This window comes from Salvelinus fontinalis, chromosome 8, assembly GCF_029448725.1.
Source record: "Salvelinus fontinalis isolate EN_2023a chromosome 8, ASM2944872v1, whole genome shotgun sequence".
NCBI classification, from domain to species: domain Eukaryota; kingdom Metazoa; phylum Chordata; class Actinopteri; order Salmoniformes; family Salmonidae; genus Salvelinus; species Salvelinus fontinalis.
Window position 1 is genome coordinate 22,876,642 of NC_074672.1, and position 243,793 is coordinate 23,120,434.

The 243,793-nt window shown below is 42.5% G+C and overlaps 4 protein-coding genes across 9 annotated transcripts; 2 read left to right on the forward strand and 2 right to left on the reverse strand.

Annotated features, from left to right (window-relative positions):
* Positions 1 to 75,776: 75,776 nt before the first annotated feature.
* LOC129861438 (transmembrane protein 26) lies at positions 75,777 to 84,500 on the reverse strand. Its single transcript, XM_055932818.1, has 4 exons — positions 81,641 to 84,500; positions 78,796 to 78,943; positions 77,616 to 78,321; positions 75,777 to 75,787 (listed from the first exon to the last, which is right to left on the reverse strand). Exons 1-4 carry the CDS (start codon positions 81,832 to 81,834, stop codon positions 75,777 to 75,779), a joined length of 1,059 nt encoding a protein of 352 aa, XP_055788793.1. The 5' UTR covers positions 81,835 to 84,500.
* A 626-nt stretch (positions 84,501 to 85,126) lies between these two features.
* LOC129860874 (gamma-aminobutyric acid receptor subunit delta-like) lies at positions 85,127 to 105,857 on the reverse strand. The gene is made up of 9 exons (XM_055931740.1): positions 105,507 to 105,857; positions 95,234 to 95,349; positions 93,643 to 93,710; positions 90,785 to 91,005; positions 90,375 to 90,457; positions 88,432 to 88,569; positions 87,792 to 87,947; positions 86,692 to 86,903; positions 85,127 to 86,393 (listed from the first exon to the last, which is right to left on the reverse strand). Exons 1-9 carry the CDS (start codon positions 105,572 to 105,574, stop codon positions 86,076 to 86,078), a joined length of 1,380 nt encoding a protein of 459 aa, XP_055787715.1. The 5' UTR covers positions 105,575 to 105,857; the 3' UTR covers positions 85,127 to 86,075.
* Positions 105,858 to 109,991: 4,134 nt separating this feature from the next.
* Positions 109,992 to 155,572, forward strand: cfap74 (cilia and flagella associated protein 74). 6 transcript variants are annotated; one of them, XM_055931733.1, is made up of 39 exons: positions 109,992 to 110,131; positions 110,352 to 110,459; positions 110,762 to 110,858; positions 111,187 to 111,336; positions 112,192 to 112,290; positions 112,607 to 112,732; positions 113,215 to 113,388; positions 113,968 to 114,078; positions 114,301 to 114,403; positions 114,914 to 115,071; positions 115,203 to 115,425; positions 115,711 to 115,860; positions 116,986 to 117,150; positions 117,273 to 117,391; positions 123,398 to 123,464; positions 123,561 to 123,650; positions 123,899 to 124,096; positions 124,317 to 124,452; positions 124,721 to 124,875; positions 127,308 to 127,430; positions 127,797 to 127,918; positions 133,895 to 134,023; positions 138,982 to 139,069; positions 144,278 to 144,451; positions 144,885 to 145,018; positions 145,128 to 145,404; positions 145,639 to 145,800; positions 146,586 to 146,746; positions 147,775 to 147,909; positions 148,114 to 148,226; positions 148,538 to 148,593; positions 149,555 to 149,674; positions 149,758 to 149,913; positions 150,138 to 150,279; positions 150,519 to 150,673; positions 151,791 to 151,923; positions 153,278 to 153,408; positions 154,040 to 154,174; positions 155,109 to 155,572. In XM_055931733.1, the coding sequence occupies exons 2-39, from the start codon at positions 110,357 to 110,359 to the stop codon at positions 155,250 to 155,252; spliced, it is 5,214 nt and encodes a 1,737-aa protein (XP_055787708.1). In that variant the 5' UTR covers positions 109,992 to 110,131; positions 110,352 to 110,356; the 3' UTR covers positions 155,253 to 155,572. The 6 variants fall into 6 exon arrangements, with proteins under 6 accessions (XP_055787708.1, XP_055787709.1, XP_055787711.1 ...); XM_055931734.1 differs by having other exon boundaries at positions 148,117 to 148,226; XM_055931736.1 differs by having other exon boundaries at positions 115,714 to 115,860.
* Positions 155,573 to 177,716: 22,144 nt separating this feature from the next.
* LOC129860875 (guanine nucleotide-binding protein G(I)/G(S)/G(T) subunit beta-1-like) lies at positions 177,717 to 239,548 on the forward strand. The gene is made up of 11 exons (XM_055931741.1): positions 177,717 to 178,108; positions 212,174 to 212,280; positions 218,549 to 218,587; positions 219,050 to 219,156; positions 223,478 to 223,541; positions 224,356 to 224,518; positions 228,320 to 228,386; positions 228,577 to 228,778; positions 229,674 to 229,890; positions 230,977 to 231,092; positions 237,648 to 239,548. The coding sequence occupies exons 2-10, from the start codon at positions 212,224 to 212,226 to the stop codon at positions 231,081 to 231,083; spliced, it is 1,023 nt and encodes a 340-aa protein (XP_055787716.1). The 5' UTR covers positions 177,717 to 178,108; positions 212,174 to 212,223; the 3' UTR covers positions 231,084 to 231,092; positions 237,648 to 239,548.
* The last annotated feature ends 4,245 nt before the right edge of the window (positions 239,549 to 243,793 follow it).

Here is a 243,793-nt window from a genome sequence, read left to right on the forward strand (position 1 = left end):
TCGCTAGCCTAACTTCCTTTCGTGGGCAATGATACACCAGGCCAGTTAGTTAACATTAGCATACTACATCTAGCTACATGATTGACTATTCTTTTATTTTTTTAAATATCAAATGCTCGATGGCTTCCCTTGCATTTAATGCTACGGGTGGCAAAAATGATATACTCTTTCTTAACCCTTAACCCTCTTTCTTAACCCGTGTAGTCTTAACATTCTGTGTACTCCCCTTCTCCTAAGGGTCAAAAATGACCCGCCTTCACTAAACCCCTCAAATAAAGCAGCTTAATTGAATTTTAAACCACAAATCTATTTTGCATGAAGAAACAACCTGTCATTCATCACAAACTTTGTGAATATCTGGGTTTTCCCTCTTCACAATGCAGAAAGACTGCATTTAATCAGTGGACACCTCTCGTTTTTATTACAACACACCTGTCATAATTGTTTTCTTTACTAAAGTAGAGGTTTATTAATATTATTATTATTATTGCTATAGGTACTGCATAGGTGTAAACATATTTTTTTTTAGCAAGAGATAGCACGTGTATAGCCTAAGAAAGTAGCAGAAATGTGTAGAAAGTAGTTTGAATGCATTTTATTGAAGGGAAACAATAACAGTCTTGAACTATTTTGGCAACATAGTGATATATTCTTATATACTGTACAATGAGGTATTCAACTACAAAATACTAGTCTTCTCCTATTTTTTTAACCATTGCCCCCACCCACAAGGTGTATAAACAACAACAATAAATAAGAATAAAATAAGATAATAGATACAAAACAAAAACGTGAAGATCATAAATCAATCAACTCAAATTAGCATATGTAGGACAGTATGCAAGTGTGTGTGCATGGACTTTGCAGATGTATTTCTCACATGTGCAGCACATAGTATTTGTTTTACAGTCCTTCTTTGGGGGGCAGAATTGGCATCTCCTCCTCTTGCCTGCCCCAGCTGCAGCCTCATGTGAATCAGGACAAGATTGAGCCCCCTGAACAGCTTTCACTAGTGCTGCAGAGGCTGATGTGCAGAGGAGGCGCTCCCCATTCTTTCCCAGCTGCTCCAGGAACACCCTCCTCTTGTTCCGCTTATCAGGCATCCAGGTAGGGTTGATGTTGTTCCATATCACGAAGACATTGTATGAGGACACATCAATGATGTTATGGAAGATGACCAGGGGCCAGCGGGCAGTCACGCTCCTGCAGCTGTAAGTTCCAATCACCTTGTTCATGTTGTCCATGCCTACTTTGTTATGGTTGTAGTCCAGGATGATGGCTGGCTTCCTGTCTCATGATCACTGATCTCAGCCGCTTTGTGCAGTGTGCTCAGGAGGACCACATTCTTGTTCCACTTTGGGAGGTAAGAAACTAGAGGGGTGGTGGGGGTGAAGGCAAACTTTGATGAGAAGGCCTCTCTCTCTCCCTTGTTGCGAGGAGTGCAGGGTGGAGCTTAGGCTTGTTCTTTCTAACTGTGTCAACCATGGTGATCTTCCTCTTCAGGAGCTGCTGGCTGAGTTCAATCAGTAGCACACAATCTCAATTTCTCATTGTGTGTGTGTGTGTGTGTGTGTGTGTGTGTGTGTGTGTGTGTGTGTGTGTGTGTGTGTGTGTGTGTGTGTGTGTGTGTGTGTGTGTGTGTGTGTGTGTGTGTGTGTGTGTGTGTGTGTGTGTGTGTGTGTGTGTGTGTGTGTGTGTGTGGTGTGTAAATAATTTTATAACTGCCGGGTCAAAAATGACCCTAAGACAATCTTTGTACCCTGGTGGTGCACAGCTTTCATGGAAATTTGAACAAAGGTGATGTTTCACTTTTTCTAAACTCCAGGAAAAGTAATCAAATTTCAAGTTTAAAAAGTATCATTTAGGGGGTTTTCTCTGCTGTTAAACATAGTGGCGGGTCATTTTTGACCCTTAAGACAACAGACAGCATCAGATAGATACACTACACATACTGAAACAAAGGGGCGCTGTTTCGTTCGCTCAGATGATTTCTCTGGTGAGATACATTCAGCCTCTTGGGAATTGAAGGAAATATTTGAAACACAGAGTCGAAAGGTTGCTGGTTCGAATCCCCGAGCCAACTTTGTGCCCTTGAGCCGACGTGCCCTTGAACAAGGCACTTAACCCTAATTGCTCTTGTAAGTCACTCTGGATAAGAGTGTCTTCTAAATGAATAAATGTAATAATAATAATAATAATAATTAATACACACTGAAATAAGGAACAAATCTACCTTTTTTGTATATTAGTTGTGTTAGAATTTTTGTATACAATGCGGGACATGATTGTTTGGTTGTGAGATGCGGGACAAAGGGCCAATATGCAGGACTGTCCCGCACAATCCGGGACATGTGGTCACCCTAATGCTGCGTGACAGCTGTAATTGTGTTTCTTTATAAATGCCTCGAGGATATTAACCTCGCCTATTAATGGCTAACCTGTGCTTAGTGAGGCTAGTTTCTAAGGGTCAGTCTCATTGAATCGTCTGGTAGAACCCTTTAAATTTTCTCTGTTTAATATGGAAATGTATTCAGCCCACTTCAATTATCATAAGTGTAGTCTCTGGAAATGTTTTTTGTTTTCTTCCCTTTGTCCTCAGAGGACAGTTATGTTTCTAAATAGAGCAATGAGCCGCAGTTTATTTGCATTATTAAATAATTAATTAAATAGTTCAATTAAATTGCACAAATATGCTGTTCCAGGGAAAACAATGTTACAGTGGTTAAAAAGATGATTCAATTTACAGATACTTGAAAATACTTGAAAATGTTGTTTCCAGAGATTCCAGAAATAGGACTTCTGGAATCACTGTCCCAATTAGTTGTCTACAACTTTTACTAAGAGAACGAAAGCTCACTTAATTAAAAGTATTGTTTTTATTATTGTGCATAATAGTGGTTCTAGTAATCGTGGTAGAATGAGTGGCCTACTTAGCATTATAATTTCATGCCTGAAGGCTAGTCACAAAGTGCTCTTCTTCATCGTCTAGCTGTAAGAACACAATCATTGAATTGTTAATGTTCGACCCTCTTTCTGTCATTGCACATTTACTCATTTTCTTCTCCAGATTTGATAACTATCTTCAAAATGAAGCCACCCAAAATGAACTCTACTGCTTGGCTGCCTATCTGCAGACAGACAGCATATGGACTCAAAGGTTCCTGAATATGATCACTGAACCTGCAAAGAGAATCTCTTAGACGTGTTGCTGTCTAGTCCGGAGAAAATACGAACGGGAGTAGTAGTATGTGATCCTTTTCAGGCAAATTAATGCTGCAGATTTAGGTGAGGGTGACGTAAAGGTGAAAGCATCCCAGACGGATTGTACTTTCTGGATTTATCACAGTAATGTAAAATTATCCATCCGTTTCTCACTGCGACCATTAGGACTTCAAAAGTAATTCTGAATGTCTCAGACAAAGAGTAAAACTTTGAACGTCTTTAACAAAGAGTAAAGCCATTCACCCTTGAATTTGCAGGAGTCATCCCCTTCTTCCCCTCCAGTGGCGACCCGTCATTCAGAACAGGTGGGGCAGAGCCTGTTTTGAGCCCCACCTGTTTTGAGCCCCATGTTTTGCATGTTATTTTGAAAATAATACGTGTCACATATCAGTTTCCAAACCATGTAAAAAAATATAATTTTATTTATTTAACCTTTATTCAACTAGGCAAGTCAGTTAACAACAAATTCTTATTTACAATGAAGGCCTAGGAACAGTGGGTTAACTGCCTTGTTCAGGGGCAGAACGACAGATTTATACCTTGTCAGCTCAGGGATTTGATTTAGCAACCTTTCAGTTACCTGCCCAACGTTCTAAACACTAGGCTACCTGCCGCCCCATGATAAAATAATCATTGAGTTAATAAGCCGCATAGTTGGTCTCTTTTTTGCTTTCTTGAGTAAGGCAGTTCCAAAATACAGTTGTTTCAGCCTAGCTCAGTCCTTTCTGTGGTGGTGGGGCAGCCAGTGTAAAATACAGAGCGTAGGGGTTGGTAATGTTCTATAGTTGCGCCGTGATTAGGTAATGTTCTCCGCCGTGATTGGCTCAGTGTTCTGTCACTCATGGCGACACTATGTCACCGCCAAATCTAAGTGTAGAGCTAAAAAATCAAGCCCCTTGGTCAAGGTAAATCAAGCCCCTTGGTCACAGATAAAATTACATCAAATCACGTTATATCTACAGTAGCTTTGATTGGACTGATCATGTCAACATCATACTTTAAAAATCTTAGCTAGCAAGCTAGCAGTCATCATCATGAATCAAGTCGACAATCTACTGGCAAATGCTTTTTAGTACTTGTCATATGGAGATAAATAATGAATAGAAATTATAGATAAAACGTATTGGTGCTCATCGGCCATTGGTGGATAACTGCAAGCATTGCAACGCAATCCATTGCCTGCTATTCAGTGGAGGGGGTGTGTGGTTCCAAGTCTGGGTTTATGAGACTCTTTTCCAAGCTTTAAAGGATAAACATTCAACATTGGCCATGCTGTGAATCCAGCATGACTTCTGCTGCACTCAAAACAACTGGAAACTGGGAAATGGGAAATCTGACTATAGTGAGTTCAAGACATCTGGGAACTCTAAAAAAACGAGCTCTGACTGGAAAAATACGTTTTGAAAGGTCATCCAACTTGGAATTCCAAGTCGGGGAACTCAGGCCTCTTTCTAAAGCTCCGGCCTGAAGATCACTGACATCATCCTGATTCAACCTTGTTTTTTTCCAAGTTCCCAGTTGTCTTGAAAGCACCATAAATTCAGAGAATGACAGACTTTGATGACAAAGCTTGATGACAAAATTTGCCCACGAAGGACCGCCCAGCCACCTTCCTGTTCAAGTGAGCACAGCACAACAAGGTGAGTCCAAAAATGTATTGTATGACGCTGCAAAAATGATGTAATATGCCAGGGAGATATTTTTACTGTAGCTCAGAATGTAATACTAAGTGTATGTTGTGTAGTAAGCTGTTAGTAGCCCATGTGCCTCACCCTAATAATTTGGTCCCTTTTCCCCCTCTTAGTTTTGGCTACTGTTCTGACTTGGTGGGCCACATGTAGCCTATAGCCTGTTTTAGAGAAATGTAATCATCAAATACAGTAAGACCTTTCATTGTTTGCTTATATGCCCCCTTTATTTATCCTACGGTTCTGATATTGTGTACAGGGAGAAAACTGTAAGAACGGCTCATGTTCTGAATTCTGTTGCTGTACATTTCAAAAGTGCTGAACAAATAGGTATATTGACTACGTCCATCCTAGCTCGCTCATTAATGTCTTAATCCAAATTAAGGATGGCATCTTATGCCATAGTTTGTACATCTCAATATTCAGTAGAAACCACATTTGTTTAAGAAAGTCAGGCATATCAGCTATGCTTTTTTAAAGGCAGTAAATGAGGCTGAATGAACTGTTTCGCTGCCAGACAAGGCTCCGCTGATAGCCAGGTGTAGCAGTGGTAAGATGTTGGGACTGCTGTTGGGTTTCTCCTGTTGGCACAATTTATGTAGGCCCTAACAGTTTGTGGGCACCATTAGTCACTGTTATAGTGTGATTAATGTATTGTTTAGTGTTGTGTTGTGTTGTATAGTGGCTTTTCTGTTATGCTTTTTTTTTTATGGTTTGCCCCACCAAGAATAGTCACCCGAGCTAGCTTACTGCCTCTATCATGGTTGGACTGGGACCATAAATCGGCCTGGGCATTTCTAACACACTGACCCATTTTTTTCCTTGAAACCCCATTATTAGCCAAATAATGGTCCTTCTGCCTTCTGCAATATGTGACTGACCAACTCAATTCGGTCTTATGTAGCAACATTTATAATGGTGTTTTTTACATTGGATAAAAGTAGAGACACAGAGCTAGAAAATGGTATATCATACACTACACTACAATAGGAAAGTAATTCTGCTTTGAAAGTTGATCAACTTGGAATCTCACTTTTGAGAAAATGGCCTTTGAATGTTTTGGTAAGCCTACTTGAGAGTTCTTCTGTGTCTACACCTATTTAGCATTGTTCACACCATCTTAAGCCTTAGCCCTACCCATCTTAAGGATTCACATGTGAGGCCATGTCCTAAACAACAAAATATTTCAAGACTAAAGGCTGGTTTATACTACGTCTGTCGACAGTTATCGCAATGGCATCATGAACACTCCATTGTCGTCCGACATCAAACATGTCGCTGTCATTATGAAAAAGTATAAACACAAAAACTATCAGCAGCCTGGTTGTCCAAAGTAGCATAACTAGTGTATTTTAACACCAATAAACTCACCCGTTTAAAAAGGAATTTAGTATATGTCAATCTAGCAAACCAGGAAACTAAAAGCAACATTCTAAACAATGTTTTGATTCGTTTATAGCTTGTTAGCTAGCTAGCTAATGTTAATTTAGCTGGCTAGCCAGTTCAAATAATGACCATATCCTATAGCTGACATCTTCACTTTAGCTCATTTGTCTTTATTATTAAAGGAAAATCAACTCACAACAAGATCATTATTTACAAGTTAATGGCGAGCCAATTACAAAAAATAGCTTACGGTTGTGAGTGTGACAAAATTATTTGACTGGAGAATTTTAGAACTTGTACACTGTCTCGGTGGCCTAACGTTATATCCTAATTTGACTTTGTTACAAATCGTGTTCTTCAAATTACCGTCTCTGGTAAACACATACTATATCAAATAAAATCAACACGTAACGTTTGCTAGCGAGCCAGCCAGCTAACGTTAGCTGGCTAACAGTACGCTTTAGCTTGAAATGAAAATGACTTTCTGACGAAATTAGAAATGTATAATATCTGAAAATGTGGCCAGCTAGACTATCTTACTATCCATACATGGATGGATACTTCTCTCTCTCTGTCACGGATGCCATGGTTGCCCTTAGTTTGAAGATGTAATCCTGGACAGGTGTTTTATACAACAGCCTTCTGTGGGTTCTCTTTTCGACTCCCTCTGCATATTGGCAATCAAACACCTGAATTTTCTTCATCTCCTTAGCTATCATACTTTACAGTAATTCCACCAGGCATTCCACTGATTTCAAAACTCGGTCCTCCAGAAAGGGGAGAGCAACACTTTTGCAGTTCTACTACGTACAGTTCTACTGCAGTACTACTAAGGATTACATACACATACTGACCAGCTCATGTTATAAATTTGAGTACAAAAACTATTTAAACAGGCCCACTTCGCTAAAGATGGACCAGGGCATCAGATATTTGCTAGAACTGCCCTATGTCCATTCCGTCCTTCTCTATTGTAATTTCACATTTATTAGAAATTCTAGGGGGACATAAAACAATTATGCCTTCTTCACATGTTTTTGACAATACCAAAAAAGGTTGACATAAACCCACACCAATGGCTTTCTCATTTCCCTAGTTTCACTCTGGTTGCCAGGGAGAGACCCAAATATAACGCTGTGGAGGATTCTGATATTCTCATTTCCTGAATTTGTTGGAACTGACAAAATCCATGGGAATAACAAAGGGATAACAGAGAAAGATAATTTACACTCAATACTTTTATGTGACCTGTATGTTTTTAAATCTCTCTGGATTAGAGTTAATGTTTGTTCCAAATTTGATGTATTATACAGAACAAAAATCAAACGCAACATACAACAATTGCGAAGAACTTACTGAGTTACAGTTCATATAAGAAAATCAGTCAATTGAAAAAAATGAGGCCCTAATCTATGGATTTCACATGACTGGGAAATCTGTTGGTCATAGATGCCTTTTATAAAAAGGTAGGGGTGTGGATCAGAGAAATGCTTACTATAAGGGATGTAAACAAATTTGTGCACGAAATGCGAGAGAAATATGTTTTCTGTGTGTATGGACCATTTCTGGGGTCATTTATTTCAGCTCATGATACATGGGACCAGCACTTTACATGTTGAGTTTATATTTTTGTTCAGTGTATATAACATGGAAATGTATTTGCAGGCTTTTTGGTGGATTTTTTCTTTAGTGGCTGTATTCTCTCTGCTCATTTGCAGAATGAATCAATACTATGTTATCTTAGTTATAGCTTATTAGCGGATTTCACTGCACTCAACTGATGTGTTCATTGTTTCTTCTTATTAACTCCCTTCCCAAAACTCAGACCCACACAGATCATGACTATGGGCCTATTCAGTGTAGTGCATTAATTGCAACATTGCATAGAAATGTAATTTATAAAGCAACGAGATTTCCAGTCTGTTCTACACAATTCATTTCTATCTGTCCATTATGCAATATTGCCCCCCTGAATTAGCCTCCTCAGAGAAAACCTACCTAAACCAGACAGAGCACAGACAGATGCAGTTTGAATAACTAAGGAGCACTACACAATTAATGCACTGCATGTCAGTGTTTCCCAAAATGGTGGTTTGGGACCCATTGGTAGTTTGTGGACAAATTATAATAGGTGACATTTTAAGAATGGCCTATGGGCTACAAACTTTATCTTCCTCTGTTGTCAAAATCTATTCTGGAGGGATTATGCCGTGGTTTCACCATAGCTGCAAAGTAACAAGGAATCTCAGAGACAGCAAAGGCATGCAAGATGGCATGTTGGCTCCTAGCCTATCCAGTAGTGTTGCATCGCTTCTAATTTGCATACATTTGGGACTTTCTGCTCAAATAGTCGACAACCATTAACTTGTTGATTGTCTCTTTTTGTGTTTTCCTTCCATTGAAAGTGACTGAGACTCAGGTAGTTTGATCACTAGAGGAAATGCCTGGGCCATTAGATGGGTCATGCCCCCAAAAAGTTTGCGAACCACTACATTTCGTTACCCAATCATCCCTACCAGCCACCAGTGTAGACAGGTTGTGTCTGGGCTCCATTTTGGGCTGTGCGTTCTGGGCCCTATATCCTCAGTGAGCACAGTGAGTGGGAGGGTGGGAATTAAACAAGGGAATAAATAACAGCAGTCCCAGCAGATAACAGGATATATATGCTTCTCACCCTCCAGCTAAAACCCAAACAGAACAGGAGTAGCTTTCCAGCATCTCTTGCGCTAAAGCCTTCCTACGAGGTGTTCTCTATCCCCTCGAGTGACTAGTGACTGATCGTGCTTTCACATGGGCTTTACATATTAATAAAGACGTTCTGAATAGGACATGGTTTTTCCATCTGAGCAGATGGATTCATCACAAGGTTTCATTCAGGGCTGCTGATTGTGTTTTTCTTCTCCTTTTTTATTTTTCTCCCCTCCGTGAACAACAAAGTTAGCTCCAACAGAATTACCCATTTGCGTGTCTTTGGAAAAGGTTTTGAAATATTAACAGTGAGTGGTAAGGTTGGTGGAGAGATCATCTTGAGAATTATTGTCCTGTCAAGATGACATCATGACCACTAAACTGGTCTCTCTTGAAAAAGAGATGTAATCTCAATGAGAAGAACCTGCATAAATAAAGGTAGAATAAACAAATGAGTCAGCCAGGCAGGCCATGTTAGGTCTCAGTACAAATATAAAAACGCAAATAATTAAACATTTTAGGGGGACATGGGACTGTTCTAATCTTACTGAAGTTGCACTGCTGTTATTACCATGGATCTCTAGGAACTGCTACAGTCAATGATAAAATACCTCTTTCAGCTGTTGTAGAGGAGAATAGACCGATGTGCTGTTGTAAAGGAGCATACAGGAGCCATACGTTTCTGGAGGAGACCTCTATGTGCTCTTAGAGGAAACCATTATGTTCTGAGCTGGTATAGGGGAGAATAGACCTCAATGAGCTATATAATAAATGCAAACAAGCCACAATAAGTGAACAGTGGTGCTACATGAGAGTAAACTGTGATGGGGAAAGATGGCACCACCAGGGCCCATCCAGCCTCCAGTCACATTATGCACCACAGAGGAGGGATGGCACTCAAGAAAAAAGCCATTTATTTGTTGAACACACCCTCTGGATTATTTATGACTGTTGTTCATGGGACCTATCCGGCAGAATTTCAATGTCCCCGCAGCTGCCTGCACAGCTCAGGTAAATCAAAGTGACTGTTTCAGCGAATGAGGTATGTAAAACCATTAGGGCAAATTGCAGAAGCCGTTGGAGATAACATTTCTAGCCTTCTGGAGAGCAGAACTTTGAGAGTGAACGCTGTGTATCACGAGAGAGGCATAACTACTTGAAAGGGTGTTTTGTGCCATTGAGGTCGCTTGTCAAAAGAAGGCAACAGTGTGTGAAAGTGGATTCACGTACAGAATGTGAATATGTCTCTGTCAACCAAGGAGACAAATGGATGTATTTGGAATTATATGCACAGTCACATGTTCTGTGCCTCAATGTAACCTTTCCTGCCTCGTAGAACCATGCGTCTCTCCTAACCCCTTTTATCAGACTTGGTGATTAGATGACATTAAAGAGTGCTGCACTTAGCCTCTCATACTGCTGATGCACAATTACTCAGTGTCATTTATTTGTTTATTTGTATTTGTAACTGTAGTTAGATTTTTCTACTTTTAGTTGATTCTAGTTAAGGTCTTTGTTTTTGTCATTTTTTTTATGATTTAGCCATCAAAGTAGTTATCAAATTAGTCTCTGAATGTTACAGACACGTATTTGGTAGGTACCACTGTGTATAAGAAACCCACAAACTGGTTGAATCTAAGATGTTTCAACGTAATTTGTCAATGTATTGTGATGTGGAATCTATGTGGATTTGAAAAAAGTCATCAACTTGTTTTGCGGGTGAAATTTCTACAACAGGATTATGTCATCAGGGTAACCAAATTTCAACATAGACAAACCTTGTATAAAATATACTGGAAAAAATATATAAATGCAACATGCAACAATTTCAAAGATTTTGCTGAGTTACAGTTCATATAAGGAAATCAGTCAATTTAAATAAATAAATTAGGCCCTAATCTATCGATTTCACATGACTGGGCAGAGGCACAGCCATCGGCGGGCCTAGGAGGGCATCGGCCCACCCACTTGGGAGCCAGGCCCAGCCAATCAGAATTAATTTTTTTTTTTTTTTTTTTTTTTTTCCCACAAAAGGGCTTTATTACAGACATAAATACTCCTCAGCAACCTGCCCTCCACCCTCTGACAGTCCCGCAGGTGAAGAAGCTCGATGTGGAGGTTCCGGGCTGGCGTGGTTACATGTGGTCTGCTACTGTGGGGCAGGTTGGACGTACTGCCAAATTCTCTAAAACGACGTTGGAGTCAGTTTATTGTAGAGAAATTGACATAAAATTATCTGGAAACAGCTCTGGTGGACAGTCCTGCAGTCAGCATGCCAATTGCAGCTCCCTCAAAACTTGAGACATCTGTGGCATTGTGTTGTGTGGGAAAACTGCACATTTTAGATTGGCCTTTTATTGTCCCTAGCACAAGGTGCACCTGAGCACAAATGTGAACATTTTATTCTTTGTCAAGATAATCCATCCACTTGAAAGGTGTGGCATACCAAAAATCGAATTAAACAGCATGATCATTAAAGGAGCAGCTGAAATAAAAGATCCCAGACATTTTCCAGATGCAGAAAAAGCTTATTTCTCTCAAATGTTGTGCACAAATGTGAACATTTTATTCTTTTTCAAGATAATCCATCCACTTGAAAGGTGTGTCATACCAAAAATCTGATTAAACAGCATGATCATTAAAGGTGCAGCTGAAATAAAAGATCCCAGACATTTTCCAGATGCAGAAAAAGCTTATTTCTCTCAAATTTTGTGCACAAATGTGAACATTTTATTCTTTGTCAAGATAATCCATCCACTTGAAAGGTGTGGCATACCAAAAATCTGATTAAACAGCATGATTACACACTTTCACACTTTCAAGTGTGGCATACATTTGTGCACAAAATTTGAGAGAAATAAGTTTTTTCTGCATCTGGAAAATGTCTGGGATCTTTTATTTCAGCTCATGAAACATGGGACCAACACTTTACATTGTGCTTATATTTTTTCAGTTTTATGTTGAATTTGTAGCTTTTAAACAACATCAGATCTTCAATGTTATATCCACTATCAGAAAAAAAATCTATAGGCTGGGCAGCACCTCCTACTGGAGAATGGATCTACCCTTGGTCTATCCTTTGGTTTCCCATCCAAGCCCATTTAACCAAGCCCAGCCATGCATAGCTATGATATTTGTCACTGACTATTACCAATGTGCTATCGTGAGAATGATTGTTGAGAGAGCTCCACTTAAAAACAAAATATATTCACTGTTACTATTAAAGTCGTTCCAAAGTGAAAGAATAGGACTAAATCAAATCAAACTTTATTTAAAGTGCATTTGAAGTTTGCTTTCATTTGATTTAATAATTTTCTTTAACTTGGATTTTTGGTTGAGATGGAAATGTGAATTCAACATATTAATTATTAATTTGTAGAAGAACTGGAATTAAAGCCAGACTAAGTCAGTGGCACAGATGGAACTATCCAAAAAGAAGATAAACCCCCTTTAAATACAGTAAATAGCCTATTATCTCGTCGACAAGTTAACAAATGATATGTTGGATTCATGTCTCCAACTCAACCAGTTAAAGAATGGGATTAAGCCAGTTGCTCAGACAGAACTATCAAAGCAGTAGATACATCTACTTAAAATGTTTATATTTGGTTGCATTCAATATTACATTTGTAATACAGTAAATAGCCTAAAGTTAAGACTATCTTACAAACTAATGTAACATTCAACCTTAAAATTAGTAACACATCAAAGGTCACATTCTGAGGTGACTGTAACTATACAAGAGTACATGTTTAAGATAGCATTCATTGGTCGTCATAAGTCTGTGGAGATCTTCACGATTGGTGTAATAATCTGTGAAAAATCTCGAACAGCAATGATCACTTGCACCATGTACTTTTAATGCAAATCAGGTCTTTTGGTTCTGCTTTTAGATGAAGCACAATGATATAAAACATTCATCTGTTGTATAAATAAACAAAACATCTGGCATTGTATTCCTGTTTGAACTTTGCTGTGCTTTTAAATGGTTGAAAGCACAGTGATAGACATTTGGGTGACAACTTGACCAAAAATCAGACATTGTTTTTCCATTGGAATTTGGTTGTGCTTTTAGATGGTTGAAAGCATAGTGATAACACATTGGAAATTCAACAAACTTTTGGCTGTCTTTTTGAGTGCGTGAATATAGATTGTATTCTCATTGATCAACGTCTTAACCAAATATTACCCAATTATCCATGTTGAAATGACGTGGTGTGCTCAGTGGAAAGGGACTCTTCTTTATGTCTGTTTTGTGAAACAGAAAAACCTTGTTTTCGTGGACAGCTCACTGTGTGTCCAATGGATGACTTTCCCCTGAGAATCATGCTTGCGTTCCACAACTTTGCTCTACAGTGGCGGGAACCCAAGATCAAATAACTTGGTATTCAACAACATTGTTGGCAAAGATTTGATTATATTGGAGGTCTTTGGCTGTAGCCACAGTCCAGGCACTTGCACAGGTCCCCCCTACAGGTGCCCTCCTTCACATGAGTCATTTTTATGTTTTTTAGTTTTGATATATAGCCTATATGTTGTTTGGTGTGCTCTCCCCCAAACATACGCTCATTTTATTTCAAAACAAGTTCAGTCTGCTTTGCTTGGTTGCCATTTACAACAGTTCTCCTGTTCGGGGTCACATTTTCTCTCTCTTAATTAATTTAAACCAAAATTTGTAGCAATTGCCCTAAACAGGATTAGTAGGTCAATAAAGGAACCAGGACAATAACGTATCTTTGGTCATATTTAATATGCAGTATCCCTCATACCCTTTTTTGACCCGCTTGCTATGACACTCAAAAAGAAACCTGTTTCTCCTTCATCAAAGATTAATGCCTCTAATATCATGGAATAGCATTTTCTTTCAACTCATTTCATTTATTTCCCATCATCTTGTGATGTGACTTTGAAGGTTAAACTTAACAGCAATAAATAAGACACATCAAACCCTTTGCTATTCCTTTCTTTCCGGTTGGTTGTTTTCCAATTGTGATCCCATGTCGAATGTTAAAAAGCTATCAGTGACACGGGTATTTGTGTCCTTAATTTCAGTGCTGTGTCCATTTTGCGTTTTCCATGGCTACCTGTCACATCCACTTAGTGTGAGGAGAGATTGGGCGCTTTTTGAGCCGGAGTGCTCTTCAGTCCACTCGGACAAGTGCACCCTGGGAATATAAACAAAACCACAGGATTCCACTCCATGAAACAATTCCTCCTCCTCCTCCTCCTCCTCCTCCTCCTCCTCCTCCTCATCATCAGAGATCTGCAGCTGGAGAACCAACCTATCGAACTTTAAAAACCGAATGGACCGATACAAAAGACCACGTCCCGGGATAATTGTGTTTACTCTGGGTAATAAAGGAATGCATGTCCTCATTGTTTATGTGGTTTCGCTCATGTACTGTATTGTATTGTAGTGCACTGTCCAGGGGGAAAGTAAAGGAAGCTGCTGACAGCTGATGAGAGTAGGAGAAGTAGGCTATAGACTTATGGCCAGTGAGGAGTGTTCAAACCACTCAAGCTTATACATACTATATGCTTTAACAGTAGACTTGGGATATATGCAATGGCTTGGGACCGTTTTGAATGACTGTGTATTCATTGTGCATTTACCAGACTTGCCTTTAACATGGCATAACTTCAAATGAATGGAAAATCACCAATGTTCGCTAACTGTATCGTGTGCAGGCAGCAAACCGTCACACAGTGTACCTTTCCCGGACTGACGAAGACCTCGCAATTCCACCCACAAGTCAATTAACAAGCAGATCTGAACCATTGAAGAACTCCTACGCATATCAGATCAGTCAACTCAGTCTAATGGATGCGTACAAATTAGCCGTGATATGGGCTGTACGAGCGGTGGGCCTGTGAGAGAGAAGCAGCGTGGCGTGTTGACAGTGAAGCCCCTGACTCGGTGTAAGTGGATGGGCCAATCCATGCTGAGCTATGGATGTTTCTCCTTTGTGCTGCAGTGTCTCCAATGGCTTAATGAGGCGTTATTTATTCAGATCAGGGTGAATGATTACCTCATCATTTCCATTCTCCTGAGCTCCCTTCCCTGCTCATCCTCTCTCTCTGTACTCTGCCCAGTACATTTACAGTATGGTAATAATCAACATCTCACAGTGTGAGACCAGTTCATATTCTGGTAGAAGAAATCTGGAGAGGAATGGTAAAAGTATTAGGGCCAGGAGTTTATAAGAACGAGTCATACATGACTCTGTTATAATCGACCGTTGTATAGTAGTCGTTGAGAGACCTGATTAAATTACTAGTATCAGTTTTTTTTCATTTCTGTATCATCTGTTCTCTTTTGGTTGGGCTGTACTACTCCCACCAGCAGATCTCCAACAACAAAAAGAACACAGCCTAGTGTCTCTCTCCCCCTCTGTGCAAAGACTAGTTGCCTAGCAATGAAGTCTGATTTTGTGGTTTGTGAGGCTTACATCCAGAAGAAAAAGACAAAACCCATCAGGATTAGATTGGGATAGTGTAGCACCTAGGCACTCTCTACTCCTGGATGTGTGCATGGAGTTCCTGTATATCAGGCTATCATGGTATAGAAAATGATGACAGGAAGAGGAAAGCAAAAAGAGTGCAGCACAGCTAATCCAGATTAATGATCCTAGGCAGAAGATGACACATCACTCTATGATCTAACTGTAAGTCATTTATTATTACTATCTTATCCAATTTGATGAAAAAATGTACAAAGTTACATCCCGAACACATCACAAGGTGTTATGCATTTCAGTTACATAACACTAGGCATGCATGAGAAGATCCTTCACATTATGCTTATTGAAAAGTTACCATACATGTTTATACATTTGAATTAAATATTGTATTGAGCACCCCTGAAGGAAATAAGAGCACCCTAATTAGTTTTACAAATATGGACAAGTATCATTTTTTTTCGTTGGAAAAGTATATGGCACTTTAGTTCCAGGTGTGTTGTCATCTTCAACTGCTCCCTTGCTCCATTCAACTGCTCCATCAACACAATTGTACATGTGCTCAACCCATGTAAGAACAAATTGCCCTAAAAGTTACTGCAGTGGAGAAATCGGAGGAGAAAAAAAACATTTGTGTGTTACGTACAAGAAGAGAGCGTGAGAGTGTACGAAGGGCTATATAAAATAAAATTGATTGATTGATTGATTGAGTGGTCTCGCTCTTATGTTACATACCAGAAGAGAGCGTGAGAGTGGTCTCGCTCTTATGTTACGTACCAGAAGAGAGCGTGAGATTGGTCTCGCTCTTATGTTACGTACCAGAAAAGAGCGTGAGAGTGGTCTCGCTCTTATGTTACGTACCAGAAGAGAGCGTGAGAGTGGTCTCGCTCTTATGTTACGTACCAGAAGAGAGCGTGAGAGTGGTCTCGCTCTTATGTTACGTACCAGAAGAGAGCGTGAGAGTGGTCTCGCTCTTATGTTACGTACCAGAAGAGAGCGTGAGAGTGGTCTCGCTCTTATGTTACGTACCAGAAGAGAGCGTGAGAGTGGTCTCGCTCTTATGTTACGTACCAGAAGAGAGCGTGAGAGTGGTCTCGCTCTTATGTTACGTACCAGAAGAGAGCGTGAGAGTGGTCTCGCTCTTATGTTACGTACCAGAAGAGAGCGTGAGAGTGGTCTCGCTCTTATGTTACGTACCAGAAGAGAGCGTGAGAGTGAGCGTGAGAGTGGTCTCGCTCTTATGTTACGTACCAGAAGAGAGCGTGAGAGTGGTCTCGCTCTTATGTTACGTACCAGAAGAGAGCGTGAGAGTGGTCTCGCTCTTATGTTACGTACCAGAAGAGAGCGTGAGAGTGGTCTCGCTCTTATGTTACGTACCAGAAGAAAGCGTGAGAGTGGTCTCGCTCTGAGGGAAGTGTGTGCTGATGTTCTTCTGTATTTTTAATTAACTTTATCCTCACACTTCTCCCAGTAGCCAAAGCTCTTTAGCTAGAGAACACAAGGGAGAACTAAGAAAGGCTCTGCTTCACATGGCATCTCAAAAGGCAGGTGGATGACAGAGCCCATTTTAACACGTGTGTGTGTGTGTGTGTGTGTGTGTGTGTGTGTGTGTGTGTGTGTGTGTGTGTGTGTGTGTGTGTGTGTGTGTGTGTGTGTGTGTGTGTGTGTGTGTGTGTGTGTGTGTGTGTGTGTGTGTGTGTGTGTGTGTGCGCGTGTGTGCGCGTGTGTGCACGTGTCTATGTGCTTGCATGCATGTGCGCGTTTGTGTGTGTGTGAGCGAGAAAGGCCAGAGAAAACATGCATCTTCATCCAGTCTCCGTCTCCAAGCAGATCATCAACTCAAGGAGGGAGCTCATATCCTTTCCGCCAAAGGGATGGGGGTGAATTGACACGCTGAGCTTGCAGCCTGGGCAAAATTGACAATGAAAGTTACTCAATTCAGATCAAAGTCAATACAGCCGTTCTCAACCAGTCAATAGTTTCAGTGCATTAGAGGTTACATAAGGTGTTGAAGAACTTGCTACCATCTCTCCTTCACTCATTCTATTGATGCTTTCTTTCTCTCTTGACCTCCCATATATGCCCTTGGTTCCTTCTCTCATTTTCTGTACTCAAAGGTTCCTTTCTTTTTTCTCTCATCAGAACCTCCTTGCATTCTCCTGTTTGCTCCTCTTTTCATTGGTTCTTTCTCCCATTTGCTCAAGTTCTTCTTGTTTATTGTGCCATCAGTGGTGTCTGTCCTTCATAGTGAGGGTTCATTGAAGGTTCACCTTTTCATTCCATCCCTCATCATGACATTCTTCTCCTCTCACAGTTACCTATCATTCTCACAATGTCCTTCAGCAAAATAATCAGTTGAATAGACGGAATACAGTCTAAGTGAAACAAAATTACAAAACAAAACCAAACAGGTATCTGCAGAATAACCACTGTAATTTGAGATAAATTGAGTATTTAAAAAAACAGTTGACTCTTTTGTTGTATAAAGTGTTGAGAGGTAGATTTTTGCTGTAAATGTTTGAGTAGACAAAGATAGATGATCAAGACTGAGAAAAGTTATGATAGATGATATCAAGATCTTCAGTTCTTATGTCTGCAAGTTCTCCTTTTAAAGTAGACCTATAGCCTTTTCAAAAACCACAAAGTCTTGAACTTTGATTAAAAATGTATTATTATACATGCTCAAAAAAATAAAGGGAACACTTAAACAACACAATGTAACTCCAAGTCAATCACACTTCTGTGAAATCAAACTGTCCACTTAGGAAGCAACACTGATTGACAATAAATTTCGCATGCTGTTGTGCAAATGGAATAGACAAAAGGTGGAAATTATAGGCAATTAGCAAGACACCCCCAAAAAAGGAGTGATTCTGCAGGTGGTGACCACAGACCACTTCTCAGTTCCTATGCTTCCTGGCTGATGTTTTGGTCACTTTTGAATGCTGGTGGTGCTCTCACTCTAGTGGTAGCATGAGACGGAGTCTACAACCCACACAAGTGCCTCAGGTAGTGCAGTTCATCCAGGATGGCACATCAATGCGAGCTGTGGCAAAAAGGTTTGCTGTGTCTGTCAGCGTAGTGTCCAGAGCATGGAGGCGCTACCAGGAGACAGGTCAGTACATCAGGAGACGTGGAGGAGGCCGTAGGAGGGCAACAACCCAGCAGCAGGACCGCTACCTCCGCCTTTGTGCAAGGAGGTGCACTGCCAGCGCCCTGCAAAATGACCTCCAGCAGGCCACAAATGTGCATCCAAAACATCAGCCAGGAAGCATAGGAACTGAGAAGTGGTCTGTGGTCACCACCTGCAGAATCACTCCTTTTTGGGGGGTGTCTTGCTAATTGCATATAATTTCCACCTTTTGTCTATTCCATTTGCACAACAGCATGTGAAATTTATTGTCAATCAGTGTTGCTTCCTAAGTGGACAGTTTGATTTCACAGAAGTGTGATTGACTTGGAGTTACATTGTGTTGTTTAAGTGTTCCCTTTATTTTTTTGAGCAGTGTATATTATTTATTTAATGTATTAAAATATTAGATCCCTCTTCTAATGTGCAATTCCATGGTAACGGAATTACACTGAATATCAGATTTTTCGCTTAAAATTTATACCAAAACAAAAAAACAAGACTAATAAAAAAAACTCCACTGGAGATGGTACTAAAATATTTTTACAGGAAGAACTGTGCAGATACAATGTTTGGTACCAAACTGCATCTGCACAGTTTTCCAGTAAATTATTATGATTGTTTTACTATGTAAATCATTCAAAGTAGTCATTGTGCATTGAGTTGTATGGTTTGATAAAGTTAGAAAGCAGTGGTTTTTGTTTGGCATCTCAGCGTAATTCCATTACAGTGGAATTGCCCACAAATACAGCAAACTTTTGATGCAGAAAAGGAAATAAATGATTTAACACTCAGAAATATTTCAAACAATCCACCAAGCAGTAATACAAATATATGAGGTCTATGTAACAGCAGTTTCGATGGGGCTGTATATAAATGTTTTATTGCAATGGGCTGAAATCACTTAGGAAAATGACATCAATGTTGTAAAAATTCATGACGGCCTGAAAACCCAAGAGGAGAGAATATTTTTATAAAGTGTAGTTCTCTGAAAAACCAAAATGGCATGTTCAACTCAATACACCACACTAAATGTGTCCCGTGTGAATTTAGTCATAACATATTTAAAGCACACCATGGTCCTCCTGGACTACTGAGGATTTCTACAGTTAGAAGCATTTCTCCCTCATCCTGTAGACTACATCCATGTTTCTTCTTGTCTATGAATAAGGCTACCAGAGCACTAAAAGTGCTGGCCAGCGATAGTTTGATTTCCTTATTCCGGTATTCCTTACTCAGCATAAAGAATGGAAATGTAGGATTTGTTTCAGCCAGCGAAACCATAGCCACTCAACCTATTGGTAAAGCAACATCCTATCATTTGAATTTCAGGACAAAATAAAAAATATTTCCACAAAAACAATGATTTCCAGACAAAAATGGTTCTTCCACATTTTGGGTAAACTCAGAGGATGATGTTCAGATTGAAAATATGACTATTCTCTACAGTGGGCTTTTAATGCCTTGCTGCAGAAGCGTCAGTTAAGACTGCGCATGAGCGATTCCCCATAATTGTGGGAAAAGGTTTTGTCTGACGGCAATATTCTAAACATCAGGAAATCTAAACTGTGTTCAGATGACTAATTAGGTTTAAAAAAAGGACGCCTCTCACTCATACCAGCATGTTGACAAAACAAACTTAATGAGGTTTGACTCTAGACAACCTCTAGAAAGGTTTTCTCAAAAGCGCTTTTTAACCCTCAAATAGCTTTGATATCAATCAACAGCACAGAAAGATTACTCGATAAACACATGCCAATCCTGTTAGAAATAGGCACCATTTAGGAATAACCAACCAGATAAAAAAACACAGCTTCATTAGATGCCATGGCTTTGTTTTCAACTGTCCGAAACGAAGCAGATTGAGTAATGGCATTTTATTTTTCACAGCAGTGTGGTAAATGCTGGAGTCTTCAAATATACTGTATGTCCTATAATTAGACAGAGTCATCTAATGAGGCTCATTTGGGCTTGGAAAACTAATAAAGTGCATCTAACGGAAAGGTGAGGTCATGTGGGAAATATATAATTTACCAGACAAGCTGTATTTCTTGTCATTGTTAAGCATCTTCATTATGCTTCTTTCTTTAGCTTGAGGACTCCTGATATCGCTAGGAGTGATAAGTATAATTTTTGTATTTTTCTGCTGTTGTCTAGTACTGTCTTTTTGCTAGCAAGGGCCTTCTACTTTAAGTGCTGCCTGTTTTTCCAGGAGTCTACTTGGTGTGTGAACTGCTGACTGCTCATAACTTGCAGATAATTGTTGACACAACCAGGATTAAGGGGCAGGGTAATTTGTGACTGTTGTTGTTTTGGTAATCAGTGGCTGTATTGGAGGGGGAGTGGTTTCTGCTCTCCTAGGCAATCAGCAATTAGTACCAGGAGGTGTGCTGTTCAGCTCTGCAAGGTAATTAGCAATTAATATTGGTATTTGTATTTTTTAAGGATCCCCAATATCTTGCTGGGGTCCAGCAACATCAAGGCAGTTATATACACAATGAAACATATTACATGACATTATTATTATGTTAGCTCTGTGGGTATATTTAAGGGACAGTCATGCTGCCCTATTCTGAGCCAATTGTAATTTTTCAAGGTCCCTCTTTGTGGCACCTGACCACATGACTGAACAGTAGTCCAGGTGCAACAAAACTAGAGCCTGTAGGACCTGTCTTGTTGATAGTGTTGTTAAAATGGCAGAGCAGCACTTTATTATGGACAGACTCCTCCCCATCTTAGCTACTGCTGTATCAACATGTTTTGACTATGACAGTTTACAATCCAGGGTTACTCCAAGCAGTTTAGTCACCTCAACTTGCTGAATTCCCACATGTATTACAAGATTTATTTGTCCCAAATCAAATGCTTTTAGTTTTTGAAATATTTAGGACTAACTTATTCCTTGCCTCACATTTTGAAACTAACCGCAGCTCTTTGTTTAGTGTTGCAGTGATTTCACTCGCTGTAGTACCTGACGTGTATAGTGTTGAGTCATCCGCATACATAGACACATTGACTTTGCTCAAGGGCAGTGGCATGTCATTAGTAACGATTTTAAAAAGTAAGGGGCCTAGACAGCTGCCCTGGGGAATTCCCGATTCTACCTGGATTATGTTGGAGATGCTTCCATTAAAAAGCACCCTATGTGTTCTGTTTGACGGGTAACTCTTTATCCTCAATATAGCAGGGGGTGTAAAGCCATAACACGTATGTTTTTACATCAGCAGACCATGATCGTTAATGTCAAAAGTGCACTGAAGTCTAACAAAACAGCTCCCACTATCTTTTTATCATCAATTTCTCTCAGCCAATCATCGTTTTTTTGTGTAAGTGCTGTGCTTGTTGAATGTCCTTCCCTATACGCGTGATGAAAGTCTGTTGTCATTTTGTTTACTGTAACATAGCATTGTATCTAAGGGTTGGTAACATGCTGATTGGTCAGCTATTTGAGCCAGTGAAGGGAGCTTTACTATTCTTCGGTAGCAGAATTAGGGCACACACTTTGTGCTTGGCTTAGATTGAAGATATGACAAATAGGAGTGGCGATACCGTCCGTTATTATCCTCAGTAAATTTCCATCCAAGTTGTCAAACCCTGGTGGCTTGTCATTGTTGATAGACAACAAGAATGTGTTAATTTCTTCCAAACTCACTTGACGGAATTAAAAATTATAATGCTTGTCTTTCATAATTTGATCAGTTATACTTGGACATGTAGTGTCAGCATTTGTTGCTGGCATGTCATACCTAAGTTTGCTAATCTTGCCAATGAACAAAATTATTAAAGTAATTGGCAATATCAATGGTTTTTGTGATGAATGAGCAATCTGATTCAATGAATGAGGAAGCTGAGTTTGCCTTTTTGCCCAAATTTTCATTTAAGGTGCTCCAAAGCTTTTTACTATCATTCTTTATGTCATTTATCTTTGTTTCATAGCATTGTTTCTTCTTCTTTTTATTCAGTTTAGCACATAATTTCTCAATTTGCAGTATGTTTGCCAATCGGTTGTGCAGCAAGACTTACTTGCCATTCCTTTTGCCTCATCCCTCTCAACCTCTCAACCAATTTTTAAATTCCTCATCAATCCACGAGGATTTTACAGTTTTTACAGTAATTGTCTTAATGGGTGTATGCTTATTAATAACTGGAATAATCAATTTCATAAATGTGTGAAGTGCATCGTCTGGTTGCTCCTCAATTCACACCACAGACCAACAAATATTCTTTACATCAACAACATAGGAAACACTACAAAACTTATACATTATATTAAGCCCAGCCTTTGGAACTTTGGTTTTCCTAGATATGGCTAATGTATTGTGATCACTACATCTGATGGATTTGGATACTGCTTTAAAGCAAATTTCTGCAGCATTAGTAAAGATGTGATCAATAGATGTTGATGATTTCATTCCTTTGCTCTTTGTAACTCCCCTGGTAGGTTGACTGATAACCTGAACCAGGTTGCAGGCACTAGTTACAGTTTTGAAACTTTTTGTTGAGTGGGCAGCTTGATGAAAGCCAGTCAATATTTAACCTGTTGGGGATGGGGGCGCTGTTTAGACTATTTATGCTAATTGGGTAATTTTTGAAACGGCTTCCCACAAAATCCTTGATCGTACAATATGCATATTATTATTATTATTGGATAGAAAACAGTCTATAGTTTCTATAGGAGTTGAAATTTTGTCTCTAAGTGGAACAGAGCCCATTCTACAGCAATTTCCCTGACATGGAGTCAGATTTGAGAAATGTTGGCCACTGTTCTGAAGTCAGTTAAAAGGGCACTGTCATTGCTAGGACTATACGGACACTTCTTACGTCTTCCCCTGGATGCCTTTACGTGATGACGATTCCAATGGGGTCGATTGCGCGTTCACAGGCACTACAAATGAAAAAACCCTGAGGCTAGTCATTCTTTTGGAGCTGCGTCATGCGCCTAGAGGACACCGGCCCGCACCTGTTCCAAGCGTTAGTTTAGCCTGTTATATTTCTCCGGTCATCTTTTCACTCGTTATAGGAGTTAAAAACATCATAAGGTAGTTAATTTAAAGCGTTTTATAGCAATTTATATCCGTTTAGTGCGATTTTGGGACATTTATTTTTGAAACGATGTGAATAGTTGGGCACGCTTTTCAGTTCATCCCGAACGCAGTTGGCATTTCCACATGGCAAGAGGACAGCTTTCCACCAAAAGACGCTTACTCCCAAGAAAGGATCCTTTGCCCAAGATACTGATGGAAGAACAGCTCAAGGTAGGACATTTTTATTATGATAAATCGTGTTTCTGTCGAAACATTTTAGTGGCTTAGGACGCCATGTTTTTTGACGTAGCTTCGCTTGGCGCAAACTGTATTGAAAAGTAAGGATAAATTAAAAAATGTAATTCCGCAATTGTATTAAGAATTAAATTGTCTATCAATCCCTGTCCACCCTATATTTTTTAGTCACGTTTATGAGTATTTATGTATAAGAGTAGATCACTGTCTAAGTGGCGCAAGGACATATTCTGACCAGCTGAGTTACATTTCACATTGTCTAACCATGATTTTGGTGGCTAAATATAAACGTTTTCGATCAAACTCTATATGCATTGTGTAATATGATGTTACAGGAGTGTCATCTGAAGAATTCTGAGAAGGTTAGTGAAAAAATTAATATATTTTTGGCGATGTTGACGTTATCGCTCACTTTGGCTAGAATCAATGCTGGGCTGCTATGTGCTATGTGCTATGCTAATATAACGATTTATTGTGTTTTCGCTGTAAGACACTTAGAAAATCTGAAATATTGTCTGTATTCACAGGATCTGTGTCTTTCGATTCGTGTATGCTGTGTATTTTTACGAAATGTTTGATGATTAGTAAGTAGGTAAACACGTTGCTCTAAGTAGTTTTTCTATTCCATTTGTGACGGTGGGTGCAATTGTAACCTATGCCATCTACCTGAAATATGCACTTTTTTCTAACAAAACCTATCCCATACCATAAATATGTTATCAGACTGTCATCTGATGAGTTTTTTTGTTGGTTAGGGGCTATAAATATCTTAGTTTAGCCGAATTGGTGATGGCTACTGGTGTTGGTGGACAAATAAAAGATGGTGGATTATGCTAATGTGTTTTTAGGTAATAGATGTACATCTTTACATATTGTGTCTTCCCTGTAAAACATTTTAAAAATCGGACATGTTGACTGGATTCACAAGATCTGTGTCTTTCATTAGCTGTATTGGACTTTAATGTGTGAAAGTTAAATATTTAAAAAAAAAAAAAATTTGAATTTCGCGGCACTGGTTTTTCAGTGGGGGGGGGGGGGGTGTGCCGCTAGCGCCACGCTGATCCTAGACAGGTTAAACCACCCAGAAAATATGTCTCTCTGTTGATATCACATACATTATCAATCATTTCACACATGTTATCTAGATACTGACTGTTAGCACTTGGTGGTCTATAGCGGCTTCCCACCAGTATAGGCTTTAGGTGAGGCAGATGAACCTGTAGCCATATTACTTCAACAGTATTCTCTCTAAGCTTTACATGAATGTGGTTCTAAATATAAATGGCAACACCACCTTTGGCATGTATGTATATTCTGTAGATGTTATAACCATGTATTGCTACCACTGTATCATCAAAGGTATTATCTAAGTGAGTTTCAGAGATTGTCAGAATATGTATGTCGTCTGTTACTAGCAAATTATTGATTTTATGAACCTTGTTTCTTCAGCTACATATGTTAACCTGTCTAGGATCAGCGTGGCGCTAGCGGCACACCCCCCCCCCCCCCCCACTGAAAAACCAGTGCCGCGAAATTCAAAAAAAATATTTTTTTAAAATATTTAACTTTCACACATTAAAGTCCAATACAGCTAATGAAAGACACAGATCTTGTGAATCCAGTCAACATTTCCGATTTTTAAAATGTTTTACAGGGAAGACACAATATGTAAAGATGTACATCTATTACCTAAAAACACATTAGCATAATCCACCATCTTTTATTTGTCCACCAACACCAGTAGCCATCACCAATTCGGCTAAACTAAGATATTTATAGCCCCTAACCAACAAAAAAACTCATTAGATGACAGTCTGATAACATATTTATGGTATGGGATAGGTTTTGTTAGAAAAAAGTGCATATTTCAGGTAGATGGCATAGTTTACAATTGCACCCACCATCACAAATGGACTAGAATAATTACAATGAGCAACGTGTGTACCTAACTACTAATCATCAAACATTTCGTAAAAATACACAGCATACACGAATCGAAAGACACAGATCCTGTGAATACAGACAATATTTCAGATTTTCTAAGTGTCTTACAGCGAAAACACAATAAATCGTTATATTAGCTTAGCACATAGCAATTAGCAGCCCAGCATTGATTCTAGCCAAAGTGAGCGATAAAAGTCAACATCGCCAAAAGATATTAATTTTTTCACTAACCTTCTCAGAATTCTTCCGATGACACTCCTGTAACATCACATTACAACATGCATATACAGTTTGATCGAAAATGTTTATATTTAGCCACCAAAATCATGGTTAGACAATGTGAAATGTAGCTCAGCTGGTCAGAAAATGTCCTTGCGCCACTTAGACAGTGATCTACTCTTATACATAAATACTCATAAACGTGACTAAAAAATATAGGGTGGACAGGGATTGATAGACAATTTAATTCTTAATACAATTGCGTTATTACATTTTTTAATTTATCCTTACTTTTCAATACAGTTTGCGCCAAGCGAAGCTACGTCAAAAAACATGGCGTCCTAAGCCACTAAAATGTTTCGACAGAAACACGATTTATCATAATAAAAATGTCCTACCTTGAGCTGTTCTTCCATCAGTATCTTGGGCAAAGGATCCTTTCTTGGGAGAAATCGTCTTTTGGTGGAAAGCTGTCCTCTTGCCATGTGGAAATGTCAACTGCGTTCGGGATGAACTGAAAAGCGTGCCCAACTTTTCACATCGTTGCAAAAATAAATGTCCCAAAATCGCACTAAACGGATATAAATTGCTATAAAACGCTTTAAATTAACTACCTTATGATGTTTTTAACTCCTATAACGAGTGAAAAGATGACCGGAGAAATATAACAGGCTAAACTAACGCTTGGAACAGGTGCGCGCCGGTGTCCTCTAGGCTCATGACGCAGCTCCCAAAGAATGACTAGCTTCAGGGTTTTTTCATTTGTAGGGCCTGTGAACGCGCAATCGACCCCGTTGGAATCGTCATCACGTAAAGGCATCCTGGGGAAGACGTAAGAAGTGTCCGTATAGTCATAGCAACGACAGTGCCCTTTTAAATGACTTCAGAAGAGTGGCCAACATTTCTCAAATCTGACTCCATGTCAGGGAAATTGCTGTAGAATGGGCTCTGTTCCACTTAGAGACAAAATTTCAACTCCTATAGAAACTATAGACTGTTTTCTATCCAATAATAATAATAATATGCATATTGTACGATCAAGGATTTTGTGGGAAGCCGTTTAAAAAATTAGCCAAATTAGCATAAATAGTCTAAACAGCGCCCCCATCCCCAACAGGTTAACGTGGGCTATATTTATCACTTTTCTGGGATGCTTGATTGTTTTCATTGCTTTACTGGGAAGTTCAACAGAAGTAGACATGCTCATGTTATTTATTTTAGTGCAGGGAGAGCTGCACATAGTGGACTTCCTACTAGGGCACACCGCCTTAGTGCTAACAGTATAACTCTGGTTCATTGGTACATGATTACTGCACACAATAGCTGTAGGATCAGCAGAGGTATTCAGGGAATTTAGAGGGACATAAATTAGGCTAGTTACATTGTGTATTCCAATGCCCCTGGGATAATGTACATTTGCTGAAGCATAATGACAATTTAGCGACACAATGGAAGGGATTGACTGAGCTAGGCTTGGGTCATTGATAAGTTATTGTCTTAACGCAGCATTATAATGCTGTGAAAGGATCCAGGAACCCAAATGATTTTGGTGGATCCCATCCTCCTTATAAAACAAGCTTTGTTTCCAGAAGGTATCAAAATTGTTAATGAATGTTACACCCACATAGCTGTAATAGTCTCGTAGCCAGTTATGCAGGGCTAAAAGTCTGCTGAAACGTTCAACGCCACGATTTAGGGAGGGCACAGGGACAGATATTATGGGGTGTTTGTTGGTATCAAGCAGGGACCAGTTCTTTAAAATCCATCTTCAGCTGTTCTGAGCTGCCCTTCATAATGTCATTGAATTCCACAAGAACCATGATAGACTCAATTTCCTGATGCAGGTTTAAAATGTTTAGCAGCAGCTTATTGATGTCCTGTACCCGTGCTCCTGGATAGCACACCCAAAATAACTCGTTACATTTTGAATGCTTAGCAGGTCAGGAAAATAGTCAAATTCACGCACTTATCAACCGAACATCCCTGGTCATCCCTACTGCCTCTGATCTGGCAGACTCACTAAACACACATGCTTTGTTTGTAAATTATGTCTGAATGTTGGAGTGTGCTCGTGGCTTTCCGTAAATAAAAAAAATGGTACCATCTGGTTTGCCTAATATAAGGAATTTGAAATTATTCATACTTTTACTTTTGATACTTAAGTATATTTTAAACCAAATACTTTTTGACTTTTACTCAAGTAGAAATTTACTGGGTGACTTTTACTTGAGTAATTTTCTATAAAAGTATCTTTAATACAACACCCCTCCTCGCAGCCCTTCCTCACCCCCCCCCCCCCCCCCAAAAGCACCAAAAAATGTAAATCAAATTCAAATGACGATCGTGAACTAACACTCCCCTTTACTAACTCTGTCTTTGCTGATAGCTACTTTATTGAGGAAAAATGTATTTACTATGACTGTGATGTGTGGTTGTCCCATCTAGCTATCTTAAGATGAATACACTAACTGTAAGTCACATGTAACAGTCCTGACCTGTTTTATGTTGTTTTTTATGTGTTTATGGTCAGGGCATGTGTTTTGGGTGGGCAGTCTATGTTATCTGTTTCTATGTTGGTTTCGGTTTGCCTGGTATGGCTCTTGATTAGAGGCAGGTGGTTTGCATTTTCCTCTAATCAAGAGTCATATTTAGGTAGGGCATTTTCACTGTTTGTTTGTGGGTGATTGTCTCCTGTGATGTCTTCGTTATTTTCGATGTATTCACTTTTGGAGCTGTTTGGCTGTTCGTTCGTTTGATGTACGTTCCTGTTCGTGAGTTTACGTTTGTTGATGTGAGTTTATGTTCAGGTTCCGTTGTACGTCGTTTTCTTATTTTGTAGTTGGTTAAAGTGTTTGTTTTCGTGTCATCGGTTTTCGTTATAAAATAAAGATGGCATATTTCCCTGACTCCGCATTTTGGTCCGAAGATCCTTCTCTCCTCACCTCTTCCGAGGATGAGGAGAGCGACAGTTATGACAGAATCACCCACCAACAAACAGTGAAAATGCCCTACCTAAATATGACTCTTGATTAGAGGAAAATGCAAACCACCTGCCTCTAATCAAGAGCCATACCAGGCAAACCGAAACCAACATAGAAACAGATAACATAGACTGCCCACCCAAAACACATGCCCTGACCATAAACACATAAAAAACAACATAAAACAGGTCAGGACTGTTACATCACACTGGATAGGAGCGTCTGCTAAATGACAACAATGTAACTGGGAAAAATGTGCGTAATTTGTCATCTGCAGCCTCAATTGATTGAGATTGATCCGCCTTCTGCCAGCTGATGAAATCAAATGGGTCGGACGGTAATTGGCTGTGATCAATTCTGCACACTCAAGCACCATTTGGTAGGGACACACAGGTTGGTGTAGAAATTGTTTTTTTTTCTTGCGGGATCTATTTTAAAAAATGATCTTATTTTGACTTGAGTGTGTAAAATTAACAAACTTAAATCCGTACAAACTCAAATCTTCAGAATACAGCCCAAAGTGTAAAAGTTATTGATGGAGGTACATTTGAAAGGACAGCAAGCTACAGTATAGCTGCAGGAGGACTTTTTTATATGAACTATTCTGTGTCTATAAGTAGCCTCCAATGTTATTGTGACAACACAAAAACAAAACTGTCTAGACACCTCTGACAAATGCTAGCCCAGGGATGGGCAACTTTGATAGGGTTGGGGGCCACAAAAAAATTGAAATCAGCAAAATATTTCAGTGGTTGGGGAGAGAGAAATGTGAAGTTGTACAGTTATTTTCCTGCTATTTTACACATTATGCCGTTGGGCATAGAGAAGATGTTCTAGTTTTAAAGCAAGTTTGGTGAAATTCTACACATTCTGCTATGGGGCGGAGAGAAGTTTCTATAATTTTATAACCAATTTCATGCAACTCTACTCATTTTGCCATGGGGCAGAGAGCAAAATTAGCAGTTTTACAGCTAATTTCCTGCAATTCTACAAATTATTCCATAGGGTGGAGAGAAATGTTTGGAGTTTTTTATATGATATTTGAGTGAGAGTGACTAACAAAATCAGTGGGGCCCCCCCGGTCAGTAATTCAATCATGATTTTTTTTAACCTTTATTTAACTAGGCAAGTCAGTTAAGAACAAATTCTTATTTACAATGACGGCCTAGGAACAGTGGGTTAACTGCCTTGTTCAGGGGCAGAACAATAGATTTTTACCTCGATCTAGCAACCTTTCAGTTACTGGCCCAACGCTCTAACCACTAGGCTACCTGCCGCTCCACTACAAGTTTAGATAGCTGGCAGCTAGACTTTACCTATCAAAAAATAATAATTTGACGGGCTAATTGAGTGGCTGACATAAGAGAAAAACTGCTAATGCAGAACCACATTTCAAAATTACACCTTGTGTATTCTACTATTTTAACACTCAACAGTAAGTTGAGACCCCGACTGAATTCCAAAACTAAAAGTAATGTTGTTATTTGCTTTTTATTGATCCATGGGCCTACAAAAGGCACGCGCTAGACCATCTAAGGAGCATGATGCAAGTGTCTGTAAACTGCATCTGTCCAGCAGTATAAAGAACAGAGTCAAACAAAGTAATATAAAAGTAGTAGTAGTATAAAAGCTCGAATGTACCCATATTTAATTACAGCTTTCAATTCATAGCCAATTTACTTTTTTACAGCTGAAGTTTCTGTCTGTGAATGTGATCTAAGACTGGTTCCTAACTGACCCAAGGGTAAGCTACAATGACTTGAGAAATTGGATACTATTCCCACTTTCCAATAGCTAAAGCTGCCCCTAATACCTGTGCATTCATGTGTTAAAATACTGTAATTACAAGTACTGCATAGTAACAGTATATGTACACAACTAAACATGTTTGTGTTGTGCACAATTTCAAGGATTTTCAAAGAAACTCACGAATTAGTAAACTTATTGATCAGAATTAAAATATATGGCTGAGAGGGGATTAAGTCATAGTAAGTCATAGTTAAGCCTAGTACATATAATACCATGTCATAACTTGTTTGTGGCAAATACACTTCTCTGATAAGCCATTTTCATACTATGAATTCCCTAGTGACGCAGAGAGAATAGATAAGATACTGTAACAAATTAGAAATTAATTTCAATAGATCAATGTCCGTACAAACAGATGATGGTAATAATGATAATCTATCATTCAAGGTCACAAAGCAGTGAAAAAAGACGAACTCAGAATTTACCCTATTTATCCTTTTCAGCTGTCTGTGTCACGCCCTGACCATAGAGAGCCCTTGTTTCTCTATGGTGTAGTAGGTCAGGGCGTGACTAGGGGGTGTTCTGGTTTCAATTTTCTATGTTGGTGTTTTGTATGGTTCCCAATTAGAGGCAGCTGGTAATCGTTGCCTCTGATTGGGGATCATATTTAAGTAGCCATTTTTCCCACCTGTGTTTATGGGATATTGTTTTGTGTTTGTGCATGTGCACCACTTCTTCACGTTTCGTTATTGGTTTATTGTTTTTGTTTAAAGTTTCACCAAAATAAAGATGTGGAACTTCAATCACACTGCGCCTTGGTCCGCTCATTATGACGATCGTGACAGTCTGAGACAATTGTTGTTTCTGGGCCTTTACCGAGAACAAAATTAATTTTACTTTGCTCCCCAAGTTAAACATCTCCTTGTAAAATCAGTTTATATGGTTATATAAACAGTGCACTGCGAATAACAGCACAAAGGGAACATTTGGAACTAACCACTACAACAGTTACATTTTGGTTTCCCAGAGAAGATGCATTTATCCAGCTGGGGAAAGCAGCCACACTTCCGTTACCTATTATGAGCCTATGGTCAGAGAGTCTATGGCCATGTTCTAGAGTAGCAATTGTGCTCACTCACTGATTGATCTACAACTAATAATGAGTAGTTATTTACGATGCACAGCAATGTACTTTGTTTGGGTTATGTATATGTTGCATATACAGTAAGGCCCATAATTAGTGGCACCCTTGATAAATATGAGCAACAAATACTGTATAAAATATATCATACAAATACTGAGCTACAGTGCATTTGGAAAGTATTCAGACCCCTTTACTTCAAAATGTATTCTAAAATTGATAAAATCATTTTTTCCCTTATTTATCTACACACAATAATACCCCACAATGACAAAGTGAAAACAGATTATTAGAAATACCTTATTTAAATAAGTATTCAGACCCTTTGCTATGAGACTTGAAATTGAGCTCAGGTGCATCCTGTTTCCATTGATAGTCCTTGAGATGTTTCTACAACTTGATTGGAGCTCTGTCAGAGTGACTATAGGGTTCTTGGTCACCTCCCTGACCAAGGCCCTTCTCCCCCGATTGTTCAGTTTTGCCGGGCGGCCAGCTATAGGAAGAGTCTTAATGGTTCCAAACTTCTTCCATTTAAGAAGGATGGATGCCACTGTTGTTCCTGGGGACCTTCAATGCTGCAGACATTTTTTGGTACCCTTCCCCAGACCTGTGCCTCGACACAATCCTGTCTCGGAGCTCGACGGACAATTCACTCGACTTCACGGCTTGGTTTTTGCTCTGACATGCACTGTCAACTGAATGACCTTATATAGACAGATGTGTGACTTTCCAAATCATGTCCAATCAATTGAATTTACCACATGTGGACTCCAATCAAGTTGTAGAAACATCTCAAGGATTATCAATGGAAACAGGATGCACCTGAGCTCAATTTCGAGTCTCATAGCAAAGGGTCTGAATACTTATGTAAATAAGGTATTTCTGTTTTTTATTTGTAAAAAAAGAATAATTCTATAAACCTCATTTCACTTTGTCATTATGGGGTATTGTGTGTAGATTGATGAGGATTTTTTATTTTTATTTAATCCATTTTAGAATAAGGCTGTAACGTAACAAAATGTGGAAAAAGGGAAGGGGTCTGAATACTTTCCGAATGCACTGTATATGGCTGGTGTGTGAGAGTGAGGGGTCAATAGTGACAGGCTTAGCTGAGCAAAATGCTCATCGGTTTATTTACACTGGTTGTGAAGAAAAGACTGAGGAATGTATAGAGGGGTGGGGGTACTTCAAGGTAAAAGTGTCTGAGTATAGTATATCGGATGGGGACACTGTAATCGGTTTTGATTAACCTTTCACGAGCCTCTACCCCGGGTCCGGGCGCACCCCCCCCCCCCCCCCCCCCCCACACACACACTGATTAGCATCGCTAGCATAGCGTCACAATTAAATAGTAGCATCTAAATATCATTAAATCACAAGTCCAAGACACCTAATGAAAGATACAGATCCTGTGAATAAAGCCACCATTTCAGATTTTTAAAATGTTTTACAGGGAAGACAAAATATGTAAATCTATTAGCTAACCACGTTAGCAAAAGACACCATTTTTCTTTGTCCACCATTTTCTCTCTCCACCAGTAGCTATCACCAATTCGGCTAAACTAAGATATTGATAGCCACTAACCAAGAAAAAAACTCATCAGATGACAGTCTGATAACATATTTATGGTATAGGATAGGTTTTGTTAGAAAAATGTGCATATTTCAGGTATAAATCATACTTTGCCATTGCAGCCACCATCACAAATCTCACCAAAGCTCCTAGAATTACTACAGAGAGCAACTTGTATTACCAATTTACTCATCATAAAACATTTCTTAAGAATACACAGCACATAGCAATGGAAGGACACAGATCTTGTGAATTCAGACAACATTTCAGATTTTCTAAGTGTTTTACGGCGAAAACACAATAAATCGTTATATTAGCATACCACATATGCAAACGTTACCCGACCATTGATTCAAGCCAAAGAGAGCGATATCGTTATCATCGCCAAAATGTATTAATTTTTTCACTAACCTTCTCAGAATTCTTCAGATGACACTCCTGTAACATCATATTACAACATACACATAGAGTTTGTTCGAAAATGTGCATATTTAGCCATAAAAAAACGTGGTTATACAATGACAATACTAGCAAAACTAGCCTGAAAATGTCGGTCGCCATCTTTCACAGTGATCTTGTCTCATGAATATCTATTCATAAACTTGACAAAAAAAATATAAGTTGGACAGCTATCGAAAGACAAATTAGTTCTTAATGCAATCGCTGAATTACATTTCTAAAATTATCCTTACTGTGCAATACAGGGTTCGCCAAGCGAAGCTATGCCAAACAAAATGGCGGAATATGCGTTTAAAAATTTTCGACAGAACAACGATTTATCATCTTAAATATTTCTTACTTTGAGGTGATCTTCCATCAGATTCTTGGGCAATGTATCCTTTCTTGGGTCTAATCTTCTTTTGGTCGAAAGATGCCCTCTGTCCGTCGAAATGCCCACTAACGTTCGACCGGGACCCCGAAACGTGCCCGGCTCTTCAAAGAGCATCACATAGAAATGCCTCAAAATCGCACTAAACGGATATAAATTGCTATAAAACGGTTTAAATTAACTACCTTATGATGTTTCTAACACCTATAACGAGTAAAAACATGACCGACGCTATATTACTGGCTAAACCAAGGCTTGGAAAAAGGCCAGTCAGATATCCTTCTTGCGTTGAGCACAGAGTCCAAAAGAACGGTACTTCCGGTATTTTGTCATTTATAGAGGCCATGATTTCGCAATCGACTCCATTCAAATTGTCACCACTTACTGACATCTAGAGGAAGGCGTGGGCAGTGTTTGTATCCTCATAGGATTTACAGTGGCTTTAAAACTGATCTGGAACCAGAGGCCAAGAGTTCTGAAAACTCACTCACTGGGAGGAAAAGTGCTGTAGAATGAGTTCTGTTCCACTCAGAGACATAATTCAAACGGCTATGGAAACTAGAGAGTGTTTTCTATCCAATAATAACAATAATATGCATATTGAACGAGCAAGAATTGAGTACTAGGCAGTTTAATCTGTAGAGCAAATTATGCTAATGCGAAACAGCACCCCCTATAGTTGCAAGAAGTTTTAACCAGATAATGACACAAGTAGTAGAAAAGTGACCGATACAGTGGAGGAAGACATGGTCCATACTCATAATTGACGTACGCATACTACATAATGAATAGGAGAACAGGTTGTTAAACTGGGCTATTTTTCTGGATTTCAGTCAGCTGACTCCAATCTAGTAATGGCACTTGATAGGAAGTGTTAAAACTAGTGAGCTGTGCGACATCTATATGAACGTGGTATAAAAGCGTCTACGAAGGAAATAATCATTTTCAATATGCTGATGAATGAGAGTAAAATCTAAAACAAAATGTGCCAGTGTCTCTGTTTCGTCTTAAAGGAATTGTTTGAGATTTTGGCAATAAGGCCCTCTATCTACTACTCCAAAGTCAGAGGATCTTGTGGATACTATTTTTATGTCTCTGTGTCTAGTTTGAAGCAAGTTAGAGGTAGTTTCGCAAGCCAATGCTAACTAGTGTTAGCACAATGACTGCTATTAGATACCCATAGACTTCCAGTCATTGTGCTAATAATGGTATCAAATAGTTCATCTGACTCCGGGGAAGAAGATGAAGGGCCTCATTCCCATAATCCTGAAGTATCCCTTTAAATAAGGACAGTCCTTGCTTCATCTTACTTTCTTGGAAGAGAAAATGACTACTGAGCAACTCATGTAATGTCTCGATAGAACATTGGACTGCTTGAGATATTATAAATATTGAGTTATCAAATTGGTTTTGCTATCGGTGATGAAACATTTATTTTTCTGTTTTGATAAGATAAGATAAAAACATTATGTTCAGGAAGTGATGGAACGTTATCAATTAATCAGATACAATCAAATTTCACCAAGCACATTTGCCCCTAAGAATTTTTTTTGAAACTAAACTTGCATCTCCAGTCACTTTTACATCCCTTCATTTCAGAAAAAGTATCTTTCATTTCAAGAATAAGACGCAAAGTATTACCACTGAATCCTTACATTTCCACAGCAAATAACACCAACATCATACTCGCCATACACTTAAGCTGATCTAAGATCTGCATTTTCAATTAGTTTCAATCTCAATTGTCAACTATCAATTGTATGTGGTGTGCAGGAATTTTTTTGCTTTTGGTTTACATAATTACATTATGTAGGACACAGGCAGCCAGAAGCAATTTTTCTCTTTGGAACACTTGAGAGAGTGAATGGAGCAGATCTATTTAAAGAAGTGGGTTAATGGTGAGGGGAAGAGGCTTGATTCAGATAATAAACACATTTTTTACACATTAGGATGTTGGTTATTTCGCCATGATGCCCCCAGAGTCTCTGTTTAGTAGATTGCTGGAGCAGCCCTACTATGAGGCATACAGTACAACAACATAAAGGGCCTTTCCACTTCACAGAAATGTATCAATGTAACAATACGAATGCATAGAGGGTATGCGTATATTTCTACATAATGAAAGGGTGCAGGGAAACTTCTGTTGCTTGTAGAAGTTTTTTTGGGTACAATTGTGTGTTTCCTAGGTACTCAGTCCAATTTTTTTCCAGTTCTGACTCTGATCTTGGCATATCAATAACTGTTTTGCACAAAGATTCACCATCAAAGAGCTATTCTAAAGTACGACAAAAATGTTAAACTTCAAGCTAATTTGCCTAACCAAACCCAGCAACCATCAAAGCCATTAACACCAGTCTCAATAGTGCTGCAAGAAAGGTTGGAATATACTCATCAAAACAAACCTTACAGTCTGAAACAAAAATACACTGCTCAAAAAAATAAAGGGAACACTAAAATAACACATCCTAGATCTGAATGAATGAAATATTCTTATTAAATACTTTTTTCTTTACATAGTTGAATGTGCTGACAACAAAATCACACAAAAATGATCAATGTAAATCAAATTTATCAACCCACGGAGGTCTGGATTTGGAGTCACACTCAAAATTTAAGTGGAAAACCACACTACAGGCTGATCCAACTTTGATGTAATGTCCTTAAAACAAGTCAAAATGAGGCTCAGTAGTGTGTGTGGCCTCCACGTGCCTGTATGACCTCCCTACAACGCCTGGGCATGCTCCTGATGAGGTGGCGGATGGTCTCCTGAGGGATCTCCTCCCAGACCTGGACTAAAGCATCCGCCAACTCCTGGACAGTCTGTGGTGCAACGTGGCGTTGGTGGATGGAGCGAGACATGATGTCCCAGATGTGCTCAATTGGATTCAGGTCTGGGGAACGGACGGGCCAGTCCATAGCATCAATGCCTTCCTCTTGCAGGAACTGCTGACACACTCCAGCCACATGAGGTCTAGCATTGTCTTGCATTAGGAGGAACCCAGGGCCAACCGCACCAGCATATGATCTCACAAGGGGTCTGAGGATCTCATCTCGGTACCTAATGGCAGTCAGGCTACCTCTGGCGAGCACATGGAGGGCTGTGCGGCCCCCCAAAGAAATGCCACCCCACACCATGACTGACCCACCGCCAAACCGGTCATGCTGGAGGATGTTGCAGGCAGCAGAACGTTCTCCACGGCGTCTCCAGACTCTGTCACGTCTGTCACATGTGCGTGTGAACCTGCTTTCATCTGTGAAGAGCACAGGGCGCCAGTGGCGAATTTGCCAATCTTCGTGTTCTCTGGCAAATGCCAAACGTCCTGCACGGTGTTGGGCTGTAAGCACAACCCCCACCTGTGGACATCGGGCCCTCATACCACCCTCATGGAGTCTGTTTCTGACCGTTTGAGCAGACACATGCACATTTGTGGCCTGCTGGAGGTCATTTTGCAAGACTCTGGCAGTGCTCCTCCTTGCACAAAGGCGGAGGTAGCGGTCCTACTGCTGGGTTGTTGCCCTCCTACGGCCTCCTCCACGTCTCCTGATGTACTGGCCTGTCTCCTGGTAGCGCCTCCATGCTCTGGACACTACGCTGACAGACACAGCAAACCTTCTTGCCACAGCTCGCATTGATGTGCCATCCTGGATGAGCTGCACTACCTGAGCCACTTGTGTGGGTTGTAGACTCCGTCTCATGCTACCACTAGAGTGAAAGCACCGCCAGCATTCAAAAGTGACCAAAACATCAGCCAGGAAGCATAGGAACTGAGAAGTGATCTCTGGTCACCACCTGCAGAACCACTCCTTTATTGGGGGTGTCTTGAAAATTGCCTATAATTTCCACCTGTTGTCTATTCCATTTGCACAACAGCATGTGAAATGTATTGTCAATCAGTGTTGCTTCCTAAGTGGACAGTTTGATTTCACAGAAGTGTGATTGACTTGGAGTTACATTGTGTTGTTTAAGTGCTCCCTTTATTTTTTTGAGCAGTGTATATTCAACCATGCTTTCTCGCTCTGGTGCAAGAATATTCTTTTTGAATTGTTCCTGAAACCTAGATACTGCTTTTGATTGAACTCAGCCTACTTTTACACACCTCTCAAAGCACTTCCATGCAAGTATTTACTGTAGGAGCTGATTTCCATTTCTATTGGCAGATAAGAGAAAATCTCAAATAAACCAAAATGACAAGTTAATGGTTGTGCAGACTCAAGTGCTCTTTGTACCGATTTCTTAGCATGACATGAAAGTGTTTGAATACGGTTTACTTTTAACCAGTTGAGGTACTGCTGCACTGGTTAAGTCAAATTAGTATATGCTCCCAAATTATAATTGATAGATTCACTTTGAAGTACCTTGGCACAGGTATGTGGCACAAAAAAATCCTTTGAAGACAGATTCTCCAACATTCCCCCTATGTGAGGTTGCCAGAAAAGGAAGGCAGAAAAATGAAGGAACTGTGAGAGGTACTGATACAGTAGTTCCAAGTTTTCCAAGACGTACAGGTAGATAGAGGATACACATGGTATACACCTTCCAACGAAATGCTTACTTGCAGGTTCCTTCTCGAGAATGCAACAACAATAAGTAATAATAAAAGATGAAAGATAAGAACAGGAACATAAAGTAAATGGCTCAGTAGAATAGAATAAACATTTTAGCATACTGTAAGTATAATAGAGGAAGGCACAATTTACAGTCCAATATTTACATGTGTTTTTGGGAAGGGTTTATTGGGGGGCAAGGGTTTAAATTGTGCAGTATTTATATCAAATTAAATTGTATTGTTCACATACACATATTTAGCTGATGTTATTGAGGCTGTAGCGAAATGTTTGTGTTCCTAGCTCCAACAGTGCAGTAGTATCTAACAATTCACAACAATACACACAAATCTCAAATTAAAATAATGGAATTAAGAAATATATAAATATTAGGACAAGCAATGTCGGAGTAGAATACAGTATATACAGTCCCATAGGAAAGTATTCAGACCCCTTTACTTTTTCCACATTTTGTTAGGTGACAGCCTTATTCTAAAATTGGAAATATCACATTTACATATGTTTTCAGACCCTTTACTCAGTACTTTGCTGAAGCACCTTTGGCAGTGATTACAGCCTCGAGTGTTCTTGGGTATGACGCTACAAGCTTCGCACACCTGTATTTGGGGAGTTTTTCCCATTCGTCTCTGCAAATCCTCACAAGCTCTGTCAGGTTGGATGCAGAGCGTTGCTGGACAGCTATTTTCAGGTCTCTTCAGAGATGTTCGATCGGGTTCAAGTCCGGGCTCTGGCTGGGCCACTCAAGGACATTCAGAGACATGTCCCGAAGCCACTCCTGCATTGTCTTGGCTGTGTGCTTAGGGTCGCTGTCCTGTTCGAAGGTGACCCTTCACACCAGTCTGAGGTCCTGAGCGCTCGGGAGCAGGTTTTCATCAAGGATCTCTCTGTACTTTGCTCTGTTCGTCTTTGCCTCAATCCCGACTAGTCTCACAGTTCCTGCCGCTGAAAAACATCCCCAGAGCATGATGCTGCCACCACCATGCTTCACTGTAGGGATGGTGCCAGGTTTCCTCCAGACGTGACGCTTGGCATTCAGGCCAAAGAGTTCAATCCTCATTTCATCAGACCAGAGAATCTTGTTTCTCATGGTCTGAGAGTCTTTGGGTGCCTTTTGGTAAACTCCAAGTGGGCTGTCATGTGCCTTTTACTGAGTGTCTTCAGTCCGGCCACTTTAACGTAAAGGCCTGATTGGTGGAGTGCTGCAGAGATGATTGTCCTTCTGCAAGGTTCTCTCATCTCCACATAGGAACTCTAATTCACCTTTATTTAACCAGATAGGCCAGTTGAGAACAAGTTCTCATTTACAACTGCGACCTAGCCAAGATAAAGCATAGCTGTGCGACAAAAACAACAACACAGAGTTATACATGGGATAAACAAACGTACAGTCCATAACACAATATAAAAAGTCTATGTACAGTGTGTGCAAATGTAGAAGATTAGGGAGGTAAGGCAATAAATAGGCCATAGAGGCGAAATAATTACAATTTAACACTGGAGTGATAGATGTGCAGATGATGATGTGCAAGTAGAGATGCTGGGATGCAAAAGAGCAACAACAACTAAAAATAACAATACGGGGATGAGGTAGTTTGTGCTATTTACAGATGGGCTGTGTTTACAGTAAGCTGCTCTGACAGCTGATGCTTAAAGTTAGAGAGGGAGATAATAGTCTCCAGCTTCAGTGACTTTTGCAATTTGTTCCAATCATTGGCAGCAAAGAACTGGAAGGAAAGGCAGCCAAATGAGGTGTTGGCTTTGGGGATCACCAGTGAAATATACCTGCTGGAGCTCGTGCTACTGGTTGGTTTGTTGCTATGGTGACCAGTGAGCTGAGATAAGGTGGGGCTTTACCTAGCAAAGACTTATAGATGACCTGGAGCCAGTGGGTTTGGTGACGAATATGTAGCGAGGGTCAGCCAACGAGAGCATACAGGTCGCAGTGGTGGGTAGTATATGGGGCTTTGGTGACAAAATGGATGGCACCGTGATAGACTACATCCAATTTGCTGAGTAGATTGTTGGAGGCTATTTTGTAAATGACATCGCCGAAGTCAAGGATCGGTAGGATAGTCAGTTTTACGAGGGTATGTTTGGCAGCATGAATTAAGGAAGCTTCGTTGCGAAATAGGAAGCCGATTCTAGATTTAATTTTGGATTGGAGATGCTTAATGTGAGTCTGGATAGAGAGTTTACAGTCTAACCAGACACCTAGGTATTTGTAGTTGTCCACATATTCTAAGTCAGAACCGTCCAGAGAAGTGATGCTGGTCGGGTGGGCGGGTGCGGGCAGCAATCAGTTGAAGAGCAAGCATTTAATGTTACTAGCTTTTAAAAGCAGTTGGAGGCCACGGAAGGAGTGTTGTATGGCATTGAAGCTCGTTTGGAGTTTTTTTAACACAGTGTCAAAAGAAGGGCCAGAAGGATACAGAATGGTGTCGTCTGCGTAGAGGTGGATCAGAGAATCACCAGCAGCAAGAGCGACATCATTGAAATATACAGAGAAAAGAGTCAGCCCGAGAATTGAACCCTGTGGCACCCCCATAGAGACTGCCAGAGGTCCGGACAACAGGCCCTCCGATTTGACACACTGAACTCTGTCTGAGAAGTAGTTGATGAACCAGGCGAGGCAGTCATTTGAGAAACCAAGGCTATGTAGTCTGCCGATAAGATTGAGGTGATTGACAGAGTCAAAACCTTGGCCAGGTCGATGAAGACGGCTTTTATCGATGGCGATTATAATATCGTTTAGGACCTTGAGCGTGGCTGAGGTGCACCCATGACCAGCTCGGAAACCAGATTGCATAGTAGATAAGGTACGGTGGGATTCAAAATGGTCATTGATCTGTTTGTTAACTTGGCTTTCGAAGATTTTAGAAAGGCAGGGCAGGATGGATATAGGTATATAACAGTTTGGGTCTAGAGTGTCTCCTCCTTTGAATAGGTTTTTCAATCTTTGGGGATCTCAGATGATACGAAAAAGAGGTTGAGCAGGCTAGTAATAGGTGTTGCAACAATTTTTGTCGGATAATTTTAGAAAGAGAGGGTCCAGATTGTCTAGCCCAGCTGATTTGTAGGGATCCAGATTTTGCAGCTCTTTCATAACATCAGCTGTCTGGATTTGGGTGAAGGAGATGCGGGGGAGGTTTCGGCAAGTTTCTGAGGAGGTTGCAGAGCTGTTGGCCGAGGTAGGGGTTGCCAGGTGAAAAGCATGGCCAGCTGTAGAAAAATGCTTATTGAAATTATCGAATTAGTGCTACAGGATGCAAATTTCTGTTTGAAAAAGCTAGCCTTAGCTTTCCTAACTGACTGTGTATATTGGTTCCTGACTTCTCTGAAAGTTGCATATCGCAGGGGCTATTCGATGCTAATGCAGTACACCACAGGATGTTTTTCTGCTGGTCAAGGGCAGTCATGTCTGGGGTGAACCAAGGGCTATATCTGTTCTTAGTTATACATTTTTTGAATGGGCCATGCTTATTTAAGATGGTGAGGAAAGCACTTTTAAAGAGCAACCAGGAATCCTCTACTGACGGGACGGGGTCAATATTCTTCCAGGATACCCGGGCCAGGTCGATTAGAAAGGCCTGTTCGCTGAAGTGTTTAAAACCTCTCTGCGATATGTGGGACGGAAGCGTCCCACTTGGCCAATAGCCAGGGAAAATGTAGAGCGCCAAATTCCCAAAAATTATATAAAATCAAACTTTCATTAAATCACACATGTAAGATACCAAATTAAAGCTACACTCGTTGTGAATCCAGCCAACATGTCAGATTTCAAAAAGGCTTTTCGGCGAAAGCATAAGATGCTATTATCTGATGATAGCACAACAGTAAACAAAGAGAGTGTAGCATATTTCAACCCTGCAGCCTTACCTTTGACGAGATTCTTTTGTTGGCACTCCAATATGTCCCATAAACATCACAAATGGTCCTTTTGTTCTATTAATTCCGTCCATATATATCCAAATTGTCCATTTATTTGGCGCGTTTGATCCAGAAAAAAACAGCTTCCAATTTGCACAACGTCACTACAAAATATCTCAAAATTGACCTCTAAACTTTGCCAAAACATTTCAAACTACTTTTGTAATACAACTTAATGTATTAGTAAACGTTAATAATCGATCAAATTGAAGACGGGTCTATCTGTTTTCAATACAGGAGATCAACAAACTAACGCTACTTTTCAAGTCTTGCGGAACTCTCAAACAGTACACATGACGTTACACTGTTTCCAGGTGGCCTTACTTCTTCATTGCACAAAGGAACAACATCAACCTATTTCCAAAGACTGGTGACATCCAGTGGAAGCGGTAGGAACTGAAAACAGGGTGATTAGAAATCAAGTATTCCAAAGAAACCTCATTGAACAGACAGTGACCTAAAAAAAAAAATGAATGGTTAGTCCTCAGGGTTTTCCCTGCTACATAAGTTCTGTTATTCTTACAGACATGATTCAAACAGTTTTAGAAACTTCCGAGTGTTTTCTATCCAAATCTACTCATAATATGCATATCTTATATTCTGGGGATGAGTAGAAGGAAGTTGAAATTGGGCACGCTATTTATCCAAAAGTGAAAATGCTGCCCCCTATCCTAGAGCAATTTTAAGGGAGCGTTTGACAGTGATGAGGGGTGGTCGTTTGACCGCGGACAATTACGGATGCAGGCAATGAGGCAGTAATCGCTGAGATCCTGGTTGATTAGCATAATCATAATTATTAGCATAATCCACCATCTTTTATTTGTCCACCAACACCAGTAGCCATCACCAATTCGGCTAAACTAAGATATTTATAGCCCCTAACCAACAAAAAAACTCATCAGATGACAGTCTGATAACATATTTATGGTATGGGATAGGTTTTGTTAGAAAAAAGTGCATATTTCAGGTAGATGGCATAGGTTACAATTGCACCCACCGTCACAAATGGAATAGAAAAACTACTTAGAGCAACGTGTTTACCTACTTACTAATCATCAAACATTTCGTAAAAATACACAGCATACACGAATCGAAAGACACAGATCCTGTGAATACAGACAATATTTCAGATTTTCTAAGTGTCTTACAGCGAAAACACAATAAATCGTTATATTAGCATAGCACATAGCACATAGCAGCCCAGCATTGATTCTAGCCAAAGTGAGCGATAACGTCAACATCGCCAAAAATATATTAATTTTTTCACTAACCTTCTCAGAATTCTTCAGATGACACTCCTGTAACATCATATTACACAATCCATATAGAGTTTGATCGAAAACGTTTATATTTAGCCACCAAAATCATGGTTAGACAATGTGAAATGTAGCTCAGCTGGTCAAAAAAATGTCCTTGCGCCACTTAGACAGTGATCTACTCTTATACATAAATACTCATAAACGTGACTAAAAAATATAGGGTGGACAGGGATTGATAGACAATTTAATTCTTAATACAATTGCGGAATTACATTTTTTAATTTATCCTTACTTTTCAATACAGTTTGCGCCAAGCGAAGCTACGTCAAAAAACATGGCGTCCTAAGCCACTAAAATGTTTCGACAGAAACACGATTTATCATAATAAAAATGTCCTACTATGAGCTGTTCTTCCATCAGTATCTTGGGCAAAGGATCCTTTCTTGGGAGTAATCGTCTTTTGGTGGAAAGCTGTCCTCTTGCCATGTGGAAATGCCAACTGCGTTCGGGATGAACTGAAAAGCGTGCCCGGCTATTCACATCGTTTCAAAAATAAATGTCCCAAAATCGCACTAAACGGATATAAATTGCTATAAAACGCTTTAAATTAACTACCTTATGATGTTTTTAACTCCTATAATGAGTGAAAAGATGACCGGAGAAATATAACAGGCTAAACTAACGCTTGGAACAGGAGCGGCTCGGTGTCCTCCACGCGCGTTACGCACCAAGAAAAGACTTGCTAGCTACAGGGTTTTTTCATTTGTAGTGCCTGTGAACGCGCAATCGACCCCATTGGAATCGTCATCGCGTAAAGGCATCCAGGGGAAGACGTAAGCAGTGTCCGTATAGTCATAGCAATAACAGTGCCCTTTTAACTGACTTCAGAACAGTGGCCAACATTTCTGAAATCTGACTCCATGTCAGGGAAATTGCTGTAGAATGGGCTCTGTTCCACTTAGAGACAAAATTTCAACTCCTATAGAAACTATAGACTGTTTTCTATCCAATAATAATAATAATATGCATATTGTACGATCAAGGATTTTGTGGGAAGCCGTTTCAAAAATTACCCAATTAGCATAAATAGTCTCAACAGCGCCCCCATCCTCAACAGGTTAAGCATATCCCAGTTTAGGTCGCCTAACAGTACGAGCTTTGAAGATAGATGAGGGGCAATTAATTCACATATGGTGTCCAGGGCATAGCTGGGGGCTGAGGGGGGTCTATAACAAGCGGCAACGGTGAGAGACTTATTTCTGGAAAGGTGGATTTTTAAAAGTAGAAGCTCGAATTGTTTGGGCACAGACCTGGATAGTATGACAGAACTCTGCAGGCTATCTCTGCAGTAGATTGTAACTCCGCCCCCTTTGGCAGTTCTATCTTGTCGGAAAATTTTGTGGTTCGGGATGGAAATTTCTGAATTTTTTGTGGCCTTCCTAAGCCAGGATTCATGCCTAAGACATCAGGGTTGGCGGAGTGTGCTAAAGCAGTGAGTAAAACAAACTTAGGGAGGAGGCTTCTGATGTTAACATGCATGAAACCAAGGCTTTCACAGTTACAGAAGTCAACAAATGAGAGCACCTTGGAAATAGGTGTGGTGCTGGAGGCAAAAGGGCCTGGGTTAACCTCTACATCACCAGAGGAACAGAGGAGGATTAGGATAAGGGTGCGGCTAAAGGCTATAAGAACTGGTTGTCTAGTGCGTTGGGGACAGAGAATAAAAGGAGCAGATTTTGGGCGTGGTAGAATAGATTCAGGGCATAATGTACACACAAGGGTATGGTAGGATGTGAGTACAGTAGAGTAAACCTAGGCATTGAGTGACGATGAGAGCGGTTGCGTCTCTGGAGACACCAGTTTAGCCAGGTGAGGTCTCCGCATGTGTGGAGGGTGCGACAAAAGAGCTATCTAAGGCATTTAGGGCAGGGCTGGGGGCTCTGTAGTGAAATAAAACAATAATAGCAAACCTAAACAGCAGCAGACAAGGCATATTGACATTAGGGAGAGGCATGAGTAGCCGGGTGAGCATAGGGTCCAATGAGCAGCAAAAGTTGGGTGAGGGGGCTGTTTGGTAGTTGATACTACGCTAGGCGAGCTGGAGACACGGCGACTCAGAAAGCTAGCGGGCCGTGGCCAGCAGATGGATCTTTGGCGACATCGCAACGGAAAAGCCTGTTGAAACCACCTCGGACGATTACGTCGGCAGACCAGTCGTGATGGACCGGCGGGACTCCGTGTCGACAATAAAGAGTCCAGGCCTATTGGCAAAAGAGGTATTGTAGCCCAAGAATTAGCTGGTGGACCTCTTCGGCTAGCCAGGAGATGGCCCTAGCTCGAGGCTAGCTCAAGGCTAACTGGTGCTTGCTTTGGGACAGAGACGTTAGTCAGGAGTAGCCACTCGGATTGCGGCTAGCTTTCTGAGATGATCCAGCGTAAAGGTCCAGAGCTTGTGGTCGGAATCCGGAGATGTGGTAGAGAAAAAGCAGTCTGATATGCTCTGGGTTGATAGCGCTGTGCAGACTGGCAGGTATTGACCGAGCTGAGGCAGGCTGGTGTCCGACTTAACGGTGAAGACCGCTAGCAGTGGCTAACTGACTACTAGCTTGTAGCTAGTTAGCTGGCTAGCTTCTGATGGGGGTTCCGGTTCTAAAGTTTTAAAGTATAAAATTAGCAGATCCGTACCACATTGGGTGTAGTGGGTTGCAGGAGAGTATATTCAGTCCGTAGATGGAAAGTGAGATAAAAAAAAAAACACTAAATCTATATGAGGAAAACGATTATTTACACCCGACAAGACAAAACACACGTCCGACTCCTACGCCTTCTCCCCCGACTGCTCAGTTTGAGCGGGCGGACTGCTCAGTTTGGCCCGGCGGCCAGCTCTAAGAAGAGTCTTGGTGGTTCCAAACTTCTTCCATTTAAGGAGGATGGAGGCCATTGTGGTCTTGGGGATCTTCAATACTGCAGACATTTTTTTGGTACCCTTCCCCAGATCTGTGCCTTGACACAATCCTGTCTCGGAGCTCGACAGACAATTTCTTCGACCTCATGGCTTGGTTTTTGCTCTGACATGCACTAACAACTGTGGGACCTTATATAGACAGGTGTGTGCCTTTCCAAATCATGTCCAATCAATTGAATTTACCACAGGTGGACTCCAATCAAGTTGTAGAAACATCTCAAGGATTCTCATCTGAGCTCAATTTCGAGTCTCATAGTAAAGGGACTGAATACTTATGTAAATAGGGTATTTTTTAAATATATTTTCTTGATACATTTGCAAAGATATCTAAAAAACTGTTTTTGCCTTGTCATTATGAGGTATTCTGTGTAGATTGAAAAAAACAATTTAATTCATTTCAGAATAAGGCTGTACCCTAATAAAATGTGGAAGAGCTCAAGGGGTCTGAATACTTTTCCGACAGCACTGTACATATGAAATTAATAAAACAGTATGTAAACATTATTAAAGTGACCAGTGATTCCCATGTCTATGTACATAGGTCAGCAGCCTCTAAGGTGCAGGGTTGAGTAACCGGGTGGTAGCTGTCTAGTGACAGTGACTAAGTTCAGGTCAGTGTACTGGGTGGAGGCCAGCTAATGATGGCTATTTAACTTCTTATGGCTGCAGGGGCAGTATTGAGTAGCTTGGATGAAAGGTGCCCAGAGGTGCCCATAGTAAACTGCCTGCTCCTCAGTCCCAGTTGCTAATATATGCATATTATTATTCGTATTGGATAGAAAACACTCTGAAGTTTCTAAAACTGTTTGAATGATGTCTGTGAGTATAACAGAACTCATATGGCAGGCAAAAACCTGAGAAAAAATCCAAACAGGAAGTGGGAATTCTAAGGTTGGTCGATTTTCAACCAAGCCCCTATTGAATACACAGTGGGATATGGATGAGTTTGCACTTCCTACGGCTTCCACTAGATGTCAAAGTCTGTAGAACCTTGTCTGATGCCTCTACTGTGAGGTGGGGCCGAAGGAGACAGAAATCAGTCAGGTCTATCATGACCTGACCGTGCTCTGACCATGCGCGTTCACATGAGAGGGAGCTCTGTTCGATCGCACATCTGAAGTCAATGTAATTCTCCGGTTGGAACGTTACTGAAGATTTATGTTAAAAACAATCTAAAGATTGATTCAATACATTGTTTGACATGTTTCTACTGACTGTTACGGAACTTTTTGACATTTCTTCTGCTTTTAGTGAACGTGCTTCCTGCCTTTGGATTTGTTTACCAAACACGCTAACAAAAATAGCTATTTGGACATAAATGATGGACATTACCGAACAAAACAAATTTCTTGTGGAAGTGGGAGTCCTGGGAGTACATTCCGATGAAGATCATTAAAGGTAAGTGAAGATTTATAATGCTTTTTATGAGTTTTGTTGACTGCACAATTTGGCGGGTAACTGTATGGCTTCCTTTTGTGGCTGAACACTGTTCTCAGATTATTGAATATTGTGCTTTTGCCGTAAAGCTTTTTGAAATCTGACACAGCGGTTGCATTAAGAACAAGTGTATCTTTAATTCTAGGTAAAACATGTATTTTCATCAAAGTTTATGATGAGTATTTATGTTATTTGACGTGGCTCTCTGCAATTTCTCAGGATATTTTGGAGGCATTTCTGAACATGGCGGCAATGTAAACTGAGGTTTTTGGATATAAATATGAACTTTATCAAACAAAACATATAGGTATTGTGTAACATGAAGTCCTATGAGTGTCATCTGATGAAGATCATCAAGGTTAGTGATTAATTTTATCTCTATTTCAGCTTTTTGTGACTCCTGTCTTTGGCTGAAAAATTGCTGTGTTTTTCTGTGATTTTGCGGTGACCTAACATAATCGTTCGTGGTGTTTTCGCTGTAAAGCCTATTTGAAATCGGACACTTTGGTGGGATTAACAACAAGATTACCTTTAAAATTGTATAAAATACATGTATGTTTGAGGAATTTTAATTATGAGATTTCTGTTGTTTGAATTTGGCGCCCTGCACTTTGACTGGCTGTTGTCATATCATCCCGTTAACGGGATTGCAGCCATAAGAAGTTTTAACAGTCTGATGGCCTTGAGATAGAAGCTGTTTTTCAGTCTCTCGGTACCAGCTTTGATGCACCTGTACTGACCTCACCTTCACCGGGATGAACAGGCTGTGGCTCGAGTGGTTGATGTCCTTGATGATATTTTTGGCCTTCCTGTGACATCGGGTGCTGTAGGTGTCCTGAAGAGCAGGCAGTTTGCCCCCAGTGATGCATTGGGCACATTCCAGGGGGCCCTGCGGTTGTGGGCGGTGCAGATGCCATACCAGGCGGTGATACAGCCCGATAGGATGCTCTCAATTATGCATCTGTAAAAGTTTGTTAAGGTCTTAGGGGCCAAGCGCCTTCTTCACCACACTTTCTGTGTGGGTGGACCATTTCAGGTTGCCAGTGATATGTACACCGAGGAACTTGAAGCTTTTCATCTTCTCCACTGCAGTCTCATCTATGTGGATGGGGGCGTGCTCCCTCTGCTGTCTCCTGAAGTCCACGATCAGCTCCTTCGTTTTGTTGACGTTGAGCAATATGTATGCAGTATGCCATGCAGAAGGGTCCATCCCCTCTTAAGCCCTCAGCTGATCCTGGTTCAGCTTCCATCTGTCACTGTCAGCACTGGCCCAGGGGAATTCAATATGGACACTAACCCCAGGGACAGTCAATGCACTTTGCTCAAGCACTTTGAGTTGCATCATGGCCGCGTTTGTTGTACATTTCTGTCCACACATTTTAGTACAGTTTAGAAGTGTACATGCATATATTCATAGTGATATTTAGATTAGAATATAGTTCTATAGCAGGGCCATGATCTAATGGAATACTTGTGTTTGACTACACATGCACATATTTCCTTGTAGGAGGTGATAACATATTTGTCCATGAGCATAACTGACACATTGCTTTATCAATAACAGAATCATTTTTGCTGATCTTTTGTTTTGAACAAATAATATTTTTTTTCCGCTCACGCCTTAGGGATAGAGGGAGAAGAGAAGATGGAAAAGGAGGGAAACATTAATACAAATGCAGAACAAACTGATAAAGCAATATCATTGGTGGTGTTTGTTTTTGCTCACTCAGATGTTCAATCAATAGTCACCACGGAAGGAAAGGAAAAGGGGTTCATCAAGATTAACAGTAGCAGTCCAGTTAATTGAATCTGTTTTTAACAGAAGAGAATAGGAAAACCCACTGCTGAACTATCAGTAACAAGCAGATATAGAATTTAATGTATAGAGTATAATGTAGTGTGTACACAGTGCATAAGTCTTCACACAGGGAGTTTTGTCATTCATTTGATGTAAAGGCATCAAACTTCAGACACAAACATGATGTTACAGGTAAATTCCATGACAAAGTGAGTGATTGGACCAAGAGTTTTGGTGGGTTTCAAGACAGCATTACGGTGCCATACAGTTACGCCGTAAGAAGTAGCGACATAAAAAAAACAAGGTGCCGTGCAGGAAACTGGGTTAGTTACAGTTGATTATACAATTTATACAATTTATTATTATCCCACTGGGCACAGACGTAAATTTCAACGTCTAGTTTTGATTTACATTTGATTGAGTTGTCAAATAACTTTAATTCAATGTGAAATCAACAACAAAAAATTCACCATGTCATTGGATTTAGGTTAAACATTGGATGAAAAGAATACAAAATTCCCTTACATTGATGACTTTTTGCAAATCCAATCCGTTTTCAACGTTGATTCACATGAATTGTTTTTGTGGAAATGATGTGGAAACAATGTTGATTCAGCCAGATTTTTCCCAGTGGGATGTAATGCTGTGCATTATTCATGTTACACCTTTAAAATTAAAAGGCATCCTAGACCTCTACTGTCACTGAGGAAATTGCATATAATGAAGCGATGAACACCACTTCAGAAACATCATACATTTAGAGGTGATTGCCACGTGTAGGGCAGCTTTTGAGGCCCGGTTTGGAGAGGCAGGATTCGTTGTGCGAGGAGAGACATCAATGTTTGATGAGAGATTTGTTTCCAACATGCTTTTCACATCACCTAGTTTCTCGTTGCTCCAGTGAGCTCCTCTGCTCTCACTGAAACATGTGGAAGTCGGCCACTGGTTTTATAACCACATTCATCATTGTCCTTTCCTCCTGTCGAAGTATACTCTTCTCTGCACACTTTTAGGAGGAGCTGGTGGTTCCTCTTGTCAATGAGTGCATTTGAGACGAGGCCACTGGCATGTCCCCATTCTATTGAATTACTTCCTTTCCTCGTCTCCTTTCCTTCATCTCCACCAATGTGAATGGAAAGTGATTTGTTGTCACAATATTGTAAATCATCCTTTCCTCGATTTAAAATCCTCAAAAGATCAGTGCTGGGCCTCCCGGGTGGCGCAGTGGTCTAGAGCACTGCATCGCAGTGCTAGCTGCGCCACCAGAGTCTCTGGGTTCACGCCCAGGCTCTGTCGCAGCCGGCCGCGACCGGGAGGTCCGTGGGGCGACGCACAATTGGCTTAGCGTCGTCCGGGTCAGGGAGGGTTTGGCCGGTAGGGATATCCTTGTCTCATCGCGCTCCAGCGACTCCTGTGGGCTAACCGAGGGGGGCGGGTGCACGGTGTTTCCTCCGACACATTGGTGCGGCTGGCTTCCGGGTTGGAGGCGTGCTGTGTTAAGAAGCAGTGTGGCTTGGTTGGGTTGTGCTTCGGAGGACGCATGGCTTTCGACCTTCGTCTCTCCCGAGCCCGTACGGGAGTTGTAGCGATGAGACAAGATAGTAATTACTAGCGATTGGATACCACGAAAATTGGGGTGAAAAGGGGATAAAAAAAATAATAATGAAGAAAAAAAAAAGATCAGTGCTAATGAAGGAAAGGGAAGTTAAGGAAGTAATCTTATATGCTGACCAGACCGGACGCGTCGCGTGCGTGAGCGTTGCAAAATAAATGTACACATACATGTTATTCAATCATTGCACCCACACTGCTCGCGTGTGTCAGCGAGCGTCTGCGTAGCCAGGCGCTAAAATAGAACTTGTGGACTTGTGATGCACGACGCACTGCAAGTCCTTCCTCTTCAATCTCCTCATTGGTTTTAGGAGCATATACCCACGTGGGTGATTGAAAGATGAACTGAGGTCCACACTCCAGTCAGCTGTGGTAATATACCTAAAAGTATATTAAAGTCATATAAAGTCCAAAGAAGAAGAAGAAGCCTGTTGGAAGGAGGAGGGATGACTAGAAACAAATTCGGTTTACCGTTTTATCAGTGGATTAATTGTAGGAGTAGAGGACCTTTCAGGTAAAATAACAACCTAATGTTTACATCCCAGGACAAATTAGCTAGCAACAGCAAGCTAGCTATCTAAATTGCCATAAATGTTTAATGCTTTTTGACCTGCTTGTCCTGATCGTGTCTGCTGTGGGGGGTGATAGTGCACTCAGACACACGCACGCATGCGGTCTGGTCAGCATGTTAGACTACTAGGAAAAACACTCATCCTCAGGGAGTTTCCTGTAAGTCCTTACACTCTCGTGGACATCTCTTTCCTGGAACCCTTTTCCCAGAGGAGTTGTACGTTCCACAGACCCTGGAAGAGATAGCTGTGTCTCCATGCAGACAGCCCTGGAGGAAGAGGGGGAGGGGGAAAGAGAGTAAAGACCAGAGTTCAATGGCAATGGCTCTGACAGGCCTGAGAGTGCAGCACACTGATAACACTTTTCTCTTCCTCTTTCTTTCTTTTTGTCTCTCTCTCACTATCTCATTCTGTCTTCTTTTTTTCCCCTTTCTCTGTCGGAGCAGAACCAGAGACACCCCGCGTGGGACAACCCAAAGTGGATCTGTTGTTGCTCCTGCAATGCAAAGAGTGAAGTGAATCCCAAAACCACGACAAGACAGCTCTTTTCTCGCAAGACACACCGAGATAGGAGACAGTGGGATGTGTCTGCAGCTGGAGCTCTGACTACCATCGTCCTGACTGACACCTCATTTATTCTGCCTATTAAGGGGAGGTGGCTCGTGGGGAACGGGGAGCGAGAGCCGCTCTGATATGGATCCAATGTGACATGGCTGCCTCATTCCTCACTCTGCAGTGTTGTTAGAGGCTGCCAGTCCCCCAGCTTTGTGAACCGCCCAGAGATGATCTTGAAATGAAGGGGAATTAAGTCAATCAAAAGTTACCGCTGCGTTCTAGTTGGACGGAGTTCCTTATTAAAAAAATTCGCTCTGCCCTTCTTTTGTTGTGGGTGCTAAGCTCCTTTAAACTGGGTCAAATAGTGGGCTAAATTAAGCAAATTTATTGGGACGTCAAGTTTGCAAAGGCAGGGTAGTCAAAATGTTAAAACGCTTGCTATCTAGAGTGAAATGTACTTCACGGCCCAGTTTCAATTATGATAAGGTTCTGTGGCGCATTTTATCACTCCCAGTCAGTTAGAGCCAATTATATGCATGTCCAATGACTGATTTGATACACAAAACCAACAGGTTAATATTGATGTATGATGGAATCCAGCAACCCTATAGCAACAACACTTCACTAACATGTTTGCATGATTACTTTGCAAATCATTGTCTCAAGAGAATGCACTTATCACATTGTCCGATCAGCCAGACCATTTTAATCAGGAAATCCAAACCACATGCACACCTGGGAGAATCCATGCTAAGTAAAGAGAGCTTGATTTGATTTACAAAACAAATCAGATCCACACCAGTCACAAACATTAATTCATATGCTGGCTAATAGTATAGAGAGAAATTCACAGAAGAGGGACTTTCAAAACGAGTAATAAAGAAAGAGTACAAAAAGTTCAAAATATGAATACAAACAAATATAGTACAACATGCCTGAAAAAAGAGAGGATAATGTAGTGAAATGACATGGGAGGCTTATAGTAACGTAGTTCCTTTGTGGATGAAAATGGGAAGTCTCAATATTGCCATTATATTGGAAAACTCAACCCGGAGATGAAGCACGCAGACTGTCTCCTACAACCAAGTAACTGTTACCAATTAGAGAGAAACTTATCACTGGGCAAAGACTGGTTGAATCAACTTTGTTTCCATGTCATTTCAACCCAAAATATCTATGTGATGAAGTAATCAACGGAAGGGCATTTAGTCTTTTATTCACCCAACTTGACACACACACTGCTGTAGAACTACCTGCTGTAGAGCTAAACAGCTGCTATGATACATCCACACACACACACACGCACACACGCACGCACGCACACACACATGCACACACACATAGACACACAGACACACACACACACTGGACTACACACACAGGGCATGCTCTTTCTCTCTCTCTCTCTCTCTCTCTCTCTCTCTCATCAGAGAGAGAAGAGGTCCGACTGCAGTCCCAATCGCTCACTCAGGGATCCCACCTTGCAGCTGATGAAATCCGGAAGTCCCCGGCGTCTACGTCCTCGAGAGGATCTGAGCTTACCCAAGTCCCTCCAAGAGCCTCCGGAGACTGCCGATTCACCTATTCCTGAGCCGATGCAGCTCGGCAGGGCTAGGATGTCTAGCCGAACGCGTACGCAGACTTGAGACCCAGAGTTGTCTGTATTGCGGTACTGCCGGTCATTTTGTGTCTAGCTGTCCCTTCAAGAGAGCTAGCTCAATTGCTGGAGTGGAGTACACTGGTGGGTCTGAAAGATAATTGTTCTTCTTCCCTTACTCGCCCCCCTCTCCATGCCACCATGCTGTGGGGCGACCAGTCCAAGTCTCTCCAGGTACTCATCAACTCAGGGGCCAATTTGAGTCTCATGGACGTTAACCTGACGTCCGAGCTGAGCATCCCCAAACCACCCCTCTCCATTCCCATGGGTGTTAGAGCGCTGGACAGGCGCTCTATAGGCCGGGTCACCCACCAGACCACCCCTGTCAATCTACGAGTGTTGGGGAACCACAGTGAGACTATCCAATTCCTGCTGGTTGAGTCTCCGCAGATTCCCATGGTATTGGGATTCTCTTGGCTCCAGCGGCACAATCCCTCCATTGACTGGGCTACTGGTGCCATCGTGGGCTGGAGCCCATCCTGCCACACTCATTGCCTGAAGTCAGCTCTGCCTGCCCCAGGACATCTTCCTGGGGCTTGGAAATTGCACAGAGTACCAGGACCTCCGGGAGGGGTTCAGTAAGGCCCGGGCCACTTCGCTTCCGCAGCACCGACCGGTATCCAAGAAGGTTAAGCCTGAGGCGCTGGCACGTAGCTAAAGGGCCGCGGCTACACCCCCGGAAGCCGAGACCTGTCCCCCCCCGTTCCAAGATGATTAGCCCCTCTGCTGTTCATCCTCTGTTGCCCCGTACCCTCTGTATTTTTCATACCTTTAGTCAAAACCATGTCTGACTGCACTTTGTCTTCTGTTTCTAGGCCCATCCCTCCCCGTGTCATCAATGGCCAGCCAGCATACACAGTGAGACCTCCTGAGGGTTCAACCACAGGGCTGGGGTTTCCAGTATCTGGTTGACTGGGAGGGATACCAGTCTCCCAGGTATCCGTCCAATTGGAATGCCAGGTGGTGTCCCTAGAGGGGGTGGGGGGGTACTGTCACGCCCTGATCTGTTTCATCTGTCCTTGTGCTTGTCTCCAACCCCCTCCAGGTGTCGCCCATCTTCCAAATTATCCCCCGTGAATTTATACCTGTTTTCTCTGTCTGTTTGTTGCCAGTTCGTCTTGTTTGTTCAAGCTTACCAGCGTTTTTCTTGTCAGCTCCTATCTTTTCCCAGCCTCTTGTTCTCGTCCTCTTTGTTTTTGACCTTTGCCTGTCCTGACCCTGTACCCACCCACCTGACCTCTCTGCCTGTCCCTGAGCCTGCCTGCCATCCTATACCTTTGCTCCACCTCAGGATTACTGTACTCTGCCTGTCCCTGAACCTGAGTCTGCCTGCAGTCCTGTATCGTTGCCTTACCCTGGATTATCGACCCCTGCCTGCCTTGACCTGTCTTTGCCTGCCCCTGTTGCTACAATAAACATTGTTACTTTGACAGTCTGCATCTGGGTCTTACCTTGATTCCTGATAGAGCAGAATACTACAGGTGTAGATCTTACAGTAAAATGCTTACTTACATGCCCTTAACCAACAATGCAGTTTTAAGAAAATAACAAAAAAAGATAAGAGATAAAAATTTAAAATATTTAAAGAGCAGCAGTAAATAACAATAGCGGGGCTATATACAGGGGGTACCGGTGTCGAGGTAATTGAAGTAATATGTACATGTAGTTAGAGTTATTAAAGTAACTATGCATAGATAATAACCTAGAGTAGCAGCAGGATAGAAGGGGGGGGGGGCAGTGCAAATAGTCTAGGTAGCCATTTGATTAGCTGTTCAGGAGTTTTATGGCTTCGGGGTAGAAACTGTTTAGAAGCCTCTATGACCTAGACTTGGCGCTCCGGTACCGCTGGCTGGAGTCTTTGACAATTTTTAGGGCTTTCCCCTGACACCGCCTGGTATAGAGGTCCTGGATGGCAGGAAGCTTGGCCCGTTGATGTACTGGGCCGTACGCACTACCCTCTGTAGTGCCTTGCGGTCAGAGGCCGAGCAGTTGCCATACCAGGCAGTGATGCAACCCGTCAGAATGCTCTTGATGGTGCAGCTTTAAAACGTTTTGAGGATCTGAGGACCCATGCCAAATCTTGGGGGGGAATAGGTTTTGTCGTGCCCTCTTCACGACTGTCTTGGTGTGCTTGGACCATGTTAGTTTGTTGGTGTTGTGGACACCAAGGAACTTGAAGCTCTCAACCTGCTCTACTACAGCCCTGTCGATGAGAATGGGGGCATGCTCGGTCCTCCTTTTCCTGTAGTCCACAATCATCTCCTTTGAGGGAGAGGTTGTTGTCCTTGCACCACACGGTCAGGTCTCTGACCTCCTCCCTATAGGTTGTCACATTGTTGTTAGTGATCAGGCCTACCACTGTTGTGTCATCAACTAACTTAATGATGGTGTTGGAGTCGTGCCTGGCCGTGCAGTCATGAGTGAACAGGGAGTACAGGAGGGGACTGAGCGCGCAACCCTGAAGGTTGAGAAATTGAGGATCAGCGTGGCGGATGTGTTGTTACCTACCCTTACCACCGGGGGCAGCCTGTCAGGATCCAGTTGCAGAGGGAGGTGTTTAGTCCCAGAGTCCTAAGCTTAGTGATGAGCTTTGAGGGCACTATGGTGTTGAACGCTGGGCTGTAGTCAATGAATAGCATTCTCACATACACTACCGTTCAAAAGTTGTGTCCTTGTTTTTTAAAGAAAAGCTACTTTTTTGTCCATTAAAATAACATCAAATTGATCAGAAATACAGTGTAGACATTGTTAATGTTGTAAATGACTATTGTAGCTGGAAACTGCATTTTTTAAATGGAATATCTACATAGGTGTACAGAGGCCCATTATCAGCAACCATCACTCCTGTGTTCCAATGGCATGTTGTGTTAGCTAATCCAAGTTATAATTTTAAAATACTAATTGATCATTAGAAAACCCTTTTGCAATTATGTTAGCACAGCTGAAAACTGTTGTTCTGATTAAAGAATCAATAAAACTGGCCTTCTTTAGACTAGTTGAGTATCTGGAGCATCAGCATTTGTGGGTTTGATTACAGGCTCAAAATGGCCAGAACTTTCTTCTAAAACTTGTCAGTCTATTATTGTTCTAAGAATTGAAGGTTGTTCCATGCGAGAAATTGCCAAGAAACTGAAGATCTCATACAACGCTGTGTACTACTCCCTTCATAGAACAGCGCAAACTGGCTCTAACCAGAATATAAAGAGGAGTGGGAGGCCCAGGCGCACAACTGAGCAACAGGACAAGTACATTAGAGTGTCCTCAACTAGCAGCTTCATTAAATAGTACCTGCAAAACACCAATCTCAACGTCAACAATGAAGAGGCGACTCCGGGATGCTGGCCTTCTGTAGTTTAGCATCTGCTTCATCTGACCACTTTTTTATTGACCGAGTCACTAGTGCTTCCTCCTTTACTTTTTGCTTGTAAGCAGGAATCAGGAGGATGGAGTTATGGTCAGATTTGCCAAATGGAGGGTGAGGGAGAGCTTTGTACGTGTCTCTGTGTGTGGATTAAAGGTGGTCTAGAATGTTTTTTCCTCTGGTTGCACATTTACCGTGCTGATAGAAATTAGATAAAACTGATTTAAGTTTCTCTGTATTAAAGTCCCAGGCCACTAGGAGCGCCACCTCTGGATGAACGTTTTCCTGTTTGCTTATAGTGGAATACAGCTCATTGAGTGCCAGCCTCGGTCTGTGGTGGTATGTAGACAGCTATGAAAATACAGATGAAAACTCTCTAGGTAGATAGTGTGGTCTACAGCTTATCATGAGATACTCTACCTCAAGCAGGCAAAACCTTGAGACTTCTTTAGATATCGTGCACCAGCTATTGTTTATAAATATGCATAAGCCCCCGCCCCATGTCTTACCAGAGGCTGCTGTTCTGTCCTGCCGATAGAGTGTATAACCCGCCAGTTGTATGTTCTTAATGTCGTCGTTCAGCCACTACTCTGTGAAATATTAGATATTACAGCTTTTAATGTCCTGTTGGTAGGATATACGTGCTTTCAGTTCGTCCCATTTATTTTCCAGCGATTGAACGTTAGCGAGCAGGATGGAAGGCAAGGGTAGATTTGCAACTTGTCCTGATCCTCACAAGGCACCCTGATCTCTTTCCACGAAACCATTTCCTTTTCCAGCGAATCACAGAGATCTGGGCCTGGTCGGGTGTCTGTAGTAGTATATCCCTCCCATCCGACTCATTGAAGAAGAACTCTTCTCCCATACTCGTGATTCATTCCTTTACATTAGACTACAATCCGAAGTCACTCCCATATTATTTGGTAGCCTAGAGTTTAAGAGCAATGGGCCAGTAACGAGCTGACTAGATGAAAAATCTGTTGATGTGCCCTAGAGCAAGGCACTTAACCCTAATTGCTCCTGTAATTCACTCTGGATAAGAACGTCTGCTAAATGACTAAATGTAAACAATTTGTTGCGTCCCAAATGGTACCCTATTCCTAATATAGTGCACTACTTTTGACCAGAGCCCAATGGGAAATAGGGTGCCATCTGGGATGCAGCTATAGTCACTCAGTGAAACTGCATTACCTATAGTGTGGTAAACACCTGACACCTCCACTGATGACTTTCATTGGAGTGACGTTCAATTGAAGTCTTTTCCAGTCATGTTTCATCCTTTGAGCGCTCAAGCATGCTGAATTTGTTATCAAGAGGGTTAGAGAGTCCCTTTCAAGCATTGCAATGTTCCATTATGTTTTTAGTGAAGTAGAGTTGAATGGATGCAGAACTGTAAAACAAAAATCGAAATTATTTAAACTGTATGTGCCAAAACTGAATGCAAAACAGTGAAGTGATAAGCACAATGTGGCTTCATATAGGCAACTTCTAAATACCAACAGCCAGCAGATAAACTGTCTATAGGCCTGTGAAGTGCAAACATGCTATTTGCTTTACAGGTTGGTTGGTGCCTGAGGTGCCTCTGTTTCTAAAGCTGGTTCATGCGATCAGTGATTTGAGAAGTGCTACAGTTAGATGTGTTTTTTTACTATTTAAGAGTTAAAAAGCTTTCTGAGAGTTCATGGTTTGTGTTCAAATTACTTCCCCCTTTCATCCTCTCTGTGTAATTTCAATTTGGTGGGTTTCTTGCTCGCATGGTGCACAAACACACAATTTATGTATTTATTCACTTCCTCCACAGCTTGTTCAAAGCATTTCAAGCATCACCCTTTCTGACGAGTGAAGCTGAGGTTTTTAATTATTAATTGTGGCATATCTAAAGGATATTTTTTTATCACTTATGTTTCCAACCCTGCACTCTACTCCGAGTAGAGCCTGAAATATTATTTTATGTAGTTATATTTGAGCGATCAAATGACACCAGAGCTGTGACATCATATTTGGGCGTAATGGTTGCTGATCTGTGATCACAGGAACTCTTTCCGTAATAAAGCCGTATTGACATGGGAGAAAATCAGTCTCTCGCTACCATACAAACCTCTCGACAGGATGAAATTTCCTAATCTGCTAAAGCTTTGATTGGTTTGTGTGTGACTTGTGTGTGATGTTTGTTTTACACAAGACATGGCAAGCTCCGTTACTAGCCTTGTTTGAGAGATACCTTTCATTGCCAAATTAGAATATGCAAAGAAGACATAGTTGAAAACTAACAAGTTCCAGTGATCAAGTCATGGGATGTTGATGCTCTAGTCTAGTTCACCCAGGTAACACAGAATGTTGTAATAACGTTCCTGATATGTTATTCTTTGGTCATTTAACATTATAACTTTCCCAGAATGTTCTGGGAACCAACATTTGTTAGCTGGGCAGTGTTTTTCCATTCTGGTTCTGGAGAGCCAAAAGGTACTAACACACCTACAGTCAGGTCCATAATTATTGGCACCCTTGATAAAGAGCAAAAAAGACTGTATAAAATAAACAATACAAATGCTGATCTATATTGTATGCTCAAAGATTTTGGAAATTATATTAATTTATACTAATACAATTGCTCAGAGAAAGAGATTTTGTTTAGCAAGTAATACAAAAATATGAAAAAAGATTACAGTTTTGGCACCCCTGCTCCCTCCCATTGCAAGAATAATGACACTGAGCCTGTTTCTAAATTGTTTTATGAGATTGGAGAACACGTTGGAGACCATTCCTCTGTACAGAATGTTTCCAGATTATTGATATCCTTGGTCTGCTCTTATAGACTGCCCTCTTCAAGTTAAACCACGTTTAAAATGGGGTTCAAGTCCGGGGACTGATTTTGTGGTCAATTTACAATTTCTTTGTGGATTTTGATGAGTGCTTGGGGTTAATGTCTTGTTGGAATATCCACTTGCGGCCAACTGTCAGCCCCCTGGCAGAGACAACCAGGAGGTTTTTGGCTTAAATGTCCAGGTACTTGGTAAAGTTTGTGATGCCATTGACCTTAACAAGCGCCAAAGGACCAGTGGAAGCAAAATAGCCCCATAACATCAAAGATGCACCACCATATTTTACCATAGATATGAGGTACTGTTCTGCATATGCTTCTGTTTTTTGACGCAAAACTGGTGTGTGGCCAAAGAGCTCTATTTTTATGTCATCTGACCATAGCACCGCCTGGAGTTTGATAAATGGCATTGGCATTTGGATTGGAAGCGGTGCTATATGTACTGTAAACATTTATGTACACCCCCCTCATAAAATTTACTCAAAAATCTTTTTTACCACCGTCAGTAACAATAACTGTAGCAACCCTGTGTTTATAAGCGTGGATATCGACTTTAGCACTTCAGCATGGCTTTGTAGCACAGTCAATGCCACACAGGGCTAATTGGCCAGAAGGTTGAGGGTTCGCCGACCACTACTGACGAGCTCACTCTCTGCCTGTCTCATTACACTACTATCAGAGCCGGCTGGAGACAATGATCAGCTAAGGGGAAATCAAATTTTCAACATTTGATGCTATATTTACAATTGTATAAAATATATGCAACAGATTTTCCACCAACACAATTCTGTGCCAATGTACAACACACAACCAATAAGCAACGCATAACTGCATACCGAATACTGACTTTGATCACTTACCATCATGGTTTGCATTTTCAACACCACGATCAAGTGAACTATGACAATCTCGAAAAACGTTTTATTTTTTATTTTATTTTTTACTTCAGCTTTTAGTAAATACTTTCTTAACATTTTTTTCTTAAAACTGCATTGTTGGTTAAGGGCTTGTAAGTAAGCATTTCACTGTAAGGTCTACACCTGTTGTACTCGGCGCATGTGACAAATAAAATTTGATTTGATTATGATTTGGTTTGACAATCTCCGAATGTCATTAAACTTTTGGCCATTGCGCCATTTGGATGCTGGAATTATATTCGAGTGGAGTGGACGAACATGCACAGGTAGCCTACAGGAGACTTTTGAACTAGTCTAATCCAGCAGGGGCTTGCCCATTAGAGTATAAGGGGCGGCAAGATTTCATATAATAAATTGTAACAGCACAAAGTAAATGGACCGTCCTGGGGAACTCAAATGTGCATCGGTTCAGTCACAGAACTTCTAGGTCTGCTCTAGTCTCCTCCTCCCAATGAGTCGCTGACGCCAGACAGCTTACTTCCGCACATGACTAGATCTGCTTTGTCAGGTACAGATGGCACTAAAACAAAAAGCTAATTGTAAATAACTTGTAAATAAACAATCATAACAGTCATAGGAGCCTGGGACCTGATAAACCGGACAACTACATCCAACAAGAGTCGAAGGACAGAAACTATTTATAAACTCATATCTAACTAACTCTGAAATATGAAGTTATTTCAGAATGAACATTAACTGGCTAGCGCATCAGGCTTTGTGACATTATGCTAGCTAGCTATCACCTGATAGATCATGTGTTTTCACTTATTGCATCTGCGTGCTTGTTGCGCTCTCCCTGGTGCACTCGTTTGTTCGTGAGCTGGCTGCTTGTTCTAAATAGTATCATCTAATCTGTTCTAAACAGTGGCGGCATGTGCAGCAGTGGTCATTTGGTTTGTGACATTCAAAGGTGAAATAGGTGTTTATGCTGTTATTAAAATGCACACATCGCGTTATATATCTTCTCAAAGAAACTACCGGTAGTTTGAAAACATGACATCATATTTCTGTCATGAGGCTTTGTTGACAATCAGCGTCCGTGTTTATTCCACACAAAAGTTTATACATTTTAAAAGTTAAATTACAAATATTTAGGCTATATTGAAGCGATAGGTTCTTGGTCGAGGAATAGCTGCTCAGATCGGAAAGGAGGCAGAACACGTGTTATACTTTCCTGAATAACTGGGCCTGCTGGGAGCATAGGCCTATGTGGCCATAGGACAACTTAAGAGAATGATGATCGGCAACAGACAGCGCATCAGTATCAGAAGTAAAAATACAGCCAGACTGGCCTGCTACTGTGCCAGTCTATAATCTGTCAACTGAGGACCCACAACTGATCCAAATGGAATGAAACATTCAAATAACAGGTATGATAGAAAAACTACAAGATTATGTTATAAAACTGTTTATGCATCGAATAAGGTTTCTCAGTACTCTCTCATCTGTGTCTGTGAGACTGAGTTGGGCCTCTGGGGTTTGGCGCTAGCAATTGATTTATGATGGCTTGGTGATAGAACCTACAGCCTGCATTCCATTGAATGATTTGTGTCTGAAATGCTGGCCTCTCTGCCATGGCCAGGTGAACCCTCCCTCCAGTTTCTCTCTCACATGCAGATTAACACTGGACTTGTTGCATTAGTATCTGTGTGTAACAAGCAGTAAATGACCTGGAGAAACCTGACGCAATGTAAATATTGCTGTCTGTTGCTTGATAGCACAATGTACCTTTGTGTAATTCCACACATCTGTTGTTTGTCATGAACATCCAGGAGGATGTACTTTGCAAAAAAGAGCTGTAACCCAAACCTGCTCATTGGGCTCTCGGTGATCACCAGCTTCATTATTGCAGTTCTTAATCGATAATAAAGATTGATTGTTGGAAGAAATAACAAAGTCTCTCTCACTTGGTTAGAATTTCCACCACACAAGGCTTTTGCGCCATTATTCAAATGACATTTTCACTGTACTTTACAGCCTAGAGTAGAATCATACTCAATTGTACTCACTTGAAAACAAAAATGCAATTATTAATTTGATTGTGGTGTTGTAGGCTAGTCTACAGTGCATTCAGAAAGTATTCATACCACGTGACTTCTTTCAATTTATTTTGTGTTACAGCCAAAATTCAAAATGGATTAAATAGATATTTTTCTTCACCCATCTACACAGAATACCCCATAATGACAAAGTGAAACATGTTTTTAGAATTCTTTGCAAATGTATTGGAAATGAAATACAGAAATATCTAATTTATAAAAGTATTCACACCCCTGAGTTAATACTTTGTAGAAGCACCTTTGGCAGAAAGTACAGCTGTGAGTCTTTCTGAGTAAATCTTTCCACATATGTATTTTGCAACATTTGCCCATTATTCAATTCTTCGAGCTCTGTCAAATTGGTTGTTGATCATTGCTAGACAACCATTTTCAGGTCTTGCCATAGATTTTCACGTAGATTTAAGTCAAATCTGTAACTCAGCCACTCAGAAACATTCACTGTCTTCTTGGTAAGCAACTCCAATGTAGATTTGTCCTTGAGTTTTAGGTTATTGTCCCACTGAAAGGTAAATTAATCTCCCAGTGTCTGTTGGAAAGCAGACTGAACAAGGTTTTCCTCTATGATTTTCCCTGTGCTTAGCGCCATTCCGTTTCTTTGTTATCCTGAAAATTATTACAAGCATACCCATAACATGATGCAGCCACCACTATGCTCGAAAATATGGAGAGTGGTACTCAGTAATGTGATGTATTGGATTTGCCTCAAACTAAATAGTTTGTATTCAGAACAAAAGGTGAATTGCTTTGCCACATTTTTTGCAGTATTATTTAGTGCCTTGTTGCATAAAAGGATGTTTATTTTGGAATATTTGTATTCTGTACAGGCTTCCTTCTTTTCACTCTGTCAATTAGCTTAGTATTGTGTAGTAACTACAATATTGTTGATCCATCCTCAGTTTTCTTCAATCACAGCCATTAAACTTTGTAACCATTTTAAAGTCACCATTGGCCTCATAGTGACAACCATGAGCGGTTTTCTTCTTCTCCGGCAACTGAGTTAGGAATGACACCTGTATCTTTGTAGTGACTAGGTGTATCGATACACCATGCAAAATATAATTAATATAATTAACATGCTCAAAGGGATATTCAATTATTTTTACCCATCTACCAATAGCTATCCTTCTTTGGTCTTTGTGGTTGTTTCTGTGTTTGAAATTCACTGCTCGACTGAGGGACCTTACAGATCATTTTGCGTGTGGGGTACAGAGATGAGGTGGTCATTCAGAAATCGTGATAAACACTATTATTGCACACAGAGTGAGTCCATTAAAGTTATTATGGGACTTGTTAAGCACATTTTTACTCTTGAACTTATTTAGCTTTGCCATAACAACAGGGTTGAATAATTATTGACTCAAGAAATTTCAACTTTTAATTTTTAATCGATTTGTTGAAAGAAAACATAATTCCACTTAAAAAATATGGGGTAGGCCATTTAACTTTTTTTTAATCCATTTTAAATTCACGCTGTAAAACAACAAAATGTGGAAAAGGTCAAGAGGTGTGAATACTTATCTGTAGGATAATTTTATTGTCCTTAAACAAAATCAATAGGGGAGCTTTTTGAGCTGCGTGTCTTCAGTGTTATTTCATGCTTTGGTAACCAAACAAACAGACTTGCTAGTTTAGCTAACCAAACCATGAGTCTTAGCTTGCTATTATGAAAATTGAATTCAACAATGCCAATAATGTTTTCAAAAGCACCTCAAACATAGAACATGTAAGAATGAACTAAAGCCGATGAATTCTAGCGTGCTGACATACTGTGCATTATAGGGAAATAATGCACACTCTAGAATGCCCTTCAAGCCAACCAGAAACGAGTATTCAACAATGCCATTGTATTGTAATAAAGTGAATCAGAGTGTTAGTGTTACAAGGCTTGATTAAGACTGTTTTATCTTGACTTATTAAGTCAGTGCATGCTCTGGTCTAGTCTGTGGGTACAATAGTAAATGCCATGGACAACTGAATCATTGAATTACATGTGAGGTAGTATATGGTAGAGTTGGTAGCTCGTAGCAATTATTACTGTACATTTTATGTTAATGAGGTTTAATTACTATGTAACCATTATCACTAAATGATGAGAATCCTTATTAGTGAAACATGAATATGTTAGATGTCGTTACTCCTTTTGTTAGCCATAGTGAACCCATTGTTATGTATACAATATAATTAATGTATTTATTCATGTATTCTTAAGCCTGTCTATAGCCAATGCTCATTGAATGCATAAAGGAGTATTACAGATTTCATAACAAATGTCTTGATTTTGACCCATGTTATTCATCTTAATAACGTTGATAATCCTTTGGGCCCACGCATGTAGAACACACAACCGCTATGACTCAGCCTTGGGCACGTGTACACAGGGAGGTGTCAGCGGTGCCCTAGAGTGCTGCCAACCCAATTTATTTTTCTATTAAAAAGCTGTGCTTTCTACCTCTTATTTCACAATTATAAGATCATTCTAAGTTATATTTTTCACAAATAAATATGCATATTGATTTAAATGACCATTCAATAACAAGGAAGCACAGGACACAATTCAGGTGGGTAGCGCAAAAGTCCAAAAGTGGGCACAAGGTCTCACAAGAGCTACAGTCAAAGCAGAAAATGTCATAGGTTCATCGCAAATGATTCAGCTTTATACTGTATTTGTTTTGCATGTTAAAATTGTAAAATGGTTGGGGGGGTAAATTTGATCTTCCCAGTTCCAATCTCAATGTCTATATACGGCCCTGCACTGGGTGTTGGGTGAAGTTGCCACTAGACGCTGATTTTGGGTCAGTTTTGTATTTTCCCCACTAATGGTTAAGGTTAAGATTAGAGGAGGGGAAGCTGATCCTAGATCTGTACCTTCGGGAAACTTCACCCCGGAACCCTCACAGTCCTCTCTTGTTCTCTTCAACATAATTTTCCTTGCCGAGGTAGGTAACCAGCATGCTGGAGGACAAGCTGACATCCTCAATCGACCACCTATAAAATGTAGCTAATTATCCTGCCAACTCGAGTAGATGATGCTGTAGTAAAAGTATGCCAGTAGGCAGAAGTTCTCAAGTTCATTTGAAGTTTGCCATCGTTCTCTCCTCTCCTTCCTGGAGATGGAATGTTTAGCTATAGGGTTTCCAACTGATTATTATGCACACGGTTGCATGTTTGCCCCTTCATGATTCTTTGAGACGAGAGAGGAAATCTCTGCAAGTGATGTTTTAGCACCTGTTTTGTTTGAGGGAGTGTGTGTGTGTGTGTGTGTGTGTGTGTGTGTGTGTGTGTGTGTGTGTGTGTGTGTGTGTGTGTGTGTGTGTGTGTGTGTGTGTGTGTGTGTGTGTGTGTGTGTGTGTGTGTGTGTGTGTGTGTGTGTGTGTGTGTGTGTGTGTGTGTGTGTGTGTGTGTGTGTGTGTGTGTGTGTGTGTGTGTGTGTACGTGCTCGTGTGCCTGTGTGTGTGCGTGCGAATCTCCGTCTGTCTCTGTCTGTCTGTGGTTGTTCATGTGAAGAAAAAGCCCTTGGTTTGAGAGGTAGAGGGCTGATTTCATTTTCCCATGCACGCTGGCTTGCAGTCTCTTTTCTCCTCACTCTCTCTCTCTCTCTATCTATCTAGGGCAGCCCATGGTTTAACGAACAGCGATCAGCTGGCAGTCCCATCCTCCCATGTGCCCACACAATCTTGTTAAAGCATGCAGCTAATCTGTGGAGGAAATGGACTCTTCTCAGGCAAGCAGGTCTTTCATCATGCCATTGTCTGCCTTGATCACGCTCCCTCTCATACAAATACATATAGGTGCATAAGAAGAAGCCAGTTAGACTTAAAGAAGTTAATCGCACATTAGCTTGTCACCTGATTCATTTGACAGTCAGGAGAGTGGGTTGACATATTGGCCAATCTGTATCTGACATTTAAGTGAGAGCTGCATTGTGGGCAGAGCTGACTTCTCTGTACGTTTTGTTCTTTATTTGTACAGACGTATCTTAATTTGATCATTCAGTTGTTGCAGGAATTTTCCTGCACAGCAAGAAATGCAACCTTGTAGTGTATTCAAGCTTTAAAAAGGCATCTTAAGTTTGTAATTTACACTTAAAAATGTCAGACTTGATTTGCACTAATGTAAAATGTATCAACCCCTATAAAAAAAATTGTCCATTAGTCATAATCCATCATAGATATTCACATTTCCTGTTGCTGCAGGATTATTTCCCTGCTGTGTGAAATTAGCTCAAATTAAGATACAGTATCTGTATATCTCAAGTGAAAGTTGGTCCTCCATGGATAATTGAAACCAATGTGACATAAAGTAGAAATACAGAGAATACAGCTCTCTAACTGTTCCTCTAGAGGCTATCTGGTTTCCACTCCATCTCTCCCTTCCTCCCACTGGGCACACCACATCATTTCAATGTGGATAATTGGGTTGATCAAGCGTTGATCAATGAGATTAGAACCTATATTTACCCACTCAAAAAGACAGCCAAAAGTTAGTTGAATTTCCAATGTGTTATCACTATTCTTTCAACCATCTAAAAGCAGAAGCAAATTCTAATGGAACACAATGTCAGAAATGTTTTCAGATATTTTTTTAATCACTGTGCTTCATTTAATAGCAGAACCTGGATGGAAGTTGAGAATACATTAAAAGTGCAAGGTGCAAATGAGCAATGCCGTTCGAAATTCTGCACAGATTTTTAGAGCAATTGTGAAGATCTCCACAAACCTGCGCTGACCCATGACCTATCTTGAACATGCACGCTTTTTATGATTACATAAGAAAAAATGTATAACCTCAAAATGTGGCCATGGATGTGTTACTAATTTTAAGGTTGAATGTTACATTAGTTAACTTTAGGCTATTTACTGTGAATTAATATTGAATTGTCTTTGGTTGACAACGCATCCAAATATCAACATTTGAATGAGATTTATCTTCTGCTTGGATAGTTCCATCTGCTTGGATAGTTTCACTGACTTACTCTGGCTTTAATGCCATTTTGTCTACAAATGAATAATTCATATGTTGGATTCACGTCTCCATCTCAACCAAAAATCTAAGTTAAATAGATCATAAAATAAAACTTGAAATGCACTTAAAATATAGTTTGATTTGATTTAGTCTTATTCTTCAACATAGATTTTTGGTTGAGGTGAAGACGTGAATCCTAGATATCAATTATTAATTTGTAGACAAACTGGAATTGTGTTTGGTTGCGTTGACTACCAAACACAATTCAATATTAATAAATATCCTTACATTTGAAATCAACCAGAGCTTAAACCCCTTGGCCTATTGTATTGTCTAGGTTGAGTTGAATTCTGGGTTGTATTGAAACAATATAGCTCTTGATGACTTTGCAAATGCTATATAGGCCTAAATAAAGTAGCATCATTGATGATATGAGTGGTAAAGTATGGTCATATTTAATTTGCTCTGTTGAATTTGCTCTGTTGAATGAATGTATTTCATTTTTAAGTGGAGATCTCGCAACAATCATTCTCACGATAGCCCATTGCTAATAGTCAGTGACAAATATCATAGCTTAGCAGCGCTGGGCTTGGTTAATACCCTGGATGTGTGACCAAAGGGTAGCTGTAGCTAGATCAATTCTCCAGTAGGAGTAGCTGCCTAGCGTTGGGCCAGTAACAAATAGGTCTCTGGTTTAAATACCTGAGCCCAAAAAAATCTGTCGGTGTGCCCTTGGGCAAGGCACTTAACCTCAATTTGCTCCATGGGTGCTGTACTGCTATGTCTGGCCCTGTTAAACAACACATTTCACTGCAACTATCTGGTGAATGTGGCAATACAACATCAGAAATGTTTGTTGTTGTTTTTCTCTGATAGTGGCTATAACATTGAAGATCTGACCAACATGTTTTATACAAGGTTTGTCTATTTGGAAATTTGGTTACCATGATGACATAATCTTGTGGTTGAAATTTTACCCTCACAACAACAGATAGATTCCACGTCACAATAAGTTGATAAATTCTGTTGAAACAATATTCATTGAACCAGTTTGTGCCCAGTGAGCTGTCTCTTTCTGTCCATCTCTCGGTCTCTCTCTATCTTTTTATCTTTCCACCGATTCAGGCAGCTTACTGGAACCAAAACACTGCCTTCTAGTGCAGGCAGAAGCTGTCGCTCTCCTCAGCTGTACTTGACGGCCAACAGACACAGAGGGCTGTAATAGGAGTGAATTTAACTCAAATCCCTTGTCGAGAACACCTGCTGCTCATCTCCTGCCACTGTTTTACAGCACTTTAAGATTTAAACATGAGAAAGGGCTTTAAGGGGCTACATATATTTGGTCACTAATTTAAACCGTGTCAGTATAAGCAACCTGACCACATTTAACAGACATAGGCTTTGGAAAGTATTAAATTGAGATTTTTTTGTCACTGGCCTACACACAATACTCAATAGCGTCAAAGTGGAATTCTGTTTTTCGACATTTTTACAAATTAATAAAAAATGAAAAGCTGAAATGTCTTGAGTCAATAAGTATTCAACCCCTTTGTTATGGCATGCCTAAAGTGAAAACATGTTTTTAGAAATGTTTGCAAATATATTGAAAATTAAATACAGAAATACCTAATTTACATAAGTACTCACACCCTGAGTCAATACATGTTAGAATCACGTTTGGCAGCAATTACAGATGGGTGTCTCTAAGAATTTGCACACCTGGATTGTACATTATTTGCCCATTGTTCTTTTTAAAAAAATGTCAAGCTCTGTCAAGTTGGTTGTTGATCATTGCTAGACAGCAATTTTCAAGTCTTGCTATAGATTTTCAAGACGATTTTTGTCAAAACTGTAACTAGGCCACTCAGGAGCATTCAATGCCATCTTGGTAAGCAACTCTACCAGTGGAGGCTCCTGAGAGGGGGAAGGGGAGGACCATCCTCCTCAGTGAATTTCATTTTTTTTTTTTGTAAAACATTGGAAAAGTTATCCTTTTTAGATAAAACTATCCTAAATATATTTGCATGCCACCAAATAATTGGTGTAGCTGGAGAACAGCTTGGTACAGTGCCTTCGGAAAGTATTCAGACCCTTGACTTTTTCAAAATTTTGTGAGGTTACATCCTTATTCTATAATTGATTAAATCGTTTTTTCCCCCCTCACCAATCTACACACATTGCCCCATAATGACAAAGCAAAAACTGTTTTTTAGAAATTTTTTGAAATTTATAAAAAATTCTAAACGGAAATATGACATTTACATAAGTATTCAGACCCTTTACTCAGTACTTTCTTGAAGCAGCTTTGACAGCGATTACAGCCTCGAGTCTTCTTGGGTATGATGCTACAAGCTTGGCACACCTTTATTTGGGGAGTTTCTCCCATTCTTCTCTGCAGATCCTCTCAAGCACTGTCAGGTTGGATGGGGAGCGTCGCTGCACAGATATTTACAGGTCTCTCCAGAGATGTTCGAAAAGGTTAAAGTCTGGGCCAGTCAAGGACATTCAGAGACTTTCCTTGACATTCAGGCCAAAGAGTCTTTGCTGTGTGCTTAGGGTCGTTGTCCTGTTGGAAGGTGAACCTTCACCCCAGTCTGAGGTCCTGAGAACTCTGGAGCAGGTTTTCATCAAATATCTCTTTACTTTACTCTGTTAATCTTTCCCTCGATCCTGACTAGTCTCCCAGTCCCTGTTGCTGAAAAACATCCCCACCGCATGATGCTGCCACCACCATGCTGCACCATAGGGATGGTGCCAGGTTTCTTCCAGACGTGACACTTGGCATTCTGGCCAAATAGTTCAATCTTGGTTTCATCAGACCAGATTATCTTGTTTCTCATGGTCTGAGAGTCTTTAGGTGCCTTTTGGCAAACTCCAAGAGTGCTGTCCTCTGCCTTTTATTGAGGAGTGGCTTCCATCTGGGCGCTCTACCATAAAGGTCTGATTGGTGGAGTGATGCAGAGATGATTGTCCTTCTGGAAGGTTCTTCCATCTCCACAGGAACTCTAGCGCTCTGCCAGAGTGACCACCCTGGATTCTTGGTCACCTCCCTGTCCAAGGCCCTTCTCCCCGATTGGTCAGTTTGGCCGGGGGGGGCAGCTCTAGGAAGAGTCTTGGTGGTTCCAAACTTCTTCCGTTTAAGAATGAAGGCCCCTGTGTTCTTGGGGACCATCAATACTGCATACATTTTTTGATACCCTTCCCCAGATCTTTGCATTGACACAATCCTGTCTCGGAGCTCTACGGACAATTTCTTTGACCTCATGGCTTGGTTTTTTTCTCAGAGATGCACTGTCAACAGTGGGACTTTATATAGACAGGTGTGTACCTTTCCAAATCATGTCCAAACAATTGAATTTACCACAGGTGGATTCCAATCAAGTTGTAGAAACATCAAGGATGATCAATGGAAACAGGATGCCCCTGAGCTTAATTTCGAGTCTCATAGCAAAGGGTCTGAATACTTATGTAAATAAGATATATCTGTTTTTTATTCGCAAACATTTCTAAAAACCTGTTTTCGCTTTGTAGAATAAGGCTGTAACGTAACAAAATGTGGAAAAAGTCAAGGGGTCTGAATACTTTCGGAAGGCACTGTACATCGACTTCAATACAATCTCACCCCCTTCCATAGACTTACACAGTAATTATGACAACTTCCGGGGGACATCCTCCAACCTATCAGAGCTCTTGCAGCATGATCTGACTTTTTGTCCACCAAATCAAAGGATCAGAGAATGAGTCTAGTACTGAAAGCATAAGCTACAGCTAGCTAGCACTGCAATTCATAAAATGTGGTGAGTAGTTGACTCAAAGAGAGAAAGACAATAGTTGAACAGTTTTGAACAAATTCATTTCTTCCTAAATGAAGGACAAACAAGAGAGAGATGGAGAGTCATTTTTTCACTTCCAGTTTCACTTACTCAGCTAGCAAATGCAGCTAGCTAGTTTAGCCTACTCAATCACCCTGCTAAAACAGAGGGAGGTTATGTTAGCTAGCTGGCTATGACTATCCAACATAACACTGGAACTCTTCCAAGTCAAGGTAAGCTTTTGGTTTTACAAATGTATTGCCACCAGGGGCTGCCAGTGTTAGTGCTAAACTACTTACTGACTGTACACTGTAACGTTACTGCATGATTGTAGCGGGTTTACTAATTCATACGTGTTAGTTCTATTAGTTATGTTGACTATGGAGTTACGTTAGCTAATATAGTAACAACGATGTTGGCTGTGTGTAGCACTTATGATATGGTTTGGCTTGGAACGTTTTTTTTGCCCGTTCACATACAGCTGATGTGTTGTGCATTGAAGTCCACAAGCGAATGGAAAAGGTGAGAGGAAGAGAGCGCATAGATGCGAGAAGGAATATAACGTGGCTGCTATGAAAGTGAACTGTGTTTACGCGTGATCATTGGTGTATTCATTCCATCGATTCTGTTGAAAAACGTTTCTTAAACAGAAGCAAATGGAACGAAACGGGAATAAACACACCTGAATTTGTCCCATAGAAACTCTCCTTTGCAACTGTTGGATTAATGATTACACCCTAGATCAGCTAGATGCAGGCAAGAGTGTGCAAGGCAGTGTTGAATGTGTCACTGTCTGTACATGTGTCACTGTCTGTCTCCTCAAAATTTTCCTCTCCACCTGTGTGCACCTACATTGTAAACTTTCATTCATAGGTTAGGTTGTAGCAAACTCATGATGGGTATAGGGAAAATTTGAGTATCATGTAGTAGCCTAAACCTATCGCTGTTACAGTGAACTGTGTGAATGGAAAATTAATGACATTTCTATTACAGCATATTGGATGACTAAGGCCATGCTCATTAAAACATAAACATCCTCCCTCATCTTAAATGGCACTGACCGCCTCTGCTATGGTGTTCTGCTACTATACGTCCTCCAATTCATATGATATTGTACGAATGCTATTCCATTTGTAACGTAACATAACATACTATACTAAATGGAGGGAAAGAAATGTACATCCTAAATCGTACAAATTGCCCTGAGGCTAGGTTGATAAGGAGTTAGATTTGGTGGCAATGTAAAGGCTTGGTTCTCATAGAATGAGAAAGACATTTAGGAGTTTCAAGAATTGCCATACAAGTTGTTTTACATCGTTTTTGCTGGGTTTCATTTTGTTTCCTTTTATGAGAACGATTCATCATTCCTTGAGAGCAGAAAGACCGTTGACAGTTGAGACTGTGTGAATTGAGCCCAGCAGAGCGAAGTGGGCTGTCGCCTGCAAGATCCTCACCCAAGCCCCAGGAATAGCCACATCCCAAATATTTTGTGGTTTTCATTTGAGTACTGTTGTTGGATTATTTCAGTCTATGTACACAACAATTCAGCATTTAGCTTTGTACGTGTAAATCAAAATAATAATTATAATAATATCACTTTCACGAGTTCGGCATCGGAGATGGTAACTGGGTGAGCCCCCAGTAGTGAACTGTGGTTGTGCTGAGCCTGCTGGCAGGGCCAACCCCCGGCCATCAATGGCTCAGCACAAACTTGCAGTACGGCCTGTAAAGCACATTTTGTTTGTGCATGCCGTCACCTACTGCGCAGTAGCGTGTCGTCACTCACGTTACATTTATGATACAAAAAACCCCCGAATAATAATAATTTTAAAAAACTTCCAACTAACCCTACACATTAAAAACCCACTACCCCATTGCACTACTTTGACCCTCTGCTCCTGTACCACGCCAACACCCTATTAGGACGGGACACCACCACACAACACACCCTGTAACTCTTCTGATGTCAAAACTCGTATACCCAAATACTTCTCTGCAGCTGCCACCACAACATCTATTTTATGTGATTATGTTCCATTTCTGCAGTACAGTTGATAACCATTGCTAAGTATGAACGCTAAGAAGCAAACCTTGTTGAAGGATATATCACTCGTTGGCCAATCACTCTGCGCTGGTTCAGATCCACTACTCACAGGGATCCTCTCCAGATCACTCACCTTTGACACATCCTCCTCTACTTTCTTCACTGCCTCAGCACACTGTACAACACCCTCTGCAGTACCCTGACTCTGGCCACTTCAACCTGTCTTCAGAGCAACATGGGCACCCCTACAGTTAACACATCATTTTATCTACCGAAACTACACAATCCTCTATCCCATGCCCTCCTGCACACTTCCCACATCTTGGAATCTCCCTCCTACACACTGCTGCGACATGACCATAAACGTTGCACCTGAAACAGCTCAGTGTATTCTGGACAAAAGCTCTAACAGGATAACTGATATATCCTACCATGATTTTGTCAGGTAAAAACTCAAAAGGACTGACAGTGACTCCTCTGTTTCACCACACTCACCACTAGGTCTGCGTCGAACCAAACAGCTGGCGTCTCAAACACCAGGAATTTTCAACTTCAATTGCTCCACCTCCACACTTAACGCTACCCCAGAAATGACTCCTTTCAATCGTGCCCTATTCCTAAGAGCAGAGCAGAAACAGATCTTAACCCAAGTTGCATGACACGGAGCGCCCACTCCCTCTGGGCAGAAGAAACACAAACAAATATCACAAGTCCACTACAGGTTACTTTCACTGATTCAACAGCACCCAACTGCTTTCTCACCCACCCTGAAACCACAAATGGATTCACCAAAAGGAAAGGATCCACTTTCCCCAAAAATGTCACTCCTACTGGACGAGCCTCTTCTTTATCATGCCCATCGATGTCAGGCTCGGGCTCCGAACTCTTCGCCAAACCTTCCACCTCACTTAACTTGCCCCCGTTCAATTCCATTTCACCTCCAGAACTCGGTCTGGTGCATGGCTCACTCTGTTTGCACTTAACATCAATCTTCTTTGACACTATCTCAATTCTTTTCACCATCTTCCTCGAATTCAACTCCACCCTCTGGTTTCCTCATTCTCTTCGACCTCTTCTTACACTTCCATTCCTCCTCAGAAATCCACGTTTCTGTGTACCTGTCCCAATATTCCTCTTCTTGTTTGTCCACCATCTTCCTTCCTCTTTCCTATCCCGACCCTGTACAAAGGAGTGAAGATGGACGCCGTTTAAATACTATGAGGGTGATTGATTGAGCAAGGGTATTCAGGTGAGTGAGGAAGGTTTGTGGTTAATGAAGATTGGATGCGGGTGAGCAGATTGGCATGGTCACGGCTCTATGTCCATATGGAGTTCCTTGCTAATAAGTCACATTCCAATATGGGTGTCTGGGACCATATATAGAGTTCCTGCTCTAAGGCTGCATTCCAATACGGAAGACTGTGCCCATATATGGAAGTTCATGCTGTGGATTAAATGTGTCCTCTGAAACTTAAAGCTCTCTTCCCGAAACTGTGTTATAAACTACACATATCCGCAGATGAATCCAAAAGCTGTAATGTCTGACAATGGCCCCAAGTTGATACTACTGTAAAAGTAACAATACAATAGGCACATCACCAAATCCAATATATCAGACGGGGGGGGGGGGGGATTTGGGGGGTCGAGCAAACTATTAACGGCGTTAACATTTGAATTGCTTAATGACACAGTCCAATCTCATCATAAGATCTGTGGAATGGAGAGCATGTCAAATAATGGAACTGGTCAAGTACAAACCGTATACCACCGCTGTGAATATTGTTAATATTGTGAATCGTGTTACTTTGAAGAGAACGTTGTGCTTGGAATGCTCTGTCTCATTGGTATGTATCTTTTCATTTGATAAACAGCTGAGTTGTGGTTCGTTTGACTTGGTAACACTGCCATCACATGGTAGAAAATGAAAGGACAACCAACCAAGAGCTTTTTTCCATGCATTTTTCAACACAGAAAGCTTAAAAGCATTTTCTGAAACAATGTCGATTTTAAAAACAGACACAGATCTCTCAAATCATTACCGTCACCACAATCTTCATCATCATTATCATTATGATCCAAATCAAAAGATCACACTAAGCTATGTCTCAATGTATAATGTTACAAAATGATAACATTTCCAAATAAGACATACAAAATCAGATGTTTCCTAAGAATACAACAAATCAAAGGCACAATAATACATTGCTACTGACTGATCTGGTGTTAGCTAAGTAATGCATGTTACTTTAGGGTTTCCAAAACTCGGTCCTGGGGTCCCCCTGGGTGCACATTTTGTTTTCTGCCCTAACACTACACAGCTGATTCAAATAATCAACTCATAATCAAGCTTTGATTATTTGAATCAGCTGTGTAGTGTTAGGGCACAAAACTAAATGTGCACCCAGGGGGACCCCAGGACCGAGTTTGGGAAACCCTGCATTAGTTAGTTACCTATAATACACATAGCATTTTGTACTATATAAAGACAGTCACAGAGAGATTCACAGATGTGACTTGGGTTGTAGTCATCTTGGTGGACTGATGTTGTATGTCGCGTAATAGTGTTCATGGAAAGTACATCACTCTCCCTCTCTTATCATAGATTTATCATGGGAATTACATAATATATATGATACAATTTTCAGGGACTCCACTTGCCCAGTGGTCTACTACCCTACTCCTTGGCCTCCAGAGACCAGAGTCTCTTCATAATACACTTTTTAACTGGAGGTTATAGAGTTGGCAGGCTCTTGGTGTGTGAAGGAGATTCTGCCTAAGGGTCGAGTCATGCATCATGACATCGTAGGCTCTACACCTGGCAACCCCTCTGATCTGATTCTTTGTCTCTCCCCCTCCACCTCCACCTCTGTCTGGCAGCTCTGTTCTCCACTTTCCTTTCCTCCCTACTCCTCATCCTCCTCTCCTTCCCTGCTACCCTCCCGCTTCCCTTTCCCCTCTTCCTCCCCCTCCCTCTCCCCGCCCCCCTCCCCCCCCTCCTCTGTCTGGCAGTTCTGTTCTCCACTCTCCTGTCGTCTTCCCTCCACCTCCTCCTCCTGGGCTTGTTGGCACCAGGGCATTGCACACCTCTCCAGCCCCCCTTGGCAGGCCTCCCCCTGCTGCTCACACTGCACCACAAAGATCCTGTAGAACTCCAGCAGGACGACAAGGATGTTTTTACAGGTGAAGAAGATCATTAGCTGGTTGAGAACGTTCTCCCTGATCATGAGGTAGAGGCGATAGATGAGGAACGGCCCGTCCTGGAGCCCCACAGTCAACAGCAGACTCCACACTTCACTGGAGGAGCACGGTGTATAGCAGGAGGGGGGAGCTCCAGGCAGTCCCTCCACTACAGCCACACTTCCCTCCTGAGAGAGGCCCCACTGGGGGGAGCCGGGCTGGGACAAACAGGGCTGGAGATGGGCCTTGGGGGGGCTGGTCTGGGTCAGAACCAAGGGGAACTGCATGAGGGCCCAGGAAAAGAGGGCAAGGCCCATAATGATGACGGCCCGGTTGGTCTTGACCTCGGGCTCCTTGAAGGTGTCAAAGATGTCCAGGATGTCAGCGCCCAGGCCCACGTAGACCATGAGGAGCTGGGAGAGCTGGTCGCGGGACATGTCTCCTTTGGGCATAAGCCAGCGGCCCAGCACCAGTACGATGAGCATGGTCTGCTCCAGCCCTGCCGCCCAGTTCTCTGGGTCCAGCTGCAAGATGTCCTGCGTCAGTCAACACAACACACAATGAAATGAGATTATACTTTGTATTCTAAGAAAGTTACTATGTATCTTAAAAAATGCTCCTTAACCAGAAGATAAAATGTACACATTCGAGCCTTGAAGAGGGAATTTATCCTGACTCAATTGTCGTTATCTTGGTCTCCAAGATTCAAATCAATTCCGTCCCCAAACTTCAAAAGTAGCCATGAGGCAAAAAATTCCACAAAAAAATCCCATAAGAAAGAAATAGCCCCAAAATCATACATCACAGAAATATCTGAGAGTATCTTGAAGTGAGTCTAATCCGGACTTCTCATTCAATCACATCTCAATCAATGTGTCAATTACATTTCCCTCATCCTCCCTTATAATGTATTAATCCCTAGAGATTCACATCTCATCTGTGATCAGGTATCAGTTAATTGTTGCTGGGGGGGGGGGGGGGGGGGGGGGGGGTTGTAGTGTGATACCTACCGCTGAGATGGGGATGTGAGCCAGCAGCTCTTCTAGCTCGGGGCCAGAGGAGATGTTGACAGGGAGCTTGTACTGCAGCAGGCTGAGCTCCAGGAACCAAATGGAGGGGATGACGGTACTGAGGTAGAGGAAAACCATGGGGGAGAACCTAAAAGCAAAGCGACGAGGAGGGAAGGGGGAAGCTATTTTTAGCAACACACACACACAATTTTTTGGCCAGTCAGTATAAGAAGTAAGCCTTACAGAAGTGTCCCATTTCAGACGGCCAATTATTCTCATCATGTATGCAAATCCCACTTGACAGTGCAAAGCCTTCTCCACGAGGAGAGAACTTCAAAGTGAGAGGGAGAGAGGGGCCTGGAGTAAGTTTCCGTCTCAGCATGCCCCTCCACACATGGAGGAAATATGAAGGCTGGCTTCTGCAGCATCATTAGGATCGATGGAGGAATCATTCCCCTGTTGCGTTAGAATCGGCAATGGCATAATTTCCTGTCATCCCTTTGAAGGATGTGGAGCAGAGGTCATCCAGTGTTTATGTTCATTCAGTTCAGGGCCCTGAGCCATGCAGGAGACGATGGTTAGAAAAGGAGCAAGAGTCGCATAAATAGACTGGCTTTTCATGGAAAATGACAGTTAATCCAGCAAGCGAGATAGTCAGAGTGTTGTTGAAGGACATATCATATTATTAGGGAGATATACTGTATACATAGAGATGGAGAGCTATACATAGAGAGAGAGAGAGAGAGAGAGAGAGAGAGAGAGAGAGAGAGAGAGAGAGAGAGAGAGAGAGAGAGAGAGAGAGAGAGAGAGAGAGATATTTTGGATGCATACAATAAGTGTCTCACTATATCTGCCGCTCACCACCTCGTAAAAGAGTTCCACTAGTACAGTGGTGAGGTCAATATCCCTAGAGAAAATGGTTTATGTGCAGGTTATGTGCCAGCTGCATACCACCCTGCATACCACTGCTGGCTTGCTTCTGAAGCTAAGCAGGGTTGGTCCTGGTCAGTCCCTGGATGGGAGACCAGATGCTGCTGGAAGTGGTGTTGGAGGGCCAGTAGGAGGCACTCTTTCCTCTGGTCTAAAAAATATCCCAATCCCCCAGGGCAGTGATTGGGGACACTGTCCTGTATAGGGTGCCGTCTTTCGGATGGGACGTTAAACGGGTGTCCTGACTCTCTGAGGTCATTAAAGATCCCATGGCACTTATCGTAAGAGTAGGGGTGTTAACCCCGGTGTCCTGGCTAAATTCCCAATCTGGCCCTCAAACCATCATGGTCATCCAGAACTCATCCAGAACGCCGCAGCCCGTCTGGTGTTCAACTTTCCCAAGTTCTCTCACGTCACCCCGCTCCTCCGCTCTCTCTACTGGCTTCCAGTTGAAGCTTGCATCCGCTACAAGACCATGGTGCTTGCCTACGGAGCTGTGAGGGGAACGGCACCTCCGTACCTTCAGGCTCTGATCAGGCCCTACACCCAAACAAGGGCACTGCGTTCATCCACCTCTGGCCTGCTCGCCTCCCTACCTCTGAGGAAGTACAGTTCCCGCTCAGCCCAGTCAAAACTGTTCGCTGCTCTGGCACCCCAATGGTGGAACAAACTCCCTCACGACGCCAGGTCAGCGGAGTCAATCACCACCTTCCGGAGACACCTGGAACCCCACCTCTTTAAGGAATACCTAGGATAGGATAAAGTAATCCTTCTAACCCCCCCCCCCTTAAAAGAGTTAGATGCACTATTGTAAAGTGGTTGTTCCACTGGATATCATAAGGTGAATGCATCAATTTGTAAGTTGCTCTGGATAAGAGCGTCTGCTAAATGACTTAAATGTAAATGTAATGGTCACCTAATAATCCCCAGTTTACAATTGGCTCATTCATCCTCCTCCTCTCCCCTGTAACTATTCCCCAGGTCGTTGCTGCAAATGAGAACGTGTTCTCAGTCAACTTACCTGGTAAAATAAAATAAAAAATAAAATAAAAAAGACAACTACAACCCTTCAATCCCAATTCCACCCCTTTAAAAAAACAGGCAGAGCTCTGTAGACTGTGAAGACAGCCAGGCCAACGGGTTTATTTGCTAATGTCTTTCTATCTAACATTTCCATTTATCGCAACATGAACAGGAGAGGATTTTTTTTTTTCCTTGCATGAAATTAATGAGTTCATTTGTGTGGTTAATCATTATTACAATTGCTGTGTAACCCTGGGGCTGTTTGATTGTTTTTCATTAGGTTTTCCACTTGGGCTAAGACTCCCGAGACATGAATAGATAATAAAGATTGTGCAAAAATGGAGGTGCCACTGTAAGTCTTACATTGTGTATTGTGTGCGTGTGCGTGTCGGTGTGTATGTAGGTGTGCGTGTTGGTGTGGGTGTGGGTGTGCGCGTGTGGGTGTGGGTGTGAGTGTGTGTGTGTGTGTGGGTGTGTGTGTGTGTGTGCACTGTGAAAATTATGGAGAATAGATTGTGAGGAGGACGCTTTATCGAAGTCATGCACTATAATGGAGCAGAGGGCTTCTAAATGAGTTGAAAATGTGAGTGTGTATATGAATTGGAAGTAAGTGTAGCATGAGTGGCTGATGTTAGAGGGACAAGTTATTGCCTTGTGGCTTTATACAGGGCAAAAGGAGGAAGCACTGGCAAATTCATGTGTTCATTCTTACAACGTAACATTGGTACCAGAACCAGTTTGGCTAATACTTTGCTTTGCCAACAGGTATAATGCATTTTAATGCAGTCATTATAAGACTTAATTGTGTATGATAGGTAATGATTATCATTATTAGCTTTGTGTCATTGCTGTAGAAGGCACTGTAAGGCTATAGATGTTATATAGACGTTACCATTTCCACTCTGCATTGCGGGTACACTTGATGGTGACTGCCATCTCCACACCCAGCAGAGCCACGCCCATCAGCAGCAGCCAATAGAGGGGCTCCCCTTTGACGGCGACCACACGCCACACGGTCACCACTCCATGCACAGCAAACAGGAAACGGCTCAGCAGAGCCAGCAGGAAGTTGATGATGCGACACATCCTGTCTGAGAGAGGAGTCCCACAAGCCCCAGTTGAGGAGGATGAAGTGTCCGTTAAGACACTGACCTAAGGTCAGTTTGGTCCCTAATGGTTAAGGTTAGGATCAAATGAGGTGTCCGGTCCCAGATCTGCTTCAGTCAACTCCTTAGATTATCATTGTCATGTCATACATGAATAGTCAGAGGAGTTGGCTAAAACACAAACAGATGGAGCCAGACAATGAAGGAGGTAAGCTCATCCTAGAGCTGTTCTATCTGGAACCTCACCAGTGCTCTACTACAGTATGTGTGGTATCACCCAGGAGGTTAGTGAGTGTCAGCGGCAGAAATGATAGTAAGAATATTTTTTAACACATTTTTGCAACGAACTGAGTCTAAAAGCCTCTTATATTTGAGTCATCATCGCACTTTAAAATTTGAACACTTAGGCTCAGACTGACTCTTGATGAACTAGGTTACCATACCATACTGTATGGCTAATAGCTTTATCAACCTATACATTCAGTATTAGCCCATCTGTGACCAAACCAAACAGTTGAATTGGCATTAGACAATGAGTAGCCTCCATAGCTGATCTAGGTCAGCCAGATACTAGTCTGTAGGATGAAACAAGCCATCACTGATTAAGAACTGTGCGAGGAGCCAAAGTGTGACTTTGAGAGTGATTAGTGAGTGTGTATTACAAAACTGTTAACTGATCTCCGCCAGTCAACTTCAAAGGACTGTACGGAGACATAAAAAAAAAACATGTTTTTAAGGTGAATCATTTTATATTGGATCATTTAGGATAATCTGCTGTATGATCATGATGACTAGGAGTGGTCCCTGGCCAATGCACTGTCCATGTTTGTCACATCTACTGTTGGTTACAATTTGAGCTGGTTAAAACCTCTTAATCTGACAGTCCCCGAAATCGGGCCCTAGAAGTACTTTAAAAAATATATGTATATGTTTACATAACTTATTTTATTGATTTCCCTATAACTATAAGTAGCTAACTAACTAAACTTCTAACTTTTGTACAAAAAGTACAAAACTATTATTGTGATGATCAAAATGTGTTGTCAGTCTAATTTCTTCATACAATATACATGTATACACTATATGGTCATACTTACAGAGTGAAGAGTCCAGATGAAATTAAATCTTTCTTAAGAGTGGTTTAAATGTAGCTCCAATATTTCTTCAAGTTTGAGAGGCTTTTGTTTTTGTGAGTAGATACACCCCTGTAATGTGCAGTCCCTCACTTCTATATGATATGGCTAAGTTGTGCCACTGTGTCTGCTTTTTAAACACCTCCCACCCTAAATACACACACCACCACCATCCCTGGCTCCCAACACAGACCATGTCTGACAGAGGTAGCCCACTGTATGAGAAGGCACAGGAGATAATAGATCACTAAATCTCTGGGTAACATTTGACTTCAAAGGGGCATTCATAACATATTTAAGGCATTCCTAACATCTTTATAAAAACCAGTCATAACACCTTCATGAGTGTTGCAGTATCATTCATCCAACATTATTAGATATCTTAATTTGGCAGAATGCCACTGGGTAAACAGCTCTTGGAATTGTCTTATGGAATAACTTTTTGTTGACAACATCTGGGAGAAAGTGGATCTGCAGTTCCCCATGAGTTCTGGCCTGGAGCACCAATCGTAAATATTATGTAAGGCCTAGTGTGTGTGTGTGTGTGTGTGTGTGTGTGTGTGTGTGTGTGTGTGTGTGTGTGTGTGTGTGTGTGTGTGTGTGTGTGTGTCCGCTAGGTGGCATTGTTAGTGAAGGGCAGCAGATAACGCTTCCCATCTCTGCGCCGACATCTTCATCGCCATCCTTCATGATGTCATCTCTCTGAGCACAGAACAAAGTTATCTACACTGGAGGAGACAGCCTGCCATGGGCACCCAGCCCTGCCCTTTCCCACCCAGGGCTGGCCCCTGGTCGGTTCAGCACTGCTGGGCCTGATAACAGCCTTACTCACGCCCCCTAGCCAGCCTCCACACGGAGAAAACGTGAACCAAAAACAGACTCCCAAGATATCAGAGCCTGGTTCATCTCTAGGTTTCTTCCTAGGCTCCTGCCTTTCTAGGGAGTTTTTCCTAGCCACAATGCTTCTACATCAGCATTGCTTGTGGTTTAGATTTATAGGCTGGGTTTCTGTATAAGCACTTTATGACATCTGCTGATGTAAAAAAGGGCTTTATAAATAAATGTAATTTGATCACTAAGGGAATATAGCTAGGAGGTTACAATAGTTTTTATGGTACTTCCTAACCATACAGTCAACAACCGGTAGAAGTACTAGTAAGCAGTAATAACAGGTAATAAGCAGTAATAACCGTACTGCAAATAAACCCCTATCTTATTCTTGGTTAGAGATGCAATTTAGAATTTACTTCATCATGTAAATCAAATCAAATCAAATCAAATTGTATTTGTCACATACACATGGTTAGCAGATGTTAATGCGAGTGTAGCGAAATGTGCTTCTAGTTCCGACAATGCAGTAATAACCAACAAGTAATCTAACCTAACAATTCCACAACTACTACCTTATACACACAAGTGTAAAGGGATAAAGAATATGTACATAAAGATATATGAATGAGTGATGGTACAGAACGGCATAGGCAAGATGCAGTAGATGGTATAGAGTACAGTATATACATATGAGATGAGTAATGTAGGGTATGTAAACATAAAGTGGCATAGTTTACATACCCTACATTACTCATCTCATATGTATATACTGTACTCTATACCATCTACTGCATCTTGCCTATGCCTTTCTGTACCATCACTCATTCATACCATCACTCATTCGTATATACATGTACATCATGCACACCTGATTCGGCAATGACTTCTAGCGGACCACAGTGTTCATTATTTCATAACCAGTATGTTATACCCCCATGAGGTTCCAGATCTACTGTTACATACACAAAGGGACATGCTGCCTGAGATCATCTGAATTATAAATACTGCACATATTTCAAAGTGCATAATCTGGATATCGTATTAAATTATTCACCATGCTTCAAATGAGTCTATTCGTCAAACTTGAGTTGATTTCATAAAGGGGATCACTGAATATGAAATGTATTGTAGCTAAAAAAAATCTTGATGCTCTTAGTGAATCCATAATGCCTGCAATGAGGCTAAACATTTGGATTTTCAAGAAAAATGCAGACATTCTAGAGACAATCATGAGAAACAACTGTTCCAAAACTTTAAACGAGGCATTAAAACTCCAAAGTGAACATTTCCAGTGTGGAGATACACAGGTAGTGGAGGAAGTCCTTTAATAATAATAATAATAATAATCAGGAAACAGGAAACAGGAAGACCTGGCTGGAGGAGATAAGATGCTCTGCTGCCCAAATCAATCTGGAGTGGAAAAACGGTTGGAGGAATTATAGAAGGAGAAAAAAGAGGAGTGGGGGAAGGCGGTGGGATGGTGGAGGGGAAGAGGGGCAGTGGGATAGTGGAGGGGAAGAGGGGCAGTGGGATGGTGGAGGGGAAGAGGGGCAGTGGGATGGTGGAGGGGAAGAGGGGCAGTGGGATGGTGGAGGGAAGGAGGGGCGGTGGGGAGAATAAGCCCTGCAGCAAAGTAGACTACACCTCATCTTATCATCATGAAGTTTGGACAGTTGCTTGTTTTCAACAGTTAGTCCATCACATGAGATGTGTTTGTGAGTTAAGCGAACAGCAATTGTTGTGCACATTAGTTTTCAGCAATGATACATTAGTGTACTGTGTATGGTGCTGGTGTGAGCAGAGTTCATACATGTACAGTAAAAGGACATAGCTGAACGTCAGTCCATTGCAATGGCTTAGTGGGCAGCAATCAGTATCTAAGGGAATTGCAGCAGTAGAGTTTGGGTAGCTAGTGGATGTTTTTGGAGATAAAAGTCAGCAGCTGGGTTATCATACAGTGAGCCTCACTGAGGATAAGACATTGACTACCGCTCAAGGCTCCATTGTACATAACTTGTACTTCAGAACATGTGCATATACCTGATCTGATCTTGTTCGTCCATCTACTGTACTTTATCTGCTATTTACCAGATCCTTACTTCACCATATTATACATAAATCCAGTTCTTCTTAAGGAAGCCTTGTTGACGTCGGTGCCCCTATATAAGTCCCAGGATTCAAAGCGGCATGATTTTCCTCTATGTACAGTACTCCCGTCCTTGATGGTGCCAGCCTGTCCATCCTTAGTTGTCCCAACTCACATGGTGTACGCCACCCAGTAGATCACATTGACGATGGCGAAGGTGGCAGGGAACACGGCCCTGGCGTAGACATCTATGGTATCAGCTTGGAGGGGCTTGCAAGCGCAACAACACTTGGAACAACAACTACAGCACTTCTTATCCTCTTCTCTCTCCTCTGACGCTGTGGTCCCCCGCCCCCTCCTGTGCTCCACGTCCTCCTCCTCGGCGCCGGAGCGCTGCGGACGGCGGCTGGACACCATCAGGCCCTGGTTCATTCCAGCCACGGACAGGGAGAAGAGCACCATGGCCTGTTTCCCATTCTTTACGACTGACTGGAGAAGCAGAGAGAGAGAGATATGTCAATAGAGAAAGGCTACAACAGTCAATTCCTTTGTGAAGTATCTTTACCTCACACCCAAGGAACCCAAAGGAAATTCTGAATGTTCAAAATGCAAGTGCTTGTATGTTCCTACTCACATTGTTTGCACCTATTGTGTCAACCCAATGTCCCTTGAACACTATGTGAACATTGAATGAATGTTGTGGTATAAATGGGTCAAATGAGGAACGGGCCTACCATTAAACCTTGGGGAACACCACAGTTGGGCAAGTGTTGTCCTCCCTTCTTACCTCAGAGCTCATCTTGTTGGCCTTGCTCTTGGCCTTCTCTTTGAGCCTGTAGTCGGCGTTGTAGTGAGCGAAGGCATACTCGATGAGCGCGGCGAACACAAACACGTAGCAGATCCAGAAATAGACATCCAGCGCTTTGATGGCCGAGGCTCGAGGGAGAGATGAGCGGGCGCTCACCATCAGAGTCGTCATGGTGAGCACAGTGGTGATCCCTTTACCAAAATATATATGGAAATTACATATTTGTTTTGAATAGAAAAGAGGAAGGTCCACACTCAATCATTGATGTGAAATAAAGTTAAATAAAAAATTGAAAGTGAAATAAATTAAAAGTGAATGTAATTTTTTTTTAAATCTTGTTTAAAGCAGCAATCAGCAGTAGAAATAATAATCGTAATCCCCTCCCTATTTCAGTAAAAAGCTGAGGGACGGGCCTGGAAAAATTACATAGACAGTGCTATGGATGCAAGGACTGACCATCTATGGTATCAAAAGTATAGTTTTAACCATGTTTTGAGGCCATAGAGTGTTTGTTTACATTTACATTGTTCACAAACGTTGGCGTAAAACAAGCTTTTTATTTTGGGTTCTGATGGGGTACGACAGTTGAACTAAGCTCATGAGGCATGTATAAGTAAATTTTATTCAATAATCAATTGGTACATATTATTAATTTATAAGTCCAAAAACTGATATAGCAACTGCTGATTGCATGGATGGAAAACATTTTCTTTATATTTATTAGGGATTGTTTTTGGTTTACACAACACAAACAACCTAAGATAAGAATCTACAACTTAAACTGTGATGAGGGTTTCACCTTTTTCATTAATCAAATATAATTTGTCATCATGCATATCACATAACTATGAATATACTTCTCAATGATAATGCACTTTATTTTCTTCAAATTATAGGTCAATGTACAAGTAGACACACTCAGTTCACTTTGAATTCTTGCTGTCTCATTAAATCTGTGTTTTCCCTGTCATTTCTCTACTGACATACTCACAGCAAGCTAATAGCCGCATTCCAGGCCGACTAGATTGCAGACTATGCCCCCAATATCACTAACAGAATACTCTTAACATGATACTAACCCAGGGATACCCGAGCCGGGACTGCTGTTTGGCTGATCCAGAAGGACACCCAGGACATGGCAACCAGTAGGATGGAGGGCATGTAGGACTGGATGATGTAGACGCCTCGGTTACGTCTCAGCTGGAAGCGAAGGCTGAGCCGCGGGAAACGTCCGGCTTGGAGTGAAAAAGTAGACCAGCATTAGCTTTTCAATCAGTCAATCAATCAAAATGATTTATAAAGCCCTTTTTATATTAACAATTGTCACAAAGTCCTACAGTAACCCGACCAAGACCCCAAAGAGCAAATTACAAGGAAAATGCCCCAAGAAGGAATACATCTTTAGAGGAACCCGACTCAGAGGAGGGGGCACATCCTCTATGAATAACATGAGCCATTCTGTCTGTGCATAGAACATACCCACAGAGGTGTCTGCGTTCAAAACATATTAGTTAAAAAGTCCTAGGGTCTCTCATACACAAGACGCATGGTAAGACAACGTTCAAAAGCATGAACCAAAACGGAGAGTTGTGTACAGTGAAAGAGGCATATTTGAAGTGCTCTGTATAGAAATGAAGATAAATTTCACGGACATCACACTGGCTGTTAAGTACAGTAACCATGGTGATAGCGAAACGAGGATAGGTGGGGGAAGCTCACCGGATTTGAAGTTCATCGTCTCCGTGACAAATTTGTAGTCGATGATGGTGAACTGGGAGAGCTCCAGTTTGTCCAGTCCGTGGATATGTATCTGACTCTCAGACCAGTGGTACACAATGTCCTCTGAGGAGTAGCCATCTGGAACAGTCAAACAAACAAGCAGTCGACAAACAAGCAGTCAACAAACAAGCAGTCAACCAATATTCGTCCCAACAACAATGGAGCATCATTGGAATATTAAATGTATGTGTAAGGCATTGACTCTAGCCTTGCTTCTGGTACTCGTGGTACACAATTTCCCTTTATATTACGGCCTACATGCAGCTCTACAGACACTGGGAGTAGTCTAAAGTGTTTTCCTGTCCTCTTCTGTAGAGCAGGCCAGAGCCGGCAGGTTGATCCCTTAAGTTTAATAAGAGACTGTTTCAGGTGTGGGATTTATCTGTCCAATCAATGACATGATCAATGAACTACTGTACCAGGAAGAAAATAAAACCACCTTTACTTCGAATTGGGAAATCAATAGTCATGCTGTAAAGCAGGGGAACTCATTTTGACCCGGGGGCCGCAATCGACCTTCTGGAGGGCCATACTGAAAATTGGTTATATTTCCTCGGTGTCAAAAAAAAGTTCTCTATCCATCATTTTGGGAATTTACAGTGCTCCCTGACTGTCTAGCTTTATTTAGGTTATTATTAGCGAGTTGGACAGTCAAGAAACGGTATAAATTTAGGACCATTATCATATCTACACAGTTTCGATTTGAGTCTCCCACCCCCCGCCCAAAATAAAACTATTCTAACAAAAAATTCTAAAAAAAGGTAAAAACTCCAACCACCCACGGCCTGGATTAGACCCCCTCGCGGGATGATTTGTATGTTTGACACCCCTGCTGTAGACTATTGAGAGCCATCCATTAACCTTTTCACTTGTGAGTTCCAAATATCTCTAAAGGTCACCCCAGCCTGAGTCTTTTTATGCGTGTGATGTCAGAATGCACTCACAGGACAGTTAACCCACGCTGCCCTCAAACCAAGGCATGCTGCCTGCTAATTATCTATAGGCTATATTTCAACTTGTCAATTTCAAATCATTTTCGAACAACTTTTATTTTCTAACAACTTTTAAGACAACAGGGAACTCGTAAAAATACGAGGCCAAATCATGACGTCATCCCTGTTTAGCATTCGCGCTACGGTTAGGCTAGGCAGCAGGCTTGTATTTGGGATGATAACATTTTATTTGCTTTGTGATCTGTCAAAAACAGTAAACAACTTGTCAAATCATGTGCTCCGGTTATTGTATACACTGTAACAAGTACATCAAATATTTGTAATGTGCTTAAAAGTGGCCAAACTAAGTTCATATTTTTCAGGCAATGGGCTCAGCCATCTTTGACTTTGTTTATTTGCGTTCTATGGTGAATGGCATTCTAGGATTAAGGAGTTAACATAAACAAACATGGCTGCCATCATAAAGAATTTAGCTGCTGTTAGCTTAGCTGACACGCATCTCTTTTCTAAACAATATTAAAATGTATCCCTTGTGCTCACCAGAGATGTGGTACATTGTAAACAAGTCTAGCTGTTATGGAATGAGTTTGGCTATGGATGTGTTCCGTGTGATGTTTGGATTAGGAAGTTTGCATTTGTCTTTTACAGGAGGAATAAAGTTGTGTAGACCTTTATTTCCCATCAGTACCACACATTGTTTAGATGCTTTTCAGACAACAAAGCTGTTAAGACGCATTTGTTGCATCATACGTTCTGTTGCTACTGTTCCAATCACATATTTGCAATGGTACGCTGCAGGGGCCACTCAACAATGATCACAAATATGTGATCGTAAAGGTCAATTAAGAGTGGTAGGGAACATGACAGACTACCGGTATTGAGATCATATAAATAGATACAAGTCTATATAAGTAATATAAGTCAACCCACAGCTTTCTAGGTCCAGCATACACTCCTGCTCATCCATGGGGTATTTGGTCAGGTCCATGTCACACGCCACAGTCGAGGTGATCCTGAGAGGAGAACAAGTCATTTAGTAAACACCCACTTCAACCACAATAGTAACTTGACCCGTAACGGTAGGCCCTAGTCATTCTCACTTTGACATTATCATTAGGCATTATATAGCCTTAACTTCAGACCACGGCAAATCAATCGTTAAAGGGCCTCTCCAGCCCACACCATTTTCTTCTCTCCCTCCTCCCATGCTGTCCATCTCTCCTACCCCTTTCCTCCTTCTCCTCCTTCTTTCCTACTCGATCTATGCTCCTGCTCCTCACACATTATCTCCACCTCTCTCCTCCCCATTCCTCTCCCCTCCCCACTCTCCCCCTCCTCACCGGCTGCTGTAAAGGATGACCCCATCAGGCTGCAGGCGAATCAGCTTGTTCTCCACGGTGACGTCATGGAACCAGGCAGACTTGGCGTTGACAATGAAGGTGTCGGGCAGCCAGAGTTTATCCACGAAGCGGCTATCAAGTCCCAGGGTCTTGTTGGTGTGGTTGTAGGACAGGCGGTCGTCCCGCCAGCTCTGACGCAGGAAAATGGTCATGGTGTACTCCTGCCAAGCAGTCACACACGGTAACAACGAGAGTAGGCATACACATACGCGCAGACACATGCACACACAGACAGACAGACACAGACACACAGGCACATACACACACAGGGACAAAGCTGAGCCAAGGGCATTGCCAACTCTGGTACGAGACTGAGTGGTGGATCACGTTGAGACTTAGGGCAGTACTGTAGCTAGGAGAATAGGAGATGGATAAAGGGCCTGTTTCAATACTTTTCAAATGTCTCCTTTAATACTTTCCCTAGGGTAATCACTGATTTTAACGGTATTAGTTAAGAGAAATATAGAGGTTACAAGACTATTGCTTTTCACCAATACAACATGGTTGAATCTGTTGAATACCTCAAGGGAGGAAGGAAGGATACCTGTCATAAGAGGTGGGGTTTCAGGTGTCTCCGGAAGGGCTCCGGGCAGCCGAGCGGAAATGGAGGAAAACTCGCCTCCCTGCGGACCTGGCATCCTTTCACTCCCTCCTCTCTACATTTTCCTCTTCTGTCTCTGCTGCTAAAGCCACTTTCTACCACTCTAAATTCCAAGCATCTGCCTCTAACCCTAGGAAGCTCTTTGCCACCTTCTCCTCCCTCCTGAATCCTCCTCCCCCTCCCCCCCCCTCCTCCCTCTCTGCAGACGACTTCGTCAACCATTTCGAAAAGAAGGTCGACGACATCCGATCCTCGTTTGCTAAGTCAAACGACACCGCTGGTTCTGCTCACACTGCCCTACCCTGTGCTCTGACCTCTTTCTCCCCTCTCTCTCCAGATGAAATCTCGCGTCTTGTGATGGCCGGCCGCCCAACAACCTGCCCCCTTGACCCTATCCCCTCCTCTCTTCTCCAGACCATTTCCGGAGACCTTCTCCCTTACCTCACCTCGCTCATCAACTCATCCTTGACCGCTGGCTACGTCCCTTCCGTCTTCAAGAGAGCGAGAGTTGCACCCCTTCTGAAAAAACCTACACTCGATCCCTCCGATGTCAACAACTACAGACCAGTATCCCTTCTTTCTTTTCTCTCCAAAACTCTTGAACGTGCCGTCCTTGGCCAGCTCTCCTGCTATCTCTCTCAGAATGACCTTCTTGATCCAAATCAGTCAGGTTTCAAGACTAGTCACTCAACTGAGACTGCTCTTCTCTGTATCACGGAGGCGCTCCGCACTGCTAAAGCTAACTCTCTCTCCTCTGCTCTCATCCTTCTAGACCTATCGGCTGCCTTCGATACTGTGAACCATCAGATCCTCCTCTCCACCCTCTCCGAGTTGGGCATCTCCGGCGCGGCCCACGCTTGGATTGCGTCCTACCTGACAGGTCGCTCCTACCAGGTGGCGTGGCGAGAATCTGTCTCCTCACCACGCGCTCTCACCACTGGTGTCCCCCAGGGCTCTGTTCTAGGCCCTCTCCTATTCTCGCTATACACCAAGTCACTTGGCTCTGTCATAACCTCACATGGTCTCTCCTATCATTGCTATGCAGACGACACACAATTAATCTTCTCCTTTCCCCCTTCTGATGACCAGGTGGCGAATCGCATCTCTGCATGTCTGGCAGACATATCAGTGTGGATGACGGATCACCACCTCAAGCTGAACCTCGGCAAGACGGAGCTGCTCTTCCTCCCGGGGAAGGACTGCCCGTTCCATGATCTCGCCATCACGGTTGACAACTCCATTGTGTCCTCCTCCCAGAGCGCTAAGAACCTTGGCGTGATCCTGGACAACACCCTGTCGTTCTCAACTAACATCAAGGCGGTGGCCCGTTCCTGTAGGTTCATGCTCTACAACATCCGCAGAGTACGACCCTGCCTCACACAGGAAGCGGCGCAGGTCCTAATCCAGGCACTTGTCATCTCCCGTCTGGATTACTGCAACTCGCTGTTGGCTGGGCTCCCTGCCTGTGCCATTAAACCCCTACAACTCATCCAGAACGCCGCAGCCCGTCTGGTGTTCAACCTTCCCAAGTTCTCTCACGTCACCCCGCTCCTCCGCTCTCTCCACTGGCTTCCAGTTGAAGCTCGCATCCGCTACAAGACCATGGTGCTTGCCTACGGAGCTGTGAGGGGAACGGCACCTCAGTACCTTCAGGCTCTGATCAGGCCCTACACCCAAACAAGGGCACTGCGTTCATCCACCTCTGGCCTGCTCGCCTCCCTACCACCGAGGAAGTACAGTTCCCGCTCAGCCCAGTCAAAACTGTTCGCTGCTCTGGCACCCCAATGGTGGAACAAACTCCCTCACGACGCCAGGACAGCGGAGTCAATCACCACCTTCCGGAGACACCTGTACCCCACCTCTACAAGGAATACCTAGGATAGGATAGAGTAATCCTTCTAACCCCCCCCCCCCCCCCCCCCTTAAAAGATTTAGATGCACTATTGTAAAGTGGCTGTTCCACTGGATGTCATAAGGTGAATGCACCAATTTGTAAGTCGCTCTGGATAAGAGTGTCTGCTAAATGACTTAAATGTAAATGTAAATGATAAGATGCATGCTCTGACTGAATCCCTATTGGCTGATGTGGATTACACATAAGTGGTAGTTTCACATTTAGTTTTACTGCAACAGTACAGTAGCAGTGAAATATGGCAACCATTTTGTATAAAGGCCTGCAGGTGAATTTATACATTACCATGTTGGCTTCAGAGATGTGGTCAATACTGGCTACTTCAATAGCCATGGCAACATTCACGGGTGAGCCTGTGGGAAAAGAAGTGAGAAAAGAAAACAATCGCTTCCTCTCTCTCTCCCTCCCTCCCTCCCTCCCTCCCTCCCTCCCTCCCTCCCTCCCTCCCTCCCTCCCTCCCTCCCTCCCTCCCTCCCTCCCTCCCAAAGACACCCCTAGATAAGGATCAATGGCCACCGCACTTAACATTTCTCTACTGGAAGTGACATAGCATTATGTACATTCATAAACATGACATTGAGGGTCTCATGGGCTTGTGCAGAGGTGTTGTATTTTGAAAGCGCATACATAGCTAGCATTCTTTTGTAGTTTGCGCGATGATAAGCATGATTTGTGCTGCTGAGATCGTGGACACTTGGAGGAAATCTAAAGGGAGGGAGATCAGGATCACCGAAGCAGAACTGAAAGGCTATTTATTCCAAACATTAAGGAATCATACATTACTATTCTCCACCATTCAGCACTTATCCCATAACCATTTACGTCAAATTGTATTCTATAGCCATTATCCTACCCACCATAGAGATAGCAGTCATCAGCATTGACAAGTGGGAGGACAGTCAAAGTCAATGAAACCCATTTTGGAGGATTTTAAAACTAATTGCAATCCATAATCCCTTAGCCTGTCACTAAAACCTAGCTCATTTTGACTAGTGACCCTTTGGGAGAGGCTCAGTGTTACACTTCTTTGTTTAGATTCTAGACACCTATCATAGCACCACTTTCCTTCTAATTTGAAATGGTGAAGGGATGTGAATTGAATAGACAGAATAAGACCACACCAAATGATGTGCATGATTCTTCAATGGCCTTAAATAGCCCATCAGTAGGGCTTTATGGTAGCTGTCTTAGCACTTAAATAATATATGAGGGAGATGTTATCTTATCTTATTTATGAGAGGAAGTAAGGAGGGAGTGGGACTATTGATCATTGTTGAGCATAATGTTGAGCTATAGGTGTGTAAAGTGTTGGCTGTAGTAGCCTAGTTACTGGTTCACAAGGCCTGACATTGTGGTGGTGGTGGTTCTTATATCGACAATGCTTTTTCACCTCTGCTTAGCTGAGTTAAGCTGTGAGGTTGAGAAATCTAATGCTGTGGACATTGGATGTTTCACATTTGCCAGGCATTCTTAGCAAAGGCATTCTCCAGCAATGCTCCTTTTTTTTCTCTCGCAACACTACGCACATCTTCCATTTCCAAAGCATCATTTAAATAATCCCTTCTGCAAACTCATTCCAACGCTTAATTGCTTTTGTTTGTAATCTTTTGCGTCACGTTCAAACACAAATGCTTTTAATAGATTCCAACCTCTTATTTACATAGAGGTAAATATTTATTTCAAATAGGATCTACAAATGACAAAATGGGGGCAGGGGAATTTAATATGATGAATTTGAGAGGAGTCAAAATCATTTGAGTGTGATTTTCAAAACGCTTAGGTCCTATATACCTGGTTCTTGCTATGCTAAGAATGACTGTAAATGTGAGGGGGTGAAATGCAATCCAATGCCACGAGCAGTAGATCTCATACTCACCTCCTATCCCAGGGCGAAAATTTCGCGCATAGCCCTTCATTAACTCATCCAGATTAGGCAACCAGGAAATTTGTATGTCTGAACCTATATAGTCCCCAATGTCACTCAGCATGGCCCTATAGGGAACAAACACAGCACACTTGAGCACTCTGCGTCTGCAGCACTGGAGAAGCCCTGAAGGAAGAAAGCTAGAGAGGCAAAGACAGTATTAGCATTTTCATGTTGAACATAGATTTGCGATCAAGATCGGTGGGCATGCAATTATCCTTGGAGGATATGAAAGAAAAGAGCAAACTTTTTACAATAATACATTATTACAAAGTGCCTATTATCCATTAGGGATTTTGGAATAATGGACAAAGCTATCTCACTTGAGAGCTTCATATTCCACACATTTCTGGGCTAAGTTGCAGTTCATAAACCCTTGACTTGTGTTCTCAGCTTCAAGACACATACACATGAAGCGTCTCAGAGTAGTAGAGCAGATCTAGGATCATTCCCGATCTATGTAATCTTGTCTTGTCTATGAAATATTATTAATTATAATATAAAGGCTAAACTGATAATAGATCAGCACTCCTGACCCCAATATTATATGTGCTGCTTCTGACTGAACACAGTGCACACAGAAACGGACCACCAGAAGGCAGTGTTAGCTACTATGAGGGCCCACTCTGTGGACTCTTGGATGAGACAAAGGGCCAATTGTCTTACTCTGACTCTGATCTAACTTACTATGTGTTGTATTTAGTGATGTAAAACGCTGCAGATAGAAATTCCTTATTCTACCTGACTGACAATCATAGTGATTTGTTCTAAATGCATGTCTAGTTGAATAAAGTTTAGTAACATTGCACCCTCCTGAACAGACCACTGGTTTCAAAAGAGTGCTTCCCCGAACAACATTCAAACGAATAAAGACCTTTTGACATGTTACCCCTTTGTTCATAGTCGTTACATAGTAGCTAAAACATACTCTTAAAATGTACCAGACATTTTTTTATTTTGTCTTTTAAAACCATGGAATGTTTTTTTGCGCTTGTATTTTGGGGTTTTAATCACATCCTATGACATAAATAGATGAGAACATTGACTGAATTAATACATCAAATGAACTGTCTCCATGTGATCGACAGCTGTAGTCTTTTACTAGCCTAATTAACGGCTTCTATATTCAGAGGTAGCTGTTGGGTCGTTCCATATGATTTCAATCCATTTCTGACAGCACCCCTTTTGATTTGAACGAAACCTTCCATACATATTTGCCAATGATGGAAGTAGTCAGAAAGTAACTTTTTGGACCTGAATGCCAAACCATTCAGATAGAGATGCTCAAAGTTCACCAATTTTGCTTATTTTTTTAGCAAATTCTTTTGTGCAATTTTTCACAAATGCTGTAGCTATCATCTGAGGTGTTTGTGTTGTGCCCGTCATCGGTTGTGACACAGTTCAGACACAGCATACTCTTGAATAATTTACATTAAAGCTTAAAAAATGACATCATTTTTTGACAACCCTGTTTGTAAGCTTTCACATTATATCAAACTCAATCGTTTATCTTTTCCAGTGATGAACACATGGATGTCTCATGGTCGAGTTGGGTATGCAAAATGGGTCAACTTTGAGCACTTCTATCTCCTGAATGTTTTGGCATTCAGGTCCAAAAAGTCACTTTCTGACCACTTCTACCGTGGGTGTCACGACTTCCGCCGAAGTCGGCCCTTCTCCTTGTTCGGGTGGTGTTCGGCGGTCGACGTCACCGGCTTACTAGTCACCATCGATCCATTTTTCAGTTTCGTTTTGTTTTGTCTGTATTATACACACCTGGTTTCAATTCCCCCATCATGTTCCCTATTTAACCCTCTGGCTTTCATTTCTGTTTTGTCCGTGATTGTTTGTGCGTTAGGTGTTGTGGTTGATACGTGTATGTATCTGTTTATTTTCCATTTTGTGGAATTGTGCATTAATTTTGAGTAAAACACTGTGGTTTCGCTCAACACTTGTGTCCTGCGTTTGACTCCGAATATTCTCCGCACACAACCCTGACAGAATCACGGACCAAACTTCAAATGGAGTCAGCAGGCGCAGCCAGCCCTTCTCTCCCAGTAGAGGAGCAGGTTCAACAGCACGCGACCATGTTGCATAGTTTAGGGACAGCCATGGATCGCGTGCTGCAAACTATGGACAGATGGGAGAGAGGAGGTCTCCCAGTAAATCATACCCCAGCACCAACACCCGCACCTCAACCTACACCACCATCCATCCCATCACCGGTCGGAACCAGTGGAATTCGGCTCTCGCTCCCAGGAGCGTATGACGGAACAGCAGCCGGGTGTCAGGGTTTCCTCCTACAGCTGGAGCTATACCTGGCATCTGTTCATCCGTCCCCTTCGGGACACGAGAAGGTGGGCGCCCTCATCTCCTGTCTGACTGGTAAAGCCCTGGAGTGGGCCAACGCCATCTGGGGAAGAGAGGGATCTACCCTGGATAACTATGATGACTTCTCATCATAGCGATTGTTCCATCTAAGGCAGGGGATGAGGAGCGCTCAAGATTTCGCCTTGGACTTCCGTACTCTGGCCGCTGGTGCGGGATGGAATGAGCGGGCCCTGATCGACCACTACAGGTGTAGTCTACGAGAGGACGTTCGTAGGGAGCTAGCCTGCAGGGACACCACTCTCAACCTGGACCAGCTGGTGGATTTATCGATCCGGCTGGATAACCTGTTGGCCTCCCGCGGGCGTCTAGATCGGGGTCCGCCCATTCCATTACCCAGCTCCTTGGATCCAACCCCTATGGAGTTGGGAGGGGCTGCTAGGAGGGAGACCGGAGGGGGAACCACTCCATGTACCAACTGTGGACGCAGAGGGCACACTGCTGTCCGGTGCTGGGGTGTTTCTCCTGGAAGTCGAGGTAGCAGGCGGAGCACTGGTGGGTCGTCTCAGGTGAGTAGGCACATAACTCACCCAGAGCCTTCTGTTGCACACATGTGGTTATCTATAGAATTTCCTGAGTTTTCCCCACATTCCCAGCATAAGGCGCTAGTAGATTCAGGCGCAGCTGGGAACTTTATTGACCGCTCTTTGGCTCATAGCTTAGGGATCCCTATTATTCCGGTAGATGTTCCCTTCCCTGTACATGCCTTAGATAGTCGTCCTTTGGGGTCGGGGCTGGTTGGGGAGGTCACAGCGCCCATCGCTATGAGAACGCGGGGGGATCACGAGGAGAGAATTAGTCTCTTCCTGATCGACTCTCCTGCGTTTCCTGTTGTGTTGGGTCTTCCCTGGTTGGCCTCTCATGATCCGATTATTTCGTGGCAACAGAGGGCTCTCAAGGGATGGTCCTGTCAGTGTTCAGGGTGCCACTACGGTGGAAAGTCCAAACCAGGTTTCCACCATGCACATTCCTCCCGAATATGCCGATTTGGCACTCGCCTTCTGTAAGAAGAAGGCGACTCAATTACCACCCCATCGACCGGGGGATTGTGTGATAGATCTCTTGGTAGACGCTACACTTCCCAGGAGTCACGTGTATCCTCTGTCACAGGAGGAGACGGTGGCTATGGAGACATATGTCACCGAATCTCTGGGACAGGGATACATTCGGCCTTCCATCTCACCTGTCTCCTCGAGTTTCTTTTTTTGTGAAGAAGAAGGATGGAGGTTTGCGCCCGTGTATTGATTATCGCGGATTAAATAAGATCACGGTAAAATACAGTTACCCGCTACCACTTATAGCGAGTATGACCGAGTCATTACACGGGGCGCGCTTCTTCACAAAATTGGACCTCAGGAGCGCTTACAACCTGGTGCGTATCAAGGGGGGAGATGAGTGGAAGACAGCATTTAGCACCACTTCTGGGCATTGTGAGTACCTCGTCATGCCGTACGGGTTAATGAATGCTCCATCAGTCTTCCAATCCTTTGTGGATGAGATCTTTAGGGACCTGCACGGTCAGGGTGTAGTGGTGTATATAGATGACATTCTAATATATTCCGCTACACGCGCCGAGCATGTGTCCCTAGTGCGCAGGGTGCTTGGTCGACTGTTGGAGCATGACCTGTACGTCAAGGCTGAGAAATGTCTGTTCTTCCAACAGTCCATCTCCTTCCTAGGGTACCGCTTTTCAGCGTCAGGGGTAGAGATGGAGAATGACCGCATTTCAGCCGTGCGTAATTGGCTGACTCCAACCATGGTAAAGGAAGTGCAGCGGTTTTTAGGGTTTGCCAACTACTACCGGAGATTTATCCGGGGTTTTGGTCAGGTAGCGGCTCCCATTACCTCACTGCTGAAGGGAGGACCGGTGCGACTGCAGTGGACAGCTGGGGCGGACAGGGCGTTTGGTCACCTGAAGGATCTGTTTACCTCAGCTCCCGTGCTGGCTCATCCTGATCCTTCCTTAGCATTCATAGTTGAGGTGGACGCGTCCGAGGCGGGGATAGGGGCTGTGCTGTCTCAGCGCTCGGGTACGCCACTAAAACTCCGCCCCTGGGCATTCTTTTCGAAGAAGCTCAGCCCGGCGGAGCGAAACTATGATGTGGGCGACCGGGAGTTGCTGGCTGTTGTCATGGCTCTGAAAGCGTGGAGACATTGGCTTGAGGGGGCAAGACACCCTTTTCTCATTTGGACTGACCACCGCAATCTGGAGTACATCCGGGCGGCGAGGAGAATGAACCCTCGCCAGGCAAGGTGGGCCATGTTTTTCACCCGTTTTGATTTCACCCTTTCCTACAAACCAGGTTCCCAGAACGTTAAGGCAGACGCACTGTCCCGGCTGTATGATACAGAGGAGAGGTCCTCAGATCCCACTCCCATCATTCCAGCCTCTCGCCTGGTGGCACCGGTGGTATGGGAGGTGGACGCGGACATCGAACGGGCGTCACGTTCAGAGCCCATTCCACCTGACTGTCCAGCTGGGCGTATGTACGTTCCGTTTGATGTCCGCGATCGTTTGATCTGTTGGGCTCATACGTCACCCTCCTCTGGTCATCCTGGTATCGGTCGGACGGTGCGCTGCCTTGCTGGGAAGTACTGGTGGCCCACTTTAGCTAAGGACGTGCGGGTTTATGTGTCCTCCTGTTCGGTATGTGCACAGTGCAAGGCACCTAGACATCTGCCCAGAGGGAAATTAAAACCCCTTCCCGTTCCACAACGACCGTGGTCACACCTATCGGTCGATTTTGTGACGGATCTTTCCCCGTCGCAGGGTAACACCACGATCCTGGTCGTTGTGGATCGGTTTTCTAAGTCCTGCCGTCTCCTTCCTTTGCCCGGTCTCCCTACGGCTCTACAAACTGCGGAGGCTATGTTCACCCACGTATTCCGGCACTACGGGGTGCCTGAGGATATAGTTTCTGATCGGGGTCCCCAATTTACGTCTAGAGTCTGGAGGGCGTTTATGGAACGCCTGGGGATCTCGGTCAGCCTTACCTCAGGTTTCCACCCCGAGAGCAACGGGCAGGTGGAAAGAGTCAACCAGGATGTGGGTAGGTTTCTGAGGTCCTATTGCCAGGACCGGCCGGGGGAGAGGGCAGCTTACATCCCCTGGGCGGAGATGGCCCAAAACTCCCTCCGCCACTCCTCTACCAACCTATCACCGTTTCAGTGTGCTAGGTTACCAGCCGGTCCTGGCACCATGGCATCAGAGCCAGATTGAGGCTCCTGCGGTGGATGAATGGTTTCGGCGCTCAGAGGAGACTTGGAACGCTGCCCATGTGCGGTTACAACGGGCCATCAGGAGACAAAAGGCGAGTGCCGACCGCCACCTCAGTGAGGCCCCGGTGTATGCACCGGAGGATCGGGTCTGGCTCTCGACCCGAAACCTACCCCTTCACCTGCCCTGCCGGAAGCTGGGTCCGCGGTTTGTGGGGCCATTTAAAGTCCTGAGGAGACTGAACGAGGTTTGTTATAGGTTACAACTCCCACTGATTACCGTATTAATCCCTCGTTCCATGTGTCTCTCCTCAGGCCGGTGGTGGCTGGTCCGCTCCAGCAGTCTGAGGTGCGGGAGGTCCCTCCGCCCCCTCTTGACATCGAGGGGGTCCCGGCGTATAACGTAAGGGCCATCATGGATTCTAGACGTCGGGCGAGGGGCCTTCAGTACCTCGTGGAGTGGGAGGGGTACGGTCCGGAGGAGAGATGCTGGGTACCGGTGGAGGACATTCTAGATCAATCCATGTTACAAGAGTTTCACCGTCTCCACCCGGATCGCCCTGCACCTCGCCCTCCGGGTCATCCCCGAGGCCGGTGTCGTCGCGCTGCTGGAGCCGCGCGTCAGGGGAGGGGTACTGTCACGACTTCCGCCGAAGTCGGCCCTTCTCCTTGTTCGGGTGGTGTTCAGCGGTCGACGTCACCGGCTTACTAGTCACCATCGATCCATTTTTCAGTTTCGTTTTGTTTTATCTGTATTATACACACCTGGTTTCAATTCCCCCATCATGTTCCCTATTTAACCCTCTGGCTTTCATTTCTGTTTTGTCCGTGATTGTTTGTGCGTTAGGTGTTGTGGTTGATACGTGTATGTATCTGTTTATTTTCCATTTTGTGGAATTGTGCATTAATTTTGAGTAAAACACTGTGGTTTCGCTCAACACTTGTGTCCTGCGTTTGACTCCGAATATTCTCCGCACACAACCCTGACAGTGGGCAAACATGTATGGAAGGTTTTGTTCAAATCAAAAAGGGGTGCAGTTAGAAAGTGATTGAAATCATATCTTCAGAAACTCACAATGTGCTGAACCTGAGAGGTCAAATTGAAATGTGACTGTGCAGAACATATGCCACCTAAACAAAAACCAAAGAGTTTAACAAAGTTTGTTTACAATACTCTGGATTTTGATTTTGTTGGTCCTGTAAAGATATAGGCAAATGAGCAAAAATAAAAACAGCCTGACTAAGTTCCAATATCCACAGTAGCATACCACTTATTTAGAGTGCATGCCCAATACATTTCTTCATTCTAACTGGTATGCTATAGATATTGGAATATCCCATAGGTTCCTCCATTTGTGGCCTTCCTCTTCGACAACTAGGTGTTCTAACTTAATAACCTAACTGATAAAGTGATGGGACCTGTTTAAAGCGGTGGTGTCTCGGCTAATGGCTACATACTGACTTCCTCTTGTAGGTCTACCTATAGTAACTCCAGTGCAGTGTATAGCACCACACCACAGGCTACACATTATGCCTTCAGCAAAGGAAATGTGATGTCATGAAATGCTAATGGGACTGAGCATTTGATTAGTCTCGAGGGGGTTTCTGTAAACGTGCGAGGCCCACTCTCTCACCCCTCCACTCTCTGTTCAAACAGTTCAAAGTCAATTTCCCGTCGATGTTGTTCCTCTTAGTCTTTAATTTCAGTTCATTAGCAGGATCTCCTGAGGCCCTGCTTCGCTAACCATCTGTTTACCAGCTATAACAAACGTGGTATGTCTGAAATGGCAGCCTATTCCCTATAATATAGTGCACTACTTTTTGACATTGTTAGTGCACAATAAAGGGAATAGGGTGCCATTTCAGATACAGCCACTGAGAGCTGAGGTAGGGGAGACTAAACACAAAAGAAGCAGACTTTCTTGCCTCGGATAGAAATATAAAAGCCTTGTAATGTAGCCACAGCAGTAACAAGCTTAATTTGCTTCATACAATGACATCAATTTGTACCTGAGAACAGAGAGAGAGAATCGCACTAGTCATCCTTGCATTTTTTGTTTATGTTGTAATTCCTGAATGTTGACAGCACGTAAAGCTGGCTAATTAAATCTGCAGCCTTTTAAATGCCAATCAGTAGAGAAACTGTACAGACATGAAATGGTGGCCTTGCATAGATATGGCACATCCAAGCTCTGTCATTTCCAACCTTGATTAACCAAATTATAGCTTCTCTAAGCTGAAAGCTCTCTCTACGCACTGTGGCCTTTCCACCACAAACCCAATGTAGTGTAACTGTGCTTTGTTCCACTGCTGATCCCGCAGCCATTTGGCTAGAGCATATCTGGACCCCTCAGCGATAGCATCTGCCTGATTTGCACATAGGGAGCATCCATAAAGGACATACTAAGGGTATCTAACCTATGGGGCCACCATGTCTTCCAGTAGGGCATAAGAGTGCCTAGACAAGGCAAAAGGTCACTAACTATGCCACTTCTACCCCAGTAAGCCAACAAGAATGAATTAATTCTCACATTTGAATATTTGTGATGTTTTTCTTTGAACCGCTTTCAACTTTGCATTTCTGGACTACTTCCAGTAGTACTGCAACAATCACCCGTTTTCCTTTAATGCAGATATTTACTAATGGGGCGGCAGGTAGCCTAGTGGTTAGAGCGTTGGGCCAGTAACTGAAAGGTTGCTGGATCAAATCCCCGAGCTGACAAGGTAAAAATCTGTCGGTCTGCCCCTGAACAAGGCAATTACCCCACTGTTCCTAGGCCGTCATTGTAAATAAGAATTTGTTCTTAACTGACTTGCCTAGTTAAATAAAGGTAAAATAAAAAATTGAAATAAAAGGCATAACTTTTTTACTAGGCCTAGGTCTTGTGTGACTAAAATAAACTGCACTACAGGACACACTTTATGAAACATTAATCCCAAATGTTAAATATTTTAAAATGACAAAAATGTGACAAAAAAAAGTGAGATCACATTGCAGTGAAAACTGTCTGTCATTTAAACATTTGCCCTCAATAGGCTGTGTTTACACAGGTAGCCTATTCCAATCTTTTTCCTCTAATTGGTCTTTTGACAATAATTGGGCAAAAGATCAGAATTGAGCTGCCTGTGTAAATGCAGCCTTACATTGAAGAGGATTTATCCAGAAGAGGGGTAACTTCTAAGGACTATCACAACCAAGGGTATGGTGCATGTCACCTGAATCCATTTAAGGACAGCTGTGACTGACACCAAAGGTAGCGAAATATTTTGCCAGACCCGATTCTGGCTTTAAATTATTTTATTTTTTTAAACACATCGTCAAGTAGCAATGTTCAAGGAAATGTTTTGAATTTTGTTTCTAAATGGTTTGGAAATGAGAGATGAGGCACTGTCAGATTGCTACTCCAAAACACTCACAAATGAAAATGTGGGGGATCGTATAGTGGCAAAAAACTGCTAATGCATCAAGTTCACGAAGCGAGGTTAATATATCTTCAATTTGACATTGACACACACATCTCAGAAAAACCTGCGAAAGATCACATTCTAATAACAATTACACCCTCTGCTGGTATGTGTTGTCAGGAGTGGCAGGGCGCTACCAGGATTCACAACCTTGTACAACCTTTTGAACTGGGACAGTTTGCAACACTTGTGTAATGGAACATACCTCAACAGTTTACAGTTTAGAGACTGTTGCAATGACACGACCAGGATGGATGTGTGTCACTCTGATGTCAAGAGGCAACTTGCAAAAATGGATGGATACAGACTATTACAATAACCTTGTGGAGGTAGTAATTGCATAGTATTTGCATTGCCACTGCATAGTTATTATGGTGTAGACTGTTTTTTGTAAGTACAAGAGTGTATATAGAAACTGTTCCTCATTCCACTTGTGTTATAACAAAGACCACTCAATTTCATTACAATGCTATGAAAAATCTATTATAAAATGACTATGTAACAACATGCTGTTATTATAATCATCTCATTACTATTAAAAACTAATTTTAAGTTATGGTGTGACATTGTACACACATCCACTTTCGCTTGCCTCTATCTCGTTATCTTTACTATGAAGGTATGATCAGCATGTGTGTCTATGTAGATGATGGGCCCCACAGCACTTAAGCTGTAACTAACTGCTCAAAGGCTACATACAATACGTGGGTAGGCTATTCCTCTGCTATTGCAGAGAAGTCATCAGGTTTAAGAATTAATGTAATCAGCTCATTTTACGCAAATTGGACAAATCAAAAAAAGGTAGGTTAGGAATTAGTTTCCATTAAAACATTATCTAGGCTACATCAGAAACATATGTTATAGCCTCAGTGTGCTTATTGTGTTGTAAATATAATTCAAAATCTGAAAACACCCGCAGAAATTAACTAAAAGCTTTGAGACATCTAAACGGTCAGGATAAATCAGAACATAGCAACAGCTGACCTACAAAATAAGGGCAAAGGAAGCTATTGTTTCATCAAAAATGGTCCCTAATTTAATAATATAGGCTATTCCAAAATAACACAATTCTATTAAATCCTTAGTGAAGCTTCTGGGAAAGTCTCCTCCGTAACCCTAGTCAAAAGAGCCGTAGCCTATAATAGGGTCATCTTACCTGGTGGAAATGTTGTCCCTGATATTCAGGAGGGCAAGGCTCGCCAACATGAAAGTTATCATGTCCATTTCAACAGCTGGCCAAAGTTTCCCACAACAAGAAACGATCAAATAACCGAAGGGGATCACACAAACTGTGTTCCTACGGTCCCATAATGTGGAGGAAGATCATGATTAAGTAAAATGTTGTGATGACTCATGATCTTCTCACACACGCGCGCCTCGCCTTGTCCCTGTCCCAGCCCAGCGTACAGAACGCACGGAGTCAACTCTTTGCTCAGACGACAACAGCAGCCTAGTTTACTGGAGCACACTCTTGCGCTCCCCTTTCGCAGCATTGGCGAGAGAGCGAGAGAGAGAGAGAGAGAGAGCGAGAGAGAGAGAGAGAGAGGGGACCACACTAATCTGTCTCTCACTGCGTTGCCTGCTCGCTGAGCAACGTCAGATTAAATCGTCCACGCATGAAAACGCTTCTCCATTGTAAACTCGAGGCAAGGAAAATACAACAGATAATTAATTATATAATGGATTTGATAAACTTTCAGTATTATTGTCATCTGCACAAGCCTATTCGTTTTGTTCAATCAAAACTAACAATAGATTAATTAATATTACGCATCCAACAATAGTCACGTTTATGATATGTAAATATCTTTTTTTTAATTTATTTTTACTTTACCCCTATTTTGGCCTAGAAAATTACCCTTCAGAAATCTGTTTTTATTATGTGGTAAGAACCAGGTATACCTACAAGTTCACTCCAATCTATTCAAAATAGACCTTTATGATGTGGGCTAAAACATTTTTATGTAGTAAATAATTTATGTAGTAAATAAACAATTACATTTTCAGATATCACATTTCCCCTATTTTGTGACGAAAGTATTTTCATAACAATGCACCTGCCCTGGTTTAATTTGCTCCGCCCAAGGGAAGGAGGAAGTGATTCAGAAATAAAAACACTGTTTGCTTCCCTGAGGATTTTCAACATGGATTGTTGCAACACTTAATATTAAGTTATAGGCCTACAGTATGCTACACAATACAGTAGATTGGATGGATATTCTCTCTCTCCTCTCCTGGTGGCACTAATCCACTCTTGTAAGGAGTGGTTATCTGCTTTGCCCCTCTAAGGTCACATGCCTTGCCTTTTCCCTCATGTGTAAGCTAAACTGTTTCTTTTGGGCCTTTGTGCATAGTGACATAGATTAGGATCAAAATCAGGAGTTATTGCATTTTAGAAATTGCTTGTACGCCTATACGGACTAAAAATGGCTTCTTGCATAGGCTACCAAATTTACATAAACCCCAAGATGTTATCTTTCTTTTTCTTCCAGCTTGCACTTCAAACCCTGAACAAAAATTCTGCTGAGCTGGTGTTGATTTTTATCAGTCCAGAAAAAGTACTTGTAAGATGTTCATTATAATCTTTCAAAAGTAACATAATAAATTCTTCAGTGAGTGAACATTTACATCAGAATTTAATGCCTCAGCCACCCTTTTTGTTTTTGTCACGGTCCTATGACACAGAAGGCAATCTTCTAACTAACACATTTAGTCAGTTAAACTTAGATAATCAATGCATTTCAAAACAAAATGGGCGAAGAGTCTCACATCAATGATTCACAGTCCATTAAACCTTAAGATGAAATTCAAATAATGATCTTGCATAAGCCGCTCAGAGCTGCCCAAAGAAGTCATAATTGAGGTGGATTGTATGTAGGTCAAAATTATATAAGTTGATTTTATGACTCAGGCTATACTCTCCCTCAAGTTAACGCTTAACTGCGGCGTGTAGTACATTTTTGTAGGCAGGCATTTGGATGTCAATGTCAAGACACCCATGAAATTGTTGACAATACACTCACATAACATGGTCATAAGCATCCTAGTGTCACGATCGTCTTCTTGAGACAGATTGGACCAAGGCGCAGCGTGTGCAAAATACATCTTCTTTTATTGAGAAGAGAGAGAAAACACAAAACGAACACTATATACAAACTAACAAAACAACAAACGACCGTAAAAGCTAAATAACGTAAGTGCACAGACAAGCAACAAACGTTCAACATAGACAACTACCCACAAAAGCCTACTGCCTATGGCTGCCTTAAATATGGCTCCCAATCAGAGACAATGAATGACAGCTGTCTCTGATTGAGACCCAATCTAGGCAGCCATAGACATAACTAGACAACCTCACTCTTCTCTACCCCATACACATACAACACCCCTAGACTAGACAAAACACACAAAGACAACCCACCCCAACTCACGCCCTGACCAACTAAATAAATAACAGAAAAAGGAACAATAGGTCCGGAACGTGACACCTAGCTATTATACTTGTATGTTCGCCTACGTATTTCAATACAAGTCCCAAGTACAGCCTACTTAAATTATGCAGTTGTATTATTACAATGGTAACATAAACATCATCTGTTTCAATAACATGAATTTCATTATTCCTTTTTTTTAACAAAGATACACAAAGAACATTCAAAATCCTAGTAATGCACCTCTCCGTAGAGGGCAGGTAACTTGGAATTAGGATACTCATTTAAAGGTAGACTCAGCCATATGACGTAGATGCAGAAAATAAACAGCATAGTGGGTTAATTCCCACAACAACTAAGATCATTGAAGTGCGAGGCTCAACTTCTCTGCTGTTTTGGTACTCTGGCTACCATGCTGTGAACAGTGTGAAGCAAACCCATGCACATGCGTAGATACTCGCTCATCTCAATATCTGCGGTGCTGCTCGTTGCAAAGTCATTTAGCTGAGTCTACCTTTAAAGGGTACAGTAGCAAATGGAATAAATATTGTTCAATATTATCAATACTAACTTTGTATAATATTGTAATATATTGTGTATATTTATACCCCAGACCATTGGTTTCCAAATAAACTTTGCTATTCTGCCTTTTTTACCATAAATAATTTATGTTCCAATTAAGCCCAGTATGCTCCTAATAAGCCCAATTTGCATTGAAACACATGGGGATTGTTTGTTGATATCCATAATATTCAATAAATCTGAGCATAAATGTTTTTTTTCTTCAGATATAAGTTGATTAAAATACTCAAAAACTACAGCTATGCATATTATGCATCTATCCATGCTGCCTTTACCAAGATGAAATACAATTAGGAACAATTAAAAGCCTTTGTACTCTCTCCAAGACGTTTGGAGTGGACATGTAGTCATTGATGCAGAGAGAGGAGAATAAGATCAGGGTTGAAGGAATAAAAGACCTACAAGTATTAAACAAATGAGGGACAAGAAGATGACTATTGGACAATTCTCCTGCAGTTAGGGCCGGGAAATTGTCATATTGTTGTCCCGCATTCATCCAGGTGTTTCCATTTTTTTTCACCACATGTACCTTTGTAATACAGTAGAGAGGGAGATTTGAAACAGTCTTCAGACAGGCTTTAGGAAGACACATTTAACTAATTAACAAGAATAGGAGTACAGCAAATGTGAACCAGATTTCAGATAATTAATTAAAAGTTGTTTATGTATGGCATCTTATCCACCGAAGGCTGATCCGGGTGCAGGTTTGTGTTCTAACCAAGCAGTAACACACCTGATTCAACTAATCAAGTATTGATTGAAGTTTATTGTTAGTTGATTAGTTGAATCAGGTGTGTACTGGTTGGCAAGAACAAAAGCCTGGGTCCAAATTGATCTCAGTGGATACGATTGGACACCCCCTGTTATGAATGCTACTTACATGATGAATAGTAATGATACATTTATTGTAATAACTTTAGGGGAGATTATTATCATTTAAGTTTACATAAGAAATGTCAGTTTGTAAGTTTTACATATGGAAATGAATTAAAGTTGATTATTTAAGAGGTGGGCTTATTTGGAACACCCATGGGCTTAAAGGGAACATTCGGTACCCATTAAGCCCAGTCCAGACTTTTCACATATTTTATCAAATATTTTTATCTCACATTAAAAAATGGTGTAAGTAAAGTCATAAAACTTCACATGAGATATCAATCTTTAATTTTAGCTCCACTTTTCTTATGAAAATTAGGGCTGTATATACATTGGAAATATCTAAACTTAGATTGGTCGGCTTAATAGGTACACTTCCCCAACTTTGTATTCTTCATTTACTCAAGTGTTTCCTTTATTTTGGCAGTTACCTGTATTTATAACTAATGGATCTGCTGATTTAAATAAAAATGTCTATGTTTAATGACTCAGAAGCCTTTCTTCTGGTTGTCTCTGTCACTCACCCACTGATCTACTGTAGCGTTGCTCTCCCACTCTCCTGAGGGAAGATGAGGGGAGACGAGGGAGAGAGAGAGAATACTAGATAGAGGATATGGACAGTCTAACACACTAGCTACTGTACCTTTCCTCTGATGAAAGCAAATTCATATTGCATCATATGCGCCTGAAAAAAGGAAAGAAGGGGGGGGGGAGGACCCACACACACATCTCAAGTTAAAGCTTCCGCCCCTCTCTGGTGTCCATGGAAACACTACTAACACACATGGTTTAGCAGCTGGTTTCAGTGGCTTAACGGTTCAAACAAGAGAAGACAGTAGCTAGCCTGCAAGTTACACATTTAGCGACTTCGAAGTTGCAGAAAGAACTCCAGGTAACACAGTCAATCAAGATAAGATAACATTTTAAAGTAGCCACATGCACACTACTTGTTCAACTCAGGTTCGCTCGCTAGCAAGTTAGTTTGTACAATGCTAGCTATCGGGGTTGGCTGTTGCAAACGCCTATCTAACGTTACCTGAGCATGTTTCATAGGTCTGTGAGCTCTTTGTCATTTCCAAGTTATTTCTGTTGACCAATGTTGTTCAATTTAGGTCTTATGGACGTACCTGCCAGGGATAGTCCTTCAGAGGAAGCTTCCATCTCATCTTTTCATTCGGAATATCCTCCAGACAACACTTGGAAAGATGAGGAAACAGAAGGTAGCTAACTCGAGGTCTAACATTTGTTTTGGAGGCGAAAGAAACGCACACCTGTTAGGCGAAGTGCTGACTAGCGCAGTAGAACACTTAAATTGAAGGAGAGCCGCACACTCTAGGAGCTCAGATGCAATAATTGAATAACCTAATATCCAACGTTTCGACAGACAAGCTGTCTTCATCAGGGTCTAACATTTGTTGTTCTGTATGTGTCTTGTAGGGCCTTAATCACAAATGCATGCAAATGCAAACATACGGTAGCCTAGCTAGTTAGCCATTATAAAGTTGTATTCCCACAAATTCAGATGAAGGCACAAGAGAGGAGACCTTCAGAGAAGACCCATCACAAAGGCAACCAACGGATGCAACAGAGTTGTCTTTAGAGTTAGATGCTACTAACTGGTGGGTGTCTCTGCTGCTTTGAGGACAGATGATTTGATCATTGAAAAATCTGTTTTAATTCGGCTTTAAATTTTCCACTTTATTTATACAACATATCAATTTTGGCTTATAATTAACTTTTTACTTGTAATAATATTTTGTCTAGGATTATCTAACCTCATTCCAAGAATATTGCGCAAGTGTCTGGGAATGAGATGAAGGATTATCAAGAAATTATTTTACATTAATAGTGGTGTGCTTTATATTGTTAGATTACTCCATGTTATTAATAATGATCAATTCTTGACCATTCACCAAACCTTAGCCAATGTCTCTTTAATCTGCAAAGTGCGGATAATGATGACGACCTTGGGGAGGATGGCGGATGTAGCGGAAAGAAGAGTTATGCTGAGACAGCACGGATGTTCAAGCTGAGAAGGAACCTGGACCAGCTGGACTGCTTCCACCGACAGAAGGAGCACAACGTGCTGAAAGCCAGGTCTGTGTTTGCATCCAAAATACTTCTGTAGTGCACTATAAAGGAAATTGAGTTTAATTTGGGACATGGCCTGTGTTTGGCAAGGATCAGACCTTTGTATGCCACCTTAACACAAATCAAAGATTTGTTCTGCCCAAAGACATTTCAATGTCCCCTTTTTAGTCCTGCCCTAAACCAAGGGATCGTTTCTGTAATTCATTGATTTGACTATTAAAAGAAAAATAATTTCAGCCAAAGAGGAAGCATTTCTGATAATGTGTCCACATTTGTTGTTGTTTTGTATTACAGAAAGCCATTAAGCACCCAATGAGCTGCGATGCAGACCTTTAGCACTAACATAAATGGTGGTCATTCTCTGCTGACACAAAACACCACACTGCAGTAGATTGTGTCGGGCAATCTTTTTTTGTGGCCAGGGCCATATTGGAATAGCTGCATAAAAACACTCTTAAGCTCTTGGCTTTTAGCCAATATACAGATGGCCTGAAGCATAATGATCCATCATTATTTGCTTCAGCTCTTTAGCACAGTCACAGATTGTTATGTTGTACTTCATTAGATTGCAAAGAGAACATTGGGCCATTCAAAGCTGTTGGGTGCGTTGAAATCTCACAGCTATACCTGCTTCAGCACACCTTCATTACTTCTTTGTCAGCACAACAAATATCACCTTTCTTTATGGATTCACCTTCAGTCACAAAATGGCCATTAATTCATTTTGACATCTTCATCCAACATATTACCTTGCTAACAGTCTCTGAATGTTCTTGTGACTGTCATAATGAGAGCTTTTCACATTGTAGTTTGTTGTTGTAGATTTAGTGCAGTGTTTTGCCTTTACTTCTTGGTTTCCAGAGAGGAGCTCAAAGTTTGCCGTCTGCATATTTCTGAGCTGGAGAGGCAGAGAGCTCGAGTGGAAGAGGAGATAGAGCAACAGAAAGAGGACGACAACAGGTAGGCACAAACAAAGCAAACCCAGATATAGCCAAGTCAGGGGGCGTATGTACTGTATCAAGTGACTAAGAGTAGGAGTGATGATCTAGGATCAGATCCCCCCTGTCCATGTAATCTTACTAATTGTGATCTAAAAGGCAAAACTGGTCCTAAGTCAGCACTTCTACTCTGAGACGCTTGATATTTATGGCCCCAGCTGATGACCTCTTTATCCCCATGTTAATGGGATTGTTTTTGACTTGATCCAAACAAAACAATTAGATGATAATGATTTTCTTCTTTACAACACTTAGGTAACAAATACAATGTCTCTTAGCACCCATTTGTTTTCATGCAGTGCGGCCGTGTTTCGCCTCCGAGCCCAGCACAAGCGCCTGTGTCAGGAGTTACAGCAAGAGGAGGAGCTGGAGTCACATGTGGCCACCACTCTGAGAGAACATGAGTGAGTCTGCACTACTGCAGCAGCATGATTTAGGCCCCATTACAAGGCTTCCAAGTGACTGCCAAGTTTATCTATCATAAAGAGATATTCACCCTTTGAGTGCTATTCCAGTTGGGCAAATAGCTACAATACTTCTGCTACTTGCAATTATAATTCTTTCTTAAAACAGATGTTTATTGTTGCATCCAAGATGCTTTTTCAAGAGCAATTGGATTCAAATGCCACAAGCTCCCATTAGAACAAACCATTTTCCTTGCAGACTTGAGTTCTTCAGTTCCCAGCTGAAATGTCATAGTGCTGCACATTGACTACTAGCTTTAGTACCACTGTCATCCTTGACCTTCCCTGCCCCCACCCCCTCTTTCTCGCTCTCCTCTCCCTCCCTCCCTGCCCATTCACCCTTTCTCCCCTCCTCTCCCTCCCCACTCCCCCTTTCTGTCTCTCTTTCTCCCTCCATCCAACCGCTTCCCCTTTCTCTGCAGACTGGAAATGTGTCAGGTGGAGGTGGAAATGGGTGGTTTCTCCCTCCTCCGTGTGGAGGTGCAGGAGGAGGAGCAGGCCTACCAAGCGCTGCAGGCCCAGAGAGGGGAGGCCAGGCTGCAGAAGGAGTACACCTCCACCCAGAGCCTGCAGCTCCGGACACAGTGCCTCAAAGCGTAAAGCAGCTCACTCCTTTTGATTTGTTCATTTTTTTGTGAGCAACATAACTTTATTGCACACAAACTAGACAATACTAATGTCACATCTCGACACCCAGAAATGTTGTACACACACATACAAACACCCATAACATACACACTATACACGCACGTACACCTGGATTGTGTGTTGTACTAGAGTAGTGGCCAGAGGGCACACAGTTAATGTATTGTGAATATGTTGTCAAATGTATTTTAATGCATAATTTTTTTTAATTATAATGTATATTACTGCCTTCATTTTTGCTGGACCCCAGTAAGAGTAGCTGCTAATGGGGATCCATAATAAATACCAATACAAGATATCACGTTTTCATTTGAATCGTTATGTCTGTCACGAAAGACTACATACAGAGTGCCATGCATGGTAGTTATGATAACGTTTTCCATAATATTGTCATGACCCAGGTTAATCTAACTGTATAGACATACAAAAAAATGCTACACAGTAGCCTAGTTTAATGTTACTGAGATAATTGATTTGTCATTAGTAAAGATTCCTTCCGTTTGAACGTGATGTTGTTTGTCTGTTAACAGGAGGCAGGCGGCCACACAGAAGGAAGAGGAGACTCACTGTCAGAGGACCGCAGAGCTGGCCCAGGCTAGCCGCCAGAAAGCAGCGCTGTATCTTAAAGAGACTATAAACAGGTAACCGCTGTGTTCAACCTATCAACAGGTAACAGCTGTGTTCAACCTATCAACAGGTAACACATATAAAATGAGCAAATAGAATGTATTGAACTTAGCTATGAAATCATAAGAGAGTTGATAACCAGATATCTCATAGCAGTTCATAATTAACATCATATCAAATTAATGTATGCACCCTCCTTCGCTCTTGAGTGATCGCTACGTCCCTTTTGTGTCCAGGATGCATCGGGAAGAGGCAGAGAACGAGCAGCAGAGTCGAGTGCTGAGGCAGAAAAGGATGCAGGCAGTCCTGTCATTGAAGGCCAACATTGCATGCACCCAAGTAAGCAGTGGACACTTTTTTGAGGGTGAACATTGAATGCCACGACCCAAGGCTATTGTTTAAGCATTGAGTAGAGTTAAGATAAGAGCGCTGGTTCTCAGCTCCTAGCTTGTGTTTCTGAGGGTCCAGCATAATGGAAAATGGCAATGGGCATCGTCACATTGTCAGGTGGCACAATTACTTCTGCCTTCCAATGGACGGACATTTGTTCTGATTTACTGTATTAAGCTGGGAGTACATTTTGGACCTCTTTGTACGATTTAGCAGTTTAATAATCTTGACCAATTGCTACTGTATTAGTGGAGTGAACACAGTGTGATGAAGCCCTCATTTCTAATTGATTACTACAATCATTGCATCATTGTTTTCAAATCACACAGTATATTCCCTGCTTAAAGAAGCATCAGTATTATTCTTACTGAAAGCCTAGTTTGTGTTTTGTCCTCAGGAACAAAGGGAAAGTGTCATCCCTCCTTGACCTTGTTCACTCTACATTTGTGTTGTTTCCAGGAGAGCCTGCGAGCCCAACAGACGAGGGCCAGAGCCCAGGCTCGGAGACAAGAGGAGGAGGAGAGACAGCTGAGAGAGTCCCTACAGACACAGGGTATCAACAGCACCAAGTACATGTACCAACAGAAAAAGCTCCAGGAATTCCATCGAAAGAAAGAGTGTGTTCTTCTGATCAATCTACTTCTCTCTCCCACTCAATGAGTGGGTGTTTTCTTCTCACAATAACACGCCAAGGAGAAATATGATCCTATTTTGCTCACAATGGCTTGTTGTTGTGGTCATTTTTCAGAGAATTTCAGGAGAAGCAGAAATCCAAACGGGTGGAAATTGTCTCCAAGTTACTGCTGGAAGAGGAGTTGTTAGAGAGACGTAAGAGGCACCATGCTCTGCTGTTCCCTCCCACCCAAGTCAGCCTTGTGGAGAGGTTGGCAGGGCAGGAGAGATCTCCAGAGAAGCTCCTTCAGAGCCTTGATCCACAGCCGGCAGAAACAAAGGAAGAGAAAAGAAAACGAGTGAGTGGAAATATCACAGACGAAGATGAAGAATTCAGACTGCTGAAACAAGAGTCTAATAAAACAAATTGGTACACATGACATGAAAACTCCATAAATAGTTGGCTATTTTTCACAGCATTATTAGGGTACCTAATACCCTCTCGTTTTGTGTGTATGCGTGTGCATGTGCGTATGTATGTGGGCAGAGAGTTTTGCACATCTCACTCTGAAGGCACGTTGTGACAGCTTGATGTGTCTGTTTTCGACCATGAGCATCCACACATCCTCTCACGTCCTTCCCAGCAGGACACAGTGTTTAGTGACAGCAGCTCTTCATCAGAGCTGTCTGACCAGGAGGAGAGCAGGGACCTGGAGGAGGAGCAGGGCCTCACTGACAACCTGGCGCAGCCTGAGTTCACTGGCCTCTGGGACCAGACACGTCAAGTTCACCAGGTACCATTTTAATGACACACATCATCATCAACTCACAAATACAATCATATTGAGATTAGACATGATGCTCAACTCCATTTCCTTTTTGTGTTCCATCTCAAAATAAATGTATATCCATAAGTATAGTAAACATAAGTAATTTGTTCTATAGTGTGGTCAATCAAGCCTTATTGGCTTGTGGTAAATCTGAAAACACAAATGACTAGTGAGAACTATGAAATAGGAAGTGAGAAATAAATGTTAAACTGGGACTGGTACCACTAGGTCACATTCTATAGAACAGGAGAAAGGATGGCTTTAGAACTGCTCTACTACTCCCTAGCCAGCAGCAGTGGGTTTCCTCTACTGCCTCTCTCCCACTCTTGAGATCCATGGCGACAGACATCACTTCTCATTTGCTGGTGCCTTGGAAGCCTCCAACGGAACATGACAGTCATTCAGGCCGGATAGTCCTGTGTGCGAGAAGTCATGCGGAAAGGTTTTTACTTTTCACGTGCACTTCTGCAAATGATGTACTCATAACATCACGACACATTGGTTTGGGTTGGGAGCTGAGTTGTAATGAGAAAAGGACCATAGGCCAAAATTACTCAGCTCCTTAACTCTTGAGGGTGAGACTGAAATCACTGCAATTTTCCTAAATGCATATCACATTAGCGCTCTCCCTCAAAGGCTGATGTCTTGTCTTGTTTGTGTTTGGATGCTGCCTTGCCTGCCATGATTAACTGAGCGGGACATGAATGGCCTGTCTATGAGAATTCAGAATGGTCTCCACTGGTAGACAATAACTACAGGCCATTCTCTACAGTACGCTACATATTATGCAACTACTAAATACAACCATACACTGTTTTGTTTGTACAGTTTGTCTACTGTAGTGTACTTGTGAATTTAGAGATGCTGCCTCTAAATAATTGTTAACATATTGTTTATTTCATTTGTTCCATGGCATGGTGTTGGTTGCATTGGCCATGCCCTCTTGTGCCAATATGGCTTTGAAAGAAAAATATGCCAAAATGTTATATCTGTTTGTTTAAAATTCAAGCTGTAGTATATCAATATATAGATATTTTTCAACTTTGAAATATGACCTGAATTGGTGTTCATTTCCCCCTGATTTTCCAGAGCACTCCAAATGAAGATGCTAAATCATTACAGTCGCGAGCAGAGAGACAGGATATGTCTTTGCTGCCGGTAGGGAAACCTCCAGTGGCTGGTAAAAGAGTTATACAAGGGAAGGAATTTAAAGGCTCACCTTTCATCAGCAAACCAGAAATCATCCTCTTCAAGGTACATTGTTCTGCATTATGTAACTATTTATTGTATTGCAGAACATGCAGTTATTTCATACTGTGCAGTCATTTCAGACAAAATGACATGCAGGAATTTCACAAATCCAAATACTGTTGCAGGATTTTGATGTGGGACAGATGTACAAGAAGAAGGTCACCCTGACTAATGTCAGCTACACAACCAATTATTGCAAGTTACTTGGTGTCACCATGGAACTGATGGATTTCATTTCTATAAGGTGAGCGTTGTAGGTTGAATTGGAACAGAAGTGGAAAACAACTGTCTTGCTAAGCGATCAAAACCTGTTACTCATTTCTCGTAGGCTCAGAAAAACAGGGAATAGTTCATGTATGGGTCTAGGGTCAAATTGTTTTACAATCCTTCAAATGGTCAAATGAACAATTTAAGGTTGGGTAATCTGATCCTAGATGTTTGGTTGGGTCCGCACAACTTCTCCCTCGAGCATCCACCCCCTCGCAAAGCCTACACACTAGCTCAGTTTTGGTAATGCGTTTCTTTGTCCCGAGCCTCCATCCATCCCTCCCACCCACAAAACAAAGGAGGGATGAGTGTTACATGTGGGTCCCACACCACTCACTCTTTCCCTTTCCAGAGAGATAGTGAGATAACTCTGACTTTATGCAGTTACGTGAGCCTCTGCTCTTTCTGCCTCGGTGAGTGAACTAAGTCCTCGTCCTCCCAGGCTGCTGCTTGCACAAACAGAGCCCAGTCAGAGTGTCTCGTGGTTGGGTTGGTTGGAGCCTTGGCAGGGCCTGTCTGCACACATCGACTCCACACACACACACACACACACACACACACACACACACACACACCCTACTTCTCAGTGAGTCGTTCAGCTCAGCTCACCCATTACTCTGAGGTGCCAGTGCCACAGCCTATCATCCACCAGTACTGTGACCCAGAGGAGGAGGATCCTTCATTGGGTCTATAGTACGCTGTAATATCACTTTTGAAAAGGTAGATTTGAATGCCTTAATGGAATGTTGTTTTAAGTACCCGAAAGATCTGTACCCAATAGATTTTCTGGTGAAAATGGGGAAGGATTGCTATAATGTACTATAATGCAAGCAATATGGTTGTTGTGATTGATAAAATAAATTGGGGACTGTTATGTAATGTGGATTTTAGTATTTTGTTTTGGAGGATTATTCTTTTAAAATGTTATTTAAAAGGACTTAAATGACCACTATGTTCAGGGCTTAAGTATCTGAAATCAACCTTTGCTCAGCGGTAGACAAACGTTAACCAAGAACATGCTCTGATTTTTACACGCCGCTCGTCCATCGTTCTTTCGACGCCCCCTGAAATTCTAAAAATGGCTCCCCATCTCTCTTCTCCCCCAGCGTAGCTGTGTGTGTGCCAGGGCTGATTCTCTCTGCCATGTCTTAGCCTTACTGCTGGGACTCTGCTAGGTGGACTGCCCAGGCACTGCCAAACGTTACTAAGGCGTTATACACATTAAAATGCAGCACTTTTACAGCTTAAATTTTTTTTAAATAAGCAATTTGGCTTACTTACATCCTTCAGTGCTTTTAATGCTACTGCCTAAGACTGAGCCAGAGCCTGAGATGGTTCCAAAATGGACACCTGACTCAGAATCTGTCATATGGCTCCTCTATTCTGGTTAATGTGACAGGACTCATGTTTTGACACAGCACCATATGTAGCCATCAGGCATGTTTTGGTGTTAACAATGTTGATGAACTACCTAGTGCTAATTGATTTGTTATAGGATCAGTGTCACCCAGGAGGGTTTGATAATGTATATGCCAGGCAGTCATACTGCACCTATGGGCTCCTGCCAGATATTTTTAGTCTAACTGTAAATATGGCCTGATTTACTGTACTGTTCACCACATGTCTTCAACATGGTCTCACTCAACACTCAATCCCTAGTGAACTGTTCTCTTTTTTTCTTTGAAAACATTTATTTTGAACCTAGAAAGACTGCCTCCCTCCATGCATTCATATGGCATTTAGAAAGCAGACTGTCAGATATTGTAGGTCAGGGGTCCCCAATTACATTCAGCCGTGGGATCGATTTTTCCTTGAGTGGATGGTCGGGGGCGGAACATAGTTATAAATAATTTGCACACTGCAAATTGACTGCAATAATCCCGACCAGATATAGTATTTGACAAAAAATGGAATCATTTCAAACCTTGATTACATTGGGATACGATCACATATCCCTCTCTATTTAGCCAGCAGCATACCACCCTGCATACCACTGCTGGCTTGCTTCTGAAGCTAAGCAGGGTTGGTCCTGGTCAGGCCCTGGATGGGAGACCAGATGCTGCTGGAAGTGGTGTTGGAGGGCCAGTAGGAGGCACTCTTTCCTCTGGTCTAAACAAAGATCCCAATGCCCCAGGGCAGTGATTGGGGACACTGCTCTGTGTAGGGTGCCGTCTTTCGGATGGGACGTTAAACGGGTGTCCTGACTCTCTGAGGTCATTAAAGATCCCATGGCACTTATTGTAAGAGTAGGGGTGTTAACCCTGGTGTCCTGGCTAAATTCCCAATTTGGCCCTCAACCATCACGGTCACCTAATAATCCCCAGTTTACAACTGGCTCATTCATCCCCCTCCTCTCCCCTGTAACTATTCCCCAGGTCGTTGCTGCAAATGAGAACGTGTTCTCAGTCAACTTACCTGGTAAAATAACGGATAAATAAAAATAAAAAATAAATAAATGTACAAGAATACTTGGGAGCAGATTTCCTAAATTATCACTTTGAGCTGATTTCCTAGTGATTTTACAGTCTTTTATGTCTAACATTAAAAAAAAAATCTATATCCCCAAAAACTAAAATCACTCCCGGCCGAATTTGGCCCGCGGGCCTCCTATTGGAGAACCCTGGTATAGGTAGATACAGTAGATAGTACATACTTTGTTAAAGTGTGACTCCTCTTATTGAGACAACATATGTTGGTTGTGTTCTGTGATCCTGCCTGTGAGCGTGCCCATTTTGGCCTCTTTCATTAATTTCCAGGGCACAGCAGGCTACTGTCGACTGTCTTTGGAACTACTGAAAGTCAATCTGATTTCTATCTATTTGAAATAGCATGATATGACATATGATTTCTCTCACTAGTATTTTAACGAATTTTGATGTAAGTATGTAAATAAATACATAGCATAGGGTATGTATAGGTGTGATTGACAGGCTTCAAAATCAGAACAAATTTTAAAAATGAATATCATTTTGAGTTGATTTCCTGGTGATGTTACAGTCTTTTATGTCCAACAACAACATAAATAATAATAATACAAATATATTTCTCAGAAATCCCCATAGGGCCACCTATTGGGGAACCCTGATCTACAGTATGTCCTATTTTGAGAGGGGTGAGGAATGGGATCCAGGGAGCATTTCAGCCCTCCTCTCCTAGCCTCTCTGCCAGAGGACTGTCCAGATCAAAAACCCTCCCTTGTCATTGGAAAAAGAGGTCACTCAAACTAGTCTAGTCAAATTGGTTGAGCCTGGTTGTGTCAGACTCAAAATGGGTTTCAGCTCAAGTCTGTGACATGAGAGCAGTATAATAATTGGAATCATTAAGCCATAATCACACAATAGTTTGATACTGATTCTCAGCTTGTGCTGTACAGTCTTCTTTACTGTTGTGCTTATGGTTGTTTTTTCCAACTCATTGTTTATCTATTGAATTTTGAGAAATTCTCCTGCGGCCTTTTCGCTCCACCGTATCGATTGGGTAGCCTTCTATATCTTTTGGAGGCTGGAACATTTGGAGTGCTCCAGGGCAATCTCTTGGCTCTGTCTGGCATGTGTCAACAGATACACATGTTGCAATTGAATATTTGGGATACTGGCTTTTGCCTCGAGATAATTTTTTTAAACGTGGTCATCAGTATGCGCTAGTACGCTATACAATATCAGACATATGTTTCCTAATTGACTAGGAATTTCTGAATACTGTTTCTTACATCAGTAGCTTTAAGAATTGATGGATAACCTTTGCTCCTGTTATGTTGTGCCGATCATATATCTGAATAACAGCTTAATGTCAACTTTTGACTCCCCTGTTTTCAATTATATTCCTTTTCTTTTCCCTGCAGCCACAACATCCTTTAGTATTGAAATAGTTCTGGATGCTTTTTTTGTAGAATGTTGCTGTTATATTCATTTTGAACTTGTCTTACTTGTTTGCTTTTTACACAGAACTTAGCACGTGGAACTTAGCATGTGGAACTTAGCAATTAGCGCACACACACACACACACACACACACTATGTTGCCATTTCAATCTGCCTCAAATGCATCCATAATGTTTAACATGATCTGGCCAAATCTTCACAACCGTTGTGTAAATGGATCTGCAATATAATTCCACTGAGTATGGAGAATATCATGCTGTGTTGTCTCAATGGCTTTGAAATGTCTGTCTGCAGTATGAATGGCTGGTGCAGATCGTAAAATGTTTTCATGTAAACTGATCATTTACAGTGCATTCCGAAAGTATTTAGACCCCTTGACTTGTTCCACATTTTGTTACATTACAGCCTTATTCTAAAATTCATTAAATAGTTTTTTTCCCTCATCAATTTACACACAATGCCCCATAAAGATAAAGTGAAAACAGGTTTTTAGAAATGTTAGCAAATATATTCCAAATAAAAAACTGAAGTATTGAGACCCTTTGCTATGAGACTCGAAATTGAGATCAGGTGCATCCTGTTTCCATTGATCATCCTTGAGATGTTTCTACAACTTGATTGGTAAATTCAATTGATTGGACATGATTTGGAAAGCCACACACCTGTCTATATAAGGTCCCGCAGTTGACAGTGCATGTCAGGGCAAAAACCAAGCCATGAGGTCGAAGGAATTGTCCGTAGAGCTCCGAGACAGGATTGTGTCGAGGCACAGATTTTTATTTAACCTTTATTTAACTAGGCAAGTCAGTTAAGAACAAATTCTTATTTACAATGACAGCATAGGAACAGTGGGAACACTGCCTTGTTCAGGGGCTGAACGACAGATTTTTACCTTGTCAGCTCGGGGATTCGATCTAGCAACCTTTCGGTTACTGGCCCAACGCTTTAACCACTAGGCTACCTGCTGCCCTTCTGGGGAAGGGTACCAAAAAATGTCTGCAGCATTGAAGGTCCCCATGAACACCGCGGCCTCCATCATTCTTAAATGGAGCTGGCCGCCCAGCCAAACTGAGCAATCGGGGGAGAAGGGGAGGTGACCAAGAACCCGATGGTCACTCTGACAGAGCTCCAAAGTTACTCCGTGGAGATGGGAGAACCTTCCAGAAGGACGACCATCTCGCAACACTCCACCAATCAGGCCTTTATGGTAGAGTGGCCAGACGGAAGCCATTTACTCAGTAAAAGGCACATGAAAGCCTGCTTGGCGTTTACCAAAGGCACCTAAAGGACTCCCAGACCATGAGAAACAAGATTCTCTGGTCTGATGAAACCAAGATTGAACTATTTGGCCAGAATGCCAAGCGTCACGTCGGGAGGAAACCTGGCACCATCCCTACAGTGAAGCATGGTGGTGGCAGCATCATGCTGTGGGGATGTTTTTCAGCGGCAGGGACTGGGAGACTAGTCAGGATCGAGGGAAAGATGAACAGAGCAAAGTACAGAGAGATCCTTGATGAAAACCTGCTCCAGAGTTCTCAGGATCTCAGACGGGTGAAGGTTCACCTTCCAACGGGACAATGACCCTAAGCACACAGCGAAGACAACGCAGGAGTGGCTTCGTGACAAGTCTCAATGTCCTTGAGTGGCCCAGCCAGAGCCCGGACTTGAACCTGATCCAACAGGAGAGACCTGAAAATAGCTGTGTAGCGACATTCCCCATCCAACATGACAGAGTTCGAGAGGATCTGCAGAGAAGAATGGGAGAAACTCTCCCAAATACATGTGTGCCAAGCTTGTAGCGTCATACCCAAGAAAACTTGAGGTTGTAATCACTGCCAAAGGTGCTTCAACAAAGTACTTATTAAAGAGTCTGAATACTTATGGAAATGTGATGTTTCACTGTCTAAAATCTGTTTTTGATTTGTCATTATGGGGTATTTATGTGTAGATTGAGGGAAAAAAACAATAAAATCAATTTTAGAATAAGGCTGTAACGTAACAAAATGTGGGAAAACCCAAGGAGTCTGAATACTTTCCGAATGCACTGTATATCCCACTGTGTGAGATGCATTCGTTTGAATTGGGTTGAATCTTCTGTTTCAGCTTCGAGCCTCCTGGTCCAATATCAGCTGGGATGGCCTGTGAGATGCAGGTCATTTTTCAACCAATGGTGAGTCAGTCAGATAAACAGACAGACAAGCATACCCATCTGTCTCCAAGAGTTATTTACCTCCGTAACAAATTATCACCAATGATGTCCTTCTAGATGAATAAGGATTTGAAGGGAGAGGTCCAGTTTGTGTCAGCAGCTGGCCCCTTCTCTGTGCCCATCAGATGTACCATTAAGAAATGTGATGTGAGTACTAAGAAGGACCTCGTCTGAAGAGTGCCGATTTATCTTAGTATCCTACTACCTGCTGTCATCTGCATATTTACTGAAATTGCTGCACACGGCCCTCAATTCTTCTATTCCTTATGTATAGTATGGCATTTACAATCTTGGGATATTCATCTCTACAAATGTACCCTCTCAAGTACTGTGTACCTCATCCATGTGCTTTCTTAGTACTTATGCATCTTTTCATTGTGTCTCATGACTCCTAGCTGTCTGTGGACATCGACCTTATTGTCTTTGGTACCCACGTGGTGGGCCAGACCATTTCCCGGGCTATCACCCTGACCAACAGGGGGGCCCTGGGGACATGCTTCACCCTGGTCTCCTCCCCCTGCCCTAGCCTAGCGCAGTCCCAGCTCCAACCCCAGGCTCATGCCTTGTCTGAGGCCTCCTCCGCCAGCACCGAGGTGAGACACTGACCCTTGATCCCAGTCATGTGCATGTCCCTGTGTCATATCAGGTTTATAGAAACATTACAGTAATATATACTTTTTTACCATGAGCAATTGATTCCTATGTCCGGCTGTCTTGTTAGCGGTGTGCACTGTAATTTGAATATATCCAATAGACACTGCTCTGGCCAGTGCTGGACAGTGGTATAGGGGTTTTGTAAGTGTGTGTGTGTAGCTTTCACAGGAAAGGAGCACTTCAATAGCAGCAGCCTCTGACAGCCAGGAGAGCCCTGCATCACGGGACTCAGGAGAACTCAAATCAGAAAAGAAGAGTCAGGAACCCTTGCTAGTCTCAGACTCCAAACAGTCAGGTAAATGAAGCACACATGCCTCTTTGATGTGTTAAAAAATTCAACTCTACTCAGCATGTTTTTTAAACCTGACTAATAGATGCTTTGATAATTATATCAAAGCTCATGTTATCAGTTGTCAGTAAAGTTTGTCAGATCAGTGATCACCTCCGGGAAAGGAGGAAGGAAGGTTTCCCTTGCAAATATTGGAGAGTGGGTGTGTGTGGATGCATGCTTGTATGTACGTGTCTCTGTGTGTGTGTGTGTGTGTGTGTGTGTGTGAAATTAGGGGCCCAGACACCTGCTGTGTCAGAGACCTTGGGGGGTGTGGAGGCTGCCTCAGGAAGACGCAGCCTGGCCTCAGAGCAGCACGAGGGAGGCCCGGCCCTCAAGGCCAGCACAGAAGAGCCCTCAGACAGCAACAGTGACATCACCATTGGAGAGGTACAGCACCTTTGAGTAACTGCTATAGTGTTGCTATATCAACACTGGAAAATAATTACTATGGTACAACACCAGTTCTTTGTAGAAGAGACTGGAATGTTGAATGAAGAACAAAAGTTTAGTCCAATTTTTAGTCCATACAGTTGAAGTTGGAAGTTTACATACACTTAGGTTGGAGTCATTAAAACTCATTTTTCAACCACTCACAGTTTACATAACTAAGTTGACTGTGCCTTTGAACAGCTTGGAAAATTCCAGAAAATGATGTCATGGCTCTAAAAGCTTCTGATAGGCTAATTTACATCATTTGAGTCAATTGGAGGTGTACCCCTGGATGTATTTCAAGGCCTACCTTCAAACTTAGTGCCTCTTTGCTTGACATCATGGGAAAGTCAAAAATAAATCAGCCAAGACCTCATTTTTGGGAGCAATTTCCAAATGCCTGAATGTGCCACGTTCATCTGTAAAAAAAACAACAGTACGCAAGTATAAACACCATGGGTCCACGCAGCCGTCATACCGCTCAGGAAGGAGACGCGTTCTGTCTCCTAGAGATGAACGTACTTTGGTGCCAATAGTGCAAATCAATCGCAGAACAACAGCAAAGGACCTTGTGAAGATGCTGGAGGAAACCGGTACAAAAGTATCTATATCCACAGTAAAACGAGTCCTATATCGACATAACCTGAAAGGCAGCTCGGCAAGGAAGAAGCCACTGCTCCAAAACCGCCATAAAAAAGCTAGACTACGGTTTGCAACTGCACATGGGGACAAAGATTGTACTTTTTGGAGAAATGTCCTCTGGTCTGATGAAACAAAAATAGAACTGTTTGGCCATAATGACCATTGTTATGTTTGGAGGAAAAAGGGGGATGCTTGCAAGCCGAAGAACACCATCCCAACCGTGAAACACGGGGGTGGCAGCATCATGTTGTGGGGGTGCTTTGCTGCAGGAGGGACTGGTGCACTTCACAAAATAGATGGCATCATGAGGAGGGAAAATTATGTGAATATATTGAAGCAACATCTGAAGACATCAGTCAGGAAGTTAAAGCTTGGTCGCAAATGGGTCTTCCAAATGGACAATGGACATACTTCCAAAGTTGTGGCAAATTGGCTTAAGGAGAACAAAGACAAGGTATTGGAGTGGCCATCACAAAGCCCTGACCTCAATCCCATAGAACATTTGTGGGCAGAACTGAAAAAGCGTGTGCGAGCAAAGAGGCCTACAAACCTGACTCAATTACACCAGCTCTGTCAGGAGGAATGGGCCAAAATTCACCCAACTTATTGTGGGAAGCTTGTGGAAGGCTACCCAAAACGTTTGACCCAAGTTAAACAATTTAAAGGCAATGCTACCAAATACTAATTGAGTGTAAGGAAACTTCTGACCCACTGGGAATGTGATGAAATAAATAAAAGCTTTCTACTATTATTCTGACATTTAACAATCTTAAAATAAAGTGGTGATCCTAACTGACCTAAGACAGGGCATTTTTACTAGGATTAAATGGTCAGGAACTGTGAAAAACTTAAATGTATTTGGCTAAGGTGTATGTAAACTCCAACTTCAACTGTATGTTAAGAACGTAAGTAACTGAAAATAAGAGTTGCTATGTAAATCGGGCCCTTTGGTGTTATTATGATATAACTTTTCTTCATCCCCACTTCTCTGTATAGTTCTGTATTGATAGATGTCTGCCTTGGTCTTTGTGTGTGAATGCATAAAATGGTGAATTATCAGATATGAACAAATGCATAAAAAATTACAGCACACACATACACACACACACACACATCCACACTAGTTCTGTAGTGATAGTCTGTCATCTCTCTCCATGGTGGGTTTGTGCACTAATGTCATGTGTCCTGCGGTCTCTACCTGTCTAGTTGTTGGCTCATTCTGGGCTCATTACTCCTGTCTTGGGGGTAATGGTGCATTGCTTCTCCCGCTACCTTTCGTGTGTGTGTTTTCACCATTTTACGCATTTATACACATTGTGCTCCCAGAGAATTGAAACTTTCCTGGAGTGATGTTCCACACTGAAGTGTTCTTCTTTCCACAACTTTTTATTGAAATCCCTGTGTTATGGTGCAGAGGATGACACCCAGCATTGACTGTAGTTAGATTTTATATGACTTTGAAGTTTAACATCTGTATCAATATCATGAGATGTAGGGTACTATATTAAAACCAGCCCTAAAAAGATTTCACCTGGAGTGTATTCACTAGGAACCAAACAGAAGCAAATGGGCCAAAATGGGGAGGGACCTACTTTAATTTGTCCAATATAAAACTAGTTTTCATTGCAAAATAAATTCCGTTGCAGAATGTTTTGCTACGCTGTGCACTAATGCATACCGCTGATCCTGCACTTGATGATGTGACTGTTGTTGTGACATGTTCCCTCAAGACTTCCTCCCATGCCTAGGTCAAAGAGGGGGAAGTGGGCCCGTTTGAAAGTGTCAAGTTGGAGATTGTATTCACACCCACCGTACCAGGGGAGGCTAAGTTGGACTTCCACATCAAGTTCTCCGACCCAACCTGTGAACCAGTAAGATTTTCCTCATGATGTCATCATCATTACCTGAGTGAACTAAAACTACAGCAAAAGTCTATTCAGCCAAAGCCAATAGCCAGGCGTTAACTTATGTATGACAAAAACAGCTTTCCTCTCTTGAGAATGTGTGATAGGAGTGATGTAGTCAATAAAATTATATGTAAAAATATACGTTTTGTCATACCCATGGTATACGGTCTGATATATCACGACTTTCAGCCAATCACCATTCAGGGCTCGAACCACCCAGTTTATAATAATATATAATGTGTGAAGGCTAATGAGATGAATGTCCTTCTGGCATATCCCGGAATCATCCAAGCACTAGTTTTGATTGACGGGGGCCTTGTCTATTCACAGATATCCATTGGGGTCCGAGGGACGGCTGTGTGCGTGCCCGTGTGGGTGGCCCAGCCAAGCATTGTCCTGAAGATCTGCATGTTCGATCGCCTCTATCAAGACAGTATCGTGGTCCAAAGCAGGTGAGTCCGTCAATTGGGTAGAGACGGTCATTAATTTACATTATGTACAGTAGACTTTGGCCTGGGCCGGAGTCTGATCTAGTTGTAGTGCTGCCAACCGGGTTACAAATCCCACCTCTGCCCATCCTCTCTGTGTTCCTCCATACCTGTCTCCCTCCATACCTATATCCCCCTCTAGAAGACAACACATTCTTAAAAAACAAATGTAGTGTAATAGCACTTTTCTTGCCGTTTATAATTGACACATTTATATAACTTGTTTCTAGCTGCTGTTGCATATTCTGAGTGCTAGTTTAACACCGTCCCATTTAGCATGTGCTAAATTCTGTTTTTACAGAAAACTGCTCAAGAAAATCCCTTGCAATCACATGGACAGCTTACTCAAGCTTTTCTGAGATATAACTCAGCAAATGGGGACAATTTAGAATATACAGTTAATAATATTTAATAACATGACCAAAAGCAGGGAAATGTATTAGGTCCCAGTAGTCCCAGGGTTTGGTGGGTGTATCGGATGGGGTCCAAGGTCCCCGGATAAGGTGCCATTTAAAATCTCAATCCCCTCTTCTTTAGGTGGGATTGAGCAATAGCAAATCCTTTTTGATTATGAATGTTATACATTATGCCGAGGAGTTAAGAAAGTGCTGCAGGCCATAACGTTTACAGGCATGTCTCTCCACACGTCTTTGTGTCACACGTCACAGTGCGAGAAGGGATTTGTGGCAGCTGCCATCTGGAAGCTGGAGCACACAAATGCATGTGACAATGTGACCGCAACAGTGACGCCGAGAACGCCAGCTTTTTAACCCCCCCCAAAAAGTCCCCAAAAATAGACACCAACTAGCATCATACAATATGTTACGTTTGCTCTTTTACCAATGGTATAAAATAATATACTGTGGTGTACATAGAACTGCTTTATAGTTATGGTTGTGTAAAGCAGTTGACATATTTTAGGGGAACAGTGAGAGCAACACCAACTAGCATCACACAAAATGTCATCTTGGCTTTTGAGTCAATGATTTATCCACTTTTAGCATATTTCAGGTGACGGCAAGTTTCATCGCCAACACCAAATCAAATTGAAGCCAAACATTTAAAACCATTTCCACTGACACCTGCTGGGGAGTCAAAGAAGATGACAAAGCAGACGACAATATGCTTTTCCTAAAACCACCTCCTGCCCTCTTTCTTCCCTCACTTATTTATAACAATACCTCCTGTATGCACAACCGTCCTCCTCTCACCCCGAGGAATGAGGCTGAGTTGATTAATGACTTTTGTTTCTGACGCCGCTCCTCTTCCTACAGAAACAATAGTTGTTCTCTCCGTCGCCTCGCTTTTGAATGGAAGATTCCTAAAAATAGAGCATAAAGGAACGAGTGCCTAGGCATTTCTCCAGTGGCCCTCTCCTGAGTTGGTTGATTTAGGGTTTATCTTTTGACGTTGCCAGGAGAAGGGAGACATCGCTGTGGTGCTGGTGGTGGTGGGGTAATTACTCAAACTCCCTCTGAGGTGTTGAGTATCCCATCAGGCCTTGGGCCACGTGGATTTTCACCAAGTGTGCCATCTGGACGTGCAGGGGATGGAAAGTGTCACCGCTACAGTATAGCCATGGGCACCTTGACTAGTGACGTATGTTAGTAGAGGCCTTAGCCTTAACAAGTCATGAATGTTAAGAATTATTATTGTTATGGGCTAGCCTTGTCCCAGTCTTTATGTTTGGCATGACAAGGAGTGGCATAATGGCACAACCAGACTGATACCCAGTCTATCCATGAGCAACTCTAGCACTAAACCACAGTTTCTAAACCCAGAGACGCTACATCGCAAGACTTCCAGGAACACTTGCGAAACAGACCAAGCAGACCAGGCCGCGGTTTGGGGTTTGAGAAGTCAATAAGAGAAGTGAAAAATTCTTCCTTAGTTGTTAATTTGATCAAAATCTAAAGGCACGACATAGATTCGAGCCAATGTCTTAAGTAGTTGAAAATGCAATCATTTTTATCAAAAACGACTTTATATCAAAGGAGTGGTTTAATTTGATGGCCTGCACATGGACAATTCAGCGCGAGACGAAATTTAGATCAATAACTTGTTCTGCGAATGTGCTTAGCTAGCCAACGCCTACAGGTGTGATCAGGGATTCCTATTAGAGAAGCAGTTTTAGCCCATCTTCTAACTGTACTGTCTTTGACTAAACCTTCCCCAGTCAAGGGCACTAGCATGCAATGGGTGTGAGCGCACTAGTCAGTCAGCTTTACCTAAACCAGATGACAGTGTAAGGAAGTCTATCAGCTCCACAGCTATAAGCCTCCTGGATATATGGGGCTTAGGACTTTAACTAGTATAACTGAAAGCATTTAACCTCCACCGGCCATGGGCCTTATCACTAACCCTATCTGGTCGAGCGCATTAGAATCTAATACCCGTGTAATACCCTTTTGATAATCATTAGATCACGCTCTTATCCAGTCATGAACAATGGGTGTCAGTTCAAAACCATAACCGGTCGAAAGCATTGGCACTGCAGGAGAACATATAATCATGAAGTATGACTCATAGAATGAACGTTAAAGAGCTACAATGTTAGTTCTATGGAGAGTCTTTCGTCATGATTAGAGAACATACAGTAAGTAACCAGTCATCCTTTTACCCAGAGTCATAGTACTGAACAAAAATATAAACGCAACATGTAAAGTGTTGCTCCCATGTTTCATGAGCTGAAATAAAATATCACAGAATTCTTCCATTCGCACAAAAGCATATTTCTCTCAAATTTTGTGCTCAAATTTGTTTACATCCCTGTTAGTGACAATGTTTCCTTTTGCCAGGATAATCCATCCACCTGACAGGTGTGGCATATCAAGAAGTTGATTAAACACCTTGTGCTAGGGACTATAAAAGGCCACTCTAAAATGTTCAGTTTTGGGGCATCTGTGGCATTGTGTGACATGTTTTGAGGGAGCTTGCAATTGGCATACTGACTGCAGGAATGTTCACCAGAACTGTTGCCAGAGAATTTAATGTTCATTTCTCTAACATAAGCCGCCTTCAACATCGTTTTAGATAATTTGGCAGTACGTCCAACCGGCCTCACACGTGTATCCACGCCAGCCAAGGACCTCCATGTGGCTTCTTAACCTGCAGGATCATCTTAAGACCAGCCACCCGGACAACTGATGAAGTTGAGGAAAATTTCTGTCTGTAATAAAGCCCCTTTGTGGCCTGGCTCCCCAGTGGGTGCCCTCCCAGACCCACACATGGCTGCACCCCTGCCCAGTCATGTGAAATACTTAGATTAGGGCCTAATTTATGTATTTCAATTGACTGATTTCCTTATACGAACTGTAACGCAGTTACATCATTGAAGTTGTTGCATGTTGTGTTTATATTTTTGTTCAGTATACAGTGCATTCGGAAAGTATTCAGACCCCTTCACTTTTTTCACATTTTGTTACGTTACAGCCTTATTCTAAAATTGATTATATTGTTTTTTTCCCCCCTCATCAATCTACACATAATACCCCATAATGACAAATCAAAACAGGTTTTTAGACAGTGAAAATCACATTTACATAAGTATTCAGACCCTTTACTCAGTACTTTGTTGAAGCATCTTTGGCAGGGATTACAACCTCGAGTCTTCTTGGATATGAAACTACGAGCTTGGCACACCTGTATTTGGGGAGCTTCTCCCATTCTTCTCTGCAGATCCTCTTAAGCTCTGTCATGTTGGATGGTGAGGGTCACTGCACAGCTATTTTCAGGTCTCTTCAGAGATGTTCGATCGGGTTCAAGTCCGGGCTCTTGCTGGGGACTCAAGGATATTCAGAGACTTGTGCCAAAGCCACTCCTGCGAGGTCCTGAGCGCTCTGGAGCAGGTTTCCAATAAGATCTCTCTGTACTTTGCTCTGTTCATCTTTCCCTCGATCCTGACTAGTCTCCCAGTCCCTGTCGCTGAAAAACATCCCCACAGCATGATGCTGCCACCACCATGCTTCACCGTAGGGATGGTATTGGCCAGGTGATGAGCGGTGCCTGGATTCCTCCAGATGTGACGTTTGGCTTCCAGAGAATCTTGTTTCTCATGGTCTGAGTCCTTTAGGTGCCTTTTGGAAAACTCCAAGCGGGCTGTCATGTGCCTTTTACTGAGGAGTGGCTTCCATCTGGCCATTCCACCATAAAGGCCTGATTGGTGGAGTGCTGCAGAGATGGTTGTCCTTCTGGAAGGTTCTCCTATCTCCACAGAGGAACTCTAGAGCTCTGTCAGAGTGACCATTGGGTTCTTGGTCACCTCCCTGACCAAGGCCCTTCTCCCTGGATTGCTTAGTTTGTCTGGAAACCTCCCTGGTCTTTGTGGTTAAATCTGTCTTTGAAATTCACTGCTCGACTGAGGGAGCTTACAGATTGATAATTGTATGTGTGGGGTACAGAGATGAGGTAGTCATACAAATCATGTTAAACACTATTATTGCACACAGAGTGAGTCCATGCAACTTATTATGTGACTTGTTAAGCACATGTATACTCTTGAACTTATTTAGGCATGCCATAACAAAGGGGTTGAATACTTATTGACTCAAGACATTTTAGCTTTTGAGTTTTAATTCATTTGTAAAACAATTCAAAAAACATAATTCCACTTTAACATTATGGGGTATTGTATGTAGGCCACTGAACAAAACATCTAAATGTAATACATTTTAAATTCAGGCTGTAACACAACAAAATGCGTAAAAAGTAAAGGGGTGTGAATACTTTCTGTAGGATAATTTTATTGTCCCTACACAAAATCAATAGGGGAGCTTTTTGAGCTGCGTATCTTCACTGTTCTTTCAGGCACAATGACACACCTGGCTTCTCTGCTGCCTATCAGCTAATCCTCTATCTTGTGGATTTATATTGAACATTTGTGTAGATTTGAAAGATTTGTGTTGGTATGAAAATAAATTCAGGCTCTGACACAACATGTGGAAAAAGTCAAGGGGTGTGAATACTTTCTGATGGCACTGTAGAGAACTCTTCATATGTCTCTGCTTTTACCCGCAAAATGAGGAGTTCACTAGACTGCCCTATCCAATTAATATCCAACAAATGGCCTTAATTGATTATATGTCTCTGAATTCCTGGGACAGCAGTTTAAAGGTTGTCGTTTTGCTCAGGTAAAGACGGCCACTCCGACACCCCTGAGTGTCCTTGCCTCCGGGAGAAGAGACATTTGTTTGACCCCCTATTCAAAGTGGATCACTTCATTTAGGCGTTGGAAAAAGGAATGAGCGCACCCATTCAGCACCTCTATCCAATCAATTTCTTTGGGGATTCAACACTTCCACCTTTCAGTGGTCTTACTTCTGTATACTGGATGTGATGGAAAAAACTGACTACACAGCGCTTCCACCGAGCGCGAGTCATTGAGTGTAGCTGTTGAGAGGGGAGCTCGTGTGTGTGTGTGCGTGTGCGTGTGTCGTTGGCCGTGCGTGGAGAATTCCCTGGGTAGTGATCCATTTATATCACCACAGCTACAGAGGGAGGCTTCTCACCACCGACACAACCATCTGTTGGATCCCCCTGAAATTGGGTCACCTAAACTATCGGCTGGGAGACAAGGACATGAGTACATTGCAGCAGTATCTACCAGACAATTTGTGTTCATGTCCCTCACACACTCACGATCCCCTCCGACTTCCTCGTCAAATATCTACATTGTAACAAGGGGACATCCTGGAAGTCTGTGTAAAGTACACTCACCTTTAAATTTTCTTCGTGGGGGTCATCTTAATTTAGTATCGAAGCATGTAAAATGTATACAACAAATCACATAAACTGATGGATGCCATCTTGAGCAGTAGCTTGGTGAAACCTATTGTGTCATAGACATAACACCGCCCTAACTTACTAAATAGGCTCTCCGTTGAGTTAGCAGCCCTAACTAACTAGTACAGGGCCTAACCAAACAGCTCTGTTGTATTGCAGAGCGAGCACAGCTCTTCGGCTGACATTCAAGGTGTGTCCGGAGCTGAGGAACCACATGGAGATCCTGCCTAAGACCGGCTACATCCAGGCCAGGTCCAGCTTCAACGCTAAGCTTAAGTTTCTGCCCAGGTAACCACACAGATACTAACACCAGAGTCATATTCATTAGTACACACAGTAGCAAAATCTAGCAAAATGCTTTGCAACGAAAAACAGAAACAAGCATTTCTTACTGGACAACTTCAGGTTGTCTCTCCCTGTTTCAGTCTCTTTTCTTCCGTTTGGTGCCTAGTTAATACAATGATGATGGATTTAGATCATGGGTAATTGATTGTCATACAGCATACTGAAAGTGTGTTATACATATATAAACCCTTCACATACAGTATGTTCAGAATACTTTACTCTAAAATCATGGTGTGAATATTTCAGACCAGATCCAATTTAGCCTGCCTTATCTTTGTTTTACTGCCCGTTCATCTCTTATTCTGAAACTGGAGGCAGTTTACCTGGTAGTTTTAAGTGGTGGACCGGTTTCTTTAAGTATCTTGCCACTGCCAGCAGTTACAATTATGAAACATGTCCTCCATCATCTTCACCAATTAAACAGCGAAGTGCAAATCGCTCCCAACACAGAAATGGAGTGCCGTGAAGGCTTCTGATAATGTTTTTTAATGACTTTGAAGGACATGGTAATTTCTGGAAGGATGGGTGGGCTATTTTTAGGACGGTGAGGCTGAGTTGAGCTGCAGTTTGAGCACCAGGGGAACAGGGAAGACGACTTTCAGTACATAGATGAGAGGAGTAGAGAACGCTGCGGAGAGGGGGCGAGAGTTCTCGTTCACGCCTACCTTGTTTTTTGGCATATTCATAGCTAAGAAGATTTCAGGTCTACTGATGGCAGTGGAAGATGAGGGAAGTTTTACATGACAAAAGTTAATGTCATATCGGATGGCTCGACTCCGGAGGGCTGGAGGGGAAGTGGGAAATGACAATAATCTGCCTTAGTGAATCAGAGAGAGGTTTAAAACCAGGATTAAGTGGAGAGAGCATTACTTCTGCCATGCTGTGGCAGGAGGCATGCCCCTCCTCTCCTTCTCTCTCAACATCTCTCTCTTTTTCTCTCTGATCACTCACTCTCCCCCCTACTTTCTCTGTTTTTCTCTCTCTCTGTCCTTATCCCTCCATCCACCCATCCAGCAGTAGAAGACCTGCTTGCGTATCCAGCACAGTGCTTAGTTACATAACGGTCCGGGCCGACGCACAAAGCCCCATTCTGAGGTCTCTTGGAGAACACTGTAATCCTTAACATGCTCTAAAGAGAGCCTCAGCAGACAGGAAATCCAGACGGATACAAAAAGTTTGGAAAATATCACATGATCTCCGGTGTTAACAAAAACATACCTTCTGTCAAGCACATACACTAGCTAGGCTGTCACGACTAGCACAGCAACGGTCTGCAACTGGTGGGTGGGGGTTGTATGATGCATCAGCTCCAATTTTGATTCGCGGTATTATTTCTAGATTCTATGTGTCTGTGTGTTTATTTTGTCTTAAGCCATTCGTGACTATGCGACATCCAAACTGGCAGCTCTGGTACTGCTAGAACCATGGCAGTAAGTTCCGTGTGAGAAGATTCCGTAGGTTGGCCTCACCACACACAAAGGCAGGAAGGCAGGGAGGGCTGTTTCATCTTACTGCTAGATAAGTCATTTGTTATATATTCTTCAGACGGCCGTTTATTTCTGCCTCTGCCTCTTTTCCAATAGATTATGACTGTGAGTGTAAATGTAGTGTACACTCCTGAACCACGGATGGATCGCCCTCAGGCTACAGAGGGTTCGGAATCCTCCAGTCCTAGAACTTTCTCTTTCTCGCTCTCTCTATTTCTTTGTCTCTCTCTATCATCTCTCTTTGTCTTTACAATACATATCCAGGCCAAAATATACATAGCAGTAGATCATCTCTTATAGCAGTTCATTGTGGGGATAAATAGCCAAAAAAAAAAGTAATAGTATTAGGGCAGATATTGATTGCTTCATCCAGTTTTTTATATACTCAATATACTACGATCGGTTTTGCCTTTTAGCTAGATAATAAATATTATCATATTAACAGGGGGGACCTGATCCTAGATCAGCACAACTACTGTGATGAGCTTTGTGAATACGGGCCATGGTCAGTGGATTTGATTGAACAGGGACTTGTTCTGGATCATAAATGGTTTAGGTCTAATCTGTAGGAGATGTTGACCAGCTCGTCCGGTCAACTAGTCAGCTCAGGCTGGTAAAAGGGAGATTACTCTTGATTTACCCAGATTGACTCAGATTACAATTAACAAAGCTGCTGCCTTCACCAAGCAGTGCATAATTTACTGGTCTACATCACTAACATACATAAATGTTACTGTACGTGAGTTACAGGGAAGGAAAAATATATATTTTCAATAACATTTTTTTGGGGGGGGTGGTGTTTTTTGTCAAGGGTGGTTTTCCTCCTTTTCCCAAATGTGATGATGAGAAATTCCCTAATCTTCTTTAATCCGTTTTGTAATCCTTGTTCATAATTTGAATAGTGATATATATATTTTTAAACATACTCTGCTGCCTTTTCTCAGGTAGCCTAAAGTTTAAACCACTGTATAGCACGAACGTTGTCCCAAAGTTAGACAGTATTCCGCTGACAGAGACTGATGGATCTCTGACTCTCTCTCACTCGCTCACACTCTCACTCTGTCTCAGTCTGCTGAGCCTTCCACTGTCAGGATTATAGGTGGTCCACAGATTATTGCGTTTTAGACTTTCCAAGTTTTAAGCAGTGACACAAAATGACTCCAACGGGATCTTTCTGCCACTTGTGTTGTGACTCAGGCAGATGCCGATGAAATGTTCGCTGAAATTCCACCTTAATCTTTGACTGCTTATGTGAGGATAATATAATGAATAATGTCATTGCTTTATACACAAGCATTGCTTTCTAAGCACCACAGGTACAACTATTCAGTGTAGATCTACAGGTAACTGCCAAAATAAAGGAAACACTTGAGTAAATGATGCCAAAATATACAAGGTATATTGAAAGCAGGTGCTTCCACACAGATGTGGTTCCTGAGTTAATTAAGCAATTAACATCCCATCATGCTTAGGGTCATGTGTAAAAATGCCCAGTTGCCCATTATTTTGGCTACCATGGCTAGAAGAAGAGATCTCCGTGACTTTGAAAGAGGGGTCTCAAAGGAGCATAGGGGTTTAAGGGTGTGTATATGTGTGTGTCACAAGATCTCAACCCAATTGAACACTTATGGGAGATTCTGGAGTGGCGCCTGAGACAGAGCTTTTCCGCCACCATCAACAGAACACCAAATTATGGAATTTCTGGTGGAAGAATGGTGTCGCATCCCTCCAGTAGCGTTTCAGACACTTGTAGAATTTATGCCGAGGTGCATTGAAGCTGTCCTGGTGGCTCGCGGTGGCCCAACGCGCTTTTAAGACACTTTATGTTGGTGTTTCCGTTATTTTAGAAGTTACCTTTTAAGTTCTCTTATAATTCATTATCTTGTTGAAGACTACATGTGCATAGTGTTATTTGGGTAAGATTTGGAGGAGAGAAATAGTGGATAAACTGGTTGCCGAGTGCAGCATGAGGTAAAATTGCGGGATGCCAAAAACTTAACCTCATCCAACCGCACATTTCCCCTCAGCAGCATATGGGTCTGGCGACATCCCGCCAGGCTTTTTCACTCTACCCTGCCAAGCTAGTTCAAGAGTGACTCTCCAGCAGAGATTCTATTAGCAGAGAACACAAGGGCTTCCAAACAACTCCCAATAATAATTCCCCCTTCTGTCATTGTGGGATTGAGATACAATTGAGACATGTTCGCTTTTCTGTTTTGTTGTAAATGTCATACAGTACAAATGAAGGATCTTAATTTGATCCCCCTTTTGTTGCAGGAAATGTCTTGCACAGCAGGAAATGCAACGGTGTAGTGTATTCAAGGTTTAAAAAGTCTTCTAAAGTTTGTAATTTCCACTTTAAAATGTCAGACTTGATTTCCCCTAACAATTTTTTTTTAACCCCTAAAGAAAAGTGTACATTAATTAGAATTCACACAGTAATTCACATTTCCTGTTGCTGCAGGATTATTTTCCTGCTGTGAGAAACAGGTAAATTTAAGATCCAACATCTGTACATCCGAGCTGGTTGAAATACAACACTGATTTGCTGTAAGATCGTAATTATGAAACGCGCCTTTTCCCTAGGCTCTGACAGATTTGTTGGAAGCATTGGGCGTCTCTTCAAGAGCTTTGTATTCATTTGGAAAACCTCTGACATCTGGAAATCCCTCTTAAATTGCTTTAAACCCTCTGACACTGGCAGCATTAGCTCTCATGCCTTCATAGAGCCAGCATTACCAAACAGGGAGAGAGAGAGGAGTCAGGAGTGGGCTGGGTTTGTGCTGCTCACTGTGGATCCACTGGGGATTGGCATCTGACTGTTATTTTCATGCTAATCAAGTATTGGCTGCGTAGTAGTAGAGAGAGGGCAGTTCTCACGAGAGCAGCTCTCCACCTAGGGTATTGATTGAGCTAGTGCTTTACATAAGCTCTGTGTATCACTGCAAGCCCTCTTTGATGTGTACTTATGCCCAACATCATCATGGCTGCAGCCCACAGTAGTGTGGAGGCGTGCTCTCTTGCCTTCCCTGGTGGTTCTACAGATCTAAACGGGGGATAGTCGTGTTGGTTTACAGTGAAACGCTGAAGGTTTTCCTCCATGGGCCCTCTCTATCCCTCGCACTGAGCATTTTCCCAGTTGTTGAGGGCTGGGACATATTTGCTGATGTAATGTTTGAAGGTAAACTCTGAAATATGACATACACCGTGGGGCGACTTACAGAAGTCAACAACAAAATTCTAATCTAACAAGACTGCTAGCATTGGCTCTTCCCAATAGTGGCAGCCTTGACAGATTGTGGTTGTTCATGAGCAGGAAGTTGCGGCGCTGTGCATGATGGTGTCATATTGCTGAGTTAATGTACAGTATAATGATTTCCTGTATACTTATACCCACTGTTCTTCCCCCCCTAGACGTTCCTTGTTCGAGGATGCAAAGACGTTTTTTGACAGCGAAACAGGAGTGCTGGAAGTCCCCTTGACAGTGCAAGTGGCTGATCAGGTTTGTTGCACTGTTAGGCTCTAAACTTACAGGCAAGAATTCAATTGTGTTATTTCAAAGTGCACAAAAAGTAAACAATCTGTATCAGTCAACTAACACTGATACTATCAGTTGAAAATGTCCACAAGGAACACAGCCAGGGATGCAGAAGGAAGCAATTTGGGAGATGAGTTTTCCTCAAATACTGCACTAACATCCTTCGAGAGATACCATTGTGGAAAATGTCAATATGAGATAATTGAATTCTGGATGCAGTCTACAGTATTGAAGTATCATACAATACAACAGCCCCTCTCAATCTACACGGAAGCGTTGAGTACTTATTCATAAGTAGCAAACCTTCTGCAGGTCCCCATGAAGGGCAGAAGCACTGAAGGTTGTAAATTAACCCATTTTAATGGTAGCAAGCTAAAATTATCCACCACCCCAAGGCCTGCACTGTTCCATGAGTGCTAATGAGCCAAGCATAAAGGTTATTCCACGTTGTTTTACTGAAAAGGTCTCCATAATATCATTTGGATTATTTGTTTTTGGTGTTGTTTCCACTCTATTTGAGTTCTTTTTTAAATAGATTCAAAATAAGTAAAAAAATATTTTATCTCACAGAATGATATTATTTCTATTCAGCTTTCAGTTGTGAAACGGTTACATTCAGGGTGTTTGGCACTTCCATTTTAGGCACTGATTCGTGATGCTCCAGGGATTATTCTGGATATCCCACCACCATTGATTTATGTCAAAAGTTTTATCAATGTATAGTTATCCAAGTGAAGTATTAAGTAAGTACATCAGGGATTGTTAAATTCCTTTTGACACACACACACACACACACACACACACACAGACTCAACAGCAGACTCAAATCCAACACACAAAACAGGCTCTGACCCAACACTCGTGCCGCATTTGTGCTGTGTTTTACCCAGTCATCAAATCCCCCAAACTGGCCAGCAGTCACACTCCTTCAGCCAAATCATCACCTTACCCACCCTGCCCCCCCATGCGCCATCGCCCACCTCCTAAACCCACACCCCTATACTTGGTAGGAGTGTAGGAGTGTGTTTGGAGGCAGTAGGTTTTCACAGAGCCAAAAGCAGGGCAGCAGGATGTTCCTGCAGAGACCCAAAGCTGTGCCCCCATTCTTGAACCCTTAACCCTGGCTCAACTCCAGGCCTCCCTCTCTGGCCACCAGGCCCTCTCTGGCCGGTGCTGAAAGCGTGAAAGCGTGAACGGGTAAACAAGGAAAGCTGCCGCACCCAGATACGGCTGAGGAGGACATTAATACATAGGTAGGAACGCTGCTCTTAGGGCATCAAATCAAATTGTATTTGTCGCATGCTTATTTACAAGCCCTTAACCAACAATGCAGTTTTAAGAAAAATAAGTGTCAAGTAAAAAATAGATAAGAAAAAAAACAACTAATAATTAAAGAGCAGCAGTAAAATAACAGTAGCGAGGCTACATACAGGGGGTACCTGTACAGAGCTAATGTGCGGGGGCACCGGTTAGTCGAGGTAATTGAGATAATATGTACATGTAGGTAGAGTTAAAGTGACTATGCATAGATAATAAACAGAGAGTAGCAGCAGCGTAAAAGGGGAGGGGGGGATGACGACAATGAAAATAGTCTGGGTAGCCCTTTGATTAGCGTTCCGGTACCGCTTGCCGTGCGGTAGCAGAGAGAACAGTCTATGACTAGGGTGGCTAGAGTCTGACAATTTTTAGGGCCTTCCTCTGACACCGCCTGGTATAGAGGTCCTGGATGGCAGGAAGCTTGGCCCCAGTGATGTACTGAGCCAAACGAACTACCACGTGTAGTACCTTGCGGTCGGAGGCCGAGCAGTTTCCATACCAGGCGGTGATGCAACCATTCAGGATGCTCTCGATGGTGCAGCTGTAGAACTTTTTGAGGATCTGAGGACCCAAGCCAAATCTTTTCAGTCTCCTGAGGGGGAGTAATAGGCTTTGTCGTGCCCTCTTCACGACTGTCTTGGTGTGTTTGGACCATGATAGTTTGTTGGCGATGTGGACACCAAGAAACTTGAAGCTCTCAACCTGCTCCACCACAGCCCCGTCGACAAGAATGGGGGCGTGCTCGGTCCTCCTTTTCCTGTAGTCCACACTCATCTCCTTTGTCTTGACAACAGATTGTTCCACCTGGTTCAAAAATGTATTTTCTTTCATTCTATTACTTTAGGTGCATTTGATTTAGCTTTCCCCGTGGGCTTTGTGGGCAGGGTTTTCACTTTTCTGACTATTTTGTTGTTTTAATCGTGCCAGGCGAGCTAAATCAAGTGCACCTATTGGGATTGAAACATATACAGTACCAGTCAAAAGTTTGGACACACCTACTCATTCCTGGGTTTTTATTTTTTACTATTTTCTACATTGTAGAATAATAAATCACGGACATTGTCACCAGCAAAGCACCACCTACTCTGCTTCTCATAAAGACACGGTGGTTGGAACCAAAAATCTCATCAGACCAAAGGACAGATTTCCACCGGTCTAATGTCCATTACTCGTATTTCTTTTTATTGGTGTCCTTTAGTAGTGGTTTCTTTGCAGCAATTTGACCATGAGGGCCTGATTCACTCTCTCCTCTGAACAGTTGATGTTGAGATGTGTCTGTTGAACTCTGAAGCTTTTATTTGGGCTGCAATTTCTGAGGCTGGTAACTCTTATGAACTTATTCTCTGCAGCAGAGGTAACTCTGGGTCTTCCTTTCCTGTGACGGTCCTCATGAGAACCAGTTTCATCATAGCGCTTGATGGTTTTTGTGACTGCACTTGAAGAAACTTTCAAAGTTCTTGAAATTTTCCGGATTGAGTGACCTTCATGTCTTAAAGTAGATGGGCTGTCGTTTCTCTTTGCTTATTTGAACTGTTCTTGCCATAATATGGACTTGTTCTTTTACCAAATAGGGCTATCTTCTGTATACCACCCCTACCTTGTCACAACACAACTGATTGGCTCAAACACATTAAAAAGGAAAGACATTCCACAAATTAACTTAACAAGGCACACCTGTTAATTAAAATGCATTCCAGGTAACTACCTCATGAAGCTGGTTGAGAGAATGCCAAAGTGTGCAACGGGTGGCTACTTTGAATAACAGTCACTATTATTCTACAATGTAGAAAAACCCTTGAATGTGTAGGAGTCAACTTTCGACTGGTATTGAACATACAGTGGGGAGAACAAGTATTTGATCCACTGCCGATTTTGCAGGTTTTCCTACTTACAAAGCATGTAGAGGTGTGTAATTTTTATCATAGGTACACTTCAACTGTGAGAGACGGAATCTAAAACAAAAATCGAGAATCACATTGTATGATTTTTAAGTAATTAATTTGCATTTTATTGCATGACATAAGTATTTGATACATCAGAAAAGCAGAACTTAATATTTGGTACAGAAACCTTTGTTTGCAATTACAGAGATCATACGTTTCCTGTAGTTCTTGACCAGGTTTGCACACACTGCAGCAGGGATTTTGGCCCACTCCTCCATACAGACCTTCTTCAGATCCTTCAGGTTTCGGGGCTGTCGCTGGGCAATATGGACTTTCAGCTCCCTCCAAAGATTTTCTATTGGGTTCAGGTCTGGAGACTGGCTAGGCCACTCCAGGACCTTGAGATGCTTCTTACGGAGCCACTCCTTAGTTGCCCTGGCTGTGTGTTTCGGGTCGTTGTCATGCTGGAAGACCCAGCCATGACCCATCTTCAATGCTCTTACTGAGGGAAGGAGGTTGTTGGCCAAGATCTCGCGATACATGGCCCCATCCATCCTCCCCTCAATACAGTGCAGTCGTCCTGTCCCCTTTGCAGAAAAGCATCCCCAAAGAATGATGTTTCCACCTCCATGCTTCACGGTTGGGATGGTGTTCTTGGGGTTGTACTCATCCTTCTTCTTCCTCCAAACACGGCAAGTGGCGTTTAGACCAAAAAGCTCTATTTTTGTCTCATCAGACCACATGACCTTCTCCCATTCCTCCTCTGGATCATCCAGATGGTCATTGGCAAACTTCAGACGGGCCTGGACATGCGCTGGCTTGAGCAGGGGGACCTTGCGTGCGCTGCAGGATTTTAATCCATGACGGCGTAGTGTGTCACTAATGGTTTTCTTTGAGACTGTGGTCCCAGCTCTCTTCAGGTCATTGACCAGGTCCTGCCGTGTAGTTCTGGGCTGATCCCTCACCTTCCTCATGATCATTGATGCCCCACGAGGTGAGATCTTGCATGGAGCCCTAGACCGAGGGTGGTTGACCGTCATCTTGAACTTCTTCCATTTTCTAATAATTGCACCAACAGTTGTTGCCTTCTCACCAAGCTGCTTGCCTATTGTCCTGTAGCCCATCCCAGCCTTGTGCAGGTCTACTATTTTATCCCTGATGTCCTTACACAGCTCTCTGGTCTTGGCCATTGTGGAGAGGTTGGAGTCTGTTTGATTGAGTGTGTGGACAGGTGTCTTTTATACAGGTAGCGAGTTCAAACAGGTGCAGTTAATACAGGTAATGAGTGGAGAACAGGAGGGCTTCTTAAAGAAAAACTAACAGGTCTGTGAGGGCCGGAATTCTTATTGGTTGGTAGGTGATCAAATACTTATGTCATGCAATAAAATGCAAATTAATTACTTAAAAATCATACAATGTGATTTTCTGGGTTTTTGTTTTAGATTCCGTATCTCACAGTTGAAGTGTACCTATGATAAAAATTACAGACCTCTACATGCTTTGTAAGTAGGAAAACCTGCAAAATCGGCAGTGGATCAAATACTTGTTCTCCCCACTGTATATACCCATATAATTTTATTTATAGGTCCCGTGACTGCTTAAATGAATAAGCATCATAAAGAACCTCTAGATCACAGGTGTCAAACTCATTCCACGGGGGGCGAGTGTCTGCGGGTTTTCGCTCCTCCCTTATACTTGATTGATGAATTAACATCACTAATTAGGAACTCCCCACACCTGGTTGTCTAGGGCTTTATTGAAAGGAAAAACCAAAAACCTGCAGACACTAGGCCCTCCGTGGAATGAGTTTGACACCCCTGCTCTAGATAGAAGTTGAAGTTCCAAATGTGAGTTATGCAGAGTTTTTGCGTATATCAAGAGTTGTTTTGCAAATAAAATACATTGACCACATAAGATATTACAAAACAGAACAGAAATAAGGCAGAAATACTCTCTTTCACTGGGCTTTCAGGTCCGGCCTGTTCCCTTCACGGTCCATGCAGTCATCACCTCCCCTGACCTGTGCTTTGACCGGACAGAGGTGGACTTTGGCCACTGCTCCATCTATGAATCAGTGAAGACCAGCGTGCGCCTCACAAACTTAACCCTCCTGCCCCAGGACTTTGGCTTTCTGAGCATACCTCAGGTACGGCCTCCATCTGCCTGACGGACTGCATCCCTATGGACTGACCTTTGACCTAATTTCCTGCTGTTTGCATCTCTATAGTCCACTATTTCACCCTGGCTAAATCAAGTCATCATCATAAAACATCAGTAGGAAACACTTCTGTTTATTTATTTGGACTCTACCGATTTTGCTCTGATATGCCAATTTGGCCTATGCTATACTCTCCAGAAGGAGATATCTGACAATTGAATTAGAATGAATTATGTTTCTATGTATTTGACTCTGTGTCTGCTGTTATATCTGTGGCTTTAGACCTTTATGATCTCACCGAAACCTGTCCTGAATAGCTAATCCGGCCCTATGGAGATTTTCTGCTGTCAGTCAGTCAGGACAAAACCGTGTTTGGATGGCCTGAGCACTGAGCAGTTGAGCAGTGTTTTTCTCCTCCTAGTTTGTGGAGGTCCAGCCCAATGACGGCTTCGGCACTCTCCTCCCATTGGAAACCTTGGAGGTGGATTTGATCTTTAGCGCCAAGAAGGCAGGAGAGTACAGCTTTCAGCTCAACTGCAAATCCGGAATTAACAGGTGTCAAGGTTTTGTTTCTTCCTACACCTTGTCCTGTCACAAAATAGAGTGCTATCAAGTATATTTCACTGCATTACTTTTATTGTGTTTTCCCCAATGGTTGCGATAGAGACTTCCCGCTGTCATGTCGTGCAGTCGGAGTGCACCCTCCGCTAGAGCTGTCTCACTCTCTGGTCCAGTTCGGAGCCACGGTGGTCGGTGACTGTTCCACAGCCGTGCTGCACGTGGTCAACGCACACACCAGCCTCAACGAGTTCACACACCCCGTGCCCCGCATTGGCCGGGACCCTGTTGCCCCGGTGGGCCCCCGGCTGTTCGCCTTCACTCCCCCCGAAAACTCAGAGATTAGCCTCACCCCCAGGACAGGCCGGGTCTTACCTGGACAGGTACTCTACCAACAAGCAGTGTGCTTCCACTTTACTTGAACACTTTGTGATGAGGCCTAGCATATTATGTAGTTTCTCTATTCTACTCCATTCCAGTGTATACTCTGTTCTGATGACTGCATTGTTTATTTATGTTACCTTTTATTTAACCATTGAGAACACGTTTTCTTTTGCAATAACAACCTGACTGGTCACGTCATTAGGTCATTGACTGGTTTGTTACTGTGTTCCCAGAGGTGTCTGGTGCAGGTGACATTCAGGCCCAGGCTGTGTGACCAGGCCATAAGGGAAGAGGCGGTGCGGCTGCTGTGTCGCTCCGAGGAGCTGCGCCTCCACGAGCTGGAGAGGGTTACCAAGGCCGAGGGGAACAGAAAGGGAGGGGAGCAGGAAGGGCTGGTAAGCTTCAGTCCTTGGAGCACTCCATCTTCCTAATAAAAGTTGAATGAGTCTGCATGGTCAATATTGTATGCTTAACACAAAGACTGGAAGTCATTGCGCTAATGCTAGTTAGCAATTGCGCTAATGCTAGTTAGCAATTGCGCTAATGCTAGTTAGCAATTGCGCTAATGCTAGTTAGCAATTGCGCTAATGCTAGTTAGCAATTGCGCTAATGCTAGTTAGCAATTGCGCTAATGCTAGTTAGCAATTGCGCTAATGCTAGTTAGCAATTGCGCTAATGCTAGTTAGCAATTGCGCTAATGCTAGTTAGCAATTGCGCTAATGCTAGTTAGCAATTGCGCTAATGCTAGTTAGCAATTGCGCTAATGCTAGTTAGCAATTGCGCTAATGCTAGTTAGCAATTGCGCTAATGCTAGTTAGCAATTGCGCTAATGCTAGTTAGCAATTGCGCTAATGCTAGTTAGCAATTGCGCTAATGCTAGTTAGCAATTGCGCTAATGCTAGTTAGCAATTGCGCTAACGCTAGTTAGCAATTGCGCTAACGCTAGTTAGCAACTTCCTTAAAACTGCACGCAAAGACATAAAAATGGTGTCCACAAGTTCATCTGACTCTGGGGAAGTAGGTAAAAGGCCTCATTTCCCCAAAAATCCCAAACTATCCTTTTAATGTTGTCTTGCTGCCATACAATGTGTTTGACTTTGACCGTGTGTGTGTGTTTGTATGTGCACACGTGTGTGTGCACATTATTGTTCATGTGTACTGTATGTGTGTGCTGACTCAGTGTAAAAGGGAGGCCCCTACGGCCCCCCAGGAAGGCAAGAAGCCGCCCCCCGCCCGGCCCCAGGCGAAGCAGACCCTGAAAGAGAAGATCAGCAAAGTGTCCATCAGCCCCAAAACAGACAGCCCCTTCAGAGCCCCCAACCCAGCCGACATACAGTCAGGGTACGGCTCATCTACACCACCACAACTATCATGCATATATACATTTTTATACCATGGCATCATTGTTGAATACTTTTTTCTGGTTGGCTTGAAGGGCATTCTAGAGTGTACATTATTATTTTCCATAGAACGCATAGCCCCTTGTTGATTATCCCTTACATATTTCAGTGACAAATCCAAAATGTATCGTAAATGTTTACTTAATTCTGAGGTAAACTTCCTCCTAAAAGCTTTATGTTCAAACGTGAGTAACTTAGGCAGAGTTTAATTGCAAGCAACACACTACTGACATCATTACATTTAACCATCTGCTTCACACCTTGCACTGTGTTTAGTGCGTTTACTTTTTAGCGTTTAGTGAGTAATGTATTTAGTCTTCTCTATGAAAAATGTCTGTTGAAGGCATTGGGCGGAATCCTAAGCTACGCACATTCGAAGACAACTTATTTTTGCACAAATTATGCATTTATGTCAATGGGATTTGCCAGGAAATATGTAATCAAGATATGTTTCTTTTTTTTCTTTCTTTTTTAACCCCCCTTTTTCTCCCCAGTTTTCGTGGTATCCAATTGGTAGTTCGTCTTGTCTCATTGCTGCAACTCCTGTACGGACTTGGGAGAGGCGGAGGTCGAGAGCCGTGCATCCTCCGAAACACAACCCAACCAAGCCACACTGCTCCTTGACACAATGCCCACTTAACCCGGAAGCCAACCGCACCAATGTGTCGGGAGGAAACACTGTATACCTGGCGACAGTGTCAGCGTGCACTGCGCCCGGCCCGCCACAGGAGCCGCTAGTGCACGATGGAACAAGGACATCCCTGTCAGCCAAATCTTCCCCTAACCTGGACAACGCTGGGCCAATTGTGCACCGCCCCATGGGTCTCCCAGTCGCGGCTGGCTGCGACAAAGCCTGGACTCGCACCCAGAATCTCTAGTGGCACAGACCACTGCGCCACTCGGGAGGCAATCAAGATATGTTTAGGATTGGGTCAATAGCTAGTGATGTTTGTGTTGTTTGGTTCGCAGATCAGAGGAGTACGCTGCAGGCAGGGCCTCCCTCCTGCATGCCTTCCCTGAGCACTACAGTCGATACGTCATCCCTTGCTTCGTGTCCGACGGAGATCCACCCCAGAATGACCCCCATGCCCAGCCATCCTGCAGGTAGTATACTATACACACTACAACTCCCATGTAGATCCTATTTACAACACCAACCTTATATTAATTTGTCTGTGCCCTCCATCATCATTTACATGAATCAATTACACACATTCATTTCGTGGGAATAATGTGGAGAGAACAGGTTGAAGTGTTTCTCCCACTGCCTCTGTTGTTGTAACGCTGACGAGCCGTCCTCTGTCCCAGCAGCCCCCTCAACACGCTGTACCTGGAGCTGCATTGCCCAGCCGTTAGGCCCCCCCTGGTGGTCGCGTCCAGTAACGGTCAGACCACCATCAACTACCACCAGGTGGCTGTGGGTCAGTTCATTCAAATGTATTCTTCTGACCAGAGCTGCAATCAAATACTATTTGAAATCTTTTGAAACTTTGAGTGTTTGCTTAAGCTTGCATGGAGTGCCAAATGGACAGAGTTTGTGGTTTTGGGACAATTGTATTGGTTCATTAATATTTTGATTTCAATCAAGGACAGATAATAAAGTATTTTAAATTATTTCAAATAGTATTTGAACCCAGGTCTGATTCTGACATTGGAAGTTTTTTCCCTATTTTCCCTTGCCTGTGAATATATTGCTACTTGTGTCAATTCTTTGTTTCTTTTGTTCACTTAGGACAGAAAGTGGTCAAAAAGCTCACTGTTCAGAATATTTCTCAGGAAGCCTTGGAGGTATCCTTTTCTGGGTCACAACATGCACGAACGACCTAGATCGCCAGAGTGTGATGATCTGTGGTTATGTGAGAAAAGTCAGTGGGGTTTATTCATGAATCTTTACCGCTGCAGAATTTCTACCACCTGTTTTTCTAAGACAAAAAACTCCATGGTGCTCAGAATGAAAACTATTTCAGTTCTAATAACATGTTGACATTCTGAGTATGATGCATGCATCAATCCACTTGATTCATTATTTAATTGGTTTTCAACATAAAGTGGTTGATTAAAAAAAAAATATATATAAGCTGTTAAGAATAAGCCTCAGTCTTTCTCTATGTGCTGGTTGAAAGAGGATGATGTAGCCTATATTTAAAAATATATATAACATCGCATGGCCCATTTGTGTCATTGATACACACATTGTATATAGCTAGAATTGTATGATATAGCTTTAAGGCTAATCTAGACACATCAGACCTAGAAACCAGAGGTTATTCAGTGAGGTGAAAAAGATAAAAAAAGTTATGAATAGAACTGACATGATTTCCTGTTCTACATGCTGACAATCATATCTGTTCCACAGATCCACTGGTAGAAAAATAGCATAATTGCAAGTTTGATTGTCTTCTAACTTTGCAAGACAATTGAGTGACTTGAACATTTACATTTTATTCATTTAGCTGATGCTCTTATCCAGCGTGATTTACAGTTAGTGCATTCATCTTAAGGTAGCTACAACAACCACATATGACAGTCATAGTAAGTCAAACTATTACTTTTTTAAATTGGCTTTGGGGATGATGCAAAAAAATAAGTTTTACACTTGATCTGAGAAAACACTTGCAGAACAGTGGACCCACACAAGCGTATCTGTAGACAATACATTTCACCCATTGCCCCCTCCTGAACAGGTCCCTTTGAAGGTAGGATTTAAATATTGCTGTTACTTGACTACTCTTCCTTAACCCTTGCCAAGCTGAGGTCCTCAGTGCTGGACCTGAGTGGTCCGTTCTCCCTCCTAAATGCTCTGAGACGGCTGGGTCCTGGAGCCACACACACATTGTTACTGGCCTTCACACCTGCACTGGGAAAAAGGGTGGGTCAATCGCACTTAATGGACCTGAAAACAAACACACGTTGCTGTCTTCCCTATAGCTGATGCTGTGGCTCCTTTCACAGTACCGTGAGACTGTGGAGCTCCACAGCCCAAGCATGACCCTGGAGATCACGCTGTGCGGGGTGGGAGTGGATCCCCTTCTCACCTGCTCCCACCAGGGTGGCCTCATGGACTTTGGCTACATGTTGGAGAAGGAGAGAGCCGCCCAGGTCTTTAAGGTCAGTTAGCCAGCATCAACTAGTATCTTGTCCAGGGGGTGTACTTGTAGATCAAGCTGCCTCAAGCTACAGAAACAGGAGAGAGGATCTTGTCCTATGGGTCATTCTGGTTCGGACTAAGCTTACTTTGTGTACTTATACAGCAGCAGGCTACTTAGCCTGTACTGCGCCCGATACCATGTCAATGAAGTTGTGATATTGAAAGCTGTGTCCTCTGTCTTCAGCTGCAGAACACATCATCTCTGGCGGTGCGCTTCTCTGTGCTACTGCACAGCCTGTCGCTGGGGTGTAAAGCCCAGAGTGGAGCAGACTCTTTCCCTGCCCTCCTCAGCCCAGGCCCAGAGGAACAGACACACCCCACTGTGGGTAAGACCAGTCCATCCGACCTAGGTCCACATTTCTCACTCAGAACTAAGGGCTAATGCCATGAGCTGTTGCATTCTCTGTAGTTAGTGTTAGCTATCATTTGTTGGATTAAAAAATCTAGCGTTTTCTGATGAAGCATTATATTAAATCTAATTATGTTAAATTATTTCTGAAGCTAACATTGTTGTTAAATGAATTAATAATCTTGGTTTCTTTCTCTTCCACCTCCCCGTGGCCAGGGACCCAGAACTACAGTGGTCGGAGTGTGTTCAAAGTGATGCCCATAGAGGGCACCATCGCCCCAGGAAAGAGCCAGGACATCACCGTGACCTTCCTGCCAGACCACGAGAGCCTCCACTACTCGGACATACTGAAGGTGGAGCTCATGAACAAGGTACCACAGAATCATCCAGCTCTCCTGACATAGTTGCTGCATCTGAAATGGCACCCTTCTGCCTCTATATTCCATACATAGTGCTACTACAAAAGTGGTGGACTATAGCTAATGCACATGATTCTCTACTTAACGCAGTCTCTACTCTACTCGTTCGACTGCCCAGACAACTGGCTACTCTGGCGAATTTCATTGATTAATAAATGGTGCTCCTTTAATGAAACAAAACACACCACCTAATTTCTTATGAGATTTTAGGATGATTATGCGAATGGTCACATTTTTCTTTCATGCTGCAAAAACTCAACAGCGCGCTAGGCAAAAAATGTGCTTTAAATTAAACAAAACAAAGGTATGCTACAGTTTGTTAACACCATATGTTCTAAAATGAATTTCACTGTACATAATTCAAAACAACACTTTAGTCTACCTCAAAACAACACTTTATAACTCAAGAAGATCTAAATGCATATTCTCATTAAACTGATTGAGATCATATGGTTGTTATGCAGATGCTGCATGGACGTTTCACCAGTAAAACTTAAATAATTATCATTCACGATTGACAGTGAGAAATGTGAAGGGAGGGTGACTACAAAAAATGTGTGCATAAAGTAGAGGTAAAGAAATGCATGCGTGATTCGGAACTTCAGTTCTGGGGAAGAGGCTTCCAGGGGGGCGGGATGGAGTAGTTACTTTCGGATCTGCAGCCTCTGCCTATTTTTTTTATGTTTATTTAGCGGTGTTCAAATGAAACCTCACCACCACCCAGTGGCAGTCCTGAATGTGAGAGTGAGGCCTAAAAACGAAATCAAACTTTACTAAGCCACTCATCTCACACACACACACACACATGTACACACACAGCTGAATATAGAGCAATGTATGAACCAGTTTCCTGATAAAGGCTGTTATTAGGTTGGCACTGAGTGGGAAGGTATCTAATGCAGGAGTTCAGTGGAACTAGATAGATTTACTGACACAGGATGTTTCCCGATTTTAATCACTATCTCGGACTGTAAAGTGTTACTAAAGATAAACTGACCACTATTATGTCACTTTGGATTGTATGTAGAGGACATAAGCTGCTCTAACACCCTGCCACTCCTTCCCTTAGAGCACAGTGTGTGTCATGGTGCTGAAGGGTGCAGCTCGCTCTCACATCATGTACCTGTGTGGAGGAGACCCGCTGGCAGTTTCCACTGATGCCGTTCACCTTCTGCCAGCCTCCGGGGACTCTGAGCACACAGGTATCCCTCTCTCGCGCTCTCTTTCTCTCTCGCGCGTTCTCTCTCTTTCTCCTTACTACATCAGTCACTGGCTTCATTAATAAGTGCATCAATGACGTCGTCCCCACAGTGACCGTATGGACATACCCCAACCAGAAGCCATGGATTACAGGCAACATCCGCACTGAGCTAAAGGCTAGAGCTGCAGCTTTCAAGGAGCGGGACAATAATCCAGATGCATATAAGGAATCCTACTATGCCCTCCGACGAGCCATCAAACAGGCAAAGTGTCAATACAGGACTAAGATCGAATCCTACTATGCCGGCTCTGGCGCTCGACAGATGTGGCAGGGCTTGCAAACTATCACAGATTACAAAGAGAAACCCAGCCATGAGCTGCCCAGCGACGCAAGCCTACTAGATGAGCTAAATGCCTTCTATGCTTGCTTCTAGGCAACACTAAACCATGCATGAGAACACCAGCTGTTCCGGACTACTGTGTGATCCCGCTCTCCGTAGCCAATGTGAGTAAGACCTTTAAACAGGTTAACATTCGCAAGGCCGCGGGGTCAGACGGAATACAAGGACGCATACTTGGTGCATGCGCTGATCAGCTGGCCAGTGTTATCACTGACATTTTCAACCTATCCCTGACCCGGTCTGTAATACCAACTTGTTTCAAGCAGACTACTATAGTTCCCGTGCCCAAGAACGCCAAGGTAACCTGTCTAAATGACTATCTCCCTGTAGCACTCACATCAATAGCCATTAAATGCTACCACACGGTCTGGAACGAACAGGCCCCTGAACATCTTCTACCCCCAAGCCATAAGACTGCTAAACAAGACTGATAAATAGTTAATCAAATGGCTACCCAGACTACCTGCATTGACCCTTTTTTGCACTAACTCTCTTGCACTGACTTTATGCACACATAATGGACTCTACCCACACACTCACATACTGACACACACACACAGACTACATTAGCACGCACACACACACACACACACACTTTCACACTCACCACATACGCTGCTGCTACCTGTCTATTATCTATCCTGTTGCCTAGTCACTTTACCCCTACCTATATGTACATAACTACCTCAAGTACCTCATACCCCTGCACATCGACTCGGTACTGGTACTCCTTGTATATTGCCATGTTATTTTTACTTGTTATTGTTATTCACTGGTATTTATTCCTCGTGTCACTAATCTTTAACTCTGCATTGTTGGAAAGGAACCCGTAAGTAAGCATTTCACTGTCAGTCTACAGTCTGTTGTTTACAAAGCATGTTACAAATACAAAATGTATTTGATTTTTGATTTGTGACTGTAAGCCTGTTTTGCTTGTTCTCTTCTCCTTGTGTAGTAGACTGTGAGAAGCCCCCTCTCCCTATGCTGCTCACCCTTAGAGGGGTCTACAGAGAGGGGGCCATGAGCCCAGCGGTCAGAGAGCTGGAGGTGGGCTGCATCTGCTCCACACAGCCTATGGCAAAGAAGGTAGGCTAATACTTATACTATTGTTGTTGATTACAATTAAAAAACAAGGGGTTAGACTTCTTCTGGAGACTTTTGGTTACAACATCCTATCTTTAAATAAAGTAAACACGCACATGACCACGACCAGGGTCACTGCTAGCTCACTGGTTGCAGCAGCAGCCTTAAACAGGTTGAAATACCATCACTACAAACAGGTAAAAATCTGGTTGAAATAATGTCATTATAAGCAGGTTGGAATCTTGTTGAAATTACATCATTACAAAACAGGTTGAAATCTGGTTGAAATAACATCATTACAAAACAGGTTGAAATCTAGTTGAAATAACGTCATTAGGATGAGTTCAGATTAATTTGGAGATCCTAACATTGGCTGCGGTGTACCACTCCCCCTTATTCACTCTCATGGATTCAAAAGCAGTGGATTAGTGTAAACATGGACTAGGGACTTAGTTTCCACCACATTTCTGACAAAAGATCCCATGCTGTTTATTCCATGAGATGAAGTGAGCAACTACACAGTTAGGGGAGAAGAGTAGACAATCGGACCACTTGACCACAACACATGACTTCCTCTCCTCCTGTGTTGACCTTACCTATGTTGTGAACTTTGCCCTCTCCTGTCCATGTGCAGAACGTGGAGTTCAGCTGGGAGGGGCTTCAGGCGCTGCAACAGAGGGGCTTCACCGTGGAGCCGACCAGGGGCACGGTGGACGCCGGCCACAGACGCACCATCACTGTGATCTGGACTCCTCCTTGTGGCCTTAAGGTGCGACTGCTGTCTAAAAGCCTCAACATGAATGCACCGTATACATGGGGTTGGGCTTTGGGGTCAATTTAGTTCAATTCATCTATTGAAAATAATCTCATGAGGAAAACGTGGCTGAACCTTTTTTAGTTCACTTCTCCTGAATGGACAGATCTAGAATGGTGTGTAACCATACCATGACCTGTACTTTAACACAGTGTTTCTCAAGGTGGCCACATTTTTGTTCTAGCCCAGCAGCATTTACATTACATTTACATTTACATTTACAGCAGCAATACCACACTAGATTCAATTTATGAACACATCACCAAGCCCTTGATTAGTTGAATCAGGTGTGTTAGCTCTGGGTTATAACAAAAATGTGCACACTCTAGTGGTCCCCCGAGAAACACTGCTCTGTTGTGCACTATGGTGTAACGTTCGCCACCCATTCAGATAAATTATCAATCAGGGTAGTTACAACCTAAGCTAATTATTAGAATCAGGTGTGCTTGGTTAGGGTTGGAGTGAAAACATGCAGTACAGTAGCTCTCCACGTCCAGGGTGGACGGCCCTGTACTAGACACAGCAAGCTGTCACGGTATTCGTCCCAAGTGGTTCCACGTGGAGGGGAAACTGTATAATATAGTTTAGTTATTTCACTCCCTTAGATCTGCATAGGATGGTAGTTTTTGTTTTGACATACTTCAGTTACCAAAGAAAATGTGCAAATCAAGTGAAGCCATACCTGCATACAAAAGGAGTCCATATGTATTACAAAGTCTGTGTGAAGAGAATGTACAAACTACACTTCCTGTTCCTTCATGTGGCTTTATACATTACTAAAACTATATTTTCCTCTTATTGAATTTGCACATGTACTGTACATCCTCCACTGATTGTGGATTTAAATCTGATTATGTGTGTGTGCGTGTGTCTGTATGTGTGATTTTAGCCGAATGAGGTGGTACAGGTGTGTGCGCCCCTCACCCTGAGAGGAGACGAGACAGAGGTATACAGTGTCACCCTGCTGGCCTTGGCATCCAGAGCTAGTCAAGACCCTTCACACACACACACTAACCAATATGCAAACATATAGAACACTTCACACGCTAACCAATATCCAAAGACACAGAACACTTCAGATGGGACTGGAGGAAGACAAAATTAACTAATTGTTATATGTTTAACTATTGTTAAAATACTTTAGTGTTATATATGAGTGTGGCCAAAATCTCCCTTTGTTGTCATGGTACTTATTGGAAATAATATGAAATGTTTTAAAGCATCATTTAAGGCACTTTGTGGACAAGTTGTATGGATATGGGTTATTTTATAAGCAAAAAAATTGTGGAAAAAATATTTAAAAACATTGACATCAATGCATTTTAATAAATACCTATGGGCATAATCACATAATCAGCCTTTGATCATTATTGGGGGACTGTCTCAAACTCAAATTAGACGATAGCACCTGTTCTAGGCTGGTTTCACCACCAGGGGGCAGAATACAATAATGTACTGAGATACAGTACATATACTTGCCACCTACAGTATGTGTTAGTGTATAGCAACAGTACATAGAGCATTCGATTTTGAAAATGTATGCAGTTAGCTACAGTTGAAGTCGGAAGTTTACATACAATTAGGATGGAGTCATTAAAACTCTTTTTTCAACCACTCCACAAATTTCTTGTTAACGAACTATAGTTTTGGGAAGTCGGTTAGGACATCTACCTTGTGCATGACACAAGTCATTTTTCCAACAATTGTTTACAGACAGATTATTTCACTTATAATTCACTGTATCACAATTCCAGTGGGTCAGAAGTTTACATACACTAAGTTGACTGTGCCTTTAAACAACTTGGAAAATTCCAGAAAATTATGTCATGGCTTTAGAAAACTTCTGATAGGTTGACATCATTTGAGTCAATTGGAGGTGTACCTGTGGATGTATTTCAAGGTCTACCTTCAAACTCAGTGCCTCTTTGCTTGACATCATGGGAAAATCAAAAGAAGTCAGCCAAGACCTCAGTCTGGTTCATCCTTGGGAGCAATTTCCAAATGCCTGAAGGTACCACGTTCATCTGTACAAACAATAGTACGCAAGTATAAACACCATGGGACCGCGCAGCTGTCATACCGCTCAGGAAGGAGACGCGTTCTGTCTACTAGAGATGAACGTACTTTGGTGCGAAAAGTACAAATCAATCCCAGAACAGCAAAGGACCTTGTGAAGATGCTGGAGGAAACCGGTACAAAAGTATCTATATCCACAGTTAACCGAATCCTATATCGACATAACCTGAAAGGCAGCTCAGCAAGGAAGAAGCCACTGCTCCAAAACCGCCATAAAAAACGCTAGACTACGGTTTGCAACTGCACATGGGGACAAAGATCGTACTTTTTGGAGAAATGTCCTCTTTGACCATAATGACCATAGTTATGTTTGGAGGAAAAAGTGGGATGCTTGAAAGCCGAAGAACACCATCCCAACCGTGAAGCATGGGGTTGGCAGCATCATGTTGTGGGGGTGCTTTGCTGCAGGAGGGACTGGTGCACTTCACAAAATAGATGGCAACATGAGAAGAGAAAATTATGTGGATATATTGAAGCAACATCTCAAGACATCAGTCAGGAAGTTAAAGCTTGGTCACACATGGGTCTTCCAAATGGACAATGACCCTAAGCATACTTCCAAAGTTGTGGCAAAAAGGCTTAAGGACAACAAAGTCAAGGTATTGGAGTGGCCATCACAAAGCCCTGACCTCAATCCAATATAAAATTTGTGGGCAGAACTGAAAAAGCGTGTGTGAGCAAGGAGGCCTTCAAATCTGACTCGGTTACACCAGCTCTGTCAGGAGGAATGGGCCAATATCCACCCAACTTATTGTGGGAAGCTTGTGGAAGGCTACCCAAAACGTTTGACCCAAGTTAAACAATTTAAAGGCAATGCTACCAAATACTAATTGAGTGTATGTAAACTTCTGACCCACTGGGAATGTGTTGAAAGAAATAAAAGCTGAAATAAATCACTCTATTCTAACATTTCACATTCTTAAAATAAAGTGGTGATCCTAACTGACCTAAGACAGGGATTTTTTGCTAGGATGAAATGTGAGGAATTGTGAAACTGAGTTTACATACACCTTAGCCAAATACATTTAAACTTCCGACTTCAACTGTAGGTGTCAAAAAGTGCATGGGGTATAATTTATACGGAGAATAAGTCCAGACCACTGCAAGTTCACATCCCTCCCTGCCTGTCACATACTGTAGTGTTGTCAATGTATGCCTACTCTCTGATCAGTTCCATCACTGTTGCAAGATCCAGTATATCTACTCAATTAAAATAGTGTATACACTGAGTATACCAAACATTAGGAATACCTTCCTAATATTGAGTTGCACCCCCCCTCTCTTTTGCCCTCAGAACAGCCTCAATTTGTCAGGGCATGGACTCTACAAGGTGTCGAAAGCGTTCCACAGGGATGCTGGCCCATGTTGACGCCAATGCTTCCCACAGTTGTCAAGTTGGCTGGATGTCCTTCGGGTGGTGGACCCTTCTTGATACACACGGGAAACTGTTGAGTGTGAAAGACCCAGCAGTGTTGCACCTGGCACCTACTACCATACCCCATTCAAAGGCATTTCAATATTTTGTCTTGTCCATTAACCCTCTGAATGGCACACATACACAATCCATGTCTCAATTGTCTCAAGGCTTAAAAATCCTTCTTTAACCAGTCTCCTCCCCTTCACCTACACAGATTTAAGTGGATTTAACAAGTGACATCAATAAGGGATTATAGCTTTCACCTGGTCAGTCTATGTCATGGAAAGAGCAGGTGTTCTTAATGTTATGTATACTCAGTGTATCTCTGATAATAATTCCATGTCAATTGTAATATAAGAATTCAAAAATGTGCTAAGTTACTTATAACAAGGCTTTGAAAACATAATGAGCAGGATATATTCCTATTCATGAATTTACAATTTAACATTTTTTAACATTTAGCATTTCTGTCGTTACATCCTGGACTGCGCAGCTACAAAACAAAACGAGAATGAGAACGAGGTGCTCAGTTTAAACATGTGGTGAAGCTCTTTATAGGAATAGCAGATGCTATGGATGGGCCAATAGGAACCATCCGTTCAGAGAGATGCATGTGGTAAGCATTTATCAGAGATTGAAACAGATTACACTAGATTGGATTAGTGCATCCCAACCTGGCTATAAAAAGCAAGGTCATTATGAGCTTAGTTTAATGTCATGTCACCCGTTTTATTAAATGTATGAGATCATATTTGTGTTGCCATTTTGCCTTTTTCTAATCTGATTTGTTGTCTGATCTCCACTAATACCATATGATACTGCTACTACTTGTTTTCTCTGATCAGTGGAGTTGTGAGTTAGTGTATTTGTGTGGTGGTGGTTTGTTGGTGTGGACATGTTGAATTATTCTTGTGGGGACTTCTGTTCCCCACAAGAATAATTCAACATGTCCACACCAACAAAAAAAACACCACACAAATACACTAACTCACAACTCCACTGATCAGAGAAAACAAGTAGTAGCAGTATCATATCATCATCGTAAACAAACCAACTGGGGACATTTTGTTAGTCCCGACAAAGTCAAATGCTATTTCTAGGGGGTTTAGGTTAGAATTATGTTAAGGGTTAGGAGCTAGGGTTAGGGTTAAGGTTCGTTTTTTTGGTTAAGGTTCGGTTAAGAGTACGGGTTAGGGAAAATAGGATTTTGAATGGGACTGAATTGTATGTCCCCACAAGGTTAGCTGTGCAAGACTGTGTGTGTGAGAGAGAGGGAATTGGCATCCATTTTTCTGAAACGTGCTGATTTAAAGAAGCAATAAAACTGGCCTTTAGACTAGTTGAGTGTCTGGAGCATCAGCATTTGTGGGTTCAATTGAAGGCTATTCCATGTGAGAAATTGCCAAGAAACTGAAGAGCTCATACAACGCTGTATACTACTCCCTTCACAGAACCGCGCAAACTGGCGCTAACCAGAATAGAAAGAGTGGGAGGCTCTGGTTAGAGCCAGTTTGCGCGGTTCTGTGAAGGGAGTAGTACACAGCGATGTACGAGATCTTCAGTTTCTTGGAAATTTCTCACATGGAATAGCCTTCATTTCTCAGAACAAGAATAGACTGACGAGTTTCAGAATAAAGTTATTTGTTTCTGGCCATTTTGATCCTGTAATCAAACCCACAAATGCTGATGCTCCAGATACTCAAATAGTCTGAAGGCCAGCTTTATTGCTTCTTTAATTAGTGCAACCGTTTTCAGCTGTGCTAGCATAATTGCAAAAGGGTTTTCTAATGATCAATTAGCCTTTTAAAATGATAACTTGGATTAGCTAACACAACATGCCATTGGAACATAGGAGTGATGGTTGCTGATAATGGGCCTCTGTACACCTATGTAGATATTCCATAAAAAATCTGCCGTTTCCAGCTTCAATAGTCATTTACAACATTAACAATGTCAACACTGTATTTCTGATCAATTTGACGTTATTTTAATGGACAAAATCTTTAGGTTTTCTTTCAAAAACAAGGACATTTCTAAGTGACCCCAAACTAAACGGTAGTGTACATTGAAGATGTGAAGGGCCAGGATACCAAGGCTGCCAATGAATAGAAACAGGTACTGTCTTGCGCCACTGGGTGAAAACAATTCCCAAGTGTAGAGTCCACTAACATTTTACAGTAGGCCTATTATAAACATGACACAGTTGAGATTAGTGACTTAATAAAGGGAATTTCTAAACTGATGCTTCTGGTTGTAAAGAGCTAAAAATAAAGATATCTGCATGATATTACTTTCTTGTGATTTGAAAACAATATTTGATAAATTTTCTATAAACATCTTTCCTAAACAATGGATAGATAATACACTTTCTCTTATAGCCTATTGTCTGACTTGCGCCTGCTTTTGACAATCTTGGAAAAGGTTCCCTGGGGCACATGGCATTGGCTTCACAACACATGAATGCAGATATAGTGTATCCAAGACAACTAAATCTCACCAGCGCTCAGGTCTAGCTGAAATGGGGCTGGGCTGTGCAGATGGGTACCTATGAAACCAGCCACCAACTTAACTCAGAGGTGTTGGCTTTATAGATAGCAGTCTCTACACCAGGGGTAGGCAACCCTGATCCTGGAGTGCCACAGGCACTTCATGTTTTTGATCTAACCGACCTGGAAGACCAGGTGTGTAAAATTTAGGCAATCACTGAACTGATCAATTAGCTCAGTTGGTCGGGTGTGGTGGGTGACTAGTTGGAACAAAATCCTGCAGTACAGGACTTCAGGAACAGGGTTGCCTACCTCTGCTCTACACACACTCCACAAGGTGTATTTTGTTTTACAGAAGTATCCATTCAAATGTCTGCAATACATACACATGCGCACACACATAGATTTTTGTAAATCCAAAGATTGACTAATACAATAGGATGTGTATATCATAGAGGCATTATTGTTGCCCATCTATCATTGCAAAATGCACATATTGTAGTTTTCCAAGCATGAGGAATGCAGCTCATTGAGTGATATTTTGTATCATTACCAAAAGTTCATAGGTCGCATAGAGTTTTGCAGATGTTATAGCACAGGGCTCTCCAACCCTGTTCCTAGAGAGCTACCCTCCTGTAGGTTTTCACTCCAACCCCCAGTTGTAACTAACCTGGTTCAGCTTATTAACCAACTAATTACTAGTATCAGGTGTGCTAGATTAGGGTTGGAGTGAACCTACAGGAAGGTAGCTCTCCAGGAACAGGGTTGGAGAGCCTTGTTAAGCACTTTTTTGCACCCACCTTATGTTACTTGTTCCTAACAATGCAGTATAATGTCAAACCAGTAGCCCCCAAAAAATGACAAATAATCAACAAATGTTGGAACGAATCCAATTAACAACCCAAATTGCACTGTAACAGTAACCCAAATGCAATCTACACCTATATACACCAGATGAATTTACACAAGATATACTAAGAATGATATGTACAGCAGTATATTACAGTGAGCTATGTCAAAAATCCAGTATAAATACACAGTACAAAACCCCATGGCAAAATGGATAGAATTGCAGGACAGTTGCATGCGGACCGAGTCCGGAATATAAATATACAGTACCAGTCAAAAGTTGACGCCTACTCATTCCAGGGTTTTTCTTTATTTTTAATATTTTTTACATTGTAGAATAATAGTGAAGACATCGAAACTATGAAATAACACATATGAAATCATGTAATAACCAAAAAAGTGTTAAACAAATCCAAATATATTTATATTTGAGCTTCTTCAAAGTAGCCACCCTTTGCCTTGATGACAGCTTTGCACACTTTTGGCATTCTCTCAACCAGCTTCATGAGGTAGTCATCTGAAATGCATTTCAATTAACAGGAATGCCTTAAAAGTAAATTTGTGGAATTTCTTTTCTTAATTATTTTGAGCCATCAGTTGTGTTGTGACAAGAAAGGGGTGGTATACAGAAGATAGCCGTATTTGGTAAAAGACCAAGTCCATATTATGGCAAGACCTCAAATAAGCACAGAGAAACGACAGTCCATCATTAATGTAAGACATGAAGGTCAGTCATACGGAACATTTCAAGAACTTTGAAAGTTTCTTCAAGTGGAGTTGCAAAAATCATCAAGCACTATAATGAAACTGGCTCTCATGAGGACCGCCACAGGAAAGGAAGACCAAGAGTTACCTCTGCTGCAGAGGATAAGTTCATTAGAGTTAACTGCACCTCAGATTGCAGCCCAAATAAATGTTTCACAGAGTTCAAGTAACAGACACATCTCAGCATCAACTGTTCAGAGGAGACTGCATGAATCAGGCCTTTATGCTAAAATTGCTGCAAAGAAACCACTACTAAAGGACACCAATAAGAAGACGACACTTGCCTGGGCCAATAAACATGAACAATGGACATTAGACCGGTGGAAATCTGTTTTTTGGTCTGATTGAGTCCATATTTGAAATTTTTGGTTCCAACTGCTGTGTCTTTGTGAGACACAGAGTATGTGAACGGATGATCTCCACATGCGTGGTTCCCACCGTGAAGCATGGTGGAGGATGTGTGATGGTGCTTTGCTGGTTACACTGATTTATTTAAAATCCAAGGCACATTTAACCAGCATGGCTACCACAGCATTCTGCAGCAATATGCCATCCCATCTGATTTGCACTTAGTGGGACTATCATTTGTTTTTCAACAGGACAATCCACCAAAACACACCTCGAGGCCGTGTAAGGGATACTTGACCAAGAAGGAGAGTGATGGAGTAATGCATCAGATGACCTGTCTTCCAAAATCACCCAACCTCAACCCAATTGAGATGGTTTGGGATAAGTTTGACAGCAGAGTGAAGGAAAAGCAGCCAAAAGGTGCTCAGCATATGTGGGAACTCCTTCAAGACTGTTGGAAAAGCATTCTTCATGAAGCTGGTTGAGAGAATGCCAAGTGTGCAAATCTGTCATCAAGGCAAAGAGTGGCTACTTTGAAGAATCTCAAATATAAAATATATTGTGATTTGTTTAACACTTTTTTGGTTACTACATGATTCCATATGTGTTATTTCATAGTGAAGACGAACTATTATTCTACAATGTATAAAATAGTACAAATGAAGAAAACCCCTGAAAAACCCTGAGTAGGTGTGTCCAAACTTTTGACTAGTACTGTATTTGTGAATGGTGTGTATAAACAGTACGGACAGTATGTGACTAAAAAAAGGTGTGTGTATAGCATCAGTTATATAGGATAAGCCATGACTAGAATACAGTATATATATACAGTGGGTAAAACAGTATGTAAACATTATAAAAGTGACCCTTGTTCAATGGCTCTATGTACATATGGCAGCGGACGCTAAGGTGCATGGTAGAGTACTGGATGGTGGATGGCTATTGACAGTGTCTGAACTTTAGGGCAGGGTACTGGGCGGAGGCCGGCTAGTCATGACTGTTTAACAGTCTGATGGCCTGTAGATAGAATATGTTATTAGGTCTCACAGTCCCAGCTTTGATGCACCGGTACTGTCTCTACCTTGTAGATGGTAGTGGGGTGAACAGGCCGTGGATCCGGGAGCCAATCCGAATTTCAGCCTCCTGAGGTTGAAGAGGCGCTGTTGTGCCTTCTTCACCACGCTGTCAGTGCAATGGGACCATTTCAGGTCCTCCTCAGTGATGTACACCCTGACGAACTTGAATCTTTTGACCCTCTCCACTGCATCCCTGTCAATGTGGATGGGGGCGTGCTCTCTCTGCTGTCTGTTATAGGCCATGATCAGCTCCTTAGTTTTGTTGAGGGAGAGGTTATTTTCCTGGCACCACTCCGCCAGGGCTCTCACCTTCTCCATGTAGGCTGTCTCGTCATTGTTGGGAATCAGGCCTACCACTGTTGTCATCAGCAAACTTGATGATTGAGTTGGAGACGTGCGTGGCCACGTAGTCATGGGTGAACAGGGAGTACAGTAGGAGACTGAGCATGCACAGCTGTGGGGCCCCTGTGTTGAGGATCAGCGTGGCGGAGATGTTGTTGCCTACCTTCATCGCTTGGGGTCAGCCCGTCAGGAAGTCTAGGACCCAGTTGCACAGGGAGGGGTTCAGACACAGAGCCCTGAGCTTAGTGATGAGTTTGGAGGGCACTGGTGTTAAAGGCTGACCTGTAGTCGAACAGCATTGTTACATAGGTATTTCCCGTCTCCAGGTGGGATAGGGCAGTGTGCAATGCAATGGCGATTGCGTCATCTGTGGATCCGTTGGGGCGGTATGCAAATTGTAGTGGATCTAGGGTGTTGGGTCAGGTGGAGATGATATGATCCTTAACTAGCCTCTCAAAGCACTTCATGATGACAGAATAGCGTGCTACGGGTCGATAGTCATTTAGTTCAGATATCTTTGCTTTCTTGGGTACAGGAACAATTGTGGATATTTTGAAGCAAGTGGGGACAATATACTGTTTGAGAGATTGAATATGTCCGTAAATACCATTAGTGGCCCCTGTGATAGTAGAGAGGTCAGTGTGCAGGTGTCATTGTGCTATTTTGTGTTTGTTTTTTCTTCACATCACCAAAAAGAGGTCCTGAACATCAGAACAACAGCTGATGTGCAAAGTTTCAAGGCTCTGCTCGCCTGTGTTAGAATACCTCATGATAAGCTGTAGACAATATTATTTACCAAGAGAGTTTATCTATATTTTTCGAAGCTGTCTATTTACCACCACAAAACAATGCTAGCACTAAGACCACACTCAAAAAGTTGTTTGGGCCAGAAGCAAACAAGAAAATATTCACCCAGAGTCGGCACTCCTAGTGGCAGTGATCTTAATGCAGCAGAACTGAAATCCGTTTTACCTAATTTCTACCAGTAGGTCACCTATGCAACTAGGGGGGAAAAAACTCTAGAAGCAGGGAATTACAGGCAACATCCGCACTGAGCTAAAGGCTAGAGCTGCCACTTTCAGGGAGCAGGAAACTAATCCGGAAGCTTATAAGAAATCCCGCTATGCCCTCCGACGAACCATCAAACAGGTAAAGCGTCAATACAGGACTAAGATCGAATCCTACTACACCGGCTCTGACCCTTGTCGGATGTGGCAGGGCTTACAAACTATCCCGGATTAGAACCAGAAACCCAGCCACGAGCTACCCAGTGACCCAAGCCTACCAGATGAGGTTAATGCCTTCTATTCTCGCTTTGAGGCTCGCAAAACAGAACCATGCATGAGATTACTAGCTGTTCTGGACAGCTGTGTAATCACGCTCTCCATAGCCGATGTGAGTAAGATCTTTAAACAGGTTAACATTCAGACGGATTACTCGGATGCATACTCAGAGCATGAGTTGACCAGCTGGAAAGTGTCTTCACTGACATTTTCAATCTCTACCTGACCGAGTCTGTAATGCCTACATGTTTCAAGCAGACCACCATAGTCCCTGTGCCAAAGAACACCAATGTAACCTGTCTAAATGACTATCCCCGTAGCACTCACATCTGTATCCATGAAATGCTTTGATCACATCAACACCATCAACACCATCAAACCAGACACCCTGGACCCCCTCCAATTCTCATACCGCCCCAACAGATCCACTGTAACGGCTTTCGTCTTCCTCCTCTGACGAGGAGTTGTAGGAAGGATCGGAAGACCAATGCGCAGCGTGGTACGTATCCATATTTATTAGAATACTTTTCAAGAATGAACAAAACACTAAACTGACGAAAACCAAACAAGCTACAGTCCCGAACTAGTCAACACACGAACAGGAACAATCACCCACAAAACACACTACAAAACAGGCTACCTAAATATGGTTCCCAATCAGAGACAATGACTAACACCTGCCTCTGATTGAGAACAATATCAGGCCAAACAAGAAACCCCACATAAACAGAAAACATAGACTGCCCACCCCAACTCACGCCCTGACCATACTAAAACAAAGAAAACCAAAAGAACTATGGTCAGAACGTGACAGTATCACCCCCCCCCCCCAAGATGCGGACTCCGGCCGCAAAACCTGAACCTTTAGGGGAGGGTCTGGGTGGGCATCTGTCCGCGGTGGCGGCTCTGGCGCTGGACGTGGACCCCACTCCACCATTGTCTTTGTCCGCTTCAGTGACGTCCTTTGAGCGGCGACCCTCGCCTGGAAACCCTAATAAAGGGCCCCACTGGACTGAGGAGCGCCTCTGGACTGAGGGGCAGCTCCGGACTGAGGGGCAGCTCCGGACTTGCGGGCGGCTCTGGCAGCTCCTGACTGGCGGGCGGCTCTGGCAGCTCCTGACTGGCGGGCGGCTCTGGCAGCTCCTGACTGGCGGGCGGCTCTGGCAGCTCCTGACTGGCTGGCGGGCGGCTCTGGCAGCTCCTGACTGGCTGGCGGGCGGCTCTGGCAGCTCCTGACTGGCTGGCGGGTGGCTCTGGCAGCTCCTGACTGGCGGGTGGCTCCGGACTGGCGGGCGGCTCTGGCAGCTCCTGACTGGCGGGCGTCTCTGGAAGCTCCTGACTGGCGGGCGGCTCTGGCGGCTCCTGACTGGCGGGCGGCTCTGGCGGCTCCTGACTGGCGGGCGGCTCTGGCGGCTCCTGACTGGCGGGCGGCTCTGGCGGCTCCTGACTGACTGGCGGGCGGCTCCTGACTGGCGGGCGGCTCTGGCGGCTCAGGACAGACGGGCGGCTCTGACGGCTCAGGACAGACGGGCGGCTCTGACGGCTCAGGACAGACGGGCGGCTCTGACGGCTCAGGACAGGCGGGCGGCTCTGACGGCTCAGGACAGGCGGGCGGCTCTGACGGCTCAGGACAGACGGGCGGCTCTGACGGCTCAGGACAGACGGGCGGCTCTGACGGCTCAGGACAGACGGGCGGCTCTGACGGCTCAGGACAGACGGGCGGCTCTGGCGGCTCAGGACAGATGGGCGGCTCAGGCGGCGCTGGACAGACGGAAGACTCTGGCCTGCTGAGGCGCACAGTAGGCCTGGTGCCGGAACTGGTGGTACCGGGCTGGAGACACGCACCACTGGGCGAGTGCGGGGAGCAGGAACAGGGCATACTGGACCCTGGAGGCGCACAGTTGGCCTGGTGCGTGGTGCCGGAACTGGTGGTACCGGGCTGGGAACACGCACCTCAAGGCGAGTGTGGGGTTCTGGAACTGGAGGCTTGGTACATGGTGCTGGCACCGGAGGACTGGTGCGAGGAGCTTCCACAGGAGAGCTGGTGCTTGGAGAAGGCACCGGATAGACCGGACCGTGGAGGCGCACTACAGGTCTCGAGCACCGAGCCTGCCCAACCCTACCTGGCTGGATGCTCACTGTAGCCATGCCAGTGCGGCGAGGTGGAATAAGCCGCACTGGGCTATGTACACGTACAGGAGACACCATGCGTAGGGCTGGTGCCATGTACCCCGGCCCGAGGAGACGCACTGGAGACCAGATGCGTAGAGCCGGTTTCATGGCACCTGGCTCGATGCCCAATCTAGCCCGGCCGATACGAGGTGCTGCTATGTACCGCACCGGGCTATGCACACGTACAGGAGACACCGTGCGCTCTTCCGCATAACACGGTGTCTGCCCGTACTCTCGCTCTCCACGGTAAGCACGGGAAGTTGGCGCAGGTCTCCTACCTGACTTCGCCACACTCCCCGTGTGCCCCCGCCCCCAATACATTTTTGGGGCTGCCTCTTTCTCCTGTTGCGCTGCCGTGTGCGTGTCGCCAACTCCATTCTCCTGTAACCCTCCTCGCACTGCTCCAGCGAATCCCAGGCGGGCTCCGGCACTCTCCCTGGGTCGACCGACCACCTCTCTATTTCTTCCCGTTGTATAGTCCAGATTCTCCTCCCAGGTCCAGTAGTCCTGCGATCGATGCCGCTCCTGCCCGTTACAATGCTGCTTTGTCTGGTTTTGGTGGGTGGTTCTGTAACGGCTTTCGTCTTCCTCCTCTGACGAGGAGTAGTAGGAAGGATCGGAAGACCAATGCGCACGTATCCATATTTATTAGAATACTTTTCAAGAATGAACAAAACACTAAACTGACGAAAACCAACTAAGCTACAGTCCCAAACTAGTCAACACAGAAAAAACAGGAACACACGAACAGGAACAATCACCCACAAAACACACTACAAAACAGGCTACCTAAATATGGTTCCCAATCAGAGACAATGACTAACACCTGCCTCTGATTGAGAACCATATCAGGCCAAACAAGAAACCCCACATAGAAACAGAAAACATAGACTGCCCACCCCAACTCACGCCCTGACCATACTAAAACAAAGAAAAACCAAAAGAACTATGGTCAGAACGTGACATCCACAAATTATGCAATCCACACTGCCCCAACAAGACATAAGGAACACCTACATGAGAATGCTGTTCATTGACTACAGCTCAGCGTTCAACACCATAGTGCCCTCCAAGCTCATCATTAAGCTAAGGACCCTGGGACTGAACACCTCCCTCTGAAACTGGATCCTGGACTTCCTGACGGGCAGCCCCCATCTGGTGAGGGTAGGCAACAACACATCTGCCACGCTGACCCTCAGAATGGGGGCCCTTCAGGGGTGCGTGCTTAGTCCCCTCCTGTACTCCCTGTTCACCCATGACTGTGTGGCTGCGCATGACTCCAACACCTTCATTAAGTTTGCAGAAGATAAGAAGGGGGTAGGCCTGATCACTGACAAAGATGAGACGGCCTATAGGGAGGAGGTCAGAGACCTGGCAGTGTAGTGCTAGGACAACAACCTCTCCCTCAACATCAGCAAGATAACGGAGCTGATCGTGGACTAAAGAAAACGGAGGGTCGAGCAGGCCCCCATTCACATCGACAGGGCTGTAGTGGAGCGGGTCGAGAGCTTCCTCGTGTCATCAAATCAATCAATCAAATGTATTTATATAGCCCTTCTTATATCAGCTGATATCTCAAAGTGCTGAACAGAAACCCAGCCTAAAACCCCAAACAGCAAGAAATGCAGGTGTAGAAGCACGGTGGCTAGGAAAAACTCCCTAGAAAGGCCAGAACCTAGGAAGAAACCGAGAGAGGAACCAGGCAATGAGGGGTGGCCAGTCCTCTTCTGGCTGTGCCAGGTGGAGATTATACCAGAACATGACCAAGATGTTCAAATGTTCATAAATGACAAACATGGCCAAATAATAATAATCACAGTAGTTGTCGAGGGTGCAACAAGTCAGCACCTCAGGAGTAAATGTCAGTTGGCTTTTCATAGCCGATCATTGAGAGTATCTCTACCACTCCTGCTGTCTCTAGAGAGTTGGAAAGAGCAGTTCTGGGACAGGTAGCACATCTGGTGAACAGGTCAGGGTTCCATAGCCACAGGCAGAACAGTTGGGACTGGAGCAGCAGCACGGCCAGGTGGACTGGGGACAGCAAGGAGTCATCATGCCAGGCAGTCCTGAGGCATGGTCCTAGGGCTCAGGTCGTCCGAGAGAGAGAAAGAAAGAGAGAATTAGAGAGAGCATACTTAAATTCACACAGGACACAGGATAAGACAGGAGAAATACTCCAGAAATAACAGACTGACCCTAGCCCCCCGACACAAACTACTGCAGCATGAATACTGGAGGCTGAGACAAGAGGGGTCAGGAGACACTGTGGCCCCATCCGATGATACCCCCGGACAGGGCCAAACAGGCAGGATATAACCCCACCCACTTTGCCAAAGCACAGCCCCCACACCACTAGAGGGATATCTTCAACCACCAACTTACCATCCTGAGACAAGGCCGAGTATAGCCCACGAAGATGTCCGCCCCGGCACAATCCAAGGGAGGGGCGCCAACCCAGTGTCCACATCACTAAGGACCTATCATGGTCCAAACACACTAATACAGTCGTGAAGAGGGCATGACAATGCCTCTTCCCCTCAGGGGGCTGAAAAGAATTAGCATTGAGCCTCAGATCCTCAAAAGGTTCTACAGCTGCATCATTGAGAAGTTCTTGACTGGCTGCATCACTGCTTGGTATGGCAACTGCTTGGCATCTGACCGTAAGGCACTACAGAGGGTAGTGTGTACGGCCCATTACATCACTGGGGCAGAGCTCCCTGCCATCCAGGACCTCTATTTAAGGCGGTGTCAGAGGAAGGCCCTAAAAATGGCCAAATATTCCAGCCACCCAAGTCATAGACTGTTCTCTCTGCTATCGCACGGCAAGCAGTACCGGAGCGCCAAGTCTAGGACCAAAAGGCTACTGAACAGCTTCTACCCCCAAGCCAAAAGACTGCTGAACAGTTAATCAAATAGCTGCCCTGACTATTTTCATTGACCCCCCTATTTATTCATTTTTTACTGACTCTCTTGCACCGGCTCAATGCACATTCACTGGGCTCTACTCACACATACTTACACTGACACACATACACACACAAAACACACATGCATATTGACATCACACATTCACACACGGACACGCCTTCACACTCTAACATATACAGAGTAACAACAGTGCATGTGAACTCTGTATATTATCTATCCTGATTGCCTATTCATTACCCCTACGTACATATTATCTAAATTACCTCGTACCCCTGCACATTGACTCAGTACCGGTACTCCTTGTATACTGTATATTCTCGTTATTTTGTGTTACTATTTTTTACAATTATTTTGTTCAAATTTATATTACTTTTTAGCTCTGAATTGTTGGGAAAGGGCTTATAAGGAAGCATTTCACGGTAAAGTCTACACCTGTTTTATTCGGCGCATGTGACAAATAACATTTGATTTGACCTGGTAGAAGGTCTGTGCTTGCCAATGTAACACACACACAATCCTCACCTGTAACAGGACTCTAGAGAATTCTGATGCATGGATGACATTTTAAATTCTCAGAGTTAGTGTAGCTTTACATGATTATAATTGCTCTGTCTCGAGCTACTAGCAAAAAATGTATTTTATAATTTACTAGAATGAAGCATTTGCAAATGAAATTCTCCTGTCTGCAATGCACAGCAGACATACCCCAGAGACCGGGTAGGGTAGTAGACAATGCCTGGTTATACAGAATTATTGTTGATCTTAATGAACTTCAGCTCCTGGAGAGGGATTTGTTGATGCTCCTGTCTCCCCGCCGGAGGGTCACACTGTGGCAGGGCAGAGGCTCTCTCTCTTTCTCCCCTGTGTAATGGACGAGGGGATATTGTGTTACAGGTCTCTAAGTAACGTCTTAACCCACTGAGCATCAGCCCTTCCTCTGAGCGCTATCACACACACAAGCTGCTGCCTGCTGGTGATAATGAGTAGATGGATATTTTCCCCTACAGACAGAGCTGGGATAGCTAGGTCCCCTGACAATTTTTGTTTTCACTGGTACTTCTGTTTTCTCGATTAAAGTTCACAAGTTAAATTTAGAGGACTTTTGTGTGTTTATCGTGAACCGTGAACATATGAATTTGCCTAGGTCATGATGACCAACACCTCTAGAGCTACTTTGGATAACAAATGTGGAGGTGGTGAGCCTCTAGGCCCTATTAGATAACAGCTATCTGAGTCCGACCCAACACAAATCAAATGTTATTTGTCACATGGGCCACGTGTAGACTCTACCGTGAAATGCTAACTTACTAGCCCTTTCCCAACAATGTAGAGTTAAAAAGTAAGAAAATAAGAAAAAAACTAAAGGAAATAGTTACGCAATAAAATAACAATAATGAGGCTATATACAAGGACTACTAGTACAGAGTCAATGTGCAGGGGTATGAGGTAATTGAGGTAATACAATGAGCTCCAAAAGTATTGGAACAGTGACAAATGTTTTGTTGTTTTGGCTCTGCACTCCAGCACTTTGGATGATACAATGACTATGTGGTTAAAGTGCAGACTGTCAGCTTTCATTTTAGGGTATTTCCATCGAGATCGGGTGAACTGTTAAGAAATTACAGCACTTTATGTACATAGTCTCCCCATTTTAGGGGACCAAAAGTATTGGGACAAATTCACTTCCATTTGGATAGTATTCAGACTAGAGGTCGAACGATTATGATTTTTCAACGCCGATACCGATACCTATTATTGGAGGACAATTACAACAATACTGAATGAACACTTCTTTTAACTTTATATAATACATCAATAAAATCAATTTAGCCTCAAATAAAATTAAACATGTTCAATTTGGTTTAAATAATGCATAAAACAAAGTGTTGGAGAAGAAAGTAAGAGTGCAATATGTGCCATGTAAGAAAGCTAACGTTTAAGTTCCTTGCTCAGAACATGAGAACATATGAAAGCTGGTGGTTCCTTTTAACATGAGTCTTCAATATTCCCAGGTAAGAAGTTTTAGGTTGTAGTTATTAGAGGAATTATAGGACTATTTCGCTCTATACGATTTGTATTTCATATACCTTTGACTATTGGATGTTCTTATAGGCACTTTAGTATTTCCAGTGTAACAGTATAGCTTCCATCCCTTTCCTCGCCGCTGCCTGGGCTCGAACCAGGAACACATCGACAACAGCCACCCTTGAAGCAGCGTTACCCATGCAGAGCAATGGGATCAACTACTCCAAGTCTCAGAGCGAGTGACGTTTGAAACGCTATTAACGCACAACCCGCTAACTAGCTAGCCATTTCACATCAGTTACACCAGCCTAATCTCGGGAGTTGATAGCCTTGAATTCATAAACAGCAGAGCTGCTGGCAAAACGCACGAAAGTGCTGTTTGAATGAATGCTTACGAGCCTGCTGGTGCCCACCATCGCTCAGTCAGACTGCTCTATCAAATCATAGACTTAATTATAACATAATAACACACAGAAATACGAGCCTTAGGTCATTAATATGATCAAATCCGGAAACAATCATCTCGAAAACAAAACATTTATTCTTTCAGTGAAATACGGAACCGTTCCGTATTTTAACTAACGGGTGGCATCCATCAGTCTAAATATTCCTGTTACATTGCACAACCTTCAATATTATGTCATAATTACGTAAAATTCTGGCAAATTAGTTCGCAATGAGCCAGGCGGCCCAAACTGTTGCATATACCCTGACTCTGCGTGCAATGAACGCAAGAGAAGTGACACAATTTCACCTGGTTAATATTGCCTGCTAACCTGGATTTCTTTTAGCTAAATATGCAGGTTTAAAAATATATACTTCTGTGTATTGATTTTAAGAAAGGCATTGATGTTTATGGTTAGGTACACGTTGGAGCAACGACAGTCCTTTTTCGCGAATGCGCACTGCATCGATTATATGCAACGCAGAACACACTAGATAAACTAGTTATATCATCAACCATGTGTAGTTATAACTAGTGATTATGATTGATTGATTGTTTTTTATAAGATAAGTTTAATGCTAGCTAGCAATTTATCTTGGCTTCTTACTGCATTCGCGTAACAGGCGGGCTCCTCGTGAGGCAGGTGGTTAGAGCGTTGGACTAGTTAACCGTAAGGTTACAAGATTGAATCCATGAGCTGACAAGGTAAAAATCTGTCGTTCTGCCCCTGAACAAGTGTAACGGCTTTCTTCCTGGGATGAAGGAGAGGACCAAAACGCAGCGCGGCTAGTGTTCAACATGTTTAATAAAGAATAATAACGTGAACACTACAAGCTACAAAACAATAAATGTGAAAACCGAAAACAGTCCTATCTGGTGCAGAACACAAAGACAGAAAACAATCAACCACAAACCAACAGAGCAAACAGGCTACCTTAATATTGTTCCCAATCAGAGACAATGACAAACACCTGCCTCTGATTGAGAACCATATTAGGCCAAACAACAAACCCAACATAGAAACACAAAACATAGAATGCCCACCCAGCTCACGTCTTGACCAACTAAACAAAGACTAAACAAAGGAAATAAGGTCAGGAACGTGACAACAAGGCAGTTAACCCACCGTTCCTAGGCCGTCATTGAAAATAAGAATGTGTTCTTTTTTTTGAAAACTCTGTTTATTAAGTTTTACACACACACAGACAAGATAAAGCAATGTAAATAATATACTCAACTAGAAAAAAATACAAATAATACATATAAAAAAAATAACTTTAAAGATACCATACTTTAGACAAGTTAAACACACCAGGCAGAAGGCTACAAAAGGTTAAAGGGCAATCTATAGTATAGGGACAGAGCAAACACCTCACCATTGTTCCTGTAAACAGTCAAGGGATGGGGTGGAGAAATGCAACCACTCACAGACAGTCAAGGCCACAGACCAACCATCCACTGGACCAAAAATAAAAAGTTTACAATGCTTTAAAATAAAAAATGAATAATAATAATTTTATGTAGGCGTGAACAGAATTAAAAAATAAAAATAACTGGGAAAAACAAGCTCACACCTTAGTCTCTGCCCGGGCAAGATGAACAAGGCATCCGCAGGTCACAATCAATAAGCACATCGACCTTAATGCCCCCCACCCCCACCCCAGAAAAAAACACAGAGAAATGCTCATCCAACCTCTAAGTCACAGGGGGGTCAAATACAGACTTATTTTGGTTTTAATAGGAATGCCATCAGAGGATGGACTGTTTAAAGTAAGACCGGAATGGAGCCCAAGCCTCATTAAACAGTTTGGGGTTCCCACGTGAATTGAATTAAATGTTTTCTAGTTTCAGAGAGCACAACACATAAGAATGTGTTCTTAACTGACTTGCCTAGTTAAATAAAGGTGTAAAAAAAATATATAATAAATAAATAAATAAAAATCGGCAAAATCGGCATCCAAAATTACTGATTTCCGATTGGTATGAAAACTTGAAATCGGCCCTAATTAATCGGCCATTCCGATTAATCGGTCGACCTCTCATTCAGACCCCTTTACTTTTTCCACATTTTGTTACGTTACAGCCTTATTCTGAAAGTGATGAGGAAAACAATGTTTTAATCCATCTACACATAATGACAAAGCAAATTCTTTCCTAATTTATATATATTTTTCAACTGAAATATCACATTTTACATAAGTATTCAGACCCTTTACTCAGTACTTTGTTGAAGGACCTTTGGCAGCGATTACAGCCTTGAGTATTATTGGGAATGACGCTACAAGCTTGGCACACCTGTATCTGGGGAGTTTCTCCCATTCTTCTCTGCAGACCTCTCAAGCTCTGTCAGGTTGGATGGGGAGCGTCGCTAGACAGCTATTTTCAGGTCTCTCCAGAGATGTTCGATCAAGTTCATGTCCGGACTCTGGCTGGGCCACTCAAGGACATTCAGAAACTTGTCCCAAAGCCACTCCTGTATTGACTTGGCTGTGTTCTTAGGGCCGGTATCCTGTTGGAAGGTGAACCTTCGCCCCAGTCTGAGGTCCTGAGAGCTCTGTAGCAGGTTTTCATCAAGGATCTCTCTGTACTTTGCTCCGTTCATCCTTCCCTCGATTCTGACTTGTCTCCCAGTCCCTGCTGCGGAGAAACATCCCACAGCATGATGCTGCCACCACCATGCTTCACTGTAGAGATGGTGCCAGGTTTCCTCCAGATGTGACGCTTGGCATTCAGGCCAAAGACTTCAATCTTGGTTTCATCAGACCAGAGAATCTTGTTTCTCATGGTCTGATAATCCTATAGGTGCCTTTTGCAAACTCCAAGCGGTCATGTGCCTTTCACTGAGGAGTGGCTTCTGTCTGGCCACTCTACCATAAAGGCATGATTGGTGTAGTTCTGCAGAGATGGTTGTCCTTCTGGAACGTTCTCCGATCTCCACAGAGGAGCTCTGTCAGATTGACCATCGGGTTTTTTGTCACCTCCCTGACCAAGGCCCTTCTCCCCCGATTGATAAGTTTGGCCGGGCGGCCAGCTCTAGGAAGAGTCTTGGTGGTTCCAAACTTCTTCCTTTTAACAATGATGGAGGCCACTGTGTTCTTGGGGACCTTCAATTCTGCAGACATGTTTTGGTACTCTTCCCCAGATCTGTGCCTCAACACAATCCTGTCTCGGAGCTCTACGGACAATTCCTTCGACCTCATGGCTGGTTTTTGCTCTGACATGCACTGTCAACTGTGGGACCTTCTATAGACGGGTGTGTGCCTTTCCAAATCATGTCAAATCAATTTAATTTACCACAGGTGGACTCCAATCAAGTTGTAGAAACATCCCAAGGATAACAGGATGCACCTGAGCTTAATTTCGAGTCTCATAGCAAAAGGTTTGAATACTTATGAAAATAAGGTATCCCTTTTTTATTTTTGTAAATTTGCAAAAATGTCTAAACCTGTTTTCGCTTTGTTATTATGGGGTATTAGATGTAGATTGAGGATTTTTTTTGTGATTTAAACGTTTTTGGGATGCATTTGCTGTTTGTTTTGGTTGTGTTTCAGATTATTTTGTGTCCACTAGAAGTTCATGGTAAATAATCTATTGTCATTTTGGAGTCACTTTTATTGTAAATAAGAATGTTTCTAAACACTTCTACATTGATGTGAAAGCTACCATTTTTACAGATAATCCTAAATGAATTGTAAATGATGAGTGAGAAAGTTACAGAAGCAGACAAATCATACTCCCAAGACATGCTAGCCTCTCACCATTACAATAACAGGCGAGGTTGGCATTTTTTAGGGGGTATGATATTTTGCCTCTAACTTTCTCATTCAATGTGGAGGTGTTGAAAGCTGAGCTGTAGTCAATGAACAGCATTCTCACGTAGGTGTTCCTTTTGTCCAGGCGGGAAATTGCAGAGTGAAAGAGATTGTGTCATCTGTGAATCTGTTGGGGCATTATGCGAATTGGAGTGGGTCTGGGATGATGGTGTTGTGAGCCATGACCAGCCTTTCCAAGCATTTCATGGCTACAGATGTGAGTGCTATGGGGCGATAGTCATTTAGACAGGTTACCTTGGCATTCTTGGGAACAGGGACTATGGTGGTCTTCCTGAAACATGTAGATATTACAGACTGGGTCAGGGAGAGAGTGAAAATATCAGTGAAGAGACTTGCCCGCTGGTCAGCGCATGCTCAGATTACGCGTCCTGATAATCCGTCTGACCCTGCTGCCTTGTGAATGTTAACCTGTTTAAAGATCATACTCACATCGGCTACGGAGAGCGAGATCACACAGTCATCCGGAACAGCTGGTGCTCTCGTGCATGGTTCAGTGTTGCTTGCATCAAAGCGAGCATAGAAGGTATTTAGCTTGTCTGGTAGGCTTACATTACTAGACAGCTCACGGCTGGATTTCCCTTTGTAATCCATGATAGTTTGCAAGACGTGCCACATCAGACGAGCACCAGAGCTGGTGCAGGAGGATTCATCTTGGTCCTGTATTGACCCTTTGCCTGTTTGATGGTTCGTCGGGCGGCGTAGCAGGATTACTTATAAGTGTCTGGATTAGTGTCCCGCTCATTGAAAGCGTCAGCTCAGTGCAGATGTTGCCTGCAATCCATGGCTTCTGGTTGGGATAGAAACGTATGGTCACTGTGGGGATGCACTTGGTAATGAAGCTGGTGACTGATGTGGTAAATTCCTCAATGCCATCAGATGAATCCCGGAACATATTCCAGTCTGTGCTAGCGAAACAGTCCTGTATCTTAGCATCCGCTTCATCAGACCACTTCCATATTGAGCTTGCCACTGGTACTTCCTGTTTTAGTTTTTGCGGGTAAACAGGAATCAGGAGGATAGAGTTATGGTCAGATTCGCCAAATGGAGAGCTCTGTATGCACAACTATATCGCTGAAATCAGAATACTAGAACATTTAGAATACCAGCAAATCATGAAAACACAATTTGTTGTCCAGCCTGCCTGACCAGCCAGAGCCTTTATTGACTTCCCTAAATTGCCCAGCTGTACCGTGTTACTTTCCGCTAGAGTAGATTGGTGGTTGTCTAGTAGTAGTCTATCTTGTTTGTTTTATCACAAAAATGCTATAAGGTTCATGAATGGAATTTCAAGGGAGTACAAACTAAAATATGAAAATACAATATTTTGAAGCGGGATAGTTTTCTAGCATTAACCTACATAAATGTTGTACCAAATCCACCAAATGATCAGATTTTTGAATCGACGACGACCCTTTGTCGTGCGCAATGACGTGGCCGTAACGTGGGGTTTCCTAGAGCTGAGAGCAGGGTTACCGCGCCCATCTCTGCTGTTTGATGGCCGGGGGAAGCGTTTGAGATACTGGTGGTGTGAAGAGAGAACAGGGGAACGACGGTGGGAAAGACAAGAAGGATAGTAGAAGATTGGAACGAGACTGTAGTGAATTACAAGACCACCCCTAGACTCTCAAACGCAGTGTTTTTCCACAAAGCGTTGGTTTAGTAGGGTGAACATTTCCTCATCTTTGTGCCGGTGTGTCTCCTCTTGGCGGATCGAAACCTCTGTTCGGGGAGTGCCACTCCTCGATAGCTTGCTAGATCTAGTCTGTGTGCTAGCGGAGAGGAGTAGATCTTCGCTGTTTCCAGTCAATGCGATATAAACAACGGATACCCTCGACTGAAAACGGGTAAGTAAGTTATGAATTGGGACGCATTAATGGCAACTTATTTTTCTAAAGACGTAGCTAACTTCTGTAGCTAACATTGTCTGAGGTGACTAGCTAGGAAGCTAGGCGGAAGGGGTTAAATTGGGTTGAGTGACTCGCTGGTTGAAACTAACGGGGTGTGGGTGGGTAGGTAGGTAGTTGGAAAAGCACAATACACACTTTAAATTATTCGATGTTGTACTAATTTGAGTTGTGGTTGTAGGTAGTCACGATATAATTAACTTTATGCAAAGTTTTTATTATGGTGTGGCTTAGCTATTTGTCATGGCTTAGGTTTTGCAATACCAGTGAGTGGGCTAGCTAGCTGGCAGCTAAATGTAAGCCTCAAAGCTAGTGGAACTTAGCTTCTTTCGTAAGATCACTAGCTAAAGCTAGTTAACCAAACTGTCAACGTCTGAATTTGAGTTGCGCTGTTTGTCACGCATCTAACAAAATGGCAAACGTAGCTAGTTAACTAATATGGTGTGTGGATTCAGTCTAATTGGATTTTGTAAATCAAGATGAATGTGTTCGACGTTGGCTGACATTCCTAGATAACGAGCTAGCTAGGTAGTTAGGAAATTAGCTTTATCCAACCATCTTAAATACTAATTTAGTTAACTAAGTTATACCAAATGTCATAGATGGTGATGCATAACTTTTTAATGCATCTGACATTTTACCAAGGATTAAGTGGTCATATAATGCATAGAGGATTTGTGCTTTATAATACAACTGTAGCAAGTAACGTTAGGTGGTAATAGGAGACAAAAAATGGCTACTTCAACATCACTGGAGCCGAGAGTTAGCTAGTTAGCTATCAGTGCACCCCCACACACACTTTTTCGTAGTCCATAACAGAGACGGAGACGGTATAGAAAGCCATACTACTGCCTACGTTTGCAATTAGCAAGAAGCTTGACATGTTTCCGATTGGGCGTGTGAGCCTGCCAACAGTAGCCAACCAAGATGGAGCTAGCTGCTGTTAGTGTTAGGCTGGACACATTCGAAACCTATCGCCTAGTTTGCTAGCTATCTGTTTACGTTGTCATTCGCTGAACAGCCATTGTCAGCCAGCCACCAAATTATATTGCGTTACAGCTATCATATCTGGCGTGACAACTATGGTGGCACTAGATTATGGCCTTAATACACACCTACAATCAGCAACAATCTTGTCTATTAATGTTTGACGAGCTAGGTATTGCATAAATCAGCCACCTAACGTTATATTGCTAACTAGTAAGCACTATGTTTAGCCAGCTTGCTACTTTATTTGTGTACGGGCTGGCAGCATTTGATTGGCCTTAATTTGAGCCTCTGAATGTAATGATATACAGAGGAAGTAAATTAACGTTAATTGGATTTCTACAATCTGTTCAACCTGGCCATAGGTTTTACTGTACAAGTGGTTACACCTAATAGCCATACCCCTGGCCGCTCCAGTGTGAATAGTCTTTCATGGAGTAGACTAGAGGAAATGGGTAACGAGGAAGCAGCTAATCCTGTTACTTTCTAGAACTGAAAAGAAAGTGTAGGGAGGGGATTTTTTTTATGTCAACATTACAAGCGGCAAACATTCTAAACGGGGCTTTTAGTTGTATCGAACCAGAAATTGTCATAATGTTGAGAACGAGTAACAACAATGTTGCCATTGTCGATCGCCGGTTGAAAGAACTCGCAGATATGTTACATTTTGAGACGATATGTTACATTTTGAGACAATATAGGACGCCAGCAGGTTCAGTTTTCCAATATAGTTATTTGATGTTCAATAATATCTGTGTCACGTTAAACATGTTCCGTTTTTCAAAAGGGCTATTTGTAATTGCTGGTTCACAAAGATGAATTAATCTTGCTAGTTCGCTTCCCCCCTTGAATGAATGGGTTCCTGTATTCAGGGCCCAAGCAGCTGCAACGTACAAGATGGCGTTCAAAGCCCTTTTCCACACCGTTTTTTTCTGACTGAAAGACAGCAGCCCAGCTTCGGCTGGATTCAGGGGTACCATAATATATATCGATAATTGTAGTTAATAAACATACTTGTTAGCAAATATACTAGTTTCTGAATCATCTATAAACGATACAAATTATATAAAAGAGAAAACAGTGTTTTTCTAGTGTGGGATGTGGGACAACATTTAGGTGGACGGGTGTAGTACATCTCGAATATTAGCCAATGAGCAGCTAAAATCAGGAATCTACACATGTGTATTCAAATTTGATTTTGCTTGGTACACAAAAGCACTCAAGCTTTAGCTGTTCTTCATATGAATGAGATTTATTTCAAGGTTGGGCATTATTTTTTTAAATCAGTATTATTCCAATACAAATGTACGTTTCATTTTGATGTACAGTATTAAGGTAGTAGGAGTATATGGCAGCTTATATTCAAGTGTATGTATGTATCAAGGTAACAATTTAGGATATAAAGATTACTATAGTTTTGTACTGATCAGCAAGCTTGTAGTTCAGGAACCTTATTTTATCTTGTATTAGAATTTTTTTTTTTTATCCAAATGGAACCATAATACTTACGGTTTCTGTGTACTTTAAATGTCAGTGTACTGGGGCTGGTCCTTTACCATTGTCACATTTTGATTATAGGCTACCCGTACATGTATTTTTTTTACTTAAAGAATTTAATGTGACTTGGAGCAAAACAAGTAGTGTTGGCACTCGCCATAGGTGAAAAGGGAATTGTAAGGATTTGTGGACACTGATTATAAAATATCATATTACTTTCAATAGAGGGATTGGCCCAATTGCACACTCCATAACTAACACTTTTTTTTAGCAGTTGGGGGTGCCTGTCTCTCAGTTGTAGGATATTATTTTGCTGAACGTGGATGCGTTTTTCATTTGTTTTGATGCACTTGAACATAACTTCGTGAATCCTCCCCACATGTCTACGCCTCTACACAGTACTAACCATCCAGCAGATTGAAGAATGTATTCACTTTTATGGCTGTGCCAGGAGATTAAGTGATTTAACTGTAGTCCTGGAATAGTCATCACCTAATTTCTCAGTCTTACTCACAGGAATCTGAGCTCCACTGTGGTTTCTCTCATCATGCACGTGTGATTGAGTCTAATCAGTGACTACAGTATTCAGGCCTGCAGGCCTTTACTAGCTTACAGGTCAGAACACTACACACAACACACAGCCAGTAGAACATGAGAAGATGCTTTGCACACATCTACACACTACTGCCCCCTATTCAGTGTCAGTCTCAAGTAAGCTGTTGCCAAAAATATTTTCACTCATGTCAATGTGCACATTTCATTTTGACTGCGACCCCGCTGTAACCTTATATGATCCACTGCCTTGTGTTGACATCTGGCAGGAACTGGGCCACTCTGTAACACATGACATCTCACAATGTCCAGGAGGGTGAACAGGGAGTATGTCTATACATATAGTGCCATACATGGAGACTTCAGTCAGTATCTCTCAGACTAGCGGAGTTGACACTTCAGATGACTGTCATACTCACTAACATTCGCCATGACAATCAGGTTCCAGAAGCAAAATCAGAATATGTCTGAGGGGCGTTTGGCCCCCTGGCCTAACTTGTGCACCTGAGAGATGACACTAGGATGAGCATCACTATCAGGGGATGAGCTGAATTATCTGTTATTTTTTTAAGCAGATTTTCATCCCCCTGGATTTCTGTGAGCGCATGGTATGAATGGAATTAAAATCTTTGGAGTTTTGGGATTTCAGCTTTTAGGATTATGGGGCTTGGTCAGTGATAGTGCTGATTTTCCTCTTTTCCTATGATCCTGCTTTTAGCCATATGGAATTTCTTACTATTACAATAACATGCCTGCCCTGTTATGACTGGGGCTGCCACGGCCAGACTAGATGGGATCATGTCTCAGTGAAATGTTGGATTCTTACCTACACCCTTCATTTGACTGTACAGTTGTTGGTTTAGGATATCTGCTTCGCGTAGCTATATTGTGAGTTGTCATAACATTTGTGTATTTTGTGTTTTATAACAATGATGACACTCATCAAATTAAAAGATAAACATACACATCTTGGTATGATTTGTTTACATTAAAGGTAGACTCGGCGATATGACGTACTTTATATGCGGTAAGTAAACAGCATGGGTGGGTCAATTTCCGCAACAGCTAAGAGCATTGACGCTCAAGGCTCAACTTCTCCACTGTTTTGGTCCCGTGGCTGCCACGCTGTAACAGCGTGAAGCGAACCCGTGCACATGCGCAGATACTGTGTGTGACTTTGAGAGTGAAGTCTCATCTCGCTCGTCTCAATATCCGCGGTGCTGCTCATGGCAATGTTATTTAGCTGAGTCTACCTTTAACCCCGTTCCGCTAGCGGAACACCTCGCCAACAGCCAATGAAATTGCAGGGCGCCAAATTCAATCAACAGAAATCTCATAATTCAATTTTCTCAAACATACAAGTATTAGGCACCATTTTAAAGATAAAATTCTCGTTAATCCAACCAGTGTCCGATTCCAAAAAAGCTTTTCGCTGAAAGCACAACATATCATTATGTTAGGTCAGCAACTAGTCACAGAAAGCATACAGCAGTCACAAAAGCAGAAATATTGATGAAATTAATCACTAACCTTTGATATTCTTCATCAGATGACACTCCCGGGACAACATGTTACACAATACATATATGTTTTGTTCGATCAATTTCATATGTATATCCAAAAACCTCAGTTTACATTTGGCTTTGCCTCCAAAACATCCCGTGAATTTGCACAGAGCCACATCAAATCACAGAAATACTCATAATAAACATTAATATAAGATACAAGTGTTATTCACAGATTTAAAGATATACTTCTCCTTAATGCAACCGCTGTGTCAGATTTCAAAAATACTTTACGGAAAAAGCAAACCATGCAATAAATCTCAGAACGGCGCTCAGAGACATACGCAACCCAAAAAGATATCCGCCATGTTAGAGTCAACATAAGTCAGAAATAGCATTATAAATATTCACTTACCTTTGATGATCTTCGTCAGAATGCACTCCCAGGAATCCCAGTTCCACAATAAATGTTTGATTTGTTCCATAAAGTCCATCATTTATGTCCAAATTCCTCCTTTTGTTAGGGTCAGTAAACAAATCGAAACTCACGAAAACCCTCCTTTACAGTAGAAGCCTCAAACAAGTTTCTAAAGACGGTTGACATCTAGTGGAAGCCTTAGGAAGTGCAAAATGACCCCATAAACACTGTGTATTCAATAGGCCAAGCTTTGAAAAACTACAAACCTCACATTTCCCACTTCCTGGTTGGATTTTTCTCAGGTTTTCGCCTGCCATTTGAGTTCTGTTATACTCACAGACATCATTCAAACATTTTTAGAAACTTCAGAGTTTTCTATCCAAATCTATTAATATTATGCATATATTAGCAACTGGGACTGAGTAGCAGGCCGTTTACTCTGGGCACGCTTTTTATACAAACGTGAAAATGCTGCCCCCTATCCATAAGAAGTTAAGAATATGTTCTTACTGAGGAAATATTTAAGGGCCCAGTGCAGTACCTTCTTTTTTCTTCCTGTGTTTTATATATTTCCACACTGAGGCTGGAAAAATTCTGTGAAATTTTGAAAATGATAGTGCCCTTTTAGTGTAAGCTGCATTTGAAAAGATGTCTTTCAATTTCCGCATGTTTCAGTGGGATGGAGTTTTGGCCTGCCTGGTGACATCACCAGGCGGTAAATTAGTTAATAGACCAATAAGAAAGTTCCAAACCCCTCTGTCAATAACAGCCAGTTTTCCGTTTTCCCCAGACCACCCCCACACTATCCTAGCAAAAATCTTGCTTGAGAAATGTATCTTTGCTAAGAAGCTATTTTTGTTTATTTTTCACATTTTTAATTAACAACAATCACATTAAAGTACTTAATTGTTACCCGGAAATGGTTTTATATTAAGATTTAAAAAAAATGGCTCCATTGGACCTTTAACTTAGCAGCCCAGTACTTGGGGTTGAGAAACTCCAACAGACATTAACACCCTCGGTAGGCGGAACACCGCTCATGAGCAGAGGTTTCCTGTCAAACTAGACTATTCTTTCCTGCTGTGTCTTTCTGTCTTCCATGTTCCTCACTCCATCATTTTAGCACAGTCGGACAAGATCACCCAGGACAGGCAGCAGGTGTTTGACTGCTAATATTGGGCTTACTTACTTCAGTGGCCAAATAGCCAGAATAGCCATGTAATTCCAATAGATTTCCCAGACAAATCCTTTTCCTTGCTTGTGGCCTTACTCTCTCCTCAACCCCACCTGCAGTGCAGGTTGACAGCCCGTCTTTACTTTAGGGTTCAAAGGTGAGCTGCCTTGTCCTGTTTGGCCAAATCTGATCCATTTCCACCGGTGCTAATGATTCTGAGATTCTATGCAGTCGAATATCTCAGGTACCACCCACTCTTTTGCACTCACTCCCTAAATCCATCTCCTCCCTCCATTCCCCGAAGGGTCACGACACGGCCAACCTAACGTAGCAGGCGTAAATGAAACGCCTGAGCGGAGTTAGTTTTTCTTTCTGTTCCTGACTAGAGGGGGGAAAACTGTCGGGAGGTTCTCTTCACTCTTCAACCAAGCTCTCGCTCACTCTTTTCTTTCTCTCTCCTCTCTCTGCTGTATGACAAGGCCAGTTCTGTGGGGTGTGCCCAGAGAAAAGGACACCCTGGTTATTCTGGGCAACCCAGGTGTCTTGTTGTTACAGCTGATTTATGGAATGTCCAGTGACTGAAAACTGACATGGATTTACTAGATTGACTAGTGTGACTACTACCTTGTGTTATATCATTTTAGCTGTCAGCAACATAATCTGCAATTCTGTCCCATGATTTGCCTGAGGACAAACATGTCCTTTGTCAATATGTTTACTCTTTTATTTGTATTGCTAGTGCTCCCAATGTGTGTGATAACCCCTAGTAAATCCAAGCCACGTAGTTTTGGTTAGCCGTACACCAGTAGAACTGTTGTGGTAACTGTTCCGCTCACAAGCTAGTTTGGTTGAAGGTCCACGCTGTATGGCTCCGGCTTATCAGGGATGACTGCACGGCTGAGGGCCACTATGTTTTGAATAGTCAAAGTGAGTGGTGACAGGACTGTTAGTGACCCCTCTACTCCTATGTTGTTGGTCGTTCCACTGCTATGGAGTCCTGTCAACCTGAAACAGCACTTTGCATGGGGAACCTCAGGGCTCTGCTTCTTTGAATAAAGGCCCCTTGCTTTCTATTTACATTCAGCCCCATAGATTTGACTGCCGGGGGGAAATGTCACCAAACCAGAATTCTGAGCCTCTGATAGGAAGGCAGGCAGGGAGTGAGTTTTTATATGACAGACACAGTAAGTCGCTGGAATAAAAAGGACTGGCTGGCTGTCATGTGACTCTTCACACGCACTTGTTCCTCTCTTTTTGGTGTCTGGGAGAGAGAGCGGGAGGAGGGGTAAATGTATTCATGCAATCAAAGGAGTGTATTTTTCTTTTTAAACTGTCATGCTTTGGGCAAGCTTGACCTGTTTATTTTGTTTTTTTCTGATATGGAAAAGCAAATTGGGCATATGTCACAAGCACAAACTACACCTTTTTGTTTATGTATGTTTGAATGTAAAAAGTGGTTGAGTTGTAATTTTTGTCTTTATCAGACCGGTCTGGCTGTTACCATGAGCGTTGACTGTTTTCCCCTAATCCTCTCTTAATGACTGCCTTCACACCGTGGCATTTGGAGTATGTCTGCCAGCACGGGCGCTATCCTGTGGAACCTGTTTGACTCCAGCCTCCTGCTCAGGGATGATACTGCAAGGTGGGGGAGGGCCGGGAGGCCAAGGATGGGCCTGCCAGGCTGCAGAGGTGAGGGGTGCCTGAGAATTTAGGTGCTAGAGGGCAGGTGAAGGGTTACGTACACTCCCAACAGCTCCATTTCTCGCAAAGGAAAGGTTAACTTATTTTGTATGTTTTTCTTTGCTTCTCTGAGTGTTGTTAAATTGATTCCCAGGGTTATTTAATGTTTTCTTTTGTATTTTAACTATTTGCTGTTCAAGCAGGCAGAAATACAACCGGTATGAAACTTGTCATACTGGATGTTCACTGTATATACAAAAGTATGTGGACAACCCTTCAAATAGTGTGTTCGGCTATTTCAGCCACACCCGTTGCTGACAGGTGTAGAAAATCGAGCACACCGCGATGCAGTCTCCATTGACAAACATTGGCAGTAGAATGGCCTTACTGAAGAGTTCAGTGACTTTCAACGTGGCATCGTCATAGGATTCCACCTTTCCAAAACAAGTATGTTTGTCAAATTTCTGCGCTGCTAGAGCTTCCCCGGTCAACTGTAAGTGCTTTTATTGTGAAGTGGAATTGTCTAGGAGCAACAACTACTCAGCCGCGAGCACAGAGCGGGACCACCGAGTGCTGAAGTGCGGTGCGCATAAAAATCGCCTGTCCTCGGTTGCAACACTCACTACCGAGTTCCAAACTGCCCCTGGAAGCAACGTCAGCACAAGCACTATTTGTCGCGAGCTTTGTCGGGAGCTAGCCCGCTGCCATTGGACTCTGGAGCTGTGTAAACACGTTCTCTGGAGTGATCAATCACGCTTTACCATCTGGCAGTCCGATGGACAAATCTGGGTTTGACGGATGCCAGAACGCTACCTGGCTCAATGCATAGTGCCAACTGTAAAGTTTGGTGGATGAGGAATAATGGTCTGGTGATCTGGGGCTGTTTTTTCATGGTTAGGGCTAGGCCCCTTAGTTCCATTGAAGGGAATTATTAACCCTACAGCACACAATTACGTTCTAGACAATTCTGTGCTTCCAACTTTGTGGCAATAGTTTGGGGAAGGCCCTTTCCTGTTTCAGCATGACAATGCTGCCGTGCACAAACCGATGTTCATACAGAAATGGTTTGTTGTGATCGGTGTGGAAGAACCTGACTGGTCTGCACAGAGCCCTTACCTCAACCCAATCGAACCCCTTTGGGATGAATTGGAACGCCGACTGCGAGCCAGGCCTAATCGCTCAACATCAGTGCTCGACTTCACTAATGCTCTTGTGGCTGAATGGAAACAAGTCCCCGAAGCAATGTTCCAACATCTAGTGGAAAGGCTTCCCAGAAGAGTGGAGGCTGTTATAGCAGCAAAGGGGGGACCAACTCTATATTAATGCCCATGATTTTAGAATAAGATGTTCGACGTGCAGGTGTCCACATACCTTTGGTCATGTGTATAGTGGCTTGCGAAAGTGTTCACCCCCTTGGCATTTTTCCTATTTTGTTGCCTTACAACCTGGCACGAAAATATTTTTTTGGTGGGGTTTGTATCATTTGATTTACACAACATACCTACCACTTTCAAGATGCAAAATATTTTTTGTGAAACAAATTAGACAAAAAAAACTTGAGCGTGCATAACTATTCACCCCCCCCCAAAATCTATACTTTGTAGAGCCACCTTTTGCAGCAATTACAGCTGCAAGTCTCTTGGGATATGTCTCTCTCAGCTTGGCACATCTAGCCACTGGGATTTTTGCCCATTCTTCAAGGCAAAACTGCTCCAGCTCTTTCAAGTTGGATTGGTTCCGCTGGTGTACAGCAGTCTTTAAGTCTGTATGGAGTCCTGATGCTAGTGTCCCCTGTGAGTGGGACCTTTTATGATGGCCAACCCATCCCCTCTATCCCCATCAGTCAATCACCCCTGAGGTCCTGACTTACTGACTTCAATGGGACTCATTTCACATTATTATTATTATTATTATTATTATAATATGTTGAAAGGATACTTGTGCTAGGCCCTTGTGTCAACGTGTACACAAGTAAAAGCATTGTGTGACCATCTTTAATGTTATGTTCTCAATAGTACCAAGACACTCAGTCAATTAATTATTAAGTGAATGATTAAAGTTATATTTGATGCAAACAGTCACAAATCTGAATCACCATTAGTGAGGCTACCAGCATTGGTAGAAGTGCTGATACTGTAGTCTAGGCCTAGTATATATGGCAGAGGCAGGCAGCAAGACTGATTAACAATAACACACTGCAACTCTCTATAGATTTATACAATCAACTCCCAAAAACGAGGAACCCTGTCCCAAAAATGTATACATTTAGATACAGCAATATTATTTCGGAAGCTATATCGATATTTTGAGTCAAAGTATTGGTTAAAAAAAATATCTAAATGTATAGTACCAGTCACAAATTTGGACACACCTACTCATTTTTAAGGATTTTTTCTTTATTTTTTACTATTTTATACATTGTAGAATAATAGTTTGTCTTTACTATGAAATAACGTATATGGAATCATGTAGTAACCAAAAAAGTGTTAAACAAATCAAAATATATTTTGTATTTGACATTCTTCAAAGTAGCAACCCTTTGCCTTGATGACAGTTTTGCACTCTCTTGGCATTCTCTCAACAAGCTTCATGAGGTAGTCACCTGGAATGCACATCAATTAACAGGTGTGCCTTGTTAAAAATGAATTTGTGGAATTTCTTTCCGTCTTAATGCATTTGAGCCAATCAGTTGTGTTGTGACAAGGTAGGGTTGGTATACAGAAGATATCCCTATTTGGTAAAAGACCAAGTCTATATTATGGCAAGAACAGCTCAGACACATCTCAACATTAACCTTTCTGACTCCGGGGTTCCGCTAGCGGAACTCCTCCCACATTCCACTGAAAAGGCAGAGCGCGAAATTCAAAAAGTATTTTTTTGAAATATTTAACTTTCACACATTAACAAGTCCAATACAGCAAATGAAAGATACACATCTTGTGAATCCAGTCAACATGTCCGATTTAAAAAAAAAAATGTTTTACAGCGAAAACAGCACGTATATTTGTTAGCTCACCACCAAATACAAAGGACAGACATTTTTCACAGCACAGGTAGCATGCACAAAGCCTAACTAACTAACCAACAACCAACCAAACTAACCAAGAAACAACTTAATCAGATGACAGTCTTATAACATGTTACACAATAAATCTATGTTTTGTTTGAAAAATGTGCATATTTGAGGTATAAATCAGTTTTACATTGCAGCTACCATCAGAGCTACCGTCAAAAATGGCACCGAAGCAGCCAGAGCAATTATAGAGACCAACATGTATTACCTAATTACTCATCATAAAACATTTCTTAAAAATACACAGCGTACAGTAATTGAAAGACACAGATCTTGTAAATCCAGACAATATTTGCGATTGTCTAAGTGTTTTACAGCGAAAACATAATATAGCATTATATTAGCTTACTACAATAGCCTACCACACGACCTCATTCATTCATCAAGGCACGTTAGCGATAGCAATAGGCACGTTAGCGTTAGCGAATAAACCAGCAAAAGATATTAAATTTCACTAACCTTAATAAACCTTCCTCCGGTGACAGTCCTATAACATCAGGTTATACATACACTTATGTTTTGTTTGAAAATGTGCATATTTAGAGCTGAAATCAGTGGATATACAACGTAGCATAATGTGCTAACGTAGCATCTTTTCCCCAGAATGTGCGGATATTTCTATTAGACTCTCACCTATTCTGACCAAATAGCTATTCGTAAACATTACAAAAAAATACATGTTGTATAGGAAACGATAGATCCATTAGTTCTTAATGCAATCGCAGTGTTAGAATTCTAAAAATATCTTCATTACGACATAAGACTTAGTTATGGTAAGGGAATAACCAAAACCGGAGCGCAAAGCTACTAGTACACAGTTCGACAGATATATGAAATAGCATCACAAAATGGTTCCTACTTTTGCTGATCTTCTATCAGAATGTTGTACCTTAGGTCCTTTGTCCAGAAGCGTCTTTGTTTGGATTCAGAACGTTATTTTTCCCTCTTGAATTAGCAAGCACACTGGCCATGCGGCGCTAAGCTCTCCAACGTCAACAAAGGCAAACAACGCAACACAACTAACGTCCCGAATAAATTTCAATAATCTAATGAAACTATATTGAAAAAACATACTTTAGGATGATATTGTAACATGTATCAAATAAAATCAAAGCCGGAGATCATATTCGCAATAACAGGTCCCAACACGCGCCTTGCAGAAAACAGAAAATGCGGGACACCTTGTTCCAAGAGGGATTATTCAACGTCAGACAGAGATAATCAACTCCTTTTTCCTCTCACTTCCTCTTGACATCCGGGTGAAGGTGCAAAGGAACAACTACTAAAGGACACCAATAAGAAGATACTTGCTTGGACCAAGAAACATGAGCAATAGACATTAGACCGGTGGAAATCTGTCCTTTGGTCTGATGCAGAGTAGGTGAACGGATCTCCGCATGTGTGATTCCCGCGGGAAAGCATTATGGTGGGGGTGCTTTGCTGTTGGCGATTTATTTAGAATTCAAGGCACACTTAATCAACATGGCTACCACAGCATTCTGCAGCGATACTCCATCCCATCTGGGTTGCGCTTAGTGGGACTATAAGTTATTTTTCAACAGGACAATGACCCAAAACACACCCTCAGGCTGTGTAAGGGCTATTTGACCAAGAAGGAGAGTGATGGAGTGCTGCATCAGATGATCTGGCCTCCACAATCACCTGACCTCAATAAAATTGAGATGGTTTGGGATGAGTTGGACCACAGAGTGAAGGAAAAGCAAGTGCTCGGCATATGTGAGAACTCCTTCAAGACTGTTGGAAAAGCATTCCTCATGAAGCTGGTTGAGAGAATGTCAAGAGTGTGCAAAGCAAAGGGTGTCTACTTTGAAGAATCTATTTTGATTTAACACTTTTTTGGTTACTACATGATTCCATATGTGATATTTCATAGCTTTAATGTCTTCAGAATTCTACAATGTCGAAAATAGTAAAAACAAAAACTCTTGAATGATTAGGTGTGTCCAAACTTTTGACTTGTACTGCATATCTATTTTTGGGAATGTCATACTCTACTCTGAGGCACATCGATCTGCAGGTTTAACATGGTGAGATTGTAGACTCCTAAATTGATAGGGAAGTTTGTTTTAGGGGATTTTACCGCTAACTAGCTACTAGGGATGCACCGATATTACATTTTTGGCAGATACCAATATCCGATATTGTCCTTGCCAAAAAAACAGATTACGATATTAAAAATTTTAGCTGCCTTTTAAGCATTCTAGTACAGTTAAATAGTTCACACACACGGACGCAGCGGTCAAAGGCACTGCATCTCAGTGCAAGACGCATCACTACAGTCCCTGGTTGGAATCCAGGCTGTATCACATCTGGCTGTGATTGGAAGTCCCATAGGGCAGCGTATAATTGGCCCAGCGTTGTCCGGGGTAGGCCGTCATTGTAAATAAGAATTTCTTAACTGATTTGCCTAGTTAAATAAAGGTTACACACCACACTGACCAAAAAGTTATTAATTGGCATAAGTATGTCCCCATTACCAGTAAAACTTAAACAAAACACTTTCACTTTCTTGCTGTCTTGTTTCGTTGTTCATTTGTTCAGTTTTTTATTCTTAACCAGGATTTCATCATACATTTTAAGCAGTGACGTTTCAGCTGTCTGTCCGTGGTCTCTCTTCCTCGGTGCGCACTGTCACTGTCCATTTCAATCTTGTCCAGCTGTGTATGTAACATTTCACGTAAACCCTGTTTCTTGTCTGCATCAAAGTAGCTGTCCTGGTACCTAGATCCGAGCGTGATGGCGACACAGTAAAGAGGCTCAGAGAGAATGCCACGCTTCTTCACAGCCTCGAGTACTTTTGTACGTTTTTACCCCATGGTCTGTGTCTGCAGTCTTGTTGAGCAGACGTTTCAATGCCATGACAGAGGGTATCACGTCTGCTGCAGACGTAGTTGATCAGCTTATTTCTCTAGTCAGTTGTTGGCGCTAGGAGTATGTTAATGTTTCAAACATGTTCTCAAATGCCATTGAAATGGCAGCAGCGGTATGAGAACCAGCACATTCTTGAGTATGTAATACGGCTTTCCTCAGTAGGAAATCCTCGTCGACCCAATGTGCTGTCAGACTCATGGGGCTGACGTCGCTGGTCCAAATGTCAATGGTGAAGCTAATAGCAAGTAGCTCATGGATGTGTTTCAACAATACTGTGTAACTCCAGTAGGGCAACATCTGAAAATAGCGCCTACTTGGTAGTGTGTACTGGTGCTCGACCAGTCGGCGACAGCTAACATCCACGACAGAGAACGGTTGTTTGTCAAGGGCAATGAATTACATTATCTTGGCGTTAATGGATTTCGCCTTTACGTTGTCTCGCTGAAAATTTCTTAATCTTTCTGCTCAACTTGAACTTGTTTAGTGGTTGAAAGTGTGCGCTTAGCATTTTTCTGCTTATGTTCTGTGTAGCGATGTAACAACGTCACGAAAAATACGTCATCTACCTACGTTATATAGGTATGAACGTCAGCGTTGACAGCGGTTTTGCACATCGGCGTTAAACTAGACATCGGACCGATTTTGGCATATTTCGCTAATATTGTCAGATTTCGATATGCTCAACGATATATCGCGCATCCCTACTAGCTACGTCACGTGCTAATATTTTCTTTGGTATTAGTGTGTAGCTACGTTTGCAGTTAGCCAGCCTGTAGAGAAGAGCATTGCGGATTTTGTAGTCGACCTGAGTTTTAACAGATTTCCACAACGATGTTGCTACCAACCTTATTATAACGCCAAAATGAAACATTTGTTCACAAAAAATATTGTTTTTGTGTTATTTAACAATGTAAATTATAGGAATAGGTGGATTTTTCCTTTAAAGTAGGTGGCTGACGGCAATGGCTGAGGGTCTCTGCTGCAGTCTTTTTTCACCATGCAATCGTCTTAAAGTAGAGGATGGTTCTTCAAGTTATTGAATAAATGTGTCATGTTGTCGCCACAACTCTGAGGCACTTTTAACAAAACATTTGCATTTGGTTCAATCAATCAAGTTTATTTTATATAGCCCTTCGTACATCAGCTAATATCTCGAAGTGCTGTACAGAAACCCAGCCTAAAACCCCAAACAGCAAGCAATGCAGGTGTAGAAGCACGGTGGCTAGGAAAAACTCCCTAGAAAGGCCAAAACCTAGGAAGAAACCTAGAGAGGAACCAGGCTATGAGGGGTGGCCAGTCCTCTTCTGGCTGTTTGAACTGGTTGACTGGCAAACTGGTTGACATCAACAGGCAAACTGGTTGACATCGGTTTGCCTGTTGCCGAAATACTGCCATACCACCGAAGATGCACCCTTCGGCACCAAATCGATGTTCTTGTTAGCACTTGCAGCATTCATCTTTCTGACACTGAAGCCCTTAACCTGTTAGGGGGGCAGCCCGACACCGGTGCACTTATGACAACATCCAGCTCAAAGTGCAGGGCGCGAAATTCAAAAGATATATTTTTTAAATATTTAACTTTCACACATTAACAAGTCCAAGACACCAGATGCAAGGTGCACATGTTGTGAATCAAGCCAACATGTCCGATTTTTAAAATGTTTTACAGGGAGGACACAATATGGAAATCTATTAGCTAATCACGTTAGCAAAAGACACCAATATTCTTACTCCATCAGTTTATGACTCCATCAGTAGCTATCACAAATTCGGCCAAATAAAGATAAAAATAGCCACTAACCAAGAAACAACCCCATCAGATGACAGTCTGATAACATATTTATTGTATAGCATATGTATTTTTCAAAAAATTTGCATATTTCAGGTATAATTCATAGTTTACATTTCAGCTACAATCAGAAATTGCCCTGAAAGCAGCCATAATATTTACAGACACCAACGTCAAATACCTATTACTCATCATAAAACATTTCTGAAAAATACATAGTGTATAGCAATTGAAAGACAGGCATCTTGTGATTCTAGACAATATTTCCGATTTATTAAATGTTTTTTAGCGCAAACAAAATGTAGCGTGATATTAGCATAGCAGCAATAGCAAGAAAAACTTGGGCGCCCACGACCAGTCAACATGCACGACAGATATATGAAATAACATCATAAAATGTTTCTTACTTTTGGTGATCTTCCGTCAGAATGTTGGATAAGGTGTCCTTTGTCCAGAACAGTCGTTGTTTTGATCTGGAACGGCAAATATCCCTCTTCATTTAGCATGGGCACTTGCCAAGTGGCACGGATCACTCCAAAGTCAACAAAGTTAGAGAACGGAACACGGCAAAACTCCCGAAAAAATTTAAATAATCTGATTAAACTATATTGAAAAAACATACGTTACGATGATATGGTGACATGTATCAAATAAAATCTAAGACGGAGATGTTCGTCGTTCATAACGACAGCTAAACAGAAGCTATATCCATGTCCTCTTTCGCGCGCTCCAGAAACAGCATATGGACGGTCACGTCAAACAAAGACCTTTTATTCCACCTCAGACCAAGATAGACACAAAATGTCTTCTCTCACCGCATCTTGACAACCAGGGGAAGGCGTAGGAAGTGTTTGTAGACTCTTACGTATCACGCCCATGTATAGGCATGCAGTTGAACAAAGCATCGGTTTCTGACATTTCACTTCCAAGTCAGGAAAAGTGCTGCAGAAGGAGTTCTGTTTCACTCAGAGAAATAATTCAAATGGTTTTAGAAACTAGAGTGTTTTCTATCCAATTGTAATAATAATATGCATATTGTACGAGCAAGAATTGAGTACGACGCCGTTTGAAATGGGCACATTTTATCTGGCTACTCAATACGCCCCCTGCAGCCATAACATGCAATCGCCGTGTTAGAATTCTAAAAATAACTTCATTACGATATGCAGTTTACGTTATGGCGAGAGCGTGCCCAAAACCTGGCCGCAAACGACTAGTACAACATGTTCGACAGATATGAAATAGCATCATAAAATGGGTCCTACTTTTGATGATCTTTCATCAGAATGTTGTACAAGGGGTCCTTTGTCGGGAACAATCGTTGTTTGGATTTAGAATGTCCTCTTCTCCATTCAATTAGCACGGAAAGCTAGCAAAGTGGCGCTAAGCTCTCCTTCCTGAACAAAGGCACACAACGCAACGCGCCTAACGTCCCGAATAAATTTCAATAATCTAATAAAACTATATTGAAAAAACATACTTTACGATGATATTGTCACATGTATCAAATAAAATCAAAGCCGGAGATATTAGTCGTCTATAACGGCAGCTTTTCAGAAGGCAAAACCAGGTCCCTTCATGCGCTCTCCAGAAAACAGGTGACACGTCATGCCGAGAGCTATTATTCGACCCCAGATCAAGTTACACACTCCATTTCTTCTCTCACTGCCTGTCGACATCTAGTGGAAGACGTATGAAGTGCATGTATTCTAATAAATATCAAGGACTTTAATAGGCAGGCCCTAGAACAGAGCGTCGATTTCATATTTTCCACTTCCTGTCAAAGTTTGCTGCAAAAGGAGTTCTGTTTTACTCACAGATATAATTCAAACGGTTTTAGAAACTAGAGAGTGTTTTTTATCCAATAGTAATAATAATATGCATATTGTACGAGCAAGAATTGAGTACGAGGCCGTTTAAATTGGGCACAATTTCCCCCCAAAGTGAAAACAGCGCCCTCTGTCCTCAACAGGTTAATCTCCTCGCCAGCATTTAACTGCACGTTCTAAGCGGGGACAATTGTGATTGGCCAGCATGCCATGCAGAGAGTGAGAGCCCACTTGTGATTGGTCAGCATCCTCTGTGCATTTATAGAGTGAATGAATGACTTCCAGAGCATCTAATTGGAGGAGGTACCGTAGACTCGTTTTTGTTTTATTAAAGGAGTGTTAGAGAAAGAAAATCACAGCCTCTTGCGATCACATGTCAATATTGCAATTTTGATCTGAATTCGATTAATCATGCAGCCCTCTACCACCCCACTAGTTATCGGTACTCATTGTGTATTTGTTCCTTGTTATTTTTCTATTTCTCTTTCTCTGCATTGTTGGGAATGGCCCGTAAGCATTTCACTGTTAGTCTACACCTGTTTACAAAGCATGTGACCAATAACATTTTGATTTGACTACCGCTATCAGATTGGGGGAAGGGGCAATGTTGTTTTTTGTCCACCCACTTTGGTTCTGAAATCATTACCCACTAATTATCTTGTCATTTTTGCGGATTGTGTTTGAGCTAGTAATGTTGGATAGTGGCTACTCATTTCAGTATAGTGATTTCTTTCCTATAGAATTTGGAGTTCACCCTTTCCTCTGACATGTTGTAGTCAATTGGTCTCTTCCCAGTCCAGTCCCATAGTGTAAAATTGTGAAATGGGTTGCCTCACGTGTAAGCATGCCAATGACTATATGTAGTTTAGGTCCAGGCTGTAGTGCGTGTGTGCTGTCTTCCGAGTGAGTGTCAGCAACAATTATGCATGTCAGTTTCTGCTAATGTCTCCAGTCATAACATGTAGTAGAATTGCAATGTATTTATAAAAAGGACAACATTTTCCTTTGCAAAGTAAGAAGGAATGTAGCCTACCCAGTATTTTTTGCCATCAGTGAGAGTGATTTAATATTAGCCTAAATTATCACTATCCAATAATCACATTTGGAATAGTAGGCCATCTTACATAAGTCTGCTAGGCTACTTAGAATGTAGGTAGCCCAAGACATGCCTCATAATGTTAGAATAAATACCCACATGAACTTTTCCTCAGCCAACAAGACAAGCAACGAGGAGCTAAATCACTAGCCTGTCAATCTACTATCCCACATAGTAGAAAAGTTGACCTATTCTATTGGTCAGCTTGTCGTTCTGTGCGAGAAAGAAATAGCCTATTCCAAACAGACTGTTGGACAGTTGTGGGACGATCAATCCCAAATTCATAGAACCAATAGGCCGAGGCTCATGCAATAGATCAGAACGTTTATCATAATGTTGATAACCTATTATTTCTTCACATATGTGCAGGAATGCACACAAGGCAGTAGGCTACACCCAAATGTTCATCAATTAGCGGGAGAACACCCTTGAGCGGTTTCATGTGACCAAGATAAAAGATCATCGGCCACAAATTTTTCAATTGATTATATGACTAAGATAGTGCCTTTACCCGGTAGTCAATGAAAGTTGATTTGAAAACCAATAGAACATGAGAGAGGGATGCTACTGGTTTCAATTGCATATGGAAGTCTTTATAAAATAATTTCCTGCACGTTTGGTTGGATTTTGGCGAGGCTACTTAGAATGTACATGCCTCATATGTAGTAAAACATTCAAGTTTCAAACAATTAAGTAAACTCAGCAAAAATAGAAACAACCCCTTTCAGGACCCTGTCTTTCAAAGATAATTTGTGAAAATCCAAATAACTTCACAGATCTTCATTGTAAAGGGTTTAAACACTGTTTCCTATGCTTGTTCAATGAACCATAAACAATTAATGAACATGCACCTGTGGAACGGTCGTTAAGACACTAACAGCTTACAGACGGTAGGTAATTAAGGTCACAGTTATGAAAACTTAGGACACTAAAGAGGGCCTTCTACTGACTCTGGATAAACACCAAACGAAAGATGCCCAGGGTCCCTGCTGATCTGCGGGAACATGCTGCAAGGAGGCGTGAGGACTGCAGATGTGACCAGGGCAATAAATTGCAATGTCCGTACTGTGAGATGCCTAAGACAGCGCTACAGGGAGTCAGGATGGACAGCTGATTGTCCTCGCAGTGGCAGACCACGTGTAACAACACCTGCACAGGATCGGTACATCCGAACATCACACCTGCGGGACAGGTACAGGATGGCAACAACTGCCCGAGTTACACCAGGAACGCACAATCCCTCCATCAGTGCTCAGACTGTCGGCAATAGGCTGAGAGAGGCTGGACTGAGGGTTTATAGGCCTGTTGTAAGACAGATCTTCACCAGACATCACCGGCAACTACGTCGCTGGACCAGACAGGACTGGCAAAAAGTGCTCTTCACTGATGTCACAGCATCATCGAACTGAGCTTGTCATCGCAGGCAATCTCAATGCTGTCCCAGGGAAGACATCCTCCTCCCTCATGTGGCACCCTTCCTGCAGGCTCATCCTGACATGACCCTCCAGCATGACAATGCCACCAGCCAAACGGCTCGTTCTGTGCGTGATTTCCTGCAAGACAGGAATGTCAGTGTTCTGCCATGGCCAGCGAAGAGCCCAGATCTCAATCCCATTGAGCACGTCTGGGACCTGTTGGATCGGAGGGTGAGGGCTAGGGCATTTCCCCCCCCCCCCCCCAGAAATGTCTGAGAACTTGCAGGTGCCTTGGTGGAAGAGTGGGGTAACATCTCACAGCAAGAACGGGCAAATCTGGTGCAGTCCATGAGGAGGAGATGCACTGCAGTACTTAATGCAGCTGGTGGCCACACCAGATACCGACCGACTTTTGATTTTGACAAACTATTCCATTTCTGTTAGTCACATGTCTGGAACTTGTTCAGTTTGTCTCAGTTGTTGAATCTTATGTTCATACAAATATTTTCACGTTAAGTTTGCTGAAAATAAACGCAGTTGACAGTAATAGGACGTTTTTTGCTGAGTTTATAACAGAGAACAGGGACTGAGCATCCTGCACAAGCCAGCCATGGTCAAACACTGTGTGGAGTTTGCTTTCAGGCCGGTCAGATGGTAGTCTAGTCACCTGTGAGACTCTTTTGGGAGGATGCGCTGTCGCCACTTCCGCTGGATGTTTCGACAAGGAGAGCCAAGTGCAGCATAGGAAACGCCTGTTTTAGAAACTCAACACTGCACTTCCTGGGGTAGAGGCAGTGTGCTGACATGCAACGAATCAGTGGCTGCATAATCAATGCTTGGATTTTGTCAGAATTTGTGGGTTTTTGTTTGTCCACCCGCCTCTTGAGGATTGACCACAAGTTCTCAATGGGATTAAGGTCGGGGGAGTTTCCTGGCCATGGACCCAAAATATTGATGTTTTGTTCACCGAGCCACTTAGTTATCACTTTTGCCTTATGGCAAGGTGCTACATCATGCTGGAAAAGGCATTGTTCGTCACCAAACTTTTCCTGGATGATTGGGAGAAATTTCTCTGAGGATGTGTTGATACCATTCTTTATTCATGGCTGTGTTCTTAGGCAAAATTGTGAGTGAGCCCACTCCCTTGGCTGAGAATCCTGGTCTCAGGATGCTTTACTGTTGGCATGACACAGGACTGATGGTAGCGCTCACCTTGTCTTCTCAGGACAAGCTTTTTTTCCGGATGCCCCAAACAATCGGAAAGGGGATTCATCAGAGAAAATGACTTTACCCCAGTCCTCAGCAGTCCAATCCATGTACCGTTTGCAGAATATCAGTCTGTCCCTGAGAGAAGTGGCTTCTTTGCTGCCCTTCTTGACACCAGGCCACCCTTTAAAATGATTTTCCTCACTGTGCGTGCAGATGGACTCACACCTGCCTGCTGCCATTCCTGAGCAAGCTCTGTACTAATGGTGCCCTGATCCCGCAGCTGAATCAAATTTAGGAGACGGTCCTGGCGCTTGCTGGACATCTTTGGGTGCCCTGAAGCCTTCTTCACAACAATTGAACCGCTCTCCTGGAAGTTCCTGATGATCTGATAAATTATTGATTCAGGTGCAATCTTACTGGCAGCAGTATCCTTGCCTTGCCTGTGTTTCCTTGCAGGTAACCATGTTTGAGAGGGAGAACAATGATTCCAAGCACCACCCTCCTTTTGAAGCTTCCAGTCTGTTATTCGAACTCAATCAGCATGACAGAGTGATCTCCAGCCTTGTCACCGTCAACACTCACACCTGTGTTAACGAGAGAATCACTGACATGTCAGCTGGTCCTTTTGTGTCAGGGCTGAAATGCAGTGGTAATGTTTTTGGGGGTTTCAGTTAATTTGCATGGCAAAGAGGGACTTTGATCAGATGAATTGCAATTAATTACACTCTTCATAACATTCTGGAGTAAAAAAAATTATGTCATTCTCAAAACTTTCCCCGCAACTGTTCTGAAAGTCCCCAGAGTCTGCAACACCACCAAGCAAGCGGCACCATAAAGACCAAGGAGCTCTCCAAACAGGTCATGGACAAAGTTGTGGAGAAGTAGAGATCAAGGTTGTGTTATAAAAAAAAAAAATATCTGAATCTTTGAACATCCCACGGAGCACCATTTTTAAATCTATTATAAAAAATAAAATACACTTTTTCGGTCTTCCAGAGATTTGAATGGGGCGGAGGTTCACCTTCTAGCAGGACAATGACCCTAAGCATACTGCTAAAGCAACACTCGGGTGGTTTAAGGGGAAACATTTAAATGTTTGGAATGGCCTAGTCAAAGACCAGGCCACAATCCAATTGAGAATCTGTGGTATGACTTAAAGATTGTTGTACACCAGCGGAACCCATCCAACCCATCCAGCAATTTTGCCTTGAAGAATAGGCAAAAATCCCAGTGGCTAGATGTGCCAAGCTGATAGAGACATACCCCAAGAGACTTGCAACTCTAATTACTGCAAACGGTGGCACTACAAAGTATTGACTTTGGGGGGTGAATAGTTATGCACGCTCAAGTTCTGTTTTTTTTTGTTTTATTTACTTCACAATGAAAAATATTTTGCATCTTCAAAGTGGTAGGCATGTTGTGTAAATTCAATGATAAAACCCCCCCAAAATCTGTTTTAATTCCAGGTTGTAAGGTAACAAAATAGAAAAAAATCTAAGGGGGTGAATACTTTCGCAAGCCACTGTAGTTGCCAGGCGCACAGGTTCGTGTCAAGAACTGCACCGCTGCTGAGGTTTTTTTTTACGCTCAACCATTTCCTGTGTTTATCAAGAATGCTCCACCACCCAATGGACATCCAGCCATCTTGACAGAACTGTAGGAGTCAACATGTGCCAGCATCCCTGTGGAACGCTTTTGACATCTTGTAGAGTCCATGCCCGATGAATTGAGGCTGTTCTGAGGGCATACGGGGGTGCAAATCAATATTTGGAAGTAGGTGTGTCAACGTTTTAAATGAAGTTGGGATCCTTAACATTCAGAAAATCCCTAACCACATAAAAATAAAAAATAATTCCCCCCCCCCCCCCCAAAAAAAAATCCCAATTCAGTTATCATCAAAACATACACTGCTCAAAAAAATAAAGGGAACACTTAAACAACACAATGTAACTCCAAGTCAATCACACTTCTATGAAATCAAACTGTCCACTTAGGAAGCAACACTGATTGACAATAAATTTCACATGCTGTTGTGCAAATGGAATAGACAAAAGGTGGAAATTATAGGCAATTAGCAAGACACCCCCAAAAAAGGAGTGATTCTGCAGGTGGTGACCACAGACCACTTCTCAGTTCCTATGCTTCCTGGCTGATGTTTTGGTCACTTTTGAATGCTGGCGGTGCTCTCACTCTAGTGGTAGCATGAGACGGAGTCTACAACCCACACAAGTGGCTCAGGTAGTGCAGTTCATCCAGGATGGCACATCAATGCGAGCTGTGGCAAAAAGGTTTGCTGTGTCTGTCAGCGTAGTGTCCAGAGCATGGAGGCGCTACCAGGAGACAGGCCAGTACATCAGGAGACGTGGAGGAGGCCGTAGGAGGGCAACAACCCAGCAGCAGGACCGCTACCTCCGCCTTTGTGCAAGGAGGTACACTGCCAGAGCCCTGCAAAATGACCTCCAGCAGGCCACAAATGTGCATGTGTCAGCATATGGTCTCACAAGGGGTCTGAGGATCTCATCTCGGTACCTAATGGCAGTCAGGCTACCTCTGGCGAGCACATGGAGGGCTGTGCGGCCCCACAAAGAAATGCCACCCCACACCATGACTGACCCACCGCCAAACCGGTCATGCTGGACGATGTTGCAGGCAGCAGAACGTTCTCCACGGCGTCTCCAGACTCTGTCACATGTGCCCATGTGCTCAGTGTGAACCTGCTTTCATCTGTGAAGAGCAAAGTGCGCCAGTGGCGAATTTGCCAATCTTCGTGTTCTCTGGCAAATGCCAAACGTCCTGCACGGTGCTGGGCTGCAAGCACAACCCCCACCTGTGGACGTCGGGCCCTCATACCACCCTCATGGAGTCTGTTTCTGACTGTTTGAGCAGACACATGCACATTTGTGGCCTGCTGGAGGTCATTTTGCAGGGCTCTGGCAGTGTACCTCCTTGCACAAAGGCGGAGGTAGCGGTCCTGCTGCTGGGTTGTTGCCCTCCTACGGCCTCCTCCACGTCTCCTGATGTACTGGCCTGTCTCCTGGTAGCGCCTCCATGCTCTGGACACTACGCTGACAGACACAGCAAACCTTTTTGCCACAGCTCGCATTGATGTGCCATCCTGGATGAACTGCACTACCTGAGCCACTTGTGTGGGTTGTAGACTCCGTCTCATGCTACCACTAGAGTGAAAGCACCGCCAGCATTCAAAAGTGACCAAAACATCAGCCAGGAAGCATAGGAACTGAGAAGTGGTCTGTGGTCACCACCTGCAGAATCACTCCTTTTTTGGGGGTGTCTTGCTAATTGCCTATAATTTCCACCTTTTGTCTATTCCATTTGCACAACAGCATATGTGAAATTTATTGTCAATCAGTGTTGCTTCCTAATTGGACAGTTTGATTTCACAGAAGTGTGATTGACTTGGAGTTACATTGTGTTGTTTAAGTGTTCCCTTTATTTTTTTGAGCAGTGTATTTTCTGTGTTATAGCCGATAGGCTGTAAAGGCTTGGGGAAGATGTGTAGTTCAAATAAAACCAGAAAGTAAGAGGCAAACTTTAGGTTCACTTAAAGACTTGGCCAGATGCATATTACCAAAACATATGAGCATGCTTCTACCCCTCTCTCCCTAACGCTAGCCTGCCTGCTCTGTCTCTTTGCTAATGATACAAGTGTGTGTTTGGTCTGTTGCGTCTAGAAAATCCTATCTATTCATGTCTTTAGGTCAGTCTTGCGAGCACGGGGTAGCCTACTCTTCGGTTTTGCCTCATGAAATTATTACAGTATGCTTCAGGTAGCCTGTATTGATTACGCTTTTCAGACATAATGGAATGTGGCCCCATGAAACTAAAGTCTAGTTCTGGTTGCCTAGTAATATCAATCCAATGATCTCGAGCCTCTGCGCGCAGACCATTCTCGCCTAAAAAAAATACTTTAAAGTTTATTATACTGTGACTTACCAAGACAAATAATAGAAATAAAACAGTACCATAAGAAAAAAATTATGAACCACAACACGTCAATCAGACTTTTGTTGACGGGGAAAAATACAACATTTACGCCTGTGCAGAATTCTGTCGAAGGGTAAAAACCTGATGTGGCACTTTGTTTAATTGTCTGAAATGTTATCTATTGTCGCTATCGTCATGTTACTGTACCTGCGTTCTATGTCTGTAAAGGATTGTGGTACACTACCGTCTGGCCTTGGAGTGCTGCAGAGATGGTTGTCCTTCTGGAAGGTTCACCCATCTGAGAGGAGCTCTGTCAGTGACCAAGGCCCTTCTCCCCCGATTGCTCAGTTTGGCCGGGCGGCCAACTCTAAGAGTCTTGGTGGTTACAAACTACTTCCATTTAAGAATGATGGAGGCCACTGTGTTCTTGAACCTTCAATGCTGCAGAATTGTTTTGGTACCCTTTCCCAGTTGGACTTCTACGGAAGTTTTGGCTTGGTTTTTGCTCTGACATGCACTGTCAACTGTTGGACCTTTATAGACAAATGTGTGCCTTTCCAAATCATGTCCAATCAATTGAATTTACCACAGGTGGACTCCAAGTTGTAGACACATCTCAATCGAAACAGGATACATCTGAGCTCAATTTTGAGTCTCATAGCAAAGGGTCTGAATACTTATTATTATTCAGTATTTGTTTTTATTTGTAATACATTTGCAAACATGTCTAAAAACCTGTTTTCACTTGATCATTATGGGGTATTGTGTGTAGATTGAGGAAATTACAAATGTAATCCATTTTAGAATAAGGCTTATGTAACAATGTGGGAAAGTGAAGATCTGAATTCTTCCCGAATGCGCTGTATAGCTGGCAAACAGTAGTGAATTTCAAACAAGTGCAACTTGATTAGCTCACAAAAACGATTTGGGATCGGTGTCCCTTCCACTGGACAGTTGAGCTAATGTAGGCTACTGCGATTAGCATGAGGTAGTAAGTAACAAGAACATTTCCCAGGACATAGACATCTGATATTGTCAGAAAGCTTAAATTCTTGTTAATCGAACTGCACTGTCCAATTTACAGTAGTGATTACAGTGAAATAATACCATGCTATTGTTTGAGTAGAGTGCCCAATTTTGAACGTGAAAAGTTATTAAGAACAAATTCTTACTTACAATGATGGCCTACCAAAAGGCAAAAGTCCTCCTGCGTGGATGGGGGGCAGGGATTAAAAATGTAGGACAAAATACACATCACGATGAGAGACAACACTACAAAGAGACCAAAAAGACTACAACATAGAATGGCAGCAACACATGGAAACACAACATGGTAGCAGCACAAAACATGGTACAATTTTTTTTGGGCACATACAACAGCACAAAGGGCAAGAAGGTAGACAATACATCATGCAAAGCAGCCAAAACTGTCAGTACGAGTGTCCATGATTGAGTCTTTGAATTAAGAGAGAGAACTGTATACAGAGATGACCAGTTTACAGAGGAGTATAGAGGTCAGTGATGTGTCCTGTAAGGAGCAATGGTGGCAAATCTGATGGCCGAATGGTAAAGAACATCTAGCCGCTTGAGAGCACCCTTACCTGCCGATCTATAAATGACATCTCCGTAATCTAGCATTGGTAGGACGGTCATCTGAATCAGTGTTAGTTTGGCAGCTGGGGTGAAAGAGGAGCGACTACGACAGAGGCAACCAAGTCTAGATTTAACTTCAGCCTGCAGCTTTGATATGTGCTGAGAGAAGGACAGTGTACCGTCTAACCATACTCCCAAGTACTTGTATGAGGTGACTACCTCAAGCGCTAAACCCTCATAGGTAGTAATCACACCTGTGAGGAGAGGTGCATTCTTCTTACCAAAACACATGCCCTTAGTTTTGGAGATGTTTAGAACAATGTTAAGGGCAGAGAAAGCTTTGTTGTAGAGCGTTTAACTTGTTATAGATAGGGGGCAGCATTTTCACGTTTGGATGAAAAGCGTGCCCAGAGTAAACTGCCTGCTACTCAGTACCAGTTGCTAATATATGCATATTATTAGTAGATTTGGATAGAAAACACTCTGAAGTTTCTAAAACTGTTTGAATGATGTCTGTGAGTATAACAGAACTCATATGGCAGGCGAAAACCTGAGAGAAATCCAACCAGGAAGTGGGAATGTGAGGTTTGTAGTTTTTCAAAGCTTGGCCTATTGAATACACAGTGTCTATGGGGTCATTTTGCACTTCCTAAGGCTTCCACTCAACAGTCTTTGGAACATTGTCAACAGTCTTTAGAACATTGTTTGATGCTTCTACTGTAAAGTGGGGCCAAATGAAAGGGGAATGAGTCAGGGCTCTGGCAGAATGCCAGGAGCTCGTGACGCTCGTTCACGTGAGAGCGAGCTCTGTTCCATTGCTTTTCTGAAGACAAAGGAATTCTCCGGTTGGAACATTTTAAGATTTATGTTAAAAACATCCTAAAGATTGACTCTATACTTCGTTTGACATGTTTCTACGGACTGTAATATGACTTTTCGTCTGAACCTTTGCCTGGACCTGCCCGCGTGTCGTAAGTTTAGATTGTGTACCGAATGCGCAAACCAAAAGGAGTAATTTGGACATAAATTATGGACTTTATGGAACAAATCAAACATTTATTGTGGAACTGGGATTCCTGGGAGTGCATTTTGACGAAGATCATCAAAGGTAGGTGAATATTTATAATGCTATTTCTGACTTATGTTGACTCCAACATGGCGGATATCTTCTTGGGTTGTGTATGTCTCTGAGCGCCGTACTCAGATTTATTGCATGGTTTGCTTTTTCCGTAATTTTTTTTTGAAATCTGACACAGCGGTTGCATTAAGGAGAAGTATATCTTTAAATCTGTGAATAACACTTGTATCTTTTATTAATGTTTATTATGAGTATTTCTGTGATTTGACGTGGCTCTGTGCAAATTCACGGGATGTTTTGGAGGCAAAGCCAAATGTAGCGGAACCCCAGTCCTAGACAGGTTAACACAACATCCGGGGAGGGGCCAGCCCAGTATAAGCCTGTATCATCTGCATATAAATTGATGAGAGAGCTTCCTACTGCCTGTGCTATGTTGATGTAAATTGAGAAGAACGTGGGGCCTAGGATCGAGCATTGGGGTACACCCTTGGTGACAGGCAGTGGCTGAGAGAGCAGATGTTCTGACAATATACACTGTACTCTTTGAGAGAGGTAGTTAGCAAACCAGGTCAAAGACCCCTCAGTCACACCAATACTCCTTAGCCGGCCCATAAGAATGGAATGGTCTACCGTATCAGAAGCTTTGGCCAAGTCAATAAAAATAGCAGCAAAACATTGCTTAGAATCAAGGGCAATGACATCATTGAGGACCTTTGAGGTTGCAGTGAAACATACATAACCTGAGCGGAAACCAGATTGCATACCAGAGAGAATACTATAGACATCAAGAAAGCCAGTCAGTTGATTATTGTTAAGTTTTTCCAACACTTTTGATAAACAGGCAAAATAGAAATAGGATCAGCTTGATCTCCCCCTTTAAATAAAGGAAGAACCGTAGCTGCCTTCCAAGCAATGGGAACCTCCCCAGGGAGAAGAGACATGCTTGGCGATGATATGGGCAGCAACCTTAAAGAAGAAATGGTCTAAACCATCTGACCCAGATGTTTTTTTGGGGGGTCAAGTTTAAGGAGCTTCTTTAGCACCTCGGACTCAGTGACCACTTGCAGGGAGGAACTTTGTAGCGGGTCAGGGTAAAAAGAGGGAGGAGCATTGGGTTAACGTGTTGATTATACTTACCTTTTTACACTGTTCATTTTTTCAACCAAGTGTCTGTACTTCCGCACCCTTTCTTTTGAGCGCAACACCGGACACTCTCTGGTCTCACCAGCTGTAGAGCAGTCTGTCTTTTATTGGTGTTGAAACCATCCACTATGCGCACAGTTATGAGCAAGAACTTTGAAGGGAAACTTATAGAAAGTTCAAACAAACACTTGCTCATGCTTTTCTTTAGGTAACAGTAATACAATTTGCACTGAAGTAGCTAGCCTGGGTATGCTAATGTTGGCTAGCTAACCAAACAAGAATGTTTAGAGTGCCATGGATAAATGTCTAGATTCAGCAAACAGTTCCTACAATGATTTGAACCAAAACAGAAAAAAATCTAGTTTGTTGAAAAACATGGATAAGAAGTAGCGTAGGCTAGATATAACATATCATAGCCACAAATATTAGATCAGACCTAGCTAATTTTGTTATTTTCTTAGAATACAGTTTTTGTTCCCCTACAATAAAAATACATTAACTACAACCAATGTATAATATTTATGAAATTGCAATTAATACTAATTTAATTAGAGAAACATGCGATTAACTCAACAAGAAAGAAAAAAAGTGGACAGCCATGTCTTGAATTGATCCTTTTCAGGTGGGCGTAAAGCTTTCAAACCCTGAAATTGAATTTCACTGACATGATCAACAGCCCATAGAAATCATTGGCTATGTCCGCGTAACTTTTTTATGAGCACTTGGTTGAATCTCTGTTTATAGTATGTAATAAAAGATGTATGCCAAGATAAACTTTGGAGTCAATGACCGCAAGGCAAATGGAGTTATGTCATGGTTGGTTTTGGGTTAAGTGAATGGCCACAGTGTGTGGCTCGTGTGTAGTAGCACCGATCTCTTATGCTGCTAACTTAAGAGGCTCCCAGTAGCAGCAAGGTGACTGGGTGTGTGCGTCTGCTCCACCGGGCTCTTAATGCCTTGAAGGTTACCACACCCTGTTCCCCTTCACCAAGGGGTTAATTAGCAGCTCTCCTCCCCATCGTCCTCTGCTTGTTCACTCTCATTAGGTTAATCTGGCTCTGTCCTTCACCTCCCTTCCCTGTATCTTCCTGTGCACTAGAACATCTCCCTGCCTACCCGCCCGACCTGCCTTAGTCCTCTACCTCATGCCATGGGGAGGAGCTTCCCTCTTCTTCCCTCCCTTCTGCGGTTTACATCACAATAGCCCACCAACCTCCCACGTCAATTCATGTTGAGTCTCGCCTACTTGTTTTTACATTTACGTTATTTTAGCAGACACTCTTATCCAGAGCGACTTACAAGGGCATTTAGGTTTAAGTGCCCTGCTCACGGGCACATCGGCAGATTTCCCCCCCCCCCCCCCCCCCCACACACACACACCTCGTCCGCTCGGGATTCTAACCAGCGGCCTTTTGGTTACTGGCCCAACAACACCTGCCACCTGTTCATGTGTACGGGTTCTGATTCATTAGTTGTCTTTTTCCATTTAGAATAAATCTGGTCTGTTTTAATGGTATTGTTAATATACATATCGGGGGTAGGAGGAATTGGGTTCTGAAAGAAGTAATTCATTTGACTGCTTTGTCTCTGAGCCAATAATGTGATTGAAAAGGAGGCCTAATAATGTCTGTTATTCACTTTTACTCTGATCAAATCTATAGCTGTTATACTATGGGAAGTAATAAATTGCTACGATGCTTTTGAAAATGAAGGCATTCCTCAACGGTTTAAGGTTTTTAGGCTTCCCTATGTCAAATGGCCGTACAATGTGAAGTCAGGGCTTGATACAGAAATAAATGTTTTGCTTTATAGGAAGAAATGCCTTAAAGCTCTGGTGCAGAGTCTAATTTCACTTCCCTCTCCCCTTGTCGCTGCGTGTGCTTGAGATGATGGAACCGATATGACTGGCTGGAAAATGTGAAGTCTTCTTCCCTCGTCCTCTACCTCTCTAAAAATAGCCGGCTGAGAGTGAAGGCAGCAGTGTAGAGACACACTATCAGTGGGGCTGCCAGATGTTTCAACACATTCCCACCACCGGAACAGAAAAATCCCCTCCTGAATTAGGCTTGGGCGATATAGCGGGGTATTTTGAAATACCTATGTTGTTTTTCAATACCAAAAATAATAATGTATTATTTTGGGTTTGGGAGCACCCCTGCCTCGCTGGGACTGCGGTGGTATGTGCTATGCTTACTGCTTATAACTAACTATAAGTTAACTATAACTATAAGAAATCTAAGATGTGTCAAATCTAGCTCAGGGCTCCAGCTATGCATTTGGTTTGTTAGCTAAGTGGATAAGATTCTTGGTTACAGCAGATACATTAAATCTCCTTCTGGATCAAGATCCCCGTTGCCTTAATTGTTTGGTGCGCCAAATCTTTTTGGAGGTAATACTGTATACCCAAGAATGGTATAGAAGCGGTATTACTGTATGAAAATCTGGATACCGCCCAACCCTACTCTGAATCAGACTTCTGCCACCATCATAGAGCTCCCCCACAAAGAAATATCCCACTTATATCACCAAGGTATACCCCCCCCAATTCTACTTCTGCCAACATTTATAGAGCCCCACTCATATTTCTGCCACCATGGCTGGGTTAATTGCCGTCAGTTTGACCAATTTTGCTGGACTTATTCCATCTCAATTTGAATATTAAAGCCCCTTTGTTTGCATTTATTGGACTATTGTAAGAGGATTTACAAATGTATTTTGTCCACCAGCATCTGATATGGTCCAATTTATACAGCCTAGATATCCCTATTCAAGGCATCCTGTAGTTTAGAATACTCACAGTAGGCCTTACTACTCACTTCCACTTTTCCTTGTAAGGGTATTTTAGTTAAAATAGCGACAGGTTTTTATGTAGAGTTTGGAGGTCCGTGTCTGTATAGCTTTGGTTCTGTGAAAAGGCCACACGCAGGTCCTGCTAACTGGCTCTGACACCGAGGCTCTCGTCAGGGAAAAGACTAGAAGAATTAGAGATATTACCATGACACATTTTTATCAACAAGATTAGGGGGGGCTAAGTCGCATTGCTTAGAATCAAACATAGTTAGCCCCACGGGCCAATCAGGTGGCAGGTAGCTGATGAGATGTGTCAGGTGTTTGAAGGAAAAGGTCTTGTCATTCAGAAGGTCTCCAAGCTCTTAGGACCCACAACCTGTACGCAAAAGTCAGAGCGAAAGGGAGGTAAGGAAAATCCAGACAGGATGGTAAATGTTTTGTACAACTGTGATAGTCTACACCAGCCATACTCAATAGGCGGACCGCAGTCCAGATCCGGACCTAGAATTGGGTCAACACGGGCCTCCCCCCAACACTCCCCCAAAAAAGGGTCGGTGTTGCCTGGGTCACGTGGTGGGAGATTGTTACAACGCAGATGAATTAAAATATCTATCCGGACTTTTGCCACCTAGGAAGTTTGTGTGACCGGACCTTCTCAAATAGAATTTGAGTACCGGTGGTCTACATAAAATTCAGAAATGTGGATATTAGTAGGCCGAGTGTTTCTTTAACGATAAAGGTGGATGTAATGGTTGGCACAAAAGTTTAAAGAAATGCTCTACTTTATATCTATTACCTACGTACATTGAAGATTGTCAGCAATTTCCTCCATTGGCTGAATTCATTTACCCATATCGTAGTCAATCCTGTGACTCGTAAAGCCGGAAGCCTGTTAATGTACGAACACAAAAGACCACAATTTGTCTTGTAAAAATCAATGGCAACTGGTTGATACTGACAATGGGCTCCTTATTTTTGTGAACCGTTTGGTAGAAATGTAAGATGAGCATTGTTGCATAGTGCTTGTGGTAGCATTAGTGCTTAGCAGTCTCCATCAGCCAATAATGATCTTCAACCCAGACAGGCAATATGCAGAACTTTCAACTTGTAGCATTTATACCTACACTAATTAGCCTATACGTTTGTTTTTGTATTTCCTGTTCTTTCTCCAGAGAATGTGTCAGGGATAAGCCCGTTGACCAAAGGATTGGGGTCAGCGGGATAGCCACTGCTTTTAGGATCATCAGCAGGTTTTGTCTTAGCCGGATTTGGCTGGAGGAGCTGAATCAACTGTGTCCCAGGATTACAGGGATGACATTGGAAGGAGAGTTCTGAGCCCACTGACCAGGGCCAGAGCATCTGAGAGCTCCACTAGTGCCTGCCCTTCTCACCTGAGCACCTCTGGGGCTAGAACTAACTCACAGAACACACTCGGCTCCTCTCGTTTCACGCTCCAGCACTCTCCGTTCGGCAAGCCAAAGGAGGGGTATGTTCTCAAGGGTTTCGCAGACTGAATGGATTTCCGCCAATGGATTTTAATTTAGCCTCAGTTGTCCAGGAATGGCTACCAGCTGCCAAGTGCCAGATGTTTGCCTCGGGTTGGCCAGTGTATAGCGAGGGGGAGAGATTTTGCATAATAAAAATTAAAAACGTGATCTTTAGCACAAACTAGCTGCAGAATCCAGTTGCTAGGTAACAGTTTCAGGCTGGCAAGGACACATCTTGGGTTCTCTAGAAAGGGTTGGGATTCTGTGATTCACAGTGAGTTTGTGTGTGCCTTATGGATCTTTCAGAGGGATGTTGTGTGATTCTGAGCAGGAATATGCTTTGCTGTGTATTTTACTGAAGCTAGTGTATGCTGAGTCCAAATGGTGAACAATTTCTTCAGTTATTTTCTTGGATGTTACATGAACACCGCTTCAGTTTCTCCTATCTTTCACAGCACTAAGGTATTAGCTTGAACATCTAAAGGCTACCATTTAGAAATAGCAGCTTACCATAACATGGTCTCTGGAACATTCAACCCTACTTGCCCTGAGCTTGTCCTTGCTGTTTCAGGAATTGCGTCTCAAGCATATTGAGCCTGTCTCAGGGATTTGGACCGTCACTTTGAGCTGATGGTCTTGTTAGGGCCCCTGTAACAGCTGTTTATTGAGCTGCCTGTGTGTACCAGACCTGGGTTCAGAGAGCATGAGTTTGCCTGGAATTGGGCTGGGTTTGTACTTTTTAGGACGGATTCAGATTTCAAATACAGTTTGAGTACCGCAAAGTGAGTACCGCTAATAGGAGAAACGGTGTGTGACCAAGGTGTTGAGTTTGTCCCTCTTTCTTGCCCCTCAGATCAGCAGGAGTCCCGGCGGCGGAGCGAGGCACACCATTAGCAGAGGAAAATGAGCGAACTGGACCAGCTACGCCAGGAGGCCGAGCAGCTCAAGAACCAGATCAGAGTATGTCCTCTCCCTGCTTTCTTCTCATAAATGCATTGGGAATGTCTGTGCAGTGATTTTACATGGCACCACAAGAGGGAACTACAATTCACCAGCTGTCCCGAAAGTCTAACAAAAACATTGTTCTCAGTTGAACATTCCGATTTAAAATTTTATCACTTTAAAATGCTTCAAACTATAACGTACTCCTGCACCTATTTTAGTCACAGCCAATTCTCTCATAACTCGCTAGCTGCTGTGAAATCTCTCTGCAAGATACTAGTAGCAAGCTGAATGGCAAAAGTGAGAACTGTTTAATTTGTGATAAGTTGTCAGTTTTGATTAGGGCTGGAAATGATGATAAGATATAGATATATATATATATATATATATATATATATATATATATATAGATATATATATAGATATATATAGATATATATATATATATATATATATATATATATATATATATATATATATATATATATAGCGACTCTTACCATTCTATATGTATTCCGATTCAGTACTGTGGTTTTGTTGCGGTTCCATGGTCCAATCATATTGCTCACTGTCTGCTGCAAAGGGGCAATTGAGCCTTGAGGAAATACGTCTTGATCATTCATGGAAAATAGAAGTGCTGTAAACAAATTGGCTTCCTATTTAAAATGAAGATGGTGCACAACCTATGAAGGAAGAAATCTGGAGTTTTGGTGCAGGAACAGTCAACTAGCGCAAAAATAGGTTTGCGATATTGTCAAACCGTGTCAAACTCACATGGTTTTCTTAGTGTATCCTAATTCAGCCGAATGAACATAAACTCACAGGGCCTAGTGCCCCACCTTCCATACTGAGTGATGATCGCACTATACCTTCTATACTGAGTGATGATCGCACTATACCTTCTATACTGAGTGATGATCGCACTATACCTTCTATACTGAGTGATGATCGCACTATACCTTCTATACTGAGTGATGATCGCACTATACCTTCTATACTGAGTGATGATCGCACTATACCTTCTATACTGAGTGATGATCGCACTATACCTTCTATACTGAGTGATGATCGCACTATACCTTCTATACTGAGTGATGATCGCACTATACCTTCTATACTGAGTGCTGATCGCACTATACCTTCTATACTGAGTGATGATCGCACTATACCTTCTATACTGAGTGATGATCGCACTATACCTTCTATACTGAGTGATGACCGCCCTATACATGTTTGATCAAAGAATAAGGAATTAGAATAATAATTTAGTTAAGAGCTGTGAGGCTGTAGTATGATTGGCTTAGCTCTTACCTCCCTGCCTTTTTTCCTTATCCCACTATGATTCAAGGATACAACAATGCAAACAGATTCAGCATGTGTGTGTGTAGCTAGATTTGGGTAGGTAGATTTAACAGTGAGTTTGTCGAACAAGTTGGAGGAATGTATAGTATGTTAGTGAGATTTACATGTTTGCTGAGCGTGGTCTGTTCAAGTGTTGCATGAGGTATCCTTGAGGTGCTGTTTTGTTTTGTGTGTCTCATGAATCATGTAATAGCTTGAAATATGTAGCCTTTAGCTAGCTAGTGTTCTTTTGTACACCAAGTGTACAAAACATGAACACCTGCTCTTTCCGTGACATAGAATGACCAGGAGAATCCAGGTGGAAGCTATGATCCCTTATTGATGTCACTTGTTAAATCTGCTTCAGTCAGTGTAGATGAAGGGGAAAAGACAGGTTAAAGAAGGATTTTTAAGCCTGCATACAATTGATACATGGATTGTGTATGTGTGCCATTCAGAGGGGGAATGGGCATGACAAAAGATTGAAGTGCCGTTGAACGGGGTATGGTAGTAGGTGCCAGGCACACCGGTTTGTGTCGAGAACTGCAACGCTGCTGGGTTTTGCACACTCAGCAATTTCTTGTGTGTATCAAGAAGAACAACTTTGGAGTCAACATGGGCCAGCATCCCTATGGAACGAATGCTTTCGACACCTTGTGTAGTCCATACCCCGACAAATTGAGGCTGTTTGGAGGGCAGAAGGGGGAGGGATGCATGCAACTCAATATTAGGATGGTGATCTTAATGTTTTGTACAATGTGTGTAGCTTGATTGTTTAGTGTCAGTGTGCTACTGCAATGATTAAAAAACAGTTTGTCTATATAGGTTTAGCGTGCAGATTTTGTGTGTCATATGGATTGAGCAACTAGCACTTCCATTGGCACAATCTGACCGTTCACATTTATCTTGACTTGAAAGGAAATGGTTTAAGGAACAGACTAGATTTATGTTTGATAAGGGTATATACACTGCTCAAAAAAATGAAGGGAACACTAAAATAACACATCCTAGATCTGAATGAATGAAATATTCTTATTTCTTTCTTTTTTCTTTACATAGTTGAATGTGCTGACAACAAAATCACACAAATTATCAATGGGAATCAAATTTATCAACCCATGGCGGTCTGGATTTGGAGTCACACTCAAAATTAAAGTGGAAAACCACACTACAGGCTGATCCAACTTTGATGTAATGTCCTTAAAACAAGTCAAAATGAGGCTCAGTAGTGTGTGTGGCCTCCACGTGCCTGTATGACCTCCCTACAACGCCTGGCCATGCTCCTGATGAGGTGGCGGATGGTCTCCTGAGGGATCTCCTCCCAGACCTGGACTAAAGCATCCGCCAACTCCTGGATAGTCTGTGGTGCAACGTGGCGTTGGTGGATGGAGCGAGACAAGATGTCCCAGATGTGCTCAATTGGATTCAGGTCTGGGAAACGGGCAGGCCAGTCCATAGCATCAATGCCTTCCTCTTGCAGGAACTGCTGACACACAGCCACATGAGGTCTAGCATTGTCTTGCATTAGGAGGAACCCAGGGCCAACCGCACCAGCATATGGTCTCACAAGGGGTCTGAGGATCTCATCTCGGTACCTAATGGCAGTCAGGCTACCTCTGGCGAGCACATGGAGGGCTGTGCGGCCCCCCAAAGAAATGCCACCCCACACCATGACTGACCCACCGCCAAACCGGTCATGCTGGAGGATGTTGCAGGCAACAGAATGTTCTCCACGGCGTCTCCAGACTCTGTCACGTCTGTCACATGTGCTCAGTGTGAACCTGCTTTCATCTGTGAAGAGCACAGGGCGCCAGTGGCGAATTTGCCAATCTTGGTGTTCTCTGGCAAGTGCCAAACTTCCTGCACGGTGTTGGGCTGTAAGCACAACCCCCACCTGTGGACATCGGGCCCTCATATCACCCTCATGGAGTCTGTTTCTGACCGTTTGAGCAGACACATGCACATTTGTGGCCTGCTGGAGGTCATTTTGCAGGGCTCTGGCAGTGCTCCTCCTTGCACAAAGGCGGAGGTAGCGGTCCTGCTGCTGAGTTGTTGCCCTCCTACGGCCTCCTCCACGTCTCCTGATGTACTGGCCTGTCTCCTGGTAGCGCCTCCATGCTCTGGACACTATGCTGACAGACACAGCAAACCGTCTTGCCACAGCTCGCATTGATGTGCCATCCTGGATGAGCTGCACTACCTGAGCCACTTGTGTGGGTTGTAGACTCCGTCTCATGCTACCACTAGAGTGAAGGCACCGCCAGCATTCAAAAGTGACCAAAACATCAGCCAGGAAGCATAGGAAGTGAGAAGTGGTCTGTGGTCACCACCTGCAGAACCACTCCTTTATTGGGGCTTTCTTGCTAATTGCCTATAATTTCCACCTGTTGTCTATTCCATTTGCACAACAGCATGTGAAATGTATTGTCAATCAGTGTTGCTTCCTAAGTGGACAGTTTGATTTAATAGAAGTGTGATTGACTTGGAGTTACATTGTGTTTAAGTGTTCCCTTTATTTTTTTGAGCAGTGTATTTTAAATGGGTACTGGGATCAGTCAAAACTGAGCCTAAATAGGTGGAGTTACAGGTACACTATACAGACTCCTTGTTCGATTTTTTTTTGTTAGTTTACAGCCTTATTCTAAAAATTATTCAACTGTCCCCCCCCCCCCCCCCCTCTTTAATCTACACACAATACCCCGTAATGACAAAGAAAAAACGGGTATTTACAAATTTGTGCAAATTTGTATTAAAAAAAACTTCACATTTACATCAGTTTTCAGACCCTTTACTCAGTACTTTGTTGAAGTACCTTTGGCAGCGATTACAGCCCTTGAGTCTTCTTGGGTATGATGCTACAAGCTTGGCACACATGTATTTGGGGAGTTTCTCCCATTCTTCTCTGCAGATTCTCTCAAGCTCTGTCAGGTCGGATGGGGAATGTCACTGCGTACCTATTTTCAGGTCTCTCCAGAGATGTTCGATCGTGTTCAAGGCTCTGGCTGGGCCCCTCAAGGACATTCGGAGACTTTCCCGAAGCCACTCCTGCATTGTCTTGGCTGGTTTTCATCAAGGATCTCTGTACTTTGCTACGTTCATCTTTGCCTCAATCCTGACTAGTCTCCCAGTCCCTGCTGCTGAAAACATCCCCACAGCATGATGCTGCCATTACCATGCTTCAACGTAGGGATGGTGCCAGGTTTCTTCGACCTCATGGTTTGGGTTTTGCTCTGACATGCACTGTCAGCTGTGGGACCTTCTATAGACAGATGTGTGCCTGTCCAAATCATGTCCCATCTATTGAATTTACCACTGGTGTACTTCCTAGTTGTAGAAACATCTCAAGGATGATCAGTGGGAGACAGGATGCACCTGAGCTCAATTTCTAATCTCATAGCAAAGGGTCTGAATAGTTGGGTAAATAGTTTGCTATATTTTTTAAAAATAAAAATTGAATCCTGTTTTCGCTCTGTTATTATGGGGTACTGTGTAGATTACTGGGGGAAAAATATTTAATCCATGTAAGAATAAGGATGTAACCTAACAAAATGTGGGAAAAGTCAAGGGGTCTGAATACTTTCCGAAGACACTATATTCAAAAGTATGTGGACACCCATTGCTGATAGGTGTATAAATTTGAGCACACAGCCATGCAATCTCCGTAGACAGACATTGGCAGTAGAATGGCCTTACTGAAGAGTTCAGTGACTTTCAACGTGGTACCGTTATAGGGTTCCACCTTTCCAACAAGTCAGTTCGTCAAATGTCTGCCACTGCTAGAGCTTCCCCGGTCAACTGTAAGTGCTTTTATTGTGAAGTGGAAATGTCTAGGAGCAACAACATCTCAGCCGCGAAGTGGTAGGCCACACAAGCTCACGGAACGGGACCGTTGAGTGCTGAAGCACGTAGCACCTAAAAAAATCATCTTCCCTCGGTTGTAACACTCACTACAGAGTTCCAAACTGCCTCTGGAAGCAACGTCAGCACAATAACTGTCAGGCGTTTCATTAAATTAGTTTTCATGGCTGAGCAGCCGCACACCATCCTGAGATCACCATGCGCAATGCCAAGCGTCGGCTGAAGTGGTGTAAAGCTTGTTGCCATTGGACTCTGAGCAGGGGAAACACGTTTTCTGCCGTGAATCACACTTCACCATCTGGCAGTTCAACGGACAAATCAGGGTTTGGCAACAGCCAGGAGAACGCTACCTGCCCACGCTACCTGCCCGACTGCATAGTGCCAACTGTAAAGTTTGGTGGAGGAGGAATAATGGTCTGGGGCTGTTTTTCTTGGTTTGTGCTAGGCCCCTTAGTTTCAGTGAACGGAAATCTTAACACTATAGCATAAAATTACATTCTAGATGATTCGGTGCTTCCAACTTTGTGGCAACATTTTTGGGAAGGCCCTTTCCTGTTTCAGCATGACATTGCCCCAAGCGAGTTGCATACAGAAATGGTTTGTCGATCAGTGTGGAACAACCTGACTGGCCTGCACAGAGCCCTGACCTCAACCCCATCAAACAACTTTGGGGTGAATTAGAACGCCCACTGTGAGCCAGGCCTAATCGCTCAACATCCAGTGCCCGACCTCACAAATGCTCTTGTGGCTGAATGGAAGCTAGTCCTCGCAGCAATGTTATTGCGTCAAAGGTGGGACCAACTCCATATTAATGCCCATGATTTTGGATTGAGATATTCATCGAGCAGGTGGCCACATACTTTTGGTCGTGTAGTGTTAGTAAGTGGTAATGTTTATCCGGTCAGTGGGAATGGTAATTGTCTCCGTGATCGCTGAAATTATTGGCTCACCACTTTGATTAATTGAGGTGGATTTCTTTGAGATATGGTTACGTTATCAAAAGCGTTTGTGGGATAAAATTAAGACTTGGCTATTTCGTTCTTTGAAAATTAAATGTCACTTTTTTAATTTTTTTCCCCCCCTCCAGGATGCCAGGAAAGCGTGTGCGGATGCTACCCTGTCTCAGGTAAGAACCCTTTCCACCTTCACCACCCTGAAACACAAACAGATCCTTTTGAGTGCAGTTCAGACGTGGGGATGGGGAACCACTGAAGTCGACCTCATTATTCAGGATACAGGTGACGGGTCAGGTTAGTGTTGTCAAAGCTGAGAAATGGTTAAATTGTGAAAGGCGAGATGCACTGGGGTTCAATGAGTCCACAGCTCAAAGGCTGAGCGTAACTAGCAGCAGAGATAGCTCACTAGAATAGAGACTGCTCTCGCTAGGCTCTGTGTCATCCAGCCAACAAATCCTGGAAGCAGCAGCACCCACTCTATACTTCTGTAAATGCAACATCATGGGAGCTGATAAGGAAAGGCAATGGTTTCACTATAGAGAACCTAGTAAAGGGCATCCCCATTTCCCATGGAGATACACAGCCTATTGTGTCATGGTCATTGATCGTCTCCCCCCTTCCCTTTCCTTCAGATCACAGCAAACATCGACCCAATTGGCCGAATTCAGATGCGCACTAGACGGACACTGAGGGGGCATCTGGCAAAAATCTATGCCATGCACTGGGGCACTGACTCGAGGTAATCTTATTTAGCCACTTTCTGTCATTAACTAAATAATCCCCCCCACCCCCCCAAAAAAATCTGTAATGGTGTGTGTTTGTGGGAAAAAGTTAACTTACAAGTGTTTTTGTGTGCGTACTCTACAGTCACCTCTGAATATGGTCACAGGAGTGTTTTTGTGTGCTCTTCTATGTTTGTGTCGCATGTGTACTGTGTTTGTGCCGGTATCATTGTGTGTGTAAGGGGTGGGATATGCGGGTAGGGAAAACATTTAAAATGGAGTCGTCCTTTGTTCGTGGTGATGCTGGCTGCTAGTCAGTGCCGGTCAGTGCTGGTGACTCCCGTGTTCCTGTCCTAGGAGCCCCCAGCCCAGTCCTGCAGCTTTCACCTCAGTAACCAGCCAACTAATTACAATACCGCAGGTGTGCCGCTTCTCTCCAGAGATGCCACACCCCACACACCCCAAACTGCTTTGTCATCTCGCTTTGTTGCTCTGATTCATTTTTATCGCCCCACCCTAATTAAAAGAATAGACCATTCTTAACCGATGAGCTCACAATGATGCAACAGAAAAATTTGTAAAATAATTATTCCCCAACAGTCACCCCTCCATTTCATATTAACGTGTATTATGGCTGTGACTGTCATGTAATTTTGGATGATGGTAATTCACCGTGATAACAGTTAGAATAGCAAAAAAAATAAAAAATACGCACATTTTCTCCTCCGCTCCTGACTGCATGTGCTGCCATAGAAATATAATGAATAGAACGGAAATCCTCATTCAAGTCAATGATGGCATAATGGGTTGGACTGGTGGTCATTGCAAGTGTACCCATAGGAGCAAAGCAGGAAGTAAAATATGTGCTGTGATTTGTTGATTCAACTGACATTGCAAAAAAAAAAAAAATCCATTGCTTGATCCACATCATTGCAATTTACATTCTACATTACCATGAAATGTATTGCATCACAATACCAGGCAGCCATTGCGAGTGTACCCATTGCCCAGGCAACAGACTCATTTGCTTATTTCAGCAAGGAGTAACAAAAAAGTTTCACGTTGTTTAAGTCCATGTTATGGCAGAAACAGATTCAACCTCACAAATTCCCAGTTGGGCGTTCGTTCCACACACACACACAATTTATATATATTTTTTTACAGTTCACTTTATTTTCAGAGCGGTTTTCATCCATGACCGTCAGTTATATGGTAATTGTGCCAGCCCTAATGTTTAAAAGTCTAATTAGTCTACCTGTAGCGAAGTGCAGCTGTCCAAAGAGAAGGCATAATGAAGAAGTATTGACCCGGAGTCGGGTGCTATTCATACACAGGGTCTGTGTGTTCCTCCCACTGCTATTTATAGTCCCGTGCCCTGTGGCTCTCATTTAATTGACTCAGTTTATAAAGGGGGGAATTCCGACTCGCGTTATGCATGCGTAAATGGAACATAATTGCCTTTTTTATGCATTTTTCTCTCAATGCGTATTCTGACCTTGAATTTACACATGAGAATAGTATGCTATTCACCTGCTATTTGTTGGGGGTGGAGGTGTCTACAGATACGCCGTAATCTGACCTTGACTTAATGCCCTAATAATTCTACCACCTTTACGCGTGAGAACCATGAATAAGGTCGTGCGAACCTGTGGTTCCAAGTTTAAAGCGCGTCTACTTTATTTTTTCCGATAATCTCCATGCACTGTAATTTATAAATTGGTAAGAGCTAGCTACGTAAGTAGTCTGTTAGAACGGAATTGTAAATATACACAGCAATTCTTTTAGATTTTACCTTATGATCCCTATAGATGAATGTGAAATCAGAAATATGGAATCAAAATGAAGATCATGACATGGTAGGCCTATCGGGAGCCACCGTCAGTAATACCCACATACATTTATAACTGTCACTTTAGTGTTCGTTTCCTTCAATTTATAGTCTTTACCTTTCCTCTGTGATGTCCGTGTAGTTGTTCCTGAGGGCCGCTAACAATAGTGGATCTTTTTTTTTGTACACTTTCCCGTTTGTAGCTGGTAGTTTTTAAAAATCTACCAACCACTCAATGTTTTTTACCAGCCAAAATATTTTTCCCCCTCTAAAATTACAACAACAAAACACAGAAAAAACAGATGAGCAAGCTTTGTAATGTTTCTAAAACAAATGTATTACTAGTAAGAAGTAATGTGTAACTTTAAAAATACAGAAATCGTACAGGGATGATTTCAAAATGCATCGTACGGGGATGATTTCAAAATGCATCGAACGGGGATGATTTCAAAATGCATCGTACGGGCATGATTTCAAAATGCATCGTACGGGCATGATTTCAAAATGCATCGTGCGGGCATGATTTCAAAATGCATCGTACGGGCATGATTTCAAAATGCATCGTACGGGCATGATTTCAAAATGCATCGTACGGGCATGATTTCTGTATTTTTAAAGTTACATATAGTATCTTTAAACTTGAGTGCTGACAGTCCCAAAATGTTTTGCTTATGTCAACAATGGACTAATGAAACAAATACCAAAATATTGGTTTTGAGTGGAGTTTTCCTTTAAGAAAAATGTACTGAAAACCCTATTCAATGCAAACTCCAAAAGAAAATATGTTGGCCAGCAAGTGGGAGGGTTTTCAGAGTTTTAATTACGCACAAGGGAACCACGCCTGTAAAACCTGTTACACACCTGCATAAGGTAAGTCTGAATACGAACTACTGAGAAGTCTGAATTGTGCCCAATGTGTTTGTCAGAGTGGCCGTGCTGATCTAGGATCAGGTCAACATGTGTATGTTATTGTTTTCATTGGTCTGAAAAGGCCAAACTGATCCTAAGTCAGCACTCCTACTCTGAGAGGGTTTATGAATATGAGCCCAGGACTCCTTCAGGTTTACACCATATATTTATGAACCATAGACTTAGTGAAGAGGAACGCCTTCTAAAGAGAGCGTCCCAGTCTCTCACCCAACCCCCTCAATGATGACCCTCAACGAGACGGTTTGGCGATTGACAGACTATCTCAGCCACATTTCCAGTTACTTACTACCAGGATTATCTTGGACAGCGTGAGTTTAACTGCTGCCTTTCAGGTTGTGCAACACAGCAGACAATATTTACTATTTGTCAAACGCCGTCAACAAGGTACATCTCTGATTCCATTTGGTTGTTTTTCATTCACAACAGTCGCAACAGTCACTTGGAATGCCTCCATCTCCGTCGAGGTGCGGTAGCCTAATGGAAAAGCAGAAGTCATCCAAATGCCAATGTGTAATAAGTAAATGCAAGTGAAAGGAGCGGCGCTAAGCTAGCAGAAGAGAGCTAGTTAATGTATTCCACTCCTGCTTTATTGCAGGCGTGTTTAAAAAGTTAGATAATAAGCCGTTAAGCATTTTACTCACTCTCTGGAGAAACATTGTGGACACTGACACACACAACTTGGTTCAAAGTCAACATTCCACTAAAGTGTCTTTTTCACAGCCCTCCCAAAAGCAAAAAATTCATCCACACGAGCCCGGTTTAATTATTTTAGACATGAACATAATCCCCCCCCCCCCCCCCAAACATGCTACTTTGACACTCCATTTCAAGCAGTCAACAGTTTAGTGTGCAAGAGTTGTAAGGCAAGTGTACCTGAGGCTCTCGAAGGCTGTGTTGTCACTGTTACATAAGGTGTAAGAGGGATTTCTCTGAGGCAAACACCGAAGTGTTTCATCAGCCTCCACTAACAGCACATGATTTACAACCACATAGACAGGAAGTGTACTGCCAGAGCTAAAGCTAGCAGCTTTCTCTTTTTTAACCCTCTTGCAGTTTGACACCCACCACATCATAATATAGGCGTTAATACATTTATACACCATATAACTTCAATTAAATGCACTCTCTCAAATAACAGCCTGACCCTTTTTTAATACCCAGGCAACATCCCAGATTTCAGCAAATAAATTCCACTTTCAAATAAGTGCCGGGTCAAAATGAATTATTTACAAAGTTGCCATGTCCTATTATGATGATGGGGATGTTGTAGAGTACAGTGGTAGGTGTTAAAGTGTGTGTGTGTGCATTAGCATGTCTTTGTTAGCATGTGTTTATTAGACTGTGCCTCTCAGGTAGGTAGGATTTGCATAAGCTGAGCAGGTCCAAAGGGAACCAATGTGCCCCAACCTCTGTGCATCGAGTGCTGGCTTCTGTGGCGACTCTGTTTTTGATTCGCCCAGATAGCAGCAAGATGCTCCCCGGCCATAAAAGCGCCTGGAAACCACACCGCCCCTAAAATGCAACACATGGTTCCACCCTATGTTCACTGGTTTAATCATTGCTCTCCTTTTGCCCCATAGGCTTTTAGTCAGTGCCTCCCAGGATGGTAAACTCATTATTTGGGATAGCTACACCACAAACAAGGTAAGGCTGGCCTGGCCACATCTTGAAGAATTAAAAGGAAGCTCTCACATTTGAATGCATTTTCTTTTTAGCCTAAAGACCAAAAAATTGACATGATATCCACTGACATAGGATATCCAGTATATGTAACATACTTTTGTATATGTATGTATGTGGACACTCCTTCAAATTAGTGGATTCGGCTATTTCAGCTACACCCATTGCTGACAGGTGTATAAAAATTGAGCACACAGCCATGCAAACGCCATAGAAAAACATTGGCAGTAGAATGCCCATACTGAAGAGCTCCGTGACTTTCAGTGCTGCACCACAATGGGGTGCCATGTTTCCAACATGTTAGTTATTCAGTATGACAATGCCCCCGTGTACAAAGTGAGGTCCATACAGAAATGGCTTGTTGTGATCGGTGTGGAAGAACCTGACTGGCCTGCACAGAGCCCTGACCTCAACCCACCAAACAACTTTGGAGTGAATTAGAACACCCACTGCGAGCCAGGCCTAATCGCTCAACATCCAGTGCCCGACCTCACTAATGCTCTTGTGGCTGAATGGAAGCAAGTCCTCACAGCAATGTTCCAACAGCTAGTGGAAGGCCTTCCCAGAAGAGTGGAGGCTGTTATAGCAGCAAAGGGGGACCAACTCCATATTAATGCCCATAATTTTGGATTGAGATGTTCGAGCAGGTGTCCACATACTTTGGGTCATGTAGTGTATGATCTAAGCTTGGCTACCTAGTAAATGTGGTCCTTGTGGGACTCAATCAGACCCAGAGCCGTGCTCCCTCTTAACTCTCTGCCCGCCTGGTCTCCCTCAGGTCCACGCCATCCCGCTGCGCTCCTCCTGGGTGATGACGTGCGCTTATGCCCCCTCTGGGAACTACGTGGCCTGCGGAGGCCTGGACAACATCTGCTCCATCTACAACCTCAAGACCCGCGAGGGGAACGTGCGTGTCAGCCGTGAGCTGGCCGGACACACAGGTACGATAGTCACCCCTAGTTTCCACAAGGCTACCACAGTGTGTGTGTGCATATATATATATATATATATACGCACGCACACACACACAAAGCCTTCAGAAAGTATTCATACCCCTTGATTTAGTCCACATTGTTGATACAGCCTATATTCAAAATGGTTAAAATGTATATATATATTTTTCCCTCACCCATCTACACGCAATAACACATAATGACAGTGAAAACATATTTTTACAGAAATGTTCTGCTAATTTATTGAAAATTAAATAAATAAATATCTAATTTACATAAGTATTCACACTTTGTAGAAGAACCTTTTGGCAGCGTTTACAGCTGTTAGTCTTTCTGGGTTAGTCGTTGCCTTTTCCACACCTGGATTGTGCAGCATTTGCCCATTTATTATTTTCAAAATTCTCCAAGATCTGTCAAATTGGTTGTTGATCATCGCTAGACAACCATTTTCAGGTCTTGCCATAGATTTTCAAGTAGATTTAAGTCAAAATTGTAATCGGACACTTAAAAACATTCACTGTCTCCTTAGGAAGAAACTGCATGGCCTTGGGTTTTAGGTTATTGTCCTGCTGAAAGGTTAATTAATTTCCCAGTGTCTGGTGGAATGCAGACTGAACTAGGTTTTCCTCTAGGATTTTGCCTGTGCTTAGCTCCATTCCGCAAATTTTTTTTATCCTGAAAAACTACCCAGTTCTTAACGATTACAAGCATACCCAAAACATGATGCAGCCGCCGCCACCACTATACTTGAAAATATGGAGTGCGGTACTCAGTAATGTGTTCTATTGGATTTTCCCCAAACAATACTTTTGTATTCAGGACAAAAATGTAATGGCGTATTTTATTAAATTTCACCCCTTTTTCTCACCCATTTTAAGATATCCAATTGGTAGTTAGTCTTGTCCCATCGTTGCAACTTCCCTCAGGAGAGGCGAAGGTCGAGAGCTTTGCGTCCTCCAAAACCCAACCCAGCCAAGCCGCACTGCTTCTTGACACAATGCCGCTTGTGTCGGAGGAAACACCGTACACCTGGGGACTGTGTCAGCGTTCATTGCGCCCGGCCTGCCACAGGAGTTGCTAGTGACAAGAACATCCCTGCCCGCCAAACACTCCCCTAACTGATCGTGGCCGGCTGTGACAGAGCCTGGACTCGAACCAGGATCTCGAGTGGCACAGCTAGCACTGCAATGCAGTGCCTTAGACCACTGCACCGCTCAGGAGGCCTAAAGTTAATTGCTTTGCCACATTTTTTGCAGTATTACTTTACTGCCTTATTTTTTACTGTCAATTAGGTTCTGACTGTGGAGTAACTGCAATGTTGTTGATCCGTCAGTTTTCTCTTATCCCAGCCATTAAACTGTGTAACTGTTTTAAAGTCACTATTGGCCTCTTGTTGAAATGTCTGAGCTGTGTTCTTCCTCTCTGGCAACTGAGTTAGGAAGTACACCTGTATTTTTGTGGTGACTGGGTGTATTGATACGCCATGCTCAAAGGGAAGTTCATTGTCTGCTTTAAAAAAAAAATATATATTTTACCTATCTTCCAATAGATTTCCTTCTTTGCGAGCCATTGGAGAACCTCCCTGGTCTCTAGTTAAATCTGTTTTAAATTCACTGCTCGACTGCGGGGCCTTACAATTATCTGTATGTGTGAGGTACAGAGTTGAAGTAGTCATTCAAAAATCATGTTAAACACTTATTGCACACAAAGTGAGTCCATGCAACTTGTGACTTGTTAAGCACATTTTTACTCCTGAACGTACAGTGCATTTGGAAAGTATTCAGACCCCTTTTCCAAATTTGGTTACGTTACAGCCTTATTCTAAAATGGATTAAATCGTTTTTCCCCTCATCAATCTACACACAATACACCATAATGACAAAGCAAAAACCGTCTTTTAGACATTTTTGCAAATTTATAAAAAATCTTAAACTGATAACACATTTACATAAGTATTCAGACCCTTTACTCAGTACTTTGTTCAAGCACTTTTGGCAGTGATTACAACCTCGAGTTCTCTTGGGTATGATGCTACGAACTTGGCACACCTGTATTTGGGGAGTTCCATTCAAGGACATTCAGAGACATGTCCCTAAGCCACTTTTCCCTGTGTGCTTAGGGTCGTTGTCCTGTTGGAAGGTGAACCTTCGCCCCAGTCTGAGGTCCTGAGCTCTTTGGAGCAGGTTTTCATCAAGGATCTCTGTACTTTGCTACGTTAAGCTTTCCCTCGATCCTGACTAGTCTCCCAGTCCCTGCCGCTGAATAACATACCCACAGCATGATCCTGCCACCACCATGCTTCACCGTAGGGATTGTGCCAGATTTCCTCCAGATGTGACGCTTTGCATTCAGGCCAAAGGGTTCAAGCTTGGTTTCATCAGACCAGAGAATCTTATTTCTCATGGTCTGAGAGTATTTAGGTGCGTTTTGGGAAACTCCAAGCGTGCTGTCCTGCCTTTTTACTGAGTGGCTTCCGTCTTGCCACTCTACCATAAAGGCCTGATTGGTGAAGTGCTGCAGAGATGGTTGTCCTTCTGGAAGGTTCTGTCAGTGACCATCGGGTTCTTGGTCCCCTCTGTGACCATTTCCCTTCTCCACCGATTGCTCAGTTTGGCTGGGCAGAAAGCTCGAGGAAGAGTCTTTGTGGTTCCAAACTTCCATTTAAGAATGATGGATTCCACTGTTTTCTTGGACCTTAAATACTGCATAAATGTTTTGGTACCCTTCTCTAGATCCGTGCCTCGACAATATCCTGTCTCAAAGCTCTACGGTCTATTCCTTCGACCTCATGGCTTGGTTTTTCCTCTGACATACACAGTCAACTGTGGGACCTTAAATAGACACGTGTGCTTTTCCAAATCATGTCCAATCAATTGAATTTACCACAGGTGGACTCCAATCAAGTTGTAGAAACATCTCAAGGATGATCAATGGAAACAGGTTGCACCTGAGCTCAATTTCGAGTCTCATGGCAAAAGGGTCTGAATACTTATGTAAATAAGGTATTTCAGTTTTTTTTCTTAACTTGTTTTCACTTTGTCATTATTGGGTGTTGTGTGTTGATCGTGAAAAACATTTATTTAATCCATTTTAGAATAAGGCTGTAAAGTAACAAAATGTGGAAAAGGTGAAGGGGTCTGAATGCTTTCCGAATGCACTGTATTTAGGCTTGCCATGACAAAGAGGTTGAATACTTATTGACTCAAAACATGTCAGCGTTTTCATTTTTAATTGATTTGTAAAAATGTTGGAAAACTTAATTCCACTTTGACATTATAGGGTAGGCCAGGGACGGCAAATATCTAAATATAATCCATTTTAAATTCAGGCTGTAACAACACAGTGGTAAAAGTCGAGGGGTGTGAGTATTTTCTAAGGGCGCTGTACATGCAAACACACACAGCTAGCTCACCTGTGACACATGATAGACCATGGTTAACCACCAGTTTACAAGACGGGTATTGTTTATGCACAAGATTTTTAAAAACGAACCAGTACCTTGGAAGTCTTGAATGCTTTCAATACCACTGTGATTTTAGTCTCGCATGACAGAACCCATGTCTGTCAGCTCACTGTGAAAAGGCATGTTTGTGTTATTGAGTGGGTTCTGTTGTACTTGCACACCCGTTCGGTGGTAAGGCCTATAATGTACATACTGGGTCAAGGCCTGTAATGTAGTTCCTCCTTGTATCTTTAGACCATTTCCCCTGTGTTTTGTGACTGTTTCTCAGTGCTGACTGTCTCAACTCATGTCTGATGACTGACTGACTTAATTCTGCTGTCCTCCAGGTTACCTGTCCTGCTGTCGCTTCGTGGATGACAACAAGATTGTCACCAGCTCTGGAGATACCACATGGTGAGTGGGGGAACTGTGCCTGCCTGCCCCTTCCCATGTTCACTGAGTGGATATGCCAGCTCTACACTGTTTGTTAAAATTGAGGTTAAACGCAATGGAGACTATCTGAATGCATCCCAAGAGTATGACGGAAAACAGTCACTCCAAACTCAAACTTAATTTTTTTTCTCCCTGCCGCTCCTTCCCCCAGTGCTCTCTGGGACATTGAGACGGGCCTGCAGACGACCACGTTCGCCGGCCACACCGGCGATGTCATGAGCCTGTCGCTTGCGCCCGACACGCGGCTGTTTGTGTCCGGGGCGTGTGACGCTTCCGCCAAGCTCTGGGATGTCAGAGAAGGAATGTGCCGACAGACCTTCACCGGGCACGAGTCGGACATTAATGCCATCTGCGTAAGCCAATCACACGATCCGACCACCGGTCAACCTGTGTAGCTACACTCCCATTCAAAATGGAGCCTCACACTCTAACCTACGGCGTCAGTATCTTTTGTCACTAGCTTTTCGGCAGAAGGCTTACCACGCCAGCGGTTTTCAAATCAAATCAAGTTTATTTTATATAGCCCTTCGTACATCAGCTAATATCTCGAAGTGCTGTACAGAAACCCAGCCTAAAACCCCAAACAGCAAGCAAGGCAGGTGTAGAAGCACGGTGGCTAGGAAAAACTCCCTAGAAAGGCCAAAACCTAGGAAGAAACCTAGAGAGGAACCAGGCTATGAGGGGTGGCCAGTCCTCTTCTGGCTGTGCCGGGTGGAGATTATAACAGAATATGGCCAAGATGTTCAAAATGTTCATAAATGACAAGCATGGTCAAATAATAGTCAGGAATAAATGTCAGTTGGCTTTTCATAGCCGATCATTAAGAGTTGAAAACAGCAGGTCTGGGACAGGTGGGGGTTCCATAACCACAGACAGAACAGTTGAAACTGGTTTTCTTTTGCATTCAGACATACAGAGACTTCAATACGGACATTGTATATACACTAGCATGCTTAAGGGTGGTTTCTGTGATACTTGTAGAAGCGTGAATGTGGACATGCTACATCCGCATCTATAGTCCCTTGTGTATTTAGTATGCATGGTCACTTGGTCAATACTAAGCACTTTACATTATGAAAGGGTGAAGTCACTACCAATGTATAGCACCCACCTTGATAATGCCATGGCAACCATTATGCACTAGCTCATTACACACTGACACATATACTGCACGTAGAGCGATGAGGAAGTATGAGGTTTGGTCTGATAATACCCATATCCCTCTCCCCTTTTTCCCATCCCTCCCAGTTCTTCCCCAATGGTAACGCCTTTGCCACAGGCTCAGACGACGCCACCTGCAGGCTCTTTGACTTGCGCGCCGACCAGGAGCTGATGGTCTACTCCCATGACAACATCATCTGTGGCATCACCTCAGTGGCGTTCTCCAAGAGCGGCCGCCTGCTGCTCGCCGGCTACGACGACTTCAACTGCAACGTGTGGGATAGCCTCAAGGCCGACCGTGCAGGTGACCAGCGGGTGTGAGGGTTTTTTTTTTTTAAACGCCCAAACCACAGGTCTAGGATCAGAGTACAGTACTCCCAAACCTTAATGGTTAGGGGGGAAAATGTTTAACTGACCCTAAATCTATGGGCCACCTCATCATACTTTGAGGCGACCATGATGACGACAGTCGGGGGTACAGTGGAGGAGCAGTGGTCAAGCTAGGTTCTGGATGTTATTGCGACGGTTGTACACCTATATTTGAGGTCATCAGCCAAAATGCTGTAGGCCCGTACAGCTCCCTGTAGTGGAACAGGGTGGAATGTAGCTAGTGGAGCCAGGGCTGGTGGAAGGGGGAGGTGTTGAAATGAACTTGATGTGGTTCTAGTGATGTGAGGAGTCCCCGAGGGACATTGATTTAGAACACCTAGTGGTCTCTGTGGTACAGAAATGACTGGGGTTCAGTAGGTATCAAATGACAGCAGGGTTACTTTATTTGAGCACATCGGTGGTACCGTCTGCAGCCACGTAATGGGTCAGTTTTGTAGCCGGGCTAGTTCCTCAAGCACAGCAGGGATACTTCAGACATGCAGCATTACTAGACAGAAGATATAAAGCAGATTGAACAGGAGGATTCCCAATTATCCACCCTTTTCCAGAATTGAGCACTTAGACTTCCTGTCGTTGATTCAAAAGCATAGGACTGATGTAAGCATTGGCTAGAGGGAGTTTTCACTGTTAAATCCATGACAGCGATTGTACAAGTGAAGGCTAGTTTGTACAGCAGCAGGGTTTGTGGATGAGGCCCCTGCTGTTTAGCCTGCTCCAGCATTTGATCTGCTCCCACAGAGGCATGAATTGTTCAGTTCTATTGATTACATATGTGGTCTGGATAAGAGATGGGATGGGTCTGCCACACACACACTTGTACTAGCAACATTTTCTAGTAACTGAGTTTACCAATATACAACAGAATAGAACTGGTACACAGCCAGGTCTTTAATGGAATCATTTATTAAGGGTCAAACTGAGTGAATAGAGAGTGGTGTTGGCTAAGCGTGTTGTGATCTCATGGTCTGACTTCTATCCGCTGACACTGCTCTGTCCCTAGGTGTCCTGGCTGGACATGACAACCGTGTCAGTTGCTTGGGTGTGACTGACGACGGCATGGCCGTGTCAACAGGGTCCTGGGACAGCTTCCTCAAGATCTGGAACTAAAGTCTGAAGGTAACTGCACAGTGCAGCCGCCCTTCCACCACAAGTGTGCCCGACATGCCATGGCACTCTAAGAAATATCGCTGATTTGCTCCACATTTATTTATTGATGCTTAAAGGGATACTTCGGTATTTTTTCATATACACTCTATATACGAAAGTATGCGGACACCCCTTCAAATTAGTGGAATTGGCTCTTTCAGCCACACCCATTGCCGACAGGTGTATAAAATCAAACACACAGCCATGCAATCTCCATAGACAAACATTGGCAGTAGAATGGCCAATACTGAAGAGCTCAGTGACTTTCAATGTGGCATCTTTGTAGGATGCCACCTTTCCATCAAGTCAGCATGTCAAATTTCTGCCCTGCTAGAGCTTCCCTGGTCAACTGTAGGTGCTGTTATTGTGAAGTGGAAATGACTAGGAGCAACAAGGGCTCAGCTGTGAAGTGGTAGGCCACACAAGCTCACAGAACAGAACATCTGTCCTCCGTTGCAACACACTACCAAGTTCCAAACTGCCTCTGAAAGCAACGTCAGCACTAACTGTTTGTCGGGAGCTTCATGAAAGGGGCTTCCATTGCCAAGCAGCCGCACACAAGCCTAAGATCACCATGCGCAATGCCAAGCGTCGGCTGGAGTGGTGTAAAGCTCACCGCCATTGGACTCTGGAGAAGTGAAATCACGTTCTCTGGAGTGATTAATCACGCGTCACCATCTGGCAGTCTGACAGACTGCCCGACTGCGTAGTGCCAACTGTAAAGTTTGGTGGAGGAGGAATAATGGTCTGGGGCTGTTTTTTATGGTTCGGGCTATGCCTTTTAGTTCCAGTGACGAGAAATCAACACTACAGCATACAATGACATTCTATGAAATATCTGTGCTTCCAACTTTGTGGGAAGGCCCTTTCCTGTTTCAGCATGACAATGCCCCCGTGCACAAAGCGAGGTCCATACAGAAATGATTTGTCAAGATTGGTGTGGAAGAACTTGACTGGCCTGCACAGAGCCCTGACCTCAACCCCATCGAACACCTTTGGGATGAATTGGAACACCGACTGCGAGCTAGGCCTAATCGCCCAACATTAGTGCCCGGCCTCACTAATGCTCTTGTGGCTGAATAGAAGCAAGTCCCCGCAGTAATGTTCCAACATCTAGTGGAAACCCTTCCCAGAAGAGTGGAGGCTGTTATAGCATCAAAGGGGGGACCAACTCCTCGAGCAGGTGTCCACATATATTTGGTCATGTAGTGTATGTCTCGGTGTCCAGTATGAAGGAAGTTAGAGGTAGTTTCACTAGCCAATGCTAACTAGCGTGAGCTCAATGACTGGAAGTTAACATTTCATTGCTACCCATCCCGGATCCGGGAGCATCCTCATCAAAAAAGCTGACTAGCATAGCCTAGCCTAACGCGACAGGGATATAATATAATTTTCATGAAATCACAAGTCCAATACAGCAAATGAAAGATAAACATCTTGTGAATCCAGCCATCATTTCCGATTTTTAAAATGTTTTACAGCGAAAACACTTTCTATTAGCTAACCACAATAGCAAAAGACTCAACCGCATATTTTCACAATTTTTCTACCGCATAGGTAGCTATCACAAAACCGACCAAATAGAGATATAATTAGTCCCTAACCAAGAAACAACTTCATCAGATGACAGTCTTATAACACGTTATACAATAAATGTATGTTTTGTTAGAAAATGTGCATATTTGAGGTATAAATCATAGTTTTACATTGCAGCTACCATCAAAAATATCACCAAAGCAGCCAGAATAATTACAGAGAGCAACGTGAAATACCTAAATACTCATCATAAAACATTTATGAAAAATACATGGTGTACAGCAAATGAAAGATAAACATCTTGTGAATCCAGCCAATATGTCCGATTTTTTTAAAAAGTGTTTTACAGCGAAAACACAATATAGCATTATATTAGCTTACCACAATAGCCAAACACACAAATGCATTTATTAGTAGGAAAAGGTAGCGATCGCAAAAACCAGCAAAATATATAAAATGAATCACTAACCTTGGACAACTTCATCAGATGACAGTCTTATAACATCAGGTTATACAATACACTTGTGTTTTGTTCGAAAATGCGCATATTTAGAGCTGCAACCCGTGTTTATACATTATGAAAATGTAGCATCGATTCCCCAGAATGTCAGGAGATATTTTGGACACTCACCTAATCTGACCAAAGAACTCATCATAAACTTTACTAAAAAATACATGTTGGATAGCAAATGAAAGATACACTGGTTCTTAATGCAACCGCCGTGTTAGATTTTTTAAAATAACTTTACGATAACAAACAGCTTACGTTATAGCGAGACAGCGCACGCCAAAAACGGCAGATGATAGAAATAACATTTTCCACAGAAATACGAAATAACATCATAAATTGTTCTTACTTTTGCTGAGCTTCCATCAGAATCTTGTACAAGGAGTCCTTTGTCCAGAATAAATCGTTGTTTGGTTTTAGAATGTCCTTCTCTCCTGTCGAATTCGCTCCACAAGGCTAGCCAATGTTGATGACGTTCCCAATTTCTCTCGCCGCAGAGAACGGAAAACTCAAAGTCCCATTAAACGTTGAATAAACTGATGAAACTCGGTTGAAAAAACCTACTTTATGATGTTTTTCTAATATATCAAATCAAAACAAAGCCGGAGATATTAGCCGTGTGTACCGAACGCTTATCATAAGACAACATGGAGGTACTTCCCGCGCCTAGGTAGAGAAAGGAAATTCTGGTCACGTCATTCCAAGAGCTCTTGTTTGGCCTCATCAAGCTAGACACCCCATTCCACCTTCCACTGCCTGTTGACATCTAGTGGAAGGCGTATGCAGTGCATGCAAATCCATAAATATAAGGCAATTGAATAGGCAGGCCCTGGAACAGAACATGGTTTTCAAATTTTTCACTTCCTGTCTGGAAGTTTGCTGCAAAATGAGTTCTGTTTTACTCAGATATAATTCAAACAGTTTTAGAAACTTGAGTGTTTTCTATCCAATAGTAATAATAATATGCATATTGTACGATCTAGAATAGAGTACGAGGCAGTTTAATTTGGGCACGATTTTTTACAAAGTGGAAACAGCGCCCCCATATTGACAAGAAGTTAATGGGTATATGCTAGCAGATATCCATAGGCTTCCAGTCTAACGTTAGTTAGCAATTGAGCTGGTGCTAGTTAGCAACTTCCTTCAAACTGCACGCAAAGACAACTGTATCCACAAGTTCATCTGACTTGGGTGACGTAAATGAAGGGCTTCATTGCCAAGTATCCCTTTAAATGTAATATGTGTATATTGCTGTGTTTCTACTCTGGATATCATTTTTCAATTGGAAAGGTTCCTAAATATCTGGAGGGGGACATTAACTTAAGTGCATATAAACATCTCTATGATTTACAGTAACATAGACACCGTAAAGTAAGACATGAATGCATGGTTGAGTTGAATAGGAATGTATTTGTACTTGCTCTATGTCCTGGGTGACCTTTGTTTCTCCTGATTGTTTCATTATGCCCTATAGTTCCTCTATAAATGCCATCTAGTTCCTGTACAGCTATGTCAGTAACCAAAATGAGATAATTACTCCGCTGAACACTATGCAGATACGCTATATGAAACTATAATTATACCGAATGGAAACTGGACAATTAGCCTGTGGTTTCAAATGAGTTACTGTGTATTCACATGTAACAACAATAAGTAAAGATGCCATGTAATTGCTCTTCATAAAGTGGGAATGCAGTCTGAGAATGCAGTCTGTCAGATAAAATGGGTTTCTCATGAGGGAACCATGTACCAGTGTAACTTGGATGAAGATGGCTGAGGAACGGTCAGCTCTGTTATATCGAGGCGGAGTTGAGTTTTGATAACTGGTCATGGGATTTGCTAGCAACAACATTGAGTCACAGTCAGTCGACTCTTGTAAAAATGTCAATTCTATAACCGCCTACTGTACCTATGTTTGTCCTGTACAACTGTGGTCCTTCATACTTTTAATGAATGTGTGTATATGTATGTATGTATGTATTAGAGGTCGACCGATCTAATTGGAATGGCCGATTTCAAGTTTTCATAATCGGAAATCGGTATTTTTGGACACCGATTCGGACGATTATTATTATTGATTTTTTACACCTTTATTTAACTAGGCAAGTCAGTTAAGAACACATTCTTATTTTCAATGACGGCCTAGGAACGGTGGGTTAACTGCCTTGTTCAGGGGCAGAATGACAGATTTTTACCTTGTCAGCTCGGGGATTCAATCTTGCAACCTTAAGGTTAACTAGTCCAACTCTCTAACCACCTGATTACATTGCACTCCACGAGGGGCCTGCCTGTTACGCGAATGCAGTAAGAAGCCAAGGTAAGTTGCTAGCTAGCATTAAACTTATCTTATAAAAATCAATCAATCATAATCACTAGTTAACTACACATGGTTGATATTACTAGTTTATCTAGCATGTCCTGCGTTGCATATAATCGATGCGGTGGTATTCGCGAAAAAGGACTGTCGTTGCTCCAACGTGTACCAACGTGTAACCATAAACATCAATGCCTTTCTTAAAATCACTACACAAGTATATATTTTTAAACCTGCATATTTAGTTAATATTGCCTGCTAACATGGATTTCTTTTAACTAGGAAAAATGGTGTCACTTCTCTTGCAAGCAGAGTCAGGGTATATGCAGCAGTTTGGGCCGCCTAACTCATTGCAAACTGTGTGAAGACTACTTCTTCCTAACAAAGACAGCCAACTTCGCCAAACGGGGGATGATTTAACAAAAGCACAATCGTTGCACTGTACCTAAACATCAATACATTTCTTAAAATCAATACACAGAAGTATACATTTTAAAACCTGCATATTTAGCTAAAAGAAATCCAGGTTAGAAGGTAATATTAACCAGGTGAAATTGTGTCACTTCTCTTGCGTTCATTGCACGCAGAGTCAGGGTATATGCAACAGTTTGGGCCGCCTGGCTCGTTGCGAACTAATTTGCCAGAATTTTATGTAATTGTGACAATATTGAAGGTTGTGCAATGTAACGGGAATATTTAGACTTATGGATGCCACCCGTTAGATAAAATACGGAACGGTTCCGTATTTCACTGAAAGAATAAACATTTTGTTTATTCTTTAGTCTAAAATCAATTTAGATTTAAATAATGCAAAAACAGTATTGGAGAATAAAGTAGAAGTGCAATATGTGCCATGTAAAAAAAGATCATGTTTAAGTTCCTTGCTCAGAACATGAGAACATATGAAAGCTTGTGGTTCCTTTTAACATGAGTCTTAAATATTCCCAGTTAAGAAGTTTTAGGTTGTCGTTATTGGAATTATAGGACTATTTCTCTCTCTACCATTTGTATTTCATTTACCTTTGACTATTGGATGTTCTTATAGGCACTATAGTATTGCCAGCCTAATCTGGGGAGTTGATAGGCATAAACAGCGCTGTGCTTCAAGCATTACGAAGAGCTGCTGGCAAACGCAGGAAAGTGCTGTTTGAATGAATGCTTACGAGCCTGCTGCTGCCTACCACCACTCAGACTGCTCTATCAAATCATATACTTAATTATAATATAATAAACACACAGAAATACAAGCCTTTGGTTATTAATATGGTCAAATATAAAAAAATCTATATATAATTTCGATAACAAAACGTGTATTTTTTCAGTGAAATATGGAACCGTTCCGTGTTTTATCGAACGGGTGGCAACCCTAAGTCTAAATATGGTTGTTACATTGCACAACCTTCAATGTTATGTCATAGATATGTGAAATTCTGGCAAATTAATTAGTCTTTCAAAGTTCACAAAGAGCCAGGCGGCCCAAACTGCTGCATATACCCTGACTCTGCTTGCACAGAACGCAAGAGAAGTGACACAATTTCCCTAGTTTGCCTGCTAACATGGATTTATTTGAACTACATATGCAGGTTTTAAAAAATATACTTGTGTATTGATTTTAAGAAAGGCATTGATGTTTATGGTTAGGTACATTTGTGCAGGGATTGTGCTTATTCCGCGAGTGCGCTTTTGTTAAATCACCCGTTTGGCGAAGTAGGCTGTGATTCGATGATAAATTAACAGGCACCGCATTGATTATATGCAACGCAAAACAAGCTAGTTAACCTAGTAATATCATCAACCATGTGTAGTTAACTAGTGATTATGTAAAGATTGATCGTTTTTTTATAAGATAAGTTTAATGCTAGCTAGCAACTTACCTTGGCTCCTTGCAGCCACAAGGTCCTTTTGATGCTGCACTTGCTTAACGGGTGGTCAGCCTGCCACGCAGTCTCCTCGTGGATTGCAACGTAATCGTCCAAAAAGGCTGATTACCGATTGTGAACATGGGAGATTGGCCAACAATGAATTGTAGCTCACAATTGACGACTAAGTTTTGTTTGGAAATTTAAGAGGTTAATTGTTTACAATGACTATGCACATTTAGGAGGTACTTTTGTTGCAAATAACAATAATGCAAATTGTTTCTTTTTTGTCTCCTGACTTTTTTCAGATGACATCTGGACTCCAAAGTTGAGTGGAAGACTATTCCAAAATGTTAAATTTTATTGCATATCCAATCTTCTCAAAACCATGAAACTGACTCCAACCCCCCCAAAAAACTACCAACGGCAAAAATTCTCTCCTCATTTAAAAGAAGAGCACAATTGTTTATCACTCAGCTAAAAAGATGAGGAATTTCAGTCGGATGGAATAGGGGAGAGAATTGTGCATTCCTCCTGGGACCATTTTCTGATATTGTGTCATAAGAAAATACATTCACCCCCATGCAAATGTGTAATCCATCTTCAATACACAGGTTTGAGTGAAGGTAATCTACACAACGGTGATTTAACTCTTGATAGCTTTTTGGTCATGTTTCTTTTTCTTTTTTCCCCCTTTTTCTTTTTGGTTCAGGGAACTAGATCAGTGACCTGTTGGTTAAATGAGGATTGAGAGCTTTGTTTTATCAATCTTGATATAGTTTAGAGTCAAGTTTTGTAGGTTGGAAATAAAAATGACATTATCGTCATTTTAATCCAGTTTAATCACATCAGAAAAAAAGGCAAGAAAATTGAGCTTCAGCAGGGAGTCGAGTCCATGAGCCACCAACAGGAGGATCTGGCCATTCTGTATATTTAGTCCCAAGATACCTAACTATTTGTTTATTTTTTTCTGTTTAGTCACAAATCTTTGTTTGCACAAAATTAAACTTTGCATGTATAGAATAATGTTTCAAGAAAAGTTAACTAACCAAGCATATTCTGTTTATGATGAATGCTCATTTTCAAAATGAAAACAAACAAAACATTTTAACCATTCTCTTCACATTTTGTTGGGCGACAATGTAGAATAATTAAATGAAGATTAACCCATTGGTTCACTTTCTTCGTTTTATTTCTGTTTTGTTACCCTTTTGATGACCGTGGTTGCGAACGGAGAAGTGATTTCATTGGGTAGGGAGGCCTCTACTTATTACCCCGGTTTCATTCCGGAGTTCAAGAGTTGCCTATTCCGTGCTTGGAAATGCAGTGACTACTCTGTGAATGACATGTTGTATAAATCAATGTTTGGTAATAATGATAATGAAGCTTTTTAAGTTAAAAATAAATAAAATATTTTGGCTGTCCACCATGGGTGGGTTAACTCATAGAAACGCATGCTGTAGAATTGCTTAAAAAGAGGTGCATATAGAACTAAGTCCTTTTGATGTTTTTCTTTAAGAAAATAACCTGTTAAATATATCATTGCAATGGTATTTATCTTGTTTTTGGCTACTCTGTGCATATATAATTCAATTAAAATGTCAATCCTATGCACTTGAGAGAAGCAAACACCACAGCATAACAAACGGTTACCTGGTCTTACAATATCCATTCTTGAGATGGATTCCTTGATAAAAGTTATGTAAACATTTAAAACATATGCACACACAAACACAAATGGAACAAATACATTTTCATTCCTTCTGTAGCAAACAAATTCAAGTGACAAAGAAAATAAACATTTTGTAACAAACAGGTTTTTTTCTGTCCTTTAATAATAAAAAAGAAAAAACTTGCAGCATCTGAATGACAGAATTTTCTGTTCCCCTCCTTGTAAACAGACACTTTTTCTTTAGCAGTAGTGGCATTTTTTCCCCCATTCAGTTTTTCCTTTGCAAAATTCTGTACAAAAATGTGCTGTATTTGTGCATTAGACCTTGAGTTGGCAACAAAGAAAATCAATACAGAAATATTAAATACAATTCCTTTTCTCGCCATGAAATAACTGTAGATCTCTGCACCCCGCTGTTCCCTTCTCACCTTTTTGTATTTAAAGTCAGTCAGTGAACAACCGAAAGCTGGATGCAAGATAGAAACTATATTGAAATGTACTGTTATTTAAGATGTAATAAAAAGCAGTTTGAGATGATCTGATGTGTTCTGAGTTTAATTCCTCAAATGTGTGATTATGCAAGTAAACATTTTAGTTATTGTAATTACATTGAAGTCACAAATATTTCTAATTCACTATTAAATCAGTCTTGTAATTTCTACTTTTACAATACATCGGCATTATAGTTGAGGCCTAGCAGTTAGAGCATTGGGCCAGTAACCGAAAGGTTGCTGCTTCGAATACCTGAGCTGACAAGGTGAAAAATCTGTCAATGTGCCCTTGAGCAAGGCACTTAACCCTAATTTGCTAAAGTGGTGCCATCCAACTATGGCTGACCCTGTAAAACAACACATTTCCGGTGTATGTGACAATACAATATATATATTTTTTAAATACATATATTTACTATAGTAAACACATGCAAAATGATTTATAGTAAGTGCATTAAACTAAGGACAAATTTGTTGAACCACCTACGATCCCAACTCAGGAGATGCGCATTTCACCCATTAGAACATGGCATTTGAGTTCAGACGGGCGCCTCTATCTTTGTTGTGGCTGGCTGCATTGATACACCATCCAAAGTGTACTTCAAAACTACACCATGCTCAAAGGTAAATTCAATGTCAACTTTTGTTTACCCATCTACCAATATAGGTGCCCATTGTGAACCATGGAAAGCCTCTCTAGTCTTTGTGGTTAAATCTGTGCTTGAAATTCACTGCTCGACCATGTGGGGTATAGTGATGAGGTAGCCATTTCAAAATTGTTAAACACTTATTGTACACAGTGAGTCCATGCAATTTGTGACTTAAAGCATATTTTTATTCAACTTTCTTAGGCTTGCCATAACAAAAGCGTTGAATATTAATATTCCATTTTTATGTTTTTAGAAATGCCTAAATGAACGCCACTTTGACATTATTGAATATTGTGTGTAGATCAGTGACACAATTACAAATTAATCCATTTTAAATTCCGGCTGTAACAAAACAACGTAGAAAAAGTCAAGCGGTGTGAATACTGTCTGAAGTCACTATGTGGTATGGATTAACCAATGATGTATATAAACCCTGACTTGCTGATGCTATGTATGGGCTACTGAGATGCTTTGAAGCAACCAGCCAGACATATTAGCACTCCCCAGAAGAAGCAGTCCTTCATGTAGATGGGTTAGCTGACAATGTCATGAAAACAAAGTGTACGTTTATATGTGTTGTGATTCTGGATGGCCAGATAGCAACAATGACAAACTTCTATGTGGGTTATTTTAAGTGGCTCATTTCATCTTGTTCATGATACCATGCCTTGTTTTGAGGTGTTTTTACTGATTTCATGTGAATATGGCTAAAATTCACTAGCTTGCTAACCAACAACTGTATCAATGTATTTGAGAGAAAAGTGCTCTATGCCAACCCTGTCTGTTTTGCCCCATAGTGGCGCATGCATCTGTTTTGTTGCTAAACAACCAACCCCTCTATTCATGTATGTGGTAAGGATTAACCAATGTATATAAACCCTGGATTGCTGATCTTATGTATTGGCCAATGAAACGCTTTGAAGCCACTAGTCGGCCATTTTGGCACTCCCCCAAAAAAGCAGTCATCTTTATGGTGCGGTGGCTTCAAAACAGCGCCCCCTGTCAGTCTAGTCAGTGTATATACAAAGTATGACAGCGCCGCAGTATGAGTCGTAATACCTACACTGCTCAAAAAAATAAAGGGAACACTTAAACAACACAATGTAACTCCAAGTCAATCACACTTCTGTGAAATCAAACTGTCCACTTAGGAATCAACACTGATTGACAATACATTTCACATGCTGTTGTGCAAATGGAATAGACAAAAGGTGGAAATTATAGGCAATTAGCAAGACACCCCCAATAAAGGAGTGGTTCTGCAGGTGGTGACCACAGACCACTTCTCAGTTCCTATGCTTCCTGGCTGATGTTTTGGTCACTTTTGAATGCTGGCGGTGCTTTCACTCTAGTGGTAGCATGAGACGGAGTCTACAACCCACACAAGTGGCTCAGGTAGTGCAGCTCATCCAGGATGGCACATCAATGCGAGATGTGGCAAGAAGGTTTGCTGTGTCTGTCAGCGTAGTGTCCAGAGCATGGAGGCGCTACCAGGAGACAGGCCAGTACATCAGGAGACGTGGAGGAGGCCGTAGGAGGTCAACAACCCAGCAGCAGGACCGCTAACTCCGCCTTTGTGCAAGGAGGAGCAAGTGGAGCACTGCCAGAGCCCTGCAAAATGACCTCCAGCAGGCCACAAATGTGCATGTGTCTGCTCAAACGTCAGAAACAGACTCCATGAGGGTGGTATGAGGGCCCGACGTCCACAGGTGGGGGTTGTGCTTACAGCCCAACACCGTGCAGGAAGTTTGGCATTTGCCAGAGAACACCAAGATTGGCAAATTCGCCACTGGCGCCCTGTGCTCTTCACAGATGAAAGCAGGTTCACACTGAGCACATGTGACAGAGTCTGGAGACGCCGTGGAGAACGTTCTGCTGCCTGCAACATTCTCCAGCATGACCGGTTTGGCGGTGGGTCAGTCATGGTGTGGGGTGGCATTTCTTTGGGGAGCCGCACAGCCCTCTATGTGCTCGCCAGAGGTAGCCTGACTGCCATTAGGTACCGAGATGAGATCCTCAGACCCCTTGTGAGACCATATGCTGGTGCGGTTGGCCCTGGGTTCCTCCTAATGCAAGACAATGCTAGACCTCATGTGGCTGGAGTGTGTCAGCAGTTCCTGCAAGAGGAAGGCATTGATGCTATGGACTGGCCCGCCCGTTCCCCAGACCTGAATCCAATTGAGCACATCTGGGACATCATGTCTCGCTCCATCCACCAACGCCACGTTGCACCACAGACTGTCCAGGAGTTGGCGGATGCTTTTGTCCAGGTCTGGGAGGAGTTCCCTCAGGAGACCATCCGCCACCTCATCAGGAGCATGCCCAGGCGTTGTAGGGAGGTCATACAGGCACGTGGAGGCCACACACACTAGTGAGCCTCATTTTGACTTATTTTAAGGACATTACATCAAAGTTGGATCAGCCTGTAGTGTGGTTTTCCACTTTAATTTTGACTCCAAATCCAGACCTCCATTGGTTGATAAATTTGATTTACATTGATCATTTTTGTGTGATTTTGTTGTCAGCACATTCAACTATGTAAAGACAAAAGTATTTAATAAGAATATTTCATTCATTCAGATCTAGGATGTGTTATTTTAGTGTTCCCTTTATTTTTTTGAGCACTGTATAAAACCTAGCGGTCAAACGTAAATGTTCCAATTGTTTTTCCAACCATTTCCCATAGGGGATTTAAAAAACTATTAAAATAAGGGCTGTGTTTCATGTAGACTTACCCTGGTGTGATGTTTTGATAACCATTAAAATTTCTCTAGGACAAGGTGAGTTTTATCAGTATATTCACCTGTATTTACCTCAAAATGAAATGCTAATTTCCTGCCAATGTGGCTATCATAAAGAACTACAAATGCCATGATGATCTGGACGAGCGTGCCAAATCAAGGCAAAGTTAAGAAACTCTGGATGAACTATCTAATGTTAGCTAAATTTAGTATTGAATAAATTGGCAACATTTCTTTGAGTAGACAATTCTGTGAACTGTCTTGTGCAAGTTTTAAATTGACACAATACATGTTAGCAAAGGCGTCAGCTAGAGATGACGTGCAGGGATTTTGTAGTTTTGCATGATGTCTACTTTGATGCTAATTAGCATTTTCCAATAAGAGTACATTAAAAAAATATATATAATTTTTGTTTAACCTTTAACAAGGCAAATTAACTAAACAGAGCAGAATATATTGATAAAAATCCCCATTTCCGAGAGATTTACATGCCTATCAAAACGTCACGCCAGGGTAAGCCTACACGAAACAGCCCTGATTTAAAGTTTTTCTAAACTCCCATATGGGAAAAACGATTTGAACCATATTCCTGATTGACCGCTAGAGTAGTTGAGGACTTGGTGGACTGTATATTCTTTAGGGTTCGGTCTTACTTGGCACTATGTGTTCTCTCCCAGGTGCTTGTAAGAGCACAGATGAAAGACCGGTAGGATTCCAGTTGAGGTGGTTTAATGATGCTGATTCACATAGAGCAGCACAGTGTATGGCTTGACAATTGTGTTAACCAAGGGGGTGTGTGGTTTTGAAAAGGGGGAAATTAAATACAATAGTAAATGGCAGGTATAGGCTTAATACAAACTTAAATTACATAACCTATTGTAGCCATATTATTTATAGTTT

What these genes read in the sequence shown, in the direction of transcription:
- LOC129860875 (XM_055931741.1), top strand. Translation starts at nt 212,224, where the DNA reads ATGAGCGAACTGGACCAGCTACGCCAGGAGGCCGAGCAGCTCAAGAAC. An exon ending in CACTGGGGCACTGACTCGAG is followed by an intron (nt 219,157 to 223,477) that starts GTAATCTTATTT and finishes TTTGCCCCATAG; the next exon opens with GCTTTTAGTCAGTGCCTCCC. An exon ending in ATAGCTACACCACAAACAAG is followed by an intron (nt 223,542 to 224,355) that starts GTAAGGCTGGCC and finishes GGTCTCCCTCAG; the next exon opens with GTCCACGCCATCCCGCTGCG.
- LOC129860874 (XM_055931740.1), bottom strand. Translation starts at nt 105,574, where the DNA reads ATGGACATGATAACTTTCATGTTGGCGAGCCTTGCCCTCCTGAATATC. An exon ending in TTTTCGCCCTGGGATAGGAG is followed by an intron (nt 93,711 to 95,233) that starts GTGAGTATGAGA and finishes CTTTTCCCACAG; the next exon opens with GCTCACCCGTGAATGTTGCC. An exon ending in TATGCTGGACCTAGAAAGCT is followed by an intron (nt 88,570 to 90,374) that starts GTGGGTTGACTT and finishes TGACTGTTCCAG; the next exon opens with ATGGCTACTCCTCAGAGGAC.
- LOC129861438 (XM_055932818.1), bottom strand. Translation starts at nt 81,834, where the DNA reads ATGTGTCGCATCATCAACTTCCTGCTGGCTCTGCTGAGCCGTTTCCTG. An exon ending in CGCAATGCAGAGTGGAAATG is followed by an intron (nt 78,944 to 81,640) that starts GTAACGTCTATA and finishes CTTTGCTTTTAG; the next exon opens with GTTCTCCCCCATGGTTTTCC. An exon ending in CTCACATCCCCATCTCAGCG is followed by an intron (nt 78,322 to 78,795) that starts GTAGGTATCACA and finishes TGACTGACGCAG; the next exon opens with GACATCTTGCAGCTGGACCC.
- cfap74 (XM_055931733.1), top strand. Translation starts at nt 110,357, where the DNA reads ATGGACGTACCTGCCAGGGATAGTCCTTCAGAGGAAGCTTCCATCTCA. An exon ending in CCTCCTCCGCCAGCACCGAG is followed by an intron (nt 124,097 to 124,316) that starts GTGAGACACTGA and finishes GTGTGTGTGTAG; the next exon opens with CTTTCACAGGAAAGGAGCAC. An exon ending in GAGGGGAGCAGGAAGGGCTG is followed by an intron (nt 145,801 to 146,585) that starts GTAAGCTTCAGT and finishes GTGCTGACTCAG; the next exon opens with TGTAAAAGGGAGGCCCCTAC.